The sequence below is a fragment of the Myodes glareolus genome, chromosome 4 (assembly GCF_982192425.1).
Source record: "Myodes glareolus chromosome 4, mMyoGla1.1, whole genome shotgun sequence".
In the NCBI taxonomy this organism is placed as follows: Eukaryota; Metazoa; Chordata; class Mammalia; order Rodentia; family Cricetidae; genus Myodes; species Myodes glareolus.
In genome coordinates, this window is record NC_142029.1 from 6,262,280 (window position 1) to 6,550,637 (window position 288,358).

Below are 288,358 nucleotides of genomic sequence, written 5' to 3' on the forward strand. Positions count from 1 at the left end.
CAAGGCCTTCTCTGGCTAGTACTACTATAAAGATACATAGGACCAGCTATGGTGATACACACCAGTAACCAATAAGAGGATGAAGCAAGAGGACTTCTGAGTTTCCAGCCAGCCTGGGATATGCTTTAGGGCTCTAGTGTTATTCAGTGGAATAAAACTTGCCTGCTCTTCTTAAGATCTTGAGTTCCATCTCCAATATCATGGAACTAGGAGGAAGGTCATCTTTTCAACACTGCAGGGAATCATTTTTAGGGAACCAACTATGATTTAGGGTAATGTAGACATATTTTTTTGTCCTGTATTAGAGGGCCTGTAGACATTAGTTCTACTGGGCACACTCTAAAGAGTATGCAGTGGGCTTAATGCTGCAAGCTGACCAAAGCATCAAAGGACTGTTTCACAGAAGACATCCCAGACCCCACACCCATGTCTCTTTTACCCTTTAGTCCTGCTTCAGTAGGTGGCTTGCTGGATCAGCAGTATGGTTGGAGTAAGCCCACGAGCGTGAGGTCCTTCCCTTTCTCCGGAGGTAGGCCAGTGAAGATAAAGGTTACTTTTTTGAAATCTCTTTTATAGAAAGGAACCTCTTGTCTTGGTCATATTTCAACTCATACTCTCATCTTAAGCCAAGTTTCTTTTTACATTGCTTTTTTTTTGAGGCTATGGACATGTCAGTGATATTGCTGACTTGAGCATTCTTAGGAGGTGTCCAATTAGCTCACAATAGGTCTGAGAGCTAACGTATCCTAAGGTGTGGACATTTTGACTTATGGGGTCATACTAACAAATGATGGCCATCCTATGCACTAGCATGGTGTTACAAACTCAGATTAGTGACAAGTAATTAAATATGTCAACTGGTGCATTTGCAATGATGCCACATCGGAGGCTACCCACAGAACAGTTAGCAATATTAGAATGCCAGGCTCCTTCTTCCGACCCTTTGATTCTTTGGTTTTAGATATCACCTTATGTAGCCAGCAACTATTTGGTTCTTATCTCATTTTCCTGCTTCTACAAAACTTGGTCACTTAGCATCTGCTTGTCTAGTGTCACACCAAAACCAAGAAAGCAGCAGCACTTTGGGGCTATGTGTTTATAAATGAAGACAGGACAGATCTCATCAGAGTTCTGAAAAGTTGCCTGAGTTCATGTAGATTCATGCTGGGAAAATGCTTGCACCCGGAGAGGTGCGGTGAGAAGAGAGCACTAATCTGGAGCAGACATTATTTGAGTAAGAGGATGACATTTCAGTTCATTCCAGTGTTGACTCCACTGTGTCTGTGCAGGACCAGAGCTAATGCTGGCCTAGGAATCCTTACTATCAGGATGGACGAGCATCTGAGGTTATGTGAATGAATGTGGTTAAAGTCCTCATCGTCTTCACCCATCCTGCCCACTCTTCCCTTGAGTCAGGAGCTCACGTATCCCAGGCTAGCTTCACACTTGCTATGTATCCAAAGCTGGCCTTGAACTCCTGATTCTCCTGCCAACGTTCTACTGCTGGGATGACTGGCATGCATTACCATGCTCTGCTCTCAGTTCCTCTCTTTTGGCATGCTACCCTACATGTCAAGGCTAATTCATTGAGACAGAAAAGTCAGATCCCCTGAGACTCAGTGAGCCAGATTCTAAATTAACAGAATTTATCATTAGGGAAATCAAAAGCCAATTGGAGAGAGCTTATTATAACTATAATGATTACAAGCTCTCCAATTATTGTTGTTGTTATTTTGAGTTACCAGATTTCTAGAATGCTTACTGTATTTAATTAATATTTCAGAGGATGAGTTCCAATTTCTGGCTTTGCTCTACTGAAGCTAGGGCAATTGTTAAAATCCAATAAAGGTTCTGTTCCGTTTTCTAATTCCACGAGAGACTGGCACGTTTGCAGAATGCCTTCTCCCATTCACTTGCAGCTGAAGACTTGCACCAAGCTACTCGATTGTTTTATGAAATAGAATTAAAAGTGTAAAGCAGTTAACATTTGAAGGCATGTCAACTGGAAGCACTCCTTGAACTCATTTGACCAAGCCTCTCCCCCCAGTTTCTGAAATCGCACCTGTGTTAAGATGTGCACCCTCTTCCTCTGTCTGGTAAGCACAGGTGTGGGAACTTGTGCAATGGATAATTAATCTCTATTGCTATCTATAGTTTCATAGTTAACACTGTCTTAGCAGAAGTGTGAAAACACATTCACACCTTTGAAAATGGATGATTAACTAATCAAACGACAATATGAATGCTAGCTAGAATTACAGAAATGACTGCAAGGCAGAGCTATTTATGATTATAACATTCTATTTAATTTTTAAGGGTGGATTGTTCAGTATAATCCGGGCTTCTCAAACATCTGAGCAGATTCTCAACTTTTTAATTACACAACTCCTCTAAAAAGAAGACGACTTCAGATTCCTCTCTAATTACGCATTTTACACTCTAGAGGGTAGAAAGGAAGAGAGGGGTACAGTTCAAGACCACAAGCAAAGAGAAGCCAAGAAAAGGAAGAAGCCAAATAAAAGAGAATCACATCTGAGTGAATAGTCAGTTAGCTTTTCCTCTGGACTTCATTAGTTCCTCTTCAAACATAAACGGCTCTGAATAGAAAATGAATACACAAGTCGATCATGGCAAATTCTCTGAGATTATCTGATATGCAAAGGTCCAGAGTGGGAAATAGGTTACTATCTTTATGATTTTGCAATTAAAAAACTATCTGTGTATTCCTCTTAAATAAATGATTTCTGGGAAAATGGCGATACCCTTGGAGGGGGGCAGATGTGGCCACTGAAGCTCTAGACCAGCATTCCATGGATAGTGCATTGAAAGCCTTGAGAACAGCTGGCCACAGCAGCGTGTGTCTAAAGGCAAAGGCAAGAGCATAAGCAGGTTCAAAGTCATCCTCAGCTATGCAGCAAGTTGGAGGTCAGCCTAGGCTAGTTGAGACTCTGCCTTAAAAAAGAAAGAAAGAGAAAAAGGTTTGGGGAGAGAGGAAGGGAGAGAGGGAGGGAGGGGGAGAGAGTGAGAGAATAAGAAAGAAAAAAAGAAAGAAAGAAAGAAAGAAAGAAAGGAGGGAGGGAGGGAGGAAGGAAGGAACAGCAACAACAAAGAGGCTCTAGAATAAAAATATTTACCCAAACTTCTATTTTAAAGGAAAAACATTTGTTGGAGGCACACACCACCTTTTGACCTACAGTAGTATGTTCCAAGGCTGTCTTAACTCCCCTACAACTCTCTGAAATCTGGCTACAGGAATGTTTCATTATCCTGCTCTGGATTAATGCAATGCTTTAGACCAAGCAGTCATCCTTGTCTACTAATCACAGTCAGTCTTATTAGTGAAAAGACTAAAGTTACTACATAGTTATACTTCCATGGGAAAATTTGATCACTTAAAGTATAACGACACTACATTCAGCTTATAAATTAGTCATACACTTCTTTATTACATATAAAAATGATGCTATATTACTTATTAACAGTTTATATATTAGTGCATACTCAACCTTATAGTTGTTATTAAATGTTACTTCAGCAAGGCTTCTGTCTCCATTTCTTTACCGAAACCAACCTGGCCCGGGTCGTTCCCATCTGCTTTTACTTCTCAATAGCATCAACACAGCTCAGTACTTCCTTTCAGAAACATTGCCATCTCTTGGTTCCATGTCATGCCCTGCATGTCTTCTTGGGAGAACTCCTTTGGACTCTGCATACAGTTCCAGAGACCTTTTGTGATGTACTATTAAGACCACCACGTTCAAAGCTCTAACCCTGAACTCTTTCACCTCTGAATGCACAAGGGCCCACCCATACCTAGGCTCTGCTCTCATCCTCCAAGCCCACCCCTCCACTGTAGTTGACTCTTTCTAAAGCTAAGGATCTACCTACTTTGTTATTCAAGTAGAAACCTGGGCATCGGCTATCATAGCATCACATCTAATCTCTTATTGTATCTGATTAATTCTATTTCCAAACTGTTTCTTGGTTTCTCTTTCCACACATTTTCACTGCCCTACTGTGGTCTGGGTAGCTGCTGTTTGGTCCCACGTATCAATCACCACATCCTACCAGCTGGTCTTCTTGTTTCTATCCTTATTCCTTTCTGTTTGTTGTCATGGTGTATTAAGGTGATTTTTCTAACTGAAGTTTGTGAGATACAAATATGTATTTGGAAAAATAAGTATGTATTTTTGTACACATTTTTTAAAGTTGACACGAAATTATCTGGTGTAAGTTTAAGTAATTGCAAATAAAAATATACTATAAACCCCGACACAGAAAAGTCCTATAGAATATTCCTTTAGATGTACTCTGCTTCGAAAGAATCCCAATTGATATAAATCACAAGATTTGATATTGTTATCCTCTTAAAAAATAAAAACCACGTGAACATGCCCAATGTGGTGGCGCTCACCTTTATCTCAGCACTCAGCAGGCAGAGGCAGGGGGATCTCTTTGAGTTCAAGGCCAGCAGGGTCTATGTAGTGTGCTCCAGACCAGCCAGGGCTACACAGAGAAACCCTGTCTCAAAAGGAAAGGAACAAATATGGACCAAGTCTTCTCTAGTGGTTAGTTCATCTATCCCTCTGTCCCACTTCACTTTCCCCACAGATTTCGTCTCTTTCTCATTGCCCTCTCACACCACAGCACACACATAAGCTGAGACCTGCCTTCATTCCTGCAGCCATGTGATATAAGTATGAAAGAAGATTGTGCAGGTTCAATTATTGCTCTACATACCCTTACCATATAATTGATGAAAACAACACAGATTATATGTTAAAAAATCCTTATTAAGTAAAAGTGTGAGCAATTTCTTATGAGAGCTTAGGTCTTAATAACAGTCAGCATTTCAGTGCAGAACCACATCCTTTTACAGAGCCAAGTTTTTCCATTAGTTTAGGTGTCTGTGAATAAACATTACTAATTTCTAGAATAAATATTGAGAATAGGTTATATTTAAATATTGAACCTTATAAGTTTTGAGAAGCTTTGCTTCTATAAATAAAATATGTTGAGAAGAAATTTTATACTGACAATCACCTCTTTATACTTTCCTTAAGTAGTTCACTAAAATTTACAAGGTTATAATACTAAAAGAATTACGTTAAATTGTCTTTAGTTGGCATCTTGAAAGAATTCTTAAATTTTGTGAAAAACGAAAAATTGGACATCATATTTTTTGTGGAGCAAAGGTTGTAGTGTACAGTGTCTGCCTAGCAGGCAGTCACCGTGTGGATCAGGGGATGCATCTGTACAGTGTCTGCCTAGCATGCAGTCACCGTGTGGATCAGGGGATAAGCTGCGCAGTGCCTGTCTGGCATGCATGAAGCCATGGGCTCAATTCCCAGCACCCCATAAACTGGGCATGGTGATGATGCAGCAAGCACAGCACTCAGCAGGTGAAGGAAGGAGGACTAGATGGCCAAGGTCACCTTCTGGCTATAGAGAGTTGGAGGAGAGCCTGGGCCAGACAAGACCTTGTCTTTAAAATCAAAAACAAAATTAAACCTTACCAAGTGATATTTAATATTATTCTTTGATTTACACTCAACTTTTAATTTTGGATTATTTCACCAAAGTAGTAAATGATAAATCACTATCCATTCTTTGCCCATTAGTTATTTTTCTAGCAAAAATATTCACAGCCTGAAAAATTAAATATTATGATTTGGATTTAGGAAATGAAGTGCAGGACTTACGTCCACAGATGATTTATATTTGAAACAGTTCAGTTCTTCATATACTGAAAAGAATTAAAATCTTCACCCAGTGTATTGAGTTTATTGTTAGAGAGATCTTGGTCTGGGTTCTCTGAGGCTCCTTGGTCCTCATGGTCTCCATTAAAAACAGTTCAAATGAGACCATAGAACATATGAAGAAAGGAAACACACTCTGGTGTGCACAATGGCTAAAGACAGCATTGTGCCGATCTACATCTGAGGCAGAGGCAGGCTTTCTATGACATTTAAAGTCTTTAGAAAAAACAGCTTTTCTCTACGGATAATGTCCTGTTCCAGTGATTAAAAAGCCCATTTGGGCCAATTCTTACAAGAGGAGACAACAACATGTCCTTGTCCTTCGTCAGAAAGCCTGCCACCAGACGGAAAGCTTGTAAGTTAGTGCTGCTGTGGAACAAACCTTTTGTACACTCTAAAGATTTGTCACTCGAAATGGTTTAATAAAAAGTTAACAGGTTGGTAGTGAGGCAGGACAACCAAACTAAGGATGTTGGGATGAAGAAGGGTGGAGTCTGAGAAGTCACCAGCCAGACACAGAGAAAACAGGATGTGTACAATATGAGGTAATAAGCCATGAGCCACGTGGTAGCACCTAGATACGAACTATGGGTTAATTTAAGTTGTAAGAGCTGGTTAGTAATAAATCTGACCTATTGGTGGAGCATTTATAATTAATATTGAGGCTGCACATCGATTATTTGGGAACTGGAGGATGGAAAGAGAAGTCCACCGACACAGGGCTCCAGAACCAGGTGTAGGAAGTTATTTGTTGATGCCATTCTGGGCAGTTCAGGATGCCATAACTCTAAGGCCAGAGATACGACTCTGGTTGCATTCATCTCGTTGGTAATCAGAGCCCCACTGTTCCCATCCTTGGCCGTATGGGATGTTAATTATGAGAGATGTCTGCATCTTTCAGGCCTGAGATTATCCAATAAGCTACCTAACAGCACTGGTATCAAAATGAGGCTGGAAATGCTGACTTGAAACTTGAGAGAAATCAGAACTCATGAAATGGAGCAATTGGGCCCCTGAAAATGGATCTGTAAGAAAAAGACCTCAGTGAGGATTTGGATTCTTAGGTCAACAAGGATTATAAACTGGGAAAGCACTAGTCAAAGAGAAAATCATGAATACATAGGAGAAATAAGTGAGTACAGTTTCAGTCTACTCCAAAGCAGGGGTGGGGTGGGGTGGGGCTCAAAACAAAAAGACAGGAGAGTGAACAACAGGGCCAGGTGCTACAATAAGGGCTGAGCATTCGGTGGGAGGAAAGGGTCTCGGTGGGCAGTGTAAGCCTGACCTCTTACTTGCCCGAGGTCTTGACAGCAGACACCATCTAGTATATCTGATCATATATATACTATCAGATATAGTATATCTGATGTATAGACTTCATAAAGCATGGACAGTGTATGATGGGACATTTACCACATCTGGTGCTCCTCTCTGAAACACTCTAAGGGGAAGATTAATTCCTTGACCAAACGTATGTTTATGAGCATTTCTATTTCTTAAGAGTCAACCCATGGACGCCCAAGGTACTTACAGAGATTCAAAGCTCACAAGCAAGAGTTACAATATATCTAACATGTATTGACAACCAAATACTAGCCATGCACTGGCTAGGATTTTCATAATTACTTTCTCCTCTAATATTGAGAACAAATTTAAAATTGCACCCCCCCAATTTAAAAAACAGCATCTTAAAAACTGTTCGGTACCCAGTGGTAGAAAGCAGGATCACTATATTTGTAAAACTGAAAGATGACTAACTTTGGAACAAAGAGATCAAAGAGTCGATACAGGGAAAACACAGCTCTAAAGAATAATGTTCATCAGGACACGTGTCACCTTTTGGCTTGTCAGTGAAGATCTGAAAAGACAAGAACGAGAAATCGGATCTAGTAGACTGCTCTGACCATCTTATGTTCATGTGGTTTTCCATCATTTCACAGTGTGAGAACTTTCTCTCAAAGTCAATTTGCTTGGCCCAAGCACAATTAAAACTTTTAATTTGAAACTCGACATGCTAGTATAACTATTATCACTTGCATCTAGTGTATCAGAACTTGACAGGTTGTTTTTGTTCAGCTAAACCCATTTAGCTTATGTAGGCTATAGACTATCATTTATACTTAAACCTTACCTTCAAAGCGAAAGTAATATGCAAATCCTAGGTACATTTCACCCTGAAAGTAAACAGAGTATATAATCTTTCAGGGCTAATAATTTCTATAATTGGAATATTTCTAGGCTAATTAAGGAAGAGTGGGTTTATTCATCCTTCCTGAAAATCCAGCTTATATTGCCCTCTTAATATTAAGTTGAAGAGGCTGTCATTAGCAATATTTCACAGATGGGTTGTGTTTGAAATTTTATTTATATATTTATTTATCTGCCTAGCTTTCCCCAATTTATGATTTCAGAGTGTGTATTAAATATTTTCAGCAGAAATATAAAACATGGTGCCATGCTCTCTGTCTTCGTCAAGTCAAAGGACGAATTGAAGAATGGTGGGATAATAAATCGAAGCCAACAGAAAAGTGTTTGCTGGGAAGCAAGACCTGAGAAGTCTCAACCAGGGGCCCAGAGCACAGGATCTACAGCCGAATAAGCCACAGTGCCAGTGGGCACAGCGAATTTCGAAATTCAGGAACCAGTGAGCCAAATCAGATCAAAGTTATTGTCCTGTCCTCATGGAATGTAGAAGCCAGGAGACAAATGAACAGAAAGCCGGAGAACAAAGTCTGACCCTTAAGAAGGAGATGTGGAAGGCTGGAAGGGTGTCAGGCATGAGCGCGGGCAGTAGAGCTCTGTCGCTGTGATAAACACCATGGCCAAAAGCAAATGGAGAAAGAAAGGGTTTGCGTGACCTTGAGGTTACAATTCACCAAGGCAAGAGCTTGAAGCAGAAACAACAGAAGAATGCTGCCTACTAGCTTGCTCCCAGACTCACACCATCCGTCTTATATTACCCAGGCCTACCTGCCTCGGGATGGTACTGCGCACAGTGGGCTGGGCTCTCCGACATTAATTATCAACCAAGAAAATACTCCCAAGACACACCCACAGGCCAATATGATGGAGGACATTCTTCAGCTGAGGTTCCCTCTCCCCAAAGATTAGCTATCACATACAGAAAGGTGGACACTGATGTCAGCTCCGTCGACTCGTGGGTTATATGGGCTTAAGAATGAGACACTAAGCAAAACAACTGCCTGTTGGCTTTCCAGTCAGACCCTAATCAAACAAAAAGAGCTCTGTATGATCTTACGGTGACCAGACAGCACATCAATTTAAGCTTTCATATAAAATTAAAACAAAGTAACTTTAAGAATGAATTTAACTACATGGACCATCAGAAACACAAAACACTAAGGCTTGGCCCCTATGTGTAGGATCTTTCACAACTTTGATGGATGTCTACAGTCACATGTCAAAGACAGTCATAAGCTATTGCATTTACGAGACACATCGGTAGGCACAGTAGTAGCCAGGACCCCCAGTCCCAGGTCATGGCCATCACCTGACAGCTACTTCAGACAGTAGCATTTGTAAACCAAGCCTCCACCTCTTCTCCTTGTTCAGTGCCTAATCATTCCTTAAGATCTACTTCAAATACAATCATCTATACAAAACCCTCTAAAGTTAAACTCATTTCTTTCCTTTTTAATCTCCCACATCATCTTCTATCATGTGTTGTAACTGTTTATTTGCATATTTGTCTCTATAAGTATTGGAGACCATTGGATTTCCTCAAGGGTAAGGGCTTCAACACCTTCTTTATTGCTACTTTCCCGGGTGCAGTGCAGTACTTGGCACGGGAGAAGCTCTGATTTGGGAGAGAAGCAAGTGAATTCAAGTCATTTGCCCTCTTTCACAGTACCAGTGAGGGAATATTCAGGATAGGTCACAGACTTCATTTCCTCTACATGAGCAGAAGACCCCTGAGATGTTTTTAGTACAGTTGGTCACTGACATAAGGATGTCACGGCACTGACAGTTCAGACTCAGAAGAAAACAAGATGCATTAAGATTCCTTGCCAAGCTTCTTAGCACAAGACCAGAGAAATAAAGTTACCATGTTATGGTAGCATCCTCACTATCATTTCTGTTGTTGGCTTTTTGAGGTGTTGGAGATTGAACCTGAGCCTTGTGGCTTCCATACAAGTCCTCTGCCACTGATCTACACCCTTAGCCCCGACACTGTTACTTTTAAAGATAGTTATTTTCCTGTCTTAAATCATGTCTATGCACATGTTAGCAACTTTCAGGGGAGGCCAGAAAAGGGAGGCGAATTTCCTGGTGCTTGAGTTCCAGGCGGCTGTGAGCTGCATGACTTGGGTGCTGGGAATGAACCAGGGTCCTCTGCAAGAACCGGACATGCTCACTGAGTCGTACCTCCACCCATTACCATCACTGCCATCATTATTTCTTTTGAGATAGGGTCTCACTATGTTGCCCTTGCTCTTTAGATCAGGCTGGCCTGGGACTCAAAATCTCCCTGCCTCTACCTCCTGTGCCGCCACCACGGCAGGTTCCTTTTCTTACTTCTTAAAAATGAAATGAAATCTTTGACCCGAGAGAAAACAAAACAAACAGACAAAGCAAAAATCTAGGCAGCTTTCTGTAGAAGCGAGTGGAGATTTTGCCACACTTTTTTTCTCCCCTCACTTAAAGTGATAGGGCACACCGCTAAACCTTCTCTGTTCACTCGGAGCATTTTTCACGGAATACTGGGTTAAGCATATTAGAGCCTAGTTTTAGTCCTGATGGCAGGCTAACGCCGAGTAATCAAAGTTTAAAAGAGCACACACAGTATAAGTAGCTCAGAAAAACAGCTTTCCAAATTAAAAAAAAAAATAGAAGACATAAAAGATAAATTCCACAGTAACAACTGCTCTGAATTATGAATGGGATCATGAGTTCTGAACACCACTGTCAGGATTTCTAATGGGTCATCTACTGGGCTCAGATGATTCACAAAGGCACGTGTCTTAACTTCACAGATGAGGAAACTGAGGACAAGCGGTTTGACCAAATGCCACACTGGACGTTAGAGGCTGTAGATGAATCTCACAGCCATGATGCTGGGCAAAAGGAGCCAACCCCAAAGGCTATCTTGAATGATTAAAGTTGGGAAAAGATCCAGAATGGGCAAATGTAATTAATACTCACAGAATTAGTCACACGGGCACTTCTGTGGCCTGGGGTGTTACTAGGAAGCTAAATCATGGACTCTTCTAGATCATTAATACACAAGGGTATATCCACAAATAACAACTCATTCACCTGAGCAAAGAGTAGGGATTTATTTTATATATATATATATATATATATATATATATATATATATATATATTGATACACAAAAAAATGATTGAGGAAGAATGAGTTGAGCTGAGTCCAGGCAGCCCTGTGCAGTTCCAAGATCTTTCTTACTAGCTACACCTGTTAAGCCTTGAAGGAATACTGCTTATTGGCTCTATTCTGCATGGTCTGCTCAGCCTGCTTTTTGACACCACTCAGGACATTGCCCCCTGGTGCTGTGGGATCCTGTATACCATGAGTACGTGTTGTTCTCAGTGGTTGATAAATAAAACTGCCTTGGCCTATGGCAAGGCAGGATAGAGTCAGGTGAGAAATCCAAGCAGAGATACAGGAGAAAAGTAGAGTCTGGGAGTTGCCAGCCAGCTGCTGAGGAAACAAGACTTACGTAGAAAATGAGGTAATGCCGTGTCCACGTGGCAATACATAGATTAATAAAAATGGGTTAATTTAAGCGTAAGCACTAGCTAATAATAAGCCTGAGCCATAGGTCAAACATTTGTAAGTAATATTAAGCCTCTGAGTGGTTATTTGGGAACTGGTGGGAGGGAGACAAACCTCTGATTACACCCAGGGGCTAAGATTCCCACGTTAATCAAGTAAATGCCCTATACATTTGCCTATGGGCAATCTTATGAAAGTAATTTTTTAAATTACTATTCTCTCTTCTCAGATATGTCTAGGTATGTGTCAAGTTGACAGTAGCCAACCTGCACAGCCACCAAGCTCTCCAGTGTGCCAGATGTCCTACAAGAATGGTTCAAATCTCTGATTCTTTGGCTGCAGCTTTTGTACAACGGTGATACAAAGATGACATCCCTCCTTTGTGACCCAGGCCACAGCCTTTTAAGCCAGATGTAATTTTAACTGATCTTCCGTGGTGTTCTCAAACACCATGGTACTCCAGCCCTTCTGAGAGGCTACTGTGGAAATACTCGGTGCCAGCCATTACTTCAGTTAGCGAACATGGCTGTGTCAGATGCAGTTTCAGTGTCCAGGATGATGTGTTTTTCTTACTCTCTATACTCCTATTGTACTGTCGAAGAGATTATCTATTGTAATGTGCTAACTTAGAACTTTTCTTCTGTTTTGAATTGCCATCTCATTTTCTAGGACTTAACTCCTAAGAATGGTTTGTGTTGTGTTTCCCCCAAAGCATTCATTCTGTTGACTATAAGAATGGGAAGACATATAAGTCCCAGCCATTGAGGTGTATTGCTATGCTTTTCATGGTATAAAATGTTTAGTAGTTAATTTTAGGAAACACAGAAAAATCAAGATTTTCCAAAACATTATTGTCTGTGATAAGGCTAAAGGAAACATTAATTGTTTATTCTGAAAGCTTAGTTAAGCAGAAAACAGTAATAATACTGTTTCAAGCCACAGTTATGACAAAAAAGTATGCAAGTGGTCCATTAATGTCTCTCAGAGGTGTCCTGTTTTGTGTATTCCTAAATATGACCTTGAAAAAGAAACTGAAGTACCGAAAATCATTGGAACTTATTTTCAAGTTATAAAGCCAACAGGCGTGGTACAGCATTCAAGTGAGGGTACATACAGCTTTCGCATACTTGGTTTGATTACCTGAATATGGGTGCCTGAGCTGTTTGGCTTTTTTTTTTTTTTTTATAACTCAGTCTATTCTCAGAGATTCAGGTTCTCTGCTACACATCTAGTGAGGTCAACTTGGGCTTTGTGCCGGACTGTTCCAATCAACAACAGCAGCAACAACAAAATGTTGGTCTTTCTAAATCCTTCACTCCCAGAAAAATAAAAAGAGTACCCGTAATAGATTGCAAGTGTGTTTCTAAGCACATTTATAAAACACACAAGCACAGGAACCGATTTCCTGCCTGGCTGAGTGAACGTTTAATTCTCCACCTTGGCACCTCAGCCTGCAGCTGTAATGAGGGCCGGTATGTCCAAACAGGCCCTTAAACGGGAGCCCTGCTGAGCAGAGACCCACTTTTCCAGGCCTGTTCAACCGTGGCATCTTTTCTGCCAACCGACCAGGAGGACGCAGCAGCAGGGAAGGGGAACCGCAGGTAGGTGGGGAAGGGATCACTTTAAAAGCCCCAAATCCCTTGCAGGGAAGAGGCAGCTGCTCGAGCTTTTCCAAACATCTGTCCCCGGCCTTACCCTTTGGAGACTCCAGCGAGCTCATTACGTGGAGATCTGAGGAAGACTCAGAACAGAGGGTTGGTCAGCGAGCAGAAACAGGCCCAAGGGCCACCCAGAAAGTTACTTCTGTCGTGGAGGCCTTTGGGAACTGTTCTTTTCCCTTATGTCAGCAACAAATGACAGCTTTCCAGGGCGATCAAGACCCATAATATCACCCACACTGGATTCTAGGTGCCGGGAGTGTGCGTAAGACAGAGCTCTCCTGAGCGGGACTCCGGCAGGCAGGGGCTTTTAAATTACTTTCCCTCTGGCTCTCAAAACTGAGGCTGAACCCTGACACGGACAGAGACGGACTTACATTACGACTAAATGACCGGGACAAGAGCATTTGACGGAAGAGGCCCAAGCCTCAAATCCCACCAAATTCTTTAAAAAAGGTAAGCGGTGCACAATCGAGGCCGCCTCTTGGGGGCGCATGAGTAACCACGTCGCCTCCCGGGCCATTCCCGGAGAAACCTGCCCCCTCTAGGGCAGGAGTCCCCAGAGGGCAGTCAGGCGCAGGCGCAAAGCTTAACGGAAATAGGGCCAGGGGAAGGGGGCGTGGCCTGGCCTCACGGAGGCGGGCACGCTCCGGCTCGGCTCCTGCGGGAAGTGGGCGGGCGGCTGCGCGCGCAGCTCAGTTCAGGCTCCTCCCCTCCCGGCTCCTGAGCCCGCGAGTGGCTGGCATCTTCTCCGCCCTCCGAGATGGCGCTGGACCCCGCAGGTACTGGGGTCGGCGTGGTTGTGAGGGCCTGGGCCAGGTGCTCTGAGGATGCTCAGCTTCCGCGGTTAGCGCCTCACTCAGCCCGGCTGCTGGATTTCCTCCCTCGGTGACAGCCACCCATCTGCCGCTCGCTGGGACTCTTGGTGCTCAGTGAGGGGCGTTGGGTTGCCACCACTTCCATTATCTCTTCAGCGTCTGTTATTTTTTTGACCTCGGTTGGGGCACAGGTTCGTTTTAAACAGTAACGGGTGCAGACACTGTTGTCCCAGAAAGAAGTCAAATTTCATGCTGGTGCAGTTTGATATTTTGTTTCCGGGAGTTTTATGCCTCCTGCTCCAAAGTTCACCCTTGTAGTCCAGTGTAACAAAGGTTCCATGACCCACTGACCGGCCGGGGTCCTTTTCTTGGAAAGACTCTTCAGACATCTTCCATGTCGTTTTAACTTGCATGGTTCCACTTTGGTTTACAATAGAATCCAGGTCCTCAGGAAATCTTACAGAAGCGCACTCGCAGCACGTGTGGAGATTTGTGAAATGGTGAGGCAGTAGAGAGGGAAGGGTAATGGGCTAGTCTGTTTATTTTATGGGTGGAAAAACTCAAGGCATCGGTAAGTTAGAGGCTTGCAAACCTTTGGAGATTCTGTTGTGGAAGGCCACGTGTGACCCTCAACTAGGTGGAAAACTGGGTGCTGCACACAGATAGCTTGACACTTTATTACCAAGCTAACTGTATTCAGTTGTCCCAAAATAGTATTTGCCTGGTTGGTTTCTTTGTCTCTGTTTTCGCAGATTAGAAAACAGGCAGTGAGAGGTTAAGTTTGTGCTATACACTCCCCCTAGCTCGTTACACACTGACTTCTTCCTGGCCATCAGAGTTGGATCCAAATGACAGTTTCTCATAGAACTCCTGGCTGTCTAAAGCAAACCTCATAATCTACCACAGCACCCTGCTTATTTTCCATGTAACGCAGTGGCCCACAGTTTGTAAGTGTATCTGCATGTATCATGTGTCTGAGCGCAGGCAGTGGTAAATTCAGGCAGTACTATTATTTGGAGCATAAAGCAATTTTGGACAACCACATGTCCATATTAGTTTGAGGCTAAGTGAGCAGCAGACACAGGCTTTGAAGCAACACTGTGAGCACTGATATATGTGGTAGAACACGCTGTGTCATACTTAGCTGTAGGGTGACGACCTTGATTTGGAGGCAGGAGGTCGTAATGAGGCATGGGCAAGGGAAGTTCAGGTAAAGTCCGTATAATTTTGGTATTTCATGACATTGCGAATAATCTAATACAGGTGAGAGCAAGGAGACTTGGTTCTCAACCTCCCTAATGGTGTGACCCTGCCATACAGTTCCTCATGTGATGACCCCAACCCTAGAATTACTTTCATTGCCACTTCATAGCTAATTTTGCTATTCTGAATCCTAATGTAAATATTTTTTTGAGATAAAAGTTTGTAGCCTGGCGGTGGTGGCATGCACCTTTAATCCCAGCACTCAGGAGGCAGAGGCAGAGCAGGCGGATCTCTGTGAATTCGCGGCCAGCCTGGTCTACAAGGTAAATTCCAGGACAGCCAGGGCTGTTACACAGAGAAACCCAGTCTCAAAAAACCACACAACAAAGAAACAAAGCGAGAAAGCGTCATGCTTGCTGTGACCAGTTTCTTACCGTCTAGTTACGCTTCACCAATTCAGAACTTGTAGTGTGCCCAAGACTACAAAGCTGTTGACTGGTAGAGTCAAGTTTCCTTAAAAACTACGTGATTTCCTTCCCAGCTTAGGCTGTCAACCAGGCCTCCATTTTAGTGCTTTTCGGTTAAAGAAACTTATTGGGCCCAGTATACGCCATGTATTGCTCTGTTACCTAGGAAACAACAGCATAGGACAAGCAAGGACCTCACTTAGTAGATCATCTAAAATTGTGGCAGACATCATGAAGAAAGTCGATTGCAAGGAGAGAGCTACTTTTGCTGAGTTAGGAGCTTTATGGAGAAGTGCATTTGATTTAAAATGTCAAGGATGAGAAGAAGCTACCATGAAAAAACAATTGGGGAGGGACTATGATGGGCAGTCAAAGTAGCCAATGCTTGAAAACACATTTGAGTGCATAGAGGGCCGGAGTGCAGAGGCGAGCCAGAGGGAAAGGGCTGGAAAAGTAGGTCTGAGGCGCACATCTGGCTGCTTGAGGGCCTTGAGTTGCAGGGTCATAACACATTCTCAGCTAATTTTTCCTTTCGGCTTTTCTCAAATTTTGAATCCAACAGCGAGATGCAGACTGCATCCTTATTCTTGTGTGTTGTTTCGTTTCAACCTCTTCACACAGGCAGATTTATCAGCCACAGTCATGCTCGCTGTTTTCTGCTGTGGTTTGTGGGGAAGACAGGAGAAAGGACAAAATACCAAGTAAAGCGGTTGTGAGTGAGACTGAGCTTTTGATTGTGTTCCGCTGCCTGCCCGAGCTGCACTCCCAGATGCTCTGACATTTAAGAATTTCTTAGGCAGTTCCATCGTGTAAACAGAGTACAGGAGAACGGGTGTTCTGCGTGCCCCGTTTACTGACTCAGCGCTCAGCTTTTTCCCCTACTCTAGTTCTTGTTCTTACAGGAAATCTCCTCCCAGCCTTCAGTCATAAATGGGATCTTTCACCTCAGTAATATTACAAGAGTTTGCAGAACAGCTCATTCTCCTATAGTAGGGTTTAACTATATCTTATTAGTTTACAGTTCTTTGCAAACTCATAATGCTTTCTATAAACATTGTATATTTTAGAAAAAAATCTAGTCAAATTTAGTGATTGAAAATTCATGCTTGTTAAATATAATTTTTAAAAAAGTAAAACTATGACTCATGTAAAAAATGGATATGTGTTAAAGATTTTCCTCAACTCATTAATTAGTGAAGGAACCAGTATATAGTGAAGTTGTAAAAATGGATCCAAAAAATATTTGCGAGTCTAGATACATAGTTTTATAGGTTACAGCCATAGATAAGAACTTTAATTTACATCAGGTTCTTTTTGGGGCTATCATTTCAGATATTATTTCCGTTTCTACTTGACAAGAGTTTTAGAAGTTAGCTCCAGCTCCTGACAAAGTATGAAATAAACAGTAATTGAAAGAATCAAGAAACCCCTCCTTATACCTTTGCTTATTGTGGTATTTCAGGAAAAATTTCCAAATGTCAACCTCAGGCACTTGGGTTTTTTGCTTTCTGTATCACCTTGGCGTGGTCCTGCTCCTGCCCTCCTCGTTTTCCCGTCTCACCTTCTTTCTTGCAAGGCCAGGGATGCTCCCTCTCACTCAGTGCAGAGCCCTTCGTCACTCTTACTTTCTCAGAATGGGACGGTGTGTGTCTGTCTGTGTCTTTCTGTGACTGTCCTTGATTGGTGCTTCCTTCCAGGACTCTGTAATTGGAGAACTGTGGAACACTGCTAGGGCTTGGGTGGAAAGCGAGGGGAGGAACCTGCCGACATTCCTTGGGGAGGTTTGTAAAGTTTCTCTTGGAGGAAGGCTGCGGTGACAGCTCCTGAAGTGGTAGGTTTACCCCCGTTCTTCCTTCCTTAGTGGTTCCTGTTGGCGTGTGGATAGATACGCTAGAGGTGCTTGTCCCTAGTACTACCACTTACATTTACTGGGAATTTCACTTTTTATTAAGTTAGATTTTTAAAAATATTTATTTATTTATTTATATTATGTGTACAATATTCTGTCTGTGTGTATGCCTGCAGGCCAGAAGAGGGCACCAGACCCCATTACAGATGGTTGTGAGCCACCATGTGGTTGCTGGGAATTGAACTCAGGACCTTTGGAAGAGCAGGCAATGCTCTTAACCTCTGAGCCGTCTCTCCAGCCCCTAAGTTAGATGTTTAAACATATCTGAAGAATCTACTTCCACCCCCTGAGCATTATATGATTAATTATGTAAAGTGTCGCAGTCTGCACTCTGCAGACGGAGTCACATTCGGGAGAGTAAAGAGCAGGATTCAGTCTGTGCAGCTACTCACCTGGAGAGAAGACACAGTGTGATATGGAGTGTTAGACATTCACCTTAGCTAGAGGAACCAGGAATGCCTTTTGGGTTTGTGGTCAAGAAGGACCCTGAGAAGCTCAGTAGAAGTGCTGAGTTAGATTTAAATAATTTAACCTTGATAGTGAAAAATAGAAAGTAAAGGCAGAAGATTGAGCTGGCATTTGATTTTTATCAGTGCGTTGCTGGATAATGCCACAAGACTGCATTTATTTGTGTTTCTTCATACCTGCTTCTAAGTATGTGTGGTAGGACACTTGTGAAACTATCCTAACACTCCCTCCTTCCCCCTCAAATAATTATTGTGTCTTGCAAACTATATCAACATAAGCTTTCTTCGAAGTGGGGGGAGTAGGGTAATATAACTTACAGGATGGTGGTAAATGAAGGGTCAAAGTGAAGTTGAAATTGACATGTTGATGGGACATGGAAATCCCCAACAGATGGTTGAGAGCGTGAGCAGCGGGCAGGGAAGCCTGGCAGTTAGCTCTGGCACCTTAAAGAAGGCTGCGGTGATTGAGTGACAGCACACACATCGATTGGAAGTACACAGAGAGACAGGCATGGTCCCATGTGCCAGGATAATTCAAAAATTTGTCAAAATTTCTATATTTTAAAAAAAAAGGATCTTGAATAAACCCCCATGTCAGCTTTGATAATTTCTTTCTGGCACGCTTACCATTTTCTAGGATATTTTTTGAAACATTTAAAGTTTGTTTCAGGATTCTTTTAATATGTTAATTTTAATACCATCATTTTGGCAAGTTCTGGTTCTGAAGGTGAACTTAAATCTTAGCCGGTTTAATTAGAGGTAAATATGATATAGGTAGTAGGTGATTATCTGGGAATACTATGTGCTTCCCTTACACGCTCACACACACACACAAAAAAAAAAAAAAAGAAAGAAAAGAAAGTTAAGTTTTATCATGGGCTGGTTATGCTTGAGTCTAGATCTGAAAGCCACACTAAGAAAGATGTGATTTGAACAGAAGCTGGCCCTGTGAAGCAAGCACATCACCTCTCAGTCATTTTCTACCCCATTACAGAGTGTGACACGTTCTTTATAGGAATTTTATGAAAAATTCTGAAGTTTAAAAAAGGAAGCAGTGGAGATGGGCAAGACATTGAGAAGCATTCAGAGTTGAGGATATTCTGCTTTTTCCAGATGTGTGTGTGTGAGGAAAAGCAAGTCATTTGGGTAGAATATTGCTAAGCAGGTCACAGACAGGTTTTATTCCTTTATCAAGTATTTACTTTCGTTCCCTATAACTTGGTGTCATTTTTACTTGAAATCAATGAGAAATTAGGCTTGTATGAAAAGGTGGTCTTAAAGTTGAAGTCAACGAAGGGTTCTTGGGTTTGGTGAGGATTGCGGCTCATTTCAAGATCAGGTGTGATCACTACATTAAGTCAGTTTCCTGCTCAAGTGTACCTTAGGTTCATTGTTGTTAAAGCAATGCTGAGAAAAGACAGCTCCACACCCAGCAGTCTGCAGAGTACGAGGTCCAAGACGTAGGTGCTCCTGGGGCGTGGACGGAAAGGTGAACGAGGCAGCAAGTGGCACCGAAGCCCGAGGACGAACATTCAGAGACGTGTTGTGGGAGACGGCAGGCAATATTTGACCCAGAAGCTGAGCAGAGACAAACATAGCAATCTCACCGATGTGGTTTCCATATTGTGTAGAAGCTCAAGCTTTGGTAACCTAGCCTTTCCTATTTCATCTTTTCCAATGCTTTCTGCTTCCTGTTTTTCAGTTAGTTGACAGATTGCTTCTCTTGCTATTCTTTTAGTTTTTGAAATACTTCCATAGAATCAGAAGTCTATTTAACTTTCTGACTTAAAAAAAAAAAAAGGAAAAAGCAAACCTAGAAGTGTGAAGTTTTCAGTTTTGCCGGCTCCCAAGATGCTTATGAAACCTTTTTGTCCAAGGATTGTTTGCTGGCTCCTTTGTGACTGTAGATGCAAACTTAGCCTCACTTGCCAGAGTTCCTGTAGGCACCTGCTCCTCATGTTATGGTGTCATGGAAGACTGGGTACTGGATCTCATCATCTTGATATTGCCACTTCATGGGGTTCACCCATGTGAGCCTCCACTTCATCATCTGCAAGATATAATACATAGGGAGGGATGCTGTGAAGACTGTAGCCTCATCTGCTTTTGCGGCTCAAGGCAGACCAAAATTTAATTGAGGAGAAAAAGCTCTCTGTTAAAGTCCCTTTGTGTTGTCAGCTCAAGTGGCCTGAGAGGAAGATGGTGTAAGGACCACTGGTGCTTAGCTGTCCTCATTTTCCCAGGGTAAGCCTTTCCTCACTTGGCCCTTTTTTTTTTTTTTTTAACAAGAATTTGAGCAGTCTGGCAAGATTTTGGCCATCCATATTTTAAGGGTAGAGGGAACTGATCTGCACTTGGTGCAGAGATACCAAGTGAGAGCTGTGCTCCTGTGCCGTACTGAGCCCACCTGCCAGGGCCTTTGTCTTAGAGTTTCTTAGGAGCTAGTTGTACAGGAGAGACCCAAAGAAAGACGGTGTTGTCTCATTAAACACTTGGCTGATTATTACAGGCATTTCGTTGTTTTTCTCTGGAATAAACAGTGGTGTGGAAATGTCTTCAGATGCAAGTAAGAGTAACTTGTAAGGTTTATTTATTTATTATTATTTTTTTTAAAGGTGGTATTATTCTAAATACTAAGTTAGGGGTCTGGAGATATAGCTCAGCAGTTAACACCACTTACCACTATTACAGAGGTCCCTGATTCAATTTCCAGTGCTCACATGATGGCTCAGAGCTGTCTATAATGTCAGTTCCAGTGAATCTAATGCCTTATTCTGGCCTCTGTATGCATCAGACATGTCTGTAGTACACATACATACATACATACATACACGTACATACATACATGCATATATATACACACATACATATATATACAAAACACTCAAACACATGAAATAAAAATAAGTATAATCTTCTAAAATCTAAGTTAGTTAAATCAGAATATTTTCTTTACTGAAAAGACAGACCTGGCCCTTCATGTGCCATATTCTTCCTAGAAAGATTCTGCAGTATTCTGATTTACTTTGCTGTTACCTTGTGGGTTATAGCAAATGCTGTTGTCAGTACCCTTACAGTCTTGTACTGCCATGTTGCAGGAGCACGTGAACCTCCAAACAAAACCCAAGCTAACAAATGCAGCCAATGGAAAAGGTGAGAATTGGCTTCCAGGTGATGATAGAATGCTGAGAAGCTGGAGCTCTGGAAGTTTCCCCCAGTGCTGTTATTCCGATTCTTGTCTTAGTATAAATTTATATAGCTGTATGGTGGCGAACTATCAATTTGATAGTTTTTGTAGGCTCTTATACAAATATACAAGACAGGCACACAATACTTACACCAGGAGATAAGTTTCTAATTTTTAGGTTTGTAATATTGAGGATAGTTTTGTACTACATGCAAAATTATAATTAATAATTGGTATGATGGTTTGTATACATACTATCAAATGAAAAAATCTTTAGGAGAATTTATGCATTCAAAACTATCTTACATTTTTTTAAAATTAAATTTTTTTGAGGATTTCATTCATGAGTCTACTGTATTTACATCATGCCACCCCTACATCTCCTTTCTCCAACTCTAGAGTCTCCCACATCACTCTAGAATTTACAAACCCTTCTTCTATAGTTATTATTGTTACACATACACCCCACAACATGACAACCCTACTGAATCCAGGAGTGCTGTTTAATATGTCCATGTGTTAGGGTTGACCACTAACAATCGTGTAACCAGTCAGGGACTTATCCTCGGAAAAAATGGATTCTCCCTCTCTCAAAATCCATCGACTTGCCTGTAGCCCTGTAGCTCTTTTCCTAGGAGTAGTACTTTGTGAAATTTCCTTCCATGTTTGCATGTTAGCCTGTGTGACCTTTGCATGTCTTGCGCAGTCGGCCATATTTCTGTCCTGTCCGGAAGAAACTGGCCTGTAGCAGGTGTCCTGGTCCCTCTTCCTTCACGCTCCCTAGGGCTTCTGTCTGGGGAACCTTGTCTGATGTGTCAGGTTAAGCTGGGCAGCCGTGGTTGTGTGCTCTCTGCGTTTTCCGCTGCCGTTCCTCGAAGCCGTCTCCATCTGCTGTAAGAAGCTTCTTGGACAAGGATGAGAGCTGTGCTTGTGGAGAGCAAGTGTGGGTCACCACCACTTTCGATTTAACATTCCGAGTTTGGAAACTTGAAATGATGCCCATGCAAGTCAAGACTTGTTTCTTTACCCTGGGAAGTTTTAGAAGAACAATGGGAAGGAATTTTTGCAGCCCTTTAAAAATAATGTGTTTGATGGGAATTCGAGAACCAGGATTCATAACAAAAATGGATTTCTAGTGCAGTTAGCTCGGTATATACAGTTATGTCTGTTGTTCAGGATTTGATTCAGAAAAATAGTTCCTTAGTTGTCCAAAACTATGGTAGAATTTAGAAAGAAAAGAATAGACTCCCCAGGGTACATACTAAATAAGCTATTCAGTAAGACTATGCAGGTGAAAGGAAAAGGCGAAACTTTGAAATTGATTTTATAAAGTAGATCAGCACTCCATAATTATCTGATTCTGTTCAACAGTTACAGTGTTAATTATGATTTACACTGTATATAAGAGACAAGGGGTATGCACAGATAGTCCTAGCTTCGTGTACACAGACACTGGCTTTCTGCTCGACAAGGTGTTTTACAAGCCCTTTATCCAGCATGTCCCAAACAGAATTCTCCTCCCTCCTGTTCTTTATCCTGTCTCTGTGCTTGGCCATGTCCCTTCCCTCGGAGGTAGGGAACAAGGATCCCTCTTGAATCTTCATTTTTCTTTAGTCCCTTCAGGCTCCACTGCTCTGGCAGGGTCCTTTAGATCTGTTCTTTAATGTCCATCTATACTTCTAGCTTCTTCTCAGAGATAGCTGTTTGCTTTTACCCTCTTACCCTCATGTTATGACAGTTTCTAGTAAACTGAGGGAGAAAAGATAGACATAAATAAATAGTATAGTATAGAGTTTAAGAGACTGGCTTATGAGCCACATGGTGTGAGGTAGGAATGGTTAGTGATTTTTTTAAACAGTGTTAGAAAATACAGATATAAGCAGGACCTACAAAGGTCAAAAACATTTGCACTCTGTTGCTTAAAAACTTCATCTGTCTTCCTGACATAGGCAGTAGAAATTGGCTACAGTTGTAGGTGTAGTCAAGAGAAAAGGAATCAGGAGAACAGCTTGCATATTAACCATGAAATTTTGGATGAGATGTATGGTATTCTTGAGAATTGAAACTTAGGCTTCAGCTGTCCCTAATAATCAAGATGACCCTAGAAAATTGAACCTGCACACACACACACACACACACACACACACACACACACACGTCTTGATAAGCCATGATAAGCAGTGTATGAGGGCTCTAGCAGAGAAACCATCAGTAGGAGGTATAAACTATATCTATGTATTTGTATATGGAGGCATAAGGAGTTGGTGTAGATAGCTTGTCAGTTAGGGATGTGGGCCTTGGGAGGGCAGGCTTAGAGGCTTTGGTCAAGGGCTGAACGTCCAATCAGTGCAGTTGCTGAAGAAAGCTTCATATTCACTCTTCAGACCTCTTGACTGAGTAAAGCAGCACAATCTTTACAGAAGTCCGCAAAATGCCATCACAGCTGTTACTGGATCTCTGCTCCTTGACTAGTGTAACATAATGGGACTGGCTTGTTGGGGTTTCTGTCCCACCCGGTACCCCACAGCCATCAAGCCCCAAAGAAAATCACACAGAAATCTCCATAAGTTATAAAACTGATTGGCCCATTAGCTCAGGCTACTTATTAGCTCTTGTAGCTTATATTAACCCATTGTTCTTATCTATGTTAGCCACATGGCTCTGTACCTTTCACAGCGGGGCAGGTCACATGTTGCTTCTTCGGTGGTCTGGGAAGGAATACACAGGGAGCTTTCTGCTTCCCAGAATACTCCTGTTCTCATCGCCCCACCTCTACTTCCTGTCTGGTTGTCCTACCTATACTTCCTGCCTGGCCAATCAGCATTTATTTAAAACATGATTCACAGGATACAGACAATTCTCCCACACCAGAGTAGAAGACCAGAGCAGGTGACCCACGAAACACTGTCTCAGGTGCTTCCTAGTGACTGTCCAGGGACTGGCAGTAATCTCTATACAGATTGAAAACCCCTAATTTTGAAATATGAAATGTTCTAAGTTCTGAGACATACAATTTATGGCTGCTCAACCAATGAAGTCTTTATAAATATTTTAAAAAGAATAAATGCCAAATCAGAAGCACTAGTTTGAAGCATATCTGACAAGGAACATTCAGCCCCTTGGCCTGACCAGAGTTTGTCTGTAGGAAATGTAACTCTGATGCTTACCTTGATTGAAGACAAGGCAGTCATAGGAAATCTTGCCATCAAGATTACTGAAAAACATCTGTAAACAGAACCCGAGCATCAAAGACAGGAGTCCTGGTCTGTTTTCCCAAGGAGCATAGAAGATGTAAACCAGCCTAAGTTTTTTTGGCTCTGTAGAAACCAGAAAAACAACCTGTTGTCACATTGCTAAGGTAATGAGAGCCTGAAGGGAGTCTTTGCTGACTTTATGTGACATAGCACATTATTTATAAAAGGACAGTTTTGCCCATAGAAATAAATTTAATAAAAGATTAGTAGTATTTTTCAGGAGAAAATCATAAAACTTTGCTTAATTGTCTGACTTCCAATAGTTAAATGTTAAAATCTACACTGAGAACAAATTTTTATTTTTTAAGCTATGTTATTTCAATGCCAATGAACTTTAAAGGTCTTGTATTTTATAAGTGGCCCTCTCAATCCCCATAGGCAACCATGGTTATAATTTATCCTAAAGTGGGTTAATTTTGCCTGTTCCTGAATCGGTAGCCTATGCCCTTGTGCCTGTCTTTTGTTTAACTCAGGTTTTTTGAGATCTATCCATGTTGAATGTTCAGCATTTTCCATGGTAATATCAGTGATAGGTTATCAGGTTTTGTTGCTAAGTCAATTTTGACTAATATGATGATGTACATTTTGTTTTTCGGTATCTTGCTTAATTTCATCACCAAATGAACACAGACTGGATGGCAGAAGCAGGTGGATCTCTGTGAGTTTGAGGCCAGCCTGGTCTACAAAGAGAGTTCTAGGATAGACAGGGCTACACAAAGAAGAAAGGAACTGGAGCACAGGCTGAGCATTGGTTAACCCATCACACAGTCAGCATTTCTCAGCGTGTGTCACACTCCCACCAGCAGGAGATGCATGCTTTTCCGTTCTCCATCATTTAGTGTTGCCAGTGGCTTAAATATACTCATTCTGGTAGTGATGAATTATCACAGCTTGCATTTGGCTTTGCTTTTTTAATGTTTTTGTTAGCATATGTCAGTTGTCTGTCATACTGTTTCATTGTGACATTTCACACATGAATATAAACATATTTTGATCATATCACATTCATATCCCTCATATTCTGTCCCCTTCCTACCCGTCTTGCTGGTCCTGTCTCTGCCCTGTCAGGTCATCTTTGGCATTGTTTTTGTCCTGACCCGTGAGTGTCGGGAAGGTGCTGAAAGGAGCATGGGTAGAGGGTTGTTCACAGACCATTTGCATCTCCTTGCTTGTACCAGGCTCTCTGCTCTCAAAAATTTCTTAACTTTTTAAGCTGTAACTTTACTTTGTAGTAATTTAATAATCTTCATAAGAAACCATAAATTTGTACAGTTTCCCCATACCTTTCCCTCCTTTTCCCCTACTGAAAGCTATGTAACCACAGCCCATGCCATCTCAGCTGGTGATACGGCCATGAAAAGGACCAAACTTGGTATTAGAGGGTGGTGCGGGAGAATTGTCTGTATTCTGTCAATCATGTTTTAAATAAACGCTGATGGGCCAGGCAGGAGGTGTAGGTGGGAAAACCAGACAGGAAGTGGAAATGATGCAAGGAAAGCAGGAGAATTCTGGGGAGGAGAAAGTTGATTCCTCCCTCTCCTGCCCAGATCACCAAAGCAGCAGGATGTGATCTGCCCCACTGAAAAAGGTACTGAGCCACATGGCTAAAATAGATCAGACTAATGGGTTAAGTCATAAGAACTAATAAGTAGCTTGACCTAATGGGCCAATCAGCTTTATAACTTATGGAGTCCTCTGTGTTATTTTCTTTGGAACAAACTGGCTGTGGGGAACTGGGCAGGACAGAAACCCCCAAACAAGCCAGCCCTTCATGTTACAGGAGAGGAGACCAAAGTCTCACTCTCTAATATATAAAGCCTTGTCAATCATGACACATACAAACATATACAATGTCTCTGTGGTATCAGTATCTCACAGGGGCGCAGGGAGAGAGGAAGCTCCCTTCAGGGAGAATATAACAGAAGAGGCTGGTACATGCTATTGTGATTCATTGTTGGAAAAGCCAGGGATGCTATGTTGTCACGTTTTGGACTCTTAGTCACACTTCCTATTTTGACTAATTTTTCTGTCTATAGTTGTATGGCATTTTAATATATGTAGAGTTAAAGTAAGCATGAGCACAATCAGCAGCAAAGTGAAGCATTTGTCTAATTATTCTTCATCAATAAATCTTGGGAGTCAGATATTGGGGTAAGAAGCTGAATGATCAGAGAAGAGGCTGAGAAGCCACCAGTGACCTCCTATCTCTTGTGTTCCATTATCCAAAAGGATGAGATTCTCTCTAAGCCCCACCTTACTACTTCCTGTTTCTCTTTATCTGTTTTTCAAAACCTCTATGGTTAATTTTGATCAGCTAGTATCTAGGTCCACCCTCAAATTCAAAGCAAATTTTATTGGTAGTTTTGGGAGCATTAGAATGCAATCAAAATATCACACAACGTTTTCACCTTTTAGTCTGAATAAAAAGGTAAAGTTTTAACTCTGACACAGAAAAGCTGTATACTATAAAAGCAATTATCAAGTATGAGTTACATTCATAATGTCCAGTCTATTTGCATTTGACAGATTCAGAGAAAATACTCCATTAACAATCCTATCTTGGTGAAGTCCAAAGTTTTGTTCCTAATTCACTTTCTAGCCTAACTTGTATTACCAACCCAATACTATCTATCTATCTATCCATCCATCCATCTATCTATCATCTATCTATCTTAGAATTAAAATAATTTTTAGGTAAACAATATAAGCTTTTATGTATCCAAAACATATACATTTATACCTCTTTTGTGAGTTTCTTTTCTGAATTTGGTAACAAGGAAAACTATAACTATTTAGACTTCAATCTCCATCAGAGACTCAAGGATAAAATATTACTTGAGTAAACAAGAAGTACAGAAGGAAGAACTTCTGAAACTATAGAAATGACAGAAACAGCTGGTTGCTTGGACAGTCATCCAAGGCTCCCTTGTAACATTGGGGTATCTACCTTCAGCCTACAGGTCTAGAGTATCTTAGAGACTTTTTTTTGAAGGAGGAATTTGGAAGAACTGGCCCACCTTGTCTTGGCAAAGTTTGGCAGTTGCTTTCTTTTGTGTCCTGCTTATACAATTTGGACATTATAATGTCAACAATTAACTCAAGGGCAGTTTCTTGCCCATTGGTTAACTCTTGCTACAAAGAAGGCAGACTCCATATTGAGCTTCTTCAATACCCGTCGTCTTCCTTGAAGTAGATTGCTGCTGCCAAGACCAGACATGTTTCATTGTCATAAAAAGCTTTATGTTATTAAAATATTTTAAATGCCATATTCTGTAGCTCTCTGAAGTATTTGAAGACCACCTGACTATTTAAAAATCTATTTGTGTTTGACTTTGAAAACATTCCTAATATGACTACAAGTTTGGTGACTAACTACTACCCTGCATTTCCTTATTATCCTAAATAGTTCATAATAATAACTTTCAAAGACTAGAAATTTACATTACATTGTTAAGTGAGCTGCACAGCTACAGTGTCTTTAACTTGAGTAGAAACATAATTATGAAAGAACAAAAATAACCAAAAATTTGTATCAATATACAAAAATCCATACCAGTGTAAATATTTAAGACTAGTAGTTGCTTTTTAGTTTAAAAGTACACCCAGTAATATATCCTTTATCCTATTATTTCTATGTTCCCCCATTTTTATTTTCAGAATAAGATTCCTGAATCTAATTTCCTCTATTCAGCTTTTTTCCTGAGTATTACTAGTCACCAACCTTTAATCAACTCTCTTAAAGATGACAAATATTCGTAACTTATTGAATGACAAAAACCACTTATTTCACCCCTTAGAGATGTTGGCATTGTGTTTAGATTGCTTCCTATTGTTTGAGTGGCGACGGCATCTCTATGGCACTCTGAGAAAATTGAGATAGGTCAAGTCCTGGGAGAGCAAGAGCAACATTTGTTGTTCAGTCTCTGTGTAATAGGAAAGTGCAGGGCTTGTCTTAAGTCCCAACTAGAGTAGTCTGTGAGGCTAGACCATCTCAGTTAGCCACCTTGAAATTGTCTTGAGCAGTGTGTAGTCCAAAGCCAGTATTTGGGTGGTGTTTGTCAGCTTAGTGGTGTCACTGCAATCCAGGTGGAATTGCTGTGAGGCCCCATCATCCTTTTGGAGACTTCAAAGATGGTTGTTAGTAATGTTCATGGTTCACTGTAAAAAAATCTAAACATTTTAACTATCATATGCAGCAGACCTCAGAGAGGTTAAAAAACAAACAAACAAACAAACCACAATTTGTTAAGTACATCTAGAGTACATAGACTTAGTTTGTTACCTGATAGAGACTCAAGTGTGAAGTCATGTACAGGAAGCTGATGTAGCCTTTTTCTAGAATTAGTTAGTACTCTATATGACCATTAATATCACAACATAAAGTCTATGTGTGTACACATAAATATATTAATCTTATAAATTTTGAGATATTTATACCTTAAAAATTTTAAAGAGTCAAAACCAAAGAATTATGAAATTAGTGACAATAGAATCTCTTAATTGTATTTTTTCTTCTGTTTCATATAGGTGGCTCTTCTGATATGAGATAGATTTTGGATTTTCCTTTACAAGCATTTTAGGTTTGAAGAAGGAGAGAGTCACACTCCAACTCCAAAGCCAGTTTTACTTTTTAGTTGAATTGGGTCTACAAAAAGACCATATTTGTCTTATATGTCTGTAGAAACAAACATTTGGGAAGATTTAGGAAATTTTATCCCATTGGAAATGTGCTATACTTTTTCTTGGACATTTTCTCTGGGTGATTCGTCTTTTTCTTCAGATGTCTCATTTGTCCAGTGGTCTTCAGATTCCTTAGTTGAATGCTTTCATTTTCCTGGAAAGACAGTAATAAAACACTTCCCTAATCCTAACTTTGGTGAGTTTCCCTTTTTTGGTAGGTTATAACTAATCAAATGAAAGGCATTTGTTAGTCTTAAAAGTTAGTTTAGATTGAATAGCCTTGCTGCTTGCTGAACAAGAGGTCTTTCCTGCTTAAATCTAATCTTTGTCAGTTTTAATGGTATCCATAACTTTCCTCTCCTGTATAAACAAAAGCACAACCTCTTCCCCAACATAACACATATTCTGGTTTCCATTTTTAGGTCAAAACATCTTTAAAGTATACAGACTGCTTTAATTTGGCAGTTTTCCTACTATCTAATGTCTCTGCAGCTATCGTTCCTTTCTTATTAGCATTTAAAAAGTTTAAAGTTAATAAGGTATTGTGCAATATATCTCTGGGGGTTCTTATTATCCTTTAATGTTTATTAGAAATGTTTTAAAGTGTGATTAGATCTTTCTTTAACTGTTTGCTATGAAGAATTGTGGGGTATACTTGAATATGCTTTATGTTATAATATGCAAAAATGGTTTCATTTTCTTAGAGACATATGCTGGAGCATGGTCAGTCTTAATTTGTACAGGTAGTCCCGTATTGGCCGTGACTTCTAGTAAATTACAGAATCAGCCTTTTCAGAACTCAAAGCAGTTACCCATTGAAATCCTAAATATGTATCTATGATATGATGCCCATATTTTAATTTTCTAAACTCTGCAAAATCAAGCATCCATTTTTTTTCAAATTTTATTTATTTGAGTACTCTTTGGGTTACTTCTGAAGGTAGTGGAGTTTGGTTATACAAAGAACAAGTAGGACATGTCCTTATACTTTCCTTGGCTTGTTATTATCAATATGGTGCTTTTTAGGAAATTCTGAGGCTTTTAAGCACATTTCCTACTAGTAGCTGATCAGTTTCATCATTTCCTTATGTTAGAGGGCCTGGTAGATCCGTATGGACTCTGATATGTTATATGCAAGGGATGATTTTTATTTCTGATTATTTCTTGTAACTTAATAAATAACAAAGTTAATTATGAATCATCAGGAAAAAGTTCAGCAGGTTCGCTATGTAAAACAACTCTTTCTGCATATTGAGAGTCAGTAACTATATTTATAGGTTCTGGAAAAATCTAATGATACCATGAGAACAGCATGCAATTTTGCCATAAGGGCTTTAAGCCACTTTACTTAAATTTTCTGTTTTATAACCTGCCTTTCCTAATTTGTTTGCATCAGTTTAGAATGTAGGGGCTCCAGAATTTGGTGTTTACTGAACAATGTGAAGAAGGATCGAATTAGTTTTCTTTGTACACTGATGTTTCTTGCTTTTGGGATATCTGTTGCTAATCTCCCCACAAAAAGTATTGATAACTCTTTGCCAACGTTCATTTTTTGTTTATAATGAGGAAATCTCAGCATTAGTAAAAGGTGCTACAATTTCTGCTGGGTCTGTTCCTGCTGATGGATGAAATCTTAATTTTCCTTTCAGAATCAATTCAGAAACCTTTTCTACATAGGTTTTTATATTTTTACTCTATTTTTGTGATACAAAAATCCATCTTAAGATATTATCTTCTCTCTGCCTAAGAATTCCTGTAGGGGAGTGTGTAGAAGGTAAAATTACCAGAATGCAATCAAGCTCTAACTACACATGCTCCATATGTGCATCCTGTAATTTCTTTTCTACCAATACCAATTCTCTTTCAGCCCCAACTGATAAGTTTCTTGGGTTAAGTTCTTCTTGTTAGCTTGTAAGGTTTAAAATAAATTGCTTAGTTCTTGAGTTGTCAATCCAATTGTGGGCCATAGCCACCTAATATTTCCTAGCAGTTTTTGAAAATCAGTAAGAGTTCATAGTTGATCTGTCTGGATTTGTACTTTCAGTGGTTAAATTTTTTTTTGTAATCTTATCACATATCCTAGATAATCAATAGAATCCCCTCTTTGTATTTTTCCAGGAGCAATTTGTAATACCCAACATGGCAAATTTTTTTTTTTTTACGTCTTCAAACATTTTTCTCTAAGGTATCTGCATCTGAATCATCTAGTAAGATATCATCCATATAATGGCAAATTATAGATTGAGGAAACTGTTTACAAATTATTTCCAATAACTGTTGTAGAAAATATTGACACAAGGTAGGACTATTTAGCATCCTTGTGGAAGAATTTTCCACTGATATCTTTTAACAGGCTGAAAACCTGTTACTATAAGTAGTCACTGTGAAGGCAAATTTTTCTCTTATCGTGTTCTTGTAAAGATACAGTAAAAAAACAGTCTTTTAAATCAGTAACTATAAGAGGCCATCCCATAAGCAATAGAGAAGGCAGAGGAGTTCCATGCTGTAAAGAGCCTATTGAGTGAATTACCTTATTAACAGCTCTTAGATCTGTTACCATTTTTAATTTTCTAGATTTCTGTTTAATAACAAATATGGTAAAATTCCAAGGATTAGTTGATTCTTCAATATGTTGAACATTTAGCTGCTCCTGTATCAGCTGTTTTAATGTCTGTAATTTTTCTGATGTGAACAGTCTGTTCCACCCAGACAGGTTTGTTAGTTAACCATTTTAAAGGTAACACTGTTGGTACCTCTGAAAGATCAGAAGCTATTATGGTCTGTTTATGTACACCCTGAATGGTCAGTGAATGTTCTTGATAATGCCTAGTAATATTTTTCTCAGAAGCATACATTAATTTATGGTTTGTTTCTGAGATTAGAGGAGTGTTAATGTGGGTATTCCATTGTTGTAACAAATCACGTCCCCATAAATTCATTGCTATTTAGCCACATATGACTTTATTTTTTCTCTCTGGCCCTTTGGCTCTCTGATCCTATATACTTTTGGCCAGTGTTACAGTTTGTTTTACCTGAGATTAAGTTACAACCCCTAGAAATTGAACATTTTACCTCCTGAAGAGCCCAGTTTGGATGCCAAGATTTTGGTGCGTTATTGTTAGTGTCTCTCCCTATGTCTTCTAAACCCTCAATTTAATGCCACTTACTTGTATTTTTAACTTTGGTCTTTGGTCATTTATAGAAGTTTCCCAGAATACTTGTTTTATGTTCTCTCCTGAAAATTTAGTTTTATCAAATGAAGCTGTTTTGTTTATCCAAAGCAGTATGTTTTTTTTTAACAACAGGCATTAAGTCTTTTAATTGCTTTGTGGAGGTGTTTCCCCAATGCTGACAGGGAATGATTGAACCATATTTGACCTAGGGCCTGTGAGAGGTTGATCTGCATCCATTAGTCTAATGTTGGCCCCTCAGCACATTATCTGCATATTTCAGAAGGTAGGACCTTCTGTTTGTATTATCTCTAGGAAAAAAAACATTGTTCCTAAGAATGCCTTGCCTACAATCCCTTTTCAGATGACCTGGTTTACCATAATTAAAACATTTTATCTTTTGATTTTTTAAAAGCTTTTTAGAAATTGCTTCTTTCCATGTATCATCATAAGTGTGAGATCCACTATCAGCTATATTTCTAATCCATTCATCTGTTAATGCTGATCTCACCTTTAAAGGCCTAATCACCCTTTTACATTCTGAATTAGCATTTTCAAAGGCCAAAGAGTCAATTAATATTTGTTTAACTTCTGGAACTGATTATCATTCTATTTACAGCTAAAGTCAATCTATTAATATCTGTAAAAGGAATGGCGGGCTGCTTTCCCACCACCCGGATCCCAGCTAGCTTACACCCGAAATAATTACACGTAAACTGTATTCATTTAAACACTGCCTGGCCCATTATCTATAGTATCTTATTGGCTAACTCTCACATCTTGATTAACCCATTTCTAGTAATCTGTGTAGCACCACGAGGTGGTGGCTTACCAGGAGGATTCTAACCTGCGATTGTCTGGGAGAGGAGAGTCATAGCGTCCGCCTCATTGCCTTTTTCCTCCCAGCATTCTGTTCTGTCTACTCCACCCACCTAAGGGCTGGCCTATCAAAAAGGCCAAGGCAGTCTCTTTATTAACCAATGAAAGTAACATGACCCTTCTCCATCAAATATCAGTAAAGTATTCTTTTGGGCCTTGTATAATTTTAGTAAATAACTCAGTTCCCTTTCCTGATTCTTCCAAGCATTCACAGCTGCTTTATAGCATAGAGCATGATTATGACATGTAATTCATCTTTGCAAATCAGCAAGCTGGGCCTTACCAAGAAGCTATTCTTGGGAAATTTCTATACCTCTGACCCTACTTCCTTGTTCTATGACCCTTGCTTTGTCTCTCCTCTACGTTTTCCATTCTAACTGAGGGCCAGCTTCCAGTACTGTTTTAACGAAGTCTTCCCAGTTTTGTGGAAAAATTTTGTTTTGAGTTGCTCATGAATTTAACATCTGCTTTACAAATGGTGAACTCATATCATATGAAATTACTGCTTCCCTAAGTCTCTTCAAATCTAACATTTCTACAGGACACCAGTTAACTTCTGAATAGCCTTGGGGGTGCCTATCCTCTGATGGTCATTCTTGAATGGTAATTGAATAAATTAAGGGTGTTTTTCTCCTCTTTAGTTTCATAGTGCAGTGGTGTGGTAGGTTCTGTTCTAAACTCCTCCGTCTGTGTGTGAGTATTTTTCTTAGTTTCATTAGTAGGCCTTTTAAAGATTGTATCTTATCAGTCAGTTTTTCATATTTGTCACTGATATCAAAACCTTTTAAAGGATAAAACTTGAATTACCAAACTAATAATAATTATAATTGACATTTTCTCAGTCCTGGCTAAGTTGATTATCCCTTCATTTAATTGTTCCATTTTCAGACCATGCACTGTGGAACTATACAGAAACCTAACCCCTGCATTGTAATATTGTTCCTCATTCTTAACATGAGGAAATTAAAAATTAAATCCCTGCCTTAAGAATTCCTAGTAAATTTAGTAAATGAATCTAGGTCCACCTTGATTCAAAACGAATTTTATTGATACTCTTGGGAGCATCTGAATGAGATCAAAATAGCACACTACAGCAGAGTGCTCTTTTAACTACTGAGAGGTCCCATGTTGTTTCTCAGTGATTTGTTTTCCATCAGTATAGCTTTGTCCTGTGCAGCCTTTGAGTTGTTGTCTGCCAGAGGTCACTTTGCTGTATTGCTTTCTAATATTTTGTGGTCTAGAGATCTGTTGCATGTGCACTCACTTGTTGGGTAGCCTCGTGTTGTGTATTAGACATATAGTTACCCTGAGGTTTGTGTGCAGATGTTCACAAGAGTGTGAGTTTGCACTTTTCTGGAGTTAATCCTCAAGACTTTGCTTCGTTGTATGGTAAGTGTATGCTTAACTTTTTGAAGATGTGCACCCTCATGTTCTAGAGAGTACTGTAGGAAGTGCCTCCCAACAGCAGAGAAGGGAATGCATTTGCGCCATATCTTTGTCAACTCCTTGTCATTTAAGTTGTGTCCAGTTTTACAGACTTTTATTGCTGGCTCCTTGTCCCTTTAATTTGTCTTTCTCTAAGCTAATACATTGGATATCTTCATATGCTTATTTTCCATCTGTGTACCTCCTTTGGTAAAATGTCTGTCTGAGTCTTTTGCCCATTTATTATTGGATTTGTTTTTTTAATAATTAAAATTATTATCATGGTGTGTGTGAACATGCATGGTATGTGTGTGTGATTGTGAATGACAGGAAAGGCAGAAGACAGCTTTGTTTGGTTGGTTCTCTTTTTCACTTTTCTTTGGACTCCAGGGATGAAACTCGGGGTGCCGGGCATATACAGGAAGCAACATTGCCCACTGGGGCATCTTGCCAGCCCTTGGATTGTTTCTTTCTTACTGCTGAGCTTAAAGAATTTTTCTGTATTTTCAATATAAGTCCCTTTTCAGTTGTGGTTTGTAAAAATCGTTTCCATCTATAGCTTGTCTTGTATCATACTTCCCACTGCCATTTATTTTTGGCAGTGCCAGGGTGGAGCCCATGGTCGTGGGCATACTGGACAAGTGCTCTCCCAGCCACACTCCAGTCCGTGGCTCCACCTTCATTAGTCACTGTAACTGGTTCCCACGTCAGAAGAGCTGCTGGCAGACCTGTGGACAGACAACCTTTCTGCTCACATGACTCCAGGTCATAGGGATCCTAGACCCCATATGAACCTGTGGCTCCAAGACTCACATCATGAGTCACATCTTCTTCATGGGTGCTTTCACAGAGCAGGACTTTGAAAGTTTGGTGAAGTCTAATATATTGGATTTTTTTTTTTTTTAAATTCTCCCTGGAACCTGACCCAGGATCCTGTTAGACGCTATCCCTGTGAGCTATGTCCCTAGGCAGTTCTGTGCATTTGTATATCATATTTTAGTTTTTATAAGGATATTGTTCAGTGTACTTCTCTGAAGTATTGTCCCAGATACAGAATTACAGAATTTATTTTGTTTTGCTTTTTTGTTGCGTTAGGTGTTTATATACTTTTCATTGAGTTAAATATTGTGTTGCTGGTATAAACCCAACTTATTTGTGTGTTTTTTTTATATATATTGCTGGTTTTATTCACTGGTATTTTCTAGAGGATATTTACATCCATGTTAATTAAGTATACTGTGTGTGTGTATGTGTTGTAAATAACTGCCTTTGCTCTGGGGGTTAGCACAGTGCTGTTCTGGTGTGTTGGGAAGAGACTACAAAGTTACTGCTATTTGTTCTTTAAATATTTGATCACATTTGTTAAAGGAAGCTCCTGTGACTAATTCTGTTGATCTTTAAAAAAAAAAACCAAAAACTTGCATTTTTCTTATTTGTCCTTATGTCAACCCGTTCACTGCTTTTTGTTCTTTGTTATTTTCTTAGTCTTCTAATTCCTAACTCCAGTCCACTTTTCCTTGAGGTGCTTGTTTTTTTTTTTTTCTGTGATCTTTACTGATGTAGGTTCCCCATGCGTACTTATTGATTTAGTTTTATCTCACAGAATTTGATGTGCCGTTGTTACCTTGATACATAAAAGGGAGTGTATTTAATTTTGAATCCTGCTTTGCTTTGAACTTTTGAGTGTTTTTTTATTTGTAATGCTTTTAAGTTTAAGTCTTTTCTTTTAGTGGTTGCCCTATAGATTTCAATATGAGTGTGTAGTTTATTAAGGCCTATTGATAGCCACTCACACTTTATCATTCAAGTGGAATACAGATACCTGTAGGTATATTTTTTTTCTAAAAATGTTTGTTGTGTTAGCATATGTCTGTGTCTGTGTGTGCAGGTGCACAGAAACTGAAGGACAAGCCTGATTGTCATCCTCAGGAATGCTGCTTTTTCCTAAGACTAGATCTGTCTCATTGGCCTGAAGTTCACCGATTAGGTTACACTGGCTGGAGTGAGTCCTCACCTTCTCAGTACTGGGCTTGCAAGTACATATCACCGTGGCTGGCAGGTTATGAGGGTTCTAGGGGTAGATTCTTGTGCTTACACAGTTGGTACTTTACTAAATAAACGATTCCCCCATATTCCTCTGTTCCCTTTTTTGAGACAGTATCATTTGTAGCCCAAGCTGGCTTAGAACCTTCCAAATGATGGGATTGTAAGGAAGACTTGCCACCATGTGCAGCTGGAATGTAGATACCTTTTTAAAAATATTGCATTACCAGTGTCATCATCATCATTTTTTATGTGCATGGGTATTTAGCCTGTGTGTATGTCTGTGTGCCATGTCTGTACCTGGTGCCTGCAGAGGCCAGAAGATGGCATTAGATCCCCAGGAACTGAAGTTACAGAGCTTGTGAGCTGCCACGTGGGTGCTGGGAATAGAACCCCAAGCCTCTTCACCACTGAGCCGTTTCTCCAAATTAAATGTAGATCTCTTAACCAACACCAAAATTGCTTTTTATGATCTATTTGTACTTAAGAATACCTCCTCATGAATGGAGAGTACTATTATTCTCACTTCTGTTTAAAAGCGGCTTTAAAATACGTGATATTCACTGCATTTAGTCTTTCTGTTGCTTTCTCCATTGCTATTGCTCTATATTTTCTTCCAGGGTTTCTTTCTAGTCTAAATGATTTTTTAAATTATATAGCTTCACTTGAATCATGCTCTTCCTGTTCCAGGAAGAATCAGGAATCTTCCTGTTCCATCTCCTTTTGAATTTTGAACATTGTTTGTGTCTGTCAGTCTTGTTAATTCTTTTACTAAATCTAGTAGCTTCCTTGTAGAGATTGTTTCTGATCCTCTGTAGAATTATTTATCTTTGATAGCTGTAATTGTACTTCTTCCTTTGCAATCTGGAATTTCATTTTATTTTTTTTTAACTTTTTGTGTTTTATTATACTAGTTTGAGAGTCAAGGATGACACTTAGGTTGGAATGGTGAGAGTTGTCTTTTCTGTCTTGATGTCTTTCTCAGGAAGGTTTAAGGTTGGGGGTGCCGGGTAAGTTTGGTTTCCCTTTAGAGTTGTATGTTATTATCACTTTGCAGTTTCATTCAGTTCTGACTTTATTGAGATCTTTGTTCTTTTCACATGGAAAATTTTTACGGGAGGGGTAAGTGAGCAAGGGGAAAGAGAAGGGGGCCACAGAGCGGCCTTGGGGGAAGACAGAGGTAGAGATTGATAGAGATATATAGAGGTACAGAGAGTGGCAGAGAGAGAGAGAGAGAGAGAGAGAGAGAGAGAGAGAGAGATTATTGAGATCTTCTATATGGAGTTTGTATTTCTGCTGCAGTGTGTGTTGTGATACAGTGTTTTCCCTATGTTGTGTCCCCCTATGTATTTCACTTACTGATTTTGTATGTTCAGTGAACCCTACAGTCCTGCAATAGATACTGCTTGATCATAAGTACTGATGGTTTTGTTTCTTTACTTTTGACATATTATATTCAATTTGCTCTTTGTTAAGAATTTTGCATCTGTATTCATCAAAGGACAGTGAAAGTGATGTGTGTATATGTGTGTTTCTTGTTGTTCTGACTTTGGTTTTGATATTAGGATACTTCTGACTAAGATTAATTTTCTGGAGGAAGGTTTCTATAGAACTTTTTAGTTTTTAAATGTTCAATCAGCAGAGAAGCTATTTGGGCTGAGAATTTAACTATAAATTCAGTTTATTCAGTAAATACGAGATTATACTGAATCTCTCTTCTGTTACAAGTGATACTTGATTTTGAGTTTCAAGAAATTTATCTATTTTATTTTAATTGTCAAATTTATTGTTCCAGATCTGTAAGTACATATTTGAAATTTGTGAACACTCCCATCAGTTTTAGTAGGGTTTATCAATTTTTATTATCTTAACCAGTTTTTGTTTTATTGATTTTGTTTCTGTTATTTTGGTTTTGCTTTTTATATTATATCATTCCCTTTGGTTTCAAGGTTTTTATATTATATTTTATATTTGGTTTTTATATTATATCATCCCCTTTGGTCACTGATTTACTGTTTCTATGTAGATCCTTAGTAGCACACATTTCCTTGCGAGTACTGTCTTAGCTGTAGTATAAAACTTTTTATGTATTTTCATTTTCATTAATTTTGAAAGATTTTATAATTTTTCTTTGGGTATCACTTTAGACCCAATGGATTACCTAAAAACGTGTTACTGTTTTCAAACACATTTAGAGACTTTCAGAGATCTGTCTGTCACTGACTTTTTACCTAATTACATTGTTGTCCAGAGGTCAAGCTTTGTATGCTTTGACTTCTTTCAGATGTTCAGTGATTTGCTTTATCAAGTTACAATTTATTTTGATAAGGGTCCTGTTGTTAAGTGGAGTAGTCAATAAATTTTATACTGAATTATTTGATAATGTTAAACTATTTTACAGTTTTAAAATGTAAAATTGAAGGTGTGTTTGTTTGGGGCCGACAGTATGGCACAGTGATGAAGAGCAGTGGCTGCTCTCCCAGAGGACGCAGGCTTGGTTCCCGTTCTCTGCAAGCCCTCACAACCATCTGTAACTCCAGTAACAGGACTTTTGTTTTTTTTAATCAGTGTATATTCTGTTTCTTTTGTGGTTTTGTCTTACAGAGGTTACATTATCTTCCATCTCTCATGCTCATTTGTAATGTGGTCTTGATGTAAACTGTGGAGTTCAGTTCCTTTCACCTAAAGAGGGGCATCCCTAAAACTTGGAATCATAGTGATGTGGCGTGGTTTGGGGGGACAAGATCAGGAAAGGCCACATGGGGTTCATCTGGCTGGCTCGAATTGCATCACCTCTAGCCATTCCTTCTCAGATTGCAGTCTCCTGACCCACCTGCCAAACTGAGAATTCATAGGAGACAGAGAGGCCTGTAGGTGACCTCTAGCTAAGCAAGCCCTGCCTATGACCTTTCCAGCCCCGATGTCAGATGCAGAGGTGAAGAAAGAATTGATTATGAGCCAGTCCTATAGTCAGAGCTTCTGCAGGTGTTGACATCAACACCGGTCCCTGAGCCCTAGCATAAAAGTCCTCTGACCTGGAGGATCCTTGAGCATAAACACGGTTCTGAGTCCTTCAGTAGTAATAAGGCGATCACGTGGAATAAACATTTTAGTTCCTGCATCTGAAAGCCTTTAACCTCACTCCTAATTGGGGTTTGACTCTTGTGGTTGTAGGTATAAGGAAACCACCTCTCAGAGACATTAAGTGACTTCTCCATCATCTTTTGCTCCATGTTCCGGTAGACGTCCTATCCATTGTGCCCTTCCCCTTTGTGGGCACCGTGCCTTTCATTTTGCAGGGTTTGGCATTTTATCCAACTGTGTTTAGACAGTCCTTGCCCCACTTCTGTCTGAGGACTCATGTCTGGTTATTTGTTTCTCTATTTTCATTGTAATTTTTTTAACATCCTCTCTCTTATGGTTTTATCTCTTAGGAGTCACTTACTCTTTTATAAATTGTGGTTGGGTATTCCGTGCCACTTTGTTTTTTAAACTGAGGTGATTCTTGGATGCTTTGTCCTTGGTTGCCTGGTGTGTGTGTGTGTGTGTGTGTGTGTGTGTGAGAGAAAGAGAGAGAGAGAGAGAGAGAGAGAGAGAGAGAGAGAGAGAGAGAGAGAGAGATCTATAAATACGTGGTTAGTTCATAGCTCCCATACCCAAAAGCTATTGATAGGTTTTTACCAGAAAGAGTTTAGAGGCTCCAAATCTTCTTAGAGAATTCCTGGGGAACTTCCCGGACTTTGGGGGTTAAGTACCTTTCTTTCACTCTGGCGCAGAGGGTTAGTGACTGTAGGTGCTGCTTTGGTCCTTAAGGAGTTTCTGCATGGGGTGGCACCCACTTTGGCATCAGTTTTCCTGGGGCACTCATGGAAATATGGCATCTCCTTTAATCTCATCTCACTTCCCTTTTGTCTTTTGAACTCCGTGTGGATTTATAAGGAAACCTTTACTTTCCAGCGCTCTCAGAATTTAGGGAGTGTGTGGGCTGTGGTTGCAGTTGCTCGGTTTGCAGTTTCAGCCTGTGGTGGATGGTGTATTTAGAGGGCTGAGAAATCTCACACAGTTTCATAGGCCTCTGCAGTTCTGGTCTTCCTGTGCCAGTTATAATTTCTTAAACTTGTTGAACCCAAGGTGGGGTACACTTCTCACGTATCTTTTAGTGTGTGTCTTCATTTATCCCTGCATCTCAGTATCTGAAAATCAAAACATTTGCAAATTACATTAATAAGAATGAGATTCAGACTTTAAATTTGTGCCAAGTCTGAGTAGAATACATTATCAGAGAATGTTATAATAAAATTTATCGAGATTTCTTTAGAAACATGTTGCTTGTGACCTTCCCATTTTCTTTTATATAAAAATATTTTAAATGATTTATAGTAATCACAACTTTATCCTGTAGCAGAAGAGCCATTGAAAACATGTTTGCTCAGGTAAATGAACTATAATGTCAGCATCATGTTTCCCTATCTGGTTATTGACCTGACAGCACCATAAAATCTCTTTTTCAGAGCAGCATCTCAGACATGTGGAGAAAGATGTTCTGATCCCAAAAATAATGAGAGAAAAGGCCAGAGAGAGGTGTGCTGAACAAGTTGAAGGTAAGATTCATATATTCATATAAAGATCAAACTCATTTGTAATAATATGATGTGAATTTAATCCTCTGCCTCAAAGTCAAGTAGTCAGTGAATTAATATGTATGAGTTGCTTCTCACCCTTCACCAGAAAACCAGTGTTCCAGGTCTCAGACTTCCAGTCAGCATTCAGTTCATTTACAATTTAAAAGCACTCCTCCAGTTTAGGAGCAAAAGGCCTCCTTCCCAGAGTTTAGTTTACTGAGAGGACCTAGATGTGAGTGTTCTGGAGAGAGACCTGAGAGAGTCAAGTATGCTGCGGGATTTGGCTGCATCCTAAGCCTGGTCTGGTGTAGCACACACGGGCTCACACAGCAATGGCTTTGCTTCGTGTTGAGTCCTGCTTGAACTCGTTTTGTGGGTGCTCTGTTTTGTCTTGTGTTTTGAAGTGGAAGTTACTTATGTAAATCACATACTGTTCCTATATATGGTAATTTTAGAAATATTGTTGATTGGTCTGTAACACACTGGTAAACCACACAAAGTGATAAAAACTGGGACCATTATAGGTCTGTAGTTGATGGCTGTTAGAAAGTAGGTGGGAACTTTTCTGTAGATATGTCTTTAAAAATAATAGACCTCTTGGATTGGCCATCATTAAAAAAAGGCAGCAAAGTTTTGCTGATGGGGTTGGGGAGACGGCTCAGTGGTTAAGAGCAGTGACTGCTCTTGCAGAGGACCCGGTCGTCTGTAACTCCAGTTCCATCTGATACCCTTGTTTGTCCTGTTGGGCACCAGAAATGTACACCACACACAGATGTATGTATAGGCAAAACACTCATGATGCATAAAATGAGAATAAAGTCTTATTTATTGTTTTATGCTGAGATAGGCTCTTTTCCCACCTCCTTCCTTCCCTGTCATAGTCACCTTCGTCCAAGCCCGTCAGTGATGTTTAGTGAGATGGCTGCAGGTTTCTCTCTGGGGAGTCAGGTTGTAGCAACTCTAGTTTTATGACTGTCAGTAAAGTTAACATTCTAGGAACTTTTTTCCTCTTTTCCTCCTTCAACCCTCAAGTCGACTTCTGAATTACAGTGGAGGCAGTGAAGCAGGACCAGTGCCTATGGTAACATTGTGTTCCTTGCGTTGTATGACTTGTGTGAATCGTATATTTGAAATCCTCTATCAGTTAGTAATTTAAAATCATTCTGTGATCTTACTCTTGCCTGAAAAGTCCTTCTGTCACGTTACTCTTGTTTGAGGTCCTTCTGTCGTACTGACTGCTATGCTTTCGTTGGAGACTGGCTGTTTATCCATTGCTCCTCCCTTCAGCTCCCTACCCCAGGTGTCGGCAGAAATTAGCCCATTGGCACCTGCAGGGGTCAGGACACATCTGGTGTTGGCAGGTGTCACACTAATAATCTCAAGGGGTGGTTTTCCACTTGCCTCATGGGACTTTTCAAAACACAATCTTTTTCAGGGGAGGCAAGGGAAACCTTGAAAGTGGAATAAAGTTCTTGGAGTAGAACGTCTGCTGCCAGGGAAATGCGTTACTAGAGTCACCAGTCCAGAGGAGTGAGCACAAGTGCATCTGCTCTGTAGCCCGTTACCATGGTACCTCGAGCGCGAGGAATCTAGCTAACTTAGCTACTGGGTAACTTGTAAGATTTGGATGAAAATGCAGAGTAACTGTGTGATTCTGGGTTTCAGAACCACACTGACTTTAGAAAATGATTTTGTTTTGGTTCCTGAGATGAGAGAGTGGTCTGAAAAGTATTCCTGCTTTATGATAACTACTTTATAATGGCAGAAAACAAAACATGCGACTTCAAGTTCTATCAACAGTTATTTAGCATGTTAAGATTTTGGTTTTAAAAATTCCATTGTTTTACCTAGTAAAAGCATCTTAGTTAGTGGCTTAGTGGTAAAGGCATTTGCCACCAAACCTGAAAACCTAAATTTCACTCCCAGGCCCACAAGTTGTCCTCTGACTCCCCAAAATGCATCTTGACACGTACACTGCACACATAAAAACATGCACAACACACAATAAATGTGTAAATAAATGTAAAACGTGCATTACATCATCTCAGAATTTGAGATTCATTTAGATTATTTTAATGATTTCCCATTACTAAGAAGCATGCTGTAATTGATTTATGAATATTTGAATATTGACTTTTTAAAAAAAGACTGTTCCTAAATAGTGCTTAGAATGTAAAATTATTTTCTGGACACACAATGCTCCTTAGTCTCCATTTGCCGTGTGACGGGAGTCTACACTGTGTTAGTCCCATAGCCGAGGCTGCTCTGAAGCAGAGCAGTAAGTCACAGTTGAGAGGCAGTACATTGCCATTTATGTACTGTTTATATTCTTCTTTGGTACACGCGATAGGATTTCACTTAGGAGCATTTTGTACGCTAATTGTATGGTTTCTGGATAAAGATATAGGAATTTTAAGAAGCATTCTGACTTTCTGCTAAATGTCAGAACATGCTACGTAGGAAAGCTTTTCTGTTTACTTTTTCCCCCATGTCCTTTCAACCCAGCTGGTTGTAAGAACTGGGTCAGACTGCCAGCAGCTTAGGTTTGTGAAGGAGATAGATGGAAGCTTTTCTAGGGACGGAGAGAGGTGAAGTCACTTTCGGTGAAGGACGGGTGCCTTGTTATAGTCACCAGCGGCAGTTATTGACAGCTATACTTCCTATTAACAGCGAGCATTTAACTAAGCGTTTGGCTGTCGAATCTTTGGACTTGATCTAATTTGCTAGCATTAATTAGTTTCTTTTGAGCACAGACACTTGGTACTCACAGCTATAGATTTGGAGGGCTAATTAGGGTAGAAAATGGAACAGAATGGGGTAAGGCATTAACCTTCCACCATTACCAGCTGGGACTCTGATAAAGCCCAGAGTCCAAATGGTGGCTGTTGATGTGAAGAGCGCCCTGGTGACTCAGTCTCGGCCGGGGTGCTGTGGTCTTACTAGTGCTCTCCCCATTATGACTTTTAACCAACGTCTATGATACCTTTGTCATCCATGCACTATTGAGTTTTGCTTTATCACAATTTATTCTAAGTCGCCCATTTCATTGAAGTTTAGAGCAATAAAACTGGCTTTAAACAATAGGTAATGTTTAAAACTTTGACTATTTCATCTCCAAGTAATAAAGTTTAACTTTAGTATACAATTGTGTGATTCTGTATCTGTATACCTCCTAAGTGCTGAGATTAAATGGGTGTGTCACCGTGCCTGGCTGTAAATGCCTATAATCCCAGTGCTTGGGATGTGGGGGCTGGAGCAACCAGTGTTTGAGACTAACATATGCTGTAGACGAACCCTGTCTAGTGTGTGTGTGTGTGTGTGTGTGTGTGTGTGTGCATGTATGCATGTGCATTTTATACATATATAAAATAAGAAACACAAATATGTATTTCTTTTTTGACAACTTACCATCTTTTGAAACTTTATTATGTAAAGGCAGTATATATAGAGGTTAGATACACAGAGAATTGTGATTTTATTAGTGTAAACTCTGACAAGAGTTTTATATTAAAAAAAACTTTATATCAGTCCATTTCTGCCAGTATTATTTGTGCCCATGAATAAAACCACTAGAACAAATGACTAGAGTCGGCCTCACTGAGCACACTGAGGATGGGACTGATGGGAAACCCAGTGGCTGAATTTCTAGACCCCTGTCCCTGCCCCTAAGCCCAAGCAGAAGCCCCTTCCTGAAAGCTGTGAAGGCCTCGGTGCTCTTTCATTCATGGTTCTAGGAATTACTAACTTTGTTTTAAGGAGTTGGTTAATTCCTTGTTATGTTTTTTGGTTTTTTTTCCAAAATATATAGTTGACATTTGATATGAATTTGCTGTGTTGTGTCGTGATGTTTGTTTTGAAAAAAGTAAGACTTTCTATTACCAAGATAAAAAAAAAGATTTTGTTATCAAGAGTGGCCTAGAACACTCTTTAACCTAGCCTTGGGTCTTCTTTTACATTGTTTTATCCTACCTTAGTGTTGTAGTCTTTTTGATCTTTTGGCCAGAAAGTGGAGGTGCGCTCTAAAGGAATAAATGTAAAGCAACAAGAAGTATGGCTTGAGTGTGTCCTTGGAACCTTACAGAGCTGACATTAAGTAGCAGAGAAGCTTGATAAAACGCTTCCCTTCTGTTACCCACATGCAGCCGAAATACAAAGAAAACCCCAGTGGGAGCTTGTGAGACGTTCTTTAGGAAATTTACAAAAGAGTATCCAAACAAGACTGCCTGTGATGAACTGTCCCTGCCCAGCTGTATCGCTCGAAGCGTCCGCACCTCCGCACCTTTTATTTCCTTTGTGGTCTGACTTAGACCATTATTGCCATACCATGATGTTGCCATTTGCATCAGTTTGTTGATTTGAACTGACACTGAAGTGGAGCTGTGACCCAGCTTCAGACTGGCTTGACTATATTGAGAAGGTCATATGTCAAATCATCAGTATAGTGAAGACCTTGTATGTATATAACAATGTTGCTCAAGAGTTACAGATAGATGTAGAGTCCTACTAATGCTCGTGGCCCTGTGTCAGATTTCCTACCACCTCTGGATTCAGTGATTTGCTCTAAGGACCCAGGATATAGCCATGGTCATAAAATGGATGTACAATTTCCAAGACTCTTCTCTGAGTAGAGTCACTTACCATGGTCTTAGCTTTGCCAATGTGGGATTGTGACAATATAGGTTAGGTGTTGTCTACCAGAGAAGCTTACTGGAGACTCCATCCTTAGACAGAAAGCTTTACTGAGAGTTGGGTCTGTGGGCAACTTCTGCCATCAGGTATCATGATTTCAGATTTCTGGAAGGAAAGCAGTTGTTCAGCATAAACCATATTGTTTGCACAAACAAGTTGAGTTCAGTAAGCCACTCTGATCAGTTGCATAGTGATGAAAACTCTCCAAATCCAAGTTCTTCGATGCCAGCTAAGAGAGAGCCTTAAGAGCGAGCCTCTCCAGGAACAACTGTAGTATCAGGTGTGCTCTGTTACCTTTTTTCTCTGAATGGACATAATAAAAGTTAATTAGCACTATTCTTGCCTTTCTTTCTTTCTTTCTTTCTTTTTCTTGCCTTTCTTATGAAGCCTAATGTTATACAGCTGAATTAAATTTTACACTAACCGAAAAGAGATCGTGATGGTCATTGATGGTTGCCTTAGTATTGTTGAATTTGTAAACTCAGGGTTCTCCTGCTAGATTTACAGCTTGTTGTGATTGTCTTATGTAACTAAACGTAAATACCCTTGAATATTGTGATTTCAGAAGTAAATGTAACCTTTTAATACTTTTAATATTTAAATGAGAATATTAACAAGGGACTTTTGTCTAAGCAGCTGAACTTCTTTGTTTACATATTTATTTCTGTGTTTATATGGTGTATAGATGTCTATGTGAAAGGGTGTGTGCATGCATGTGCATGTGTGTGTATATGGAGACCAGAAATGGAGGTGGCTCAACCCCGTTTTCTGATATATGGTTTTTCACTGAATCTTGAACTCACCAATTGGGTAAGACTAGCTGGTCCCAAGCACCAGTGACCCTCCTATTTTGCCTCCCCAGTGCTAGGATTAATGGCACTTGGCAGCATACCTGGCCTTTTAAATGTGATTGCTAGGAATCCAAACTCAGATCTTGATGCTTGCATAGCGAGCTCTTACTGTCTGCCTCCCATAGCGAGCATACTATTTTAAAACAACTGATGTGTGCAATTAATCCTTGAAGGTATGTTTTATTGTGGAAAGTCTACATTTGAGCTCAGTAACGAAGAAATGCATGTCTTAAGACTTAGCAGTATTGTTAAAATGAAAAAACATCATTATAAAATATGACATGGCTTTTCAGCCACTATTTCATTAACAAGTTTTTATTATCCTGGTATTCCTAAACATCAACTTTTAATTATTTTCTTGTAATAGACTTAAATCCTTTCATCTTATAAGAAATTAATCCAAAATTAGTTATAGTCTTTAAACAGTCCTGTGCCCTTGTATTAAAAATCTGCTAAAGATCACACTTTGCTTAAGCTACCTGATGATCCTAATACAGTGATTGCATTCTTCTAGGGACCCGGAGCCTGGCACATGCGAATTTTGTGTTTTGACTGAAGGATAGTGTAATAGAAATTTTTATCTGTTCAGGAATGATAAAGAGACTGTGTGGTTTCCACAAAATTCTAGAATGTATTGACTAGTATAAAGAGAACCTCTTAAAGTTATCCTTTTGTGTGGAGTCCGTAAACCAGAGTGCCTGAAGTGAATAGACGTGTCTCCGTGTCCGATTGGTCGTGTTACTCGCAGAGTCTGTGTGGAAGGGCTGTATCATCTGTGCATCCAGCTTTTAAATGGGAGCTCACAAATCACAGTTGCAGCCCCGTAACTCCTAGTTTATTTTTTTGTTTCTTTTTCTCCTTCCTTCCTTCCTTCCTTCCTTCCTTCCTTCCTTCCTTCCTTCCTTCCTCCCTCCCTCCCTCCCTCCCTCCCTCCCTCCTTCCCTCCCTCCCTCCCTTCCTTTTTTCCTTTCTTTCTCTTTCTCCCCTCCTTTCTTTCTTTTTGGTGAGGGAGGGGTTTGTGAATTGTAGAATGAATCTGAGTCACACAGACGAATGGCCCCTGCTGTGTGGAGCTGCACCTGTAGCCTGAGTGCTCGGGTGTTGGGAGAGGAGTGTGAGGGTAAGGACATTGCTCGCTGTCTTGAGATTTCAGGCCCAGCCTGAGCTATGTACTGAGTTCCTGGTCCTTTTCGTAGGTTTTTTTTTTTTTTTTTTTTGTGTGTGTGTGTGTGTGTATTGAAAATAAAAACCTGTTACTTCTTTTAATTGTATCCACATCATGCACAAGTCATAAGTATATATCGTGATGAATTAGGACAGTGAATGTGCCATTTGAATCACTGTTGATGCCATGAAATCGACATCATCAGAAGTCAGCTTTCCTCTCTCCTTCTCCCCTGAAGTCATCACTAGCAAAATCAGAAATGAGAGGGGAGTCACACCATAGAGGCGGGCGACTCCTCAGTGAACTTGCTGGGGTAGCTGTAACTGCAAAAGCACCAAATGAACAAAAAAGGAAAAGAACCCTTTAATCTTGCTAGAGACGTTTTTTTAGGCAAAAACAGGGGTTGATGTAACTGCAGGCCCTGAAAAGATGGTGTGTGTGTGTGTGTGTGTGTGTGTGTGTGTGTGTAGATTAAGTTGTCTTCTTAAATGAAACAAAACATTTTTACAGAAACTTAACAGCTCAAAGCCCTTATGTCACACTGTCCACAGTAGTGAAAATACAATAGAAACAATTTTGTGCCCGCAGGTGCAGGAAGCAGAGATACATTCTCAAGTGTACTTAGTGAAGGCAGATAACGCCAAGAGAACTCAGATGTTGAAATTAGCAGACAAGAATCTTAAAACAGCAGTTGTAATGAAGAATATAAAAGAACACATTCTTGCAGCAAATAAAGCAGAAAATCTTAATCAGAAAATTTAAAACAGTAAGAAATGCATATGCTAAAACTGAAAAATATATCCAATTAAAAACCTCAGAATGGAAATTATAGGAAACATGATCCTAAAGATCATTAGAATTATTTAATCTAAAAAACAGATGGTAAAATGTGATTAAAAAATGAAGCAAACCTTAGGACTTGTAGCATAAGGTAAGGCCAAGCTCCATGTGACCCCAGTGGTGCACTTGCTCCACTGGCTATAGCTAAGATCATTGAACCGTTGCTTTGCTTACCTCTACCAGGACCAGGAGGAGGAACACATCACAGATCCGAAGGCCAAGGCAGACGGTATACTAGAAATTCCTAACAACTGCAGATTGCAAGTAGCCTAGGTTTCTTTCAAAGGGAGAGGGAGTTGGCTAATTGTAGTATCCCCATGCAGTAGGCCACTGCTTAGTAGACTCCTTTTCCTCACGGTAACAGAGATGGCTTTTAGAACATCTTGCTGAGTGAAGTGCACAGCCTTTATAAACAGAGTGGTCCAGGATGGGCTGAATTAGTCGATGGGAGTAGGGCAGGGACTGATTGGAAAGGAACATGGAGGGGTTTTTCTGTAGCCATCTCAATGTTGCCTTGTTGCCGATTGGTATTAAACAGGTGTTTATCTCACCAAGTAGTGTGTATGCTTAAGATCTGCTCACTTCATTAACTAGCTACTGTTCACGTCAGCACTGTCAAAACATGAAAAGCGCTCAACTCTACTCACATATGGTGAGAGTTTTGTGGATAGGAAAACATGCGATGAATAGTGTTGGCAAGGCTTTAAGAAAGATCTTTATGCTGTAAAGAACTGTCGGCACAATATTATGAAAAAAGGGTAAAAAAATAAAATTCTACAAATGTGGTCATTTCCCAACCTAGTAGTTTTTCTAATAGAATTTTATATTTATGTTGCCATAAAATATTCATAAAGATATCTGACATAGCATCATGTATAAGATTACTGCAAAAAAACTTAGCTGTTGGGCTTCTATCTATTGTATACTTTCTGGGATAGGAATTTTGCATACACTAAGAACACACTAAGTCTCATTGGCTTATGGGGAGGCCAGTGGTCACAGAAAGGTTTCTTTCAGGAACTGGCACCTGACCACACTGATGGTAAAATCTCCTCTGCTGCTGTCTCTGCATGAAGCTCACTGCTCATGTGTTCTCCAGGCCACACACTTGCAGTCAAAGACTTGAAGCCAAAGATGTGCAGACTCTTCGCTGGAAAAAAATTTCCTAACTACAGTTCAATTAAGTTTTTTAAAATTTAAGAATGCAGAAGGGTTTATTAAAATAAGTAGTAATGGACATTTATCATATACATAGCTGTGTGCATAATATAAATGTTGATTTAGATATGGCTGGGAGGGGTTTATTCCTTATTCTTCTGGAGTGTGCAGGAGATAGCACACAGTGTGACAAGGGATGGTTGTCAAGTACTTACAGTTATGATAAATGCTATCAACAGTGATTTTCATGAGGAAACCATAGTTGTTTTTATGTTCCAGTAATACTGGTGATTTATAAGTTTTCTAAATTTTTTAGCATTGTTTTACATTTATCAATTTTTTATTGAAAAAAGATAATAAAGACTGAATACACAAGTAAATTTATTAGTTTCTTAATTAAAATATATGGTTGGGCAGTGGTGGCACAGGCCTTTAATCCTAGCACTTGGGAGGCAGAGACAGGTGGATCTACATGAGTTTGAGGCCAGCCTGGTCTTCAAAGCAAGTTCCAGGACAGCCAGGATTGTTACACAGAGAAACCCTGTCTTGAAAAGAAAAAAAAAAAGGAAAGAAATTAGAAAATATAATGTTCCTTTTAATTCATACAATTAATTCACAGGATTTGGAAAACATAAGAAGTGTTGATATGGGATGCCCTTCTGTATGCTGTGAATATGTTTTATTACCATTGGTTAATAAAGAAACTGATTTGGCCAGTAGTCAGAATGGAGCCAGACGGAAAATCTAAAGAAAGATACTCGGAAAAAGAAGGTGGAGTCAGGGAGACACCAGCAGGGAAGCAAGATGTGAGGTAACACCACAGCTATGTGGCAATATATAGATTAATAGAAATGGGTTAAGATGTAAAAGCTAGTTAGAAATAAGCCAGAGCCATTGGCTAAACAGTTTGTAATTAATATTAAGCCTCAGAGTGGTTATTCCAGAACTGGTGGGTGTCAGAGAAACTTCCAGTTACAGGGTGTGTATGTGTGCATGTATGTATGTACATGTTTAGGTATGTGTGCATCTGGAGGTGAGGCAATGTTTGGTGTCCCTTTCTTCCTTCCCTCCATCTTTTCCTCCCTCGCTTTCTCCCTCTACCTATCTCTCCCTTCTCCCTCCTTCCTGTCTGTCTAGATTCTCCTGCCCTTGCCTCCTGAGTGCTGGTATTAAAGGTGTGTGCCGCCACAGCCTGGCAGTTGGTTTTTTTTTTTTTTTTTATAGAATTAGTTTTAAAGACATGGCCTTGCTATGTAGTCCAGAAAGCGCTGGACCACAATCCTCCCTACTCAGCTTCCCAGGTGCTTGGATTACAGGCATGTACCACCAAATACTACCAAGATTGATTTTATAAATAAATTGAAAGAAGATTTTACAGCAGAATATAGGACCTTGATGACAGTTCTTTAAGTTTTACCTCTGTGCATTCTTTAAAGCTTGATTTTGTTGATGAGTTGTGGCCAGCAGTCATGTTTGTTTGGATGGAAAGGATGGGCAGCTCTAGGAGGGCACCAGCTGTGGTGTGGCCTGTCATTTACAGCTGTTCTAGGTGCACATTGCTTTTCATCTTCTCAAAGAGATGCTCTGTCAAATTAGCTAAGTCTTTAAATTCTAAGAAGCCTTCTTGGCTTAAGAATTGCTAAATAACAGTAGCATACAGCCAGTAGTCCTTTGTCTTGGTATTTCTTTGTGAGGTTTAAGTTACTAACACAGCTACAGTTCTACATGTTAAATGGGTGTGAATTATCCCTTTGACTTGCATAGCCATGCTGTAGAAGCTACCCACCCAAGTTACTCAGTAGTCTTTGTAAGTACCCAAGCCTAGCATGGCAGTGCAGGGCTGTACTCAGGCGCAAGGGTGCTGCGACAGAGCAGGTAGCAAGCTCTCATTTGGAAGCTGTGTTAACCCTGATTTTTGTTTTTGTTTTAAGTCACTCATATGAACTGAACATGCTGGCTTAGGAAAGTTACTGCTCCATTTAGAATCTAAAGTCCTCTTTCAGGGAAGTCACTACAGACTAGATTATGTCAGTATATGACATAAACTCAAATTTAAGGTAGTTTTATCTTGTTCATTGTTTGGGACATTGCCCTCAGTCATACTTTGTGTTTAGTGTATAAGACTAAAATATTTGGAAATTATTGTCTGATCTCATTGAGAGTTTCAGTAACCATACCTTTTGATGATGATGTTAAAAACCTGACCCATTCCTTTCTTTGTAATATGGTCATAAGGAGCTGGGCTATGGCCCACTGCAAGTGTTTGATTTCATTAATGCCCATGGTTTTCAGATCTCCTCACTCAGTAGCTCAGGGTGAGGACATCATGGAATATTTTCATGCTACAATTTCTTCCAAGTCTTTCCTGATGACATGAATTCAGATGGTGAGGTGTAGCTCGTCATATCCACGCACTAGAACTTATTCTGTCTTCATAGTCTTGTACACCTGGGTTAGCTCAGTGGTGTCATCCTTCACTGTACAGACTTATATGGAAATTAAAAGCAACAACGACAAATACCATCTGTGTATGTACAAGCATCTTTCCACACCAAGAGGAAGATTGCCAACATGATGCGAGTAAGAAACAAACATTGAGTGAATGGAGCAGTTTTATTAATTTCTCCATAAAGAGGCACAGAGGCTACGTGGCAGCATGGTCTTCAGGTTACCCAGTTTCACTGCTGTTGCAGTCTACACACACTGCATCTTTGCTTGTCATTGTTGCTGGAAGTCTTGGTGTCTGTAGAGTTGCTAAGTTTTTGGAGTTTGACTGCTACTTGTTTCGTCATGGAGGTTGAGTTACAGATCATCTAGGCCAGCCTTTAAGTTCTTTAGTAAGTGAAGCTGGTCAAAGACACTCTTTAACCGTGGACTACCATCTTTTTATCTTAGAAATTGTATGTCTGCTCTTACTAGCCTTATAGCACATAAACGTCACCTTTTCCAGCCAAGTTTCACCTGTGTTTTATCAGTTTATTCTTTGATTTACCAGCTTTTATCAGTGGCTTCTAATCCAAATAAACAGAGGTTGATTTATGATCATTTTAGTTTTCTTGTGTATATAGGATGTACATGGATGTAAGTATAAAGGGAGGGTGTTGAACCAGCCTGTGCATTGTGTGTGTGTGTTTTTCTTACAGGATAATGAATGGTTCTATCCTTGGAGATAAGGACGTAGTGGTGGGCTTCCTGTAGAGAGAGAATAATGTGTGCATCATCCCGTCTCACCCATCTCCTCTTATCCCTCCTCATTTCAAAACTGTTTATGGTTCGGGTGATAAATTTGTTGTAGTACATATTATAGAAGCACACTCAAAAAAATGAAGAGTTGGTAATTGCAAGTTTTCACTGGGGCCTTAATACATATGGCTGCCCAGGAGTTGTGGTGCAGAACCTGAGACTGAGGCAGGAGGATCCTGAGCTCAAGGCCAGTCTGCTCAGGGAGGTCCTGTCTTTGAAAACTGGGGTGAGGCCTATAGCTCAGAGGTAGTGTTACCTAGATGGGTAAGGACCTGCCTTCAATCCCCAGCACTGAAGAAATACAGAAAACAACAAAGTAGGGCTTTCTTGCAAGTTCTTATGACCTGTGCAGGTAAGTTTCTGGCTCAGTCTGTCATGCTGCTCTGTTGATGTGTACATTTTAGTCTTTTATATGCTTAGTTTTTAAGAGTATGTGGTTCGACACTAAAATACCATTGCCAACTTGTGGAGGTTGGTGGTCTTTCTGTGTGGTGGTATTTCAGTGATACAAAACGTGCCATACACACTTTCATAATGATAAACAGCTTCCTGCTCCCGTCAGTATTTTGAGCGTAAGCATTGCTACCTCATTGGTGGGTAGTCAGCAGACTTCTTGATTCTTTGACTTTGGAGGAAGAACTCTAATCTGAGTTATATTTGGGGAGCTCATGTAGGGTTAATTGCTGTTGGAGTTGGATTCTTCACCTTTTTTTTTCTTATAAATTTTAACATGTTATTTAATGAATGTAAAGTTATGCACAGCATTTGTACTAAATGACTTGTTAAATATATCTTTCCTATCTGGCGCCTGATTCCTACTGAGTGTTAATATCCATATATATATATATATATATATATATATATATATATATATATATATATTTGTGATGTGTATCAGGAGTAGGCTTATGTACCATATTCCTTTTTCAGCATTTACCATTTCCTTGATGTTTTCATTAGTGGATAGGACACAACCTGTTTGTTTTTATTTCCATTTCTTTTTTGTTCTAAAGCATAGGGTCCAGGATGTAAAACCGGTCAGGGCATCTGTAAACTGGCATGTCCCAAAGTAAAGAGTGGAGCTTCATTGCCCTCTAGGGTTCAATTTTAACACAGCCCATTTTTATTTTTTTATCTTATATTTCTAAGAATAGGTTTAGTGAGCTCTTTGAGGAGAGAGTTCTGCACCGAGGAACACTGTCATTAGCTGTAGAATGTGACTATTTAACACTAAAATCTAGTTTACAGTATTACAAGTAAAAGCATGCTTAATACTGTGTAATATTAAATGCCTTTGTTTTTAAAGACATGAATTTTCAAGAATTATTTATTTGGTGACTAGTTCATCATTTAATATACCAGGGAATTAGATTTGTAATATGGGCGTGGGTGGGAGTCATCAGGAAATGTGTCCTTTATTTTCAGCCACTTTCATGGGCATTTTTGTCTCAGTTTCTGAGATTACTTCTTCCAGTTTAATGTTGCCTGTGAGCTCTGTCTGAATGGTTGTTCAGTGCTGGATTGCTGAAGGTCTGGCTGACTCACATTGCAATGTCTGCAGTTGCAGAGTGTGGTAAGAGAAGCAGTCTGTTTTTATGTTACTGTAAATACTAGCCAAACGTTGGCTGTGCAGGTGGTGCACGTGGAACCTGTGTGCAGATGTGGCAGTGCTAATGTTTTGAATATTTAAGCGTGTGTCTATATTGGATGTGAAAATTCTTGTGGTTATTAACGTATTTGGAAAAGATTTTGTGTGTGTTAATTTGTATGTATTTAGATTTTTATCCCCTAGAAGGATGCTACAAAGCTGCGCAGTGAGTTTTTACTGTTTTTGATTATGAGCTGTGATATCAAGTATTTTAATAAATAGTATATAGCTATATATTTACTATTTATATAATTATATATACTATTTACATAGTATTATATATTCTACTTATATAGTATATGTATATGCCATTTATGTAGTATTATAGCAATATGTAAATACTTTTACACTATCTCCATCTTGTGGTAGAAAAGGAGGCCGGCCAATCCTGTTAAGAGAGTCAGTGTGTGTGCTCTTGCCTCTTTCCTTCCATCATTATAAGTTGAACATTAGCTATTAAGAGTTTATTAGGAAAGCTGTAGGTCTTTTCAAGGATATAATTGAAAATAATTTTAAATTTTGTAATTAGTATTAAAAAGAAAGCTTGAACTTCAGGAACCACATCCTGAACATGTTTTAGAATGTTGAGACAAGGAGTGTAAACAAGTTAATCATGGCTAAGAGTAAAAATGAAACTTCAGCAGTCTGCCAGAAAAAGAGTTTGTGTTAAAAGAATTGCAATGACTATTTTACATGATAAATCTTTAAGACTGTGTCTTACTGCTTGCTAGAGTGAGTGTTCAAGCTTTTAAAGTAATTTTCATTTCTCTTTGCTCATGTGGAGCTCAGTGGCACACTGCTAAGCATGCACAAAGCCTGGTTCCAACCCCAGCACCACGAAGCGAGGAGGCTTGTTTGTTTTTGTGTTGTTCTGGTTGTTGTATTCCAGTTTCATGGTTTTCAAGCTTTAAGTGTGGTTACTCACATGCTTATACGAGTCTCATAAGATTATTTTTTAGAAGCAATGAAGAGTGTTATCACAGACTGTGAACTGTAGCAGCCTGTGGACACACGCACTGTGGGCTGCTCGAGTGACCTGGCTCTGTCGAAGAGCGCTACTTGAAAAATGTGTCTCAGAGCAGGCTTATTTTTATCACTTTGGTTCTCTTTTCAGTTGTTTAATTCTTTGAGGTGGCGTTAAGGTTTTTTCTCCCCCTTTTTTTTGGTTTAAACAGATATAATCTATAGCACAGTTAACTGTAGAGTTAAGTTTTTAAAATATAAAACTTGGAATGCTCTAAGTTATAAAAGAATATTTTAATGCTTTTTTTCCGTATTTAAGGTATGTTTCTAGCCTCGGTCATAAAAATATTATGAAAGCCTTTAGTAAGCTTGAGTGATTATGTATGCTCTAACTGCATGTTCTAATTTTTAATAGTTTTGAATGAGTCTGACTAATAGTTACTTCATTGTTGAAACCATAATGCTTTGCTCACCCTTTCCTCAGTTCGTTATTTTTTGATCCATCTTGCTTAAATTTCATTGTCAATAGTTTTTTAAAAAATCGTTGAACTAAAAGTCACACTTTTCTGAGATTTTGAACTGAGCTCAAAATAAAAAGAACAGTTTTATTCTAAAATAACATTGGAGAGTGCTTGCTTTCTGGAATTGGGTGGAGGATCGCTTGTTGCCGTGTATTTTTGTGCCAGTGTGTATAAAGTGTTGTCCAGTTATGTCTTCTCCACGTCGGACCTTTGTCCACACCACATTGAACGCTGCTCTGAGAAGTCTGAGGCCAGTGTGATTTTCCTTCCTGCCCAACATCAAACTCAGACATAAAGAGGATCCTTTCAGAGTCTTTGAGTGTGGTGGCTTCATCAGAAAGTGTATTGCATCAGAGCTCTTTGTCTCCTCGGCCCTCGCTGTTCAGGCACCAATTCTCTGTGTTGAGAGCGAGTTTCTAATTGTACCAAACATTAATTGTAATTTGAAGTATCTTTCTTCTACTTTAGAGTTGTCTTCCTTAAAGGTTGGAGTCATTCTTGAAATGTAGAGACCAGGCTTCACACGGCATACTTTTTTGTTGTTGTTGTTCCGCTGCTAGTTAACTGGGAGTCTGGCTTGCACAGCGTCCGTGCCCATTCATTGACAGATCTGGTGGTCAGGCCCCCTCCAGTCTCTGCTGCTGCTGCTATTGGTAGTCTCCAGGTCTGCACTGTCCTCTGCAGCCTGGCCTGGGAAGGATCTGCTCACTCCTTGCTGGTTGGCAGCATCTGTTTCCCCAGTTCCGTGTCAGTTAAGTCTCTTTTATGTAACAGTACGTGGTGTCAGCCCCTGGCTGAAGAGAGCACAGAGAGAGAGACAGCCACAGGCTTCTGTGACCTGACCATGGAAGCGGAGTCATCTCCCTGCTGTGTTCCTTGTCTGGGTGGCAGTGGGGAGGTTGGCCCTACCCTCTCCCCTCTTTGGGAGGCATTTTCCCTGGATCTGCTCACTGAAAAAGTTTGACTCATTTTTATAAAACGTTCCACTTGAATTTTACCTATTTCTGTACCATCCTCCTGGTGTTTCTGCTGTGTTTGTTAGCATTGCTCGGGATTTATTTTGACTTTCAGTCTCTTTATCTCTTTTCATCTCACTTTTGACCACGGTTCCTGGAAATACAGTTTTCCTGAATTTCTGCTTTTAGTAAGTTCTTACATAGTGTGACATCCGAGCGATGCTGCCTCGTTTCCTGAGGCGTCTCTGTAGAGTTGTCCTGCTGTTTCTGATGCTCTGTGAGCAAATGCTCTTTAGCATCCTGCCACCTTCTTCTGATGTCTGTCCTCCCCTTTGGGCTCTCAGGAGGGCTCTGCTGCTCTGTGTGCTCCTGAGGCCTGAGGTGTGTGTGGGGGGCAGGGACAACACCATTGTTTAATAGCGTTTAGGAGGGAGTTTTCTTTCCCTGTGAGGTTGCATTTGGCTTATCCTCTCTAGTAAGTGGATCCCTGAAAAATGACATACGCTGGGTGGTTTTGCTGAGCCCTGCAGAAGTCTTCTGAAGGTGCGTAGAAGTTCTTGTGTTGAGTGGTTTTCTTTTGTTTGTTTTTTTCTACTCTTTCTCAAGACATCCTCTGTGCGTGCCCTCAGCACTCTGTTGGGGAGGAGGCCTGCTGTCACTGGTGTTCTGAGGATGTTGATGCATCTGTTGAGGAAGCACTTCCTAGGGAGTGGGACGGGGCTGATGCTGCCTGGAGTTGTGAGGTCTCCTTTTAGTCCAGCGTCAACCAGCCAGTTTTTGTCTTGTAAAAGCTCCCTTTGTTTGTTTAGTTTCAAGGCTTTGAATCAAAATGCCTCTTCTAAAGTTGCACTTACTTATTATATGTGGAGGCGGGGAGCGTAGTATGGTCAGAGGGAAGCTTGCCGTAAGTCCCAAATACCCGTCACATCATCAGACTTGGTGACAGGCACCGTTACCAGATGAGCCATCTAACTGGTCAAAATATATCGTTTAAAAGTTCCCCTTTTTAGTTAAGAGGTGGCAGTGCACGCCTTTAATCTCAGCACTCGGGATGCAGAGGCAGGCAGATATCTGAGTTTGAGGCCAGCCTGCTCTACAGAGTGAGTTCCAAAACAGCCAGGGCTACACAGAGAAACCCAGTTTTGAAAAACCATATAAGTAAATAAATAAGCAATTAAATAAACTCATTTAACTTGAGAGTCCATCCAATCCTGCTAAAAAACTATGTTGATTTTGTTTTAAATACAGCTTTGAATTTGATTGTAGAATTAAATTAGAACTAGGTAGTCACGCCACAGACTTTCCTTTCTGTCCTAACTCAGTGTCTGTGCATTGAAACAGTCTCTGTCAGGGTCATCTGTGGGTGGAGCAAATCTGTAGCCAAGTTCTGTCAACAGTGAGAGTCTTAGCGATAGTGGTGGACGTGAAAGAGAGAAAGGCTCCTCTTCCCTTGCTATGCATGCGTTTCTGTACAGTTACTCTATTTGCCTGTAGAACAGTGAGTGCTGTGTGTCAAAATCCAGGGTAGGTTCCTGCCTACAGTGTAGGACAAATGCATTCTTATCTATTACCTGTTGCTGCTAGGTGGATTTGGAGATATTTTAATAGGTTTTACAAATAAAACGTATTAAAACCTATAAAAAGAGAGAGAGAGAAAGAGAGAGAGAGCTTGGATCAGTAGTCCTGGTGGCTCTGCAAGGGGGCTGTGGGTTGTCCTATTGTGACCTCAAGAATTCTGATACTAGTTTAGGTGTGAAAACTGTTTGTGTCTAGCTTTATGACCAGAAGCCTTATCATTGGTGATTCAGGAGCTTCGTGTCACTACCAAAAACCCTAAAGGCTGAAAACCCAAGAAGCCAGATTTGCAAGAAAATTTGCAGATTGCATCGTAGTTAAGAGTGTAGAGTGAAGCCACTATGTGCAGCAGTGCAGACGGCTTTTCCTATAGAAGCCCAGGAAACCATAGCTCTAGAAGTTGGTGGAATGGGACTTAGAGGGAACGATTGGATGGGCTTATATCAGATCCATTTTCTGCTTTCAGAGACTCTACACTCTACTGCAGTGTTCATACTCATGAGTTCCTTATTTACAGCTCCAATAACTTTTGTTTTCTACACAGTCTGTGAAACATTCCCATCTGATGCTCCTGACTCAGAATAGTGGTGCCCACCAGTAGACATTTCCATTATAAACCTGAATTTTTATTCTTTATGCATAGTAACTGGGCTTATGTTATACTGGGCTAACAGCTGAATTAGACTTCTTATTATATGTGTATTTTTGATCCTTAAGATAAGAGCATAGAAAACATTCCTTTTAATGCACTCTATAACAGAATATATTTAGTTTTTAAAATAGTTTGAACACTTTGTGTGTGAAACAGATTTTTTTATTTTGTATGTACTGAAAGGTAACACTTCTAAAGAAATGCAGATTTTTTTAAAACAATGGTAGTACTCAGCCTAGTACTGTTTGTAGTTGGAATCATTTAAATCTAAGGGGGATATGTTGGGAATGTTTCTCATCCTCCGTTTTTATACCTAGTACATTGAAGACTGAAAATAATGTGTTAAAGGACACATAGCCAACATAAAGAATTCCTGTTTCCTAAAAGTAAGTGTGGTGCTTAGCTAATAAGTCCTAAGTGGCTGTGCCATCACTGGGTATGTGGTACTTCAACAGATGTGCTATTTTCTGAAGGAGCTATTTAACAAAAACAAGTTAAAAGTGCAATAAATGGACTTGCGTGTAGACACTGAGTACTGGAAGTGTGGAATAGATTGCTTCTATTTTGCAAGCACAAAGAAAATTCTTAATCCAAGTTAAGAAGTTAATGGAAATGATACGGCCAAGTTAAAGCCAGCATAAATCAGCAATACCAGAAACCTCAGACTTGTTAAGAGTATTTCAGTTACTTTTAGAAATTTAATAACTCTTTAGCCCTAAGCCTTTGAATGAGAACTTTCCATGCACCCTGTGTCCTGCCCGTGGTGTGTCCGTCACACTGCCCACCTGTGCCCACTTCGCAGCGCTGGGAAGTGTCACCTCCAGTCCCATGCTCTGTCACTGAGCAGTCATTCTCGCCCGTGAGCCCGCACTGGTAGAGATGGGGCTTTGCTGCTTTGGACTTAGCCCTTAATTGTTTGGTTCCATTGGAGAAGCTGCGTCAGTGCTTCGTTCCTGTTGCTTTTGTTTAGAAAAATCAAGCAAAATAAGATACAGTTTCTACATTCTACAACTCCAGAAATGTCCTTATGAATAATGTTTTCTCAATGGATTGCTTTTATTACAAACCTTTTATTTTTAATAATGTAATTTTTTTCTTGAAATTATAAGATAATTACATCATTCCTTCTTTTCTTTTTCCTCCCTTCAACACCTCCCATGTATGGCATTTACACTCTCTCAAATTCATAACCTCTTTTTTTTCTTTGTCTTGTGTGTGTGTGTGTGCATGCACACACGCATATGTGTGTGTGCGTACACACTTTTAAATACATAAATAAAACCTGCTTGTTCTGTACAGTGCTGCCTGTGTGTATGTAACCTGAGGGCTAGCCATGTGGTATTTTGAAATGTAAGTCTTGTGTGGCTGAGACACTTGCTAGCACTAACAGCTGTGCCTTTGGAATGGTTGATGGAGTAGTCTGTGCCGTGCTTAGGAATCTAGTCGTCTCGTCTACTGTTATCTTTCTCGTTGCCCATTTTTCTTCGTAAATATTTTTTGGGTTGTCATGTGCAGAATTAGACATTTTGGTATTACTGACTGTGAAATTATTTTGTTGGATTCCTTGCTTCTTTAAGTTTTTCCTCTGACAGTTCCCTCTGAGGGTACTCCCTGGACATTCCTACTGAAAATGTATCCCATGGCTCCCTCTCTAACCCCATCTCCCACTGTCCCCTTGTGACTCTGACAGTCCACAGTGCTTGCTTCTTGTCTGCCTTTGAGAATAAGCTTCAAAGGGCAGTGTTCTGATTAATTTCACACATACAGTCCACACAGCCAGAACACAGCTTGAGGGAGAGATATGCTCAGTCCATACTTAATAAAAGAGTGAGCTAAGATGTAGGATTTGTAGAGGGTAAGAAGTAGCATGCATCAGACCAGTGGCTTTTTGGCTCTGCCCCACAGCAAGGTTCAAGCCAACATGGGTGATGCAGTCAGACTGAGTCATAGAAACAAATGGGGAGAAAGAGAGAAAGATGTTCTCATCACAAAGATAGGACAGATGTTAGAGGAGATGCTTGTGTTCAACATGATCTAGATAGTATGCATGCATATATGTAAGTAGAATGTTCATATGCACTTTTTGATGTGTTAGTTAAACAAAGTCAGAGGATACTGCTTTCTGTGACCCACAGAAGAGTTGCTGTGCGTAACAGAGAAACCTCAAACAAAGACCACAGGCACAGGACCTCGTTTCCCTTTGTGACTGCCCTTGGTGTCTATTATGATATCAGGCTGAGCGTGAGTGGTAGTTGTAACCTTTTAAACATTTCCACGTTAATACCTGCTGACTGCTCGCATGGAAGACTCGGGTGTTATGTAACAAGAGCAAACAGGACAGTGTCTCTTCAGTCTGAGAAGAGCGCCCTTCTTTGCTCTTTTTTGAATAGAAGACAGACTGAGAGTCTAGGGCTCATTTTGGACTTACTGTAAAACCCAGGATCAAGCAGGCCTGGAGCAGATTGTTAGAAATCTGAATTATTCTCTCTTCCCAGCTGTTATGAGATTTAACAGGCCAGAAATTATGCATATATTCAGTTAAGTAGAATGTGACAGAGTCTTCCCATGAAAATGGTGATGCTGAGACTTCTGACATGATTGGCTGGTTAGTATTGTAACTGTGGAATATTTTACAGCAAGCCCAGAAGACCCAGGAATCACATACTCTGTTTGACATGAAAAACATAATGATCCTATGCTGTTCAAGCCTTTTCATTTTAAGGAAGCTCTTTTTAGCTTAATGTCAGCAAAGCAGCTGCTGCTTGAGTTTAGTTTGCAAAACACTGAATTATTCATTTCCATAAACAAAACTTCCTTAGTAATTATTTAGCATTAATTTATTTCTATTTATTTCAATCAACCTTGTTGACATTCTGGTTTAAAATTAAAAATATTCTTTGTGGAGTTTCACAAAGAAGACTTTGTAGCATCTACTCTTTCCACCTCTGTTCCTACGGCACAAAAATGTGTATTTGAGAGATGAGTTATGTCGTCTAGTTCCCTTTTATTCTTTTAATAAAGGTTGTAATAATAGAAAGAACAAAAGTGAAAATTTTTCTGTAGTGTTTTCTAAGTTTTCAAGGCTTCCCTCGGCGCTGATGTTAGCGCAGTGTCTATGCTTGCACGTGAGTAGCACATGATTGGTCTGAGATCTAACATTGTAAATACATTAGCAATATTTTAAATATTTAATCATTTGTGTTCATATTGTTTGATAGACTACTTAGCAGAATAGAAGGCTGAAGTTTGTTATTTTGTGATCCTTTCAATTCCCTTACCTGCAAATGTAAGTTTGTGAAGTTTAGAAATAAAAGTACATTTTTACATTATAAATAAGATTTTATATATAAAATGCATCTAATATTACACTATAACAGCAGTTCTGTTATAATACCTGTACTGTGTGTACAACATAGTTTTGATTTACACTACTCAGAATTCTCAACTCTAGTTAACTACATTTAGCTATAATTTTCATTCTAAAAATTTTCAGTTTTTCTAATTTTCTTCTAAATTTTTGAGTTTGCTAACAAACAAAAGTTATTTCTGATTAACAAACACAGCAAATAATTTGACTTTACAGTTCATCTTGTTAAATTGAAAGGAGCTGAAGAAGTGTAAATTCCACATTTTTACAGTAATGATTACAAATTTATATAAGGTCTCTCTTATTTGAGGATTTGGTGATTTCTGTACTCAGCAGCTGGGTCACTGTGTTTCCTCCTCCTGGAAAGGCCACTTAGAAATTGGCTTGGTTTAGGTATATGCCTGCCCTTAGGAGAGGATAGTTATAGAAGAGATGTGGTCTAGAGAAGGGTCGCTGTTTCTGGGCCCATTAGAAATATGTCTGACATATCTTTATTATCTCAGAGTAATCAATCTCTAATAAAACTATATTCTTAACTACTTGAGTTGATAAACAGTGAGGTTTGTTTTAAAGAAGTCAAGTTTATTTTATGTCAATATTCTGTTTGCCCTGTATAAGATATATTTAATTACCTTACCCCATCTCTGGGTTCAGATTAATCAGTTCCTGCTACATAGCGGTGCTCAAATTAGAATAATACTTTAATCAGCTGTGTTAGCCACGCCACGGTAGACCAGGGAAGCCGCTCGTGGCATATGGAAGGTGCATGCATTTTCTTTTCTATTGTAATTTAAAAGTAAAATCAGAAATATTGATTTCTACTTGACTGGAGAGATGATTTAGTTTGAATATCAGTCTGATGTTAATCAGGTGAGAATTAATTGAGTTGGCGATATTAGATATTCAGTGCTGTTAACTGAGCCGTGATCAATCTAGAGAGAAGCTTTGCTGTTGGACTGCGCTAGAATTGTCAAACAGCTCATGCACTGCAATGCAGAGTGATCTTTTCATGTTCATCCTCCTATCTTCTTGTCGCATTAAATGCACCACTAAATTCATTCTATACACAGACTAATCTTTAAAGTGCAGAATGTTAATAAATCATAATTTAATAGAAAATTAAAAGCATAATAATTTTGTCACAAAATGCTTTTGTTGTCACAATTTTTGTAACATATTATCTAGAGCCGAATTCTAAAGCCAAGTGATTAAATGCCGACTTCTGAAGTATACTTGTAACATAAAAGGGAGAAAAAACCCTGTATAGTTTTATTTAACCATTCAACATTGAAAAAAGTGAGCAGTAAAGAATTATTTTAATGTTTATTTCCTGAAATAAAAACAGTCAGAAGCATTTTGTTGGTCTGAGATGTGGCGTGGGCTTCTCATTTATTTTAAGAGTGTGATAGCAATGTCATAAGTGTGTGGAGTATAAATGGCGCGATGACACCTCCGCAGGACCTGGCTTTAAGAGTAACATTGTAGAATCTTTAAATAAGCTGTAGCCAGAACTAAAAGTATCGATTTGCCTTGTTAGCTAGTGATAGTTATACTTAATAATGACTAATTAAATTTGGGGCACCGTTTCTTTTAGCCTCCTTCCCCCATTTTTTTCTTCAAAACTGTGAATTTAGATTTATTTACCACCAAGGTAGCACATATTATTGTCAGATTCCTTTCATTTTGGCAGTGGGTGTGACTGTTCAGTTAGAAGAAAGCCTACAGTGTGATTTTTGAGAGTCTTTTTACCTTGAAGTAATGCTTTTCACTTGACGAAACAATGTAGACATACATTTCACAGAAAGAAATTTCTAAATTTGTAGTTGAGAACAATTAGTATTTAAGGAAATTAAGCTATACATCAGAAACGACCCTGGAGGGTGATGAATGGGAGTTCTAGGTCTCAGTGGGGTCCCATCAGGTGTTGCTAAACAGAGACTGGGGAAAGGGCTAGAATGGCTTCCTCATGCCCCTCCCTCGGCCCTGGTTCCCTTTCCATGTCTCCCAGCCTAGAACTACTTTTTTTTTCTTCCTGTTTTAAGTTAACACTTGGTTCCATGCTTGCAAAGTACCAAAATGCTGGACAGACAGTTTCTTCAACTCCTGTCCCCCAGTCAGTGTCCCTGCTGTGAGGGAACCAGAGCTGTGGCTCCATGTGCTTGTGTTCTGAGCGGTGATACTCTCCTGCATCACTAACATCCTGAGCGGTGATACTCTCCTGCATCACTAACATCCTCTCCATCCTGGGGGCTGCTAGTGGCACAACCTCCCTGTGCTGTGATCCCAGCTTGTGGAGCGCGGCAGTGGTAGGAGATTCTTGAGCCCAGCAAGTTTAGGGTGGAAACACACCCTTTAAAAACGGAAAAGAAAGGAGTGTTGGAGACCAGCACCTGTCAGTGTGCTGTGTGTAATGGCTGCGTGCTGTTTTGTGCTGTAGTAAGAGTTGGAGCTGGTGGGGACGGAAAGACACAAGCAGATAGGCTATGGCTATTCCTCTAACGCCTGCTTCTGTAATGCTCTCTCTGTGGTTCTTCACAAGTCACCTTACTTTAGAAAGGTGTGTGTAATAGTTCTCTACATGGGGAGGCGACTGAAGCTGCTCCTGTGAGTGACTTGGAGGCTCTTGCCGTCGATGTGGACACGGAACTGTTTAGAAGCAGCTTGGTGAGTGTTTGTCACACCAGTTCACTCCAGGGTTGGCACCATTCTGATTTGTGAGTAGACCGTGTGTCAGGAAGATGGAAGAAACAGACTCTTTGACGTTTTGGTTCTTTTGCTTGGCTTCTCTCTCTGCCCTCCACTTCTCATCATGAATGACGCTCATGGATGCTGCCGCCTGAGAATCTCCTACCTGTGATCCTTTTCAGTTCCTGGCAGCACTTTGTTGAGATCAGGCTGCCCTGCACTGCACCAAGTTACCCCAGATTGTGTGGAACGTTGGCTCTCAGGCTGTGTCTGCTCTGGTGGCTCCATTTCACAAAGCAGCATTTGGCTCCATTTTAAGTGCAGACACAGAGAAAGGATGACTGCACGCCATTGCATATGCAGGCACCAGCCCCGCATGTGAAGCACAGATTGATAATAACTTAATACTGAAAATAAAAAAAATGTACCACATGTAAATAAAACAAAGGAGATTGGGACCATGTGGGCACACAGACATACTAAAAACATACCAGACCAAGAACTTTCTGAGCCTTCATTGCATTCCACACAGAACACTGCAGTGAAGACGGGAGCCCATCTAGGTCCCTTACTACTGTTAGGGCATTCCGAAATTGCCATGCACTGGTCTGTTCATGTGTCCAGACCTGGTGCTGCACCTCACTGTTATGGTCTCCAGGGTCCTATCTACCCCACCTCTGCAGCCTCAGTCACTTCTGAGCCTTGCTCTGAACTAGCTTTCCTACTGATTTGTAATAATCTAGCTACTTGCAGTGGGTTTAGATTCCTGGTATCTGTGTCCTCCTCCACCTCCTTGAACTTTGTTCCCTCTTTAACCTTTTAACCTTTTATAACCTACTCACACCCAGAGAGAGAGAGAGAGAGAGAGAGAGAGAGAGAGAGAGAGCGAGAGAGGGAGAGAGCGACAGAGACATAATTACTACTTGATGTGTGATCTGAGAGCTAATATTAGTAATTAAAATTGAAATTAATCCCTCATCAGCCAGATATCAAGGGAAATTGGGACCAATTGGCAAGTACAGTCAATATACTGATGATGTAGCCTGTGAAATTGCCATTATTCTTTAAAACAATGGTTTGGACCTTGCGGAGAGACACAAACGTGTCTGTGTTTCTGTCACAGTGTGTGCATGACATACCTCAAATCTGAAGTGCAGAGTTTTTCATTTTGTGTGCTTGTTGTGAGAAGCTTGTGGAAGGAGAGAGGACTTATCATTGCATTTATGAATTTATTCTCATTGGCCTCTTCAAATGGATAACAAGTGTCTGCCACTGTCCCTATAAATAACCCTTCACCTGTGCTCATGGCAGGAGCTCTAAGGAAACTTACCAGCTCACAGGAAAAATGAATACAGGAGAAAATCAGCCCATTTTATTCAGTTTGGAGAACCACTTTCCAATGTATAAAATTCTCGCTTACAATATTTGAAAATACTATGTTGCCATTCAGTAAGAACCAGCACGCAGCCCTGACCCCTGCTCCTGTGCTAGATGGGGTCTTGAGAACACTGGCCTGCTGGTCTGCTCTGGTCTAGCCGTTCCTACAGGGTAGTGAGCCTCCCAGCCCTTGCTTTCATCCTGGAAAGGAGTGAATTTAAAAAGCCTGGTTCTAGTCCAGTCTGTGCCGTACTGTATGGTCTTAAAATTAGGATGTTATCTATTTAAAGCTCAGTTTCCCCGGCTAGTAACCGAAGGAAATAATGGTGCCTATTTGGTGAGTTCTTATGCACATAAAGTATTTAGGACAGTGCGCAGCACACCCTGAACAATCAGTGTTGTAGTTGCCAGTGTTGTTACTATCAGTAACTTTAAGTGCCTTACAGGAAAATAATAATGAAATTACATGGGGAAACAGAAAAATTTTAAAAGGCAACATAAGATAATACAGTTTCTTCTGTGGAGCAGTGTATTAAGGGCTACCCGACGCCCTGTTTAGTACCACTAGCACATCTTTGGCCTGTGCTCTTCCATAGACCTGAGCGCTCTGTGTGCCAGCAGCATGAAGACTGCTTCTTCTGGGAGTCTCATTTTTATCTCATTAAATAAATATTCTAGCAAACAGATGAGTCTGAGTATTCTCCTCCAAGTTTGTAATTTCCACAAAGTTATTGAGGTTCATGTTATATATTTATTTCTAACTTTGTTTTGGACAAATTCTATACACAATATGAAACTGAGGAGGTGGTAGTGAACAACAATGTCAGACAGACAAAAAGCACCCACATGGAGTGACTCTCAACCTCCCTTAACTCCATCTTCAGGGGATCTACTGCACATACACACACACACACACACACACACACACAGAGAGAGAGAGAGAGAGAGAGAGAGAGAGAGAGAGAGAGAGAGAGAGAGAAATAGTGGTTCTAGTTAGAGGCCTGGATTGAAAAATTATTTATGTATATGAATATTTTGCTTGTATATAGGTGTATGTATGTTCCAGGTGTCTGCCTGGTGCCTCCAGAAGTCAGAAGAGGGTATTGGATTCCTTTGGAACTGGAGTCACAGGTGGTTGTGACCTACCGTGTGGGTGCTGGGACCTGAAATAAATCTGCAAGAGCACCAAGAACTTCTAACTGCTGAGCCATCTTTCCAGCCATCAATAACAGATTTGTTTAGAAATGTGTCTTTTAAAGCTATTCTGTCTCAGTAAATACCTTGGTTCTGGATAACTGTGTTTATAAATTACTGTGATCCATGAAATTCCTTAAGTGAAGAAAAAAATATAAAAGATCAAGATTAAGTATCTGACTTTTTATCTTTTTTTTATTATTATTTTTTGGTTTTTCAGAACAGGGATTCTCCATGTAGCCCTGTCCATCCTAGAATTCACTCTGTAGACCAGTCTGGCCTCAAACTCAGAGCTCTGCCAGGCTCTGCCAGGCTCTGCCTCCCAAGTCTTGGGATTAAAGGCATGCACCATCACTTCTCGGCAAGTATCTGATAGTTTTAGATCCCTCAGTGTATGGGTTATTGGACACTCACTCAAAGTTTGTTCATATCACAGTATCTGGAAACTATACCTACAGATAATGAAGTACACTATAAATTATTGTTTTGACCACTATCTTAGACTTCTGGTTCTGCCTAGACATTTTAAAAAATATTATTTATTTATTTTACATCCTAACCACAATTTTCCATCCTTTCTCTCCTCCCACCTCTGCTCTGCCTGCCCTTGACCTCAATCCTCTCCTCCGTTTCTGTTCAGAATGGGGCAGGCCTCCCATGGGTATCAACAAAACATGGCATATCAGGTTGAAATAAGACTAAGCCCTCACCACATCCTACCCCCTCCCCAATTTAGACTGGGCAAGGCAATTCAGTATAAGGAAGGAGTAGGTTCCCAAGAGTCAGACAAAGCATTGGAGACAGCCCCTGCTGCCATTGTCAGGACTCCCACAGGTAGATCAAGCTACATAACTGTCACATATATGTAGGGGGCCTAGGTCGGTTCCATGCAGGCTCTCTGGATGTTGGCTCAGACTCTGAGTTCCTAAAGCCAGGCTAGTTGTTTCTGTGGGTTATCTTGTGATGCCCTCAATCCCTCTGGGTTCTACAGTCCTTCCTCCCTTTCTTCAGCTGGGTTCCCAAGCTCAGACTAATGTTTGGCTGTGGCCCTCCTGTGTCTTTTTATTGCCAAATTTGTTTCATTGATATTGAGGGAAATTAATGACCAGTCATTGTTAATTCCTGTTGTGGTTGTGGTGGTGGGGAGGGTGGGGTGTGTGTTTCCCTTCTTTAGGTTTGCTGGTGTGAGATTATCTATTGCCTGTGTTCATGGGTGTAGCTAACTTCCTTGGGTTGGAGTTTTCTTTCTAGTACCTTCTGTAGGGCTGGATTTGTGGATAGATATTTATTAAATTTGACTTTGTCATGAAATATCTTGTTTTCTCCATTTATGATGATTGAAAGTTTTCCTGGGCATATTAGTCTGGGCTGTGATCTATATGTTACTTGGCCTTTTTTCCTTTTCAGTTTTTAATATTCTTTCTTTATTCTGTATTTTTAGTGTTTTGATTATTATGTGGCAAGGGGCTTTTTTTTTCTGGTCTAGTCTATTTTGTGTTCTGTAAGTTTTCTTCTTTCTTTCTTTCTTTTTTTTTTATTTTACCTCTATAGATAGGTATGCCCTTTTTAAGGTTGGGAAAATTTTCTTCTATGATTGTGTTGAATATATTTCTGGCCTGTTGAGGTAGGATTCTTCTTTTATCCCTGTTATTCTTAGGTTGGTCTTTTCATGGAGTCCCAGACCTCCTGGGTGTTTTGTGTTAGGAATTTCTTAGCTTTAACATTTTCTTTTACCAGTGAATCTATTTCCTCGATCGTGTTTTCAGTGCCTGGGATTTGCTCTTCCATTTCTTGTATTTTGTTGCTGATGCTGGCATCTTTGGTTCCTGATCGTTCATCCAGATTTCCATTCCCAGTGTTCCCTCAGTTCTTTGTTTTCTTTATGGCTTCTGTTTCCATTTTCAGGTCTTGAACAATTTTATTTTTTTCTGTCCACTGTTTGTTTTTTCTTGGTTTTCTTGACATTATTTAAGATATTTGCTTATTTCCTCCAATTTTTTGGTTGTCTTCTCCTCAATTTTTTTAGATTTTTTTCATGTCCTCTTTAAGGATCTCTATCATCATCATAAAGTTATTTTTAAGCTCATTTTCTTGTGCTCTAGCTGCGTTAGAATGTTGAGGTTTTGCTGTTGTAGGATAGTTAGGTTCTGGTAGTAACTCTTTCTGATATTGACTGTTCTTGCACTGGCATTTAGGCAATGGGGTTTGGGTTGATTATAGGTCTAGGTATTGAATCCTGTGTTTGTCTTTGTTGGATGGCTGTTTTTTCCTTGGTTTCAGTTTCCTCTCTGGTCTCTTGGCCTAAATGGCCAAGGGTTCTGGGAACTGGTGAGCCTTCAGATCCAGTAGGGTGTCTCTATTAGATTTTGGGGGCCTTAAGTCCCTAGATCCCATTTGGCCTCTAGTAAAGCCCAAGTCTTCTTGGGTCTCTAGATCCGGCCTGGCCTCCAGTAAAGCTGGAGTCATTTTCTGGGGTACCTAAGATCATCCTGGCCGCTGGTAGAGCTGCTGGGGATGTTCTTTTGAGTGGTGTGGAATGTATGCGGGCTTATGAGCTGGCCTTGGGGAGGATGATGAGGTGGGAGGGGTTGGGCTGTAGTTTGGATCTTGGGGAAGCAGTATGAAGAGTGTGGCAGCAGTTCAGCTGGTAGACACCACTTGTCAACTGGTGAGGGCTGCACCAGAGCAGTGGGAGTCCTTTGGAGTTAGGGCCAGCACTCAGTAGTGGTGCTGGTGTTGAGATGGGAGGGGGCAGGCCACAGGACAGGAGGGTCAGTCACTGGTTGTGACTGGCATGTTCTGTGTTTCAGTGGTGAAGTCTGCTGGGGTTAGGGGACAGGGTCCAGCAGTAGAGCTAGGGACCAGCTGGGAAGGTGTTGGCCTGGGGAAGGAAAGGGGACTGGGATCCAGGGAGAGGGTACAGGTCCCCTGGAAGTCAAGTCTCCCACAGTCCCGGCATGTGTGTGCTGGGCCTGCTTGACAGAAGTCTTCCTGGACTGGGGGCGGAGGGCCCAGCAGCCGGGTTAGGGACAGCTGGACTGGTGTGGGCTTGGGGAAGGGTCACCAGGGATGGAATGCAGGGAGGGATACAGTTCTACTGCCTCAGTGTTGGGAATCACCTGGGGTTGAGGGTAGCAGCAGAGGGGTTAGGGAGGAGATGGGATGGCCTTCGCCTAGGGAAGGATTATGGGGGGGTCACAGAATTTGTTCCTAGACAATTTTTGATGCACCCTTTATTATACATAAAGACTTTTTATCAGTAATTTGTTATTTGACCTAGACAGTTTCTTAGAAATAAAATGAAGGTTGTACAAAATGTATCGATTTCCAATTTCCTTGGTTTTGTTTTTTTTTTTTTTTTTTGTTTTGAGACAGGGTCTCTCTGTGTAGTTCTGGCAATCGTGGAACCCACTTTATAGACCTGGCTGCTTTTAACTTATAGAGGTCTGTCTGCCTCTGCTTTCTGAATACCGAGATTAAAAGAGTTTCACATCGTTGGTATTTTGCCAAAGAAGTTCTTGAACACATATTTCATTATGCTTTGGAATAACTTAGTCTTTTCAATCTCTCGTTCATTTATTTTTCTTTACATTAAGATTTATTTAATTAAATGAAATTTTATTGTAATTCATAATTTTACTTTAATGATTCTTAATTTTTAGGGCTTTTTCAGGGTCCTATAATTCTTTGTATAGTTTTTATAGTTCTCATTAATTTTCAAAGATTGATAGAATTGAGTATGCAAGCTCTTTAACATTTAACATAAGGTGGGAAGGTGGACACTTAAAGCATTAGAGTATCATTTTAGAGTCAGTTGGCAATACTAGCAACAGTATTCTTATATGAATATATGCCAGTACAGGAGGAAAGAAAGATCCTCTTTAAAATTGTGTTGCTAAAGACATGGTAGAACACTTTACAAAAATATCTTGAGGCTTCAGGCCAGTTACAGTGATTCCAGAAGAGATTTGGATAAAGAGAAAAATGACTGTCGGTACCTCTTACTGAGTAGAACCTAAAAATACTGTTTCTGTCAGCTTCCACCGTAAGACACTTCCATTCTTTTGGGGAATGGACATTAAAACAATGCAGTGCTCAAGTGTTCTGTGCTGAACTAAGCCAGGAGGGTGTACCAGGCCTTTTCTTCTGGGCCACCAACAAGCTTCCAAATTAGGCATAAAGACTAATTATTAGTTTTGAATGCTGGGCCTACCTTAGGTCTTTTCTTGCTAGCTCTTATAATTTAGCCTGTTTCTCTATATGTACCTTTTACCTCGGGGTTTATTACCTTTCTCCTGTATATCTCACTTTTACTGTTTCTCTATGTCCGCTGGCTGGCGTCCCTCTTGTTCTCTTCTCCTCATATTTATTTTCTCTGCCATGCTATTGTCTGTTCAGCTCTTTATTAGACCAATCAGGTGGGTTAGGCAGGCAAGGTGAAACAAATGCAACACATCTTTTCATAATTACACAAATGCAGCATGAACAAAAGTAATATATCTTTCACAGTTAAAATAATATTCCAAAACAAGTACAATGTTGGATTTGTTAAATTTATGAATTAAACTCTTGATAGTAGCTACTGTATTTTCCAAAAAGGTATGGAAATTTGCCAACTAGCATGTCCCCCCACCCCAGGCAGAACTTAGGATGGCAATAATGTTTCATTAAAGCCATTATCTGAGTGGATCAGTTTGGCACAGGTGTGATAAGGTCACAGCAGGGCACAGTGGAGGGGTGTCTGGCTCGCTTTTTTATCACCTCTGTTAAACATGCTGTAGAAGGGAGGATGCTTGTTGGTTCCTGGCTGCCTGGCTAGCTTAGACCCGAAATAATCACACAGAAACTGTATTAATTAAATCACTGCTTGGCACATTAGCTCTAGTTTCTTATTGGCTAACTCTTACATATTAATTTAATCCATTTCTATTAATCTGTGCATCACCACGAGGTCGTGGCCTACCAGCAAAGTTTCAGCACATCTATCTCCAGTGTTGCCGCCATGGCGTCTCTCTGCCTTCACCCTTCTTCCCAACATACAGCCTAGCTTTCCCTGCCTAGTTCTGTTCTTCCCTGCCATAGGCTCAAAGCAGTTCTTTATTTATTAACCAATAACAACAACACATAGACAGAAGGACATCCCACACCATTTCCCCTTTTCTGTTTAAACAAAAAGGAAGGCTTTAACTTTAACATAGTAAAATTACATATAACAAAACAGATATCAAGTAAGAATTATAGTTACAATATTTATATCTACTTTATTTTTTATCTTAACGAAGGAAAACTAGAACTTGAATTCTTCAACTCCATCAAACACTCCAGAAGGATATTATATTACCTAAATAAGCAGGAAGTGCATTGTAAGCAACTTCCAAAACTCTAGAGTTGACAGAGACATCCCACTACCTGGATAGACACCCAAAGTTTTGTACCATTGGGGCATCCATCTTCAGCTTTTAGGCCCATAGTATCCAACAGATATTTCCACAAAGCAGGAAATTTCAAAGGCAGTTCTGCCTATATTGGTAGTTTGTCAGTCACTTTCTTCTGTATCCTACAGAATGTCTTGCAGACTCTTTCATGAAGCAGGAACCCCGAAGGATCATCTCACGTTTAGGCAAGTTCAGCAGTCATTTCTCTGTGGGTACTGCATGTCTAGTCCATTAAGCAGTCCAGGCAAGAGCAATTTCTTGCCCAAATGGCTCACCAACTCCATAAGGAGCCTCTTCGATGCCCTTCTTCCTCTTGAAGTAGGTTGGTCCTACCAGGAGCAGATGTGTCTCACTGTCATTAAGAGACTTAATTTCTTAAAACATTTAAATGCCATATTCTGAAGGTCTTTGAAAAATTTGAAGAATACCTAATTAAAATACATCTCTATATATCTAGTAAACCTAACTAACATAACTATAAACTTGACTATTATAGATGATTATCTATTAACCTATATTTCTTAATTATACATCACATTTTTAAATGAGCTACACAAACACAATACCTTAATCAAGATCAGAAATACATATACATATAACAAAATTGGCCTTAAATTTCTATCAATAAACCAAAATCCATACCCATGCAAATTATTCATATCTATATCATATCCCCCTTTTATATGTAAACAAACATTTATAGACACTATTTGGGAATATGGGCATAGTTTTCTTCATACTGTTTCCTGATGATTTTTGGGCATAGTAATTTTTGGAGGTATTCACAGCGATCTCTGGGGGGAGGTGTCTTGTCCCATCAAACCACACCAGTCTGGAAGCAATTCACAGGTCCTCACTCTCTGTGGAATCAAGAGAAGAACCTCTTATCCAAAGCAACATATCCTTAGACTCAAATTTTGAGTTCAAGATACCTTTGAAATATATATGGTAGTTTAACTAAGCTGTCCCCAGAATCAGATGTCTCTCTGCAGTCAAAAAAACTCAAAGAGAGCACAATAGTATACATAATCCAGACTCTCTGTGAATTTTCCATCTTTACGTGGCTTATTTTTGTATTCCTTTTAATCTATGACTATCTGTACTCAGTCTCTTTAAAGACTTTACCCTCTCTTTTTTTTAAAGCATTAACTTTATTGTATGACTCTCTATACTCTTTTTCTTTTCTCTTCCTACGTACATTTATCCAACACTATAACTCATTTGGATTTGTCTTTATTGCATATCTGTAATTCTTTACTGTCCAGGAACACTTTTTTAAAATGATAAGCACTTCTTAAAACTTAAGCTGTGCCATTACTATGGTATATATGGTACTTAAGCTGCACCATTATTATGATAAGTATGGTACTTCCTGGTTTCCTGCCCAGTCCACCATGGTGAAGCCACTCATGCCTCTGAGAGACATGCACACAGCCCCATTCTCAGGCACACAGCCAGTCCATGTCACCATCATGTAAGCTGCGGCACTATGCTTACAAATGCCACTCAAATGCTCTGTAGCCAGACCTCCTGCCTGAAAGAGTCAGAATTTTCGCTGGCAGGATGGCCCAGAAAGCCGGCATTTCAAAACAGCATGACTATAACTTTTTTCCTGCTAAGGCTGAATCAGGAAAACCTCTCCTAAAGGAGCCATGCCACTGCTTGCTTCCAGCAACAGAGCCTATCCAAGAAAATGCCACTAGCAAACCATGCTTAACTCTGCTCTTTTGAGTCTAGAATAAATTTTTATGCTTTCTCAGGTTTTTATGTGGATATAGTTACCCACGTTGACATGCCAATTGTTGCAAGGAGCCACTTGTTCATCCTGGCTTCTCAGAACCAAAATAATCACACAAAAACTGAATTAATTAAATCACTGCTTGGCCCATTAGCTCTAGCTTCTTATTGGCTAACTCTTACATATTAATTTAACCCATTTCTATTAATCTGTGCATTACCATGAGGTCGTGGCCTACCAGCAAAGTTTCAGCATGTCTATCTCTCTCTGGCTGGTGGCTCCATGGTATCTCTCTGACTCCACCCTTCTTTCTCCCATCATACTTTCCCTGCCTAGTTCTGTTCTTCCCTGCCATAGGCTCAAAGCAGTTCTTTCTTCATTAACCAATAAAAGCAACACACAGACAGAAGGACCTTCCACATCAACATGCCAGTTCTCTTAAAGACTCCTATAGTCCACGTGGTCAATTCTGCATTAACTTCATGGACACATTTCATTTGAAGACTGCCCATGACTTTTTCTGTGATCATATCTTATCTGATCTGATCATATCTTATATGATCATATCATATCTATACATGATTTAAGTTCATTTGATCACTGTATCCTTTCCTTGGTCTCTTTTCCTGTTCTGCCAGCTCTCCTCAGAGGGTAGCCATGCTGTTGTGGTATATACAGGTGTATCTGTAGTTTTGGACAACTTCCCACCAGTAAGTTTTGTACATATTTAATTTAACTCAATCCGTTTTGGTTGCTGTGGTTTAAAATATTTTTCACATATTTTAGGTATATAGCTATATGGAGACTCCTGAAATTATCTACTTTCTTTAAGCCAATTATAAGTAACTTCTATTCCTTAGCAATTGGAAAGCAGAACATGGCTCAAAGGAAGAGGCAACCTTGATAATTTGTATTACAAGAACTGTAAAAGCATTGAGACTGTACCCCTACAGCTTCTTTGTGAGGCTGACATCACATTTAACACCCGATGGGGGTAATGACTGACTGCTTGACAGCAAAATAGTTACTGTGCAGCATAGTCTGGAGCTACTAGAAGCACAGTAGCCACCATGTAGCAGAGCAGTGGAGAGGACCGCTGTAAAGACTCAGCGCAAAGGGCATTGGCCTGTGGGGAGAGTAGGGTGCAAGCAGATCAGAGGCAGAGCAAGTGCCAGGCAGAGTGGCCAATGGCCTGGCTGTGGCTAGGGTGTGGCCCCAGAGACCAAAAGTGCACTGTGATCCCTGGGTGGAAACGAAACAGAAACTTTGTAATTTTTATGGTGTCTTAAGACTTGGTAATGAACAAGAGCCTTGTTACTAGCCGTTCAGGCACATGGCAGGGTTCTTCAGAAGGTGGAGGCTGTGGTGGTGTCAGAGGGAAGCCTTCAGCTCTGCCATGTGCTGAGAGGAAGCATAGATGGAGACCAGACACCCTGTCCTGGGAAGTCTTAGCTCTTGTTGCTTGTTTCCCATTAGAAATCCTCTGTGGTCACTGTAGTCTGTGTGTCTCCAGGCAGCTTCCCACCTTTATCTCACATGTCCTCCTCCCACATCCTTTCTGTAAAGTGAGCCGTGCATGTAGTCGGCCCTAACTGGTGTCCATGTGTTATTGAGCATGGACTATGTACAGTCTGGATAATGGATTCTAAGGGAGAAACTCTGTTAGAACTTTTGTTTGTTTGTTTGTTTTGGTTTTTTTGAGACAGGGTTTCTCTGTGTTGCTTTGGAGCCGGTCCTGGAACTCACTCTGTAGACCAGGCTGGCCTTGAACTCACAGAAATTCACCTGCTGGGATTAAAGGCATGCGCCACCACTACCCGGCTGAAACTCTGTTAGAACTTTTAAAGTCATGTTAATGTAATGTCTTTTTTTTTTTTTAAATTTCAGATTTTACCAGATGTTGCAAGGACTCTGGAATCCTTATGGTGGTAAAATGCCGGAAAGAAAATTCTGCACTGAAAGACTGTCTAACTGCTTAGTAAGTAGTTACCTCAGTGCTTGTCAGTCAGAGAATGCTGCTTAACCCATTGCCTGTTAGATGTTCTGTGTGTCCTCTGTTATTCTAAGAGAGAAAAACATGGAGGAACGAATTTCTTTGGCTTTACATTTGTCAGAATTATATGCATGACTTCCCACATGGTTTAGCAAATCCTCTTCCTACAACAGGTTTGTTTATAGAATTATTAAGGCCTGCTTTTTGTTCTTTTTGTTTCAACTCCTAGGAAAGTTGGAACAAATAATATGAAAGCTATAAAAGTAAATTTTAATTTTTGAAGCTTATCAAATTTAAAAGGTATATCATTATGTGTTTATGATGTGTATGCGCATGCGTGTCATAGCATGTGTGCAAATGTTAGAGGACAACTCGCAGGAATGGTCCTTTCCTCCTTGCACTGTGGGACCCAGGGATTGAACTCAGGCCATAGCACTACGCAGCAAGCACTCACTTGCTGAGCCGTCTCATCAGTCCTAATCAACTCTTTTTAAAGCAACATTTTGATACCATAGTGATGTGTACGTCACGGCCATTCCTAGATTCTTTGGCTATTGGTTTTGAGATAGGGTCTGAATATGTAGCTCTGGGCAGGCTGGATTTCACTGTGGCCTTGAGCTTGGCCTGAAGCCTTTGCTTTTCCCTTTTGAGGACTGGAATTATACTTAGGAGCTACCAGTTTCAGCTTAGTTCCTTAATTCTTTAAATGAGTGTATCTGGATTTCAGCGTGGTGGGTGGTGGCACACACCTTTACTCTCAGCACTCAGGAGATCTCTGTGAGTTTAAGGACAGCCTGGTCTACAGAGTGAGTTTCAGGATAGCCAGAGTTCCATTGTGAGATCCTGTCTCGAAAAGGAAAAACTGAGAGACAGAGGAGAGAGAGAGAGAGAGAGAGAGAGAGAGAGAGAGAGAGAGAGAGAGGCAAATTCTATTGAATGCAGGTGCCTTTTTTACTTTTTTAAACATATATTTATTTTATGTATGAGTGCTCTATCTGCATGTACATTTTTATGCCAGAAGAGGGCATCAGATCCGACTATGGATAGTTGTGAGCACTATGTACTTGCTGGGAATTGAACTCAGGTCCTCTGGAAGAGGAGCCAATGCTCTTAACTGCTGAGCCATCTCTTCAGCCCCCTTTTGTTTTCATCGCCATATGTGTTTATTATATACATTATTGACAAACAATATCCCAAAATATTTAGTAAGTTGTTAGTTGATGTTTAATTTTGGCAACCTGTTGTTCCCTCTGTTTTTTCAAGTGCAGCCCTTGAAACATAAATGTTAGTGTGATGTGATATTTCTTAGAGTAAATTACCAAAATGGCTGAATTATTTAAGAAAGAGAAACTGGGGGAGGGGAAGGGAAGCCCAGTCCCTGGGTTTGGAAGCTTTAGGGTAGTGGTGCCTGAGAAGTGGAAGGAGCCACAGGTACTGAGTGAGACTTGTCCCAGGTCTGTTTGGGACCTGACAGAAGTGTTGTTAATGAGGCTCTCACATGAGACTATATGGTTATGGCTAAAGTAGGGTCTGCCCTGACTGGAGTACCGAGGCCTACAGAAAACAGGAGTGTGTGGGGGAAGCCTCACAGAAAAAGCACCTGCTAAACAGACCAGTCAGTCTCAGATGACTGCCTTTTTCCTGCAAGATGAAAGTGGAGAGACCTGCCCAGAGGTGTACAGACCACAGGAGGCTGGCACACTGTCTGGGCAGGTGGAAAGTAATCAGCTCTCTTATCCTAAGTGCTTTAGTTTTGGAAGGGGCGCATACCTTTGCCTTGCTGCATCACACCCAGCAAAGTGTCTTGTTCTCTGCTTCCAAGCCACCCTGGTCCACAGGGACCCTGGGGATGGGGGAGAGACAGGTGATTCTTGAATCCTGATGTCCCGGATTCTTTTCCCACCGAAGTTCTTTGTGCTAGAACCATCTGTGTTTTACACTCCAGCTGGAGCCCTTAAGAAGCCTAAGACAGGGAAACCTTTGGCTTCCTCTTCCTCACAGCACACCCCACCTTGTGTCATAGCTCAGCAGGCTACACCACACGGGTGAAGCACATCTGATTCTTCACTACTGTGCATTGTCCTTGAGAGTGACAGCAAGGTCAGCCTGCCAAATAACAAAGGCTTCCAGTGGGTAAACAGCCCTCACCAAAACAGTTTGCAGGTTTGTGCTCTCCACATGGGGAAGAGGTCTAGGCAATCAGCCAGCATTCCCAACCTGGGAGGTTCCTGGACTCATAGGCTCATCTGCAGAGGCTGGAGAGCATCCCAATCTAGCTCGCTGGTCATTGAAAGAAACTGGCTCTTCCTGTCTGTGTACAGGAAGCTGGTAAGCAGTGTTAGAGGAAGCTACAAACGTCTGCAGTTCTGGTGACAAGCACACCACTGCTCTGTGTATTGGATACCATCTGCTCAGCACTTAGTGCCTAAGCACTGAACCCTGGTCATGAGCCAGCTGGAATTTCTTCCGTGAGCCTCAAATTTCCCTCGCCCTGGTGACTGCCAGTGCCAGTATGTGCTTCCTGTGTGACCTTATAAAAGGCACCGGGGCCCTTCCGCGGGAGGAAAGGTGTGGAGATGTGGAGTGCCAACCATCCTGCAGTAGTGGTCACCTTCGTTCGGTCTGCAGATGACGCCCCACGCATGCAGCCGCCTTTCCTAGACGTCCTCAGATGATGTGCAGCAGTGTGTGTCAAGTCCACTTCCCCTCGACCAGTCTTCACAGGCGAAGGCAGGACGCCTGCAGAGCCTTGCAGCCAGCCCAGAGTGCTCATGAGAAGGAAAAACTAAAGGTCTGCTTCCGTCATGAATGTTTTACCTTGGCCAGGAGACCGTTCTTGTTCATGTCACTCAGGAGTGTAACAGTCGCCCCATCTCCCATGGTGCCCATGCCCGTTCCAGATATGTTGGGAATATGGGAGGCATGGAGGATGCCCTTTGGACACATGATGCCTGAGCTCCATGGAGTGTCACTGCTCTCAGCTCTTGAGGAGAACCATGTCTGTTGCCATTCCATCTTGTCTAGTCATAAAAATCCTTCACACCTTTAGTCTAGAATATCTCATTTCCCCCCAAGAGTACAGTGAAAATTCCAGAGAGAATATTATGATGCATGCTTGTAATCACTGCTAGTTCAAGGCTTATCTAGGCTACATAGTAAAATTCTGGGAGTGTGTGTGTGTGTGTGTGTGTGTGTGTGTGTGTGTGTGTGATGGAAGCATTGCCCAAGAAAAATTTTAAAAACTGCATGTGGGAAGCCAGTCATGAAATCCATTTATTACAGAAATTACTAAGTGGATACTTCACTCAGGAGTAGTTTTGACTGCTACAAAACCACCCTCAGTGGTACGTAGGTAGCAACAGTGACAGAAAAATGGAGGGAAAACAGGGGGTTGGAATAGATGTTGCTTCTCCATCTGTGAAACACTGCTGATCAAAACAAAACAGCACAAAACCAAAATCTGGCCACATCTTAGTTACTGGATTTGGGGTTTAGTAAAAGTACAGTGGGGATTTCTACTTGATCATGGTAGAGAAGAATTATGAATAGGTAAATGCTTTAAACGCTAAGTATTCAAATTTGAAAATTGTTAAATTATACATATATCTTCTAGTCTGGTTCCCTTGAGGAGCAGAAGTGATAGAGTGATTCTGTAGAAGAGGGGTCTGCTAGAGTGACTTACAGGCTGCTAGTCCATCAGTGGCTGTCTGTGACAGCAAGGCCAAGCATCAGTAGTTGTTCAGCCCCCGAGCTGGCTGTCCATGCTGGTCTCTGGCTGTGTTGGATCCTGAAGAGCTATGTCCACTGCCAGTGAAGGGCAGCCTCCCCAGCAGGATAGATGGACTTAGCAGGGACAGTGAGGGAAAGCAAGCGAAAAGCAAAAGCTTCCTTCTACCACGTCTGTTTATATAGGCTGCCACCAGAAGGTGTAACCCAGACTTAGGACATCTTCTGACCTCAAGTGATCCCATCGAGAACCCCCCTCCACACACACAGGCAGGCATGCCCAGCTGCTTGGGTTTTAGTTGATTTTAGATGTAGTCAAGTTGACAACCAAAATTAGCCATCACAAGCTCTCCCTTTGTCAACTTGACACATAATCACATCTCCTTATATTTTCAGTTTCCGAATCAAAACAAAACCCAGGTCCTAATGACAATATCACTATCCCATGTACAACAGTGAGTCTTTCTCCTCTCCCTTCCCACATGGACCTACAGCCTTTACAAAGGTTCACGGGGGAAAGGAAATAATCAGACTTTTCAGGGTCTGGTGGATATAGGTTCTGAATTGACAGTGATTCTGGGAGACCCCAAGAAGCATTGTGGACTTATGGAGGACAGGTGATTAATGGAGTTTGGCTAATACCCAACTCACAGTAGGTACAGTTAGTGATTTTCCAGCTCTAGGATGTATAACTGGGACAGATAAACTTAGAAGTTGGCAGAATTCTCACAGCGGTTCCATAACTGTGGAGTGAGAGCTGCTGTGGTTGGAAAGGCCGAGTGGAAACTGTTTAGAGTTGCCTCTACCAGGGGACAGCACCACATCCCTAGAAGAGCCACCAGCAAAGACTTGAAAGGTGCAGGGCGGTGGTTCCCACCACATCACCCTTTAACTGCCCTGTAGTGAAGACCGCTGGGTAGTGGAGAATGAGAGGTGACTGAAAAAATTTAATCAAGTAATGTCTTAGTTACTTTTCTGTTGTGATGAAGAGACACCATGACCATGGCAACTTATACAAGAAAACATTTAATTGGGGGGCTTGCTTATAGTTTTAGAGGTGAGCTCATGGTCATTATGCCTGGGAGCATAGCACAGGCAGGCAGGCATGCTGTTGGATAGTAGCTGAGAGCTTACGCCTTATCTGAAAGTTGGAAGCAGAGAGACACACAGCACCTGCCATGGCTTTTGAGGCCTCCAGATCTGAGTGAGGCACCTCTTCCAAGGCCACACCCAGCCCTTCCCAAGACAGTTCTACCAATCTGGGATCTAGCGTTCAAACACAGGAGTTTAGGGGGCATTTTCATTCAGTCCACCGCAAGTACTGACTCTTATTGCCGCTGCTGTACCAGGTGTGGTGTCCTTACTTGAGCAGATTGTACCACTTGGTACATGGTATGCAGCTGTTGATTTAGCAATACCTTCTTCTCAATATCTGTTCATAAGGGCCAGCAGAAGCAATTTGGCAAAGACAGCAGTATACTTTTTTATACCTCAATGGTATATTAACTCTCCTGCCCTCTGTCATAGCTTAGTTTGAAGGAATCTTGATTATCTGCCTCTAACACAAAATATCACACTGCTGTACTATATTGATGACATAATACTTTTTGGACCAAATGAACAGGAGATAGAAACCACTTTGGACTTGTTGGTAACCAAATGTACATCAGAGGATGGGAAATAAATTCAACCCAATTTAAGGGGCTTCCTCGGAACTCAGTGAAATTCTTAGGAGTCCAGTGGTGTGGAACCACTGGATTTTCATTCTGAGGTGAAGGATAAGTTATTGCACTTGGCCCCTTCTACCACCAGGACAGAAGCACAACATTTAGTGTGCCTTTTTGATTCTGGAGAGAGCACATTCTTTACTTGGGTGTGTTACTCTGGCCCATATACCCAGTGACTTGGAAAGCTGCTAGCTTCAAGTGGGGCCTCCAAGCTGTTGTGAAGGCTGCTCTACCACTTGGACCTTATGATCCAGCAGACCTGATGGTACTTATGGTGTCAGTGGCAGATAGGAATACTGTTTGGAAACTTTGTCAGGCTCCTATAGTTGAACCACAGAAGAGACCTTTGGGATTTTGGAGCAAATATCTACCATCATCTGAAGACAACTGTTCTCCGAGAGTCAGCTCTTGGTCTGGTATTGGGCCTTAGTGGAAACTGAGTATGTGGCAGTGGGTCACCAAGTTATCATGCAACCTGAGTTGTCCATCATGAGATGAGCAGCATTATCTGACAACCAAGCCTCAAAGTAGTACAAGCCCAACAGCAATCCATTATCAGATGGAAATAGTATATAAACGATTTGGCCCAAGCAGGTTTTGAAGGCAGAAGCAAGATTCATGAAGAATTTGCCAAAATGCCTGTGGTTTCTATCTCCATAATAAATTAAAATAACATGTTTTTAGTTGAACATAAACCTTCTGTAGGTGGGGCAGCCCTTGAGCAGCAGAGTAGCAGGAGCCGTGTACAGAGAGAACAGTCTGGGCTCAACTGGGTCAGTGAGAACTTAGCTAGCTCTGAGACCTGGGCTGTCCTCACTGTGAGAAAAGATAGTCCTGGGAATGTTTGGGAAGCACTCTAAATCCATTGAGCAGGGTGCCTGGTGCTCAGTAGGCACTCGGTAAACATTAACCTTTTTGATCCACTCTGGTTTGATAGGTACTGTTTGTTACTGTTTGAATGTCTTTCATTTCCCACTCCCTAGACATAGGAAGCTCAGGGTCTAGTTTGTCATGGGGAGAGAGGGTGAAAACTGTTGCTGTTGGTTTTAGAAGAGAGAAAGCAACCAAAGAAGCAAAAGTGAATTTGGTATTAGCTGAAGAAAACTGCAAAATACTGAAATTTTTCTTTGACATTAAGTCCCAGAATAAGTGCCCTTCTTTGTTAATTACTATGGTGAGCCACAGCATGCATGCAACTGCAGCTCCCTCCCCTTTAGGGACACGTTGAGATAATAGTGGTTTATACTCCTTTGTCTCTGCTTCTCATCTTCATTCTTCACTATACTGTGACCTACTTCTCAGTCCTCCAAAACTGCCGAAGACTAATGTGCTCCTCATGGCCAAACCCAACAAGCAGCCCTTCTTTCCTCAACCTTTTGATAGCTGAAGCTGTGGTTTCCCTGGCAGTGTTGTCTAGTTAGCCACTGTAGTTGGTCTTTCTTGTCAGATTTTCTCTTGGGGACTGCCAGCTCCTAAATGAATGCCATGGAGGCTATTATTATGAAAACTCGACCTTTTGCTCAGACTTGTCCCTAACTAACTCTTATAATTTAATTAACCTGTTTCTATTAATCTACATTTTGCCACATGGCTTTTTACCTGTTGGCGTGGTCATATCTGATGGCAACAGCAAAAGTTGTAAAGCCAGCAGAGCTGCTTGACACAGATCCAGCAAAGTGGAGCTGCGCAGTACTGCGGTGCCACTTTTGGTTTTGCTCTCCACATGTTGGATACGTGGGAAATGTTTAATATTCATACAATTTGAGGATATTAGATTGAAGGAAAATTTCTTATGAGTCATTTGTGCCTTCTCCCAGAGTACTGCTGCTAAGCTTCCAAAGGAAAGTCCTGAGCTATCCCCTTCCGCTTTAGGAAGATATCCTTATCTACTTGAAGGTCTTCCTTACGCCTTGAAAGTTGTGACACACACAGAGAAGCCAGAGGTCTCTTTATGAAAATAAGAGATATTCTTGAAACATCTAACCCTGTACTTACTCAGGAACACGAAGGCAGAGATGTCGGGCGCTTAAAAGAAATTTCACACTGGCTCAGAACTGAGAGATAGACATTTATTTTGGGGGAAAACTTACAAATCAGGATTCTCTGCTTGATTGGTAAATGGAGATGAGATCCAACCAAGCAGAACAGGAATCAGTGGGGAGGAGAGAAGGGACCAGACACGCTTCAGCATCCGGGTAAATAGTCTATGAGGCCATTCCCCAGTAGGCGGGTAAACCTTCCTGAAGCAGGAACAAGATAATCAAACAAAGTAAACTTTAAAATATCAACATGATTGGATGGGCTAGAGGAGCTAGCCACAGATCAGATTGCAAGTCTCTTCCTACTATACACTCCGGTGATTATGTGGCACATACAGCAACAAAGTTAGATTGGCTAAAGTTACCTCTGTCCCATACAGAAATTTATTTTGATGGGCAAAGAATGGTGTGGATAAAAGGATGAGGTGTCAGAACTTTCCGTTTTAGGAAAGTTAGCTTGTGCAGAGCCACTGTGGTGTTTTATGACCAAGGAACAAAAGATTTCCACGATTCACATAAATTCTATAAAGATATAAAATGTAGACACTGTATTATGCCAGAAATTGAATAATAACTGTAGCAGCTTTGGCCTGAAGAGTTTTCTTGGGCACTCTGGCTACTAAGAGTTGATAAACAGCTCGGGACATGGCAAACTGCCCAGGCAGGCTTTAAGATTTTCTGTCTATCGTCCTTGAAGCCCCAAAAGCTGGCAGTCTGAGAGTGGGCTGTCATATGCCTCGAGAAACTTAAAAGTTGTGTTACGGGGTTGATGAGTAAAAATGATTGTAAAAGATAATTTTTTTCTGTCATGGCTCATCAATGATGATTAAACTTATGACTCTAGTGTGCAAGAGGAAAAGTTAAACACATGTCTAAAACCAAAAATGATATGATCTATATTTTGGAACACATGAATCTATCCATGCTTACTGACTTCTGTATAAAAAGGCACTCTCGCTGCTACTCAGTCAGGCTACAAGATTCTCTCAACCATCATGCCTGGCTCATCTTTCTGTCGCCAACTCCTTCCCTCCTCTTTGGGACCTGGTTACTGTCAGGGCTGGTCCCTGGCAACCTGTCTTCCATTCTGTATGTCTGACTCCACTCCTGTACCTGGTGGCTCCTTGTGTACCTAGATTCATTCCATGTTCCTTTCTCTGCCCAGAAGTCCCACCCAACCTCTCCTGCCTAGCTATTGGCCATTCAGCTTTTTATAGTGCAAACAAATATCATACAACATTTCCTCCTTTTTGTGTAAAAAACTCTTAACACAGTAAAATTACATATGCAGTAATAACAATTATCAAATAATGATTACATTCATAATGTCTAGTTCATTTGTATTTGGCGATTCAGAGAAACTACTCTTTTACCTATCCTATCTTAGTGAGTTCAAAATTTTATACCTAAACCACTTTCTATCATAACTTGTACTGCCTACCTAAAAATACCTTTTTAGATCTTAAAACAGTTTCTTAAATAACTTAAACTCTTATGTCTCTCAATCTTATAAACTTTACATCTTTTTTAAGTTTCTTTTTTGACTTTAGTAACAAAGAAAACAATATAACTGTCTTAAGTCTTTAACACTATCAGAGACTCAAGAAAGATATATTACCTGAGTAAACAGGAAGCGTAGAGAAAACCTTCCAAAACTATAGAAATAACAGAGACAACTATCTGTCTGGACAGTCACCCAAGGTTACTCTGTAATGTTGGGGCATCCATCTTCAGCCTACAGGCCTAGAATATCTGACAGACTGTGAAACAGGAATTTTGAAGGACTGTACTACTTTGTCTTAGCAAAGTTCAGCAGTTGCTTTCTTTTGTGTCCTGCTTGTCCAGTGTGAACTGTATATTGTCAGCAATTGAGGCAAGGGCAGTTCTTATCCTAGTTTTGCCACAAAGAAAGCAAACTCCATATGGAGGTTCTTCAATGCCCACCATCATTTTGTGAAATAAATTGTTGCTGCGAGGAACAGACATGTCTCAATGTCATGAAAAGCCTTTATGTTATTAAAACACTTTTAATGACATGTTCTGTGGGTTTCTGAAGTTCTGAAGACCATTTTTATATCTAAAATATATCTATGATTGACCTTGACGGGAAGAGATAGCACTCAGTCAGTCTTATTCTGAGATTCCTGGAGGCAGGATCACCATTTCAGATTGAGGTAGAGGTAAGAGCCAGTGGCTGGCCGTTTTGCTTTTCTGACCACATTGAACCCCGATATGTCTCTTGGTTTTTATTAATCATGCTTCAAGTTTTATCCCCTGTTGCATCCCTACATATAGCTCTTCCTTTGGGCTAGTGGAGGCCTTCATCATTTCTTGCTTGAATACTATTAGCAATCCAACTTTAAAAAACTTGCTGCCCCTTTCAGCGTATCTGCCACAAACTGCCAGCCATTCAATACCTCTATTTGCATAGTTAGTCTTATCCTATTGCTTTTGGATAGATTGTTCTAAATTGGCAGAAGTGGCCCATCACTTAGGTCTCTGTGCACTGTTTCTTGGGTCTTTCTGCTGTGTGCATAATTCACTGTGGGAGTACCAGCCCACTTGTAGTGCCTTGTATGTGTCACTCTACCCTCACATGTGCTTTTCAACATGCCCTTTTGTTGGGTTTCTGTTGCCTTGCAAACTCAAGTTTGTTTTCCTGCTTCCTTGTGTTTATTTTTTTGGTTTCTCGAGACAGAGTTTCTCTGTAGGCCAGGCTGGCCTCGAACTCGGAGATCTGCCTGTCTCTGTCTCCCATGTGCTGGGATTAAAGGCGTCTACCGCCACCGCCCAGCACTTCCTTGTGTTTCCATGACCATCTTTGCACTTTTTATATCTGTTAGGCCATGGGCTCCTGGAATGTAGCATCATTCATAGTTCTGTTCTGTGATAAGACTTCATATTACTATATTAATTACAAGTTTTAAAAATCTTCAGTTCTATCTTTCTTACTAGTTCATTAATGTTTATTGTGTCTTGGTGACTATTATTGAAAGTCAACTTCTCAAGACTGATTCTCATAAATAATTTATGTTACTAATGTTTATATTGTATCTATTTTGAAATACTTTAATTTACTCCTTGTAGCTATAATGATCCAGCCTTCTATGAAGAATGCAAACTGGAATACCTCAAGGAAAGGGAAGAATTCAGAAAAACTGGAGTTCCTACCAAGAAGAGGCTACAGAAGCTTCCCACAAGCATGTAGGCAAACAGTAAGTCAGGAAGCACATCTTATGGAAGCCACTTGCAATATAACCCAGAAATAATGGACTGAAAAAACTGTTTGCTCACCTAATCATGAACTACCGATTCTTTTATATGAAATAAAATCTTTATTTCAGAGTCCTAGTTTATTAAATATGGGATAGGAGGAAAACTAAATGGGATGTTTTCCTTTCTTTTGTTGTTGTTTAAAGTAAGTTCTTCCACAACTCTGATGCAGGCACAGAGTTGATGGTCTAAGAATTCCCTAAGTACATTACCTTCTTCCAGTCATGTAGGCTGATGCCTAGCATAGGACAACAGCTATCAACTCTGCTCATGGTAATTGGACTTCAACACTGAGTGTGCTACTGTGGGCACCAGTTCCAGTGTCGGTGACAACTCACCCAGCCTTGCCAAAAGATGGGGTACAGGCAGGGCTTTGGCCTTGACATGGGCTTATTTGAAAACACAGATGAAGTTAGCTGAATTAATTTTCTGAAACCTTTCATGGAAAAGTTTCTGCACTTATGTTCCTTGATCTTTTCAACTTTGTATAATCTCTGATTTTAAGAAGTTGTCATGTCAAGTGTGAACTTCTGTTCTGTAACACTGGGGATTCAGGAGGAACTGTGGTTAAGTTGCTGCTCCAGTGTGTTAATTTGAGCCTAGACTGGGCTTATTTATTTATTTTTCCCGCCATGTTCTTAAACAGGAAGATAAGATTTAGCTTTGGCTCCAATCCCATGAAAACATTTTTTTTCCTCATTCAAATGCATGCTAACTTTCACACAGTACTTACCAAAGAACTATTTTATTCCTGTCAAAGTCAAAGAATCCATTTTCTCAGACCACAGAACAAGAGGTGGCCAAAGGCCAATGCTGAGCAAATACAGTAAGTCTAGAGACTACAGCATGGTGAGAGTCTGTTGCCACTGGTGCATCTTATAATTCACAGGGCCAGTTTTTGTTTTCAGTGACTCAAAGAAAAGGTGTAGCAGTTGTTGTAAGAAGTGAATGAAGTTGTAACAAGATTTTTGTTGTGTGTCATATAATCAATAGCTGTTAGATAAATTGCTTATACTCATCTCTTGTACCTGCTGCAGATGTATCTTTGGTATACTGGGTTTCAGCAGTTGCACACTCATAGGGCATGTTTATTCTTGAGTTACATATGCATTCAGTTTTATTTTGGCCTCAACTCAATACTAAGAATCTTTAGAGGTGTAGGTTTTTTCTCAGGCTAATAAGGGATCAAGAGGGAGGAATAGGTACTCCTTCTAGTATTGAGTTACAGGTATGCTTAACTGGATTTCCTTACCAAAAGAAACTCAGCTATTACAGAAAATTTCAAGGGAAACACTTTGTGGAGTGTTAGGCTAATATGAAAAGGACTAATAAAAATGTCAATTTTAATGAATCACAAAATACAGATAGTACCAAGCAACCTCTTCAACCACAGGGTTGACTAAGTGTAGACTTAAACATTTCTGGCTAGGTAAAAATATCTTTGGGGTTCATCTTCTCTAGCTAAGGACTCTTACACAGGTCATTAACACTTAAACTGTTAAGAACATTAATCCAGCTGTTGTAGCATTCCTTTTTTGATAACTTGTTACTACTAGGTAGAGGGGATGTTTGAGAAATAAAATTAATACCAGACTTTGGAAATATACATAGGCAAGGACATTATTTCACATCCAACTCCATTTTAAAAACAAAAATAATTTTAATTAAAACAATTTCTTGGCATTGTTCAAAACATTATAAGACTCTCTTTACAAAGGAAAACTTCTAATCTTGGTTTAAAAAAGGCAAACCAGTAAGCTACATTAGACACAAGACATATGATGGACAGCTCCACAGCCACATGAGCAATGTCTCTGCTTTCTTATTACACAGGTAGTTAGTTCCTTCAGCAAAAGCCTGAAGTCTTGTATTTGCTTTATGCATATTGGGTCTTGTTGTATTACTTGGCAGGAGCCTGTACTCCCTTGAGTGAGCTGGGTTCATTGGTCAGAACATATTCCAGCATCCGACATCAATTCCATTAATCATGAACAGGCATGAATAAGTGAGTGAGATAAACCAATAAAAAAATAACTGGTGAATAATGAACACTGTTGGGCTGTGTATTATACTCAGCAATACGAGATCTGAGATCCTTTAAATTCAGGATATATGAAATGCCATTTAGAAAAGCCTTACATCAAACAGGTAATACATGATTACTAATACTCTTAATGCTTCAACCCTGAAAGAATTTAGATGAGTTTCCACATGAAGCCATCTTTGTTATTTCCTTAGTTACTCACAGGTGACTTGCCAATTAAAATGAATTTGGATACTTTTCATAATTAGACAGCACAAAATTTAGTTCTAGATGCAGTTAAATAAAAATCACTTTCTTAGATGTCACAGTCCACAGTATCAAAGCTGCTCTGTGTAAGGCAAACAGCTGTCCTGCTGAAAATGACCACTTTGACACAGAGAGGATCACTAAAAGATACTGTTCTTTCCACCTTTGACTGGATGTTGTGTAGGTTTATATAGTTTACTCACACACCATTATCATTTTTAACTATTTAGGATTTGAATATAGTGGGGGGAAAGTTGGCCTCAATGGTCATTCGTTCAAGTCTTAGAATTCAAATTGCATTTTAAAATTGTATACACATTACTTAAAAATGATTCTAAATCTTAAAACACAATAGCATAGGTTTAACCTACTTTTATTCCATTATATTTCAAATTCTTATGCATCAGGAAGTCACAGAAACACAACCTATTCACACTGCCATTTGCTTCTCAATACAATCTGAACCAGCAGACATGGTTTTTCTTTTATATTAAAGGCTGCTTTTTAATGAATAGGTATTTAGGCAGGTCACATACTTTATGAAACCATGTCTAGAATTTCCATTTCCATTCTTAATCCAAGAAGCAAAAACGTTTAAGTGTTATTAAAGGTACAACTGGAAGTTTTCACACTGGAAATCCAACTATCTAATGTTGTACAGAATGTACAAATGTACATATTGGAGAACTGCAAGATTTTAATCAAAGTCACTTCCAGTCTAAATAATCTCTTGGGAGAGCCAGTGGGAGTTGGCGTCCTCCTGTTCAAGTCAAGAGTCCCATCAAATTAACTTTTGTAAAGGCAGTTCTGATTATGTTGATCCAAGTAATGCAGTGCTGGCAAGTTGGTTAAAGGTAAGGTTTTGTTTTTATTTTCGCCAAATGCTGTCTCACTTGATTTAGGAGGGCTTGGGAATACCCAAGAATTATCTTCCAGAGAATTTCTGCCATAAGAGCTGTGCTCCTGAAAGTCTGTACCATCATTAGGAATCAGTCTCTCATTATCTGTCCATGACTGAAGAACTGCTTTCTCTGATAAAACCTTTATATCTCCTGGTAAAGGACATGGAGCATAACAAGCAGCCTTGCCATTTGGTGACAAAGGGGGATGTCTTTTGTATGTTGCAGTGAAATTTGTCAAGTGCAATTTCGTGCTGTCTCTCCCAAGGTCTTCAACACATCCTGCTGGGACGCAGGCTACAAAGGAAGCACAGGCTAAGTGTCAGTTTCCTAGCAGTTGTGGCTGTAAACATGTCATATACCAAATCTGTAACTGACAACTAACATGATCATTGCCAGTTTAGTATGTTCATCTGGAAACTGGTTTGGAGATACTGAATAGATCTGAGTTCTGACAGACCACATACTTACTGCCACTGACTTAAGGTCATTCACTCAGCTGCAAATGGATGTAGGAGTCCCTTCCTGCTGTGTCCTCCTGCTGATGCAGAGTCTATGTGACATAGAAAGTGTCATCTCTTTACAAGGCAAAGACCAGTAAAGCTCTTGGCCTTCAATGTGGCAAGTGAGGGTTTTAGACCATATCGATGCCAGTGGGGACTGAGAAAAGTAGTAGCAGATTTTAAATATATTCCTTTGCTTATTCAAACTTCTCTGTGGGAGAGGGGCCAAAAGTAACTTATTTTTATAAATATACTTTGAATTCTTAAGAGTCAAATGAAATTTTAACATATATTCAGTGGTTTTTATGGATAAAGCTTTACATTCAATTTCTTAGAATAAATACAATGGTTAATAGAATTCTACTTTAGTCAACAAGCAGGTCAACTTAAAAGGAAATAGGTCTTTCATGCATACAATGGCTTAGGAAAGACCGCTGTGAAATTAGTATTTCGCCACAGCCAGCGCAGGCACACCGCAGCATCTTCTACTCCTCTCATTCAGTCTGCCACAGCTGGAAGCTACGTTTTTTCTCAACTTAAGGATGATCAAGTGGACTAAAGGCTTGGCTCCATGCAACCTAATTATTTGTGTGTGTGTGTGTGTGTGTGTGTGTGTCTGTTTGTGAGCATGAGAATGGAGGTACACACACATGAACATGAAGGTCAGAGGACAACTTTCCGGAGTTGGTTCTTTGCTTCCACTCTGAGTTCCAGGTGAACACAGGTCCTCAAACTTGTAGGTGAGCCCTTCCACTTGCAGAGCCATCTTGTTGGGCCAACTCATGTAATTTTAGAAGAAACAAATTGAAACATTTGGGTGGGAGAGTAGGAAGGGTGAACAGAGAGAAAAAACTGAAAGTAATTAGTTCTTCTGGGCAACAGTGATGGGCAGGTCAGGAGTGAGCCATAACCCTTCTACTTAAAACCATGTCTTTAGGGACTCGTTACCACTGGTCACCTGGACTTAACACTGTCGAAGGAAATGTTCTAGAAACTGACAGTGCAAAGGCATCTCAGCCAATTAAGAAGGAAGACAGGATGGAAAGAGTTCTTTATTCTGCTGCTTTGGAACACACTAGTGATGTAAGTAGTTGTACTGACAGCTTGCTCCACACTAACTGAGTCTCTCTAAGGGCAGTCTGACTTCTGCCATCCACCTATGGTATCTTCATAAGTAAGCTGAACTACTGGAGAACGAGGGAAGGTGAACCATAAATTAGGTTATGCTTGCCTAACACCACACTAATTCGTAAGTACCCAACACTGCAGAAATCAAAAGAAACTTTGAATTCCGCCCCCTCCCCGCAAGGTGAAACATTTCCCTTACAAATACTTCTGAGAATATTTTTGAAAGAATTTTCTTGTTCTCCTTTAGGACAATCAGAAGTGCAAATAACAATTTTAAATTAGATGCTGATCACCTTTCAACGTCATCACATTCCTTTGAGAAGTAAACTCAAGGCATTAAATGTATACTGTATGTGTCAGACATAAACCTCTCCTGCAACGGGAGATGCAAACACTCAGAAAAACATCGTTGGCAAAAGTGTCCACTACTAAGTTAACAAAAGCTCAAAAGCTTTAGTCAAACATTGCATGTAAAAAGAAAGCAATGAAAAGTTTTTGTTGAGTCTGCCTTCAACCTGACATCCTGAATGGAAAAGAAAGTCTCTAAGAAGATGTCAGGAACTAAATGAATCAGAATTGTTTTGAAAATGAAGAGCTAGGTCTTTGGTATACTTCACAGTACTGAAATGAAATGAAACTTTGGTTTGGAGTTCTTTTTAAATATATAGTTGTGGTGAAGGGCCAACCAGAGCAAACCTAACACCTCGGCCTTACACACATGAGCAACACTTGGCTGAGAAAAGCCACAAGGGGAAAGAATATAGTACTGAAGAAAAAAACACCAGCAACACCTTTATGTGTGAAGCTGACCAGCTAGAGACTGAAGCCACAGCAGGGAATGGGTGGAGTGGACACACTGCACACAGCCTGTGTATCACAATCATCGGATGAGATTTTGCTAAGATAAAGTAGCTAGCTGCTCCTCAGGCAGTGTGGCTGGAATCGGCATCTCCAGCCAGCAGGGACTTGCCTTTCTTGACTGCAGCTGAGGTCTTCAGTTTCCTGAGCAGTTCTGCTTGCACCTGCGTCACCAGGTGTAGGTTAGACATCTCCCTCTTCAGCTCCCAGTATGCGTGCTGCATGTTATCACTAAAATGGAATTTTAAAAACAAGTTATACTAGTCCTTCTTATGTGTAAAGGGGAATAGCTTTACAAACAAGCAGGTTTATATTTATATTGTTTTCTGACAATATAAATGAAACTAAATATATTTAATTGGAATGTTTTAAGTGAAAAATACCTAGGGATAACAGTGCCCCAATTTCAAGCAATCACTACTATAACAAGCAGATTATGATACACATTCTAACTAGTGAGTTTCTTACTGGCTTTTAGAACCAAGGGTTTATTTTAGCCAAAACTGTGCAGTACTGTTAGTAAAATTAGTAACTAGTAAGAAATATGTTCCTCCTTTGTCAATCTGATCAAGAATAAAATTGCATTTATTCATGTCTGGTCTCTGAGTCCATCTTTATCTTTGGATTGTTTTGACACTGTGAAATGAAGTAATGAGGAGATACCCGAGACCACATTATGGCAAAATTGAGGCTTCATGCATTACATTCTTTATGTCTGACTGGGCTGTCTCATACTGTTGGTTCTAAACCAATGTGACATGACAGCACAAGACATTAGGAGTCACATGACTTTCCCCATAACTAAGCAGCAGCTAGAGAAGCAGATTATAGGAAACAGAACTTCAAAATGCCTTTCCATAGTTTTATAATCAAAATGATTTTACCTCAGAATCTGAAGTTGTTTTATATCTAATTTTAAAAGCTTTTATTGTCCATTAAAATCTCTTAGGGTCATGATTTTCTTTAGGTTCTTAATTGCCAACTAAATGAACTGAAAGAAAATCATACTTCTGCGTAGTCATACCTGAATTAGTCAATGCAAGAACTGACTCCATAATATTAGAAACAACCACTATTACAGGTTTGAGAATGTAAGTAGTATGGGTAGAAAATGAAGCAAACACACTACCTTATGCTTCATTTTTTTTCCTAATAAATGGAACTTAAACTTCAAAGAGATAACCCTGAAATCTGAATCTAGTATCTAATTAAAGAAGCAATAGGTATTTTAAAACAATTAAGTTAAATTGTGTGAGGTAAAATTTTACCTCTTTTAACAGAGTATTTCTACCCTACTTGGACTGCAGTTTTTGTATTATAAACTATACTGCTTTGAAGAAAAATCCCGTATTTTAAATATCATTGTTTAACCTCTGGTGTATTTAACCAGCTCTCCGTCAGAACCAGTAAACACTGGAGATGCTTTTTACAACTGCTGTTGCATAATGAAGTCTGTCTTCAATGTGAAGAAGATTGCTGGTTCCATGTAAAATTCTGGGCACTGGATAGTTTTTCACAGTTAGGTCCTGTACTAAAACTCAGGCACACAGGCATGAGTAATATAGTTTGAAAATAGTTTATTGTTATAAAATGGTGAATTTGAACCTAACTTTAAAAATATTCATGATACTTGGGTACTCGTACACCAAGTACATGTCAAATAAAAGATGATTATAAAGGTATTAGTATCAATACCTAAAGTACATGTTAAAAATTCAATTTAATGATGATTATTTAAAAATGAGGGTAAGATGAAACTACATCACTAAAATTACCTTTTTGTCCTTTGCTCTTAGTGTCACCTACACTAAAACTACAGACTAAAAAGATACATTAAGACTGTGGGAGAAATACCTAAGAAATGGCTCAGAAGTTCAAGAGTGCTGGATGGAGGCTGCTTGTTGGTTCCTGGCCGCCCGACTAGCTTAGATCCGAAAATAATCACACAGAAACTGTACTAGTTCATTCACTGCTTGGCCCATTAACTCTAGCTTCTTATTGGCTAACTCTTCCATCTTAATTTAGCTCATTTCTATTAATCTGTATATCACCATGAGGTCGTGGCCTACCAGCAAAGTTTTAGCATGTCTATCTCCGGAGGCTCCATGGCGTCTCTCTGACTCCGACTTTCTTTCTCCCAGCATTCAGCCTAGCTTTCCCTGCTTATCTAAGTTCTGCCTTGCTATAGGTCCAAAGCAGTTTCTGTATTCATTAATGGTAATCACAGCACACAGCGGACTCCCACATCACAAGAGTGTTTACTGCTCTTGCAGAGGACTAGAATTCAGTTCCTTGCATCCAACTGCCTGTAACTCTAGTTCCAGGGACCCAATGCCTCCTCTGGCTTCTACAGGCCCCATGCACACCTATAGTCTCCATAAATATATGCAGGCTCACAAAACACATGTACATAAAAAGATACATTTTAAAACGCTAAGATGGGTTGGCCAAGTGACCTGAGTTCAACTTCTGGAAGTAAGGAAAGAGTGAAGCTGAGATCGACTGCACTGTTCTCTCCGACCCCTCCCCCACCCCAGGCTCTGTGGCACACGTCCACACCACCCCCAATATCTAAGATTGTTACTATTCACACACAGGTTCTGTGGCACACGTCCACACCACCCCCAATATCTAAGATTGTTACTATTCACACACAGGCTCTGTGGCACACGTCCACACCGGCCCCCAATATCTAAGAGTGTTACTATTCACACACAGGCTCTGTGGCACACGTCCACACCGGCCCCCAATATCTAAGATTGTTACTATTTACAACTCTCAAAGCGTTATCTTTAAAGTGTGTGAAAATGACTGGTAATTCTATGTGTGTGAACAAACGCTGAAGCCATCATATAAGAAATAAAAGGCGAGTTACCTCTCAACTTCTTAGCAGGGTTCCAAGCAATCCTGATGAGTGCTGGGTGTTTTATCTAAGTGTTTTTGAGCCTATGCATACCAATACCACTTTGCCCTACTTTCTTAAATGGGTGTATAATCCTAACTTGCTTTAAATGACATAAGAAAAATACATTTCGTGTATATAGTTGCTTCTAAAGAACTTATAGCAGTTTCTTGAGTACTAAAATGATAGTCACTATACTTGAGAGCCCTGAAAAATAACACATAGGAATAATGATGACTAAGTATTCATTATGTGCTAGGCACTTAACCACATTCTCATACCATCTTGGCAAAATGGCTGTGTGAGCTAGTGTTCTGTCAACTTGACACAGGCTAGAGTCATTGGAGAGGAGTGAGCCTCAACTGAAAAAAATGCCTCCACAGGGTCAGGATGAAGGCAAGCTTGTAGGGCATTTTCTTAATTAGTGATTGGCATGAGAAAGTCCAGTACATTTTGTGTGGGGGGGGGGGCAGCCTTGGGCAGAAAGTCCTGGATTCTTTAAGAAAGCAGGCTAGGCAAGCCATGGGGCAAGCCAGTAAGCAGCGCCCCTTCATGGCCTCTGCATCAGCTACTGTCTCCAGGATCCTGCCGTTTGCGTTTCTGTCCTGACTTCCCTGATGATGAACAGTGATGTGCAAGTGTAGGCCATGGTTTTTCATCACAGCCACAGTCATCCTGACTAGGGCAGTGGGAAATCTCATTTTGCCCATGAGCAGACAGATTCAGATGTCAACTCCATGAGACTGCTTTTTCAAAGCTGTCTTACTTATCCACTCTAAGTACTGATCACACTTAGTACTTTTAGGGGACAGTATTTTCTTACAGGCATTGTTATTATATTTACACCATGTACCTGTAAAGGGGTTGATGGCTCACACAAATAGGCTTATTCTAAGTACCCCTCTATCTGTCTGCATCTCAGGAGAGCATTCTATGTCCTGTTCAGAGAATACTGTAAAGTCCTGATCTCTTGACCAACACTATATAACAACCTTTTTGTAAATGAACACTGTTCATGACAAAAAAGGAGAAAACTCCTCATCTATGATTCCACTTTCAGACATATAGTTTTCTTTAGCATTTGAAAATTCACTCCATTACCTTAAAGAAGCGGTTTTCAACCTGGAAGTCCTGACCAGGACACCAGACATTTACATTACGATTCATTACAGTAGCAAAATTAGTTACGAAGTAGAAACAAAATAATATCATGGTTGGGGGTCACCACAACATGAGCAACTGTATTAAAGGGCTGCAGCATTAAGAAGGTTGAGAACCACTGTCTTAAAGGAACTAAAATGGTATTTGTTATAGAATTAAAAGATGTACACTTTGAAAATTGTAATTTCTCTAAAAAAAGTCTTTCAAATATATTTGATAGGTACGGCATAGCAGATCAGGTAAAGCCCACTGGTAAGTAACTGTTAAATCATTTTTATAAACACTTGATGACCAGAGATTACAGCCAGCACCCAGAGTGTTTGCTACTATGTTTAAAGTTCAACCACATCATGAAGGTAGAAAGCACACAGGAGACCTGTGGAGAAGGCCCTGGTGTGGAGTATGCTCTTCCCTTGACAAGCTTGGTCTGATGAGATCTCTGTCCTGTAGAATGTCTTCCTGAGATGGACCCTGTCATGTGTTTAATAAAGAAAAGAAAGGAATTATTTCAGCTTTCTCAGTTCTTCACCATCACAGATGTTTCAACATCCACAGAATACGTTTATAATTGTATAAAGTGTAAGACCAGGTTTCAGACTCAATTTTAATCAAACACCGCCACCCATCCCCAAAATGTCCAAATCACTTTCAGTTATTTGGAGCGTTTATGCTTTCATTTTCCTTTGAAATGTGTTCTCATGAATTTGGAATCCTATGAAATATACGTTTGAACATATTGGAAGTGTAACCCATTATATTACTGTTTATGGTATATTTGCATGAATTCTATGGAAAATGGGGAGGTTTTGGCATTATTTCTATACCCCTCCCAAAAAACGGACAAGTTACTGTTTTAACCACTGAGCCATCTCTCTAGCTCCAAATTTATTTACTTTTATGTGCACTGGTGTGTTGTTGCCTGCATGTATATCTGTGTGAGAGTGTCGGGTCCCCTGGAACTGGAGTTACAGAAAGTTGTGAGTCACCATGTGGATGCTGAAAATCGAACCTGGGTCCTCTGGAAGAGCAGCCAGTGCTCTTAACCATAGTTACTGTTTTAAGACATACATTTCCTCATAAAATGAATGACCTGGCAAGAACTTTCCTGTGTATGTAAATATTTTGGTCTTTATTTTCAAAAACTCTATAAGAAACTGATTCCAATTTCAGAAAAAGCAATTTTATCTCTACAAAACCCCCAAACAAACCCCAAGAACTATGCCTGAACAGTGTTCACACTTGAGACACACTACAGAGTTTTTTCTTATTTTCCATCAAATGCATATGGGCCCACTGGTTTTATTTTTCTTGCCACTGACAGAGGAGAGACTGTAGTGTTTTAAAAGCACCGCGTTACATTAGAATCATTCTCAGTAAATGTGGTCGAGGTTTCTAGCTGTCTCCTCAGCCCGTTTTCATCTTCTTCACTGTTAATGGCGTTTGATTTGGGGTTTGGCACTGTGTCACCAGCTCAAGACTGCACTTCCCAAACTCCCTTGCAGGTACGGCCTTGGCAAGAACTTCTTAAAGTCCCCACATCCTTTAAACTTTTATTTATTTATATTGTAGGTGCGACACGACAAAATGAAACCAGCAACCCCCAAAGCGCACACCTATAAAAGACACTTTTAAAGAATCGAATGCACTCGTGATCTTCTGTGCCACACTCTCTCTGTAACAGTCTCACAGGTATTAATTTGTTTATCAGGAGGAACTGCTGGTATAAGGATGAGAAAAATTTACTATTCAGTATTACTTATTTTTTAAAATTTATTTATTTATTAAAAATTTCCACTTCCTCCCCTCTTCCCATTTCCCTTTCACTCTCTTTCCTCCCCAGTCCTAAGAGAAGTCAGGGTGCCTTGCCCTGTGGGAAGTCCAACAGTATTACTTATATAATATAAATTATAGACCAGGCATGTGGCTCAGTCCCATAATCTAATACTTGGGAGATGAGGAGGACTGCCGTAAGTTTGGGGACAGCCTGGGCTACAGAGTGAGTTCTGGGCCAACTTGGGATATAGAGTAAAGGTCTGTCTCAAAAGTACCATCCCAATGCTACAATTTAGTGTAACAATGGAAAGCTATTAGGACTTCACATATACCCTACAGTGATGCACCACAGTATAGGAGTTCAAATAGTTTGGGGCCCTGGCTTTAGTGCAGTGACACAGTACAAGTGGAGCCTGTGGGGAAGGAGAAACAGAATCAGCAATGCATCAGAGAGGTCTGAGCACCAGCATTGGAGACATGCTTGGGGTCGTTCTTTACTGGTCTCCAAAGAAAATAAAATTATCCTCAGACCCCTTCAGTTTTTGTGTCATTAAATAGAAAATAGAAATATTTAAAATACACGTTTATTGGAAACCTTCTCTTGAAGGCCAACAATACAAAATAAATATTGTTAGGATAAGAAAATAGTTTTATACCTACTGTAACTGCAGAAAAGTTGAACCCAGACCAGCAAAATAAAAATCCTCAAAAGGATTGTCCTTAACACGCAAAAACTCCTTATGGAAGTGAGTAGGCTGCACTGTTCTGAAGAGCACACCTGGGAATTCCCTCAAGGTCCACATGCCCACATGCACTATAGCTTTCCTGGGACCTTCACTACACTGCCCAACACACTAGGACCCCACACTGGCTATTTACTTTAACTCAACGTTTTTATATCACTGTGGCTGAGTCTGAACTCATTCAGAGCAGTTGGTTCTGACCAACTGCTTTGAATGTAAATGGTCAGGGTAAGGTGCTGGAAAAGTCCAGCAGAGCCGCCTCTGAAATGTTGACCTTCCTAAGAGCAAACACTAGTAGCCAAGTTCGCTAACAGTCAAGAATAGAGAGCTACTAGTATGACCACAAAGGCTGCTGCTACACACTCAGAAGGTATCCTAAATTATGTGTCACATAAAATGACGTTTTAGCATTTTAAAATTATGGGCAGAGTAGACAAAGACAAGTTATTAATGTGAACATTACTTTCTTTGGCTCATTCTTAGATTTCTATATCCAAGAGGATTCTACTCAGATTTAAAGTACATAAAACATCATAGTTTTAACTTGGAAACTTGGAAAAAAGCCACCAGCTCGTTAGTTTGTGTCTTAGCATCAGGTGTGGGTATTTTTCATGGTACAACCTCCTGCTGTCAAGAATGCATGACTAGAAAAGCAGGACAGCGTTCAGGTTCCCTTGCCCTTTTAACACTCCTCCCTACCTCACATCAAACTCTTAAAGGTTTCTCACCTCTCAGAATTCATGTCATCATCAGTTTAAACTGATAGAACTTTCAAAAGTTTCTTGTACTTCTAATAACCTGTTTCTATGAACTGCTAGCATATGATAGATATAAACTAAAAGCTTATTTATTCCCTAGCACCACCTAGTGGAACAGAATAAGTAAGAAGAACCACACTCCACTTCCACAGACACTGTCTTTCTGAATTACTCTAAACAAATTTTTTTGTTTTAATGTATATACTGAATATACTGTCCATGTACTATGCTAACCTCTTTATACAATCCCTAACTTAACATTTATGAATAGTTATTTAATGCCCATAGAAAATAAATTTCTTGAAAGTAAATGACATTCCTAATTTCCATATTCAATAAAAACCACCACAGTAAGCCAGATTCCCATGATTGTATGGTACTGTTTCTCATTCTACAGTGAAAACTCTATGTATAAAATATAAACATACTTTATTTATAGAAGCTATCAAATTATTTCCTTTCAAAAAGAAGAGTACACACTGACAATGATTCCGAGTTTCTAAGTGCCAATCCTCTAGCAAGCAAGTAAGCAAGCAAGCAGCAGTTTTAAAGGGACTCATTAGTGGCTGCGGTCACTGAGCTTATGGAACAAAATGCTCAAGTCTGAAGAAATGGTGATGTCTAGCCAGCCACAAGTTTAAAGGTAGGGCAGTAATGTTTAGTGCAGTCAAGTAACAGAGGTTGAAACCATTTGGGCTCTAAGCCAAGCAGACACCAATTTTTGTGGTGGTTTCTTTTACCAGGTCCAGGGTTTCCAATATGGCTTCTCACTGTCCAGTACAGATGAAATTAGTCAGGTGAAAGCAGAAAGCTACCGTGTTCCGACATGCAGCTCATTCTCAGCAGCCACTGGCAAATCAAGACTACATTCTAGAAGAGAGAAGTGTGAGCAGACCCGCCACATTTGGGTATGGGTACACAAGTCTGGCTGAGTCAGAGAATGGCAAGTTCTCCACTTTTAGATGGTGACCTCCAGGGGAATGTGGACAGAGAGTCCTTAGCAGTATGTAAGGCTTTGGTGGGCAAATAGTTGAGCTGAGGATTAAAATACACAAATGTAAAATATCTTGGTGCCATTTTTTTCATATTCCCCAGCTTCCTCTGAAAACTCAGCTGTTTTTGAATCCAGGGTAGATCATGGTAAACAGACTCCTAGGGAGAAACTGAGAGGCAGTCTGCGTGAACAGGTGACTTTAGGCTAAGCATGCTAGGGTAGAGGCAGTCTGCGTGAACGGGTGACTTTAGGCTAATCAAGCTATGGCAGCAGGTTTGACAGATGTTTTTCTTGTTCATTTTCCTAATTCTTGAATTCTCACATGTTTTAAGTCTTCTGAAAAGAAACAGGCTATGTAAGGCTTCCTTTGTTAGTGGTAAGCTTGTTCCCCCACCCCAAGAATTCTATAATGATGTCTCTTTTGTCTAAATTAACCAAACTGTTAGGTTAAATAAAATGGAAAAAGTTAAAACTAAGTTATCTTTAAAATTTTCAGACACATTCAAAATGAAAGGAACCCTATGGAAAGGAAGTTTGGGGAAAATTAAAATAACCTGTGGTCGTTTGAATGAGAATTGTCCTCCTGTGCTATGTTTAAATGCTTGGTCTGCTGTTGGTACAACCGTTTAGGAAGGGTTGGGAGGAGGTGAGAGTGACACCGGAGGGTAGGGCGGGAGGTGGAATCTGAGGTATAACAAGCCCATGGGATTCCAGATAGCTCTCTTTCTCTGTCTTGCGCCTGTGAATCAGATGTAAGCTCTTCGTTATTGCTCCAGTACCCTGCATGCCTGCTGCTATGTTCCCGGACATGACGATCATGGAGTTAAACCCTCTGAAACTTTGACCCCAAACTAAATGCTTCTTTTAGAAATTGCTTTGGTAATGGTGTTTTGTCACAACAATAGAAAAGTAAGTAAGAAATAGTTCAATATACATTTTAAATCAAGTCTTAAAACTATATCCTAAGGTGAGAATGAATATATAGGATATATGAAATACTAGCAACAATGAACATTCTATGACTATAATTAATTATAGATCTATGACTTAGTACTTAGTTACAACCTATATATGATGCACAAAGTACACAAAGTTCCCAATGTAACAGTGCTTAAGTACCGTCTGTTTGGCTTTCTGCAGCTCTACTTTGAGATCGTTGCATTCCTTCCTCATGAGCTCCAGCTCTTGTTCCAAACCATGGATCTTTAAGTCACAGCTTAACTTTTCTACCTCCCAGTTAGATGAGGGTGGATTTAAATTCCTCATCACTAGAAAAAGGATAGACAACAAAATAGTTATCTTTGCTTTTTATACCCAATACAGTTCCTAGGTGACAATGGTAAAATATCAGTAAGTAACCAGCACAAACAAGCATAAATACTAAGGCTCAGCATCATGAACTCCATCAAAGTTTACAATTTGACTGACAGAATGCATGTCAAAACAATTTCACTCCTAAACACCTGACTATGGAACTTAACACAGCTGGACTCTACAGTACCTGACTATGGAAACTTAACACAGCTGGACCCTACAGTACCTGACTTAGTCCTTCATTTCTCCATCTCCAAAATGTCCCGCCTATCTACCTGGGAAGATCTCACATTGAATTTTTTACTAAAAGATCTGTCAATAGGCGTTTCTTTTGCTTATCTCATGAGACTGTTGATGGGAACAAGGCTCTTATCTATAATTCCCAGACAAACTTTCCTTTTCAGCATCTCATCTATACATTCCATCAACTTTCAGGAAGAAAAAGATTTAAGAGACAATCAGGCTACTCCATGACAACGTGTTTAACTGTGGGCAGTAAGTTCAGTAAGAAGGGCCAAGTCAAGAGAACTCAGTGGATGAGAGTTTTGGAAAGGATGGGGTTGTCTTTGCTCCTCTACTTCATCACACACTACCCTTGAATAAATACATCACATCTTCTGTAGGGAAAGTACAATTTTCAGTTAAAGAAAAGTAAGTAAGATATTGTGTGAAAAAAGAACAGAAAAAAATTAGCCTTTATCATACAGATATAGGAAACTGATGATGAATATAACACACAATGGAAAGATCAATTAATTCTATTAGAATATTCATAACAAGTAAGTGGCATACCCTGCTGAGTTTCCACCTCTGTTCTTAGCTGCAGAAGCTCTACTTCTTTAGACTGTAGCTGTTCATTCAATACTTTCAAAGATTCAGTGTTGTCTTTATTCTAGTTAAGTAGGGAAAATGCCAAATTACAGTCAATAAAATGTCTAGGTTTGTCTTATATCTTACTTTTTAGGTCAACATTGAATAAATCTCATTCTATCTTTTAAAAGCAAGATGGGGAAAATGAACCCTGATTCTCACTAATCTTTTTGTTTCTTAGGACATCATTGCTCACTGGATTAAAAACAAAACAAAATAAAACGTCCACAATGAGTAATCTGACCTTGTTATACTTTTTTTAAAGTCAGTCAGTGGTGCTAAGAGATTTTTAAGTCCTTAACATCATTAAATACTAAGCATTTATTTTTGTATATTATTGGAAAATATAGTTTTCCATATGCCATGAACATGTTTATTTTAATTAATAAATGTAAATGTTTAACCCTTTATTCTAAACTTCTTGCAAGACAAAATAATTAAAATATAAAGTATTTTCAAATCAACTTACTATTTTCTCCAATTTGTTCTTCAAGCTGTCTCTCTCAATGCAAACCTCTCGATACGCATGATAGGCCTTATTCACTTGTTCTCGTCCCACAGAACTTGTTTCTTCATCTACTCGAGCTCCAACAAGCTGATAGCATGACATTAGGGGAAGAAACCTTTAGTGAGTATTCTGCAGAACCACGTAAGTCCATCTCGTGGTGGCTCTACATCGTACTCTAACAACGGCAAGGTAAGGATAAAGCCTACCTTTGCCTATATTTAAGTGACTATTGACTCCCACACAATCTCACTAACAAGATAAATATAATAGAAAAAAAAACTCAAAAAAGAAACCCAAACACATGTTTGTTGCTCATCAGTAATCTGTACTTTGTACTATCTGCTTTATAATAAACGTAATCATCACACTATAATACAGTATATTGTCTTGGAAGTGTCCGGGTATTTTCCAAATCTACAGCATCTAATTTCTATCTATCAAATCAGACTCTACTTCTTAAGGAATACACATGCCACTTCATTAAATCTTACATTATTCCAGCAATTGAAATTAATAGGATTGATGGTCACAAAGTACAGATTTTGTATGTTAACTATGCACTAAATTCCACAATTTTATTGAAGTTTAAAAGCATAACTATTATGCCAATATATGACAAGCAGATTTAATTACTAAGTTAAAATGAATGAGAAGAAATTATGGTAGTACTAAGGAATGACTTCCTTGCTTTGCCATCCCACCAAGCGATTAAAGTTCTACCAACACCCACCCTCAAGTTTTTAAACACGGGGAAATTTCTTAAGAACTCATTTCTAGGACTGGAGAGATGGCTTGGCAGTTCATAGCTGTCTGTGACTCCAGTCCAGGGAATCTGACATTCTCATACAGAGACCCATGCAGTTAAAACCCCAATGTACATTAAATAAATAAATTAATCTTTAAAAGAAAACAAACTCATTTCTTCTACCATTTGAAGCTCTTGTTTTTGTAATACAATAATACAAACCTGATTTGAAGAAATAAACTAATTAGAACCTTAAAATGAAATAAATAAATGTGCAACCAAGAAAAAGTTTGACATATAAAATCAAGTTGAGTCTAATGATTTAAACTGCATTTCAGCTACCTCATATAATATTCAGAAATGTAACCCTCAGTTACACATCACTGTCAGCTCCAAGGGTTACTTTACTTTCCCAGGAAAGCAAAGAGAATGCAGAAGTGAAGGGTCCGTTCAGTCCCGCTGAAGAGCTTGCCAACCACAGTGAAGCAAAGTCATTTACTAGGACCTTACTCTTCTGTACAGACTCGGAAATGCTGTTACAAGGCTAGGTGACAGCTCAGTTGGTAAACTGCTTGTTGCACAAGCGTGCAGACCAGAGATCAATCCTCAGGTTAAAACCCTGGTGTTGTGTGTACTTGTAGGGAGACAGCAACTGGAAGAATCCGAGGCTCCCTAGCCAGGCAGCCTAGTCTAGTTAGTCACCACTATGACCTAGTGTGAGATCCTGTCTCAATATAGAAGGTGAACAGCTCCTGAGGAACAGCACCTGAGGCTTATTTCTGGTCTTCAAATATATGCAGGTACACATGTGTGTGCAACACACACACACACACACACACACGGAAGAAACTGGCAACAATATATAGCAATGACAGTAGGCACTATGAAAACAAGGAAAAGAAAATGCTGGAACAGAAAATTTTTAAGTTTTTAAATCCTGTCCTATGAGATCACCAAGCACATGGTACAGATGATGCAACATAGTTTAGTGGTGAACAATTTGGAAATTCTTACTTAGTCTTAGAAGACAGATTAGAAAATATTTTAAATATCAAATATTTGGAATTATTCTTTATGTCAAATACAATCAAAAGAAAAAAATGACCTTTTCTTCCAAAGCCCTTATTCTTTTCTTTAAGAAAGAGTTTTCTTTCTCTGAATCTTTAAGTCTCTTCTTGATGTCTTCATATGCAGTGACAAGAGCAAAATGTGAAGCAACAGACTCATCTCCTGAATACCCCGAGAGTGGAGTCACCGTCTCTCTTCTGTGGGCTTTCTCATGATTCAGAATGCAGATGTCATCTTCTACTAGTGTGTCCATGGCAGCTCTGGAGACAAGAGAGCAGGGAAGACAAGACAGATTTACAACGTGAACACCAAGAACAACCTTAAAGCTAACCCTTTCAGAGGGAGCACAGGGTAACTGCTATAAGCAAAGCTGCCCAGGCCGTAGCCCAAGGCTCAGGGGCTGGGTGACTTAGCAGTGTGTAAGCTGTTAAGGCTCAGGAAATATTAATAACCACTTTTATAGTATAAAGGATGAAAATGATTGAAGATAAAGAACTTAGATCCAGTACTGTAATCCATTACTATTAAGTTCTATAAAAGTGTGAAATTACACTGGATTAGGGTTCAGCAGTAGAACATTTGCCGAGCATGTATCAGGTTCCAAGTTGGATCCCTAGCTAAATAAAACAGGACTGTAACATACTATTTTACCTAAAAGAATATTTTATAAAGTTACATATATTATAATAGATATTATATATAAAACATATAACTGTATATAGCAAATCTATCTACCTACCTACCTATCTAATAAGTGCCATGATGCAGTCTAATTTTAGAGGAGGTAAAAACAGTACCTGCACTATTCATCTGACTTAAATAACAAACCTACCCTAATTGGATAGAATTTATTGAATTTGTGTATCTTCTAAAATCAGCTAAAACCAAACACTAATAAACTGCTGTACGAAGGCAAGAAATACTTTTAAAGACCTGAGCTTTTTATACTTTTGTTTTAAACAAAGCTCCAAATAATTTAATTGTAATATCTATATTCATTTTTAGTATTAATCATTTTCTAAGCAGAAATACAAAATAAAACCCACATAACCCAGAGTGGTTTTGTACAAAAAAATGATTAGAATGTATAGGTAAGTAATATATCTGAAACTTCTGGCCCCAGAGGGATGGGGGATGGTTTTCAAAGATGGTACCAAAATGACATTAGTTGACCCTTATAAGTGAAGGAGGCATTTTGACTAAATTTAATCCCACTTAACCTTTTGACAGTCTTCTAACTTCTAGTAGGTGCACAACTTTAAAGACATGATAGCGTGAGGAGCAGAAGCTGAAAGGGGAGTGACAGGAGGTAGGAGACAGAACCAGAGAGTAAGTGAGGTTTTCTTTTATGATGAAGAGGCTATCAATTTTGGCCCTTATTCTACAAAATGTTTTCAAAGATAGCCTAGACACAACACTTAGACTTGTTAAGAATATTCACAACTCTTATGGTCTGGTCCCCACAGTGGTAGTGATGGTGTTGTGGACCTTCCAGAGGTGTGGCATTAGGGAAGATCCTTAGGTCATTAGAGGCATGTCCTCAAAGGAGACTCTTGTACCTTAGTCCAGTCCTCTACCTCTCTTTTCCTACTTTGATGGGAGTTATTTCTCAGTGCCCTGCCACGATGGGCCACTTACCTCCCACAGAGGCCCAAAGTCAAGGCACCAATCTTAATAACTAAACTTGTAAAATTGGGACTCAAAAAGTTATCTTTTACTTCATAAGTAGCCCATTTACTCGTATTTCACATCAGAACACAAGGCTGAGTCATATAACCACCAATCAACTACTTGGCACTATGCTGCTCAGAAGCATCCACTTTAATTCTCAAGGCTCCCTACAGTAAGAGGTAGGAAGTCTTATTGCAGAAAAGAAAACTGACCAGGTGGGTCAGATTAGTGTTCAGCAGATGCTGTCTGGTTTTACAGCCGAGTTACTAATATTTTCCTCTCTACAATCAACCTGAGCCAGAATGTCTACTACCAGTTCAAGGCTGCCTGGGCTAGCTACAGTATGGAACCCTGGGATAGTGTATCTACAAAACCAGCCAGCTGGCCTACAAGTTTGATGCTTCTGAGTAAATGGCACTGAAGTTAAATACATCAAGCTAATGCTAATATGCAACATTTTAAGAAACTTGCTTGTACCTATTCTTATTTACCATAATTGAAAATATTTACATTCCAATAATCTTTAACAACTTAGTGTCAAGAATAGACAAACACAGTCACTGGACTGCTGCTGAAGTTCAGCGGAGGAGCATCTCTCTAGCATAGAGAAGTCTGGGATTCTGTGTTAAGTCCTGCAAGGTGACAACAGTTGCTATGAGACCGTGCATCTATTAGGCAGCAGGTCACAGCACTCCTCTCCTTCCTTCCGCTCTTAACATGCTTTCAACCTTCTCTACCAGGATGATCTCCGTACCGCTGGGGCCAAGATTATTACAGATGTCTCACGCAGGGCTGGGCATTCAGTCTCTAATTCTCATCACTTTGACCCAGCATGCATCTCGCCAGTGACTGGTGACCACTGCAAAAGGAAGTGTCTCTGACCAAGTCTGAGAGCAGCCCGGATTTGCCCGTGGCTGCAGCAGGGCTGACTGAGGGAGTTTGGGTTGAGCGGTTTGGGCCTGGGGAGGATTGAGAAGCCCTTACCTGCCTGCACTGAGGTTAGGGTTAGGTAGGGGTGGGAGTTGGACCTCGTGCTCAAACCAAATACAGGTTCTTCATAAAACACTCTGAATGTTGTGACTGTAATTTTTCCCAATAAAAATCCAGACAAGCTCTATGATGCAATGGCTTAAGATTAAGAAGCTCAAGTTCTAGACTATGATCTGTCACCCCTAATTACATACTGGTTCACTTCAGTTTTCTGGATCTCAACTTTCATAGCTATACATAACAGTCTTGGATTGTATCATTAAAATACCACCTCCTAATCCAAATACAGAATGGGAACCTGAACAGATAAAAAGAAACTCACAGTTGTTCCAGAAACTGGCTGTTAAGTTAGATATATTTACACTAAACTTGGTTAAAAAAAAAAAAAGCTACCAACACCAAAGTCAAGGAAATCGACTTAAAGAGGTCAGTAAATGTCTTTATAATCATACCTGTGGCATGTGAAGGAGCTGGGGTTTGAATTAAGACCTACTGTGCATTACTTTCTAAAGTGAATACTGTTTAGAATTTCCATTGGTGGGCTGGAAAGATGGCTCGGAGGTTGAGAGCACTGACTGCTCTTCCAGAAGTCCTGAGTTCAAGTCCCAGCAACCACATGGTGGCTCACAGCCATCTATGAGATCTGGTGCCCTCTTCTGGCCTGCAGGTATACATGCAGGCAGAACACTATACTTAATAAATAAAATCTTAAAAAAAAATAAAAAAGAATTTCCATTGGCTTCCTATCTCTGAAAAGTTAGGATATTTGAGAACCCACTTCATCTAGATCAGTTAAACAGTGGGCAAAAAAGATTAAGTCTTATGGAGGAGAACCAGGAAATAACAAGCGACTCTTTTTCTCACTTTAAATAATTAGGGGCAGGAATGACTTCTGTTCCTTTAAAAGGGATTATCAAGTGCCCTTTTTAGAAAAGATGCCAGCACTTCATCTATGTACCTTTAAAGCATATGCCCTGTAATTCATTAAGTCATCAAAAGCTTAAGCACTATCAGATAGGCAATATGAGAAATTCCATTTTCATGATGATCCTGACTCACAGCCTGCAGTAGTCCAGAGTCCAGCTGCTATGGTTAAGGCATTCAAGACTCAAGTACGGCAATGTCAGAAGAGCAGCCTTCCCCTCACCCCTCTCTACAGCAGTGCATCTCAATGCAACCAACACCTCCATGAGATACTGTGAATAACTATTTTCTAACAATGAGACAACTTCAATTCAGGGAAGTGCCATTAAAGTTAGGTTGGTCTCATTCAGAAGTTTATTATTATTATTATTGCACCACTTCACTCAGTGGGCACGACAATGACCTGCGCCAACGTTAACGAAGCACTTCTGGTTTAGGCAGTTTTACACTGTGCTTAACGTATTTTTAAAGAGAGGTCTCACTGTGTAAGAGACCGGCCTGGAACTCGGAAATCAGCATGCCTATTTCCCAAGTGCCATGATTATTTAGAGCGAGTGCCACCATACTCAATGTGTGCTTCACCTTTTAATGAACTAGATAGTTCTTAAGAATTTTTTAGATCAATGTAAAAACACTAAGATGGGTAAGCATATCTCAAGTTGCAGGTGAAGTAATTACACATGCAAACAGGTTGCCAACTTCAGAGCCAGTACAGCTCTTAGAAACTGTTATCTGGAAAGTGAGCAGTGTACTTCATTCAGAAAAGGGGAAAGCAAGCAGGAGTAAGAGGCTTAACCTCTAACTCGTGTTAAGTGAACAGATGGAAAATTCAATGCTTACATCCCAGGGCTTTTTATCTAATCCACTGCCGTTTCCCATGACAGCATGCTGGCTCTTAGATATTAAACGCTCACATTTGCATGAAAACGAGCATTTACGAACCTTAGGGCATTCAGTATTTTGTAGTCATCCAGAAAACAATCCCAACTATTCCCAGTTTAAGAAGATGGAGTGATCACCGCGGACTGGGTCACGACAACATTTTTGGAGAACTAGAAATGAAACTGCTTTAAGATTTTGGTCACTCCAACTAAAAATTCAAACGGGGGCGGGGCGGGGGATGTCTTAAAGAGCAGAGGCCAATTTCAACCCAAGTGATCAATGTTTTGATTATCATATTATTTTGTTCTGAGCAATTTATGTTCTGATTTTTAGTAGCTTCCATGGGTAGTCTATCTCGCCTCTAAGAACTGAGTTCCCTGTGAGGAGGAGCGGAGTGCTAGCCTACCTTGCAATACAGCCGAAAAAAGACTGACGGTCACTGCCCAGACGCCATTGACAGTACCCGTGTCCCTTTCTCTTTCCGACATAAATGCCACCACAGTGCAGGAAATAAAACTGAAAGCATTCCCAGTCAATCAAAGTACGGAGAGAGATTGAGCAATCCACGAGCCGTGGAGGCTTGGGAAGAGCCTGTGGCAGCCGGGCGGTGGGGATGGCAGGGGTTAGGGATGCTACGGCGGGTACCGCAGAGGGGCGCCGGGGACAGAAGACGACGTGTGTGTAGCCAGGCGAGAGCCACCAGGCCGGTCCTGACCGTCTGCACCCTCCTGGCGAGCGCGAGCGATCCACTCACCCTGAACCCCGGCTACGTAGGGCCGCCCCCAAGGCCACCGGGTTTCGCTTCCCCAGTATTTGGAAACCGACTGAAAACAAACCGGGTCGCCAGGGGTCACCACGGGCTTCCGGTTTCCTCGAAGTCACCGCCGCTCCTCCCGTCAAGGTGGCCGCCGCAGGTGCACCGAAGGAGTCCCATGTCTTCGGCCGCGACTCCCGCGGGCCTGTCGTCGGGGGCCCTGGAGGTCACGGGCAAGCCGAGCAGCAGGGGCCCGGGGCCGCCCGAGCAGGCCCGTTACCCAGCAGCACGCGCGCCAGCTCGGAGGCCGCCGGTGCCCGCTGACGAGAGGTTTCTAGAAGGGGCCACGAACGTCCCGCAGCCCACAAAGGTGTCGCCGCTGCACACACCCTGTGAACCAGCGCAGGGCGACGAAACCGGAAGCGGGACCTGACGGATCTCCGGGCACCGCGGAGCGGCGCTCTGGCCGGGAAGGACGGGGCGTACTACATGTCCCATGAGCTTCTGCGGCGGGCGGGGCGTACCACGAGTCCCGTGAGCCTCCGCGGCGGGGCGCACTACGAGTCCCAGTGGTCTCCGCGGCGGGAGCGGGGTGAGGCGTCGCTGTGGGCCGCGGGGAGGCGGAGTGGAGCTGGGAAAGTCGCAGGCCGGCTGCTGCGGGGTTGAGGCCCGTGTTCAGGGCGCCCTCTAGCGCGTCCTTTCCATTCGGCGGCCACGCCGGTTCCGGAAGGTGGGTGGCAGCGGCTCGGCTTGACGCCACCGGACTTGGTGGGTGCTAGCCCGTCAGCTGACGTGCGTCCGCGGTCCCTGGAACCACACAGGCCCCGTGTTGCGGGTCGCGTGGCGATCTCCCTAGGTGTCCTGTGAAGGGAGGTCGCTGTGTGTTTCCCACGGCCCCTCACTGGCTCAGTTGGGGTTCCGGGATCCTCTTCAGTGTAGTAGAAGAGGGGACCAACCATGGCCAACTTTGGCTTGTTCTGGCTTCCTTAGATTCCCCCCCCCCCCCCCGGTTATTTCTAGGTAACAACCCCTCCTTTTTTTGAGGCAGGGTCTTATGCATCCCAGGGTGACTACAAACACACGTTTTCCAACACCAGGTGAAGAATGAGCATCTATTCTCGCTGTATATAGCTGACTAAATCGTTTCTTTTTTCTCGTTTTCTTGTCTTTCTTTCCTTCGTTCGTTTTTTCTTTCTTTCTTCTTTTCTTTTTCCCCTTTTTTTATTTTTCCCTTTTTTTCTTTCTCCTCCTCGCCGTCCTTCCCTCCCTTTTCCCTCCCTCCCTTTCGGACCTGGAGGGCTTCAAGTAGCCCAGACTGGCCTTAGGCTCTTGAATTTCTAGTCCTGTTCTTCCACCTCCCAGGTGCTGGGTTCAAACACATTACCAAACTCTGTGCAGCTCTAGAGATTGAACCCAAGGCCTTGTGCATGCTGGGTAAGCATTCTACCTCGCTGCCTCTCTTGAAGACAATGGATTGTGTGTTTAGGCATAGATGAGTTCATTACAATCTTAGGGAGTCTCAGACAGAAGAAGCCCACAGGCTCTAGATTATTTCTGATTAACTGTGAGAGTCAGTTATAGAAAGTTAATGTCCATTTATTGCCGACTAGAAAAGCTCATGTTTCTTGGTACATTCTTAAATACTGATTTGTCAACTGAAACCCTAAATGTTGTCAGTGTTCTGTAGAAAGGTCTCTCAGGATATAATCCTGTCTCTGGGTAGGTACCATTTTCACTGGAGTAGATCTGCATTTGAGCAAACAAAATATATGGACCCTGGCATAACTCGTGACTGTGACACAGCTCTCTTTGGGGCAGATACTTATTTTTATCATTATTACAAGTCTATTTTGATTAATTAGCTTGTTTGAGCAATGAAAAAACTTTTTAAAAGTGTTATTGTTTTTAATGTGTGTGGTGCTTTGCCTGCTTATTTGTATATATTTATGCAATACGCATGGAGGCCAGAAGAGGATACTGTATCACTGCCATCAGGAGTTTGTATAAGTTGTGATCCTCTCTGTAGGTGCTGAGAATTGAGCCTAGGTCCTTGGGAAGAGCAGGCAGTGCTCTTAACCACTGGGCCTTCTATCTAGTGCCAACCTTTTTGTTTTTATTTTTTTTTAGAGTGCTGCATCTCTGAAAAATACTTTAGTATGAATCGTGTTTTTAGAGAAATAAAATTCTCAGTAAGTTTCTATATGTAAATTATATACTGAAATTTCATCATTCCACCCCCTGGACCATATTTTCTTTTTTTTTTTTTGAAAGCAATTTTATTAAATTATAAAGAGTTTCCATTTACGCCCCTCCTCCCAACGCCCTCCCACTCCCCCCCTCCCTCTTCTCCTCCCTCTTTGTCCCCAAGGGCAGTCAGGGTCTCCTGCCCTGTGGGAAGTTCAAGTTCCTCCCCCCTCCCTCCAGGTCCTGGACCATATTTTCTGTGGTCTGTTCTATATTCTGAATACTGTATTCCTTGTAGACCTTGTTGGATGTGATTCTTAATGTCAGCTGAATAGAGTTAAGGTGTCAAAATTGCCATGTTGTAATAGCTGAGTCTTCCTGATAGTACCATCTTCAATGTCATGCTATCAGTGCATTTTTAAAAACATTCTCTCTATATGTCTTATGTACAGGCAAAGTCTTCTAGGGAGGGAATAGTTTTAATAAAAATATTAAGTATTAAAACAGTTTAAAAAATACTAGCAAAATCAGAAAACTTGGTATATAAGAAAACTTGATGTATAAGTTACTTTTTTCATTGCTGTAGCAAAAAAAAATCCTTGGCAAAAAGTGATTTAAGGAAGGACAAGTTTATTTTGACTGACAGCTTAAGGGTGCAGTGCATCACAGTGGGGAGGCATGGAGACAGGTGACTGATCACTTTGTGGCTGCAGTCAGGAAACACAGAGGGAGGAGTGCCAGGTTATTTAAAATAAGCCAGGTACTGAAAGACTAAAAAACTACAGGTTTCATTTATGTGAACTGTTCTGGCAGCTGTCCCTCACTGGCAGCTGTCCTGTGTACATCTATATTACATAGATCAGTTACTAAGATTTAAATTGGCATTTAGTATAATTTATAAAGTTTCTATGATTATTTTCTTTGTTTTATTAGTTTTTACTTTTCCTTGGAAAAAATTTTAAAGATTTATTTTTTAATGGTATGAATGTGTGTTTATGTGGACATGTACCTATAAGTATGGGTACCTACAGAGGCCAGAAGAGGGATTCTGAACATGTGGAGCTGGAGTTATAGGTGGTTGTGAGCTGCCCAGTGTGAGTGCTGGGAACTGAATTCCAGTCCTATGCAGAGCAGTGCATGCCCTTACCGCTGAGCAGTCTTTCCAGCCCATCCTTGAGTATTTCTAAAGCAGTAGATTATAACTGCTGTAAGAAACCCAGCCTTTAATCATGCCGGTAGATTTTATTTCCCTGCTGCTTTGGTTTCTCAAATGGGATGAAAAATCCACCATAATATTCACTATTGGACAAGATAAAAAATTATTATTAAGCATCTTAGAACTGTGCTAGAAGCTAACCAGCAGTATCTGCATAAACTAGCCTCTAAATGATAGTCTCGCACAGATAATAGGCTGTTAATAAGCTTTTGTTGAATCATTAAGTGTAATCTAAAGTTGACTTATAGGCACAAATTTGTTAATTAGGTAAATGAATGAATAGTGAATGTTAAATTTGCATCATAGAGGAGATTAAGGATAAATGCACTTAAAGATTAGATGCAAACTAAATATTTAAGTTCATCATTTGAGAAAAAAATCATGAAAGACAAGATAATTAACATGTTCTCATTCTGCATTTGTTCTTGCATATTTCAATTTTCTTAACTACATTTAAAAGGAGTCTAAAAAAGAAATCTCACATTTGTTGATTCTTCAGTGTGTCAAGCACTAAAATGGATTTTTCTCATAGACTATTTTTTGCATCTGTATCTGTGTTTATGCATGCTCATGTGTAGGCATGTGAATGTCTGGGTATGTGCACTTGCATGTGTGTGCACATTTGTGTATGGATGTCTTTCTTGATTTTTCTCTATATTTTTATTAACCAAAACAGTTGCAAGATTAATTTCTTTGCTGTATATTATTTGCACAAAATAGTGGATTTCAACATGACATTCATACATACGTACTCTGTACTTTGAGCAGACTGACCCCTTGTTCACACTGCCTTGGCCCCATCTACCCTCCCTTTGTGTTCCCCATCATACATAAACAAGTTCTTTTCTACCTTCATGTTTTCTAAAATGTAGATTCTACATATAATAGAAAGCCTGGTGTTTATCTTTCTAAATATTTATTATTTTTGTTCTGTGAGATAACTCCAGTCCAGACATTTTCCTACAAATGATGTAATTTCATTCTTTTTTTTTTATGTGGAAGAATACTACTGCACTGTGTATATATGGCTCATTGTCTTTATCCACTGATTTGTTGGTGGGCTCAGGCTAGCTCTGTAATTTGACTATTGTGAATATATACCAGGTTGTGACCTAGCTGGACCATTGTTAAGGTTTTAGCTTAGTCTAGGAATCCAGTGTAGAAGTATTACAATTTGAAAGCTAACTAACCAGTGTTATAGGCTAAATTATAGGTTTGGAAAACCCCCAAATCAGGAGCGATAGGAGAAGCACGTTAATGTTCCAGCTTAAACATTAAGAAAGTGAATTCAGTCCTCCTTTGCCATTATGTTCTATTGGTGCTGTCAAGATTTCACAAACTGAAATGCTGATGTCTTCTGGGAAAATTTACACAGATCTGCTGTTGCTGCTGCTGCTGCTACCACAACAACAGCGACAATAATAACCCAACCAGTCCAATGCCCTGGTCAACAACAGCAACAACAATGACAATAATACCTAACTAGATTAATGCCCCAGTCAAATTGGCATGTAAAGTAGTTGAACAAACTAAAAGTCTGAGATCAAGGTGTAAGCAAGGTTAGGATGCATTTGATTTACCTTTCTTGGCTTGCATGGCCATCTTTGTCCTGTTTCCTCACATCATCCTCTATGTATATGTCTGTGTTCTGATTTCTTCTTGTGTAATGATACCAATTGGATTTAGGTTACCTGGATGACCCAAATTTAATTTGCTCTTTAAAAACCCTGTCTTCAAGTATAGTAAGGTTCTGGCTTACAGGTGAGTCATATGAATTTGATGGTTCTGGATGGGAAATAGGTGGATATAGTTCAGTGCATAACCGTGACTTCACTTCTTTTGATTTGTATTCTGATAAAGACAAGTTCTGCAATGTTTTTGATTCTCCTTCCTTTCACAATCTAGGAAGCTATAGTCCAGATTAATAAAAAGGGGGAGGGGAGTGCATATACTATTTAAGATACTGAATATTTTCAAGAAATACTGGCTATTGCTATATAATGCTCTTAAGTCTTTTAAAATCCCTTTCTAACTAATGGCATTGAAATTCAGGGAACAGAAACAGTATTCATTGAATGCCAACCCATGTGTAATACTCTATAATGTGAAACTATGGTGGAAGCATTTTTCAAACTATTTTCTATCCTGTGGTAGTTTGAGTGAAATTGGCCCCATGATCTCATTGATTGGAATGGTACTATTATTAGGTGTCACTTTGTTGGAGTGTATGACCTTGTTGGAAGAAGAGTGTCACTTTGTGGAAGAACTTTGAGGTTTCCTGTGCTCAGGATACTGCCCAGTGAGTCATTTGACTTCCTGTTGCCTGCAAGCCAAGATGTAGCCACTACCACATATACCTGCATGCTGCCATATTTTGTATACTGATACAGTTTTAGGATATATTTATCATATTGCACTATACATTTCTTCCTCTGATCAAGATACTTATATTTTATTTATATTTTAGGGCCATTGTTCTCATTTGCCACACATTTGTTTAAAGATTGTTTAATTTTTTAACATGAAGCCTTAGTCTCTTAGCTATTTAGATATGAAAAATTACAGTCAATAGTCATCCATGTTTGTCATAGTTAAACTAATGAGATTTTTAGATGCATAGAGATTGTATTCCACATAGATAGGCAATCTTCAAACACTTCAAAGAATTGTAAAATATGGTATTTAAATAACAGGATTCTGTTGAAATGAGATGAGATTGCTCCTTGCAGCACCAATTTATTTATGAGAGAATGTTGGGCACTGAAGACACTCAACTTGGAGCTTGGCAAACCCAACCACTGACAAAATGCATGGTGTCCAGACTGGATAAGCAGGATACAAACAAAAAGACTCCCAAACCTTGCCAAGACATGTTGTAGGAGGTTGCTTGTTCGTTCCCAGCTGCTCAGACTCGAAATAATCACACAGAAGCTTTATTATTTGAAATACTGTTTGGCCAATAGCTTAAGCATATTTCTAGATCACTCTTACATCTTAATTTAACCCATTTCTATTAATCTGTGTATCGCCACGTGGCTGTGCCTCACCGGCAAAGTTTCGTCATGTCTGTCTCTGACAGCAACTCCATGGCTTTTCACTCACTCTGCCTCTTTTCTCCCAGCATTGTGTTTAGTTTTCCCCACCTATCTCTGCTCTACCCTATCACAGGCCCAAAACTGCTTCTTTTTTAACTAATGGTATTCACAGTATACAGAGGGGAATCTCATATCAAAGACAGGGTAAGATGGTTTTTCAAATAGTCCTACCTCTGAAAATAGTCTGTCAGATATTTTAGATACTCTAGACCTTAGCCAAAATTGGTTACTCCAACATTGTGAAGGAGACTTTGGGTGATTGCCCAGGTAGCTGTCTGTCTCTGTCATTTCTTGCACCTTTTGGAAGTTGTTTGATTGCACTTCCTGTTTATTACAGTAACATTATTTCCCTTCTCAGGTCATTGATGGGGTTGAAAACTAGATAGTCATAGTTACTTTCCTCTCATGACTTAGCCAAGCCATTTTTAATATAAGACTTAGACTCCTAGGGTAGGATAACTATTAAAACGCTTAGCATATGTTTCTTGCTTGATGTGATTCATGCTGGTTGTAATTCTAATTTTTATTTATGTTTTTTGCCTCTTCTTTCCCCTGGACAATACTTGATATTTATTCTTATTGTATATAATTTTGTATTAGACTTAGAATTCTCTTATTTAGACAAAATGGGGGGGGTGCTGTGGGAATTCCTTCAGCAAGTAGCCTTTAAAATACTGACCCACTTTGGTACTATAAATGCAGACAAAAAGTTTAACAGGCCTCTTGGCTGCTGGATTTGGTTACAGTTCTCAGGACAAGCAGAGGACCGCAGATCACTACTCTTTTCTGTGAGTTTATCCCCAAATAAATAAACCTTCGTTATACTTCATTCCAGGCTACTGTGAAACTCTTTTGTACACCAACACCCCGCCATGATGGTACCTCTGAAATTGCTAGTAAGCAAGCCACCCCAGTTAACTTAACTTTTTTAAGAGTTGCACTGGTTATAGTGTCTATTCACAGCCTTAAGAAACCCTAAGACATTTCCTAGTAAGAGATCTTTACTAACTTAGTACAGACTCTACAGTAGAACTACTAGCAATTTTGATGTAAAGTTTACTGAAGTTCTGCTCACTAACTCTTCTAACTACCAAAATTGTAGTCTGTTGTAAAATGAGGAGCGGTGGGCCACGTCCTGCTGCCCGGCTCCCGGCTAGCTTTACCTGAAATAATTACACAAAAACTGTATTCATTTAAACACTGCTGGGCCCATTATATCTAGCCTCTTCTTGGCTAACACTCACATCTTAATTAACCCATTTCTAATAATCTGTATATCACCATGTGACTGTGGCTTACCGGAATGAGTCTAACCTACGTCCGTCTCAGAGAGGAGAGCCATGGCATCTGCTTGACTCTGCTTTCTTTCTCCCAGCATTCTATTTAGTCTACTCCGCCTATCTAAGCTGCTGTCCTATCAAAAGACCAAGGCAGTTTCTTTATTTGACCAATGAAAGTAACACATAGACAGAAGACCCTCCTATATCACTAGTCAGATCAGACTGTGCTAGCAAAGGCTAACACTACAAATGAGAGAGTTAATTCTTAAATATATAGGCAAGTCACTTGACAGCATGGTATTGTGTGTCACCACACCATGTATTAATATTCTATAGTGTTTAATTAACACAATAAATGGTTTTAGGAAAAACCAGAACTTAAGTATCAAGGGGTCTTGGGTACATTAAACTCAGTACTAACCATGCAATAGTTATGCATGCTATTAAAATGTTACAGTGTTCAGAAAAGAAAGTGGACAGTGTTCCTGGAGTGTGTGTCAGTGGGCTTTCCATGAGCATAAACAAGGACTTACAGTCTTATGACAGGTGATTTTGCTATAAATTGCTTGAGTTGGTTTTAGCTGCACATTCAGTTGGTCTTTGTGAATGTTTTATCTTAGTAAAGTGGCCTTTGGCTTGTTTTAAAGGACTGTCCCCCCCCTCACTTTCTAGTAGAAGAAAATTCTGTAATCCCCATGCTAAGTTAGCAGGTCTGGTTTTGTTTCCTGTAGTCAGGCTTTTGGACATTTAGATGTGTAGCATGATTAATAAAAACCCAGAGACAGATATTGAGGTTCAACCTGAAGGTCAGAAAAGAGAAACCTCCAACCACTGACTCTTACCTCTACCTCAGTCTGAAAATGACAATCCTGCTTCCAGGAATCCTCAGAATGAGACTGAGTTTAAGAACTGTGTCCTCCCATCTCATATTCCTCTCTAGTGCTAAGATTAATGGCATGCACCACTACCACCCAGTATCTATGGCAAACTAGTGTAGCTACTGGGATTAAAGGTATGTGTCACCACTGCCTGGTCTGTAAGGCTGATCAGTGGGGCTGTTTTACTCTCTGATCTTCAGGCAAGCTTTATTTATTAAAGTAAAATTAAATATCGCCACACAAATGTTCTATGGTTAATGTATCTTGAATGTTAGCATTCTTACAAAAACCCTCTCCAATGTAAGGCCAAACTGAAAAATTGTAGCATGAGGGGGCCGGCCTGTTGGGGTTTCTGTCCCGCCCGGTACCCCACAACTGGCAACTCCCAACGAAAATCAATCATAGGACTCCATAAGGTTATAAACTGATTGGCCCACTAGGTCAGGCTACTTATTAGTTCTTACAACTTTTGTTACCCCATTATCCTTATCTACGTTAGCCCATGGCTCCGTACCTTTCTCAGCTGGGCAAGTTACATGCTGTCTCTTCGGTGGTCTGCACAGGAGTGGCTGAGGGAGCTTTCTCCTCCCTAGCCTTATCCTATTCTCATTGCCCCACCTCTACTTCCTGTCTGATTGACCCGCCTATACTTCCTGCCTGGCCAATCAGCGTTTTATTAAAATACATGATTGACAGAATACAGATAATTCTCCCGCACCAAAAAATCATTGTTCCTAATTTTCTAAATTTCAGGGGGAAAATCAGGAACTCAGACATTTCTAATGAGAGGAAAAGTATTATATCTACTACTTAAAATTTTGTTTTCTTGCTCCTTTTTTAAAAATTAGGCTTTGAAATTATATAATATCAATAATAAACAACCATTATTTGTAAATCGTTTTTTTTTCAGTTTTGAGAGACAGGATTTCATGATATAGCCCAGGATGTCCCAAAAATTATTATGTAGTGTAGGCAAAAGTTTCATGTCCTGCAAGCCACTCCCAAGTAGCCACACAGAGGCTTAACATCAATTATAAATGTTTGGCCAATAGCTCAGGCTTGTTACTAGCTAACTCTTACATTTAAATTAATCCATTATCACTAAATTGGGGGGGGCAGCCTCCAGTCAGCACTCAGGGAATGCAAAAAAAAATCCATGAATTCAGTGTTAGACTTTTTTCTCTGAAGGGAAAAATAAGGAACCACAGATGCTTTTTGATGGTTACTTTTTCTTTACTTTGCTTTGAAAAAAATCTCTGAAAATTTCTCTGGCTCCTCTACATAGCTCTTTATAGCTTTTTAATTAACTCTGCACAGCCTCCTCCTTGTTCTACCTAGCAACCTCCCTAGTTAGCTCTCCATAGCCTCTCTTAACTCTATGTAGTTTTTTCATCATTCTATATTGCATCTCTCATAGCCAAACTCTAAACAATTATATCTTACATTTTCAGTGCCTGACTCATTCTCAGAACATGAAAAACCACACAGTTATTTTCAGGCTAGGGAAGTTGTATTGACTGGCGTGTAAGTAATGCTTGGCCATGAATGTAGCTCTAAGTTGGTGAGTTTCTCAGATAGAAAATGGCATTGAAATTCAAGATTTAACAATAACAGTTAGTTAGCTGGACTTTGAGTGGTAGTATATGCAGAAAGTCTATCATTGCATGAGGTTTATGTCTGTCAAAGTTGCCTCAAGCCTGACTTTGAGTCAGCAATAAACATTTGGGAATTTGTCCTTGTGTATTCTCTGTAGGGGCAGCTAGTCTGTTTTGAATTTGTTCTGAATTCTAAGCCTGTCTTTGTAACTTAAAGTATTATTACTTTCTTATGTCAGTCTGAATGATGAAAGATATTCTAGTATGATTTCTGTTCATCAGAATTAAACAGATTAAGCAGAAATCATCTTCCTGACCATCCATGGCTATGTATGTGCCCAAAAGATGGAATGTATACATGAGATAAACACACAAGCAGTGAGAAAACACCCATAGCTGTTATTACGGAAGGAATGTGGCAGCACATGAGATAAATTAAAGACAGAAGCAACCAGTCATTTACAGTCCATAATCCATGACTACCAAGTGGGGCTCTCCATCAGAGAGTCATTTGTCTGGTGGGTCGACCTGCTGAACACTAATTGTCAACCGCTGTATACTCTCACGGCCTCTTGCAACCCATATTTCTTATCTATGCTTTGCCACGTGACTTGGTACCTTTTCTCAGTATGGTATGCCCATCTTGATTCTCTCTGCATCTGCTCATGACTCCTTTGACTCCTCCTTCTTCCCAGCATTCTCCATTTGGCTCTCTCCCTGACCCTATCCTGTCTAGCTATTGGCCAGTCAGCTTCTTTATTAAACAAATCAGAGATATATATTCACACAGTATAAATGAACATTCCCCTTTTCTGTCTAATTAAAAAGGTTTTAATTTTAGCATAGTAAAATTTTATACAACAAAACAGTTATTAAATAAGAATTACGGTTACAATTTCCAGTCCATTTGTAGTTGGCAAATTTAGAGAAAATACTCTATTATTTATCTTACCTTTGTTTGCCCCTAATTTACCTTTTAGCATAATTAAGGAAAGCTTTATGCCTATCTAAACTTCAACTTCATCAAAGACCCCAGAAGAACAAAATGTTACAAAATGACAGGGACAATGTGGCTGTCTTCAAATATTCATAGCAAATCCTTTTTCCTCAGGCTCCTAAGTGCTGGAATTACAGATATGTGCCATCATACCCAACTTGTAACTTAAATTTTGTAGTTATTTATCTAAACTTAAAATTGTATGATTCTACATTTGGAAAAAAAAGCTATTACACACCATCATGTGTACACACTACCTTATAATGTGGACGAATTCTCCCACAGCCTCTGAGATATAGCACAAAAGTCCTTACAGGATTAGTTTCTCATGGGAAGAGACACCAGGGGTCCATTCTGGCTCCTCTTGCGCACACCAAAGAAATGCCACATGAAAAACTATCATATCTTGGTCTCCTAGCCAGAAAACTTCTTATCAGAAATCCAACCAATTAGAATGCATGTCTTAGACTTGTCTACATTACTGACAAAAAGAAATGTCTCTTATTTTAGTAACCTCTTCTATGACAGATGGTTAAGGTGGGCATTATAGACTAATACATTGATCAACTTTCTTGTCTCTCTGTTTGCTTTTAGATTTCTTTCTTTCTTTTTTCTTTTTGAAGTAAAAACAAGTCCCAGTGCCTTTATCAATGGCTTCCCAGTCAGCCCCCATTGTCAGCCACATTCAGAGAGTCCAATTTGATCACATGCTCGTTCAGTCCCAGTCCAGCTGGATTTGGTGAGCTCCCTTTAGAACAGGCACACTGCCTCAGTGGGTGGACCAACCCCTCATGGTCCTGACTTCCTTGTTCATTTTCTCCCTTCTTCTGCTCTTCAACTGGACCTTGGGAGCTCAGTCCATATTGCTCTGCTGAGGGTCTCTGTCTCTTATCTCCATTCGTTGCTGGACAAAGATTCTATGGTGATATTCGAGATAATCATCAGTGTGATAGTGGGACAAGGACAGTTCAGGCACCCTCTCCTCTGCTGCCCAAGGACCTAGCTGGGGACATCCCCATGGACATCTGGGATCCCTTCTAGAGCCAAGTCTTTTGCCAACCCTAAAATGGCTCCCTTAATGTAGATATCTTCTTCCCTGCTCCTATATCCACCCTTCCTCCATCTCCACCCTCCCACTCCCCTAAACTCTTCCCAGTCTTTCCCTTCTCCCTTCTCTCTCCCCGCTCTCACCTTTCCCCAACCCCACCCCTATCCCCACCCCCATGCTTCCAACTTTTGCCCAGCCATCTTGTTCACTTCCAATTCCCAGGAGGCTCTATATATGTTTTTCTTTGGGTTCACCTTGTTATTTGGTTTCTCTAGGCTTATGAACTATAGGCTTAGTGTCCTTTGTTTATGGCTAGAGTCTACTAATGAGTGAGTACATACCATATTCATCTTTTTGGGTCTGGGTTATCTCACTAAGGATAGTGTTTTCTATTTCCATCCATTTGCATGCAAAATTCAAGATGTCATTGTTTTTTGATTTCTTGCCCATTTCTCTTACAAATCTATTCCTTAAGTTTGGGATATGTCCTGTTAAAAATTTTTAACTGCATTTTAAAAATTACATTTATCTACTTATTTGTTTGTACATATATGCATGTATGTATATGTGTGTAGGCACATGTATGTCACGGCACATTGTGGCAGCCAGAGCACAACTTACAAAAGTAAGTTCTCTCCTTCCATCATTTGGCCCTGAGGATGGAGCAGGCCTCAGTCTTCATGGCAAGTGCCTTGACCCACTTACCTCTCTTTGCTGGCCAATAGCTAAAATCTGAAGTTCCTAAATAAGTCTTTTATTTGTTTTACTTTTTCAATTGGAATTGATTTACAGTTTTAATGTTTTGATTTAAAATTTCCATTATAATATGTTCTTTTTCATATTAATGTTATGTAATTAATAATGCCATACAATGTTCTATATTAAAACCATATTTTATGGGTTGTTAGTTCTTCTATTGCTCTTCCTGTCTTTCATTGTTATTTATTATTATTATTACCAGATGCTCATCTGTGTATTTAAGAGTCACTGTAATTCTGTTTATGAATTCTTTGTTTACTTTGTCTGATGAAGTCCTAGATAGACTGAGGCAGTTGCTTCTGGGTATAAAAGCTCTCCAGCAACTTTTTTTCCTGAAGACCTTGGTTAATCTCACCACATACCCTCCTAACATCAACCATCACTGCTTCACTTAGCAAAAGTCATCAAACCCGTTTCCTCATGCCTGGCCCAACGAGGGATGCAGACCTTGAATCTGTCTCACATTCTGGATTGTTCTAGACCTCTTCTGTATGCACTATGCAGTGCTTGAAGGCCTGACCAACCCATAGACACTTTTTATGTTTATGAGTTTGCATATTTTAGAAGTTTTCCCCTTTATTCAATACCAGCCATTATGCTTTTGACCAAGTCCTGAACTTTTTCTGCTATTTCTAATGTGTTATGAAATCTAATACATAGCATTAACTAGATCTTCTTCATCATATATTGAGTTCTCTTTGGAGATTGGCACAGCACAGATAGGCAGCCTGTAATGTTGCTTATGTTTTCTAAATGGTACTAGTGCATATTTTATTTTTAAAATAAATGGCTGAAGAAATATTATATGTTTAGAATTATGGTCTTGATTATAAGTGAGTTATTATCAAGAAATTGCAAATGATGGGAATAGAAAAAAGCTGTCTGCTTTGGGGATGGGCCTGCCTGTAATTTCAACATTAAGCTGGTGAGTCAGGAGCATCTTGAGTGCCATGAGAGCCTGTGTTACATAGGAGACCCTACTTAAAGACAAAACATTAGTCTGAAGAAGTAGTGTGGATACTGTTGTTTTTATCCATTCCAGAAAAGATGAACCATCTGTGAGAGGCTGAACTAAAATGGTGCACTTCCTCTACTCACAGTGCTGGGAAAGCACAATGACACCTTTCTTCTCCTTTTTTTTCAGTTTGGAAGAACAATCATTATTTTCCTCATTCACACACAAATAATAAAAACTATTTCTATTATAAGCAACCATTTATCTTCATTCCTACTCTGTATGTATTTATTCATACTGTCTCATTAAATTCTGATGCTTTTCAGAACTCCTTGGATATGTTGTAATTTCACCATCTGGGATACATCAGTCACAAAATACATATACATTGTAATAAAAATTGATGCTTCACCATATTTTCTTGGCAATTCTCCATCTCAAAACATCCTTGTTCTATTCAACAATGGGACTATATAATATTTCAACTCAAGAATACTGTATTTTCTGATTTTTTTTCAAAATCAGCTGCAGCATAACACTGTAAAATAATGCTCATAGATACAAATACCTTTGGAAATTTTTTAAAATAAAATCTACATAGACTTCCCTGGCTCATGAATGTTATTTGAAGACTATAGATCTCTATAATATACTGGATTAAGTTATTAGTTATCCTGCAGTTTTGGTGGTCCCTTTAATAAATTCAATTTAACCAATAATACTTGTTATAAATAAAAATTGCTCTCTGATCCCTTTCCCATCTGTTGGAATATTTAGCCAGTTCCAGGTGCTGCATTGAAATGTGGAAGAAAAAGAATCAGTGAATTCCAGGATATAAACCACTTTTTTGGGTATTTACAGGTCAGTGTATTAGAGAATAGCATGCCTATCAAATCAATCCATTCATTTCTCGAGATAAAAATGTAATGTCTGTACTCTCAAAGAGCCTGTAGTCTAGTGGTGTTGAGTAGGAGCACACATTAGTATAATGTAAAGCAGAATAATATAAAAACCTGTTGACAGAGGTTTCTGTCCTGCAGCTGTTTAGTCCCAAAGAAACACACAGAGGTCTACACTAATTATAAACTGGTTGACCTATTAGCTTAGGCTTCTTATTAACTCTTACATCTTAAATTAATCCATAATTCTTGTCTTTGTTAGCCATGTGGCTTGGTATCTATTATCAGTGAGGCATTCTCATCTTGCTTCCTCTACGTCTAGGTGACGACTGTCGACTGAGCCTTTTTATCTTCCCAGAATTCTCCTGGTTGCCCTGCCTGTACTTCTTGCCGGGATACTGACTAATCAGCATTATATTAAACCAGTACAAGTATCAAATCTTTACAGAGTTCAATATCATTGTCCCACAGCACTTACCCTTGCTTTTTTTCAAAACAAGAACTCTGAATTGAATCTCCTTTGTTTAACTTTTTGGCTGACCATTATTTATAACAACTTGTAAGCAACACTCTAAACAAAGACAAACATCCATAATCTACTTTTGGGATTATGGGCATAGTTTTCTAGGCTACTTCCTGCTGATTGGGGTGCTGATAATCTTATGGGGACGTAAAGAAAATTTAGGATTATGATCAAGTCCTGACTGGAATATTCTGTAAGACTTGATCATCTCAGCCAGCAGTCTTGAGGCTGTTCTGGATGTAGAACTCAGAGGAAATTCCAACAGAAGTCCCTTGAAATGTTGGATCATCTGGGCCATCTACTCCTATCAGGGATTTTTCAGTGGCATTTCCTTGGTCACACCTGATTTTTCTTAACCCAGAGGGAATCCACAGCATCTCATTTCCTGTGGAAACAAAAGCAAAACCTCTTCTCCAAAGTGGCATATCTTTTGACTTATTTTTTTTTTTTTTTTGGTTTTTCGAGACAGGGTTTCTCTGTAGCTTTGAAGTTTGTCCTGGAACTAGCTCTTGTAGAGCAGGTCGGCCTCGAACTCACAGAGATTCGCCTGCCTCTGCCTCCTGAGTGCTGGGATTAAAGGTGTGTGCCACCACCGCCCAGCTTGACTTAAATTTTACGTCAAAACATTCTCAAAATATATATGTTGGATTAATCCAGTAGCATTTATAATCAAATGTCTTTTAGCAGCTGTTGCTCCTTCCTCTGCAATCAAATAATTCAAAGACAACACAATAACATACGGTATCTGATGTGAGATCCTCATTTGTATGCTGTGAATACCATTGGTTAATAAAGAACTGCCTTGGCCTGTTGATAGGGCAGAACTTAGGTGGGGAAAACTAAACTGAATGTTGGGAGAAAGGAGGCAGAGTCAGGGAGAAGCCATGGAGCCTTGAGACACGCTGAAACTTTGCTGATAGGCCACGACCTCGTGGTGATACACAGATTAATCAAGATGGGTTAATTTTATATGTAAGAGTTAGCCAATAAGAAGCTAGAGCTAATGGGTCAAGCAGTGATTTAATTAATACAGTATCTATGTGATTATTTTGGGGCTGAGCAGCCAGGAACAAACAATCAGCTCTCCCTACAACAAATATCCAGATTTTCTGTGTATTTTCCATCTTTGTGTAACTCTATTTTAAACTCTCTTTTTAATTTTTGGTTTTTTGAGACAGGGTTTCTCTGTGTATCTTTGGCTGTCCTGGAACTCACTCTGTAGACCAGATTGTCCTTGAACTCAGAGGGATCCATCTGTCTCTGCCTCCCAAGTGCTGGAATTAAAGGTGTGTGCTGCCATACCCAACTACATATTCATTCTCTCTCTCTCTCTCTCTCTCTCTCTCTCTCTCTTAACTTCTTTCTTTCTTTCTTTCTTTCTTTCTTTTCTTTTCTTTTCTTTTCTTTTCTTTTCTTTTCTCTCCCAAGCCTACATATATTTTTAAATACACTGTAAACCATTTGGAGGTTTTCTTCATCTGAATCTATCTTTAATGTATATCTTTCTTTTTCTGACCACAGGAGCCTTTAATTTGCTAAGTGATATGGCTAGGATTAAAGATGTGGTTTTGATGACTGGATCCACCCCATCCCTTAGCTTTCTGAGAGTTTAGCCTCATGGTGAAGGTACTGGCCAGAGCCATGTTTATTGACTCTATGGAGTTTCAAGGTCCCTGCCACCACCAAGAATCATGTTGTTGTCTATTCATAAACACCATTTAAGTGTTTGGTGGCAGGGCCTCTTACAACAGCTGCAAGGTTTTTGCAGCTAAAGCTGAGTCAGGAAGCCTCTCTTAAATGAGATGCACTTGCCTCTAGCAATCAGAACCCACCCAAGAAATTGTTGGTACCAAGAAGCCATGCTTAACTCTGTTCTTTTGTGTCTAGAATTACTTCCCAAACTCTCTCAGGTTTTATGTGGATGTAGTTGTCCGTGTTGATGAAGGAATTCCTACAGCAAAGACCAGCATAAAGGTATAAGGGGAGGGTAAAAAGATCACATAGGGGAAAACACAGCTGTTTGGGCCTATTTTTCACCTTCCAAGGCCCACATTTACATGGTGGATGGACTGGCTGATTTTGTGTGCCAACTTCACACAGAAAGGAGCCTCAGTTGAGGATACACCTCCATGAAATCCAGCTATAAGGAATTTTATCATTTAGTGATCTATGGGGGTTGTCTATCCCATTGTGGATGGTGCCGTTCTTGGGCTGGTGGTCCTGGCTACTATAAAAAAGCAGGCTGAGTAAGCCATGGGAAGCAAGGCAGCAAACAGCACTCCTCTATGGCTTCTGCATCAGCTCTGGCCTCCAGGTCCCAGTCCTGCTTGAGTTTTTGTTCTGACTTCCTCCAATTATGATCTGGAAGTGTAAGCTGAATAAACCCTTTCCTCCCCAACTTGCTTTTTGGTCATGGTGCTTCATTACAGCAATAGAAATCCTAACTAAGACAAGTTGGTACCAGCATAATGGGATACTGCTGTGAAAGACCCAGCCATGTTTTGGGGAGGATTGTGGAAGGACTTTGGAATTTGGGGCAAGAAAAGCCATTGAGTATTGAAACCTTAGTGGTGTTCTGTAAGAGCTTTAAAGATAAGAACATTGAGAGCAGTACAGACGATGGAGACCTGGCTTATGAAATTTCAGAGGGAATATTAAACACGCTATCAGGGCCGTTTGCAATTTTAATTTAAGATTCTGTGGTTCTGATTATCTGGGGCTGAAGAATCAGCTGTAATTAACAAGATAACAACTACTAAAGCTTCACTTTTACATTATTGGGACAATTGATGCTTGTTAGCTGGAGCTGAGAAATTAGCGGTGATTTAGAAGAGACTAGCAACATTGAGGTGAAATCTTCTGAGAGCACAGAAAAACTTTGTTCCAGAGGCAGTTATGGTTGTGCCTTATGCTGACAGAACTTGGTAATGTGTAAGAGTCACCTAGGCGGTACTTGTTTTGAAGGGATGAAGGGGTCATGGAGAGGAGCTGAGGCTTGACACCATGAAAAGAGCCCATGAGAACTCATAGTGAAAGTGCAGCCCGATTGCAGCAAGGGACCCCAGCATTTGGAAATGCTAGTACCATGGGAAGATGACCAAGAGCAGCAGCAGCAGTGGAGTGGAGCTAGCTAGATCTTAGAAGACACGCTGTGTGTTCTGCAGAAGGCAGAGGCAGAGAAGTGACCCGAGTCCTTTGGAGGATTCCAGAAGATCGTGAGTGAATCCCAGATAATTTGATATTGAGTTATTTATACTGTTGGAGTTCGTTTTTTCTTGGTTCTAATTGTGATGGTGTCTTGGTTCTTCCCTCTTGAATAAGGTAGATACTTTAATTTTATTTTTTAAGGGAGCCCACAGACGAAAGACTTGAACTTTTAAAAGATACTGAATATTTCTTAAAGAGACTGAAATTTTAATGTGTTTGAATTTATAAAGGATGTGAGACTTTTAAAATTATGATTTTCATGTGAGATCTTGAGGATGAATAAAAAGGAAGAGTTATGGCTTAATAGTGATGTGTTTGTGTGTCAAGTTAACAAGGGTCAGTTGTACAGACTGGTTCATGTGTTAACTTGACACAAGCTAAAGTCATCAGAAAGGGAGGAGCCTCAGTTGAAGAAATGCCTCAGTGAGAAACAACTATATGGCATTTTTTCATTTAGTGATGAATAGGGGAGGGCCCCGCCCATGGTGGGTGGTGCCATCTCTGGGCTGCTGGTCCTGGCTTCTATAAGAAGGTGGACTGAGTAAGCCATGGGAAGCAAAGCAGCAAACAGCACTCCTCTATGGCGTCTGCATCAGCTCTGGCCTCCAGGTCCCAGTCCTGCTTGAGTTCATGTTCTGACTTCCTCCAATAATGGACTATGATCTGGAAGTGTAAGCTGAATAAACCCTTTCCTCTCCAACTTGCTTTTTGGTCATGATGCTTCATTGCAACAATAGAAATTCTAACTAAGATAGTGGATTATCAGTTTTTTGCCATTATCCTTTTAGGAAGGTCCCAATTGCCTCTCTTTCAGACAGCTTCATTCCTACTATTCCAAAGGAGTCCTTATATGTACTTGGTAGTAGTAGTTGTATTAGCTGATTAGCTTGCTTTTAATTTCTCCACACTTTGCATTCTTTTGATCTAGAACTGTTTTTTTGCAACAGTAAATGGAATGTAAGACACTTAGCCAGTTTGGCCTGCTATAGAAAATGGCCATTGATGTAGAGTTTTAAACCACAAACGTTTATTTCCTATAGGTCTGGAGAATGGGAAGCCTGTAAGGTGACAACTAATTTCATATCCAGTGGGGCTCATTTCCTCACTTTGTGGTGGTTGACATTTCTTAATATTTTTGTATGATGGCAAGCCATTGGGGAAGAAACTACATGCTCTCTGTTGTTAGAACACTAATTCCATCATGAGGGAATAATCACCTTATTTATGGTGAGCTCCCAAAGGCCCCACCTTCCAGTACATGTTTCAAATTCATAGAGGAGTTGTTAGCACCTTTTAGGCCATGGCAGACAGCACTAAACTAGCAATATTTTGTGTTGTTATTTTTCTATCCTTAACAAATGAAAGACTGCTGAATTGAACTATAATACACTGTATTAATTCCTAAAAGTATTTTAGACTTATTTAAAAGTCCCTTCAAATGGACTTTGCCTTACAGTCTTATATCTCTCTTTGTATATATAATAAGTAAAGTAGAAATGAGATGAGTTGGTTAAGGAATTCTTCACTTGATTTTAGCTGAGAGGCCAAGAAAAACAACAGTAAAGGGATTTTTAAAACATCTTCATATGTAGAAGTAATTTTGGGTTGCGAAGATGGTGCCATTGGTAAGTGCCTGCCTACTATACAAGCTTGAGGACCTGAGTTGGACTCCCAGAACCCACACAAAAAGCTTTGCACACCCGTATCCCCCAGCTTGGGGGAACCCCAGGGGCTTACTGGCTAGCCAGTCCAGCCCAGTCATTGAGAGTGCAGGGTTCGTTAAGGGACACTGTAAATAAGACTGAGTGTGAGAACATGCTCATCATAATCTCACACAGAACCCCAAGCTGGAAGTTAAACTTTAGTGCACACTCAGTGTTTACTGACTTTTAATGGGTAAGTTTATTTTTAATGATCTGGTCCAATATGTTAAATTGTGAATTGAAACTTTAAAAATTGGGTTTAGTAAAGCAAAGGATATTAGCACAGCTTTACCTTTGTCCAAGGTCTCTAAACTGTGGCTTATTTACATACATAGGGACTCCTCAATGTGTCTGTCTAGCATTCTTTGATGACCTTATCTTCTTTTCTATCATTGTATATTCTGGTTGTGACAATAAGTTTGAAAACAGCAAAATGTGTGATAAAAGTTACAAAAACAATGAGAATTTTGAAAAGAATGGAGAATTTTATAATCTGCATTATGAATTCTATTAGGCTGGATAAAATGTATCAAATCCAAATTACCAAGAGGTTTAAGTTAGATGCAACTGAAACTACCACCAAGTAATAATGACATTTTCTTAGTGTTAATTTATCTTTGCAGTATTATCCACTCTAGGCCTGAAGTTCCTAAGAAAATCTAGAAACTTATCTACCATTTAAAAGTAATCTTTTAATCCCCCTCTATTTTATAATAGGCATCGCAGAAGATTTTCATAGACTTTCCAGTCACGTCCTGCTGCAAATGTAGAGTGCTCTCTGCTCTGGCAGTGGGCTGCCTGTAAGATGGGCAGTGTCCAGGGCAGCTTTCTTTCACACCCCTCCCCCAATGCTTTGCTTGCATTAATAATATTGTTTAGTTTTGTCCAATATTATTATTTGTAAATATTCTTAAATGACTCCATGTTGTGAGGAAATTAATTTAATCAAATTTAATGTAATTTGAACTCTAATCTTGTTAAACTCATTGGTGAAATATATCTCCAGTACTCTGTAGTGTAGCAAAGGTGAATGACAGAAGGGTGTGTCTGAGCACTTTTAGTTGTTTCTTCCAGTGTGGCTGACACTTATAACCTTATCCCTCACTCAGGACTTAGGATTTGAGTGTTAATTGATGTTAAATATTAATAAAAACCCACTTTTTCTTTAAAAAATTTCCCTAAAATTTATTTTTATTTTATGTATATGGGTATTTTGCCTTATCCATGCCTATGCAGCACATTTACAAAGTGTCTGCAGAGGCTAGAAGAGGGTCTTGGATCCTCTAGAACTGAGGTTACAAATGGTTGTGAACTACAGTATGGGTGCTGGGAACTGAACTCAGAACCTTTGCAAGAATAATCAATGCTCATCCACTGAGCAGTCTCTCCAAATGCTCTTGCAGAGGACATAGGTTCTCTTCCTAGCAAACACATGATGACTTATTGTAGCAAAGTTTTCCTCCCTCACAGCCTCTCTCAAATGGTCACCCAGAGCATTAATAGTAATTGCAAATGCCCGGCTAACTCAGTTGATAGTGCATGAGACTCTTAATCTCAGGGTTGTGGGTTTGAGCCCCACATTGGGCGCCATATGTCGCCGGAGTTTTCCTGTCCTGCAGCTCTTCTCAAATAATCACTCAGAGGCTTAATATTAATTATAAATGCTTAGCCAATAGCTCAGGCTCATTACTAACTAGCTCTTATAGCTATTGGTCAGTCAACTTCTTCATTAAACTAATCACAGCAACAAATTTTCACAGTGTAAAAGGATGATTCCACAGCAGCTTAACAGCCATCTATAACTCCAATTCCAGGGAATCTTGTGCCTTCTTATGACCTATGAGAGGCATCAGACAGGCACTTGGTACACAAATATATGCAGATAAAACATCATACACATAGAAAATCCTTGAATCAACTTGATATTCTTATTCCTTTTAAAATTGTATCTCAATGCTTCCCCTCAGTTAAGTTAGCCATAATGTCTCTTAGTACCTGCATTAGACCTAGAATTTTATGTATCTGTTTTTGTATTTGATTTCTGGGTTAGCAGACCCTGATCTAGTAGACAGCATTGTGGCCTCGAATCCCTTGTTCACAACTTGCTATGAAAGCTTATGAAGGATGGTTGATAACATTTGGAACTTACAACTTGAAGAAAAATATTGGCAAAAATAAGTTAATATCTTCTAGTTTTGATGGTCAGATTTATGCTTCAATATTGCTAAATCTTATAATACAAGATAAAAACACATCCAGTAGTTATGTTATTTAAGTTCTTCGTGGAGTCAATGTAAAAGTTTTAAAATACATTTTTAGTATTAAATATGCACATCATTGTCAATATTTGGAGCCATGTTGCTTGAAAATTCCAAGAGACTTGTAAAACCCAGCTAGAAATAGTAAAAACCAAAGAAAATAGACTATAATGTGTACTAGATGGAATAAAAGCTTGTAATCAAAATGAAGTCATTGTTGAAGAAGGAAGGAATTATTTTGAAAATTAAAAATTACTATGTTGTAATTATATTATGAATTATATCAGCCATGATAAAATTTATCAAATTTAAAATACCAAGAGATTTAAGTTAGACTAAGCAAGGAAGAATGGTTGTATCAGATATTGAACTGAACCAAAATCTTTTATTGACACAAAGAAAGAAGTAAAATAGACTGTATACAAATTTGGCTCTATATATCTATATCTAGCAATTTCTGACTGATGATACAATAATGCACAATTAAATGAATGTTGTTTGGAAAATTGGCTATACAGGTTCAAGTAAAGTTTTTTTATTTAAATATTTGTGAGCACACAAAACATTCCAGATGGGTTACCTAAATGTAAGAAACAGAGCAAAATATATGGAAGAAATATATGGAAGATTTTATTTATAGTCTTGGGAGTATGTAAAAGGAGCAGCGGACTGCGTTCCCACCCGGATCCCAGCTAGCTTTACCTGAAATAATTACACGGAAACTGTATTCTTTTAAACACTGCCTGGCCCATTAGTTATAACTTCTTATTGGCTAATTCTCACATCTTGCTTTAACCCATATTTAGTAATCTGTGTAGCACCACGAGGTGGTGGCTTACCGGGAAAGGTCCTAACCTGTGTCTGTCTCGGAGGGGAGAGTCATGGCGACTGCTTCATTGCCTTCTTCCTCCCAACATCCTGTTCTGTCTACTCCACCTACCTAATTTTCTGTCCTATCAAAGGGCCAAGGCAGTTTTTTTTATTAACCAATGAAAGTAACACATAGACAGATGACCCTCCTTCATCAGGATTAAATAAGCATTATTTAATAAACATAAATTTAAGTTCTATAAAATTTTAGCTTTATGTGTGATAAAAGTATAAAGTTAAAAAAACATGGCAAGCTTTATGAAGATGTTTCCAACATATAAAACAAAGATTTAATATCCTTAATATATCATGAGGTCTACCAAATCCCTGTAAAGAAAGCAATAAAACCTAAGTCTAGACTAGAAGCAAGGTTTTCCAATAAAAGGAAACATGAGTAGTCAATAAAATCTAATTAGTGGTCAGGGAAGTGTAAATTAAAACTGCAGTAAGATAACTCTGTTAATTAGATTTGAAGAAGTCATTGTTGCTATCCATTGTTGATCCACAGATGAGGGGATTGGTGCTTATAAACTGTACTGGAAATTGAACATCAGAATAGCTTTCCCTGAGGCCTGTTTGGATTTGTCTCCTTAAAATTGTGCAAACCTTTTAATGTAGAATTTCCATTGTAGACATATACATGATCCAATACTTGAATTGACAAATATGCAATGATATTTGCTATAGTATTGATTATACTCGCCCAAAACTAGAGAAAACAAAACAAATAATGCCTCCCAAACCAGAGGCCTTTTGACTCAATTTGTCAGTCATACTACATATTCTGCAATGATGTAATGTTATGCTGTATAAAACTCATAGGAATGAAGTGATTTGATATGCTGTCGTTGGAGAAGATCTATGAAACAAAGAAATATAATCACAAAAGATTCTATGTCTATATTAGAAACATGAATATACATATATAATATGTGAGGTTAATTTATGTGAAGGATATAGGTAGATTAAGAAAGACTTTATCAATAATTAGGAAAATTAAGCATTTGGTCATATTTGGAAGTTGCAGTTGTTAATAAAAGACTATTTAAATAATTAAAGCCATGAAAGACAAAAAAATACCAAGTCAGTCTTGAAACCATGTTACTTCTTCACAAAGCATAGTTGACAAACTTCATGATATCACAAAGGGAAACTTACTTCTTTTCTTTAGAGCCAGATGAGTACTCCTTCCAGTATGTATTTGGTCAGTTCTGATCTATAACTATGAACATGACAGTCAAAAAGAGCAACAACTAGATATATTCAAAATACATATATTCAAACTAAGACAAAATATAGAGAACAAACAAGTATAACATTAAGGCAAAGTTAATAGAAAAAAGTTCAACTAGAAGGGTGTTAAGATGCTTTTTGCTATATTAGACATTTAATTATAGCTGAATCAGCTTAATCGAACCAAGTTTGAACAAAGCTGTAATTTTCTCTTTCAATACATATAAACTCAAATATTAAGAATAATTTCAAAAACAAAGTGGAGAATTCAGTGTTTATGAAAACTCTGAGTTGTGATGATGTATTTAAAGTTTTATTTCTTGTACAAATGTGGTATCACCTTTTTTGATTACTTTACATTTTGTCAAATTACATTGCCAGAAATTATACATGTAAAAGGGCTGATTTGGGGGGTTTTAGGAATTACAATGTGGTAGACATGATTTCTGGTAGCCCAGAATCAGTGGTCTAAGGAGGCAATGAAAGTGAGTTATTCAGTGGTCAGTATAAGGTTAAGAAAATAGAGTTATTAAATAAATATTAGCAAATATTGACAATAATTTTTGTATCTTATTGGGTCATAATTTAATAAAAACAAGTTAGCAGAACCAATAGAAATTTCAGAAAATATACAAACACCTACAAAGTAAGCAATACTTCTTTATATAAATAGTCACTGAAGAAACCATAGGAAGAATAAAACTTCTTAGAATCAAATGAAAATGAAACATCCAGTTCTTTGGGTTAAAGAAAACAGTTCTAAGAGGGAACTGTATAGAAATGAGTATCTATCTGGAGAAAAATGAGATATACTAAATGAGCTATCCATAGAGCTTAGCCATTATTTTATATCTGCCTTGATCTTTATTGTTTCCCAGCTCTTCAGCTCTATGGATAGCTTATGTAATATCTCTCATACTAAGAATTGCTTCTTTGGAAAGATAAGCATGATACTCAAGTCCTTAGCCAAGCTAGCCAAAAGAGAGCATCAAACCAATATGACTAGAGATAAAAAGAACATATTAGAATGGATACCTCTGAAACCAAACTCACAGTCAGGAGATTTTGAAAATTTATACAAAATAAATTGGAAATCTAGAAGAAATGAATAAAATTCTAGACACGTGAAACTTAAGCCAAAATTTAACCAAGAATATATGAAAACCCAGATAGATACAAACAGGAGCCATGAAACAATAAGGCTGTCCCAACAAAGGCTAGCCCCGCCCTGGGTTGAGTCATTGTTGAATGCTTTTGTTTGTCATAGCCAGAACCTGGAAACAACCTAAATGCCCCTTGACCGAAGAATGGATAAGGAAAATGTGGTACATTTACACAATGGATTACTACACAGCAGAAAAAAATAACAACATCTTGAATTTTGCAAGAAAGTGGTTGTAGCTAGAAAACATTATTTTGAGTGAGGTAATCCAGACACAGAAAGACAATTATCACATGTACTCACTCATAGGTGGTTTTTAAACATAAAGCAAAGAAAACCAGCCTACAGACCACAATCCCAGAGAACTTAGACAACAATGAGGACACTAAGAGAGACTTACATAGATCTAATCTACATGGAAAGTAGAAAAAAAGCAAGATCTCCTGAGTAAATTGGGAATATGGGGACCTTGGGTGAAGGTTGAAGAGGGGAGGGAAGAGACAGGGAGGGGAACAGAGAAAAATGTAGAGCTCAATAAAAATCAATAAAAAAAGAAATAACACCAGTGCTCCCCAATGTGTTCCTTAAACAGCAAATGAAGGAATGCCTTTATATTTATTCAACAAAGATAAAAGATACCAGATAATTAGAAGAGTACAGATAATTATTCTTGATAGACATAAAAAACAAAAATCCTCAAAATGCTTACAAGCTAAATTCAATGACATATTTACAAATACTTCATGCTAAATTTGGTTTAATGCCAGAAATGTAAGAATGCAAATTAGTAAACACAGTAGTGCACATTAATAGAATAGAAACCACGTATTTCATTTCAATAAATGCAGCAAAAAGTCTTCAACAAAATTCAACATCTGTTTCTGATAAAGAAAACATCCCTGAAGAAATGATTAATAGGAATAGTAGGATTATACCTAAATATAACAAAAATTATTTACAACAAATATATAACCAACATTATACTGAATGCAAATAAACTGAAAAAATTTCCCTTAAAATAAGGAATAAAACAAAAACTATCCATTCTTACTGAATATAATGTTTGAAATCTTAGCCATATCAGTATCACAAGGGAGAAAACAAGAGGGATATAAAAGGAAAGAAGTCAAGTTATATTTGCAGACAATCTGATCTCATGTATGAAAGACCATAAAAGACCTTAAAACATTACAAGAAAATTTATAGAGCCAATATACATTTTCATCAGTGTAACAGGTTATAAACTCACCACACAAAATCAAGAACTTTCCTATGTATATTTGTTTTTCTGGAAAAAAAACCAACCTCATTAGCTGTAACCATAATAAATAAATAAATAGTAAACAGTAAATTTATGAAGAAATAAATAGAAAATAGTAGAAGATGGAAAAGACATCCCATGTTAATGGATTAGCAGAGTTAGTCTTGAGAAAATGGCCATATTATTAAAAGTGCTCTACAGATTCAATATAGCTGCCTTTAAAACTCTCATGACATTCTTCACAGAAGTAGGAAAGACTTAATATAGAAAAGCAAAAGACCCTAAATGTTAAACCTGCCTTTGAGGCATCGTAATACCTGATACCAAATTTTAATACAATGAAATAATAATAGAAACAGTATGAGATTGACAATTAAACCAAGCCCATGGCTCAGTAAAACAGGACCCAGAAACAAACCTATCCAACCACCTCCATCTAATCTTCTATTAAGAGACTGAAAACCTAGGTTGGAAAAGAAACAGACTCAGTACTGGTGCTGGGAAAATTGGAAATCCGTGGGTAAAAGATATAAATAGATTGCCATGTCTCACCTGCACAAAAATCAATTCGAAATTGAACAATGACTTAAATGTAAGACCTGGAACTTTGAAACTGAAGGAGAGCAGAGGGACCGGTGTATCTAGGCATAAGACTTTCTGAATAAGAATCCCAACAGCTCAGGAAAGAAGAACAGGAATTTAAATTGCCTCAGGCAGATACAGAGTAAAAGTTCATTGAGAGTTCATCTCACCTGATCAGAGTGACTATTGTCATGAAAAGCAGACAGCGTGTGCTGGTGAAGAAGCCAGGGAAAGGAACACTATGCCCTCATAGTGGCACTGTAGACTAACAGAGCGTACAAGTCATTGTGCCGGTTCCTCCACAAACTGGGGACAAGCCTGTAATTTGATCTAATTGTTCAATTTTGAATGTGCACCCAAAAGAATATAGCCAAGTTTCTATAGATATTCCTGCATACACGTATCTGTCATGTTACTCGTCACAATAGCCAAGCTATGGGATGGGCCTGGGCGGGACAGCGATAGCTGCTGGATCGACACTGATGGGGGAAGGTGGGAGTTTAGAATTTGGATGGCAATAACCAACGTTCTGAGAAAGAAACTGGGGAAATAAACATGTTACTCCATTTTTACCTCAAGAAAAAAAATTTCTGTGAATAAACCTAATCAAAGAATTGAAAAACCTCTACAGTAAAAACCTGGAACACTGAGGAAGGTAACTGAGGTAGATACTAGATTGAAAAGACCACATGCTCTGGAATCGGAAGAATTCATATTGCGAAAATGCTATCTTACCAAAAGTGGCACACATTATCCCCATCCAAATCTCAGTGCCATTCTTCACAGCAATAGAAAATAAAACCTTAATTCACAAAGGACCCCAGATGCTGTAAGGAATTTTGAGCAGAAAAGACTGGTGCAGGAGATATCACTGCAACCAATTTCAAGTTATATTACAGAGCCATATTAATAAAAGCATTCCAGTGTAGACACAAGACAGATAAGTCAATCAGTAAAATAGGTGATCTGGATACAAGTCTATGTATCTGCAGTTACTTGAGTTTTTTGACACCAAAGTGATACCAGAAAATATGCATTGGACAAAAGGCAGCATCTTTAGCAAATGGTTGTGGAAAAAGTAAATATTCTCATGTAGAAGGATGAAACTAGATCCATGTTTGGTACCTTGTACAAAAAATTTGATTTCAAATGGATGTAAGATCTCAATGTAAGACCTGAAACTCTGAAACCATTAGAAGAAAAAAACAAAGAGATTATTCAAGACATAGGCAATGGCAGTAACTTCCTGAATAGGTAGCCACTAACTTAGGATATAATGTCAGCAGTGGACAAATGAAACCTCATGTAACCAAAGAGCTTCCGCAGATCTATATAGAAACAATTAATAGAGTTTACCAATACCCTGCAGAATGGGAGAAATTCTGTGCTGACTATACATGTAATATGATTAATATCTAGAATGTACAAATAACTAAAAAAGCAAAGAATTCAAACAAGTCAATAAATGGCTAAAAGACAGGTAGTGCTCAAATAATGAAACATAAAGTTGTTCAATAAGCACATGTAAAAAGTTCAACCTCTTTATCATAGAAATGCAAATTAAAATTGTACTGAGATTCGATCTCACACCAGCCAGAATATCAGTAAGTAAGAAAATAAAAAATTCTGGTGAGGATGTGGACCAAAGTGAATCTTTCTTCCACTGCATATGGGAGACTGCAGACTCTATAGAAATTGGTGTAGAGGTTCTAAAAAAAAAAAAGTCGTCTTCCGTGTGATCTAGTTATACCACTCCTGGATATTTCCCCAAAGAACTCCAAGACAACATATCACAGAGATTCTTGCACAGCTCCCACATTCCTTTTTTTTATTAAAAATATGCTATTTGAAAATGCATTGTCAGTACTTAGTTTAATCTGTAGTTACATCATTAGTATGTATGTCATTGTTGTTGCTGATGCTGAATGGGAGAGTTTTAACACACTTCCCTATTCATATGTGTCGACTCCTCATAACAAAGCTCTGAGAAGATGCCTTTTTAGTGAGATAAGGGGCAGAACTTTCTAAGGAGTGGGTGTGTAGGAGGAGACTGCTTGTTTGTCCCAGCTGCCCAGAACCTAAATAATCATGCAGAAACCATGTTATTTAAATCACTGCTTGGCCCATTAGCTCTTGCTTCTTATTGGCTAACTCCTACATCTTAATTTAACCTATTTCTATTAATCTGTATATCACCATGAGGTCATGGCCTACCAGCAAAGTTTCAGCATGACTATCTCCAGCATGGATCCCTGGCATCTCCCTGACTCTGCCTTCTTTCTACCAGAATTCAGTTCCATTTTCACCACCTACCTAAGTTCTGCTCTATCAATAGGCCAAGGCAGTTTCTTTATTCATTAATGGTAATCACAGTACACAGAGGGGACTCCCACATCAAGGGTGCACATGTAACTTGTAAATCATTACAGTTCTCATAAAGTGAAGCATTTGCTGCATTTGGGTTTCTTGATTTTTAGAAAAAGAACAGGGCGATGCATGATGCTCTCTGTATTCTCTAGAGCAGTGCAGCTAAGGACAAGACCACAGAGTTAAGAGCCCAGTTGCCTGTGTTTAAACCTCAGCTCTATGGGTACTGTGCCTGGAGCTTAAACATGCTTGCTTTTTTTTTTTTTTTTTGCTTCATTTTCCTTGACAAAAAGGGTATGATTCAAGCTGTGTGCGTAAAGCACTTGAGGCCTGACAGCTGGTAACTTTGTGTGTGTTATGCTCATCCTAGCACCTAGGAAGCTTGGGCAAGAGGGTGGAGAATTTGAGACCAGCCTGGGCTACAGCATAGGATTGTCTCAAAAAGGAAAGCAATACCTTGTGCATAGTGAATGTCAGTAATAGACATTGCTGAACTAGACTCTGATCTTATAGTAGATTTGTCCTGTTTTTAATTTCAGAAAGCACTTGTTGTGAGGGTAATTTACATGTCGGCTGTGTTTTTGCCGTGGGTCAGCAGAATATAATGCACCACCTGCATGTCTTCCGTACCAGGTGCACAGGAGTGGGCAGAAAATAGGAAAGAACTGTTTCTTGTGATTTAAATTATATCTCATACTCTTGAATCTGTATTTTTTTTTATTTTCCAGGTTAAATTCACTTCAGAGGAAAAACAAACAAAAAATAAACAGAGCAAAACAGAACAAAGAACAAGCTAGCAGAGTGGTCAGTAGCAGCTCAATGGACCTGGCTGTGGAGAGCAGCGAGTTTGTGAACAGAGTGTGGGTCCAGTGTGAGAATGAAAGCTGCCTGAAGTGGAGGCTGCTGTCCCCTGAGGCTGCGGCCAGGGTGGAGCGCAGCGAGCCCTGGTACTGCTTCATGAACGCTGATGCCAGCTACAACAGCTGCTCAGTCTCTGAGGAGGATTTCCCCGCAGAGTCTCGGTTCCTTGAAAGTGGGTATAAGATTGTCTATTCACAGCTTCCTCTGGGAAGCCTGGTTTTGGTGAAATTGCAGAACTGGCCAAGGTAAGTAAGGGATTTACTTTTGTTTATTACTTATTAATTATCATTACTTAATTACTGATTTCTTTAATTTTTATTACCTTTACTTATTTTCATGTGTGTTTGTGGGTCTGTGTGCATGAGTGTGTGTGTGTGTGTGTGTGTGCGCGCGCGCGCGCGCGCGCGCGCGCGCGCGCGCGCGCTGCGTATAAATAGATCAAATACCAAGAGCATTTCTCTTGCTAGGCTAACATTACTGCTGAGCTATACACTTATCCCTGTGCTTTGCATTTGGAGTAGATTTGTCTATTTCTAATTTTTCACCCAGAATGACTCATATTTTTACAAAATAGACTTCCACATTTACAGAAGCCTTGAGGTCACAAAAATTGGGTGTAAGTATAGTTTCCACATGCCTTCTGTCCACTCAGTCACTCTCCCGCTGACACCCCACACCATATGATTTGTTCTAGCTAATGAACCTACTTAGACACATCCTAATTATCTTCAGAGTTCATGGTGCATATGAGGGTTCACTCTCGGCTTACCCTCCGAGTTTTGACAGGAATAACCTCCACAGAGTCAGTTCTTCCTCCTCCGTGTTGGTGCTGGGACTGGAACTCATGTCATCAGGCTTGTTGGCAAGGGCCGTTACCTCCTGCACCATCTCAGTAGTCCCTGGATTGCCATTCTCTGATACTGTCTGTCATCTGACACTCTGTGTCTGTGTTCACTCTGTCATCTGAGTTGTATTCACTCTGCTTTCTAAAGTGAGGGTTAGGGAATTCAGCTCATCTCTTATTTTTTCATCTTAATTTAAACAAAGCTATAATTTTTTTCCAGGAACTGTGATAAACATTTTATTTTATTCATCTTGAAATAGTTGCAAATTCTTGATTGAAATGTGTTATTTATAAGCGTGTTTCTAAATGACAAACATTTGAGGATCTTAATTATCCCTTACATGCTTAAATATTTTTTATTAAATTTATGTAGATTTTTTTATATTTCAGAGTTTTTATTATTATGGGTAGAATTTCCAAATATATACTATGTATTTTCAGTGTATAAGACTTAGAATTTATTTAAACTTTCTTGACTTAAAGGCAGTAATACTGTCCTATCATATGACTGGATTTTTACCTCAGGACTCTCTATTATCACTTAGGCAATCTTTTCTATCTTTGGTATTTCTTTTTCTTGAACTGTTCTCATCTTTTTAGCCCTTTATAAATTTAAATATTTCTCCTCTACGTATTTTTTTCTGAAGTACCAGTTGTTATTTTATTCCTTCCAATTTGACATAATTTTTGAAGTTTTAAAAGTTTTCATTAATTTTAATATTTTTCAAATTTTTAATCACTCATTTTAAGTGGTTTTCTAGTTCACACATGTGTATTGTATCTACACTGTTTTCTTTAATTTTGTTAAGGCAACTTGAAATCTTGAGTACAGTCTTATTCCCTCAAACTATCCCTCTGTGGCAAGCTTTCATCTTTTGATATTTTTGTCTCATACTATTTTTACCATACTAACTTAGTACTAGCTTCTTCTGGGATCCTGTGGGGATGGCAGAGGCTGGGGAAGTAAGTGATTTCCTGTGTGTCCTGCCTGACCAGGGCTTCCCACCTAGCAGCAAGCTTCAGGCCTGGAGGCCAAGCAGTACCAACCAGCAGAGGTGTTTGTGCTTCACCACAGAGGAAGAGGCCACCAAACACTGCTCTCCACAGTCACAGCTCCTTGCTTCCCAAACTTCTCATCTGCTTGGTTCCAACCTCTTCAGTCTCCTAGGATACGTCTGTGAACATCTCCCACTCATACCTGTGGCAGGGCATCCCTAGGGTCCCTAACTTGTGACTGTTCCTTGTTTTTAGTAACTGCCGACTCTTGGAGACAAAGGCTCTCTTCTCTAGTGGTAGCTGGACTCCAGGGTGTGACAGGAGAAGCAATGGATTTCTTCTCGTAGGCCTCTTCAGAGCAGAGGGGGAAGCTGTGGACTGGCTCCTTCTGTCCTGGGTGTGCTTTATAGCAGTTCTGGCACCTCTTTGGGAATTATCAATGTCCCTTCTCTCTGTTAGCCCAGTTCTGTGCTCCCTGGAGTCCCGTAGGGGAAGACTAATCTAGAAACCAAACAAGTTCCTTTGCTCCTGGTGATCCTGTCCTCTTGGCTTTACTTTTCCCCAGCAGTTTGTTTGTTTGTTAGTTTTTAAATCAGAGTTATTTTTTTTTCCTTGGAAATGATCTCTGTTAGATTTTAATGTTCCCAGGATTCCTCAGTGTTCCAGCACGTTCAGAATTGCTGTTGCCTCATTCCAGTTTAGCCTGTTGCTGTCAGTTCGGCCTGCTGGGCTCTCCAGTTTTCATCTCTCAGATTTGTCAGATGATCCCTGGGATTTTCCCATTCACCCTTCTTTCCTCTCACAAACACCAGTGCTTCGTGTCCCGTAGGACTGTCTCACTAATCTGTTATGCACATGTCAGTGGCGCGTCACTCAGCTTCCTCAGGGCAGTTGTAGGGCAAGTGTAGTGCAGCTGTGCTTGCTCGCCCTGTATTTCTGAAGAAACCGTGCAGGATTCACCACCAACACTACCCTTCCAGAACCTTTTACTATTGTTCTAAACTTTTACACTACAAAACTCAAGTATATTGACGTATTATCTTGGTCTCTATGAAGACCATAGGAATTGACCATAAAAAGAGGGGCTGTGACAGGCCTATTTTGATATGTACATATGTGCAATAGACCTTAAAATCAATATGTAGACTTAGATTCTTGCTTTCTCACTATTTTATGACAAATTATGAACCCTAAAGATTCATATGTTGAAAGCTGCCATAACTCCTAAGACCTCAGAATGTGACCATATTTGGATGTAGGACCTTTGAAGAAGTGATTAATTACAAATGAGACCTATTAGGGAATGCCTTAGTTCTATTTCGCTGGTATTCTTGTAAGGCAGGGATTTGATATGTACATTACAAGACAGAAGGACTGAAAACACAGCCTGGGAGAGAGAGTAAAGAAGCAAACTGCTCCAGCTTCAGTCTTGGATAGCTGTCATATAGAAACTACAGAGAGTAAATGTATTGTACTTCTTCAAGTCTGTGATATTCTCTTAAAACAGTCCTAACAAACTCATACACTTACTGCCTAACAAATCTGTGACATCTCTGTCCTTTAGTTATGAGGGCTTTTCTGGGGATCAAAATGACAATATTGCAAACATTGTTATTGCCTCCCACATTATAATTAACATGAACATCAATTGGTCATATAAAACCCAGTCTTTTAAGGGATATGTAATATGAAATTTACTGAAATTATCATAAAGGGATTTGAGGTTCTCCATCATTTTTCATCTCTAAAGCAAATGCTTGAAAGCAGAGTAAAAATGCATTTGAAAGCAATTCCCACATTGGAAGTTTGAAGTTTAGTAACTGTATTTCAGGAAATGAGTTTGCTTTTCTCAATTAATATATTTGAAGAACAGAAAATTTTACTAGGAGTTAGTAACTGAGGCAAAGAGCTTAAAACTTTACATGATATATGTTTAAATCCAGTCTCTAAATTATCTTTAATTTGTAATTTCTGTTCACATGCTTAAAAAACAGCTGCATCTCTGCTTTTTCAGAGAACAACATGCGTTTGACTATGTGTCATTTATGTTCTTTTTTATGAGCTAAGTTGAACACAAATTTAAACTTCAAATTAAGGAACTGAAATCTTCTTGCATTGTTTATTCAATGGCACAAATGTATAGAACAATAATACAAGACAAATTACAATAGTAAAATGTAGAGATAGAATTAACCCACAAGAAACAGTCAGAAATCTGCTCTTAATTAGGCAGTACGCTAGATCTTGAAGTACAGTAACAGCTGCCACCGCAGAGGAACTTAGAGCACAGTACTAACTGGGGACTTTATAGGCAGCTCTTAAGGTCAGAGCTGCCATCTTGCCAGCATCTAGAGTTACTATTGCTCAGATAAGTTGACTCAAGAATGTTAAAGAGAAACTGATGCAGAACTTTGAGATGCTTTTTTAATCTTTTTCTTTCTTTGGTCCCATAGTTAATTGTCTCCCACATTCGCATACTAATGAACCTGTAAAGGCACACACAGAGCCTCTTGCTAAACATGGGGAGATATTTCTAAATCATTCTTTTCACTTGCACCAGTTATTCTACATATACATAATCATATTAGCTTCCTCTGGTTGCCATAACAAAACAACACACATTAGCTGACATACATAATGCAGATGTGCTTTTCCACAGGCTCCAAGTCCTGAGATCAAGGTTATCAAGAATAATTTCTTTGAAGGCTCTCTCCTTAAGAATGGCCACTTTCTTGCCATGTGCTCACATGTTCTTCCCTCTGTGTGTCTGTGTTCTGATCTCTTCCTATGAGGCAGGCAATCTCGGACACAGAGCCTGTCCTAATGAGCTCAGTTTTAACCAAGTTACTTTTGTTGATTTGAGACGGGCTCCCATGTGGTTCAGCTGGCCTTGGACCACAGTCTTCCTGCCTCCACCTCCGCAGTGCTGGCAGTCCATACATACAGCACCATGCCCAGCTTTTTTAGTCATGTTTTCAAAGGTCCTTTCTCTGCATACAGTCACCTTCTGAGATACTGGAAACTAGGTTTTCAGCATCTAAATTTTTCAGGACACAGATCAGTCTTATGATGACAGATTTTTAATTTCTTAAACAAAAAGTATAAATCACACATGTATTTGAACTTTATAATTCATTAGGAACCACAGCAAGAACTGGATATCTCTAGCAGGCTTGTCACCTGGTAGACGGCAGAGTGAGGGCACAGGTTTTTTCACTTGAATGCTGTTAACTCTCCCACTTGACAGAGCTGCTGGCAGCACTGAGGTTGGCAGACATACAGTGTCCAGTTACCATGTGAGATGTACATAATCTAGATCTTAAGCTGAAAACTTTTGTTAGATCTCTATCAGGGTTCTTTATCATGGGATCCTGACTTGCTTTTCTGCCTTTCCTTCCTGCTTTAATTCCAGAGTGGCAGGCCAGATGATGGAATGTTGGTAAAATATTTAAAACTTAATTAGAAACAGGCATGCTGGTACACCTGTAGTCCTAGCACTCCAGAGGATGAGCCAGGGGGATCATTTAAGGCCAGAGTGGGAAACAAATTAAATGTGCATGTGTATAAAATTTTGCTATGGATAAAATATGGATTGGATCCTAACAGCACTTCAAAATAACAACTTACATTTTGCTACTTGAATACAAATTGATCATTTTAATTTCAGAAGTGTGGTTTTCTAAGACAGTCAATTTATATAAGGCAACATATGAAATGCATAAGAAAATGTTGACTTAATACACAGGATAAATAGGACACATAGCTGTAATTAGCATGCTTTATCTATAGGCAAAACGTAGGCTTCCTGAGCCAAACACCTACTTCCTGTTACATTTTGAGCAGATGCATTACTTGAAAATTCCAGTTTTCTTAGTGCTAAATTTGCTTGTTTGTTTAAGATAGCATGTCACTGTGTTGCCAGGCTGGCTTGGAACTAGGCAGACCAGGCTAGCCTCAACCTCACAGAGATCCGCCTGCCTCTGCTTTGTAAGTGCAGAGATTAAAGGCATGTGACCGTTCCCTGTCAGACTTTATTTTTATTTATATTCATAATCAGGAAAATTGAAGATGATTGTGACCTGTAAGTCTCTTGGTTGTTACAGTTTCTTTTTAATATAGAATTGAATAAATCGAGTAAATAGAGAAGATGTGGGTTTTCTCACATCAGCAGTTTTCAGGGCTTGCTCTCTAGTTTCCGGTTTGGACTCCAGATGGGATATATTTGCAGCCTTTGCTTAGCAGTGTTGTCATGGGCCTGAGCTGTTGGATGCTAATGTAGAGAAGAAAAACCAAGGGCTGGAGAGATGGCTTAGCAATTAAGACTACAAACTGCTCTTGTGCCTTCACACACACACACACACACACACACACACACACACACACACACACACACCTGTAATTAGAAAGCAGTGATGAAAAGAAATCAAACTTGAACGGAAAGTAGAAAAATTGAAAGCTATTGAAATGGGATCTGAATGTCTAAAGCGAGAAATGATGAACATTAAAGGTTTACTTTATGTGTATGGATGTTTGTCTTTGCACCACCTGTGTGCCTGGTGCTCATGGAAGCCAGAAGAGGGCATCAGATTCTCTGGAACTGGAGTTCCAACAGATAGTTGTGAGCTACAGTGTGTTTGCTGGGATTTGAACCCGGATCTTCTAGAAGAGCAGTCAGTACCCTTAACCACTGAGACATCTCTCCAGCTCCTGAACATACCTTAAAAGATTTTTTTAAAGTAAAATTTTGCTTAGAGCTCTGAATTTTTTAGCAAACTAGTGACGTGTCAGTTGAGTGGATAGAGGGGAGGAGTAGAGTAGAATGGTGGAGCTGAAGTTGTCCTTTCTGTACTTTACAGTGGCATCACTGTTTGAGCTATGAGCTGTTTTTCTGCCTGTCACCTATTAATCTGTTATCTATTTGCCTATAGCTGTGTTTCTATCATCTATCTATAATCTATCACCTATCATTTATCTTTAGGCTACTGCTTTATAGCTCTGTCATTTATTATCTAAAAATTATATTTCTTTCATATAGCTCATATTTACTTTTTTGGTTTTTTTTTCTCTCCTACTTTTTTGGTTTTTTTATTTTACATTACAACCACAGTTCTCCTTCCCCCTCCTCCCCCTTTACTTCCTCCCAGGGCAGCCCCATCTCCTCCTCCCAATGGGTAAGGGCTCTCACAGGGAGTCAACAAAGTCTGGCTTATCATTGACCCTTTCTGCTTCTCAGTGGCGTTCAAGGCCTTCAAGTGCTTCATGTGGATTCTGGCTGTCATTTCTTTTCAAATTCTTTTTCATCTTGTCTGTGACAGCATAAAAATATTTTATTGCTACAAAGATACAATTTATTACTTGTTTATTATTTTTGAAAGGTGTAAGTAGGAATACATTTATGTTAGTAGTTAAAATTTGAAGAAATAAGTTTAATATTTGATTATGAGAGATGTGTCAATGACTTACTTTTTTTTTTTAAAAAAAAAGAAACTTATTTTAACTTTTTTTCCAAAGTTGGCCAGGAATACTTTGTCCTGATCCTTTCAGAGGGAAATATGTGACCTATGACCAGGATGGAAACGTTGACAAGTATCACATAGAATTTCTGGGTGACCCCCACTCAACGGCATGGATAAGTGCAACGTTTGTGGGGCATTTTAGTCTCTCGTTAAAGGTGGGTACGACAACATAAAAACTTTATGCTTGCTGCAATTTCCTTTACTTACTGTCAATTTTTATCTTAGATTTTAAAACATATTTACATTTGGATTTATATAAACAAAATAATGCACAGTATGCTTTTACATTGGAACATGATTTTTTTTCCAAAGAAATTGTGGGTATAAAATAGCAGTGAGAGTTTTAAACTTTTCCAGTGGCAATGTAGTAACAGTCAACTGAAGAATGCTCTTTAAAGTGGGTTTAAGACCGTCATTTCAAATTCTCTTGAGACCAAGTTTCTGCATCGGTCACAGAAAGTAATTACGGAGGACAACAAACTTTTCAAATTTCAGAGCATTTTGTTACACTAACTCTTTAGTGCCTTTGCACTCTTTAGAGTTTAATTTGCATATTAAAATTAATTTTTAGGTTGGATTCTCAGGCTAGGGATGAGAGATGAGGTTGACCTGTTGCCAAGGAGTAGCAGTAGTGAGTGTCAGCCGGCTCAGCTATCTGGGCTTATACCAGACTCTGTAGCCTTTTATCTGAAAATACTGGATGGTAGACAACAGACTTTCTTAAAATTCCTCCTAGAGCAGGGGAAAGAGGGAGGTAAATTATACAAGGCATTTGAACTTTTTTTTTTTAACACTGGGTGAAGGATTCTAGCAGTAGATTGTTCTGCCTATAGCTGATGAAATTTTATTTTATAGTTTGGTTCAACAGATAGATACTTTAGGATCTCCATTAACTATGGGCTATACATTTATAGTATCTATATAACATAAGGTAGAAATGAATTTGTCTAGAAAGACAGTATTACATGTATTTGTGAGAAAAAATGGTTTTTGTTTTATATAATGAAAAATAATTCTCCCTTTCAGTTCAGTCATGTTTGTTTATGGATCTGCTGACTTAATTTAATTACTGAACCCACAGAAATACTCAGTTGCTGTGTAGCCTCTACACACAAGTGGAAGTTTTCCTTACCAATAATCATTACACTTCTTGAGACATTGAGGTGTACTTTGAAAAGAGTTCAAGGCAATGTAGAGTTAGCATCTCAAGATATAGGTGCTCCAGGACAAGCATAAAACATTAAGTCCCAGAGAAAATATGATCTCCAGAATACTGGGAAATGCCACTGTTCTGAGTTTAGACTGTAGACTTGTAATTTATATTAGTGTGTTCCTATAGTCTTCATCAGACACCTAAAATCCACTCCTCCCATGTTAAAGAACACTTGCTTCTCTTAAGAGTTCAGTGAGAGCCATGCGGAGGTGATGCACGCCTTTAATCCCAGCACTTGGGAGGCAGAGACAGGTGAATCTCTGTGAGTTCGAGGCCAGCCTGGTCTACAAGAGATAGTTCCAGAACAGGTTCCAAAGCTACAGAGAAACCCTGTCTTGAAAAAACAAAACAACAAACAAACAACAAAACAAAAAAAGAGTTCAGGGAAAAGACTCTAAGATGATGGATTAGGAAACATTACTCTGTTTTTTTTGCCTAATCCATAACCACAATGGCAGATCTGTCCAGTGTAACTAATCTGAGCTCTGGAGTGTAGTAAAGGTTTGTGACTTCCAGGGAAAGCTTGGGCTGTATAGAGTTAATTTTAATCAGCTTGAGGATTTACTGAAGTAGCAACTACCAGACCACTCCTGTATCAGGCAACTGTTATACAATCCCTAGAGAAACTTAGCTCTCAAGGTGAGCTGGCCAAAAAGGCCCCTGTCCCCAAGCCTGGGGATATTTACTCTTCAGTGTTGCCTATGATCACAAGGCTGCATAGAATGCTGATGATGGCAATTGAGGTTGTCCCCTTTTCCTTCCATTTTGCACGTTTTTTTTCTCCTCAGCTGAAGTGGCTTGTGGTGAGAGATTAAGATACTTTGTTCTTCACCTTGACAACTTCACTTTTTTGCTTTCTCTTTTTGGGGACCTGTGTGTGTACATGTGTGTTTGTGCCATATAGTTTAAAGACGAGAATGCTAAGATCCTAGGGAACAACGGCCTATACGAGAGTTAGAAAATGACTGTGCAGACTGACGGCATGCATGGCCTGAGAAGTGCTGTCATTTCTCAGGTGGGGGACCAAGGCCGGTCTCATGAGGGGCAGTGCGGGCCACCCGAAGCCTCGGCGGGTTCCCTTGGCAGGTGGGAGACAACTACCAGTGAGAGACAGACAGACGGACCATGCAGAGAGAGTTTGAGTACAGAGTTTATTTAGTGGATTATGGAGGGGAAAAAAGGGGGGAAGAAGGGAAGGGGAGAACTGGGGAGAAGAGAAAGAGGGAGGGGGTAGGAAGGGAGAGAAGGGGGAAAGAGGCAGTAGTTACCTCTTCAGAAGAGGGAAGGAAAGAGAGAGAGCAGGCTGGAGAAGAGGCAGGGGAGGGGCAGCAGTTACCACTTCAGAAAAACAAAAATGATGAAGGAAAGGTGAAGAGGGTCTGAGAGATAGTATGACACCATTTGGTCAGCAGTCGTTTTAGAAGGACAAGAGAGATTGGAGCAAAGAGCATCTGAAAAAGTAATGGTCTAAAACTATGTAAATATGGTAGAAGACATACTGTAAATATCCAGGGAACTTAGGCAGGATGAAGACATAGTGGTTGGAAGAAGGCAATCAAACTTGACAAAGGCAAGGAGTAGCTGAACTAACAGGGAAGAAGGGACACCTTTCAAATGCACATTCTCAGTCCGAGTGTCAGCAGCTTCCTGTCAGAATGTTCCTGGCCCAAAACAATATGGTCTGTATATTCAAATTACGGAAGGGAAAACTGTCAATAAAAAATCCATGGGAACAAAACTGTCCTTCAAAATTGATAGAAGTTAAAATATTCCCAGATATAGAAGCTGAGAGAGCTCATTTCCATGAAATCTGCCTGCATGAAACATTCAAGGAACCTGCAGGGTGAATTGGAAGAACCCAGACAGTGCCTTGAAGCCAAGTTAAGGAATAATAAAAATCTCAGTAAAGATAAACACATGAGAAAACATATAAAAGCTAGTATTGTAGCTATATTGTGTAACTCTACTTTTTATATTCAAGATGATTTGAGATTAATATTTTAAAATATTTTAGAGACGAGTATTAATGATTTTTATCCACATTTTATGTGCATAAGAAAGTAATCAATGTAAAGAATAATTAGTTTATACTGTAGATTAAAATAAAAAATAATTTTATACCCTCAAGAATTGAAAGACTTGGGGTAGAACCCTTGAAGGAGTGCAACTTTTGTGTATTTTGAAAGACAGGCTGTTGTAAATTCAAATTTCAGTGTTAAGGACTCAGATTTTTAGAAAACTATTTACTGTAACTGTGTTTATGAATGTTTTGCCTGCATGTATGTAAGGCATATAGTCTGGGTGCTCACAGAGGCCAGAAGAGGGTCCTGGGAACCCTGGAACTAGAGGTAAGGACAGTTGTGAACTGCCACCTGGGGCTGGGAACAGAACCCACGTTTTCTGGAAAAGCAGCAAGTGTTCTTAACCTCTGAGCAGTTTCTCCAGATCCCACTATTGAGGGTTTTAGTTATAGTTTCCAAGTTACAAAGAAGACAGCTAAAAAGTGAAATATCAAGGGTAGATGACATGGCGGTGTGCATATTCATCCTATGCAGTGTGGCTTACTACGAGCTTGCTGAGGTTTGTCTCATCAGTGTTTATTGGGAATATTTTCCAGAATTGTTCATTACACCCAAGTAGGATTTATCCCAGAATGCAAAGATGTATCCACATATGACAATCATCAGGACAGTGTACAAAATTAACAGGATGAAGGGGAAACATAATTTCAATTGATGCAGAAAATTATTTGGCAAGGTTCCACACCATTTATGATAAACACTCAACAATTAGCAGTAGAAGTAGCCTGCCTCCACATAGTAAAGTCATTCATGAAAACACTGGAGTAAGTACCATGCTCCCTAATAGGAGACTGAAGGCTGCTCCTGCAGAGGCCGGAGTGAGATGCAGGTGCCTTCTCTTACCAGCTTGTTCACCTACTCTCCCGCAGGTAAGAAAGAACAAACATCCACACTGGACAGGAGCAAGGGAAATAAATCATCTCTGTTCACAGAGAGTATGAAATTCTTACATAATTTTTATGGAACACACAAACACACATGTTAGAAATGACAAGTTAGTGAATTAAACAAAGTGCAGGATACAAATTCAACATCCAAACGTCAATTGCATTTCTTTACACTAACTCTAAACAACCTGAAAGGGAGCTCATGAAACCAATTCTATTTATAATAGCATCAGAAGATAGTGATCATTAATCTTGTTCATGAGCACTTTCTAGTTCTCTGACTTTCGTTTTTATTCCTTTTTAAGAGTTATTTTGAAGATTTGTTTTATTTTTAATAAAGTATATGTGTGTGTGCCTGTGTGTGGGTAGGTGGAAATGATTCCAGTATCTAAAAAACCAGAAGAGGGCATAAGATCCCTTGAAGTTGAAGTTACAGGAAGTTGTGAGTCACCCAGTAGGGATTCTGGGAACAAAACTCAGGTCCTTTGCAAGATAGCAACTTCTTGTAACCCCTGAACCATATTCCCTGCCTTTAGAATTTTTAAAATATTATTTTTATTACTTCTGTTTTTGGTATGAGTGTGAGTGCACAGAGAAACAGAAGAGTGCATGGATTCCCTAGGTGTGGGAACTGAGCTCACAGCTCTCTTTCCTTGTGGTAGTGACTGTTTATGTTAGAGGTTGCTTTGCCACCTCCTTGACTGGGATCCTGACTAACTACATTAACCTAAAGCTCCATGTCAACACACAACAGACAGTGCAGTACACTGTGGCAAGCTCCCAGGGTTACTGTGAGACATTCCCCAGTGATAGTACTGCTTCCCAAAGGCCAGTCCTGTAATCTCTTGAGAATTTGCCTAAATGGCTCATCATTTTCTTCTAATTTCCTTGTCTATAAACATAGCTTGCTATTACATAGTAATTTATCAAGTAAGAATTCTGTAAATGAAACTACCAAGATGATTAGAACACTAAATATAGCTTGTTCTATGACATGTTCTCCCACAAGTACACTGATGGCAACATGTGCTATGATAATTCCAATAATGAGAGGGAGAGAGAGAGAGAGAGAGAGAGAGAGAGAGAGAGAGAGAAGAAGAAGAAGAAGAAGGAGGAGGAGGAGGAGGAGGAGGAGGAGGAGGAGGAGGAGGAGGAGGAGGAGGAGGAGGAGGAGGAGGATGGAGGGACTGAGACTAAGCCTATGTCTAGATAAGGATTGGTATATCCATTGTCTTTATCAGTCTCTCAACAACTTTACAAGGGTAGACAGCCTCATTGCCTGATACACTTGATCTATAGAGCTGAGGTTTAGACTGTGTCTACAAGGCCAGCCAAGTGCTAAGTGACAGTGCAGATGTCTTCTTCTCTATTTGTGCACTCTGCCAGTTCACACATGTGCAAATAGTGATTGTTTTTTTGTTGAATGTTTGCCCACATTTGCCCTAAAGTGAGGAAATGTTCTCCTTTTAATTTCAGCATACATGTTGAATGATGTCAGTTCTTGGCCAACTCTCTCTTCTTCCGTTGCTGCTGAGTATTCTTTAGAGAACAGGAGGTAGTGAAGAATGGTCACAATTCTTGACAGAGAACTAGAGTGCATCTCTGTAACTGTGACTTAGGTAGTTTTGAAAATCTGCCAAGAACTTTTGGAAAAGAATTAAGTGGTTGCACTTGTTTTTTTAAATTATTATTGTGTTATACCTTTTTCTCCTCTCCCTTGCCTTCCTACCCTCTCCCCTTCTACCCTCTACTGTGATGCCCAAGCTTCAAGTTTACTCAGGAGATTATATCTTTTTTCAGTGTGTCTGCCAGGAAGACTTCTTAGTGAGGAGGAGTTGTAAACTAGCAGATTGGCACACTCTTCCATCAGGGAGTGGTGAAGCCCCAAACTCATATAACCCTAAGTTTATGGTTGGGTATATTAATATTCTTTTCATTTTCTTTTCTTTAATTACTTTCTGTATTTTAGTTTTGAAGTGTAGTCTAGCTGAAGACTGGAATCTATCCATTAATTCAACAAAACCTGTGATTCCTAAACCCAAAATAAGGCTAGACTTATTTTGAAAAAATTGTCAGAACTACCACTTCTATGTTTAGCTCAGAGAACATGTCTTGTCATGTATTGCATGGTTAATTGTCCTCTTCACTGTCTTCATTGCGTTTTTGAATGCCGTTAATTAAACACAATCTGGTATTTGTCTGTAATCGCTATACCTGGTGTTCGCCCATAAGTACAGTGATCATAAAAAGCCAAGTAAGTGTATGTTAGAAAACAGCGGCCATGTATGTCATTCTCCTTTTAGGCTGAGACTTTCCTGTCCATTAATGCTGCTGCTTTAGACACGTCAGGCTGGTCCTGACTCTGTAAAGGCTCAGAACAAATGAGCACACACTTGTTCTCAGGACTCCTTTCAGCTTTTCCGTGTCTCCCAGTTCTACCCAGCGTTCCTGCCCTCAGTCAGCCTCTCCAGCAGCAGGAGAGCTGCTGGTTAGCAGGCACTGGCTTCGAACATCACTCCTGGGAGTGGGTAGAGAGATGGTTCAGCAAGAAAGAGCAACTGCTCTTCCAAAGGGTCCAGGCTTGATCCCCAGCACCCACATGGTGGCTCACAACCACCCATAGCTCCAGCTCCAGGGGGCCCAACACCTCTTCTTTCCCCTGTGGGTGCAGGCATGCATGTACTGCATAGATACACACAGGCAAAACACTCATAAAAATTATTTTTTTAAAAAAAAATTACCTGCTGTTCAAGTGTTGATTGTATTTGTGCTTCATTCATTAGTATATTACTATTGCATTATTATCAGTTTGCATAGCAGTGTTTATAGCTGCTTAATTCAATTTTGTAAAATAAAAATATTACAACTTGAAATCTGAGTATATAACATGCTTAAAACTGTACACACTAAAGTTGACTTGTTTTAAAATTCCCTTTAAAATTGTATTAACACATACATGACATAAAATTTATCAGTTTAGCTGTATTTAGTGTGCAGACCATTGGTTAAGTTTTTAGCTATTGATTAATAGTCCTAGAAATTTTTTCCTAGCAATATGAAAGTGTCCTTATTTGGAAGGCACCATACGACACTTATGTATCTTTTAATTTCTAGCAGCACTTACTTTTCATACACGTGTTAGGAGCTTTTTGCAACATCGCAATACTGTCTTTAAGGCAACAAGCTGCTTGTAGGGAGCCACCACTACTCCATAGTGCACACAGACCTTGGAGCTAGGCTGCCTGCATGCTAATTCTAGCTGTCTTAATAGCTATGCAGACATGGCAAGTTGTAAACTCAGCCTCCTTATCTCTGAAGTGTAATAATGCATCCCTCACAAGCTTACGAGGGACTCATTAAATGAGTCATTTATGAAGTGTTTAGGATGGTGCTTGGTGAAACTACATAGGCTTTAGATAGGTTAGTAAATTAAAAAATAGTAATAGGCTCTTTAAATAGTAGAGCTCCTTTATAAATGAAATATACACTGAGTCAACTTCTCCCCAATGTGAAGATCTCTTGTCTCATTTTCTGGGACTTCAGAGGCTAAATGGTGTTCTCTTGTGATCCGGACTCTGTTATAGCCACAGCTCTAGCTGGATACCTCACCTGGAGTCCACAGCAGCACAGCCAGGCCTCAGCCCAGGTGTTATGCCTACAAACTCCAGGTTTTCAGATTCTCTTGGCCTGCTTAAAATTTGCAATGAGTTATCTGCTAATCTTCATAAGCATATGGAATTCATAGTGAACTATTCTCTGCCAACTGAAAACCCAAAAAAGCCTTCTGTCTGTTGTTTTTAGTTTGGTCTATTTGATTAAGAAATTTCATTGTGCCTTTTCCAAGGTAGTCAGGTTACGCGAGGCTGAGCCTTCCCGCTGGCACACGGGTTCCTCACCATCACCGTGGGGCTGCTGTCCACTAATCTTGGAACCTGGAATTTATTTAATCTGCACGTCATATTAGCAATGAGTTGCCATTGTTAATACAAATGCTGGCGTTCTGATACTATAGTTTGTTGTGTTTCTTCATAGTTGGTTCCCAAACTTCCTGTACACCACATTCTACTGTTAAGCTCACCAAAATTCATATGCGGACCCTGCTCACTGGGGACTCATGCCCATATCTGTGATTTCACCAGACTCAGTGAGTCTCAAGAACCAGTTGATAGTAGATAATCTCCCTATTAAGTAGGTTTTCTCTGTGTGTGATGGAGTCAGACAGACAGGCTTTACAAGTGTGTGCTATGTTTCTTGTATTTACTTTGTGGAAGAGTGGGTGGGTTTATGAGGCTATGGTGCTACAGAAGCCAGGCAACTTAGGTAAATTGAAAAGAAAGGCTGCCTTGCCTTTCTGAACATGGTTGTCCCTATGACAGAATCTTATTTTCCCCCTACTGCACAGCCGGGCCCTCTCCCTTTGTCTCTCATGTCAGTCTGCTGTTACATAATGACAGGCACACGTGGGCATTAATGTTGTTTTCAGGATCATGCCGCTCCAGACGATAGGCCAACCTGTAGTGTCAGATGCGGTTTCTTAAGAACAGAGAACCATAGCACAGAACAGTTGTCACTTTCATCTTGATAGGAAAATTCCAAAACACCGTGTCAATGTATGTTGATGTCTATATTAATGAAAAGCTTATCTAGTACCCAGTGGACTTCTGATCTGTCTATTGTGGTAATTTTATCTAGCCTACTTACTTTCCTACTCCCCCACCTCCACTTCTATTGTTAGGAGCTGGGTACCCTCTGCCCCGACTTCGTTGGTTGCAGGGAGCATCCAGTAAGGAGTTTTGTCTCCTTCACCCCACCTCCAATGTTACAGGAAGCACTTAGGAAGGAATTGAAGTAGATTTCCTGGTGGCATAATTTTCAGTATTTCAGGCCACACAATGGAAACACACTGTATTCTCAAATGTTCTTCTTCTGTTTCCATTTATCCTCTAGTGCTCACTGCATCCTCATTATCCCCCAGCCTCATATCAAATATCACAGTAAATGTGGCTTGGTGTTTTTATCAACCAGTTCATGCTTAACAGTGGTATGGAAAGTAAAGAACATAAATTGGTTTGATTTTTAAATCCTACTCAGAATTAGTAAAATTTCTATTTATGTTTAGACCAAGGCACAAGAAAACTAGGTTTTATAAGTAACAATTGTTTCAACTATCCAATAACTTAAATGTGCTTTCTGAGCAATGAAGCCTTTGTTATATGAAATAACCTGTTGAGGATTGCAGTTTCCAGATGGAGACTGGCAGTGTGGCTTCTGTGCACATGAGATGAGATGGTGTGTTGTAGTTTGCATCAGAGGAACAAGAACACTGCTATTGTCCAGAGGCCTTGCCACTGCTGTGGAAGTCCATTAAGGAAGACAGGGCACCCTTGTGATTAACTTTCTCCTGAATTTCTTTATGTGTGAATGTTGTGCCCAACAGAAGGGAGGAATGGAAGTTTTGATAGAGTGGAGCAGTGCCTCAGGGCAACACATGGTTAGCATCAGTGAGCTGTGCTGCAGCTTTGAGGATGAGAGCAGCAGCATTGCCATTAATTTTCAGGCCAAACAACATCTTATAATAGTGATAATGCTCTCAAATACTTATGGGAGATGCATTCCAAAAAGTTACTTGTATTTCTTTAGATTATGAAATCTAGGGCTTATATCTGTATGTTTCTAAAGCTATAATACATAGTAAATGATATAAAATCATGTTCAAGACGAGGTGAGATAGTATACCTGTAATATTGGCTACTAGAGAGGCTAGGGCAAGAGGAGAGGGAGGCCAGGGTGGGAGGTGAGGAAGGCCAGAGCAGGAGAAAAGGCAGCTCAATCTGAGCCTGGACTTGGGTTTGAGGCCAGCCCAGGAGCTTGATGAAAGGTCTTGGGTTGCAGCGCAGGTGTAGAGCACATACCTAGCAGCCGCAGCACCCGAGATCCAATCCCTGCACTTCGCTGAGTGAGTGCACGAGTGAACAAATGAACAGATGCAGGCAGAGTCAGTATTTGAAGTTGGTTTTGGTGAATTTAGGAGGATAAATAAAGCAGTTTCTAATATGATTTTAGCTTTTCAGATTTTTAGTACTGTACTTACCATTGTCTGAAAGATGAATTTTCTATGTTTCAGGTGCTTATGTTTGTAGTTATTTTTGATATTAATATTAGCAAGATTTGAATTGATATTTTTAAATCATAGAGGCTCTCACTGTATCTAATGAATTGTAATGAGATTGTACCATCCCCCAAAAGATTGTATTAGAAGCAATTGCTTACAGGTTTTTTTTTTTTTAGTTTTAAAATTATGCCTTTTTATTTTTATTAGCTTTTGAAAGTAGACACCTTTTATGAGATAAAAATGGGTCTGGAGAGATGACTCACTAGGTAATAACACTTGTTGCTCTTTCAGTGGCCCTGGGTTCAATTTCAGCACCTACATGATACTCCTTACAACTCCAGTTCCAGGAGTTCTGACACCCGATCTGACCTCTGGGGACATAAAGAACACACGTGGTGCCCAGACATAAATGCAGGGAAAACACTCATAGATGTAAAATCAAAAAATAAAATTTAAAAGTAGATACTACTCAGATCATAGACCCTGAGGTAAACAGTGATCAATAAAGACTTTATAGTTCAGCAGTGCACATGAAAATGAGGTTCTGCATCATCCTGTTTAGTTTTTCTTTTAACTTTTACAGGTGAAAAAATGTAACCAGATTTTGTTTTGTTTCATTTTTCTCTTTTATTTCAAATTCAGTTCAGGGTCATATCAACTGGGTTGACACCGATGCTACCTTAACAAAATGTGTCTTTATAATATTCAGTATTTACTGAAATCTCATACTTAAGACTACTAAAGATATGGAATTGGATAAAACATAAATTCAGTGCCCTTGTGAGACTTAAATTAGCAGACATGACCCACAGTAAACTAATAAAAAAAGGACACGTGTTACTTGTTTATTAGTAAGCAGAGAAGAATTAGGGACATCCATAGAAAGGGGAATGCAAAGTTGTAGGGTACCAAGTTGAGGAAGGAAGACTCACCCCACTTTATTTGTGAGCCTGCTCAAACTTCAGAAGACAGCATTCTTCCCTACAGCTAGCCAGCATCACTGACTGGTCAGTGATAATTCTTGTTTTGAGTCTACTTTTTCTCTTCTTTCATCTCCAAAAGTAACCAGGTTTTTTTTTTAAATCTTTTTTATACAGGTGAATTTTCTTTTCATTGGGTCAAACCTTGGACATTCCCATTTTTCTCGTCTGAGTTCCTTATTGGGGGGCAGCATGCACTGTTACTAAGACAGTTCAGTGTCCTTGAAGGGGACGGACTAGGGCAGCAACAGAGAGCATATTTCTTTACTTGAAGGAGGACAGAATTCTGTACTGCCAGTGCCATAGGCAAGTGACAGGACCTTGGAGAATAGCCCAGTGCAGGGAGCTGAGCCCTGTCACAAAAGCATTTAAGCTGTGGAAAGCTCCTTGTGTCCAGGTGTAGCAGAAGAAATGCATTTGGGCTGTGAATTCATGCTGCCATGGTGGGGTAAGACAATGACCTGCTGTGGCTTTGCAAGGCAGTGTATGTCCTTCCAGTTCAGTATATTAGCATGTCCTCAAGATGTCTGAGATCAAATATCCCATCCTGGTTGGGTGAAACATGCCACAGATTGGTTTAATGTATCATAAATAAGGTAATGTAACACTGCTGTTGGAGCCAAAACCTGAGGTGTGAGATTTGTCTTCAAGCTCCATAGCTTGATTAATTCTTTGGTGAACAAAAGACATTTAGGATTCAAAGCAACAGAAACTTGAATTTGTGCCAGACTGGAAGGATTCTCTCCACCCACCATACTGGGCAGAAAAAGATACAACATCATCTCTTCCTTCAGTTTTCCCCTTCATATAAGCATAAAGCAACAGCAAAAACACAGATTCAGCAGTAAACATCACCAAGAAGGGACATTTAGTATCTTCCTAAAGCCTTGGGAAATGTAAGAATGATTAAAAAAAAAAAACAGCCCTCAGTTGGCCAATAACACCCAACTGAAACAAGATTTTATGGGGCAGTGGCTCATAAACTTTTAAATTTTGGACACAGCTATGAATTTTCTCTGACACAGAATGCCACCTGTCCCTGTCCACCCATCTGTTCAGTCTCAAGCTTTTCTTGACTCTGAAAATTGGCATGCTCACTCATCTTTTCAGAACTGTCTTCTTTAGGTTCGTAAGATCATTCCTTCTGCTTCTCTTTACTGTTTGTATGTCTGCTGATTCATTTCTGTTATACTAGAGATGAACCCAGGGCCTTATAGTTGTCAGGCAAATACTCAACTACTGAGATAAATTACAAAATTTTGAGATAGTCTTCCTAAGGTGTCTATGCTGATCTTGAACCGGCAGTCTTATTGTCTTACATTCTCCAAAAGCTGAAATTACAAGGTATATCCCATTGTGCCCAAGGTGGTCAGTGCCACTTCCCTCTTCTACCCTGAATTTCAGTGATTGAGTCATGCAGATGCCTGGATAATATAGAAGTAATGAAAGGTGTGGAGTTTTCTAGACTCAGTATCTAGTCTTGATGCTCCATGTTATTAGCATGAACATTTCCTTTGTAAACACCCAGTTAAGAGTAATTTCTCTAGGGACTAGAGAGATGGCTCAGTGTTTTAGAGCACTTGTTGCTCTTACAGAGGACACAGGTTCTCAGCACCCTCAAGGTGGTTCACAACAGTCTTCAACTCCAGTTCTAGGGGATCTAATATCTCCGTTTGGCCTCTGTTGGTACCTAGCACATGTATGATTCCTTGACATACATGTGGGAAGGCAAGCAGTCATAAGCATAAAGTATAGTAAATTATTTTTAAAAATTTGTATTGCTATGAAGCAAAACTAGTTTAAAAGTAAACATTATTACATATAGCCAGATTTTAGTAAATGAATTTTTGGACTCTAAACTGAGGACAAAAAATAGTATTTTCCCATTTAAAAGTGAGGCACAAAAAGTACACACATACACACACACACACACACACACACACACACACACACACACACACGACTAGAGAGATGGTTCTGTGGCTCAGTGTGCTTGCTGTAAAAGAATGATGACTTTGAGTTTGAATTTCAGCACCTATGAACAATCCAAGCCTGATAGAGGCCTGTAGTACCAGCACTATAGGGGTCTAAGACAGAAGGGATTGCTGGAGCTTGTTGGCCAATCAGGACACCCATCCTCATCCTCTGGCTTCTTCACTGCACAGATGCATGCATGCTGCCACATGCCTGCACATATACCATGCATATATCTACCACTCACCTTCCCACACACAGAGACAGAGTTTGTGAAGAACAGAGGGATTTTCCAAAACTTAACTCAATTTACATAAGTCTTAAAAAATTGACATTCCATATACAGATATTTCTTAAGAGAAAACATCAGAATTCTGTGAAAGTTTTTCTCCACCTCTTTTTTTCCCCATATAGGGAAAAAGATGGTTGTTTTCCTTTACTCCTGCAAAATATGAGAGTTGTTTGCTTGAATATGTGATGCATGTGCCCGAGAGCCTGAGTAACAGTATGCTACCTGTCAGCTTTCCCTGAGAAACCTGTGCAGTGAGGGTTTCTGCTAAAGAGAGATGAAGATACTGAGAACTGTCAGTATTCTGCATGTGCTTAGGACAACGATGCAGAAGTGTGACAAAGTCACCATGCCATCCGAGTAGAAAGATGTGGGAAAACAGCAGTGAGATGCGTTCACGGCAACTGCTAAAAGGAAGACATTGCCCTGTCCAGGGAGGTGCTACCAGACATGCTGGTCACAGTGTAGACTTAAACCAAAACAATAACAACAAATAAACAAAAGCCAAACAAACAAAAGACTTAATACATCACAAAACACTGGCAATAAAAAATTCTTTGCAACAATACATACTTATCAAATACTGAAGTCAAGCTGTGCCTAACTAGAAGCATCATCTCTAATGAGTAGCATTCGTGGTGCTAGAAGATGCTGTGCACACTACTGGAGGAGATAACAACCAGTTTCACCTGGCTACAAGCGCTGCAATCTACAAAGTAACCTGTCTACAAGATACTTGTAGTTTTGTGACAGCGACACAAACGTTATGAGAGTAACCAACCACCTTTTAAAAAATGCTGCTTAAGACCTAATCCATGAGATGGAACCCATACCTGACACTGCTGAAGTGGTCAAGAACCTGAGACTTAATAGGTCGTGGGCCTAGGGGAAAACCCAATACTAATGACTCCTAATGACATTGCTGTACTCCAAGATGAGTGTTCTCACTCAACCCTCAGCAGAGAAGCTTCTCACAGTAGATGAAATTAGCACAGGGACACACAAATGGACAAAGTGGAGAGAGTAAAATGCTTTGGAGCACATAACCTAAATGTGATGTTTTCATAAAACCCTCCTGCCTCTTAACCAAGACGCAGGAATCTCTGTGGAACAGAAGCACCTCAGAAAGATTTTAAAAGCCAGAGGTGATGATCCTAGGAAACTGTCTTCCAGACTCAGTGTGACTGTTGCAATCTGAACTCACAGAGCCCCTGGCAGCATGCTTAAGAAAACAGGTTCAGGCCAGATGTGTCCCAGCCATGAGATGGGAAACTGAACATATGGGACTAACTTCTAAGCAAAAAGCTGTTTGTATTTGATACCTGTTGTCAAATGGAAAATTAGTTTTTCTCTAATGGAGTGTAATTGAACATATCAGCCACACTCCAGGGCATGCCCATCCCCAGGAGTAGTTGACCAACACAAAACAAACTTCATATTTGTTTTTGTGAACTTTTGTTTAGTTTTCATATTTTTTGTCTCATTGGTCTTTTGCTTGTTTAGTCTGATTTTCTTTTCTTTTGTGTGTGTGTGAGAGAGAGAGAGAGAGAGGGAGAGAGCAATAGAGAAAAAAACCATAAATTTAGATGAGTGGATTCTAGGAAGAGTTGGGGATGGAAAAACTTTATCAAAATAAGCTTTATGAAAAAATTAAATTCCTTCAAGGTGAGTCCCTATTGCAAAAAACAAAATACAGTTTGAACACAGGGCCCCGAGAGCCAAGCTGGAACTGAGAGTCTCCTTTATATTACCAGACAAGATTCCATAGGAGGGAAGCAATCAACAGTCTTACCTAGCTGTGCTGCCTATACACCACAACAATGACCCATATAGCCCAGTAACCCTAAGTGTGAAGTCGTGGTATACAACACTTTAGTGGGAACCAGTACATCTGTAATTGGACTTCAGGTTTGCTCAACAAGAGAGAAATCATTCCTGGTACTAGAAACCTAACCAAAAACCTGGAGCTACTTAAATCATGGATCTTGGAGGGAAAACTACTACCATCACCTTACCAATGCAGGATAAGCCCTAACTACATGCTAAATGTCCTTATACTTACAGAGGTACAGTTCTCACCCTTCATCAAGGAAACTGCTCTCTGCAACAGAAGATCATTACAGAAAACTACGACTAATCAAAATGAAGATTGTAGAACCCAGTACAAATGGCTACATCTCCAGCACAACTTGTGCACCTAAGGCTTAGAGGTTATTATATTTAAAGGACAGAAAATTATGAGAATCTGAGGAAGAGGAAGTTTGCTGTGAGATTGTGTATCCTAGAAATGTCATATCTGTCATATCTATGAGGTTACATCTATGAAGTCTCAATAACATGGCTGCCTGAATGTGACCTGAGCAAGGGTTACACAAATAGATATGCTTACGTAGATGAGGAAAATTTTCTTTCTTTTTTTTCCTTTTTTTATTACTTAAAAAAATACCAATCCAAATTCCCAATCCCTTCCCTCCTCCCAGTCCCCTCCCTCTCCCTCCACAGATCCTCCCTCACCCCTCCAATTTTAAAGGAGTGCCATGCACCCCGCCCTGTGGAAAGTTCAAGGCTCTTCCTACTATGTCTAGGTTGAGCAAGGTTTACATACAAAGAGAATAGGATCCCATGAAGCCAGTACATTCAAGTAGAGACACATCCCATTGTCAGTAGCAATGACCGCTCAGTCTGCCCCAGCTTTCAACCCCCTTCAGAGCGGCTTGGTTGTTTCCATGCTTGTTCACTCCCAGTCCAGTTGGAGTTGGTGAGCTCCCATTAGCTCAAGCAAACTGTCTCAGTGGATGACCCCTTCATGGTCTTGAATTCCTTGCTCATACTCTCACTCCCTCCACTCTTCAACTGGATCTTGGGAGCTCAGTCCAGTGCTCCGATGTGGGTCATTGCCTCTGTTCCCATCTGTTGTTGGACGAAGGTTCTATGGTGATACTTAAGATAATCATCAGTCTGACTACAGGATAAGGTCAGTTCAGACACCCTCTCCTTTATTGCTTAGGGTCTCAGCTGGATTCATCCCTGTGGGTTCTTGGGCATTTTTTATAGAGCCAGGTTTCTTGCTAACTCCATAATAGCTCCCTCAATCAAGATATCTCTTTCCTTGCTCTCATATCTGTCCTTCCTCCATCTTGACCATCCCATTCCCTCAAATTTTCCTCAACCCCCTTATCCCCACCTGTACTACCCGCCCCCCTGCTCCCAAATTTTTGTCTGATTTTAATTTCCAGGTGGGTCTATATATGTTTTTCTTTGGGTTCACCTTATTACTTAGTTTCTCTAGGATCCTGAACTATAGGCTTGTTGCCCTTTGTTTATGACTAGTATCCACTTATGAGTGAGTACATACCATATTCGTTTTTTTTGGGGGGGGGGGGCTCTGGGTTACCTCACTCAGGATAATGTTTTCTAATTTTATTCATTTGCATGCAAAATTCAAGATGTCATTATTTTTTACTGCTGAGTAGTAAGTACTCTAATGTGTAGATTGCCACATTTTCTTTATCCATTCTTCAGTTGAGGGGCATCTAGGTTGTTTTCCAGGTTCTGGCTATTACACATAATGCTGCTATGAACATAGTTGAACAAATGCTCTTGTAGTATGATTGACCATCTTTTGGATATATTCCCAAGAGTGGAATTGCTGGATCCTGAGGTTGATTGATTCCCAGTTTTCTGAGAAACCGCCACACTGATTTCCAAAATGGTTGCATGAGTTTGCATTCCCACCAGCAAAGAATGAGTGTTCCCCTTGCTCCACAACTTTTCCAGCATAAGCTATCATTAGTATTATTGATCTTAGCCATTCTGACAGGTGTAAGATGGTATCTCAAAGTTGTTTTGATTTGCATTTCCCTGATAGCTAAGGACGAAGAACATGTCCTTAAGTATCTTTTGGCCATTTGAAATTCTTCTGATGAGAATTCTATGTTTAGTTCACCACTTTTTAATTGGGTTATTTAGAATTTTAATGTCTAATTTCTTGAGTTCTTTATATATTTCGGAGATCAGTTCTTTGTCTGATGTGGAGTTGGTGAAGATCTTTTTTTTCCATTCATAAGGCTGCCTTTTTGTCCTATTGACTGTGCCCTTTGCTTTACAGAAGCTTCCCAGTTTCAGGAGGTCCCATTTATTTATTTATGCTCTTATTGTCTGTGCTACTGGGGTTATATTTAGGAAGTGGTCTCCTGTGTCCATGCATTGAAGGTTACTTCCCACTTTCTCCTCTATCAGGTTCAGTGTGGTTGATTTATATTGAGGTCTTTAATCCATTTGTACTTGAGTTTTGTGCATGGCGACAGATATGGAACTATTTTCATTCTTCTACAGGTTGAGATCCAGTTATGCCAGCGCCATTTTTTGAAGGTGCTTTCTTTTTTCCATTGTATCTTTTTTGTTCTTTGTCAAAAATCAGGTGTTCATAGGTGTGTGAATTTAATATCTGGGTCTTCAATTAGATTCCATTGGTCAGTGTCTCTGTTTTTATGCCAATACCAAGCTGTTTTCATTACTGTAGCTCTGTAAAAGAGCTTGAAGTCAGGGATGGTAATGCCTCCGGCAGTTCCTTTATTATACAGGGTTGTTTTGGCTATCCTAGGTTTCTTGTTTTTCCGTATGAAATTGAGTTTCATTCTTTCAAGGCCTGTGAAGAATTGTGTTGGGATTTTGATGGGGATTGCGTTGAATCTATAGATTGCCTTTGGTAAGATTGCCATTTTTACTATGTTGATCCTTCCTATTCAAGAGCACAGGAGATCTTTCCATTTTCTGGTATCTTCTTCAATTTCTTTCTTCAAAGACAAAGTTCTTGTCAAATAGGTCTTTCACGTCCTTCGTTAGTGTTACCCCAAGATATTTTATGTGATTTGTGGCCATTGAGAAAGGTGATGTTTCTCTGATTTTCTTCTCAGCTTCTTTATCCTTTGTGTATAGGAGGGCAACTGATTTTTTTTTTGAGTTGATCTTGTATCCTGCCACTTCTCTGAAGGTATTTATCAGCAGTAGGAGTTCTTTGGTAGAGTTTTTGGGGTCACTTATATACACTATCATATCATCTGCAAATAAGTAAAGTTTAACTTCTTCCTTTCTAATTAGAATCCCTTTGATCTCCTTATGTTGTCTTATTGCTATTGCTAAAACTTCAAGAACTGTATTGAAGAGATATGGAGAGAGCAGACAGCCTTGTCTCGTTCCTGATTTTAGTGGAATCGCTTTGATTTTCTCTCCATTTAATTTGATGTTAGCTGTTGGCTTGCTGTATATTGCTTTTATTATATTTAAATATGATCCTTGTATCCCTAATCTCTCCAAGACCTTTATCATGAAGGGATGTTGAATTTTGTCAAATGCTTTTTCTGCATTCAATGAAATGATCATATGGTTTTTTTCTTTCAGTTTATTTGTGTGGTGGATTACATTGACTGATTTTCGTGTGGTGAACCAGCCCTGCATCTCTGGGATGGAGCCTACTTGGTCATGATGGATGATTTTTTGATGTGTTCTTGGATTCTGTTTGCCAGAATTTTATTGAGAATTTGTGCATTGATGTTCATGACTGAGACTGGTCTGTAATTCTCTTTCTTGGTTGAGTCTTTGTGTGGTTTTAGTGTCAGGGTAACTGTAGCTTCATAAAAAGAGTTTCGCAGTGAGCCTACTGTTTCTATTATGTGGAACACTTTGAGGAGTATAGGTATTAGCTCTTCTTGAAAGTTCTGATAGAATTCAGCACTAAAATCATCTGGCCCTGGGCTTTTTTTGGTTGGGAGGTTTTTAATGGCAGTTTCTATCACCTCGCAGCTTATAGGTGTATTTAAATTGCTCACCTGGTCTTGATTTAATTTTGGTAGCTGGTATCTATCTAAAAAATTGTCTATTTCTTTTACATTTTCCAGTTTTGTGGAGTGCATATTTTTGTAGTAGGACCTAATGATTCTCTGAATTTCCTCAGTGTCTGTTGTTATTTCCCCCTTTTCATTTCTGATCTTGTTAATTTGGATGTTCTCTCTATGCCTGTTGATTAGTTTGGATAAGGATTTGTCAGTCTGTTGATTTTCTCAAAAAACCAGCTCTTTGTTTCATGATTCTTTGTATGGTTTTCTGTGTTTCTAATTTTTGATTTCAGCCCTCAACTTGATTATTTTCTGTCTTCTCCTTTTGGGTGAGTCTGCTTCTTTTTTTTTCTAGAGCTTTCAGACATGCTGTTAGGTCATTGATGTGAGCTTTATCCATTTTCCTTATGTAGGCACTTAGTGCTATGAACTTTCCTCTTAGCACTACTTTCATAGTGTCTCAAAATTTTAGATATGTTGTGCCTTCATTTTCATTGAATTCAAAGAAGATTTTAATTTCTTTCTTTATTTCTTCCTTGACCCAGGAGTGGTTCAGTAGTTGACTGTTCAGTTTCCATGAGTTTGTAGGTTTTCTGGGAGTAGTATTGTTGTTGAATTCTAACTTTACTCCATGGTGATCTGATAAGACACAGTGGATTACTTCAATTATTTTTGTATCTGTGGGTGTTTGCTTTGTTACCGAGAATGTGATCAATTTTAGAAAAGGTCCCATGAGGTGCTGAGAAGAAGGTATATTCTTTTTTGTTTGGGTGAAATGTTCTATAGATGTCTGTTAAGTCCATTTGATTCATTACATCTGTTAGTTCTATTAGTTCTCTGTTAAGTTTCTGTCTGTCTGACCTGTCTATTGTCGAGAGAGGAGTGTTCAAATCTCCTACTATTAGTGTGTGGGGTTTGATGTGCGATTCAAGTTTCAGTAAAGTTTCTTTTACATATGTGGGTACTCTTGAATTAGGGGCATATATATTCAGGATTGAGACTTCATCTTGATGAATTGTTCCTGTTATAAGTATAAAATGTCCTTCTCCATCTCTACTGATTGATTTTAGTTTGAAATCAACTTTGTTAGATATTAGAATAGTCACACCTACTTGTTTTTTTTAGATCCATTTGATTGGAAAACCTTTTCCCATCCCTTTACTCTGAGGTAGTTTCTGTCTTTGAGGTTGAGGTGTGTTTCTTGTAAACAGCAGAATGCTGGAACCTGTTTATGTATCCATTCTCTTAGCCTGTATCTTTTTTAGGTGAATTGAGGCCTTTGATACTAAGCGATATTAATGAGCAGTGGTTGTTAGCTCTGGTTATCATTCGGTAGTAGTGTTTGTGTGTTTCCCTTCATTGGGTTATGCTGGTGGGGGATTATCAGATGCCTGTGTTATTGTGGGTGTAGTTAGCTTCCTTAAATTGTGGCTTTGCTTCTAGTACTTTCTGTAAGGCTAGGTTTGTGGATACGTATTATTTAAATCTGTTTTTGTCATTGAATATCTTGTTTTCTTCATCCATGGTGAATGAAAGTTTTGCTGGGTACAGTAGTCTAGGCTTGCATCCATGGTCTCTTAGTGTCTGCAGCACATATATCCAGGACCTTCTGGCTTTCATGGTTTCCATTGAGAAGTCAGGTGTAATTCTGATAGGTTTTCCTTTATATGTTACTTGACCTTTTTCTTTTGCAGCTCTTACTTAATATTCTTTTTTGTTCTGTATGTTTTGTGTTTTGATTATTATATGGCGAGGGGATTTTTTTTTTGATCCGGTCTATTTGGTGTTCTGTAAGCTTCTTGTACCTTCATAGGTATATCCTTCTTTAGGTTGGGAAAGTTTTCTTCTATAATTTTGCTGAATATATTTTCTGGGCCTTTGAGCTGGAATTCTTCTCCTTCTAAGAACTCCTATTATTCTCAGGTTTGGTCTTTTCATGGTGTCCCAGATTTCCTGAATGGTTTGTGTTAAGATTTGTTGGATTTAGTGTTTTCTTTGACCCCTGAATTTATTTCCTCGATAGAATCTTCAGTGCCTCAGATTTTTTCTTCTATCTCTTGTATTCTGTTGGTTGTACTTTTCTCTGTAGTTCCTGTTTGTTTACCCAGATTTTCCATTTCCAGAGTTCCCTCAGTTTGTGTTTTCTTTATTACCTTTATTTCAGTCTTCAAATCTTAAACTGTTTTCTTCACTTGTTTGATTGCTTTTTCTTGGTTTTCTTGGGTTTCTTTGAGGGATTTATTAATTCCTTCCAGCTTTTTGTTTGTCTTCTCCATTTCTTTAAGGGAGTTTTTCACTTCCTCTTTAAAGGTCTCCATCATTTTCATTAAGTAAGGTTTAAAGTCATTTTCTTCTATATCTTCTGGGTTAGGATGTTCAAGTTTTCCTGTTGTGTGTGCGCAGGATTTTGGTGGTACCATGTTGCTTTTTAGGATGTTGGAGGAGTTCTTGCATTGATGCCTTCCCATCCCTTCCTTCAACTCTTACGTCTCTTATGTCCACCAAGAATTGGTGTCCATGGAGCTCTCAGGGAACGACGCATTGGGGTGGAGTAGATGGCTGTCTACCAAACCATCTCCCTGCTAGTGTTAGGAATGCTGAAGGCACCTGAGGATGGGGGCCCCTGGCCTTTCTCCTGCGTGGAGGTTTTAGGGAGTAGGGGTCCGGGGTCTCAGGGCCACTGTTGTCTCACCTCCTATGGCCACCAAGTATTGGTCTCCAAGGAGCTCGTAGGGAACGACGCGTTGGGGCGATGGGGGAAATTTTCATGAGGTCTCAACCATAGACAAAGAACTACAGGCAACTAAAGAATGCAAAGAGTGGGAAAAGTAATCTTTCCCAGGGAAGAATCACACACACACACACACACACACACACACATACACATACATACATACACACACACATACACACATGCACGACAATTAAAGATAAAAGTACATGAATTTGAAAGAGCAAAGGTGGTACATGTGATGATTTGGAGGGAGGAAAGGGAAGATATAAGTGATGTAGTTATTTTAAATAATCTCAAAAATAAAAGCATGAAAAGTAAATCACCATGAAAAATAAAATTTCTTTAAGTCTGCAAAGTACCAACATTCCATAATTGCAAACCAACAAAAACTTTTTCAGCTTTCTTACTATTTCATTTTAATACCAGAGGACCAGGAGATTTAAGGGAGAGAGGCCTCAGGCCTAGGGAGCTTCTGGTGGCCTGAGCTGTGCTCCTTGATTGTGAAGTACAAGAGGTGACTTGAAAAGTAATTTGTAATTTTCTCAAATAAATAATAGAATAACTATTAAAAATATGAAATTCAGTTACATCTCAGCTAATGTGTGATTGCTATACAAAAGTGGCCAGTTTGAAAATAAGAAACACGAAACTCATTTTTAATAACATCAAATCCTATAATAATGCTGTGGAATAAGTGTGAGAAGCTATGTGTCAAGTCTACTAAGTAAAACTTCAAAATTCTACTAAAAGGATAGAAAAGAAGCCCAAGAAAATGGAAATAGAGAATCCTTTTTTTGGTGTGGAAGATTTAACTCAGAAGATGTCATTTAATGTTAACATAGTCTCAATTTAAAAGGCAATAAAAACTAATTTTAGTATTTGTAGGAAGTGGAATCACGAGTGATGATATTAGGCCCATAAAAATACACAAGGTATAAATGATAAAAGCTCTAACAGTTAGGGCAGTTCATTACTAATGTTACTAAGTTAATTTGACAGGTAATGGAATCACAGAGCTCACACATGCAAAAGCACTTCCCTGGTCCACGTGACTGTAGTTTCCTGCCTGGGCTGTTGCTATAGCTGGCTCAGCAGCTGTCCCTCAACTACACTTATCTCTGCATAACCTGACCTCATCAGAGTAGTAAGAATGATTGGGGGCATGAAACAAAGCCAGGTATGGTAGTACAGGTAATTCCAGTGCTCACAGCGATACAGGGAGATGGCAAGTTCCCGCCAGCCTGAGGTATGTAGTAAGGCCATGCATGTTTCAAAAGGAAAAAAATGGGAGGGGGCATTCAAACAAAGGAACACCTCCATCAGAGCTCTGCAGTGACACCTCTTTCACTCTGCATACTAACCAAGCACCTGCCCTGGCTTCATGGCCCTCCCTAACGTGTCCCTGAGTAATTTTCTTCATGACCCTGTCTTCATCATTGTTTCTCAGCCACCCTGGGCTCTTTGATGCATCTTGAATATACCCATATTCTGCCTTAGAAGATGTTTCCTCTAGAAACCTTGTTTCCTTGATTAGGCTAACTCCCGAACCTCTTTCAAGTTTTGGTTTAAGAGTCACCATGTCAATGAGCTCCTCTACCCTTCCTGGCCCTCTCACTCCGCATGGGGGATCACCCTTACTCCCTACTGCCAGGTGGGCTTGTCTTTTCTCACACATGTGTGGTGGGGTGGTTTTTTCATACAACAGACCATCGGTGAGTTTTATCTACTCACTAATAGATTCTAGGGGTCTACATTATATTCAATCAATTGATAAATTGCACAAATCAGAGAAAAAAATTGAGAAAATAAAATGTATACATCTATTGATATCATTGTAAAATAAGTGCCTGTAAATGCATACTTTACTTGTAGAAGAATAGCAAAAGCATTAATGTGGTGGACTTGGTGAGCAAGAGTTTCAAGAGTGAGAAGAATAGCACATTCAGAACCACTAGAGCTTGAAGTTGTCACATTTTATTTTTAAAAAAAATCCAGAATTTCTAATTCTGGAATTAAATATTCCATGAAGTTGAGGCTCGGCTATTGGGAACCTTCAAAAGTGTTTATTTGTTCAGCCACAAGGTGTCCTGTATCTACCAAAAGTTCTTAAAGAAGCCCTGACAATGTCACAGCTTTCTGCTTCTCTTCATTGTCTGTCGTTGTTCTTGCTAACAGTCACGAGCTATTTCCGTACAGGTAGTAACAGAGCATCCATTCAGTTTTAGGAGATTTTCTTCACTGCACAGCTTCTCAATGTCCTGATAGCATCAGTGCTGCAGAGATAACTATGATAAAAACTAGCATATATATTCTAGATAAGGTCTGTCCATGTAGCATTGACTGACCTAAAACTCACTATGGAGACCATTCTGACTTTGAACTCACAGAGATCCACCTGCCTCTGCTTCCTGAGTGATGGGGTAAAAGTTGTATGTCAACATGCCCACCCAGATATTAATAATGTAGAATTTGCAGTGTTAAAGCCAGCAAGATGTGTCAGTGGGTAAAGATGCTTGTGTTCAAGCCTGATGACCTGAGTTTGGTCCTCAGTACTCACATGGTGGGAGGAGAGAACCAGACCCTTTAAGTTGTCTTTCAGCTTCCACACATGTGCTGTGGCTCATACACACAACAATATGCAAATGTAAACAGAAAGAGTACAGTTAACAAATTGAATTGCCTATATTTTCTTTCATCTTTTTAAAACTGAGAACTTAGTAAATGAATGAAATTTACATATTATGTGTATGAAAGTATATTTTATTTGATTATTTTCTTTTACTGCTTGAATTCTGTGGTTGCTCAGAACCACAGTTAAGAAACATTTTTCTGAATGTTCACAGCACTCAGTGAGGTATCAGAGCAGAGGGACTGTGCAAGTCACAAAAGTCAGTGCACCCTGTCTCCACGGCCTTTGCTTACGGGTGGTGATGGCCATGACACATGCCAGAATGTAACAAATCATTAAATGAGAGCATTGGGCATAGTCAGAGCCGAGAGTTATTAGTTTGGGGACTACAGAAATGATGTGGCTTTGTGCACAGTTTCTTTCTGTAAGTTGAGAAGGGGTGCTGTAGAGGTTGGGAATCCTGTTCAAATACTACACTATCCCTTTTTATCAAAGACAGACCTAAGACCTTTGTGTATAATATGTATATGTATTGATAGTATAAATATCTATAGTCCCTGTAATGGCATTTTCAAAAAAATTATGTCATGCATTTTTATCAATTGTAGAACTGAAAGACATGAAAACCTTCCTAGTAATTAAAATCTTTGGAAAAATTGCTCAATTAGATGACTAATATTTTTAACTCATTATTTGGTTCGGTTTTTAAGCATCTAGAAAATATGCTGTGCCTTGTTCGAATAGCATACACTGAAGTCTTATTACTCTAGAAAACCATCATCTATTTTCTCAGATGATACTCATGAAAACTCAGGCATTAGCTGCTCATACTCACATATTATACATGGAAAGACTGGGGTGCAGCAAGCTTAAGAAATGTGTGTATGTGTTGAGGTCTGCCACAGTGCCCAAAATGAATGCAAACAGAATTGATGTTTTTATTCTAAAAAGATTGTTTTGTCATTTCTCCCACTCTGGTATCATTCTCTGTCACATAGAGTGAAGTTAGTGTTACTCCAGTCAGCTGTGCTCATGTTGACTGCTTGCTTACCCTGGGAGCATGTGAGATGCATCCTATCATCTTAATGAGATAGTTATTAACTTGCAAGATTCTCTCTCAAACTGATAAAACTGATAAGTTTTAAAACAATGAAATAATAGTTGGATACTAACACCTAAGTGATAATGTTATACAGTGCTCAAATTAAACTTAGTTCCAGCAATATTTAAAGTATAGATTCTGAAACAAAATTAACATTTAAAATTAAATGTTACTCATTGTCTGCATTTATGCATTTATATAGATGGCAGAATGTACAAATAAAAAGAGGTGGTATAGAAGTGCCCTTGAGGAGGCGTACCAACTCTACAGGTGTTCTCCTGAGCAAAGACTAGACGTGTGCTGCCTGTCCAAACGGGGTATGTACAGATCTTTCTTACTGTCCAGTCAGAGCACCTGGATGTGTGTCTTCTAAAGTATGTATGCACATTTAGAAATCTGTGTCTTTTCTCATATACAAATGTGGTTTCTGTTTATTGTAAAAGAATTTTCAAGTGAATTAATAGCAATATCTTGTCTTCCAAAGTTATTCTCAGTGACTAAACTCTGTTTAAACATGGGCATTGTAATCATTGCTTCCTGGTATTTTATTTTCTCTTGGACTGCATAGACCATTATTTCAAAACATAAAATTCAAAATTTAGGAACCATAGATTTAAGTGTATTCCTAACAGAATGATTTTACATGAATGTACTGGGGTTTGTATTTTGTTTTGTTTTTGAGACTACTGTGTTTTCAAAATACTTGATTTTAAAATAAATTCAAATCAGGGGTGAGCTATATACTCACAATTTAAAAATTGTTTTTATTCTTTTTCCATTATCTCTTGTGGACACAGCATGGTGTGCTTGTGGAGGTCAGAGAACAACTTTAGAGGATCAATTAACTCATTCTGTTGGATGGGTCCTAGGAATCAATCCAACTCAGGTCAAAAGACAAGCACCTTTACTGACAGCCTCCTCACAGGCTCATAAACATTTTAAAATCAAAATTATTTTCCCCTCACACAAACTGCATTTTACTTTTATGAAAGTTCCTCCTCACTCATCTGATCCAACTTCTCCAGGTCCCTCCTTTCCTTAATACACACACACACACACACACACACACACACACACACACACACACCTATGAGTCAATCAGTATTGCTTCCATACACAGAAATTTAGGGCTGTCCACTGTAGCATTAGCAGCCTATGAGGAATTTTGTCCCTGACTGTTGTAAGCACCACGTTTGGATGACATCTGTTGGGATTCACTTTGGATGGAGTTTATGCATTCCAGGGTAGAAGTGTGAGGATTAGAATTACTAAGCAAAAGGAACAGAGACACAAGAGAAATAAAAGACAGAAACACAGAACAACATCAGAAGGGAAATTCAGTGAGTACTGAATTCACCCATGTTTATTCCACATGTTTATATACTGCACTCCAAAAGCGGGGGGGGGGGGAGGCAACAGACTTCATTAACATGATATAAGGAATAGACCAAGTATTCTGCAGGCAGCCACTCTCTGGAACCTCTTGCCAGTCTCCTTGAAGGAACAGAAATAGACTTGAATTCTCTGGCCTTTGGTCAAAGTAGAGTGGATCCACCTCTACACTCAAAATACTAATTAACAACGCTCTAGGTCAGGATCTCTTTTTCGTAGCCACACCTGTTGTCAACAACTTTGAAAGAGTAAAAATAAGCTCAAACTCTCTGACCTTTAGTCAAGGTGGAACAGGAATCACACCTCTGGGCCCCCACACCTGAAAAAACCTTTTTCTCTCCTGGCATCTGTCAGCTGTAGGGGTGGGGTCTCCTGATCTGCCCAGTTCATGCTAGGTGAGCCTTGTGCAGGCTCATGGCTGTTTAGAGTTTGGGAGTACAGTAACCTGTTGCATCCAGAAGACTCCATTTTGTAGCAGTCCTCTTAAAAGCTTTCTGCCCCCTTGTCCATGATGTTCCCAGAGCCTCGAGGGAGGGACTGTGACATCGAGGTCATATTTAGGGATAAGGAGTCCACAGTACCTACTCTTTGCATCATTTCTGTTCTTTCTGTTAACTTCAGTCTATTACAAAAAGGAACTTCTCTGAAGAGGACTGAGAGCTGGACTAATCTATGTTGTGAGTGTTTAAAAGGCAGTTGGATACTGTATCAGCTTAGCAAGATGACAGTAGCAGATTCTCCCCTAGGATCCATGACCTCTCTGCCTGCAAGGTTTTTTTTTGGCCAGGTTTACTATACCAGGTGTGAGTTTCTTCCTGTTGAGCAGGCTTTAAATCCAATCAGATAGTTGTTGGTTATTGCCTAAGCCATTCATGTTGTGGTTATACCAATAGGTATAACTTGCCAGGGGAGTTCACAGGCCCACACAGTTGAACCAGACTGTTAGTATCTTTTGTCTCACAGCCTAGCAGCTTATAGCACTATGAAAACCTGTCCCTAAGGAGGGAGGTTTCTACGTTGGTACCAGCTTGATTTCTCTAAGTCCTATGACCACAGCATGTGGTATTTTCTGCCATAGGTTCTTACCATCAACTTCTGATGAGCAGCCAAGTGCGGTGGCAGTAGCCTTCTCAATCTTCTTTAAAAATTATATTACAAGCCATGTAGTGGTGGTACACTCCTTTAATCCCAGCCCTTGGAAGGCAGAGACAGGTGGATCTGTGAGTTCGAGTCCAGCCTGGTCTACAGAGCAAGTTCCAGGACAGGCTCTAAAGCTACAAAGAAACCCTGTCTCAAAAAAAAAAATATTACAAGCATAATTTAATGTTTTCAAGCTTAATCTAGTGTTTTTGTTATACATTATATTAAATGCATCAGGTATTTTCACTAATACATCAGGTCATTTCAGGAAACATGCTTGAATCATAGATGTTTTGATTTATCATGCTTAACTTTTAAAGTCACTCACTTGAATGGCTGGCTCAATTGGCATGGCAGACTTAAGATTACTGTTGTTCCTGGAAATAATTATAATAAACTCAAATATATGTGCAGTGATTGCAGTAATTTTATACCCCACACAGCCTTATGTCTAATACCTTAAGTTTGAAAGCAGGGTCCTTTGTGAAAAGATCTGACCTTCAACTGAGCCCTACAGCAATAGTTAAGAGTTTTTTCCTCATTGAAAAGTTTAATGTATATTCTTGGTAAATTTGTATGGGAAGCTTTTGATTTGAGAAAAACACAAATGGCAAGTAGTGTTGCTCTGGTTGCTCTCGGGCCAGAAGAGACCCTGAGCACTACAGACGTGACTCCTTTGTATTGAAATGCCATGTGTTAGCAGCACGGGTTCAGCTCTGTCTTGTCACAGTGCAGCTCTATCCATGTGCAGCCAGTTTTATTGTTCAACCACAACAGGCTTTGAAATATTTCATGTAAGTAATATAGTCACTTAGCTGGAGGGGATTATGTCTTTTCCACTAGCACTGACTTGCTTTCTTGGTGGTATGGACTGTCTTGGTCATCAGTATGCTGGGCAGCTTGTGTCCTGTTCTTTGACATTTCCCCTATCCAGAGAGCCTCAAGAACAATAATTTTCTGGTTGGTTCTGTAGCAAAAGTGCTAAAAGTCTTTTGACTAAAAGTCTCATGACGTTTATATGTAGAATTTGATGTAATTCAGCCTTTTTGACTGAGAGCCATGACTTTTGAGAGCCATGACCTCAGGACTTCATTTTTGTCCTTGAAGTAGATAGTGCAGGAGGTAGAGACAGGTATCTATGGGTTATGTCCTCACCAACACAGGATTGCTATTCTAAACCTGCAGTTTCAGCTTGGAAAAGATTGATTTAACCTCTGAGTATGCTTAGCATCCAGCATGGAGTTGTGTATAGTATTTAGCTTCTTATTGTATCCAAAAATAGCTTTCAGAGGTTAGCCAACATTTAGATATTTCACTATAGGTAAGCAGCTTAGAGGCAGCTTGGAGGCTTTTTTCTGATAGTTTCATACTCCAGCCTAGAACTAATTACTTTAAATACATAGTCTGTGTTTAACCTGCAGCAATTGTTTTGATGTGGCTTTTTTATTAAAATGGGCATGGTTATTAGATGATGTGTATATAGGACTCAGATTAAAGTTCTGCCTTAGTTGCCGCTTTTGTTGTTTGTTTTATTTGACTAATACTCCAGTTTAGTAATTCTTTTAATGAACTTGAAAAGTTGATTATTCTGTGTGTGTGTGGTTGAACCCCAATATCTGATCTGAGTTTTTATTATTCATGCTATACACACCCATTGTCGTCCTATTGCGGACAGTATTTCATGGCCTTAAAAATCCTGGTGTCCCAGCTGTTCATCTCTTCTCCCTGCCAACACTCAGCAACTTTTCCTACCACTGTCTTCATAGCTTTGCCTTTTCCTGAATGTCTCATGATTGGAATCATAAATAAACCTTCCTTCTGCATCGACTTCTTTCCTATAGTAATATACACTTGTTTCATCTTTGCATGAGTCTATATTCTTTTCCTTTTTAGTGCAGAGTAATGTTCTACTCCTATTCATACCACAGTTTCCACCATTCATCTACCTAGGAACCTCTGGATTGCTTCAAGTCTAAGTAATTACTGATTAATGTTATTTTTGCGTGGCCATGAAGTTTCAGCTCCTTCTAGTAAACACTTAGAAGTGTGGTTGCAATACTGTGTTGGAGATGTGCTGATTTCCAACATTGTGTTAGCAGTGACTGAGGATCCCTGTTGTTCTGCATTCTCTCAGCATTGTGTTACATTGACATTCTCCAAGGGGCTGCCACCCCATGTGTGGGTCCTGGTTATCACTGGTGCTCAGTACTGTCACATGCATATTTGCTCTTTGGTTTTCTTTGCTGGTGTCTTTTCAGGTCTTTTGACCTTTGGTTATTTATTTACATGCCAATCTTCCAGCCTTAGCCTCCAAATGTGGGAGTTTAGGAGTGCAGCACCATGCCCAGCACCTCACCTTTCTTACTTCTCTCTCCTCACCATCTCTTCCTTCCTCCCTTCCCTTCCTTTTTTATTTCTTGTCTGTCTTCATTTTGGTCAGTTTCCCTTAATATAGTCTCAAGCCTAGAGCTTCATCTCCCAGGCTGCATCCTTTTACTGATGAGGCAACAAAGACATTCTTCATCCTGTTGCCCTGTCTTCCACCCTTTAGCATTTTTTTAACTCTCAGAAGTTTCCTGTTTCTTTGCATATCCTGTCTGTTTTGCTGTTATTTGGCTCTTAACATTAGGTTTCTTAGCATGATAATCATAATTAATTCACATTAACCATCGGATAGGTCTACCACACCTGCCATACAGGTTCTTTCTGCCTGCCTGTCTACACATCCATTTCTTGCTCTCTTTAAAGTTGTTAGTTGTTTTACTTTTAGCATGACCTATGAATTTTTATTGAAAGGTGGCGTGGTGTACTGGATAACGGACTGTAGGTTCAGCTTTTAGTCAGCTGGACAGTGCTAAGATGCAGGGTTGAGGAGCATCCTCTAGTCTTAGTATTAGGTCTTGATTTTAGGCTGTGAACTTGACAAGACCCCTCCCCATGTTTTTCTTTGTCATGCACTGAAGTGCCAAAGGACAGCTGCTGGGGCTGCAGTTGTGTAGTTACTTCCCCCAAATGAATAAGGCTTGGAAAAAATTCCAGTTCATTGGACAGTAGCAAATTAGATGCTTTTGTGGGCAAATCTCAGTAAGAACATCTGCCAGATGTCTGGGTGAGTTTTCTCCAGCATCCCCATGAGAACTTGGGGGCTCTCCAGGAGGAAGAACTCACAGAAGCCTTCCAGATCTCCTACCTTGCCCATGATGGATTTTGTTTCACAGGTTTGTCCACATTTAATCTCCAGGGGTGTGCCAATTAAGGTTCAGATTTTTCTTACCCTTAGACTGTTGTCATGTAACATACGGGTCAAATGTTTCTGCTCAGGTAAATCATAATTCTCTACATTGATCTGTTTCCTCAGATTGGGGAGCAGAAATGTGCCCCAAGAACCACTCTTCTTTGATGAATCTAATTATGGATTTTCAGTTTAGCTCTTAACTTGAGATGTGGTGGTAACTTTTAAATTCCTTGTGTACATGACCAGAAACTGGCCTGTCTTTTGTCTTTGGAAGAAGGTACCTTTAGCTGCCACATTTAAAGAAGCTCAGAGTCACAGTTTACTGAGGTCATGGATGATATTAAACAACCACTGCATATGAATCTTTATTATTAACTTTGACAGCTATTGCAGCCTTACATAGTGTTTAGACATATGCAGAATATCAGAAAAGAAGTGGTGATTTCTCTGAGTTGGAGGAATCACTGGCAATGTTGAATAGTCTGTGTAGACCTGAATGAAGAAAAATGATTTTTTTTTGAAGGAGGGTTATCTTAAGTGTTAGGGAGATACAGGAAAGAAAGAGGATGCTACACATGTGGAAGCCAGTGGTAAGTATGAATACAATAACACACTTCCCTGGGCATTTGTTTTCTGTCCGTTCTTACTACTCTTTGGTAACTTCATACATGTGTACAATGATATATGACACATACCTTCCCTGTTTCCCCTTCCACTACCCCAGTATGTCCCAACATCTCCCTCTTTAACAAGTTTTCTTCCAACAATCACTGTGTCCAATTAGTGCTGCCCATAAATGCATGTGGACCATCCACTGGGTGCAGGTAACCTACCAGTGGCCACATAGTCAGGTTTTATCAACATATGCACATGCATATATTGTAATACCAAAATAATACCCTGGAATATTTTCCATGAACTAGGTGGTTACTAAAGATTCAGTCTGAGAAATGGTACCAATGTCCACACTCTTGTGGAATCTTATCTGAGGCAGTGTTGGTACCTCAGTGGTCTCAAATGGAGGCAGCAGACACCTTGGACAGACAAGGGGCTTGCAATCAAAGGGGTATGCTCTATCAGTACAACCACAGGCAGTGTGCTGGAGTGTCAGTTTCCTTATTTGTACAAGGAAGATGGACCACATGCTCTACCATGTTATATAGATTCAACGAAGCAGTACAGTTTATGTGATGTTCTTATCCAGTGTCCAGCAAATGACAGGTGTGCAAGTAGAGATACCATAGTCTTAACTCTAGAGTCTATGTACTCCAGAATACATAGACTCACCAGGAGCCAGAAATTAGGCAGACTTGATGCTAACTACTAAAATCAGATAAGAGTTTCTTCTTGACCTTATGGCTTTTGGATGACTGAGGAGGTGAATTTATTAGTATTTACTTAAGAGGGCCACTGAAAACAGTCTTCTTACTAATGTGTGAAAAAGTAGAAAATTGTAGTTTCATTTTCACACATCTATTTGAACAGGAGGAAGTTGAGTTCTTTTTTAAAGTAGACATATTATATTATTTTGCAGATAGAACCAAAGCAGGTGCCAAAGCTGCTGTGGTGGCCAGGAAAAGGGTAAGACTGTGCTTCAAAGTTAACTTCAAATTCTGCTTTTTAAAGAAAAGCAAATTGCATTATATGTAATCTGATTTTTATTCTGAAGTTTGGTTGAATATGTATTTGCTTTCTTAGGCTGACCATAAACAATATTTGTGATGATTTCCATTGATTTTAGAATTAGGGCAATAAAAATACAGATGGACAAGGAAGCAAGTACTTTTATTTAAGTCATATTTCACATAAACTTATAGCAGTGTTTATATATATTGTGTTACTGTATCACATGAGAAAATTAATTTCTCCTAGAAAGTTTAAGCAATTCAAGTTTATAGTTTAATATGGTGATTAAACTTTAGAGAACAACATTGAGTAACTAAAGTTCTGGATAGAGTATTTTAATGGAAGCTTTAAAGCCAAGTACATTTAAAAATATATTTTAAAACATTAACACATTATTTTGAATATTATATGTGGAATAATATCAAACTCTATTTACTGTGCAAAATATAATTAAGATAGTGACATTCTTGTGAGAGTGTCCCATTATAGGAAATCACTGACGTGGAAAGAGAGTACTTATCGCATACACTTGGTCATGTAGTGCATTGGTTTTCTCTCAGAGTCCAGGACAGACCCTGTGTGTACCGTGGGGCTCTGCAGACTGTGCAAGGCAGTGCAGCCTTGCCACTGCATAGTGTGGACAGAATTAGTTATTTCAGTGTCTTCTAATTCACATATAGAATAAAAAGTTATAAAGACATTAACTATTCCTATGTATCGTTTCCACTTACCATTGTCCCCCAGAAGGACAGCATTAGAGTCAGAAAAATGCTACTCATTATAAATACGAATGTAAATGTCATAATGAAACACATTATTTCATCCAACTAACTAGTAAAATGTCTTGAGAACATGGATAAGTATATAAAACATAATTGTTACTGAAAATATAAAATTTAATGTAAGGCTCTACAGCTTCTGTTCAGAATGCCTATTCTAACTGTCTAGAAGATCATTCAGTTGTATAGACTTTGGGTCTCGTTAATTTTAGTGTGTGATGATTTTACCTGTTTGTAAGTTTAAAATATTAAATTTTATAAAAGTAAAAATTATTAATAAAAATGGCAAAAGCAAACCAAGAGAAAAATGTAATGTGTGTCTTGAAAGTCCAAACATGAGTCAGTTCCTGCTTTATTCACTGCTCTGACTCCTCCGTACACTTTTCATGATGAGGATTGCAAGCTGGGCTCTGGCTAGGCCTCTGGCTAGTTTCATGCTGGAGACTCCCCTGTACAGGACTGACCAGGGGTATTTCCCATGATACCAGGTAAAAACTTCCTCTGCTCAGTCATCTGCTACTGCATGGTCACGATGCAGTGTGCTCGCCCAGTACTTAGGATGAGTGTATAATGTGCCTACTTCTTTTGCTTCTCAAGCCTTTTGAAATAGGTAGGCATGGGCTCCTTCTCAGGCCCATTCAGATGGAGAAATCTTTTTTTTTTTTACAGGTTTATTTTATTTTATTTTAAAGTAAATTTTATTAAATTATAAAAGTTTCCATTTCCGCCCCTCTTCCCAACACCCTCCCACTCCCCCCACTCCCTCTCTTCCTCCCTCTTCGTCCCTTAGGGCAGTCAGGGTTTCCTGCCCTGTGGGAAGTTCAAGTTCCTCCCCCCTCCCTCCAGGTCCAGGAGGTGAGTGTCCAAACTGACTTGATCCCCAAAATCCAGTATATGTAGAGGAAACAGGTCCCAGTGTCATAGTCATTGGCTTTTCAGAAAGACTTCAGGCCAGCCACATTCAAAGAATCCGGTCAAATTCCGAGAATCTGGTTAGATCACTTCCTCGTTCAGTCCCAGTCCAACTGGCCTTGGTAAACTCTCATTAGATCCTTTCCATTGTATCAGTGGGTGATAGCATCCCTCGCAGTACTGATTTCGTTTTTCATGTTCTTCCTCCTTCTGTTCCTCATTTGGACCTCAGGGGGCTCAGTCCGGTGCTCCAATGTGGGTCTCCGACTGTATCGCTGTCCTTCGCCAGATGAAGGATCTGTGGTGACAAGCAAAATATACATCAGTATGGTTATGGGCCACGGCCGATTCAGGCACCCTCTCCTCTGTCCAGAGAACAGTCTGGGGGATCTCTCCTTGGACCTGGGATCCCATATATAGTCAATTCTCCTGTAAACCCTAAAATGACTCCCTTAGTTGAAATATATTCTTCCCTGATCCCATATTCATCCTCCCTCCCTCCCCCCCCCATCCCAGGCCATCGAGCTTTCCCCATTCCTCCCCTACTCCCTTCTCTCTAACCCTCTCCCCTTCCAACAACCCTCCCACCCCCCCATGCACCCGAGGTTACCTGGGACTCTTGTCTATTTCCTACCTCCTGGTGGATAGGTAAATAATCTTCATCAGGTTCATCTTCTTATTTAGCTTCTCTAGGATCACGAATAATAGGCTCAAAGACCTTTAATTATGGTTAGAATCCACTAATGAGTGAATACATACCGTGTTCCTCTTTTTGGGTCTGGCTCACCTCACTCAGTAAAGCGTTTTCTATTTCCATCCATTTGCATGCAAAATTCAAGATGTCATTGTTTTTTACCGCTGAGTAAAACTCTAATGTGTATATGTTCCACACCTTTTTTAACCATTCTTCTATTGAGGGGCACCTAGGCTGTTTCCAGGTTCTGGCTATTACAAATAGTGCTGCTATGAACATAGTAGAACAAATGCTTTTGTAGTATGTTAGGGAATCTTTAGGGTATATTCCCAAGAGTGGAATTGCTGGGTCCTGAGGGAGGTTGACTCCCAGTTTCCTGAGAAACCGCCACACTGATTTCCACAGTGGCTGCACGAGTTTGCATTCCCACCAACAATGGATGAGTGTTCCCCTCACCCCACATCCTCTCCAGCATAGGCTATCGTTGGTGTTTTTGACTTTAGCTATTCTGACCGGTGTAAGATGGTATCTCAAAGTGGTTTTGATTTGCATTTCCCTGATCGCTAAGGAGGTTGAGCATGACCTTAAGTGTCTTCTGGCCATTCGAAGTTCATCTGTTGTGAATTCTCTGTTAAGTTCAGTACCCCATTTTTTAATTGGGTTAATTAGAGTTTTAGTGCCTAGTTTCTTGAGTTCTTTGTATATTTTGGAGATCAGACCTTTGTCTGATGAGGGGTTGGTGAAGATCTTCTCCCAGTCAGAAGGCAGCCTTTTTGTCTTACTGACAGTGTCCTTTGCTTTACAGAAGCTTCTCAATTTCAGTAGATCCCATTTATTCATTGTTTCTCTTATTGTCTGTGCTGCTCGGGTCCTACTTAGGAAGAGGCCTCCTGTGCCTATATCTTGTAGACTACTTCCCACTTTCTCTTCTATCAGGTTCAAAGTGGACGGATTAATGTTGATGTCTTTAATCCATTTGGACTTGATTTTTGTGCATGGTGATAGATATGGATCTACTTTAATTTTTTTACAGGTTGACATCCAGTTATGCCAGCACCATTTGTTAAAGATGCTTTCCTTCTTCCATTGTATACCTTTAGCTCCCTTGTCAAAAATTAGGTGCTCATAGGTTTGTGGGTTAATATCCGGGTCTTCTATTCGATTCCAAAGGTCGATTTCTCTGTTCTTATGCCAATACCAAGCTGTTTTCAATACTGTAGCTCTATAATAGAGTTTGAAGTCAGGGATGGTAATGCCTCCTGAAGTTCCTTTATTGTATAAGATTGTTTTGGCTATCCTGGGTTTTTTGTTTTGCCATATAAACTTGATTATTGTTCTCTCAAGGTCTGTGAAGAAGTTTGATGGGATTTTGATGGGGATTGCATTGAATCTATAGATTGCTTTTGGTAGAATTGCCATTTTTACTATGTTGATTCTCCCAATCCAAGAGCAGGGGAGGTCTTTCCATTTTCTGGTATCCTCCTCAATTTCTTTCTTCAAAGACTTAAAGTTTTTGTCAAATAGGTCTTTCACTTCCTTGGTTAGAGTAACCCCAAGGTATTTTATGCTATTTGTGGCTATCATGAAAGGTGATGTTTCTCTGATTTCCCTCTCTGCTTCTTTATCCTTTGTGTATAGGAAGGCCACTGATTTTTTGGAGTTGATCTTGTATCCTGCCATGTTACTAAAGGTGTTTATCAGCTGTAGGAGTTCTTTGGTAGAGTTTTTTGGGTCACTTATGTAAACTATCATATCGTCAGCAAATAACGAAAGTTTGACTTCATCCTTTCCAATACGAATCCCCTTGATCTCCTTATGTTGTCTTATTGCTATTGCTAGAACTTCAAGCACTATATTGAAGAGGTATGGAGAGAGTGGACAGCCCTGTCATGTTCCTGATTTTAGTGGAAAGGCTTTGAGTTTCTCTCCATTCAGTTTGATGTTAGCTGTCGGCTTGCTGTATATTGCTTTTATTATATTTAGGTATGATCCTTGTATCCCCAGTCTCTCCAACACCTTTATCATAAATGGGTGTTGAATTTTGTCAAATGCTTTTTCAGCATCTAGTGAGATGATCATATGGTTTTTTTCTTTCAGTTTATTTATATGATGGATTACATTGATAGATTTGCGAATGTTGAACCAGCCCTGCATCTCTGGAATGAAGCCGACTTGATCATAATGGATAATTTTTCTAATGTGCTCTTGGATACGGTTTGCCAGTATTTTATTGAGAATTTTCGCGTCGATGTTCATGAGTGAGATTGGCCTGTAATTCTCTTTCTTGGTTGTGTCTTTGTGTGGTTTTGGTATTAGGGTAACTGTAGCTTCATAAAAGGAGTTAGGCAATGACTCTTCTGTTTCTATATTGTGGAATACGTTAAGGAGTATAGGTATTAGCTCTTCCTGGAAGTTCTGGTAGAATTCTGCATTGAAACCATCTGGTCCTGGGCTTTTTTTGGTAGGGAGATTTTTGATAACAGCTTCTAATTCTTCGCGACTAACAGGTCTATTTAGATTGTTCACCTGTTCTTGGTTCAACTTTGGTATATGGTACTTATCTAAAAAAATGTCCATTTCTTTTACATTTTCCAACTTTGTGGCATATAAACTTTCGTAGTAAGATCTAATGATTCTCTGAATTTCCTCTGTGTCTGTGGTTATGTCCCCCTTTTCATTTCTGATCCTATTAATTTGCACGTTCTTTCTCTGCCGTTTGATTAGTTTGGATAGGGGTTTGTCAATCTTGTTGATTTTCTCCAAGAACCAGCTTTTTGCTTCATTGATTCTTTGGATTGTTTTCTGTGTTTCTATTTTGTTGATTTCAGCCCTCAGTTTGATTATTTCCAGTCTTCTACTCCTCCTGGGTGAATCAGCTTCTTTTTTTTTCTAGAGCTTTCAAGTGTGCTGTTAGGTCTCCAATGTGTGCTTTCTCCGTTTTCTTTATTTGGGCACCTATTGCTATGAACTTTCCTCTTAGCACTGCTTTCATAGTGTCCCATAGGTTTGAGTATGTTGTGTCTTTGTTTTCATTAAATTCAAGGAAGTCTTTAATTTCTTTCTTAATTTCGTCCTTGACCCAGGGGTGATTTAGTAGTTGACTGTTCAACTTCCATGAGTTTGTTGACTTCCTGGGGTTAGCATTGTTGTTGAATTCCAATTTTAATCCATGGTGATCTGACAAGACACAGGTGGTTACTAATATTTTTTTGTATCTGTGGAAGTTTGCTTTGTTACCGAGTATGTGGTCAATCTTCGAGAAGGTTCCATGAACTGCAGAGAAGAAGGTATATTCTTTCCTATTTGGGTTGAGTGTTCTATAGATGTCTGTTAAGTCCATTTGATTCAATACCTCCAATAAATCTCTTAATTCTCTGTTTGGTTTCTGTCTGATTGACCTGTCCATTGGTGAGAGAGGAGTGTTGAAGTCTCCTACTATTAGCGTGTGTGGTTTGATGACTGCCTTGAGTTCTAGAAGAGTTTGTTTTACATAAGTGGGTGCCTTTATATTAGGGGCATAGATATTCAGGATTGAGACTTCTTCCTGATGAGTTGTTCCTGTTATGAGTATGAAATGTCCATCTCCATCTCTTCTGATTGATTTTAGTTTGAAGTCGATTTTGTTAGATATTAGAATGGCCACACCCGCTTGTTTCTTAGGTCCATTTGCTTGGAAAACCTTTTCCCAACCCTTTACTCTGAGTAGGTGTCTGTCTTTGTGGTTGAGGTGTGTTTCTTGTAAACAGCAGAATGTTGGATCCTGTTTTCGTATCCAATCTCTAAGTCTGTGCCTCTTTATAGGTGAATTGAGTCCATTGATATTAAGAGATATTAATGACCAGTGGTTGTTGACTCGAGTCATTTTTTTTGGGGGGGGGTAGTAGAGTGTATGTGTTTTCCTTCTTTGAGCTGTGCTAGTGAAGGGTCGCTAGATGTCTGAGTTATTGTAGTCAGTGTTGGCAATGTTGGATTCCTTGGGATGTAATTTTCCTTCTAATATTCTCTGTAAGGCTGGATTAGTAGTTACGTATTGTTTAAATTTGTTTTTATCCTGGAATATTTTGTTTTCTCCGTTGATAGTGAATGAAAGCTTGGCTGGGTATATTAATCTGGGCTTGCATCCATGGTCCCTTAGTTTCTGCAGTACCTCTATCCAGGACCTTCTGGCTTTCATGGTTTCTATAGAGAAGTCTGGTGTAAGTCTGATAGGTTTACCTTTATAAGTTACTTGACCTTTTTCCTTTGCAGCTCTTAATATCCTTTCTTTAATCTGAATGCTTTGTGTTTTGATTATTATATGGCGAGGGGATGTTTTTTTCTGATCCAGTCTATTCGGTGTTCTGTATGCTTCTTGCACCTTCATAGGAATATCACTCTTTAGGATGGGAAAGTTTTCTTCTATAATTTTGTTGAATATATTTTCTGGACCTTTGGTCTGCAATTCTTCTCCTTCTTCTACTCCTATTATTCTTAGATTTGGTTTTTTTATTATGTCCCATATTTCCTGAATGTTTTGTGATGAGAATTTGTTGGATTTGCTGTTTTCTTTGGTCAGGGCATTTATTTTCTCTATGGTGTCTTCATAATCTGAGATTCGTTCTTCTATCTCTTGTATTCTATTGGTTATGCTTGTTCCTGAAGTCTCTGTTTGTTTACCTAGATTTTCCATATCCAGCCGGTCCTCGGTTTGTGTTTTCTTCACTGCCTCCATTTCAGTTTTCAATTCTTGAACTGATTCCATTACCTGTTTGATTGTTTTTTCTTGGTTTCCCACTGTATCATTTACGAATTTACTTATTTCTTCAAACTTTTTGTTATATTTGTCTTCCATTTCTTTACTCATTTCTTCCATCTTTTTGTTATATTTGTCTTCTATTTCTTTAAGTGAGTTATTCATACCCTGTTTAAGAGACTCTATTGCTTTTATAATGACACTGTTTTCCACTTCTTCCGGTATAGGGTGTTCAAGTCCTTCTGTCATAAGATCGCTGAGATCTGGTGTTTTCGTGTTGTTTTTCAGATTGTTGGAGGAATTCTTGCCTTGGCGCCTGCCCATCTCTTCCTTCAGATGCTCTCCAATGACTCTTCCCTCCGCTGGGTCTTTTGCTACTGAATTAGTGCCCCTTGCTATCCAGGAATCACTTTGCCTGCAGCCTTAGCTTGCTGCAGGCAGGCTATTAGAACAAAGGGATTTCCGTCCCTTTGTACTCACCGCCTGTACGTCCCGCGGTGCCCACCCCGGCTGAGATGGAGGAATTTAAGCCCCGAAAAAGGGAGAGGGGAGGGTATGGGTTCCAGGCAGAAAGCTGGGATGGTGTTGCAGGAGAGAGGGATTAGCTGGGGAAGCTGCCCCTTTGGAGTAGTCAGGGAGATAAGGGTGGCGGGAATATTGTGTGTTCCCTAACCGGCCTTGTGTGGCGGTCAGGAACAATACACTTACCCCTCCACAGGATCAGAGCCCCTCGCTGGTCAGAGGTGCCCCTGCCTGCAGTCTTGGCTTGCTGCAGGCCGGCTATCTGAACAAAGGGACTCCAGTCCCTTTGCACTCACCTACTGACCTGGCCCGTGGTTCCCACCCCGGCTGAGATGGAGGAATTTAAGCCCCGAAAAAAGGAGAGGGGAGGGTATGGGTTCCAGGCAGAAAGCTGGGATGGCTTTGCAGGAGAGAGAGCCAGATGGAGAAATCTTATGATGTTGAGGCTGAGGCGCACAGGTGTCTGTGACAGCTCCCAGGTCTCACTGGGTCCCATCCCCACGACTCCAGAGGCTCAGCCCAGGCCTTTTCCATTCATCTGCTTTTTACAAGTTAGACCCAGAAAAAAATGCCATTTTTGTCTGTTGACAGCTTTTCAAATTTTTATTTTTCTTAGAAACTCACCTTTATAAAAGCATAAATCACAGGCAAGCAAAGAAGAAATACTAGTTCAAGCAAAATGGGAGATAGTAGGAATTTTTTCAGGTACTTTAGGTTATATTAGTTTTAAAAAACATAAGTAAGTTTGTTGAGGAAAACCTGGAGCATTAGATACACTGAAGTGCCCGGAACAGACTGTGCATGACGTGCCTAATGTTTGGACTGACTTGTGGATGGGCAAACTTCAAAATGTAGTTACTTAGTATACTCATAAAATAGTACTGAAGCTTCTTATAATACATCAACAAAGTATTTACAAGTGTTATTATGGAAAGATAAACTAATACGGACTAAACATATTATTCTTGAAATTACTGAAAGATTTGCTTTACTCAACATACTATAACATTTTTAACCACACAGTCAAATGGATCCAACTCAAGTCCTCAGTGAGCTTCTTTACTCACTGGCCCATCTCTCTGGTGGCAGTGAGCAGCCTTACACACTGACCCATCTCACTGGTCCTGAGTACTTCTTTCTCAAACTCTGGCTGACTTTATATATTTCAAATATCATCTCTGTCACTGTCATTTCCATTTTAATTATCATTACTTATTTTTCATATATTTATTAGACATTATATTCCTTCAGAAGACTTTGTCCATATCTTTACTCACTTCCCCTCCTCATCATTTGTTATTCCTAATTGATTTGTAAACATGGACTCACTCACTAGTTATCAGTAGTTTATCAGTGTGTTACAAGGTTTTCAGTTGTTCACCAAAGTGTTTCCGGTATTTTTTTTGTCTTGGAGTCTTCAGGTTTTGTGACCTCTTGTAAAATATTGCCCCTTCACTTACACACACTAAAGTTTGTGCTTGACTTCGCGGTTCCTCTGTTGCTCTAGCCGCAGCGAAGAGGCACTTCAGTACAGCTTCCTCTCATGCCCCATGTCGGACAGTTAGAGAGACTCCTGGAGACATGGCATGTTCTTCTTTCTCACCAGCAAATGCCACAGCAGAACAAAGATGGTTTTGCCAGTTTAGTCATATTTTGTTGTTCTAACTTGTATTTCTCCAAAGTTAGTTGCTTTTGACTTCTTAGTATTTTTTTTTTTACAAATTTACATGAACTGTCTAGATATTAGTAATAAAGCTATTCACTTTTCCTCAAATTTTGCTCTGTTATACCACATGCTTTTCCTTTATCCCTAGAAGTGTAGATAGTAAACATTTGTATGTGGACATGTGTGCTTTCTATTTTGATTATTATACTATTAAAAATGTATTGGGGATAATATAGTGGGAAGGTTGAGAGTGGCATCTAGAGTTAGACTGTGAGTTACAAATTCCAAGGCTTATCACTTTCTAACAGTGTGAGCCAATATTTGCTGCTTAATTCTCTGACCTCCCAGTTTCTTTTTACGTGAGAATAAAAGTATTGCAGAACAGTTTCTCTGACTGTGTTGCTCCACTGTATAGTGCTTTGAATGAGGGTAAGGCTTTATAGATACGAGCTGCTGAGGGAAAGTGAGTTTGTGTTCACATGCTATGGGAGCACAGGGTACAAAACACTCCCTGCAGCTTCCTAATCAGCTCTCCCAGTGCTGTCACTGGATTGTAAGCAGTCTGTCCATTCCCCACACCCTATGACTGGCGCACGTCTTCCTTTAAGACAAGGCATTTGATGTGTTAAAATATCTACTTCCATATCTACTCTTTATATTCATTAAGAAAGTTCCAAACTGCTTTATTCTCTGTCTTTTCTTTGATATGCGAACTAGTGACCCTTTATTACATCGGTCTTTCAAAAACTTTTATTATTCTTGCCTGTTGACTTTTCAGATGAACCTTAAAATTATTTTGCCAAGAATTATTTGGTCAGAGGAATACTATTGAGATGTTGATTGGTGTTGTAGAAAAACCTTATGTGTTAATTATGAAGACTGTATTTATTGTTCAAGACCCACTCATGTAGAAACTAGCTTGTCTCATTCAGCCTTCTCTAGTTTCCAGCGAACAGTCTTCCATCCCTAATTAGCTTGATGCCAGCTAAGTTTCACTGGTTGGAAAGGATTTCCTTTTCACTTTATCCCCCAATCCATGTAGTGCAATTGTAATTAGTCTTATTAAATAAAACCTCGGAGCCAGATACCAGGGGGTGAAAACTGAGAGATCAGAGAGACAGAGCAGCCAGCCACTAGAGTTCTTACCTCTCCGAATGCTCAGGCTGAATAGGCAAGATCCTGCCTCTTTGAATCCTCAGATTGAATGCCTTGAGCTCCTGTCTCCTCCCGCCTTATAATTCTCCCTCTGCCCAACCATATCACTCCGGTCTCCACCGCCCTAGCACTGGGATTAAAGGCATATGGCTAGCTCTGCACTCTGATCCTCAGGCAAGCTTTACTTGTTAGATCACAAATAATATATCCCTACAAACCCTTGCCTTTTCTTTCCTTTTTGTTTATACACAGACATCTTGTATGTGGGCCTTTTTCTCCTAATTCTTATTAATGTCAAGAATTTAACTTGCATCATTTGAAAAATAAAAGCTAATGACCATTCTCTTGTGATACGTGTATAATGGAATAATTTAGGACATGCATTTCCTGATGAAGAGAATTTCCCAAACCTATTACAGTTCTTTCTGACAATCAGACACTCGGTTAATTTCAGTCTGGTTAGTAGGACAGCCTGGAACACTGGATGACTAGATGCCTAGCCCTGCATGGGACTGCTAAGTTCATGGTTGTTAATGTGGAATCTGTGCACTACAACCCACTACATTTACTTAGCTTTCTGTGCAGTTCCTCCCAGAGACAAGATTCAAGACTAGTCCCCACTGCTGACATCCAGTCCCAGCCAGAGGGAGGTCTCCAGAAGAGCAGCAAGCTCAGTCAGTGAGCCTGTGCACACAGTCAGCTTTTACACCTCAGTCACTTCCTTCTTGTTTTCCTTGGTGCACTTTCCCAGGGATCATTGTTTCCTCAGCGTGGCTAATTGATGTGTCCTGTCACTATATTAGTCTGGATTATTGCTTACTTTAGTTTTCTCTTAGTTGTTCAAGAACAAATTTTTATCAAATTGAGTTTGAAGATCTAATTGTCTTTCATTACTGATCCCTGAGCCAGCCAGCGTGTCATCTTTGTGTGACAGAATGATCCCATTAGTCTGGGCTGCCCCAGACTCCCCAGTTTCCTTCCTTGTGTGGTTAGGCAAAGCAGGTTTCTTCAGTGTGCTGTATGACTGCTCTCACAAGTGATGCTACAGCTGCTGGTTTGATCTGTTCTTTAGGGCTGGTGCAGGAACTCAGAATACAAAAATGGTCACTCAGAAATTTTTCCTAACCTTTGATTAATTTTAAATATATTTTTAATTTTTATTGGATTATAACACAATGAAACATACAGATAAAACTGCATCTATCTAAGGACTGTGTTGGTTGTCTGTGTCAGGAATATCTTAAAGAAGAGAAGATTTACTGTTACTCCATTGTATCAGGGGTGATGGCGCAGAATATGCTGCTCTGTCCAGGGAGGCTTGACCAACAGGAAGCTGAGGCGTGGTATAGAACCCCATCTTGTTCACCTGTGACCAACAGGAACCTGAGGGGTGGTGTAGGACCCCATCTTGTTCACCTGTGACCAACAGGAAGCTGAGGGGGTGGTGTAGAACCCCTGCTTGTCCACTGGTGACCAACAGGAAGCTAAAGGGGTGGTGTAGAACCCCACCTTGTACACTGTGATCAACAGGAAGCTAAAGGGGTGGTGTAGAACCCTACCTTGTACACTGGTGATCAACAGGAAGCTAAGGTGGTGTTATAGAACCCCAGGCAGTTTCTACCCTCAAAGGCCCACTCCAACTGGGCTCTACTTCCTAAAGGCTCCATTGCCTTCAAAATTAAACCATGAGCTGGAGCTGAGTCTTGAAGACAAGAACTTGTGGGGAACCTTTCAGGTGGAAACTCTACCAGCCACTACCCCAGTCAAAGTGGAGACTGGCCCTTTACTCCAGACAGTTTCTCTGTGGGAGTTTTAAAGCAGAAGTGTGCATGTTTGATATGCACTTTTTCTAAACACATAAAAACAAACATATATTATTAGAAAATTGTGTTCTTGACACTCAAAATCATCAGTGAAGCTCTCACGGCAAATGCAGCCCTCAGTCATTGTCCACAGCACCATCAGTCCATGTTCACAGCCTTCCAGAGGAGTAGTTGTGGACAAGATACTGTTAGTGCCTCAATAACCAAACTTGGTTAAGTTCGCAAGATGCATGACTTGCCTATAGGAAATCTATAAAATAATAAAGTATTAAGATTAGACAGTATGCTAATTACTCCCAAATTCCAAAGCCTTCTAGGGCCCAGTTATGAGGGCAGGCAAAATTCCCTGCCTCAAAGTATCCACGCCGGTTTCAATGATGATATTTGCTAATTAAAAATCTTAAAAATTTCTTCTTGGGTTCTTTTACACATTTTAAACCTTTACATTTGACTTTCAGACCATGGTTCTCACTTCCTTGTAGTTCTCTTTGGGTGGCTGGAAAGGGTGGATTGAGCCGAGAGGAGCTGGGCAGTGGGGCAGCAAATGGTGAAAATTCCTGTTTTCTCCCCTGGAGACAGGTGGCAGTTAGTAAGCATAAGGGCCAAGCCATTCTTGAAGTTCACAGATGAAAAGGGTTTGTGGCAGTAGCTGACTATAAGGGGCGGTTTCTTCCTCAGGCTGTTGTGCTGCCGTCTGTGGACCAGGTTGCTCATATGAGGAATGCTACAGGAAATGGAGATGGAGATGCATTTTATTTGTCTTAAACTGAGGTTTGTTTTAGGGCAGTACTTTAGTTGAGAAAGTCCAGGGTTTAGTTCTGCAGATCTGGCCTATGAAAAAAAGAAATTAATGTTCAGCCAACAGTAATTTTATGTTTTAAGAACTGCTTTCAACCTTGGCACTGAGGATGAAGCTCAGGTGGTAGAGTGTTTGCCTAGCATGCCTGAAGCCCTGGATTCAATTCCCAGCACTGCCAAAGGGAGGGGGCGGGGCACGAGGATCAGGAGTTCAAGACTATCCTTGGCCACTTAGTGAGTTTGAGGTCAGCCAGGTCTACACCAGATCCTGTCTGTAAAACTGTTTTGGTCCTTATACTAATAAGAAGGCATTATTTTTGAAAGTCACCTTCATAATAAGAACAACTTTCTTATTTTTTTTAAAGAATAACTTTTTCTTTACTTTTGTTCTTCTCTGTATAATATTCATTTAAAGATTTATTTAAGATTAATTCACTTATAATTTGAGTAAATTAATAAAATTTAGCATGGGTTTTCCATCCATGGCTTGAACCAGCTGTTGGTAGAAAATAATTTTAATTTGTCTGTTGGGGAGACTTCTATTCACCACCCCTTCTTCAGCTTCATCAAAACCAAAATCAGTAACGGCTATTCGTATAACATAAAGTAAAAATTTGAGTAATGAGCTTATGTTTCATAGATCATAGCTATATCCCTAGATATTAAATAATCTTTCTGTGCTCAATTGTAGCAACTAATGTTCAGTGTCGGTCAGAATTAATAGAACTGACAGAATTCATGTTTATAATATATTATGGTTTATAACCATTTGGCTTCTGTATAAGTCTACCAGTGACTTTGAGGTATCATTTAGCTTTCTTTTTATTTATATCGCTAAGGTCTTCAAATGTTGAAAAAATAATTTTCCCATGTAAAGTACACAGCAGAAGTTCCTACACCAGTGTACACTGGAGAACACAGTCACCAGACCACAGGGAATCATGTCCTGTCTTTTCTCCCATAAGTTTATGGGAGGGTGTCCTCTCTTAACTTATCAGAGAGTTGGGTGTGAAGTATTTTATCCTATGTCTTTTTATAGTGTAATTGGTAGGATTCTGTCTATTCCTTTACAAAAAGAAAGTTTGTAAATATTAAGCTGGGTTTTGGGTTTAAAATACTTGATGGTGATCTCCATAAGTTGAGGAATCACTAAGTATTCTTACTGTTCAGGTTAATAGGAGAAAAAATAGTTAGACACATAGTGACACTCTGAATATTCTTTTTTTTGTTTGTAAAAATATAATATTGTACTATAGCCTTTAAATGTTTTCTGTACATCAGGTTTTAACAACTCGGTTTAAATATGTAGATTTCAGGAAGTTTCCCTAGGAAAAAAATGTCCTCTGCCAACATCTTGCCTCTCTCCCAACATCCATTGCTGAAATGACCAGTGGTTTTAGAAAAAAAAAAAACTGAACAGAAACAGGAAGTGTTGCAGCTGACTTGGATTTCCATAGAACCTCCACCTAGAGGTCAGATAATCTGATCTCTGACTCCACTGTCAGCCGAGCAGCTGTGCCACAAAGCCAGCTGCCGTGGCTCTTTTTTCTTCCCTGGATGCATTGTTGGGGTTAGCGCTTAGCATTCCTAAGTGTTTTATAGATATGAGGGAAATACGAATGAAAAGCCACCCTGAATTTTTGCATTCAGTCCCTGAATAGACATTCTAAAAATTTTAAATGCAAGGCTTTAAAATCTCTGAGTGAAACACTGAGTCAGCGCCCCTTGAAGTTTTACTCCAGTCTCACCCTTAGCCACAGTCGGAGGTGCTAATAGAAAATCCTTTATGGCTTCTGTTCAAGGTGGGACTGGTAGCCAGCTTCTGTTTTTAGAGATTTCCTTCTGTGCCTCTGATCACTGTTTGGCTGCACATTCTAGTGTTCTGTCTGGTAAGACCCCTCACCAAGGAAACCTGTGGAGCTTAGCTTCAAGTGCAGAGAGGTATGCAGGAGGCACACTGCCAAGCGGTGGGCTCTGTCTCTGTCCAGATGTTATGGGAATGCCGGCTAGCATATGATAATTGATGAGTAATGTATATGTTAGAAACAATAGAATCATATGTTTTAAATGAGTAATGTATATGTTAGAAACAATAGAATCATATGTTTTAAATGAGTAATGTATATGTTAGGAACAATAGAATCATATGTTTTAAATGAGTAATGTATATGTTAGAAACAATAGAATCATATGTTTTAAAAGAGCGGCATCCAAACTAGGGACAGCAAGTGAGCATTTCAGGCCTCTTCCCTATCAAGGAAATGATGAGAGTAGTCTGTCTAGATTGGAAAGTATTAGCTGTGCCCTTCAGATACTTGGGTTCAGCTGTGACCATCATTTATATCTGCTGCAGAAGCTGGTTTTTATCCTTTCTCCATGCAGTCCTCTTTGGCATCTTTTCCAAAGGGAAATGGGCATGCTAGCTTTGCAAACATTTGTAAGATATCTTTGAGCAAAGAGTTTGTCTACATTATTCGAAGTATGCAGATGCACCTTTGGAAAGTTTGTCAAGGTAACTAGCTCTTTAGTGATTACTGACTGACAATTACCCCTAAGAGAAGCTTGTGATACATACTTATGCCTCCTATAAGGACAGAACATGAGATCTAGGCTTTACACCTTCAGACTTAAGGCAGCTAGCAAATGCGTTCCTGTTGTTTGAAACATGACACATTTTCATTTAGATGTCTGCTGACTCAGGGAGATGGACAGTGTTGGGGCAGAGCATATAAAGTTACTGTAAGCACAGTTTGTAAGGGTTTTCTTCCAGTTGGAATTTGAAGGCAATTCTGCCATTTGCCATTCTAGTTAACAAATCTAGTTGTGTATCTGTGGATATATGTGTATATGTACATATATAAATGTATTTGGGTTTTTTTCTCTTTCAGAATATGACCCATGTTCTTTATCCATATATACACATAAACATGCCTATATATTTATGATATATACATATGTGTATGTATATATTTCATTGTTTTTATATACAGCAAGAAAAGAATTAATACTTTGGTTTGCTTCAAGTCATTGGCACTTACATACTATTGCATTTTAGTGGGTGACTTTTTTTTTTGAGTCTTTAAGCGCTTATTTAAACAGGGCTTCTGAGTCAGTAGGCCAAAAATGGGTTTGAGATTTGTACTTGTAACAAGCTCTGTGGTGTTGCTACCCTCAGTGTCGTTGTGTCCTTTACTCTGAGTGTCACTAGTGTGTACGACAGGAAGACTAGCAGTCCAATAGTGGGTACAGAATTAGAAGAGATGGAAAACATAAATATTTCAGTTTTTATTTATATGGTGTGGGAGGTCCTTCTGTCTGTGTGTTGCCTTTCTTGGTTAATGAATAAAGAAACTGCCTTGGTCTGTTGATAGGACAGAACTTAGGTAGTCGGGGAAGATGGTACTGAATGCTGGGAGAAAGAAGGGCAGAGTCAGGGGATGCCATGGATCTGCTGCCAGAGATAGATGTGCTGAAACTTTGCTGGTAAACCATGACCTTGTGGTGATATACAGAGTAATAGAAATGTGTTAAATTAAGATGTGTTAGCCAATAAGAAGCTAGAGCTAATGAGCCAAGCAGTGATTTAATTAATACAGTATCTGTGTGGTTATTTCGGGCATAAGCTAGTCAGACGGCTGGGATGAACAAGTGGGCCCTCCTCCTACATTTATAGTGTCTTGAATAGAGACCTCCAAAGACATGTTCTCCTAGAGCATCAGAATGGGACCTAATTTGGAGTAAGGGTTTTGGTAGATATAATTACAGGAAAGGTCTTGAGACTGTATGATCTAGGATTAGGTAATGTTTAAATGTAATGGTAAAGTACCCTCAATGGAGAAGAAGTTGTATCCTGTAGAACCAAACTACCAAACTTCTGTTGCTTTACCAACTTTGGTTACAATAGCCTTGGAAACTATAATTCTACCCTCAGAACCACCACACTAAATTTTTAAGTTTAAGTTTCTTCAGTTCTATTTAATAAACAAAGGCAATAAAATTTAGAGCCTTGCCTAGTGTAAAATAATGTTTGAGTAACTGGAAAATTCAATTGGTAAATAATTGCTGACATGTGATTTGATTTAATCTTCCTCCACATGGAGAATTATCATTTCAAAATAAAATTTGAAGGGATTTCTCTTTCAGACATAAGCTAGATATCGGAGTGACCAAGGGGCTCATGGGAAGTAATAACAAGGGCCAGTGCTCACACTGAGATTGGGATTCTGGGGTGCCCAGCTAGACACAGAATGGGACATGGAACAAATACTTAGTTCAGTTTAGAGTCTGCATGTGTTATGTTCCCATTGGCTCATATGTTTGAACATTTTGTCCCCAACTGGTAACACTGTGTTAAGAGATCAAGGGGCCACAAACATATGGAAATTAAACAGTGCTACCTGAATCATCAATGGGTCAAGGAAGAAATAAAGGGAGAAATTAAAGACTTCACAAAAGTTAATTAAAATGACCACACAACATACCCAAATTTGTAGAACACAATGAAAGCAATGTTAAGAGGAAAGTACATTGCACTAAAGGCCTACATAAAGAAGCTGGAAAAATCATAGAGTAGTGAATTAACAGAACATTTGAAAACATTAGAACAAAAAGAAGCAAACTCACCCCAGAGAACTAGATGGCAGGAAATAATCAAGTTGAGAGCTGAAATCAACAAAATAAAAACAAAGTAAACAATACAAAGAATTGATGAGACAAAGAGTTTGTTCTTTGAGAATCAACAAAATAGACAAACCTTTATCCAAATTAACCAAAAGGCAGAGAGAGAATATCTAAATAAACAAAATCAGAAATTGTTGCAGAGCCTTTCCTCCAAGCCTTCGCTGGGTGTAAACAGTTGGTCATGATGCTGCTTTGCTGGGCAGTCAGCTCTTTACTTTTCATGGCGAGGGAAGGCTAAAACGGGAAATTCAAGAGACCTCAGCTTTCGAAGTGACCAAATGCTTTTTATGAAAACAGGATTCATTTTGTATTTCCAAATATATCTTTTATGTCTTTGTTTTGGGGTCGAGAAAACAAACCTCTGCCTAATACAAAAAGGAATTTATTGTAGCCTTTCTGAGTTATTTCTGCTCATGGCAGTAAGTATTCTCTCACAGTATTAAGGCCTGTCCGCATGGGAATGGTCGGTTAATGACTGCTAACCCCGGGCACCAGACCCCAGGCTTCTTCAAAACAAGCTTTCTTCTATTCAAACATTTGCTCTTCCTCTTCATCTGCTTCTTCAATGACCTGAATCTCATCTGCTTGAGGTAAGGAGGTACTCTCCACCTGTAGTTTGTTCCCCTCAGCTTTACGCCTTTCTTCTTCTTCTCTGATTTCCTTCCATATCTTGTGGTTTTCAGTGAGGTGGTGCATTAACTGACAAAATATCTGCCGCCTGCCTTTCCTGATCTGTGGTTTGAGATTTAGATTGTCTTCTGTTTCTTCATCATCTGAATCTAATTCTTCACCACGAACATCATCATCTGGGCTTTGCTGCCCTGGCAGTTCTCACTCCTAAGCATTTTCATCACAAACTAGAGTTGGCTGCAGCTGACAAGAAATGAAAAGGGGGGCATAACAACAGACATGGAGGAAATACAGAGAATCATCAGGTCATATTTTGAAAACCTGTACTCCACAAAATTGGAAAACTTAAAGAAAATAAATATTACTTACCGAAATTAAATCAAGACTAGATAAGCAAATTAAACAGACCTATAACTGCTAAAGAAATAGAAACAGTCATCAAAAGTCTCCCAGTCAAAAAAAGTCCAGGACTAGATGGTTTTAGCTCAGAATTTTACAAGATTTTCAAAGAACTAATACCAATACTCCTCAAATAGTTCCACATAATAGAAACAGAAGGAACATTGCCAAATTCTTTTTATTATTTATTTATTTATTTATTTATTTATTAAGAATTTCCATCTCTTCCCTGCCTCCCTTTTCCCTCTCCCTCCCCACCTCCCCCTCCCTCTCTACTCTTAAGAGCAGTCAGGGTTTTCTGCTCCATGGGAAGTCCAAGGTCTCCCACCTCCATACAGGTCTATAAAGGTGAGCATCCAAACAAACCAGGCTCCCACAAAGTCAGTCAATGCAGTAGAATAAAAACACAGTGCCATTGTCCTTGGCTTCTCGGTCAGCCTTCATTGCCAGCCATGTTCAGAGTGTCCATTTTGATCACGTGCTCCATCACTCCCTGTCCAGCTGGCCTTGGTGAGCTCACATTAGATCAGTCCCACTGTCTCAGTGGGTGGACACACCCCTCGTGATCCTGACTTCCTTGCTCACGGTCTCCCTCCTTCTGCTCCTCATTTGGACCTAGGGAGCTGAGTCCAGTGCTCCAATGTGGGTCTCTGTCTCTATCTCCATCCATCGCCAGGTGAAGGTTCTATGGTGATATGCAAGATATTCATCAGTATGGCTATGGGACAAGGCCATTTCAGGCACCCTCTCCTCTGCTGCACAAGGAACAATCTGGGGACCTCTCCTTGGACCTGGGAACCCCTCTAGAATCAAGTCTCTTGCAAACCCTAAAATGGCTCCCTTAATTAAAATATTTACTTCCCTGCTCCCATATCCATCTTTCCTCCATCCCACTCATCCCATTCCCCCAAGCTTTCCCGAATCCTCCCCTTGTCCCTTCTCTCTACCCATCTCCCCTTACATCCATCCCCCACCCCCACACCCCCACCCCTGTGCACCCAAGTTTGCCTGTCAATATTGTCTACTTCCAATATCCATGAGGATAACTATATGATTTTCTTCAGATTCACCTTCTTATTTAGCTTTTCTAGGATCACAAGTTATAGGCTCAAAGACCTTTAATTATGGCTAGAATCCACTTATGAGTGAGTACATACCATATTCCTCTTTTTGGGTCTGGGTTACCTCACTCAGTAAAGCGTTTTCTATTTCCATCCATTTGCATGCAAAATTCAAGATGTCATTGTTTTTAACTGCTGAGTAAAACTCTAATATGTATATGTTCCACGCCTTTTTTAACCATTCTTCTTTTGAGGGACACCTAGGTTGTTTCCATGTTCTGGCTATTACAAATAGTGCTGCTATGAACATAGTTGAACAAATGCTTTTGTAGTATGATAGGGCATCTCTTGAGTATATTCCCAAGAGTGGAATTGCTGGGTCCTGAGGTAGGTTTACTCCCAGTTTCCTGAGAAACCCCCACACTGATTTCCAGAGTGGCTGCACAAGTTTACATTCCCACCAACAATGGATGAGTGTTCCCCTTACTCCACATCCTCTCCAGCATAGATTATCTTTGGTGTTTTTGATTTTAGCTAGTCTGACAGGTGTAAGATGGTATCTCAAAGTTGTTTTGATTTGCATTTCCCTGATCACTAAGGAGGTAGAGCATGACCTTAAGTGCCTTTTGGCCATTTGAAGTTCATCTGTTGTGAATTCTCTGTTCAGTTCAGTACCCCATCTTTTAATTGGGTTAATTAGAGTTTTAGTGTCTAGTTTCTTGAGTTCTTTGTGTATTTTGGAGATCAGACCTTTGTCTGATGAGGGGTTGGTAAAGATCTTCTCCCAGTCAGAAGGTAGCCTTTTTGTCTTAGTGACAGTGTCCTTTGCTTTACAGAAGCTTCTCAGTTTCAGGAGGTCCCATTTATTCATTGTTTCTCTTATTGTCTGTGCTACTTGGATTCTACCAAGGAAGTGGTCTCCTGTGCCCATGTCTTGTAGACTACTTCCCACTTTCTCTTCTATCAGGTTCAATGTGGTCAGATTAATATTGAGGTCTTTAATCCATTTGGACTTGAGTTTTGTGCATGGTGATAGATATGGATCTACTTTCATTCTTCTACAGGTTGATATCCAGTTATGCCAGCACCATTTGTTAAAGATACTTTCCTTCTTCCATTGTATACTTTTAGCTCCCTTGTCGAAAATCAGGTGTTCATAGGTTTGTAGGTTAATGTCCGGGTCTTCTATTCAATTCCATAGGTCGACTTCTCTGTTATTATGCCAATACCAAGCTGTATTCAATACTGTAGCTCTGTAATAGAGTTTGAAGTCAGGGATGGTAATGCCTCCAGAAGTTCCTTTATTGTATAAGATTGTTTTGGCTATCCTGGGTTTTTTGTTTTGCCATATAAAATTGATTATTGTTCTCTCAAGGTCTGTGAAGAATTTTGATGGGATTTTGATGGGGATTGTATTGAATCTATAGATTGCTTTTGGTAGAATTGCCATTTTTACTATGTTGATTCTCCCAATCCAAGAGCAAGGGAGATCCTTCCATTTTATGGTATCCTCCTCAATTTCTTTCTTCAAAAACTTAAAGTTATTGTCAAATAGGTCTTTCACTTCCTTGGTTAGAGTTACCCCCAAGATATTTTATGCTATTTGTGGCTATCGTGAAAGGTGATGCTTCTCTGATTTCCCTCTCTGCTTCTTTATCCTTTGTGTATAGGAGGGCAACTGATTTTTTGGAGTTGATCTTGTATCCTGCCTCATTACTAAAGGTGTTTATCAGCTGTAGGAGTACTTTGGTAGAGTTTTGGGGATCACTTATGTACACTATCATATCATCTGCAAATAACGAAAGTTTAACTTCTTCCTTCCCAATTCAAATCCCCTTGATTCCCTTATGTTGTCTTATTGCTATTGCTAGAACTTCAAGCACTATATTGAAGAGGTATGGAGAGAGTGGACAGCCCTGTCATGTTCCTGATTTTAGTGGAATGGCTTTGAGTTTCTCTCCATTCAATTTGATGTTAGCTGTTGGCTTGCTGTAAATAACTTTTATTATATTTAGGTATGATCCTCGTATCCCCAGTCTCTCCAAGATCTTTATCATAAAGGGGTGTTGAATTTTGTCAAATGCTTTTTCAGCATGCAATGAAATGATCATATGGTTTTTTTCTTTCAGTTTATTTATATGATGGATTACATTGATAGATTTATGTATGTTGAACCAGCCCTGCATCTCTGGGATGAAGCCTACTTGATCATAATGGATAATTTTTCTAATGTGTTCTTGGATTCAGTTTGCCAGTATTTTATTGAGAATTTTCGCGTCGATGTTCATGAGTGAGATTGGCCTGTAATTTTCTTTCTTGGTTGTGTCTTTGTGTGGTTTTAGTATCAGGGTAACTGTAGCTTCATAAAAGGAGTTTGGCAATGACTCTTCTGTTTCTATATTGTGGAATACATTAAGGAGTATAGGTATTAGCTCTTCTTGGAAGTTCTGGTAGAATTCTGCATTGAAACCATCTGGTCCTGGGCTTTTTCTGGTAGGGAGATTTTTGATAACAGCTTCTAATTCTTCGCAACTAACATGTCTATATAGATTGTTCACCTGGTCTTGGTTCAACTTTGGTATATGGTACTTATCTAAAAAAATGTCCATTTCTTTTACATTTTCCAACTTTGAGGCATATAAACTTTCATAGTAAGATCTAATGATTCTCTGAATTTCCTCTGTATCTGTGGTTATGTCCCCCTTTTCATTTCTGATCTTATTAACTTGCATGTTCTCTTTCTGCCGTTTAATTAGTTTGGATAGGGGTTTGTCAATCTTGTTGATTTTCTCCAAGAACCAGCTTTTTGCTTCATTGATTCTTTGGATTGTTTTCTGTGTTTCTATTTTGTTGATTTCAGCCCTCAGTTTGATTATTTCCAGTCTTCTACTCCTCCTGGGTGAATCAGCTTCTTTTTTTTCTAGCGCTTTCAGGTGTGCTATTAAGTCTCCAATGTGTGCTTTCTCCATTTTCTTTAATTGGGCACTTAGTGCTATGAATTTTCCTCTTAGCACTGCTTTCATAGTGTCCCCTAGGTTTGAGAATGTTGTGTCTTTATTTTCATTAAATTCAAGGAAGACTTTAATTTCTTTCTTTATTTCTTCCTTGACCCAGGGGTGATTTAGTAGTTGACTGTTCAACTTCCATGAGTTTGTTGGCTTCCTGGGGGTAGCATTGTTGTTGAATTCTAACTTTAATCCATGGTGATCTGACAAGACACAGGTGGTTACTAATATTTTTTTGTTTCTGTGAAAGTTTGCTTTGTTACCGAGTATGTGGTCAATTTTCGAGAAGGTTCCATGAGCTGCAGAGAAGAAGGTATATTCTTTCCTATTTGGGTGGATTGTTCTATAGATGTCTGTTAAGTCCATTTGATTCAATACTTCCAATAATTCTCCTATTTCTCTGTTAGGTTTCTGTCTGATTGACCTGTCCATTGGTGAGAGAGGTGTGTTAAAGTCTCCTACTATTAGTGTGTGTGGTTTGATGACTGCCTTGAGTTCTAGAAGAGTTTCTTTTACATATGTGGGTGCCTTTATATTAGGGGCATAGATATTCAGGACTGAGACTTCTTCCTGATGAATTGTTCCTGTTACGAGTATGAAATGTCCATCTCCATCTCTTCTGATTGATTTTAGTTTGAAGTCGATTTTGTTAGATATTAGAATGGCCACACCCGCTTGTTTCTTAGGTCCATTTGCTTGGAAAACCTTTTCCCAACCCTTTACTCTGAGTAGGTGTCTGTCTTTGTGGTTGAGGTGTGTTTCTTGTAAACAGCAGAATGTTGGATCCTGTTTTCGTATCCAATCTCTAAGTCTGTACCTCTTTATAGGTGAATTGAGTCCATTGATATTAAGTGATATTAATGACCAGTGGTTGTTGACTCCGGTCATTTTTTTGGGTAGTAGAGGGTATGTGTTTTCCTTCTTTGAGTTGTGCTTGTGAAGGGTCGCTAGATGTCTGAGTTATTGTAGGCAGTGTTGGGAATGTTGGATTCCTTGGGTTGTGATTTTCCTTCTAATATTCTCTGTAAGGCTGGATTTGTGGCTACGTATTGTTTAAATTTGTTTTTATCCTGGAATATTTTGTTTTCTCCATTGATAGTGAACAATAGCTTGGCTGGTTATAGTAGTCTGGGCTTGCATTCTTGGTCTCTTAGTTTCTGCAGTACCTCTATCTAGGACCTTCTGGCTTTAATGGTTTCCATAGAGAAGTCTGGTGTAAGTCTGATAGGTTTACCTTTATAAGTTACTTGACCTTTTTCCTTTCCAGCTCTTAATATCCTTTCTTTAATCTGAATGTTTTGTGTTTTGATTATTATATGGTGAGGGGATGTTTTTTTCTGATCCAGTCTATTTGGTGTTCTGTATGCTTCTTGAACTTCATAGGAATATCATTCTTTAGGTTGAAAAAGTTTTCTTCTATAATTTTGTTGAATATATTTTCTGGACCTTTGATCTGCAATTCTTCTCCTTCTTCTACCCCTATTATTCTTAGATTTGGTTTTTTTTTTATTATGTCCCATATTTCCTGAATGTTTTGTGATGAGAATTTGTTGGATTTGCTGTTTTCTTTGGTCAGAGCGTTTATTTTCTCTATGGTGTCTTCATAATCTGAGATTCGTTCTTCTACCTCTTGTATTCTATTGGTTATGCTTGTTCCTGAAGTCTCTGTTTGTTTACCTAGATTTTCCATATCCAGCCAGCCCTCGGTTTGTGTTTTCTTCATTGCCTCCATTTCAGTTTTCAATTCTTGAACTGATTCCATTCCCTGTTTGATTGTTTTTTCTTGGTTTCCCAGGGTATCGTTTACGAATTTACTTATTTCTTCAAAGTTTTTGTTATATTTCTCTTCCATTTTTTTACTCATTTCTTCCATCTTTTTGTTATATTTCTCTTCTATTTCTTTAAGTGAGTTATTCATACCCTGTTTAAGCGACTCTATTGCTTTCATAATGACACTGTTTTCCACTTCTTCCGGTATAGGGTGTTCAAGTCCTTCTGTCGTAAGATCGCTGGGATCTGGTGTTTTCATGTTGTTTTTCAGATTGTTGGAGGAATCCCTGCCTTTGCGCCTGCCCATCTCTTCCTTCAGATGCTCTCCAATGGCTTTTCCCTCCGCTGGGTCTTCTGCTACTGGATTAGTGCCCCTTGCTTTCCAGGAATCACTTTGCCTGCAGTCCTACCTTGCTGCAGGCAGGCTATTAAAACAAAGGAACTCCCTCCCGTTTGCACTCACCACCCTGTCCCGGAGGCACCCACACAGGCTGAGTTGGAGAATTTTAAGCCCTGAAAAAGGGAAAGAGGAAGGGTAGGGGTTCCTGGCTGATAGCCGGGATGGGGTAGGAGGAGAGAGGCTTTAGCTGGGGGAAGCCGCCCCTTCGGAATAGCCAGGGAGATAAGGATGGCGGGAAAATTGTGTGTTCCCTTACAGGGCTTGTGTGGCAGGTGAGGAACACACTTACCCCTCCATTGTATCTTCTGCTACAGGATCATTGCCACTTGGTGGTCAGAAATCTCCCTGCCTGCAATCTTACCTTGCTGCAGGCAGGCTATTAAAAGAAAGGGACTCCCTCCCGTTTACACTCACTGCCCCGTCTCGGTGGCGGCACCCACCCAGGCTAAGTTGGAGGATTTTAAGCCCCGAAAAAGGGAGCTTCTCTTTCATTTCTTTAAGGGAGTTATTCATATCCTGTTTAAGGGACTCTATTGCTTTCATAATGACACTGTTTTCCACTTCTTCCGGAACAGGGTTTCAAGTCCTTCTGTTGTAAGATCGCTGGGATCTGGTGTTTTCATGTTGTTTTTCAGATTGTTGGAGGAATTCCTGCCTTGGCGCCTGCCCATCTCTTCCTTCAAATGTTCTCCAATGGAACTTCTGGTACAGTGTCAATTTCCCTTGTTGGCCAGGGATCTTGCCCTTTGATGGATCTTCTGCTACAGGATCAGTGGCCCTTGCTGGCCAGGAATCTCACTGACTAAAGGCCTACCTTGCTGCAGGCAGGCTGTTAAAACAAAGGAACTCCCTCCTGCCCGGTTGCACTCACCACCCAATCCCAGCGCCCAAACAGGTTGAGCTGGGGGATTTTATGACCCCGAAGAAGGGAGAGAGGAAGGGAAGAGGTTCCTGGGTGAAAGATGGGATGGGATTGGAGGAGAGAGGGCTTAGCAGGGTGAAACAGCCCCTGCAGAATGACCAGGGAGATAAGGGTATCGGGGAATCGCCAAATTCTTTTTATGAGGTACAATTACTGTGATACCCAAACCATATAGAGACATTAATAAGAAAGAGAATTGCAGACCAATCACACTCTTGAACATTGATGCAAAAACTATATAAAATACTGGCATATTGAATCTAAGAACGCATCAGGACCATTATCCACCATGATCAAGTCAGCTTCATCTCAGAGATGTAGGGATGGTTCAACATAGGAAAATCTGTCAATGTAATCCACCATATAAACAAACTGAAAAATAAAAACCACATGATCATCTCATCAGGTGCCAAAAAAGCTTTCAACAAAATACAATATCCCTTCATGATAAAGGTCTTCGAGAGAATAAGGATACAAGGAACATACCTGAACATAATAAAGGGAATATATAGCAAGCCAACAGCCAACATCAAACTAAGTGGAGAGAAACTCATAGTGATCCCACTGAAATCAGGAACAAGACAAGGTTGTCCAGTCTTTCCATATCTATTCAATATAGTTCTTGAGGTTCTAGCTAGAGCAATAAGACAACAAAAGGAGATCAAGGGGATGCAAATTGGAAAAGAAGGGAAACTCTCACTGTTTGCTGATGTTATGATAGTTTATATTAGTGACCCCAAAAATTCTACCAAGGAACTTCTCCAGCTCATAAACACTTTCAGTAATGTAGCAGGATACAAGATTAACTCAAAAAATTCAATAGCCCTGTTTTACTCAGATAGAATAACAGAGATATGTTAATTTAAGTAGTAAGAATGAGCTAGTTAATAAGCCTGAGCTAATAGGACAAACAGTTTGTAATTAAAAAAAAAAGAAACCTAAGGGCCATTAGATGGTGCAGCTTTGCTGGAGGAGGTGGTTCAATGGGGGGAAGGAAAGTTCTTGCTTTCTGTTCTGCCAGAAATATGAGGAGGTCAGGAGTCCCAGCTATTCTTGCTAACATAACTTACCATCATGACCACCTGTTGTGAAAGGCTTTTTTTTTCTCTACTCAAATCATGGGAGAAAACAAGCCTTCCCTCCTGGAAGTCTCTTTGTCAGATATTCATTTACAGAAAAGGAAAAGGAAGTAAGACTGTTAACTGCAGAATGTGTAATAAAGTAGGAGAGCAATTTGCTATCTCTAACACAAACCTTCCTACTTTGTGGTAGCTCTTTAATGGTACTTCTTCCTATTGATACTTATAGAGTAGTTTCATTTTGTTATAGTAGTCCTATTTACTCTTGTAGTAACCTTTTTATTTCATACTCAAATATAGTTTAAGCTGATAATAGTCACATCATATAACACCTCTATGGTGTCTTTGATGATACAAATCAATGACATATAGCAGAGTAGTGGAATGAATGTTTGAATATTGCCATGAGGGTAAAGGTCATGAAAAGAAGATCCCTTAGCCTTTAGCATTGCTTGTGAACTCCCCATGGTCTCTTTCGAGTTGCCTTGGGTGATAACTTAGTCATTTGAACTGCCTAATAGTTCAGACTTTCAGACTTACTTAAATTAAACCTTTGTTTATTACACTTAACTCTTTTAAATGTTCAGTGTAAATGATACTTCTGGCTGCCAAACAATTAGTATATGATTTAAAATTGTTCTATTTTTGTAGTTGATTTAAAATCAATAAAATCGAAGTTGGTGAAGCAATGATTGGAATAGACAGTATGGTCTGAGACACTACTCATGCTGACAGAACAAAGAGAAATGCCAAGAAACAAAGAAGCTAACAAACATTTTGAGAGAGAAACACTTTGAAGTTCTTCACAGCAGTTTAAGGTCAATTTCATGAAGTACATCAAAAGGCCAAATAAAAAGATACATTTTATTACTATTTGGGGAGACAGAGGGTCTCACTGTGTAGTCTTGGCTGGCTTGAAACTCACTGTGTAGTCCCTGATACCTCTCTAGTGCAGGGATTAAAGGCATGCACCACCATATGTGACCAAACTGAATTAGGGAAGTTGCTGAGCATTTAACCCAGTACCTTGAACATACTAAAGCACATGTGCTGCCACTGAGCTATACCAACAGCTCGACACAGTGTTTCTAAAACTGCAGTATCACTAACCTTTCTGTTCTTGTGCTGATGCTCCTGTTCATGCCACTTTTCTTCTAACCTCTATTCTCCAGTTTATGCCATATCTGCAAGTTTGCAAGACTTGGCAGGAAGTCTGTATTATCTAATAAGAGAAAAGCTTAGTGTGGAATCATTAGACTATGTGATCCAAGTGACACAGATGACAGACAGCTTGTTATAAAAAGTTTCACAAGAGAATGGACTGTTTTCTGCTTATCAGATGAATGCTTTATTAGTTGTCATACAGGGTTTGATATTTCACATCTTACGGTTTACTCAGTGAAACACGTGTAAAAGAGGGATTTCTATTTATTTTTCCACCTTTCCTTTTGACTTAGTAGGTAAATTTGTAAATGGTTTTTTTAATTTGCAAACAGTATATATTCTTTACAATGTCAGGTTCAACATGTATGAATTTGATTAAAATTATTTTTGTTGTTTATTTCTTTCTTTGTTATTTTTTCCTGTTATATGATTTTTAATTATTTAATTTTGGTTTTGTTGTTGTTGTTGTTGTTGTTGAAAAGGAGTTTCTCTGTGTAGCCTTTACTGGCTTAGAACTTACAGAGGTCTACCTGCCCCTGTGTCTCAGTGCTGGGAATAAAGACATGTTTTACCACACCCATGTTCTAGTTTTAGAACAATGCAAACTCTACTTAATTTTGTATGGTTTTATTTTGTATATTTTGAAGCTAAGAGTTTTAAAAATGAGATTCTTTTAACATTGAGTAGTAAGCTTTCTCCTTAAATTATGCTTTTTGAATTCACATCTACCACTCTTGTCCTAGGATTAATATCACCAGACTGGGCATTAGTAATAGTTATGAATATATTATATTTTAGCTCCTTTCAATCTTTCTATGTAGTGTGGAGTGGAAGGTCCTTCTGCCTATGTGTTGCTTTTATTGGTTAATGAATAAAGAACTGCTTTGAGCCTATGAGGGAAGAACAGAACTAGGCAGGGAAAACTAGGCTGTATGCTGGGAGAAAGAAGGGTGGAGTCAGAGAGAAGCCATGGAGCCACCTGAGATAGACACTGGGAACTTTAGCTGGTAAGCCACTGTCACGTGGCAATACACAGATTAATAGAAATAGGTTAAATTAATATGAGAATTAGCCAATAAGAAGCTAGAGCTAATGGGTCAGGCAGTGATTTAATTAATACAGTTTCTGTGTGATTATTTTGGGTCTAAGCTAGCCTGGTGGCCAGGAATCAACAAGCAGCATCCTCCTTCAACAGTAGTGAATTTTGTAGTTTTATGTTTGTTAAATTTTATTTTATATATCTTTCAAGTCACTATTTACAAGTGTAAATGCAGTGCATTTTAATGTATTAAAAGTTGTGTATTCAACAATGCTATTTAATTTTAGACTAATTTTCTTTCTTTTTTTCTAATTTTCATTCCTAAAGCCCCATGTGCATTAGCAGTCTGTCCGTCTTCTACCTTTGTCACTTCCTGGCAGTTACTCATCAACTTTTTGTCTCTGGATTTTCCATCTCTGAACACTTCAGATAAAAGATGACATACAATATAGCTGGTTTGTCTGGTTTTACACTGTTCACTTAGCATAATGGTTTGAAATTTATTCACATAGTATTATTTTTAGTGATAGATAATATTCTGTTGTATGGATATATAGTAGTCTTCCTCATCGCTATTTATTGAGAATATATTCTGAGACCCTAGAGAAAGCCTCAAGTTCTAGATAGTTGAGAACTCAGTGTACCTAACTTTTTCTCCTTTGCCTATATACCTATGATAAAGTTTAATTTACAAATTTGTCACAGAAGAAATGAGTAAGAACATAAAAAGGTAGAAAAACTAATGCAACCTGATGTAATAAAAGTTATACCAATTTATAAGACATGCCTAGAGTTTTCTGTGTAATAGTTTCAGACTAGTTACTATGGAACTTCAGAAACAAGTCATGAATAAAGGAAGGCACGAGAATGCCACACTTTTCTCATCTGTTGGTGGACATTTGGATTGTTTCTACCTTGTTAATAATGGCACTAGAAACATTGTGTGTAAGTTCTTGCTTAGATGAATGCCTTTATTTTTCCTGAGTGGAACTGCTAGGTTACAGGGTAACTTTATTCATGAGGTTTTGAGGAAGTTTTAAACTGGTCAACAGTTGCTGCACACCTCCACAACTTCCATCCAGCTATTTTTTCGTCTTTCACCACACACTTGTCAGCGTTGGGTAGGACTCTCTTTCCAGATATTCCACTGCACATGGAGTGATATTTCATTGTGATTTTAATGTCTCTGATGACTGATGTTATTAACCATCTCTTCATGTGCTTACAGGCCATTCCTGTATTTCCTAAAACAAATGTCCATTCAAATGTTGTATACATGTAATTAACTTGTTTTCTTATTATTTGATTATTATATACATAGTTTGAAAATATCTTTTCTACTTTTATGAGCTGTTTTATCTTGGTGGTATCTTTTAAAGCCACAGTAGTCATTAACCTTGATATCCTATTTATCATTTCTTTTGTTGTTTATGCTTTTAATATTACATATAAGACACCACCAACTGAATTCAGTCAGTGGTTTGAATGAGAATAGCCCCTAGAACTCATACATTTGATTACTTGGTCCCTAGTTTGTGGGACTATTTGGGAAGCATTATGAGGTGTGGCCCTGTAATAAGTGATATGTCACTGGTGGGAGGAGTTTGTGGTTTCAGATGCCTAAGCCCTTCCCATTTTATTTTCTCTCTTTCTCATGCTTGTGGATCAGATGTTAGCTCTCAGCTACTGCCAGCACCATGCCTGCCTACCTGCTGCCTTGTTTCCTGCCATGATGACCATGGACTCTAACCCTCTGAAACTAAGCAAGCCCCCAATTAAATGCTTTCTTTTATAAGTTGTGTTGGTCCTGGTGTCTCTTCACAACAATCAAAAACTAACAAAGACACCAAAGTTGTAAAGATTTACTTCTATGTTTTCTTCCAAGACATTTGAAAGTGGTATCTCTTGCATTTAAACCTTTAATCTTTTTTAAATTAATTTTTATATATGATGTGAGTATGGATTGAACTTTATTGTTTTATATGTGGTTACTCAGGTGTACTGGTTCTATTTGCAGAAGGAACTGTTTTTTCTTACATACTCTTTAGCCTGATTGCTGAAAATCAGTTGACTACTAATATAAGACTTCTGAACTCCTAACTACATTCCACTGGTCATGTCTTTTGTTCTTATGCTGAAACCATATTGTCCTGAATTGTGAAATCTTGTCTTAAGCTTTAAAATCAGAGTGTGTGATCAAATTTGCTCTTCTGTAAGAGTGGTTTGACTGTTTTATACCCCTCATATTTACCATTTAAAGTTTTTCATTATTGATTTTTGTACAGGAAAGTACTTGGAACTTTGATGGCCATGCTCTTATGTCTTAGAGTCCCTTAGCTTAAATTGTACTGCTTTGCTTTAAACCAGTCTAAAATATTGAATCTATTTGAATTACTTCTTATTATAAATGTAACTGGATAAGATCTAATTTGTGTTTTCTGTTTACAATGCTTTTTTGCCTTTTTTTTCTTTCTGCCTCTCTTCCTAGGTTTTATCATATTGCATGTTTTTAAAATTCCCTCTTTTGCTTCCAACTAGTCTAGATGTTATACAACACAGCCCTCTTCTTTGGAGAGCTATCCTTATGTGTAAACATATTAATCTTCAATTGCTTTTCTGAACTCCTGTATCACTATTTTTAATTTTTTTAAAACGAAAACCAGAATTTAATTTTAAGATACTCATCTCAAATATAATCATAAATATATGCATAGTTTTTTTTAAATTTGGTGTTGTATTTTTTCAAATTTATTTGTTTATTTGTTTATAAAAATTTCCACTTCCTCCCTTCCTCCCCATACCCTCCCATTCCCCACACTCCCTCTCCTCCCCCCCCCCCACTCCCTCTCCTCCTCCCTCTTCAGTCCTAAGAGCAGTCAGGGTTTCCTGCCCTGTAGGAAGTTCAAGTTCCTCCCCTTTTCCTCCAGGTCTAGGAAGTTGAGCATCCAACCAGACTAGGATCTCAAAAAGCCAGTACATGCAGACAAAACAAGACCCAGTGCCATTGTCAATGGCTTCTCAGTCAGCCCCCATGTCAGCCACATTCAGAGACTCTGGTTAGATCACATGCTCATTCAGTCCCAGTCCAGCTGGCCTTGGTGAGCTCTCATTTGATTAGTCCCTTTGTATCAGAGGGTGAACGCACCCCTCGCGGTCCTGATTTCCTTTTTCATGGTCTCCCTCCTTCTGCTCCTCATTTGGAACTTGAGGACTCAGTCCAGTGCTCCAGTGTGGGTCTCCGTCTCTATCTCCATCTATCGTCAGATGAAGGTTCCCTCTGGTCCTTTCTTGCCTTTCTTGCTCACGTTCTCCCTCCTTCTGCTTCTCATTTGGACCTAGGGAGTTAAGTCCAGTGTAATTATATGTGTCTCTGTCTCTATCTCCATCCATTGCCAGATGAAGGTTCTATGGTGATATGCAAAATATTCATCAGTATGGTTATGGGCCAAGACCAGTTCAGGCACCCTCTTCTCTGCTGCCCAAGGAACAATCTGAGGACCTCTCCTTGGGCCTGGGAACCCCTCTAGAATCAAGTCTCTTGCAAACCCTAAAATGGCTCCCTTAGTTGAGATATATACTTCCCTGCTCCCATATCCATCCTTCCTCCCTCCCCCCCATCCCATTCCCCCAAGCCATCCCAATCCTCCTCCTCTCCCTTCTCTCTAACCATCTCCCCTTACATCCATCCCCCACCCCCCGTGCACTCAAGTTTGCCTGTCAATATTGTCTACTTCCAATATCCATGAGGATAACTATATGATTTTCTTCAGGTTCACCTTCTTATTTAGCTTTTCTAGGATCACAAGTTATAGGCTCAAAGACCTTTAATTATGGCTAGAATCCACTTATGAGTGAGTACATACCATATTTCTCTTTTTGGGTCTGGGTTACCTCACTCAGTAAAGCGTTTTCTATTTCCATCCATTTGCATGCAAAATTCAAGATGTCATTGTTTTTAACTGCTGAGTAAAACTCTAATATGTATATGTTCCACGCCTTTTTTAACCATTCTTCTTTTGAGGGACACCTAGGTTGTTTCCATGTTCTGGCTATTACAAATAGTGCTGCTATGAACATAGTTGAACAAATGCTTTTGTAGTATGATAGGGCATCTCTTGAGTATATTCCCAAGAGTGGAATTGCTGGGTCCTGAGGTAGGTTTACTCCCAGTTTCCTGAGAAACCCCCACACTGATTTCCAGAGTGGCTGCACAAGTTTACATTCCCACCAACAATGGATGAGTGTTCCCCTTACTCCACATCCTCTCCAGCATAGATTATCTTTGGTGTTTTTGATTTTAGCTAGTCTGACAGGTGTAAGATGGTATCTCAAAGTTGTTTTGATTTGCATTTCCCTGATCACTAAGGAGGTAGAGCATGACCTTAAGTGCCTTTTGGCCATTTGAAGTTCATTTGTTGTGAATTCTCTGTTCAGTTCAGTACCCCATCTTTTAATTGGGTTAATTAGAGTTTTAGTGTCTAGTTTCTTGAGTTCTTTGTGTATTTTGGAGATCAGACCTTTGTCTGATGAGGGGTTGGTGAAGATCTTCTCCCAGTTGGAAGGTAGCCTTTTTTGTCTTACTGACAGTGTCCTTTGCTTTACAGAAGCTTCTCAGTTTCAGGAGGTCTGTATCACTATTTTTAAAATTCTTTCATTGGCCATACATGTCCTAATTACACCTCTATTTTGTGAATAATTCAATATCATTTATTACTTTCTACCCTGGTCTGATTCCTTTCCCTCTTCCATTTTGTTATCTTGGACTATGAATCTTCATGTTTTTCTCTTCTTTACAATTAGTCTTTTTTAAAAAAATCTTTCTCAGTACTAGGAATCCAACTCAGGACTTGTGTCTGCTATAAAAACTCTAGTTTTGAGCTCTATACCCAGCCTCAGTTAGACTTTGGGAAGAGGGGGAATCATGTTTCATTTATTTATTTTCTCCATTTTGATTAGTCTTTGAGAATTCTGTGGGATGTGTTTTGATCATCTTCACCACTTCTCCAGCTCCTTTCAAATCTACTCCTCATCTTTGCCCATGCAATTTTTTATCCTCACTTTTGTCATTATGGGATTTTGTTAAATCCATCAAGTTGGTACTGTGTGTGTCCTTGGTTGTGACCTTCCACTGATTGCCAGTAGCTCTTCATGCAGCATGGGGACTTCTTGCTCACTTTCCCTCTTCATGCTGGGGTCTGTCTGGCTTGAGCCTACATGGGTCTTGAGTTTATTTAGATGTGGATCATGTTTAGTAATTTGTTTATCTTCAGTCATTTTCGTTCTTGTTTTAGGTTAAATCTTCTCTGTAGCATATTCTTTAGTAACTTTTTCAGAAAAATTGTATTTTTTTCTTTCTTTTTTTTTCGAGACAGACTTTCTCTGTAGCTTTGGAGCCTGTCCTGGAACTAGCTCTCGTAGACAAGGATGGCCTCGAACTCACAGAGATCCGTCTGCCTCTACCTCCCGAGTGCTGGCATTAAAGGCGTGTGCCACCACCGCCCGACTGAATTGTAGTCTTAAAATTCCCTTTTATTTTGAAAGTTTTAATGATTTTCTGATAATGAGGGAAATCAACAAATGACAAAAACAAACAATTTTTAAGTTCCCTCTATTGAACTATTTCAGTAGCCTCAGACAGCACAGACCCAGCTTCCCACTTTGGTCACACTTGTTTGGGGTGTAATTTAGTTGATGATACTTTCCTGGGCACTGCTGTTGGTAAGGCATCTATTACAGCTGTTTGCCAGTGCTCCAAGAACAGACACTTTTGATTTCTAGGACTATACATTCTTTTTGCTTGCTTTTAACTTCATGTCATCTGAACTGTACATGGAAAACATTGCTTAATAGGGTTTGCTTTTCCTGTGCATGCCTTTAATTTTAGTTATTCTTGACTAATGAATGTAGTATATGAGATCCAGTCTAAGTCTTTACATTAATTAATTGACTTTTGTGTTTCTGCCTCTCCTAGTTTGGAATCCTAGGAGAATCTTTGGGTTGATTATTTGATTTGGAAAATCTAATATTCTCAGAGACATAACTTTGGATTTATACTTCAGTAGTGTAGTTGAATGTTTTCTGTATTTCAGAATCATGCTTTTGCCATCTAATCTGGCAGGCCAGGTATATATAGCAACTTGCTTTTGTGCTCTGTTGAATAAAGTTTTGCCTGTTTTGTTTATAATCAGAAGAATTCTGTTGTCTCCAGGCCTTATCTGACTGTGACACAAGAGGCACAGAATTTGTCTTTGCTTAGCAATAAAAAGCCAGTGTGTTTCTCCGGGCTACCACTCTTCAGTTCTCACCCATGAACGTTTACATCCACATGCTTCTGTTTTTCTTAAAGCTAGGTGTAAAAATTGAGATAATGATCCTATTATTTTTATGGTTTTTTTGAAGGTGCATATGAGAATATTTAAAGAGCAGCTCCTTATCTGGTCACCCTACTATTTCTGGAGGCTGGTGGATTAATGCCTTCACAGAGACCGTGTAGTGGAGGCTAGACAGAAAGGTCTTGTTCAGGGGTACGGGCCAGAGTTTCTCTTTAGCTAAATTATTAGAAGCACATAATACTCATTTTAGTATATTGAGCAGATCTAAAGAAATATGCTAATTCATTTTTGATGTTTCTTTATAGACGCAAGTTTCCAAAAATAATACTGAAAAGAAAAATCCCAAGGTTAGAAAAAGGAAAAGGTATGTTTTGTGAAATTAAAATATTAGAATACAATTGAGATGTATAAATTGTATTTAATTATTGTATGACATTTTCCTTAATTTTTTTCCACTGGGTAAACCTTGTGCTTAAACTTTTTTGAAAGAATTAGCAAGTTGGTAGTTAGAAGTGCAGAGAAAGTTATGCTCTCTTTTGCCTAGTCTGGTTTTCCAACAGGGTTTCACTATGTAGCCAAGGCTACTCTCAAGCTTACAGTCCTTCTACCTCAGCCTCCCAGATGCTGGGATTGCAGCCACCATACTTGGCTGAAGAAATATTATAGTCCTATAAAAATGTTAAGCTAGAACTTTTAAAGGTTATTGCTATCTGAACAGCCATGTAAAAAGATATTTTTTAAAGATTATAAGCTGATTGGCTCATTAGCTCAGGCTTCTTGTTAACTCTTATAGCTTATATTAACCCATTATTCTCATCTACGTTAGCCACGTGGCTCAGTACCTTTTACAGCGGGGCAGGTTACATCTTCCTTCTCTGTGGTCTGGGCAGGAATAGAGGAGGGAGTATCCTGCTTCCCAGAATTCTCCTGTTCTCATTGCATCACCTCTACTTCCTGTCTGGTCTTCCCACCTATACTTCCTGCCTAGCCAATCAGCATTTATTTAAAATATGATTGACAGATTATAGACAATTCTCCCACACCACTTCCCCCTCTTTTTTTTGACAAAGGAAAATATTCATAGTCCATTTTTTTGAGAATGTGGGCATAGTTTTCCAGGCTACTTCCTGCTGATTGGGGGCGCTGATGACCTTTTGGGGACCTAAAGAAAATTTAGAGTTATATTCAAGTCCTGACTGGAGTATCCCGTGAGTCTCTATCATCTCAGGCAGCATCTTGAATCTGTTCTGGATGTAGGACTCAGACATCCGGGCCATCTGTTTCTACTGGAGATTTCTCGGTGGTCTTCCTTGATCAAATCTGATTTTTCTTAGCTCAGAATGAATCCACAGCCTCTCATTTCCTGTGGAAACAAAAGCAAAATCTCTTCTCCAAAGTAGCATACCTTTTGACTTCAATTTTGAAACCAAGGTATTTTCAAAATATCTATCTTGGATTACTTCAGCAGCATTTATAAACAAATATCTTTTAGCAGGTGTTGCTCCTTCCTCAGCATTCAAACAATTTAAAGAGAGCATAATAGCATACAGTGACAAGATTCTCTGTGTATTTTCCATCTTTGTGCGGTTTTATTTTAACCTCTATTTCTTTTATTTTTACTTTTACTTTTTGAGACAGGTTCTCTGTATATCTTTGTCCTGGAATAACTCTGTAGACCAGGCTGTCCTTGAACTCATAGAGGTCCGTCCCTCTGCCTCCCCAGTGCTGGGATTAAAGGCGTGTGCCTTTGAAGTCACAGAGGTCAATCTACTTCTGTCTCCCGAGTGTTGGGGTTAAAGTTGTATACTACCAAACCCAATTACTTTCTAAAAAGATATTTTTTTAAGATTAAAATAGGTAAGACAAGTCGGGGTCAAATCCCCATGATAAAGTGATAAGCCAATGATAATAAGTTTCAGTGTTTCTTGTTGAGCTAGCCTTAGCATGTGATTTTCAGTATGTGACCAGGCTGTCCAGGATTCCCACTTACAGATAAAGACTGATGCTGATAGTCCTCCTCTTGCCATATCTTTGCAGAAGAAAGCCACCTTTTAAATTCTTTATTTACACATTTGCTTCATTTTATTTTATTTTGTATGTATGATGTATGTTGGTATGTCCATCTGTAGCGTATATGGAGGTCAGAGGACAAGTGTTGGGATCAGTTCTCTCCTGCCATCTGACAGAGTATTGGTAATGAACTCAGGTTGTCATCCCTGTGCAAAAGTATCTCCACCCACTAAATAACTAACTCTTTTTTATTTTTATTTTTTTAGGTTTTTCAAGACAGGGTTCCTCTGAGTAGCCCTGGCTGTCCTGGAGCACACTCTGTAGAGAGGCTGGCCTTGAACTCACAGAGATCTTCTTGCCTCTGCCTTTCGAGTGCTGGGATTACAGGCATGCACCACCACTTCCTGGCTAGATAACTAATTCTTGAAAATGGACATTGATTTCGTTGTCTCAGTCACACACCACAGAAATCACATCCCAGACACCACACACATGTACAGATATCCCCATTTAAGAGATGAAGAGATATGGCTTGCAGAATTGATTCATGGCAATAGTGCATTGGCACAGATGTTTTCTGGCACTTGTCAGGAACACAGTGTGATGGGAAAGTATGACTTTGCCATCTGACAGAACAGGTTCTGTCATGGTCAGTGATTTACCTATGGTACCAAACTTCTCATTTCTTCTTGTAGTTGCAGTTCCTCAGCCTCTTTACATAATGAGAACAGTAATTACATAACATGTTTTGGGAGATAATTGCATGAATAATGCCTGTGTGACTGCTTGTTGAATTAGCTTCCCAGTGCTCGGTAGCTATTGGGATCACAGTGGCTTTCTGCACTGAATTGTGCTGTGTGAGACAACCAAGAAAAACCACCAGTGATTGAGACCTATTGAGTCACAGAATTCAGTTACCAAGAAATACACAATTGCATGTGTGCAGCAAAATATATACATGTATGTATATGCACATGTGCTTACATGTATATGTATGTGTGTGTATGTGTGTATACGTACCCCTATGTGTGAGGTCTCTTGTTTGAAACTAAATCTGTCAAAATCTTTTTCAGGGATACTGCTTTAAGATGCTCTGTTGAAAATGTTTGTTCTGATGAAGCCTTATCAAATGAAAACATGGGTATGTGAAAACCTTGGATGACTTTAGTTTCTTTGCCTGAATATAATTTCAAACAGTTGTTCTAAGTAGGGTTCATGGGGTTTCACAGAGACTGAAGTAGCAATCATAGAGTCTATATAGGTCTGTACTAGGTCCTGTGTATATAGGTTATGGTTGTTGGCTTGGTGTTTTTGTGGGGTTCCTGACAGTGGGAATGGGGTGTCTCTGACTTTTCTGCCTGCTATTGAGACCCCTTTTTTGTAACATGAGGGGCCTGCTTGTTGGCGTTTCTGTCCCACCCGGTACCCCACAACCAGCAAGCCCCAAAGAAAATCACACAGAGATCTCCATAAGATATGAAACTGATTGGTCCATTAGCTCTGGCTTCATATTAGCTCTTATAACTTATATTAACCCATTGTCCTTATCTATGTTAGCCACATGGCTCGGTATCTTTCTCAGCCGGGCAGGTTACATCTTGCTTCTTCCATCATCTGGGCAGGACTGGAAGGAATGGGTTTCCTCCTTCCTAGCCTTTTTCTTTTCTCATCGCCCTGCCTATACTTCCTGTCTGGTTGACCCAGGCACTTCTTGCCTGGCCAATCAGCATTTATTTAAAATATGATTGACAGAATACAGACAATTCTCCTGTACCACCTTTTCTCCTATTAGATTTATTAATTGCTTCTCTCAGTGTCTGTACTAATGTGGTTATATTTAGGAAGTGGTCTCCTGTGCCAGTACATTTAAGTGTACTTCACACTTTCTCTTCTATGAGGCTCAGTGTGGCTGGCTTTATGTTGAGGTCTTTGATTCATTTGGACTTGAGTTTTGTGCATGGTGATAGATGCAGATCTATTTTCATTCTTCTATATGTTGAAATCCAGTTATGTCAGCAACATTTGTAAAATATGCTTTCTTTTTTCCATTTTATATTTTTTGTTTCATTGTCAAAAATCAGGTGTTCAAAGGTGTGTGGATTAATATCTGGATCTTTGATTTGGTTCTAATGTTCCTAAGTCTGTTTTTATGCCAATATAGTCTGTTTTCAGCTCTATAATAGAGTTTGAAGTCGGGGATTGTGATGCTTCCAGAAATTCCTTTGTTGTGAAGGATTGTTTATTAACTAACTCTTACATCTTAAATTAACCCATTTCTATTTAGCTGTGTATCACCATGAGGCTACTACATGGCGTTACATTGACTCTGCCTACTCTCTTTCTCTCTCTAAATCTCTTCTAGCCTGGCTATCTTCTGCCCTAATATAGGCCAAAGCAGCTTTATTCATTAACCAGTAAAAGCAATACATATACAGAAGGACATCCCACATCAGGGCTGAAGAAGGATGCTTAAAAGAAGAAATCCCACACTAACTCAGAATTGAGAAATAGGTGGTTATTTATTTAGGGATAAATTCATAAATCAAAATCCTCTGCTGGAATAGAGATCGGAAACTGAAATCCACAACCGGAGCAGAGAGGCAGAAAAGAGAGGGGACACAGGCTCTGCATTAGCATAAATAGTATAAGAGGCCATGCCCCAGTAGGTGAGTAACCACTAGCTCTAAGACTTCCTACAGCACCTCCCCCCTTTTGTTTAAATAAGAGAGCCTAATATAAAATTATACACAATAAGAACAAATATATTCAGTAATTATCCTATCCTATTTTAAGTCTTGTGTAATAAATAACTTGGCCAAGTCATAAGAGGAAAGTAACTACAACTATCTAGTCTTCAACCCCATCGAAGATCTGAGACAGGAAATAATATTACTAGAGTAATCAGGAAGTGCAATCAAGCAACTTCCAAAATGTGCAACAAATGACAGAGACAATTGACTACCTGGGCAGTCACCCAAAGTGTTATTTGCAAAGTTGAAGCAACCAACTTTGACTAAGGCCTAGAATAACTGACAGACCATTTTCAAAGGCAGGAAAAATTTTTCAAAACTGTTTTACCCTTTCTTGGCAAGATTTGACAATCCTGCTTATCTATTTCCAGATACTATTTATCTTGTCAGTGGTTGAGGCATGGGCATGTTTTTGCCCAAAGGCCAGTTTTGCCGAGAAGAAAACAAGCTCCCAGTGGAGTGTCTGCAGTGCTCAACATCCTCTCAGGAATAGATTGGTGCTGCCAGGAGCAATCATGTCTCACTTCAAAAGAACCCTATGTTATTTAAATGCCATATTCTATAGCTCTTTGAAGTAGTTGAAGATTACCTATCTATGCAGAATATAATCTCTATGTATCTAAAGAACCTTATTAGTCTAACTATAAATATTACAAATATAGATGACTATTGATCCATAATTCTTAATATCTATATAACTTAAAGACATAAGACTCCATATTAGAATATTATACAATAAACATTTGTACACCAAATGAGGACAGTGACCTCAAAATGTAAACAATGTATAAGTATCTTGGTCAGAGGTAGAAATGTACATTGCAATATGATAAATATATATCAATATATAAAATGTTTTAAGCAGAGGTAGAAGCATGCGTGCATACAATATTCAATATAATTTAACTTTGTATCAATATATAAGAATCTATACCAATGTAATTGCCTATAAATAATTGTAAAAGGAGCGGCAGGCTGTGTCCTGCCACCTGGCTCCCAGCTAGCTTTATCCAAAATAATTACACGGAAACTGTATTCTTTTAAACACTGCTTGGCCCATTAGTTTCAGCCTCTTATTGGCTAACTCTCACATCTTGATTAACCCATTTCTAATGATCTGTGTAGCACCATGAGGTGTTGGCTTACCAGGAGGATTCTAACCTGTGGCTGTCTCGGAGAGGAGAGTCATGGCATCTGCCTGCCTCTGTTTTCTTTCTCCCACAATTCTGTTCTGTCTACTCCACCCACCTAAAGGCTGGCCTATCAAAAAGGCCAAGGCAGTCTCTTTATTAACCAATGAAAGTAACAATAGACAGATGACCCTCCTCCATCAAATAATAACTCACAAGTATTCACTCTATTACTCACTATTATTATTAGTGTGAGTAAGCTCATACTAATCTATTATCCCATCCAATTTTCCCCTTTTTTCTTTTTTCAGAGAGATCCATGAGCCTATAAAATTTCCCTCTCCACCCCTCTTACCCTGAGGACAAACTTTGTTGGGAGAGGGCATGTCATCTAGAATTACTTCCAGTTGTCATGGGGGTGATGTTCTTTCTATGGGATCCTGTGAAAGGAAAATGATGATTAAGTTCCAAGATTACTCTCTGGTATAATTTCAAATAGTCTCTAAGTAATTTGGTAGGGTTTTTCTGTGGTTCCTATTTGGAGGTCTGGCCAGAATGTTGTAAAAAAAAAAGTGCACCATTTCAGCTAACCAAGTTGGAGCCTTCTTAAGCAGCTGGTACTCAAAGCAGGTCTTGTAGTAGCGCAATCAGCATCATGACGTCATATCAACCAGGTGGAGTTGTTGTTGTGGGGCCCCATCTTCTTCCTGGAAACTTTAAAGATTATTGCAGAGAAATTGTTCATTGTGGAAAACTTAAACATTATTTATATAGACATATACTTGCATATATATATATATTCAATGAAAGGTACAGTAGAGATAAAAATAGTTATGAAGAAAAGTAAAATTTTTTCTAAATTCTTTTTTCTTTCTATCCCATATCATATAGTTCTTGACATGAGACAGAAATTCTGAATTTTTCTTTTAACAACATGCTTGGATTTAGAGAAGGACAGAGACATTGTCCAACTCCAAAACCAGCTCTATATGTTAATAAATACACACACACACACACACATATAAATGTGTATGTTTTATCATTTGTATTTACAAATAATACATCATTTTCTTGATGATCCTTATTGGGTAGCAATTTTTCCATCTGTCACATCCAAACATCCAGGGTCTCTTGAAGATGAGTATTTTTCTGCAAAAACAAGAACAGAACCCTGCCCCAACCCTTTTGAGGTTTCTTTACCATCTGTATGGATGTCACCATTGTGGATGAGCTGTCATTTCTCTTTTTCAAGAGGTTTCTACTTTTCAAATTGAATCTTTATTAATTTTTATGGTATCCATAGTCTTTCTTCTCCTGTGGAAATAAGAGCAAAACCCCTTTCCCAGCACAGCACATCTCCTGGCTTCCATTGTAAGGTCAGCACATCCTTGAAATAAACCGGTTGATTTAATTCAGAAGACTTTTCTATTATCCATTGTCTCTCTGCTGTTGTTGTCCCTTTCTCAATAGTGTTAAGAAACTTCTAGGTTAATAAGGCATTATGTAATCTATTTCTGGGGCCATTTTCCACCCCTTTTTGTTTGTTTAACATATCCTTTATAGTTTGATTTGATCTTTCTATAACTGCTTGACCTGTAGGATTATGTGGTATACCTGTAATATGCTTAATATTATAATAAGCAAAAAACTGTTTCATTTTTCTAGAGACATATGCTGGACCATTTTCTGTTTTTATTTGTTCAGGTATACCCATGATGGCCATAACTTCTAATAAATGTGTAAATGTGTGATTACTGAATCAGCCTTTTCTGAGCTTGAAGCAGTTGCCCACTCAGAACCTGAATAAGTGTCAATGATGTGGTGTACATATTTCAATTTTCCAAATTCTGCAAAGTGGAACACATCCATCTGCCAGATTTCATTCCTTTGACTGCCCTTTGGGTTAGTCCCTGGAGGTAGTAGTGTTTGGCTATAGAAAGAACAAGTAGGGTATCTCTTATTAATCTCCTTAGCTTGTTGCCATGTAATAGAAAACTCTTTCTTTAAACCTTTGCTATTGACATGTTTTTTATGAAATTCTGAGACCTGAAATATACTTCCAATTAATAATTGTTCAATTTCTGCATTACCTTGTGCTAGAGGGCCTGGCAGACCAGTATGGTACCAGATGTATATTATGTATATAGGACAAGCCTATTCCTGATTATGTCTTGCACCTGGATAAATAATGAAGTCAATTCTGTATCATCTGGTATAAATTCAGTGGTTTCAATATGCAAGATAACTCTTTCTGCATATTGTGAATCAGTAACTATATTAAGAGTTTCTTTAAAATCCCTTGGCACCATGAGAATAGCATGTAATTCTGCTTTCTGGACAGAATTATAAGGGCTTTGTTCCACATTACTTAATTCTTCTGATTTGTATCCTTCCTTCCCTGATTTGTTTGAATTAGTATAGAATGTATGAGCTCCAGTTATTGGAGCATCACGTACAATTCAGGGAAAAATCTAAGAAGTTCTCTTTATAAGGTTAAGTCTATTGCTTTGTGGATAATTACTATTAATTTCTCCCAAAAATTTAGCACAAGCTCTTTGCCATGTGCAAAACTTTTTTTTTATTTCATCAGTAGTGAAAGGCACTATAATCTCTGCTGGATCTATACCTGTTAATTGATGAAGTCTCAATTTACCTTTTAATTCGGAGACTTTTCCACATAAATTTTAAATTTTTTACTTGGTTTATGTGGTAAAAATATCCATTCCAAGAACATATCATCCCTCTGCATTAAAATTCCTGTAGAAGAAATTCTGAAAGGCAACATGACTAGAATACAATTAAGATTTGGATTCACCCTATTCACATGTGCCCCCTGTAATTCTTCCTCAACAATTGTCATTTCCCTTTCTGCTTCAGATGTTAATTCTCTGGGACTGTTCAAATCTTTATCATCATGTAAGGTTTTGTTTAAATGAATTATTAAATCAGGTATTATCCTAACAGCTGATTCTAGACTAGAAATATCTCCTAACAATCTTTGAAAGTCATTAAGAGTCTGTAACCAGTCTCTCCTAATTTGTTCCTTTTGTGTCCTAATTTTCTGCAAACCTATTTTATAACCGAGGTAATTGACAGAATCTCCTCTCTGTGTTTTTTTCAGGAGCAATGTAATCCCCATTTTGGAAAAGCTTTCTTTACTTCTTCAAACATTCTTTCTAAAGTATCTATGTTTGAATCAGATAGCAAAATGTCGTCCATGTAATGATAAATTATAGACTTAGGAAAGTGCTTACATATTATTTCCAATGGTTGACTTACAGAGTATTGGCACAATGTGGGACTATTGAGCATTCCTTGTGAGAGGATTGTCCATTGATACCTCCTAGTAGGCTGAGAATTATTATAAATAGGCACTGTGAAGGCAAATTTTTCTCTATCATTTTCTTGTAAAGGTATAGTGAAGAATCAATCTTTCAAATCAATAAGTGTAAGAGGCCATCATTTTGGTAAGAGAGAAGGCAGAGGAATTTCAGATTGTAGAGGACCCATAGGTTGAATTACTGTATTGACAGCTCTAAGATCTGTCACCATTCTCCATTTACCAGATTCTTTTTTACAATAAATACAGGAGAATTCCAAGAGCTGGTTGATTCTTCAATATGGTGAGCATCTAATTACTCTTGTACCAGCTGTTCTAAAACCTGCAACTTATCTTCAGCAAGAGGTCACTGCTTAACCCATATAAACTTCTCAGTTAACCATTTTAAAGGTAGGGCTGTTGGTACCTCTAAAGATTTGCTAGTTGCTTTATGTTCTTGTATAGCCCAAATGGCTGGTGACTTTTGTATATAGTACCTTATAATATCCTTCCCAGAATTATGAGTTTCTGGGACTGCAGGAATGTTAATCTGGGCATTCCATTCCTGTAGCAGGTCACAACCCCCTAAATTTATTGCAATATTGGCCGCATATGACCTCAGCTTTCCTCTTTGACCTTCTGGCCCAATGCAGTCAACCCATATTGTGCTTTGTTTAACTTGAGATATGTTTACAATTCCTGGTAATTGAACATCTGCCTCTTGAAGAGGCCAATTTGGATGCCAAGATTCTGGAGTAATGATACTCACATCCTCACCCGTGACTATCAAACCAAAAATTACAGTGCCATTTATATGCACTCGTAGCTTTGGTCTTTGATCATTTATAGAAGTCTGCCAGAATATACGTTTCTAATTTCCTATTGGAATTTTTGACTTATCCTCCATGTTTATGCTATTATTTAGAACACTATAGTCTTTTACAGAAGGCTCTGGATTTTTTAATTTTTCTAGTGAGAAATGTTCTCCACATTTACTGGGAATGACTGGGTCACTTTTGGTTTGGGGGCCTGCGAGAGACCCCTCAAGGAGTTTCCTGATGGTATTGAGTTGCTTTATCTGTCTTTTGTTTATCTGTGCCTTTGCCACACCTTCTACATATACCTGAATATTAAGGCCGCCTATTTTTGCCATTCCCAAAAGAGATATTATTCCTAGGAATTCCTTGTCTACAATCCCTTCTCAGATGTCTTATTTTACCACAATTAAAACATTTGGCATTTTGATGTCTTCTCATTCCTTTGTAAATCGCTTCTCCTTTCCAAGATTCAGTATTATAGTCAAATGTCTCAGTGTTCATTGTATGCAGGATCCATTCATCCATAGGTTCTGATCTAAGCTTTAAAGGCCCAAGTATCTTTTTGCATTCTAAGTTGGTATTTTAAAAAGCCAGAGATTCAATAAGTAGCCCTCTAGCATCTTGGTCTGTTACTCCTATTTGTACAGCTTTACTTAATCTTTGTAAAAAGTCACTAAAGGGTTCTCTCTGGCCCTGTTTAACCCTGGTATATGATTCAATTCTTTTTCCTAGTTCTTGAATCCTGTTCCAAGCATTTAAGGCTGCTTCGTGGCATAGCGACAAGATTTCATCATCATAAAGAGCTTGAACCTGTGGGTCAGCATAAGGGTCAAATCTTTTTTAATTGTCTTTTGTAAAGCCTGAATCTCCTGGTCTGTATATATTTTTAGTGATTTCATTGAGGTACCTAATCTCTGGTTCTTATTCTGCACATGTGATTCCAAGGTCTGAAGTTTCTCCTTTAAAGATAACATCTCATCCTTGGACATTACTTGAATAGTTGTAGATTGCCATCCTGGAGAAACAGTCTTTCTGCTAACTTATCATAACTTTTTAACAAACTTTGAATATCAAACTAAACAGTATGAATTCTCTCAGATAACTTCTTAGTACCCTTAGATATGGATTCAATTTTGTCTATAAAATTAATGCTATCCTTTTTAATAGTATTTTTTCAGGCAACTTTTGATTTTTGATGGTGTTAATCCTATCAACTAACTGTTCATTATTAGTCTGTAAAGACTGTATCATTCCTAAACATGCCATATTCTTTCTTAATGATAGAATATGGAGAAGAAAACTGAAACCCAATGCCCAATAAATTGAAGTATCACCATAGCCATATAAGCCTCGCATAATACAATTCATAGTATTAGCAAAAGTTACTAAAAGTTGCAATATTAATGAAGTCTGTCATATTGATTTATTAATTATCTGTTATATGATCCAGTAAACTGTAATCTTTATTGTCCAGCAGATGTCATGGTTACAGAGTTGCGACTAGAAGCAATGCAGCTGGTGGCAACAGGAATGGTCCTGGATGCTTTAGTTTCCTCCTTGAGAAATATGCTTTGCTTGACAAATTAAAAGCAATTAAATCAATTCCATACACAGAGCAAGAAATCCAAAACTCACAGGCAGGGAGTAGAAACTGGAAGCTGCATAAGTCACCACATGGCAAGGAACCACCCCAGGGAATGTAGCAGTGGTGTGTGCACTTGGGAAATTTCCAGGTTGCCATATGCAGTAAACTCTTCTGTGGCAGGGATTCTATAAAAAACCGCTTACGTAAAAGCAAGCCAAGAGGGCAGGGTTTGGAGACTGACTGGGCCGTGGAATGGCTAGGCCATTAGGCTGTCCACTCAGTATTTATGGAGTCCGAATCCACATGGGCACCAAATGAAGAAGGACACTTCAAAGAAATCTCACACTAACTCAGACTTGAGAAATAGGTGGTTATTTATTTAGGGATAAACTCACAAATCAAAATCCTCTGCTGGAACAGAAATCAGAAACCGAAATCTGCAACCAGAACAGAGAGGCTGGAAACGAGGGTGGGTGCAGACTCTGCATCAGCGTATATAGTATATGAGGCCATGCTCTAGTAGGCAGGTAACCACTAGCTCTAAGACTTCCTACAGCACAGGCCTAGGAATTGCCTTAGTTACTTTTCTATTTCTGTGATAAAACACTATGACCAAGGCAAAGTATCTAATTTCACTTGTGGTTTCACAATTACAGTGCTTGGTAGTGGAACAAAGGAACAGTTGAGAGCTCACATTTTGATCTACAACCAGGAAGCAGAGAGAGAATGCTGAGAATCAGAGTCTTTTGAAACCTGAAAACCCACCTCCAGTAACACATCTCCTCCAACAAGGTCATACCTAGTCCTTCCCAAACAGTTCCACCAACTGGGGATGAAGTATTTAAATGCATTAACCTGTGGGATCATTCTCTGTAGGCAGAGGCTGCGTATTCATTTCCCGGTCACACAGACCCAAAATAATCAGACCAAAACTGTATTAATTAAAACACTGCTTGGTCTATTATCTCGGGCTTCTTATTAACTAACTCTTACATATTAAATTAACCCATTCCTATTATTTTATATTTTACTACAAGGTTCATGGTTTACCAGTAAGATTTCAGGGTATTTGTCTCCTTCAGCAGCTACATAATGTCTCTCTGTCCCCACCTTCTTTCTCCCAGCATACACTTTAGTTTTCCCGCCTAATTCTATTCTGCCCTGCCATAGGCCAAAGAAGCTTCTTATTAACCAATGATAATAAAACATACTCATGGCATACAGAGGGGAATTCCACATCAATTCTTGTTCAAGCCACCATAATATTAGATACAGTAGAGTTGGAAGTGGAGTGCAAGCAGAAAGTTAGACTCTCGTGATTGGTTCATGCATCTTCTTGAGTTTTGAAAAGCAAGCTGATACTTATTTGCAAGGTGAGGCTTTGGCAGTCCTGTTTTAAGCTCATCACAACAAGGGCTTCCATTCCCATATTCCCAGCCTCACCTCCACCCAGCACTAAGAAACCCACACAGAGACAGAATGAAGGTTTGCCAGTGGGGATTGTGACAGGACAAGTAGAAACAATATCTGTACTATAAATGTGAAAGTACAGAAAATGTCTGTGACAGCCAACTTTCATTTTGGAGGCAAAGTGGGATCTGAATTGAAGAAGGCATAGAGAAGCCCAGCCCTTCCTAGGGCCATTTGTCGGGGATATAAGAATGGTTAAGCAGTGTGAGAAGAAATTAAGCACCATAGAGAATGTTAATTTCATGACAAGTCCTTCACATTCACACACTCATTAAGTTTACCTTCTTCCTATGAATAGCTTAAACTCTTGAGAACAAGTCACTCAACCACTGGAGCAATGTTGGGTTGGTTACAGAATGACCCCAGAGGCTAATGTTTCCAGCATTGATCTTCAGCTGGTCTTGCTGGTTTGGAAGTTTGTGGAAACTTTCTAGGGAGGGCACATCTGGAGGAAGTAGACCCATGGGATGTGCCCTTGAAAGTTGTACTAGCTTCCAAGTCCTTGTCCTACTCTGCCCTGCTGCGTACTCCAGATGTTTTACCAAGCACCAGGCTGAGCAAGCAGGATCTGAAACCCTCTGGATCCGAGTCAGAGCAAACCCTTGCTCTGAAAGTTGTTTTCATCAGCCACTTTGTCACAACAATAAGAAAATTAAACCAGGTAACAGTTGTTAGATCCCTTCCCTATTGGGAACTGCCAGCCAGGTGGCCTCCAAGACAGCCCAGTTATTTCAACCCCCCCCCCCACCATCACTATGAGTAGCATTTGACTATAGCAACAGGAAGCATGGCTGCTGACCCCAGGACTCCTGCTCCAGGAGACTTCACTACAGCATGACCATCCTAGACATTCTGTATGGGTCTCGGGAGACGTCACTTTTAAGATAAGACAGTCTGAGGTAAAAAGAAGCATTTTACTGATGAGCGAGAAGTATGCTTATCTGTGGATATAGGGATAAGTATTAGAATGCAGTTAGGAGTTATATTGGTTGAGGAAAGTGGTAATAGTAATCTCTCCTCTAAGATCCATGACCTCACTAAAGATGATAGTTATGATAGTTAACACTATCAGGCCTGATTTCCCTGTGAATATGTGAAAATACTCAACTAATACATTTAAATTATTTATCTTATCAGCAGTTAAGGGCATCATCCTCTAAACCAGTCCATTGTGCCCTTTCTCAGCAAACAGTGGTTTCTTCTCATTCTTAATACTCCTTGAGACTAGGAATATGACTCCATTAGTAGAATGTTTACCTAGCAACTATGAAGTCCAAGACTCCAAGCCCAGTATAAGCTTGATGTGGTGGCACATACCTCTAAGGACATCCTCATCTACATAAGGAGTTTGAGGCAAGTCAAGGATACCTGAAACCCTGTGTCAAAGACTAAATAATCACTACCTATTGAAAAAAAGAACCTTTAGAGACTGTGGAAGTGCCCAACCCAAAGTGGAACCTTTATACCACACCCATACATGCAAGGCTCAGGGGTCATGGTTGGAAGAGGGGACAGAAAATTCCCAAGAGCCAGAAGTACTGAATGACTACAAGGAAACTGCTTACTGGACAAAGCTGGGCAGTTACCTGTGGAATAATCCTTCTGTACACTGTGAATATGTATTATTCTCATTGGTTAATAATGCTCCTTTACACTGTGTAAATATATATCACTATGGTTGGTTTAATAAGCAATCTCACTGATCAATAGCTGAACAGGATAAAGTTAGGTGAGAAAGCCAAACTAAGAATAATGTGAAGAAGAAGGACAGAGGAGTCACCAGGAGACTTAGCGGAAAGCAAGACATGCTGGAGGACAGGTAAAGTTATGAGCCATGTGGCAAGACTTAGATTAATAGAAATGAGTTAATTTAAGTTCTAAGAGCTAGTTAGTAATAAGCCTGATATATCAGCTGAGTATTTATAATTTGTATTAAGGCTCTTGTGGTTATTTGGAGCAACTGCAAGGACACAGAGAAACTCCGCCTACAGTTACACTGATGAATTTACAGCAGTTTGAGACATCATGCGCAGGACAAGTGCAGGCACTCGACAGACACAATCCAGAATGCAGAGGGAGGGTGGTCATGATGTCACACTCCTAGCTAAGGAGCTATAACAGCTGACAACTGTGGGGGGAGAGTCAGCTTTCTTTAAGGGTAAGGCCAGGGTGGGTAGATACCACCCTCCAGTGAAGGCCATACATACCAAAGTGTATGCGTAGCAGTTGGTTAAAGAGAAAGAGGGGAGGCAAAGTTAGGTGGGTAGAAAGGTGGGATAGACTTGAAAGGAGTGGGGAAGGCAATGGAATTTTATCAAAACACATTGTACAAAAATCTCAACAAATAAAAATAAACAAATAAATAAACACCCAATAGCAAGCAAGGAATAACAAAACTTTTCAAGCTTTTTAATTTCTGTCAATATTTCTGTGGATCCTTACTGTTTCCTTCCCTTGGGCCAGGATGTGATGTGAGCAGTGCTGCTCCCTCCTCCAAAGTATGGTTCATCCTGGGACCATACGTGTTTGCTGTGCTTACTTACAGAGCATGGGGAAGGCGTTACTAATAGGAACATGGGCGACCCCAAAGCTGTCATACTGGACAGTTCACTGAATATGGTTGATGGCATTTCCATAGCTGCAGAGATAGAGCTCAGCTTCTCCCAGTATTTCCCTACCCTAAATACTCTAGCCTGAGATCCCAAGACCTTGTGTAGTTAGGGCAGCATTGTACAGAAATACCTGGCCACTCAAAGTTCAGTGACCCTTCCCACCCCATCTTCCCAAAGGGAGTACCAGCCAACAGACTTCATCATGATAGACTCTTACAAGAAGGCATGATGAACTCATGAAGATGGCAGCAGTTTGGTCCAGAGGCTAGCACTTAGAGCAGTCTCTTTCCACGCATCCGTATCCCATTTCTTAATGATATTATGGGTCTCATGTTCAGTGATGATTGCTTGAAAGCCAATTCTTCAGAAAGGAGAGCTGGTGGGAAATAAATCACATTTATTCAAGGGCCAATTCATGAATATAAAGGGTATGCCAGCATCAAACCACCCACGTAGAGCTCAGCTATCCACAGAGCTTTTATTACAGGGGGGAAGGAAGACAGAACAGTGTGCTCCTGTGAGGGCTATCTTATGATGCTGAGTGTCCTCTGTAGTTCAAGGGCACATGTCTCCTTCTTTTCTTCTCCAGCTGGTGTATCACTGGTCCTTGGCCTTCTGGGGCTACTTCCTGTTCCTCATTAGACAGTCATTCTTTTCTTCAAATTACGCCTCATAGCAAGTGACATGTTTTGTGTTATTTGATTCATAGAACCAAAGAACAAGGAGGATCTTTTCATAGTCTGGTATAATCTGAAGGAACCAGGCCTTCTAGGTTCTGTAAATGTAGATAGATTATTTAACAGCTAACACCTTAATTGTGGACATACAATCCTTATATTTTCTCCAGAGCCAGCAAGTCTTTGCCCATTTAGTCATTTCGGTGGAGCTTCTCTTTGGAAGATGTCAAGCAAAGGGAAGAGAAATGACCTTTCAAAGGACAAAGTACAAGGGAGCCTCTGCCACAGTGGCTTCCAGTGAGGGTGGGGCCAGTTCTTCTTTCATTACGAGGAGGTAACCTGTGCCCCATTCTTGGCCTCAATTGTTTGTCTTCCTGCCTGAGATGTTATGTATTCTCTCTCTCTCTCTCTCTCTCTCTCTCTCTCTCTCTCTCTCTCTCTCTCTCTTTCTCTCTCTGTCTCCCTCCTTCCCTCCCCCCTTCTTTCTTTCTTCTTCCCTCCCCCATGCTCATTTTCCTCCTTCTCCCTTTCTACTCTTAACAGTGAATTGAAACAAGTCAAGAAACTACAGGATAATCATCACAGATAGGAGATGATTGGCTGTACAGTCAGAAAAGGCATTCATTCTGTCCCCAGCCTTGGAGGATATCATTGACCAATTCTGATAACTGAGTCTGTAGATTACAGGAACTGCCATTTCTTGAGAATTGTTTTTGAATTTCAACTTACAATATAGGAAAACTTTTAGACAAGCAAGCCTCCTGTAGCTCTGGAAGCAGACATCAACATCAGTCAAGCTGTTAAGAGTCCTGGCCAGTTGATGAAGCCCTCCATTACTCTGTCTACCCTTTGATCAAAAAGCAGTGCAGACACTTTTTCAGATTGGTTTCAAACAGAGATTCCAGTGAACTTGGCAGTGACACATCTCATCATAACCTTAGTGTGCTTTAGCCTAATGTTAGAAATGTGAAGATGTTTGGCATTTTTTTAATAGCAGAGCTCAAAATCCATCTTTTCAATGTCAGTTTCCAAAGATTTGCAAAGTAAAGTAGGAAAAAAAAAGTGTAAGGGGAACTGGAGGATCAACCTGAGAATCACCACAAACAGTTACCCATGAGTTAACAGGTAACAGAAAAGAGATACCCACACTGGAGCTGTGGAGGTGGCCCCAGTGGCAGAAGCACTTGTGGCTCAAGCCTAGCAACATGAGTTGAGTTCCCAGAATGCACATGAAAGCTGCTTGAGGTGGTGCACAACAGGAGTCACACATTGCTACTGAGAGGAGGGAGGTGCAGGCAGGAGACAGAGGCTAGTCTAGAGTATGCTGCATGCTAAACTGCAGTGCAGACCCTGCTTCAAGCAGGCAGGAGAGAAGCTCCTCCTGCAGGCTGTCCTCTGACCTCTACATGCATGCTATGGCACTTATGTATCTGCACTTGTGTTCTTGAGTGCACCTGTGAACATACATGCATGTGCACATGCACACACACACACACACACACACACAAATATAAATGAAAAAATATATACTAAAGTTGAATGTTAATTTCATTCAAAAAGCTTCAGTAGGAGCATATATTTCTCTAGAAAGTTCGAGTTCAGTAGACATGGTGCATCCATGTTTTAAAATGAATTGCCCAGGTGATTCTTAGGTCCACCACACTCTTGAGTACTCCTGAACCAGAATGGACTATTCTGTTGTCTTCAGAGATTCCTAAAGAAAACAGGTGGTTTGGGGTGGTCACCAACAAGTCAGTTGCAGTTTTTGTTTGTTTTGCTATGAAGCAGAGAACTCACTCCTGAGGTGGGAGAAACTTTTTTTCAGGTTGTTTCAAGACTAGTTGTGACTGGTCAGCGTGAGGCTGGCTGGGCAGAGTCACAGTGAGGAGGCTCCTGGTCTAGCCTGACTTCCCTGAGTTCCTGCCCCACAGCAGACACATGGTAGGAGTGTGCTGTTTGAATGCAGAGATGCTGGCTGGCATATTGCTGCAGATTGAAATGTGGAAAATGCAAAAGGGAACTTTTTTTTTCCTTCATTTTAACAGCAGCAATAGGAAGATTTTTCATTCCCTAACTGCCATGATTTCAGTTAATACTGCTAGTAATAGTGCTTTATCATGGATCTCTGTGAGTTCGAGGCCAGCCTGGTCTACAGAGAGAATTCCAGGACAGCCAGGGCTGTTACACAGAAACTGTGCCTGGAAAAACAAAACAAAATAGTACTTTATCAGTATTTAAAATTCCCTTTCTTATGTCCTGCCTGGGTACATTTAAATGTTCCTTGAACTTCCAGCTGTGCTGGGCGGTGTGACTGTTGGTGATCTGTCAAGATGGCAGAAAATGGAAGGGGGTATGTCAGACGCAGGGATCAGAGTGGAAGTGGAGGGACATGGCATCCCCTCCTGGTTGTTGTCTTTCCACAGGCTTCTCAGATGTCTCATCTGTCTCTGCAAGCTACAAACAGCAAGCTACTTGTGTGCTATTTGCTTTGATCTTTGCTTCAGCAAGACTCTGTGTCAAGTAAAAATGCTGTTTATTTAAGTGGAGAATTCAAATTCATATTGTTCATCAGGATTCAATTCTATCTTTATTCTAGGCTGTCTTTCTTAAGTGGTAAAGATAGACATTATTTTTATCTCAGTATGTTCAACAAAACATTAAACACTTTTCCACTTATTTCACAGCAAAAAAGGCATTTATAAGCATAATGTTTTCTGTTTGAAATCAGACTAAGCAATTTACATATTTGGATTAGGATTGGATGAATTTGTGGGGTTCTGGCAATGGCTCAGTGGTTAATTGTCATGCAAGTGTGAGGACCAAAGGGATCCCAAGAAACCATGAATATTGTCAATGGGCATCAAACTGGCTAGTAAGAGTAGCCCTGTCAGGGAGCTCTGGGTTTGACTTGAGGGAGCCTTCCTCCTCCAAGTGAATGAATGAAGACAGTAAAAGAGCAGCGGAAGATGACTCTTGACAGGAATGTCAGACCTCCACAAGCACCCACAGGGAGTGCATGCTCACCCTAGCGAGGCACTCTCTCCCTCAGAGGGCCCCACGCACAGGAAAGTGGAAAAGAAGGATGAGCCTGCATTGGGCCCAGCCACTCAGCTGTGTGACTTTTCCTGTTAAGCATCAGTTTTAATGTCACCCATGAGGGGAGGCGTTTGGTCATCTTCACCACCACACTCCCCATGTCCTTACTCTCCTGACTGTGTCGTTTTCTAATAATCCAGTCGTCCACTCCAAATGCTGGTGGGTGGGGGGCCATTTCCAGGAATGTGGTGGGCCTATGGGGCCACACCTCTTAAAAGAAACTGACCCCTCTATCAACTGTCCATTGCTCTTGGTTATAATATCTGCTTTTCAAACATAATTGAGTCTGGTGCCTGGGACCCAATTAAAACAAAACATGCAGCTACTTCTAATGAGCTTCTTATATTCCAAAGATATTTTATACTCTATACATATCAAGAAAATTACCTATCCCTTTCAAAGAATTTTAAAAATTTCACCTGGAAATTCATAATAGAATTTTGCAACAAGCAGAGGTCATATATAAAAAACATATGATAACAGAAACTAAGTATGTAAAAAAAAGCCATAAAGAAATCTGTAATTTTTAAGTTAACTAAAGCTAAAAATTTTAAAACTATGAACGTTTGCTTTTTATTTTTAATCCTGTAGTATTTAGAAGAGTTATTTCAGGGTAGTTAAGATTTTGAACTAGATGGAATTAATTAAAGATGTAGCCTTTACTATATTCATAATTTCCTTCAGTTGTCTCTGAGACAGAAGGTTTACTGAAAGAACTGGAGAAAATGCTTCAGCAGGTTCAAGAGCCCACAGCAAGAGCCGATGAACCAGGACAAGAACAGGTTGGTATGAAGAGTTACCATTTGGCAGCTTCAGGGTCTGTAACTGACTATACAGTTTAATTTTATAAGATACCTTTTCCTACATTTGAAATTTGAGGCATTGATTGCCACGACGCTAACAAACCAGTAGCTGTTGAGCCTTCAGAATATAGGCTTTCCTAGGAGAAATGTGTGTGTAAGCAGAGGTGGTCGTTAATTTTCAGTCTTCGGATTAGGATGGAGGATGAAGAGTCGTCCTGTGGCTGAGGTGGACCATTGTAGAGAGACCCTGTATTTGCCATTGTGACCATACCTGACAGAAATGACTAAAAGAGAGTAAGTCATCATAGCAGGGAGTAATGGTGCAAAGCTCTTTATATCCTGGTGAGACAGGATGCAGAGGAAAGAGAATGCAGGAAGGGGCCAAAGCAAGATAGAGCCCTATGGACACGTGTTGTTCTTTCTCAAAAGTAATGATTCCACACACCACTGGAATGTTTTTTCTTTTTATTGTTTCTGTAAAGAATTAATATTACTTCTACTTAAAACTGGAGGTGTGTTATATGCATGTATGTATGGTGATATAAATATGTGTGTATATATAAATATTTAGAAGCTAAACACACCAAAGAAAGTCAGCAGATAACTCCATTGTCCAGACTATGCTGTCTCTGAGCAGATACTGTGTGAGTCCTTTTCAGAGGTGTAAATTTGCAGTTTTCTTCATTGCTGCCTGTCAGATTTCTGATGATTTCCTAAGCACTGGTGCTAGCAATGAAGCATACACCACAATCAAAAACTCTTTCCTATGTGCTCTGCCAGATGAGTATCCTCCTCTGAACCCTCTTCCCAAGCACACTCTTCTTTATCCAGTATTAGCACTGTTTACCATCCATGTCTGACTTGACAACATGGAGAAATTAATCAAATTTTTATAAATCCACCTCATTTTCAATGGATAGTTCATATGCAAATAAGGAGGTTTACTATATAATTATTTGGATTAAAGCTACATATTATATTTGGAACTACATGTATATTCTCATCTTCCAATTACATGAGATGTTGGTCTAGCTGTAGTGAACCTTGAAACTGAAACTCATGTTAGTATGTGTGTGGGCAGAATGTTTCCTACTACCCTTCCCATCTAAGCTACAGAAAGGACTTTTTGTGGATAATGAAGATATTCACAAAAGACTGACAACAGAATGTGTAATTGAAACTATTTTAATATGTATCCCATATGATATTTTTTTTACAAAAAAACAAACCAATAGAGAAAATTTAGGTTTAGTATGATCATTCTGTCCCAAAGTATAGACTAACAAATATAAGAGAGACAGAACCTAAGCAACAGCTTAGCCTTACACAAACATGTTTAATAGACTTCATAGTACATGCAGAGCATATCACCTGACACCTACAAAGAAAACTGTGTGCACTGCTCTGCTGGAGGAGAAGTAACCTCCTCAGTAACCGAGGGGGTCTGCTGCAGCTGTGATGAGACGTGTAGCAGACCTCTGCAGCTGTGATGAACTGTATGATTCTCTTTGCAGCTATCTCGGTGCCACCTGGAAGCTCCCACAGACAGTCCGTTTCAGAGCCACCAGGAAGAGGACTGTATGGTGACAGATGGGACAGGAATAAAAGCTGGAGAATGTACGGAGAACATTACTAACAATTTTAAAAAGATAGATGCCCTAATATCTGAATTTTAGGACATTAATCAGTTATTTCCAAAAGTTAATTATAAAAACACTAGCAATCTTTATATTTTCCTGTAAAACACTTAAAAATTTTTAGTTAAATAAGCAAACAAAATAAACATTTATTATAAATTTATCCTTTGTCCACAGCCTTGGGAGCCTATCAAGTGACATTTAAGTTAGGTGTTAGAATTTTATATTTAAAAATCCTGATGTTTGTACTTGTAGATATTTTTGTTTGCTTTGATTTTAGAATCCTTTGTTAAACTTATCTCATTAACAGATGCTGTACAATAAGTATTTATGCCTTTCTTCAAATGTGACTATTAAAATGGCTGCCCATTCTGTTACCAGTCTCAGAGAGAACTGAAATGTAACACATGTAGAATGTGGCTTTGTAGATGTCTGGATATTTTAAGTTATAAGAAAATATTTAAGATATAATCACATAATAAAATTCTTAAAGGACAAAGATGTCCGTTGTCTCATTGTATCGGAAACAGGTATTATTATTCAACATGGTTCGCAAACAGCAGAGTCTCTGGAACTTTGGAATATCAGAGTCCTGGACACTTCTCTGTTGACTCGGTGTCTCTATAGGTGAGGTTGGGAACATGTAACTGAAAACACAGCAAGAGAAATTAGCTTTGCTTTGTGTGAAATACCCTGTGCTGTAGAGGAGTGAGATGTGCATCGTTCCTCGAGGTTCCAAGAGCAGTGCCAGTGGACGTCTGTATTTAAGGTAAGATGGTGGGCCACCTGAACAAGATGAAAGCCACCGACCAACATGGAGGTGAGTGTTAGAGATTTAATGTAGGTTCACAGAAAAGAGCTCTCACAACATTACCCTTAGAATGAGCTTTATTAGGTGAGAGCCTCAAACCATGGACAACCATGAGCATGCCTTGAAGAGGAAGAGCCCTGGAAGAAGCAGTGGCATGGTGTCACACAGTAAGCTCTGGAAGGACAGACAGACCCTTCAGGACCAGAGGACAAAGACTTCTGACCACAGATACTGAGACGGGTGGTCTAGTTTCATTCCCATGATGATGTCTGGCCTATCCTGTGTGGCAGAAATCAGGAAGGCACTGGTAAAGAGTGGCTGTAACTTCATGTTGTCCCTGGTCTAAGGAGTGGGAGCTGAGCTTGCTCTCAGCTGCTAGCGGGAGGGAGCGGCACAGCCTGCCTTGTTGTCAACTTTCCTCACTAGAGAGAAAGGCAGGGAGGGTGCGATTTGACTCTAAGATGGAGAAAAGAAAGCTGCTGAAGGGCGGTAGCCCACCAGTGAGAGAAAGGGGAGCCAGTCAGTAACCTTAGTAAGTGGAGGGCAGGGTAGAGGGTGTGAAGGGAGTTAAGACCGGACAAACCAGGCAATATTTGTTCAAGGAAGCCCTTGACATTCCAGCAAAGGGCAGCATTCTATGTGCAGAAAATTCAGTATGTCTGGAGTTAAACACCCAAGCTGAGTGTAGGGACTGACTGTGAATCAGATAGTTCTGGGACTGGCATGCATGAGAAGGCAGCAGACAGATGTTACTGTGCCAGCCTCTGTCCCCGTGTCTAGGGGAATCCATTGCCCCAATGTTTGCCCAGATTGTCAGCCTCCACATAAAGAACCTTAGGGTTGCCAGTAGGCATCCAGAAGTGGCAGGTGAGGTGTCTGCACAAAGTCTTATTAAACTCTCAGCTGCCTGGGAATAATGTACCACAGCAGCAGAGTTTTAAATGGCAAAGGGTCTCCGCCTGTCAGAGACGGTACAGGTAGATACTTTCATTTGTCCTCCATGAAGGCTTAATATCATTTCCGTCTGTTCAAGTCAACTTATAGACCTCATTACTTCAAGTTCATCGTGCGGCTGGAGCAATCTCCTTTATTCTATCTGCTCTCAGGATCCTGTTGGTGAAGAGATAATGCATTTTTAACCAACTCAAGCAGCTGAAAGGTCTGGTCTGCAGTGCATCCAGACAGCTGCTGCTGATGTCTGAGAACTGTGGGCATGGCAGAAAATGCCCACTCTTTGTATAGGTTCCTAGAGGTGAGGGCTAGATGTGTTTCCACTTTATGAATCCCCTGCCTAGGCAACAGCAAAGTCCCTGATTTGCATGCAGATATCACTTTTATATTGATTAGACATTTCCTGCCTATCTAGCAGGAACATTGGCACTTTGTGTGTACTTGAGTCACCTTGAGTGTGAAGCTATATTTGTGTGGCCAATTTCAATGAGTCTCTTTTATGTCTGTGGTCAGTTCAAATCTGCTTGCTCATGACTCTGCTAACCTTTCTAGGCTCCCACACAAGTCTGGGAAACAGACAGGTGCTTGGTGACTGAGAGCATTGTAGGTGGGGCAGTCAGAGGATTTGACTCAGTTTCATGTTTCCCTCAATGCTTGTAGCCGGTGTTGGGAAGAAGGCATTCTGGTTCACCCTGGGAAGAAGGATTCTGATTTCTGCTGCTTACCTGCAGGGAGACTAAGAATGAGTCTAAGAATAAGATGGGTTCAGGAAAAGGTCAGAGAAGCACTTTACTTCTGGGGCTGCTTCCCAAACTCTCTTTGTCTCTTTTCAATTGCTGAGTGAGATACCTTGACCAAGGCAACTCTTATAAATGAAAGCATTTAATTGGGGCTTCTTATAGTTTCAGAGTCTTAGTTCATTATCATCATTGCGGGGACCATCGTGCTGGAGCAGTAGTTGAGAGCTACATCTTGATCTGCAAGTGGAGAGAGGGAGACAGAGAGAGAAAAGAGAGACAGAGAGACAGACAGATATGTAGCATCGTTTTGGTGAGATCAGCTCCTCACATATTAATTTTCTATTTATGTACACCAATGGGCCCCTGACAATTGTGGCTTAAGGGACACTTATGCTTAGCAGGGCTCCTGTGGGTCAGGAGTCTGAAGGCAGGTGCTGAGGGATTCTGGTTTACCTTCTTTTGGGTGCTTGCATCAGGATGTCAGCTTGAGATCTTGTCATATGAAGGCTTTACTGGGGATGACTAATGGCCTTCCCATAAAGCAAACTCCCATGGCTTTCAAATTGGTACTGGCTAAGGGCAGGAGGCCTCTTTTCCCCCTACATGGAACTCTCTCTATATATATACAGAATGGCTTGATTGTACTACTGTTGTGGCCTACCATGATAGCAGCATGGTGGTGATCACCAATAAATGACCACTCAAACATCTGAATATTTCATCTTATATTTCACCTCAGATAAATGTCCATCAGACCCAGTGGTGTAGGCCTTTAACTCCATGTATAGGCAGACTTGGTAATTTTTTGAGACCCTGTCTCAAAGAATAGAATAGGCAAAGGGCTTGGGAAGTATCTCAGGAGTAAGGCTCTTGTCTAGCAGGTACAAAACACTCTTCAGCCCCAGTACTGCTAACCATGTAGATAAACACATGGACAGCACAACTTAAGCTTCCATTCAATGTCCCAGGTCATTGTGTGACTTGCACTGCTCGGCTGGTAGTGGTCGGCATACTCTCTTTACACATATAAACTCTTGAGTTTTCTTTCTTGTTTCATCCCTTTTATAAACATTATCTTGGAAAATTAATGAACTGTTTTATTTGCATATTAACTCAGAAAGAAGGGCATGAGAAAAGTGGACTGAGGTAGAACAGAATAAGAGAATTAAAGAGAGAAAGCCAGAAAGAGATACAGATAGAAAGATCAACAGATGCTTACACACACACACACACACACACACACACACACACACACACACACACACGGAGTCTAGAGCTTGAGTGACTGTGCTTGTGTGTATATTATGTGTGTGTGTGTGTGTGTGTGTGTGTGTGTGTGTGTGTGTGTGTGTGTGTCTGTGAAGAAACAGCCATGGAGATATAGCCAGAAACTAACAAGGACAACTGTTTGACTAGGATTTACTTGTAGGAAGAAGTGTTCATTGTTATTTTTTTCTAACATTTCTACAGGAAAAACAGTTACCATACATTTTTTTCTATGTCAGTAAGAAGAGTCTATTCAAATTGTAAGCAAGATCTTAGAAGTAACTGAACAGACGTGCACACAACAAACAGTTCACCTGGAGATGAACTCTTGTACATTTCATTAAAATAAATTAAAATGTATGATGCAGTGTGGTTTGCAATTAGTCTTTCTCAGCTATAAATACTTCTATAGGTTATAAAAACAATGAGTTCTTCAAATCTGGATCCCAGCTTTTAAAATTAGCCTAATGATGCTTAGGCAAAGGCACTTAAATGTTTTCCTTTGATATATATTTCAGTTTTGTTTGATTCAATAATTTTTCTGGCAAAAATTTTGTGATTGACATAAAAGATGAGTTGGAGGTCTCGTTATTCAGTTTAAACCAAACTCAGTGTGTATTCATGTTGACAAATTTTACTTTTTATCAATAATACTTAACATCTGTTAAACCTCATTAGATATGCCTGGTTCTCTCTTGAATGTTTCAGCTTGAAATAAAAACTTGTTTAGCGAACTAGGGACTATGATTTGTGTTTCACAGACAAAGAAATTGACTGGTGACAAAGTTTTGTCACTCATGGTCTAATGGCAGAGATGAAATTAAAGCTTGTGCTGACTTCAGAAACATGCACCTAGGTCTGACACAAAGTTTTGGACAAATGAAGCCATCACTGCATAAGTTTATCACACAGGACATTGATACAATACATATGGCAAAGCACAAAAGTCAGAAGCCCAGATTCACAGTGCACGGGCTTCCCAATTATCAGGAAATATGGAGAGAACAAACAGTTTCCTTTTAAAGATTATTTTACTTTTAATTTTGTCTGAGTCTGTGTTTATGTGAGCCTAGTGTCCATAGAAACCAGTAGAGGGTGTCTGATCCCCTGAAGTTGGAGTTACAGTTAAAAGCCACCATGTGGGTGATGGGAATCACAGGTTCTCTGGAAGATGAATGCTCTTAACTGCTGAGCCATTTCTCCAGCAATTGGTGATGGAGAACTCTTTGTGTCAACTTGAATGTCTTTGTAGTACCCAGATGTTTGGTGAACATTATTTCTGGGTGTGTCTGTAAATAAGTTCTTTTTATCTGTAGCTGTAACTTGGCTATTTCACAGGCTCATCAAGGTGAGGTACAAATTGTGACCCAGGAGGAAGTAAACTACCCTCTGAAACCAAAGCAAAAGCCATTCCAGTTTTCTAATTTATACAGATAAATCTGGAAACACATTTGGAAGTGGACAGTGGAAGTGTGGGATAAAGGCAGGAGGAATGACTGGGCAGTGGTAGCACACACCTTTAATCCTAGCACTTGAGAGACAGAGGCGGGTGGATCTCTGTGAGTTCGAGACCAACTTGGTCTACAGAGTGGGTACTAGGACAGTCTCCAAAACTACACAGAGAAACCGTGTCTAGGGCGGGGAGGGGGTAAGGTTGGAGGTACATAATTGTGAATCAAGCTAAATTAATTTATATGAACTCACTAACCAAATATTCTGTGTTTAATATAGAAACTTAAGCTAGAAAGGGGAGATCTTATGGAATTTATGACTGATTAAAACTTGACCACAAAGTGTAATGAATGAATGAAATTTATGCCCTGGCAGTGCTGAAGCACGCATGGTATATGGCGGTTCTGCTGAACTTGTCTATATTGGGTTTCATGGTCTAAGCTGATGAGGACAACTGACCAGGTCTCTTCCTCAGGAGAGCACCAGATCTCATCACAGATGATTGCAAGCCAATATGTGGGAATTGAACTCAGGACCTTTGGAAGAGCAGGCAGTGCCTTTACCTGCTGAGCCATTTCTTAGAAATGCCATCTTAGAAATGCCAAACATGCTCTGCTTGAATGTAGAGAAATGGATTCAGTATCTAAGAGGGTTTGGAGTGTGGACACATACTTTTCAAAGATATTTCATTTAAGATGCCCCTTACAACAGTACCTTGTGAGATAAATTTGTAAGTGACTTCCTACCATCCTTGAAGATGTCCATGGTCACTTCACTACAGGCCTTGTCTTATACAGAAGATTTCAGTGGTTGGACTCACTGGGATCCCAGAGATGTAGAGACCATGAGCAGTACCTAGCCACCAAATGCCAGGAAGTCATTTACCATAAAGGATGGGAGAACAAGGCAGTGATCATCATGGACTATTAACTGCAGTCTTTGTTCTAGTTGGTTTTAATTGTCATCTTGACACAATCCAGAAACATTTGAGAAGGGAGTCTCAATTTAGGGATTTCCTAGATCAGATTGGCCCATGACTATGTCTATGGGTAGTTGTCTTGATTATCAAGTGATGTAAAGAGTGTCTAGCCCACTGTAGAAGGCACTATTCCTAGGCAAATGGTCTTGAACTGTATAAGAAATCTAGCTAACTATCTAAGTATAAACCTGCAAGTGAGCCGTCAAGTAACATTTCTCTGTGGGTTCTGCTATGTTTCCTTGCCTGTGTTGAGTTACCTGGTTAGAGGTAATGGCATGGAATGGCAAGTAGGCCTGTCTTCAAGTTCCTGCCTTGACTTCTTTCAATGATGAGTTGAAACTTGTAAGAGAAAATACCTTTTCTTTCCCCAAGTTGCAGTTAGTTAGAATGCTTACCATGGCAACAGAGATATAATTAGAAGAGTATTCTCAGAAGGTAGATAGGACCTCTACTCAAGTTTTACTTAATCTGTCTAAGCACAAAAGTTTTAGGTTAAGTCAATTAAATTCTGAATTATAAAAACAAACTTACAACTTTTCATTCATTTAGTTCTCAGCCTTTAGCAAGTGTACAGAAGCAGACACTGGGTCCCTTGAGAAAAGACTCCTAAAGATTGCTCAAAATGTTCACCATTAATCTATCTCCAATCCCAGAGGAGCCTATGGATTCTTACAAAGGTAAATTTCCATTTGGGGAAAGGGAAAAATGAGATGCCTTGGGTACTGTAGACATTAGATCTGAACTGACATAAATCCTGGGACTCCAGACACCACTGTGGCATGCTTATGGAGGTCGGGTAACCAAGGGAGGCAGGTACACATCACAGTGAGCTCATTGCACACCCGAGTCCATCCTACAGCTGCTTTTCCCAGTTCTAGAATGCATGCTTGTAATGCATATGAGCAAAAGCTTGGAGAGTCCCCACATCGGTTCTCACACTTTCAGAGGCGAGGATGAATAGAAAGCTCTACAAGTGTTTATTCCCAGGGAAATAGTAAATCAATATTGCATTCCTAGAGGGAGTGCAGGGTTTAGTGCTGCTAAGGAGGACCTGGGTGTTGCATTAGTGCTGACTCACACATATCCGTGTTCAGCTTTCCTGGGTGGCCTGTGAAGAATACAGACAGACCTCAGAGAGTAGTGTGATACCATCCTAAACTAATCCAAGTGGTGGCCCCAATTTCAGTTTCTTAGTATCAGTGTGCATTTATAACAGGATACCACCAACTGGGCACTTTATAAAGAATGGAAGTTTGCTTCTCACAGTTGAGAAGGCTGGGTGTTCCAACATCAAAGCAGCTATAGTTCTAAGATCATGGCACCATATCTTTAGTTGTCTGGGGAGGACTATTCTTTGCTTTTAAGATGGCCCCCATGGACACATCCACTGGAGCAGATGAATCCTGAGTTCTCGCATGGTGGGAGACAGATGACTAAGTGAATCCTGCATGAAACTTATCCGAGAAAGCCCTTGTCCTATTATTGAGGACGGGGCTTCCATGACTAGGATAGAGATCACCTCTGAGCATATTTTTAAATGAGTTTCTAGAAAGTTTAACTGGGGAGAAAAGACTTACTCTAAGTGCAGGTGGCATCATCCCATGAGCTGGAATCTTGGCTAAATATAAAAGAGTGGAGTACAGCATTCATCTTCTGCTTCTTGACTCTAGATGTAGACATGCCTGTCCCTACACCTTCTTCTCCATGACAACTCTTAAAAAAGAAAACATTCAGTTGGGGGATTGTTTACAGTTTACAATTGGTCCATTATCATCATGGCAGGGAGCATGACAGCATGTGTAACACCAGAGCAGCAGCTGAGAGGTTCACATCCAGATTCACATGGAGAGAGAGAGAGAGAGAGAGCGAGAGAGAGAGCGCTGTGCCTGACTCAGACTTTTGAAACCTCAAAAGCCACCTCCATTAACACACTTCCTCCAACAAGATCATGTCTACTCCAACAAGGACACACCTTCTGATCATTCTAATCATTTCAATCAGGCTGCTCCCTGGTAAATAAACATTCAAATATATGTGCCTATGGGCCAATTTTTATTCAAACCATCACAGTTACCCTCTGTACCTTGGATAGTTGTGTGCCACTGTGTTAATCACAGTCTCCTGGAAAGAAGCTTCTCAGACATCGGTTGAGAGATGCATTGAGCAATGGGTATGATAATAAGTTGCTAGGAGTTGGTTTAATGATATGTCCTGCTGTGTCCTGCATGGCTTCAGGGATAGATCTAACTGAGGTAGAGGGTAAATAAAGAAAGGACAAACACACAAGCACACAGTGAGCCTCAACCTGGAAAAGCTCTGATGGAGAAGCTGCAGTGCCCCAGAAGCATGGGGTCATTATTTTATACAGTTTAACTAGGTGGCAGGGCTATCGTATACATGGCACATGCCCCTAATCCCAGCCCTCCAACAGTGAGATGAGAGGTGAATGCAGAAGAATCTCCTGAAAACTCATGGGTCAGGTGACCTGCTGCAGGGGATGCCAAGAGAAGTTTTGCCTTGAACAAGGCGGAAGGTAAGGGTTGACTGACACTCGTGGTTGTTCTCTGACCTTCACATGTGTGATGTGGCACGCACACACACACTCACACACACTATACACACATACACCGAAATAAATATTTTTTGATCAGTACTTTAATATTTATTTTTTGAGATTTCATGCACGTATCAATGTATTTTTATTGATTTTCTTGAGATATGCATTTTCTCTGCTCCCTTCCCTGCCTCTCCCCTCCCCTTCAACCCTTTCCCATGGTCCCCATGCTTCCAATTTACTTAGGAGATCTTGTCTTTTTCTACTTCCCATGTAGATTAGATCCATGCATGTCTCGCTTATGGTCCTCATTGTTGTATAGATTTTCTGGAATTGTGATTTGTAGGCTGGTTTTCTTGGCTTTACGTCTAAAAACCACTTATGAGTGAGTACATATGATAATTGTCTTTCTAGGTCTGGGTTATCTCACTCAATATGATGTTTTCTATATCCATCCATTTGCCTGCAAATTACAAGATGTCATTATTTGTTTCTGCTGTGTAATATTCCGTTGTGTAAATGTACCACATTTTCTTTATCTATTCTTTGGTCGAGGGGCATTTAGGTTGTTTCCAGGTTCTGGCTATGACAAACAATGTTGCAATGAACATAGTTGAGCAATGTCCTTGTGGCACGATTGAGCATCCTTTGGATATATACCCAAAAGTGGTATTGCTGGGTCTTGAGAAAGGTTGTTTCCTAATTTTCTGAGAAATCACCATACTGATATCCAAAGGGACTGTACCAGCTTGCACTCCCACCAGCAATGCAAGAGTGTTCCCTTTGCCCCACAACCTTTCAAGCATAAGTTGTCATGAATATTTTTGATCTTGGCCATTCTTACAGCTGTAAGATGAAATCTCAGGGTTGTTTTGATTTGCATTTCTCTGATGGCTAAGGATGTTGAGCATTTCCTTCAGTGTCTTTCAGAAATTTTAGATTACTCTGTTGAGAGTTCTCTATTTATATCTGTATCCATTGTTTTATTGGATTATTTATACTTTTGATGACCAATTTCTTGAATTCTTTGTATATTTTGGGGATGAGAACTCTCTCTGATGTGGGATTGGTGAAGATCTTTTCCCATTCTGTAGGCTGCCGTTTGGTCTTGTTGACCATGTCCTTTGCTTTACAGAAGCTTTTTAGTTTCAGGAAGTCCCACTTATGAATTGTTCCTCTCAGTGTCTGTGCTACTGGGGTTATATTTAAGAAGTGGTCTCCTGTGCCAATGCGTTCAAGTGTACTTCCCATGTTCTCTTCTATGAGGTTCAGTGTGGTTGACTTTATTTTGACATCTTTGATGCTTCCTTGTCAAAAATCAGGTATTTAAAGGTGTGTGGATTAATATCTGGGTCTTTGATTCAGTTCCAGTAGTTCTCCTGTCTGTTTTTATACCAATACCAGCATGTTTTTAGTACTGTAGCTCTGTAGTAAGGTTTTAAGTCAGGGATTGTGATGCCTCCAGAAGTTCTTTTATTGCACGGAATTGTTTTGGTATTCTGGGTTTTTTTACTTTACCATATGAAATTGAGTACCATTCTTCAAGGTCTGTAAAAAACTTTGCTGGGATTTTGATGGACATTGCATTGAATCTGTAGATTGCTTTTGGTAATATTGCCATTTTTACTATGTTAATTCTCCCTACCCGAGAGCATGGGAGATCTTTCCACTTTCTTGTGTCTTCTTCAGTTTCTTTCTTTAAAGATTTAAAGTTCTCATCATACAAGTCTTATTGTTTGGTTAGAGTCACTCCAAGATATTTTATGCTATTTGTAGCTATTGTGAAGGGTAATATTTCTCTGATTCCTTTCTCAGTCTATTTATCATCTGTGTAAAGGAGGGCTGCTGATTTTTTTAAGTTAATCTTGTATCCTGCTACATTACTGAAAGTGTTTATGAGTTGTAGAAATTTCTTGATAAAATTTTTGGGGTCGCTAATGTAAACTATCATATCATCAGCAAATAGTGAGAGTTTCACTTCTTTTCCAATTTGTATCCTCTTGATCTCTTTTTGCTGTCTTATTGCTCTAGCTAGGACCTCAAGAACTATATTGAATAGATATGGAAAGACTGGACAACCTTTTCTTGTTCCTGATTTCAGTGGGATCACTATGAGTTTCTCTCCACTTAGTTTGATGTTGGCTGTTGGCTTACTGTATATTGCCTTTATTATGTTTAGGTATGTTCTTCGTATCCCTGCTCTCTCGAAGACCTTTATCATGAAGGGATGTTCTATTTTGTTAAAAGCTTTTTTGGCATCTAATGAGATAATCATGTCATCTTATTTTTCAGTTTGTTTATATGGTGGATTACATTGACAGATTTTCCTATGTTGAATCATCCCTGCATCTCTGGGATGAAGCCGATTTGATCATGGTGGATGATGGTTCTGATGTGTTCTTGAATTCAATTTGTCAGTATGTTATTTAGTCTTTTTGCATCAATGTTCATGAGTGAGATTGATCTGTAATTCTCTTTTTTAGTAATGTCTTTATGTGGTTTGGGTATCAGGGTAATTGTAGCCTCATAAAAAGAGTTTGGCAATGTTCCTTCTGTTTCTATTATGTGGAACAATTTGAGGAGTATTGGTATTAGTTCTTCTTGAAAATCTTGTAGAATTTTGAGCTGAAACCATCTGGTCCTGGGCTTTTTTATGGTCGGGAGACTTTTGATGACTGTTTCTATTTCTTTAGCAATTATAGGTTGTTTAATTTGCTTATCTGATCTTGATTTAATTTTGGTAAGTGATTTTTATCTAGAAAGTTGTCCATCTCCTTTACGTTTTCCAATTTTGTGAAGTGCAGGTTTTCGAAATATGACTTGATGATTCTCTGTATTTCCTCTGTGCTTGTTATGTCCCCCTTTTCATTTCTGATTTTGTTAATTCAAATATTCTCTCTCTGCTTTTTAGTTAGTTTGGATAAAGGTTTGTCTATTTTGTTGATTTTCTTGCAGTACCAACTCTTTGTCTCATCAATCCTTTGCATTGTCTTCTTTGTTTTTATTTTGTTGATTTCAGCTCTCAATTTGATTATTTCCTGCCATCTAGTTGTCTTAGGTCAGTTTGCTTTTTTGTTGTTGTTGTTCTAATGTTTTCACATGTTCTGTTAATTCACTAATGTGGGATTTTTTCAGCTTCTTTATGTAGGCATTTAGGGTATAAACTTTCCTCTTCACACACTGCTTACATTGTGTCCCGTAAATTTGGATATGTTGTATGGGTATTTTTATTTAATTTTAGGAAGGCTTTAATTTTTCCCTTTATTTCTTCCTTGAGCCATTGATGATTCAGGTGAGCATTGTTTAATTTTTATGTGTTTGTGGGCTTTCTGAAATTAGTGTTGCTGTTAAATTCTAGTTTTAAGCCATGGTAATCTGATAAGATACATAGGGTTATTCCATTTTTTTTGTTGTTGTTTTCTGTTGAGGTTTATTTAGTTACCGACTATGTGCTCAATTTTTGAGACAGTTCTATGAGGAGCTGAGAATAAGTTATATTCTTTTCTGTTTGGATGGAATATTCTATAGATGTCTGTTAAATCCATTTGAGTCATAACATCTGTTAGTTCCCTTATTTCTCTGTTAATTTTGTGTCTGACTGACCTGTCCAGCAGTGAGATTGGAGTGTTGAAGTTTCCCACTATTAGTGTGTGGGGTTTAATTATGATATACAATTTAGAAGTGTTTCTTTCACATATGAGGGTGCTCTTGTTTTGGGGGCATAGATATTCAGTATTGAGATTTCCTCTTAATGGATTTTTCCTGTGACTAATATGAAATGTCCTTCTTTGTCTCTTTTGATTGATTTTAGTTTTAAGTCTATTTTGCTAGATACTAGGGTAACTATACCAGCTTGTTTCTTAGGTCCATTTGATTGGATTTTTTTTCCCAATCCTTTACTCTGAGGCGATGGCTATATTTGAAGTTGAGGTATGTTTCTTGTATGCAGCAGGAGGATGGATTCTGTTTTCTTATCCAATCTGTTAGCCTGTGTCTTTTTATAGGTGATTTAAGTCCATTGATGTTAAGGGATATTAATGACTAGTGATTGGTATCTCCTGTTAATTTAGTTTGTGTTGCTAGTGATGTTAATTTGTGTGATTTTTACTTCTTTGGGATTTGCTGTTGTGAGATCATCAATTGTCTGTGTTTTTGTTGATCTTGGGTTGGAGTTTTCCTTCTAGTACTTTGTGTAGGGCTGTGTTTGTGGCTAGGTATTGGTTAAATCTGGTTTAGTCATGGAATATCTTGTTTTGTCCTTCTATAGTTATTGAAAGTTTTGCTGGGTATAGTAGTCTGGGCTTGTATCCGTGGTCTCTTAATGTCTGCCTAATGCTTGACCAGGACCTTCTGGGTTTCATTGTCTTCATTGGGAAGTCAGGTATAATTCTGATGATAGGTCTACCTTTATATGTTACTTGGCCTTTTTTCTTTATAGCTCTTACTATTTTTTCTTTATTCTGTATGTTTAGTGTTTCGATTATTATGTGGTGAGGGGATTTATTTTTTATTCAGTCTATTTGTTGTTCTGTAAGCTTCTTGTATCTTCACAGGCATATCTTTCTTTAGGTTGGGAAAGTTTTCTTCTATGATTTTGTTTAATATATTTTTTGTGCTTTTTAGTTGAACTTCTTCTATATCTATTATTCTTAGATTTGGCCTTTTCATGGTGTCCCATATTTCCTGGATATCTTAGGTTAAGCTTTTGTTAGATTTAATGTTTTCTTTAACTGATGAGTCTATTTCCTTTATAGTATCTTCAGTGCTTGAGATTCTCTCTTCCATCTCTTTTATTCTGCTGTTTATGCTTGCATTTGTGGCTCCTGATCGTTTTCTCATGATTTCTATTCTATAATTCCCTACGCTTGTGTTTTCTTTATTGTCTCTAAGTTTTCAAGTCTTGAGTAGTTTCTTTCATATGTTTTATTGCTTTTTTTGTTTTCTTTAAGGGATTTGTTGATGTCTTCCAATTTTTTGTTTGTCTTTTCCTCCATTTCTTTGAGGGAATTTCTCATTTCCTCTTTATGGACCTCAAACATTCTCCTAAAGTTATGATTAGGCCATTTTCTTCTGCCTCATCTATATTTGGCTGTTCAAGTCTTGCTATTGTAGGGTCACTAGATTTTACTGGTGTCATGTTGCTCTTTGTGGTGTTGCATGTCTTCTTACCTTGTCTACCCATCTTTTCCTCTAATTGGTGTAGCCGGGGCTGTCTGTGATTCTGGTGATGAGTCTTCCAGATGCCAATAGATCCAAGGCTCAGATAGTTGCTCCTCATGATGCAGTCAGGGCCACAGTTTCAGTTACTCTGTTGGTCAGTTCATGTTCCTGAAAGTCGCTCAGCGCTCCTGGGGTTTGCTCCACTCACGTTGAGTTCACTGTCTCAGGCCGCCTGGGTGTCAGGCTCAGACCTGTTTCTGTAAATGTCTTTGGTCTGAATCCACTTCTGTGAAGGTCCATGGCTTGAGGTTGGTCCTGCAAAGGTCTCCGTCTCTGATTTACTCCCTCGAGATCCCAGACTTGGGTACACCTGAACCCACAGAGGACCTGACTCAGGCCTACTCCCTCAGCAGTCCCAGACTCACACCCAGACATGCAGAGGTTTCTGGTTCCTGCCTATACCCTCAGAGGTCCCAGACTGATGCCCGGATCTACAGATGTCCTGGCCCAGGCCTACTCCTCAGAGGTTCTAAACTCATTTCTGGACCCGCAGAGGTCTCAGGATCCTGCCTACACCCTCATAGGTCTCAGACTCATGCCTGGACCTGCAGAGGTCCTGGCTCTAGCCCACTCCCTCAGAAGTTGCTCCTCTATGTCTGATCCTGTGAAGTTCGATGTTTCAGGTCTGCTCCAGCCTAGGTTGCTGACTCAGTCCTGCTTCCACAAATGTCCCTGGTCTGAATCTACTCCTGCTCTCATGAAGTTCACTGTCCTAGGTTGCTGCTGGCTCAGTCCTGCTCCTATGGAATTCGCTGACTCAGCTCCTTTCTTTTTCTTTTAGTGTGTGTGTGTGTGTGTGTGTGTGTGTGTGTTTACCTTTATCCGTGAACCCAAAATAAATAATTAAGAAAGAAAGTGTGAGCTGATGAGATGGGTCAGTGGGTAAAGGCCACTGGGTCTGATGACCTGTGTTCAATTTCAGGAATCTACTCTGTAAGAGAGAATTGACCTCTACAAATTATCACCTGACATCCACATGCACCAGCACTTCCTCCTCCCCACCTCTCACAGCATATACAACATAAATATACATATTTAAAAAAATACTATCACTCCAGGCATCCAAAAAGCCAAAATGAGTTCATCTTTACAAATAGAATTATAGTGACCCACCTCCCCAATAATGGTGTGGTTTGTTCCCTTAGAGAACTATGAAAGCTACTTTGAGGTATCATTTCAAAACCTCACAATAGCAGCAAAAGCAGGAGATAATCACCACAGACCCTTTCCTGAAGGAAAGTCATTCTAGTTATTAAATTCTCAAAAAGAGTAAACAAGAGTGAGGATGAAGAGGACTCAGGGAATGTGGTTTGTCTGTATTTTGAAAGCACACAGAGGACCCCGTGGGAAACCCCCATGGAGCACACAGGGCATGGTTGAGTCCTTACTGGAGAGTTAGGGTCCAGAGACACAGATCATCTGTTTCCTGGGTAGAAAAGGATCAGGCTCCAGCTTACACAGAGAGGCAGCCTTTTATGAGGATGCAGCATCCAGAGGTCACACATTGCTACTGATAACAGCCCCGCTGAGGGGAGACCACCTCACAAAGGATTCCAGCAGTGCTGGAAAGAAAACAGACACGAGGACAGCATTTGGTTGGATTATCACCTCATCTTCTGGACTGCTGGCATCACGTTTGGTGCCAAGTGATGTGTTTCACACCCAGTAGAACAAGGAGAGGCAGATCTACTACAGAATCACTCCCCATGTGTGTCCTGGACAAATGGCCCAGAGGTGGCGGCAATCCTCTTGGAATCTTTTTGCCTTGAGTACCAAGAGGTTTAGGTCCCCTGGGATACTGTTCCATTTGCCTCAGGATTTGGATAGGCAGAGGTACAGTAATTTAGAGCTGTTGCAAGTTACAGGAATCTGAACATGAGCCACAAACTTAACTTTTGAGGATCTGACTCCTTCACTCTATGTATGTCAGCCTCTGCTGAGTAACAAGTCACCCCAGACCTCAGGCTAAAACAAGAAGCATCCGTTATGTGAGACATGCATTTGTGGGTTGTCTGGCCCTCTCTGGAATCACTGCATCTTTGGGTTGGATGTGCACTCTGATGTTGGTGTAGTCTATTATCCTGAACAGGGGATACAGGCAAGCATATTATTCTCACAGCAAAGAAAGAGAGGTACAAAAGAGTAAGCAGAAACAGTCATGTTTTCCAAATCCTACGCAGATTTGCATACCATTGTTTCTGTCCCTTTCAATTTGGCCTAAATCTCACACTGCACAAAGATGCAGCCAATAATTTGAATACACTGCACACACACACACACACACACACACACACACACACACACTCCCTTTATGCTGGTATTGAGTTGAGGTCTTATATTACTACCTTATGATAAGAGTCGGAGGGAACAATCAGAGGGCTTATTGTCTTTACCCTGTGAAGATATGCTGTGTTGTACACTACCCAGCCTTCTTAATTTTGTTGCAGCAGTGCAGACAAATTAAGATGCAGTAGAAATGGTGCCGGAGAGGTGGGGGTTGCCAAGAAGATGAGTCGAGATGGTGCCAGAGAGGTGGGGGTTGCCATGAAGATGCAGTAGAGATGGTGCTGGAGCAGTGGGGGTTGCCATGACAAATTTCTCTTTGGAAACAGGTCCTGGGTAGAGCCTGGCACAGCTGCACTGCTCAGCAATAGACCTTGTGATTGTAGTAAATTCCAAGCCTACTTTATAAAAACCTTGCCTACTTCTGCTTGTTCTGCAATTATACATGCTAGAAAAAGCCTAAACTATCAAGATCTGAGTGGGAAGAGGGGTTCTGGGGGAGCTGTGGGAAGTCATGTCATCCTTAGAGATTTTCTAAATGCTTTTGACCAGAATGCTGGACTGTAATGTGGGGGGAAGCAGTCATTCTGATGTGCTCATGGTCCATAGCAAGGGGCTTCTTAGGAAGTCTGGAGGAAAGGCCAGCTTTCTTACGAAGGGGGAAAGAACTTGGCTGAATTATGTCAATGTCTTAGTATTTTATGGAAACAGAATTGAAAGGCACCAAATAAGGGTATTTGGCAGAGGAAGTTTCCAAGTGTGCAGAGTACCGCATTGCTCCTCTTAAAACGAGAAGAAAAATAAGCAAACTAAAGGTGGACTGTGTAATTAAAGAGGAAGGGTAGCTTAAAGATTTGGAAATGTTTCAGCCTGGAAGATTGTGATAAATGAAAGTCTGTGCTTGGAGAGAACACCAGGAACAGTCAAGCTGCTGTTGGGTTGATAAGGTTAACGTGGGTGGGAGGAGCCAAACAGTAGTCACCAAGACAATGGAAGAATGATCCCAAAGCATCCCCTGCTAGCACAGGCTCAGGTACCAGGGCTAGGGGGAAGCTATATCAAAACAGAAGACCCGAGCATCTGTAGGACGCTGGCATTTTCTGTCCTGCTCTGCCCCGAGTCTCTGTTCCTCACAATCTGGGGTTGTGATCCATGTCAGCCCAGCCTTGACTCAATAACAGCCTCTGTCTCCCTAGCGCTGCAATTAAAGGTGTGTGCCACCACTGCTGGCCTCTATGGCTAACTAGCGACTTAGCTCTGCCGTCTGGACTTCAGGCAAGCTTTATTTGTGAGATCACAAGCAAAATATCACCACATATGATTAAAAACATGTTATTTTATATATTGAAAACATTTTACAAATTAAATAACACTATAATAGCATTTTTAAATAGAAGGTTATACAAAAAATGGAAAATTTTCAGATTTCAGGTTATAAAACCTCTCCCTCCAAAAATATGTTTTTTTAAAAATCACTCTTTCTAAATGACCCAATATAAAAAATGCATTTAGTGACCAGTGGTTTCTCATTTTCAACATACTAATGGTCAGCAGAAAGAGAAAGACGGTCCAACCTCCACGGTTACTGCCTGGGAGAAGAACACATATGGCATTCTTTTGGTCGCCAAACTGGTTCTTTCTGCTTTAGTGTCCAGAACGTTGAATTCTTATCATAGTAAGAAAAACAAGACAAAACGGACAAACAAACAAACAGGAGCCATGGCAGAGCTGTAAATAGGAAAGTCTTAGCCTTACATCCTCTTTCGTGACTTCTGTGCCTTGGGACTGCCCTCTATTCCCTCTCTTGGTCTCCTTTCTAAATGTTATTCTATACTTTCACTTACGATTGTTTACATACAAATGTGTTTACATTGTAAGCCAAGAGCCACCTATGAGAATGAGCATGTGGTTTTTATTTTATCCATTTTCCCTGAATATTAAGTTTCCAGGCCCACCCATTTCTTACAAATTTCATTTTTCCCTTCAACTGAATAATTTGATCTCTATAGATTTTTTAATCACCACTTGTCTTTACCTGACCTATTTTTTCTAACTTTCCTTATAATTTTATGTAAACCGATTCCCCTGGCATGCTAACCCCACTTCTTCCTTGGTTATTGTCTAGACTCAGTGTACTGATGTATGTGACTTTCAGTTCTCCTGCCCATCTCTTGCTGAGACTCATTCTGATTGCTCATGTGCAGAAGGGCTTTCACTAAAAGCATTAGCCAAAGAAATAGTTCAAGGAAACTGGCTTAATCAACATGGCAGTTGGATATGTAATAGCTGAAGAGGAGGAGGAACCAGAGGAGGCTTGGCTATATTTTTGCAACATCAGGCAATTACTGGATCGGCTGCAATAAATGGCCAAGGTTATGGCACCCATAAAGTTTAATTTGCATTTGGAATATTCCGACATGTTCACTGAGAATGCAAAGCAGGTTCTGCCAGTTTGAGAGCAGCTGAGCTACAGTGCATCTCGGAATCTCGTTGGTTCACACAGAGGCACAAGGACAATGACTTGCTGGTGTGTGGCAGGGAGCTCTCGCCTCTCTGGGCAGGGTGTACAGAGCATCAAAGCAGATGGTCTTCCTGGGCTACCCTTGGAGGAGACAGAGCCACCAGATGGTCCGATGTGGATTGTGACTGGGCTACTCTGTGGCTGATCAAATTATCTGGGTCATTCTGGGGATTGATGTAGATGGTCAGAAGACTGCTTAGATAGCCACAGTTGGAGACTTTGGTATGAGGCTCAAAGTGACTTGCGGGGTGGGGCCAACTATGTTCTGTTCAAGCACAGTGGTGTGAGCTGAGCTGGTCTTGTACAGAAACTGGAATTAGATGACAAGCTCTGTTGTTGTTCCGCGCTCGCCTGCAAGAACCACGCGGGACACAGGATTCTTCTGCAGAAATAGCTTTAATGCCTCTTGGGAGCTAGAGCATAAGCCACATGGCGGAGACCCCGATATGAAGGAAGCCATCCCTTATATATGAAACAGTCCTAGCTTCGGACGTGTCGCTCTTGGATTGGTCAACTGCTCCCAGTCCTAGGTGATGCCTCGGGAGTAGTGGAAAGTTACCGACACGTGTGAGCTTTCTTGCTCACCTGGCGGTGCAGCGCCATCATATGGTGGAGAGTGTGGTTGCGGCCCTCTACAAAGCTCATTGTCAGAGAACCACAGCACACAGACAGTTGCATTTCCAAATCAATGCCCAGCAATCATAGCACGATGGGCAGCAGCAGCTCCAGGGCACCCGCATGCCCTTCCCCACTTCCCTCTCAGGAACTCCTAGGTACAGAAGGGAGGGAGCTCGGGATTGAGTCTTTCAGATCAACTGTGTGTTGACCATTGATTATTCGTTTCTGAGAACCTCACACATCTGTGTTTCCAGCACACCCACCTGAAAGCCAGCTGTTGGTGACACCCTGTTCATATCACTAAGGTCTTCCAGATGTCTACTGCTCCATGTCTGCTCACAAGCAGGGCAGTCATCAGACTTACGTCCATATTTAATGAAACAGGTAGAATTTTAGGATCTCAGAAGTGATCAAGAAAAATAGAGAAAGGAAAAGAGACTGGCAAGAGTGTCGTGATATTCTGTTTCCTTCTAATGAAATGCTGTGGTGACCCTACATGATTCCTTGGCACAGTGAGGTTTGTACTTGCTGGAGCTCCAGAGCCTCAGGGTTGGTTTCTTTGCTCAACATGGTATGAAGATTTCTGGGTAGAGAGGGCATAGTCAGGTGTGTGTGGACATGTGCATGTGCACACACGTATGTGCCGGAGCATGAACCTCTAAAGCATCAAGCCTCATAGTGCCAGAGTAGGGCTGTCTTGGAGCCATTTCTTTCATCACTGAGGGCAGGAACTGGAGACCATCTGGACCATCCAAGCAGAGCTCTTCCACATTGTTTAAGAGGCAGATGAGCAAGTACAATTTCACCTCACATCTCTCATATATGGATTGACATAACAGCTTTTAGAATAAGGACTTTAGCAAGAAATCTTTGCCTATATAATAAGGCAAAGCACACACAGCAAAAAAATTCATTAAACTTCATAAATGAGTGCATAGACCACATTAAACAATTTAAAATTATCACAATGTAAATAACTCACAGAAAAGAATAACCCGAGAAGAAAATTAAAGTTATCTATAAATACAGTAAGGCCTTGGTATATTCTAGGAATTTCTCTCTCTCTCTCTCTCTCTCTCTCTCTCTCTCTCTCTCTCTCTCTCTGTCTCTGTGTGTGTGTGTGTTTAAGAGAGAGAGAGAGAGAGAGAGAGAGAGAGAGAGAGAGAGAGAGAGAGATCCCTACAATAAAGAGTGGAGGAAGGAGGAAAGAAGACTAATGCTGACCCCTGGTTTCAAAGGTCCCATCTTTGGTGCCCTGGCTCTGTTGTCTTTGGGCCTGTGACCAGGAAGCATTTCTTGGCAGGGAATATGTGGATGAGGAAGCTGCTCACCCCATGACAACTGGTAGACAGAGAAAGGAAGGGAAAGGGGTGCCAGCACCCCCAGTAATGGTATCTCCCAATTACTAACTTTGTTCTACTGTGTCCTGCTTCCTAAACATCCAAGCATCTCCCAGTAGTTTTATTCCTGGGGTTCAAGCCTTCAACAAACTGAATCAGTATGTCCAGGACTTTTTGAGAAGCTCTTTAAAAAGTGGGTCATTGATGTATGCATTCGTGCGTGCACACACAGGGATTCTCTTCTATTTGTATCATTTTCTAGGGCTTCCTTAAAACCCCACAGTCCGTGAGACTTGTCTACTACAAGTTGGCTTTCTTATAGTAGTGAAGCCTGAAAGTCCAGGATCAAAGAGTGGGCAAGTTCCTCTGTCTCTGGCTGTCAGATCTCCCTGCATCCTCTTCTGGGTTTCTCTCTGCACACATTTCTGTGTGTCCCTCCACTTAGAAGAATACACTCGTCCTGCATTAGGCCCTCACCTTCACTACCATGCTTGACTCAGTCTCTTTCCCCACAGACACAGTCATATCAGAGGCTGAGGAGTGAGTTTACCCTCCCCTTCATCACCTTGCTCGAGTCCGTCACTTTATTCATTATTATTATTAGAGGATGGGGCTTGCTATGGCTTCCAGAAGGAGCGTCCATCACAGGCTCGTACATGTGAATACTCCATCCCCAGCTGGTCATGTTGTTTTGGGAGGTTCTGAAATTTTTAATAGACAAGGCCCAACTGGTGAGCTCTCCTGTGAGTAGATCACACAGCACACTGCACACACGCAGCCCCAGGTCCTGCCTTCCTGCCCTGGTTGCCACCTCTTCTTGGCTGTGATAGACTGCATCTTTCCTCCCCAATGATGCTTCCTTGTTAGGCATTTGATTGGCAGCAAGGAAGGTAGCTAATGTAGGCTGGGTCTTGCATTTGGGAGAGATACTGTTCAGTCCACTTAATAGCACACAGTGATCTCCCTATATACTCAGTTAGACTTAAAATCAATCTGGATGATAGACTGATTTTCTCTATTATTTTAATTATTTAAAATAGGAAAGAAGTTTTTATGCTCATTAATATCATTATGTGAACATCTACTGATAAAACCAATGTGTTTCTATCATTTAAATTTGTTGTGCTTTGACTAAAGCATTGAAATGGAATTTATTTATTTGAGATTACATCGTGTGTGTGTGTGTGTGTGTGTGTGTGTGTGTGTAGAGGTCAGATGACTAAAGCATTGAAATGGAATTTATTTATTTGAGATTACATCCTCTCTCTCTCTCTCTCTCTCTCTCTCTCTCTCTGTGTGTGTGTGTGTGTGTGTGTGTGTGTGTGTGTGTGTGTGTGTGTGTGTATGTAGAGGTCAGATGACAATATGCAAGAGTTGATTTTCTCCTTCTATTGTATAGGTCCTGAGGACTGAACTCAGATCATTAGGCTTGGCAGCAAGTGCCTTGACCCACTGAATCATGCTTCAGTCCCAGTATAATTCAATTCATATTAACAAAGATGAAAACCATTGGAGACAGAGCAATGGTGAGAGACAGTGGCCCTTTTAGTTGGGTTGCCCCAGGTTCCCCTGTAACCTGTATATGAATCATTAGGGGCCCCCGGGACTTCAAGTTCTGATTGCCAGTCAGCAGTAGTTCTCAGAGCACCAACAAATGCGTGGATCCTGACCATCCAACTGGCTACTCCTAATTGTCAGGCCTGTAACTGACTTGGGCCTTCCAACACCCTTCCTGTGAATCCATAGCCTCCCTCAGGTATATAAGGTCTCTCTTTGCTTGTTCTATGTTACTATCATAGAATACCCGAGGTGAGATAGTTTACAAAGAAAGATGTCTGTTGTGGCTCATGGTTCCAAAGTCTAGGAAGTCCAAGATGCCAGCACTGGTATTTTCGTGGCCTCTGTGAAGGACGAAGGACCTCATGTTGCTTCAGCTATACCTGAAAGCAGACAAGCAAGTGGGCACACAAAACAGAGATGTAAGCAAGGAGCTTGTCTTAGTGAAAGGACTGGTATCTGCTTGGGACCCCCAAGACCAATTTCCCAGCACAAAGGAGATTTATTTGCCCCAGAGGGATAGAGGTCAGGAAATAAGAGACAAAGACTGGGGGTATGGGAAGGGAACAAGGGAGAAGGGATTGAGGGGTTTATCCCAGAAGCAGAATGAAGGACTGCCTTTGCTTAGACAGGAGATGGACATGGCCCATACATAAATGACAGTTTAAAAAGATAAAAGGGGAAAACCTTATTAGAATGATGTACCTAATTTTAATTGGACAGGTTAATTAGGGCAGCCAAAACGCGGGGCTCTTTGGATTGCTGGACTTCAATACTTTGATATTTGGACCTTGGTAGTCAGCCTCAGGAGGGGGAAGTGTCCAAATAAAGGAATAGACCTTGGTGGCTAGCATTAGGAATCTAATCTAATGGTTTTTAGCAAGAAAGAGAGAATGAGGGAAGGGCAAGGTCTGCCAGAACCATGTTTGCCATGCTCAGGTCGGCTAGGAGTCTCTTTAGTTAGGAAATCTATCACTGCAATGAAACACTGTGGCCAGAAAAGCATGTTAGGAAGACAGGGTTTATTTCCAAACCGCTGTTCATCACTGAAGAAGTCAGGTCAGGGATTCAAACAGGTCTGGAACTGGATACAGAGGCTGATACAGAAGCAATGGAGTGGTTTTGCTTACTGGCTTGCTCCCCATGGCTTGTTTATCCTCCTTTCTTATAGAACCAGAACCACCAACCCAGGGATGTCACTATCCACAGTGGGTTGGGCCCGCCCGGCCCACCCACCTCAATCGATAGTTAAGAAAATGCCCTACAGGCTTGCCTACAGCCCAATATTATGGAAGCATTTTCTTAATTGAGGTTCCCTCCTCTCATCTGACTATAGCTTGTGTCAAGTTGACATAAACCTAGCCAGCACAGAGCCAAACTCCCACGAGACTGAGCTTGTTCCTATGATACAGGTGTTAAGTTACTCATGAGCACACTCCTTGCCCCATGACCTTATCTCCTCCACTGGGCCTCACCTCCCAAACAAAGAGTAAAGTTTCTAACATGTGAGCATTCAGGGCCACACTCAAAGCCTGGGCTATGTGTACAAGTACTGTGTAGGGGAAGCAAAGTAAAGAACAGGGAGAGGAGGAAATGAGAGAAGAGAACAAATGACGGAGTGAGATGGACTCAGTGAGGTTCATAGAGGAGGCTAAGAAAAGGAGGCAGACGGTGAGGAGCGCTGTGGGGGAGGAGCAGAGCCTGGTATTGGGACATCTGACTGTCCAGTAAAGAAAAAGGCATAAAGTCAATGTTGGGAGAGGAATAAAAATAAAATCAAAAGCTTTTAAATGAGAAGATACAGTGGGAATCCTGCTAACTTTTAGTAATAAGGAAGAGAAGTGAAGTTGAGACGTGTATAATACATGAAAATGTGCAGTCTCTTCCTCGAAAATGGAGTCTGCCAGGCAGAGGCAGGGCTGGGGCAGTTGAGCTGGAGGACTCTCCTGTCCTTTAGGCTGCTGCTGAGTCTTGACTGGACAAGTGCCAGATATTTCACAGGGCTGTCATTTTGTACCAGGAGCCCCTACTGGCCACATTTAGCTTTGCAGTCTACAAAGCAGCGCAAGTTTGCCCATACTCCCAAGGCTCCAAAATTCATACCTTATGAAGTGATTAATTTCATAATCAGGGGTCATACTGAATGTTTCTAGAGTGGAGGAGAGGAGCAGATCCAGTGTTGAGAGCTGTACAGAGGGGCTAATGGTCACACTGCTTGCAAAGCCCTCTAAACACCCTGCTTAAGAAATGAGGCTGTGGAAATCCAACACCCTATGGGTGCTTCAGAGTTCCCAGTGCAACCAGCAGAGAATCTTTCATCAGAGACAGCTGTGGAGATTGTGCCACCCCCTGATATCAGGCTTGAGTAATGAACCCCTTGCCACCAAGGTTGGAGATAAGTCCAGGATACCTTCGTTGCCTGAGTTGAGCATCCTGCCACCTGAACTTTTCAGTGTGTTGATTTAGGGATCCCTTGCTCTTTGTAGTGAGGGGGCTGCGGGCAGGCCTGCTTTTCACCTCACCCGGCTCCCACACGGCTAGCTTAGTCCCAGAAATAACAACACACAAATTGTATTCATTTAAGCACTACTTGGCCCATTATCTCTAGAGAGTTAGTTACTGACTAACTCTCACATCTTGATATTAACCCATTTCTAATAATCTTGTAGCACCACGAGGTGGTGGCTTACCAGAAAAGATTCAGCATGTCTGACCTGGTGACTGGCTCCATGGCTTCTGCCTCATAGCCCTCTTCCCAGCATTCTGTTCTGTTTACTCCGCCTACCTAATTTTCTGTCCTATCAAAGGGCCAAGGCAGTCTCTTTATTGACCAATGAAAATAACACAATAGACAGATAACCCTCCTCCATCAGCTCTTGACCACTGTCCCCAGGCTGTCTCCTAGGCTGGCTTACCTCCAGGCTCTTTAACTGTGAGCCCACAGGGTAGCTCTTCCTTAAACAATAGGTTTTTTTCTCATGGTGGTATCACTGGGAGTGATGAAATGGACCTCCTCCCTACTGCTGACCCATTCTTCTGGTGAAGTCATTTTCTTTCCAAAATCATCAAGGGGATTCCTTGCTAGAGAGAACTGTGGGCTTGTCCTGTAGGTTGGGCTGTCTGTATCTCTTCACCAGGGCATCTCCTTACCTTTTGGATGTGGCTTCTGATTCCTCTCCCTCCAGTTGGAAGCCGTGACTGAAATTCGGTACAACTCACAACTTTTTGCTGTGTTGGCTTTCTGCTCTTCCAGATTTTCATCTGGCCTATCTCCAGCTCTGTGCTTTCTGAGACCCTTCTCATCTCTCTGCAGCCCCCACCCCAAGAATGGAGTCTATTCTCTGTGGTCCTGAATTGTCTCATCACACCATCTCACTCTGGAAGCTTTCAGCCTTCGTCTCTTTCTTTATTTCAATAGAATTTGTTCACAGAAACATTTGTGTAGCAGGGTTATTTTACCACGTGGGTAAAGAAGGGGATTTTTCTGTCATGAATTAACAATAACTCTGAGTGGAAGGGCAGGTTCTCGGGGATCTAACCTCTCCTGTGCTGCATACTCTAGCATTAGCACTTGTTATTTACCCAGAGCACACACAGCCTCCCTCCAGGTCTACTTCTGCCTTTCTCTACTTTCGGCATCCCGGTAAGTCTCTTCCTGACTTGCTTCTGTTTGGGGTGGGGTTTTGTTTGTTTGTTTTGCTTTTCATTGTTCATTTGAGACAGGATCTGGAGTAGCTCAGACTGGCCTCAAACTTGACACTAGCTGGGGATGGCCTTAAATTCCTGGTCTTCCCCCTCTGTCTGATGAGAGTGCTGGGATTGCAGGTGATCACAAAGTCTCTTTTAATGGTCCAAGATGGTGCTAAGCATGCCACAGTGAGTGGGGATTTTATCATCAGAACGATTCAGGGCCCTGCAGTGGTAACATGAGACCTGTTCTCAGAAGCCACACTCTTGGCTGCACCAGCTCACCATGGGGGTCTTCCAGGAACGAAACTCTCTTCTCAGAAGGAACTCAAGTGCCGGCTGCTTAGAAGATGGGTTTGTTCCTCTGCACGAATGGCTCACCCTGACCTTCCACTCAGTGTGTTCCAGTTGCTTCCTTCTCCAATTACCTAGGGGAACCGTTGTGCTTGGTGTGAGAGCCACCAGGTCCAGGTGGCTGTAAGTCACTAAGATGGAAGAAAATGTGAAATTTTGTTCTTCAGGCATACTAGCCACATTTCAGATGACAAATATACAGGTTCCAGATGGGACAGCACAGTTACATATCTACTGTACTTGAAAGTTCTGTTGGACAGAACATTTGCCGAGCTTCTGGGGTGGTTCCTAGGCCTCTGACTAGCTTCTTTTATTCATTTCTTTGACTCACCTTACTCCTTTTAACAAAACTATGACAGACAAGGTGTGTTTTGGGAGAGCGTGTTTTGCCTAGATGTGAAGGTAGTAAACTTAAAAAGTGAAATTAAATCCCGAGCTCAGCAGGACAAACCAGCCCCCACTATCCCAATATGACTCCCATCAATAACATTGTGGTATTTTGAGCAGTGATGATCCGTTCACAGTGGCCGCAGAACTGATTTAGTTAAGTGATGGGGAGCCAGTCTGATGAAAAGGAAACAATCCCACTAAAGAGAAAGACAGGTCCAAACAAAATAGTAGTGAAGTAAAGCTAGGGCCAGGTCAAACTGTCCCTTAGTCACCAGAAGCCCCTTGAGATAGGTAGGAGTCTTTCCTTTCCTAAGGATCACAGCATATTGGCCAGAGCCTAGTGTGTGGTCATCTCTGAATAAGGAATTGGTCAGTGTGTAAGTGAACGCTGACCCGAGTTGGTCACTAGGCTTATTGTGCCTCAAATCTACATGGGAATACTGGAGAGTGGGAGCTTGCCTTCCGTTCCTGTCCCTAGTCAACCAAGTGGCCTTTGGTCAGTCTTTGATTTGGGTGGTTCTCCAGTTCTTAATTTGTGAAAGAATGAGGCTTTTTGGGGGGTCTCCCAACTTCTGCGTTTTTTGTGAGGCTTCAGTGGGGTAACAGGACACACCCCTTAGCAAATATAGATGTCAGTCGTTTTTCTGCTCTCTTGTTTTTTTAAATTATGATCAACATAGTAGGTGGTCCTGATTAGAGGCAGCGGGGACTATATCAATATAGCTTTCCATGCTGTAGAACAATATCCATCTGACTGTTGATAAAATTTGTTTATCTCTCGGCTAAAAAGATTTCTTGTTTCCTTTAGCTCATCCCTTGATCCTCTTTTGGTTTCTTCATTAAAAAGACATGAATAAGGTTCCCTGTGATTTGCTCAGGAATAGCTAATGGATTAGGTGCAGTGAATGCCAATAACAAAAACAGGCTGCTCTCAGGGCCTGTGTTTGCCACATCAGTCCCTTCCACTTTCTTCCCAGCCTGTCATTTGACACCACACCCGAGGACATCCTAACTTTGGTGTCACCAAAGTTAGCACTTTGTCATTATCCATTGAACTGATTTTGAAACTCTCAAAGCGTTTTAAAGCAGGACCAGCGGCATTCGGCCACAGCAGTTACTCAAGGTGTATTCTAGAACATGTGTGTGTCTGTGTTCTCCCTAAATCAAACCCACAGCCTGAGCTCTAGGTGTTCTTCTAGAACACATGTGTGTGTATGTTCAACCTAAATCAAACCCACAGTCTGCAGCTGCATCACCCTTTATTGGGGCCACAAGGCCACCCACGTGCAAAGAGGACAGCATACTTGTCTTTCTGCTTCACAGGGTCCCACTCTATACACAGGTGTCCATGCCTCTTTTGTCACCACATTCAGTCCGCCTAAGGCCAATTTCTGTCTTCTCGTCTATGAATCTTACTGAAATCACTGCTTCCTAAAGAAAATCATTTTCTTTAGGAAGAAAATGTCAGAAAGTTAAGGTTGAGGGAGGCCAGACAAGCCCCTGTCTTTCAAACACCCCACAGTACTTGAATATGTCTCTTCTAACTACATTTTCTCAATGCTGTGGCAAAAGCAACTTAAGGAATGAAGGATTTTCCTTGGCTTGTGATTTAAGGGGATCCGGTCCCAGTGGCAGAGAAGGCACAGCACCTGGGATTGGCTTGTTGTAAGACTCGTTATGTGAAGGTGGCCCGAGGGTTACTCCCTTTAATAAGAGTCCACCTCCCAGCAGCTCCACAACCTCCTAAAGCAGTGCTCAAATATACGAACCTATGATGGCCATTTATGACTCAGACTACACAGTTCCACCCCTGGGCCCTCTACACACTTGGTCATCTCATAATGCAAAATACATTCATTTCAAAACTTCAGAAATCTCTGTAGTCTTAACAATCTCAACACTCTTTGAAAGGCCAAAGGCCAAAGTCTAAAACTCATCTGAGACTCAAGGCAGTCTCCTAACTGTGACTTCCTTTAAAATGGGGGAGGGAGCACACGCCTTCAATACACAATGGCACATAGTAAACAAACATTCCTATCCCAAAGGGGGAAACAGAACAGCAGAGGAATACATGGCTAAAGCAAGATCAAAATTCAACTGGGCAAATGCTAAATTCTTGCCCCATGTCCAGCACTGAGGGCTCCTGATTGTACTGTCTAAGCTACAGTGGTCAGGGGTTGCCCTGCCCTGATGCCGCTCTCTCAGACTAGTTTTCCTCCATGCCTGGTTGCTATTCCATGTTCTCTGCTGCTTCAATTTTGTAGTCCCCATTGCAACTTTGGATACACCTTCAGACCTTCACCCATTGGCTTCTTGGGGCCTCTCTGCGGCTGTTTGCCTGCCTGCTGTTCATTGCCTGGCTTCAGTGTATGTCTAGAACCTTGGTGTAAGCCGGTAACTCTTACGTTCTACATGTCTGTTAAACCAGCACTATGTGCATGATGCTGTCAGCTTGAGGTGTAACCTATTCCCTACCACCACATTTTTTTTTTTGTTTTAACCACAGAGGCAGCAGTCAGTGTAAGTGCCTGTGTAACTGAACCTGGCCTTGGGGAACCCTCCCCAGCCCTCCACCCCAGTGCTGTTGGATCAGATGGACTCAGAGCTTTTGGTTGGTGGGGTCTTGCCCTCAAGTCAGGGTTCCTATCGCCCCAGTCCACACAGCAAACTTTCAGTGACTGCATTGATCTCTCCAGAAGTTACAGGTGCTTTAACAATGCCTTCTCTGTCTGCTGCCACTCTGAGTTTAAGTGTGCTCACTCCCATGTCCTAGCAAAATCACACATTTTCACACCTTTGTGGTCCACTTTTTGATCTAAAATACCTGTGTAAAAAACTCATGAGTTGTAAGCATGCCACAGGCTGGGTGCTATGCTGTATTTAAATTTCCCCTGCCAAAGAAATTAGTTTATTAGTTTTGAATTCGCCTCCACACTTCTAGGACACGGATAGCAAAGCATATAGCTAGATTCTCTGCTGACGTGTGACACGTGTGGCCTTCAGTCCAGGTCTCAGTGATGTCCTCATTCCCTTCTGCAGCCTCATGAGCCAGGCTTTCCCTGTCCGCCTTTCCGTTGCCTCCCAACTTTCCAAGCTCTCTCCATGACCCAGTAAGCTCTACTTCCAACATTCTTGGGCCTCGCTAGCCTGAAGATCCAAATTCTTCCACATTTCTCTACCAGTTCCAAAGGCTGTGAATTACACGTCACCTTTATCACCACAACGACCCCACTTCTGGGCACCTGTTTTCTGTATTTGTCACTTGGATTGACACGCGGATCAGATATCTGTCAGAAACAACTTCAGGGAACAAGAACTTGTTTGGACTGGTGGTTATGCGGATATGGGCTACTCTGATGGGAAAGGCATGATGCTCACACTGGCTGGATTCTCAGTGCCAGGAGCTTGTGATGTGGCTCGTTACATGCTGCTAACCAAGAACCAGGGGAGCTTGGGCAGAATGCAGGGATGGGTCATAGCAGTTAACTCCCACCCTCCAGAAACCCACTTCTTACCGGTAGAACCTCCTCCCAAGGGTTCTAGAACCTGCCCAAATAGTACCATCAGTTGGGGACCAATTGTACAAATGCATGTGCCTACATGGGACATTTCACACCAAAGCCATAGTAATCTTGCCCTCATTATTCAACCTATGCTTGAATATATAATATCCATTAACTCAGAGTGAATAAAAATGCTTCTAATTATCTTATAAATGAGTTTTCACTCCCTAGTGTACCAGTCCTGAGTTGCTCCTTTTAAAAACAATCTCTTCCAAACCTCCCATAGTGCTAGAAGGATGCAACAGAAGTCTGAATAAAATAAAACGAGGACAAGCCTGACCCACTGCCATGCTGGCATGGGCTGGGGCAAAGGGCAGCCAGAAGGCACAGGTCCAGTCCATGGCCACAGGTGCCACTGTAATGAACAGATATGTGGTGGGGAGAAGCTGGCTGTTTGCACTGTGAAGAGACGTAGAGCTGGAGATTCCGAGAGGCCTGTGATGCCACCTGAGTCCATGGTGCTGTCCAGGTCTATGCTGCTGCTGAGGACCATGTCTGGGTCCTTGGTCCTGCCACAGCAGGGATCTGTGTCAATGTCCACGGCCTGTGTTGATGTGGGAGGTCCTTCTGTATAGGTGTTGCTTTCATTGGTTAATGAATAAAGCACCTTTGGCCTCCTGTAGGGCAGAATATAGCCAGGCTAGAAGAGAGAGTAGGCAGAGCCATTTAGCTGCCGAAGGAGGCAGATGCCATGTAGACGCCCCAAAAGCAAGAGGTAACAAACCATGAGTCTTGTGGTAAAATGCAAAATAATAGAAATGGGTCAATTTAAGATATAAGTGCTAGCTAGAAATACACTTGAGTTATCAACCAAACAGTGTTGTAATTAATGCAGTTTCTGTGTGATTGTTTGGGTCTGGGTGGCTGGGAAACGAATGGGCAGCCTCCGTTTACACTGTGTTATTACCAAAGGTCTTGTGGATGTCCCAGGTCTAGGCTGCTATCTGAGGACATGTTGATGACTGAATGCCATGCTGAGCTGACCCCACCCCTTCCCCTTGCCTGGGCAGCCGGGGAAAGCTGACATTGGTGGTTTGGATGTGGGAGGGCTGACGGGTGGATCAATTCAGGTATCACCCAGGCCCAGATCTAGGACTTTAATTGGCCACACCCAACACTTACTCCACCTAGGAGCTGCTGGAGCTCATGAGGGAGCCAGTCCTACAGATACAAAGCTGCAGGATCTCCACGACACAGCAATAACAAGATATTGGAGAGGAGTCTCAGTGAGGGTCCAGCATTGATGGTGTAGCAGAAGCCAGAGGCCTCCAACCAGACCAATGACCCATTGCAATGAACATTTGCAAATAAAGTCATTTGGACAAAAGGATATACTGTGTGCCACACCTAATGATTACTGTGCCTTCCATAGCAAGATTTATTGTTAATTTCATTTTTTAATTTTCTTTTGTGAAAGCAAAAGGTCACAAGGGTAGAGAGCAGATATGGAAGGACTAGGGAATGAGTGAGGTTGCGGTGCATGATGGGAAATTCCCAAAGAATCAATAAAAAATGTGAAAGAAGGAAAAAAAAGTTGACAGAGAAAATCTCACCTAAGAAGCAGTATCAGAGGCAGGTCATTGTTCTTGTTGGCTCCATGGGTCAGCAGTGTTGGCACCAACAACCTCTGCTGGGGCTGTCTTTGCTGATGTTCCAGACACCATGGCTATATTCTATGCAGAGAAAGAACACTGGCATCTATATTTTTATGAGTATAAAACCAGGTTTTTCATCAGCTTTTCATTTCCATTAGCCTGTTGACAATGACCATATCACCTCCACATAGCTGGCAGCGTGACAGGGAAAGCTGACAACAAGACCGCCATGTTTGACATCTCCCAGGAGTCCTTCAGACCCAGGGACTCTGGTTATCACGTGGGAGGGTTAGTGTTGATTGCCATCTTGACAGGTCCTGGGTTCACCCAGAGACCGTCCTCTGGACTGTGAGGGGCTGTATTGATTAGGTTAACTGAGATGGGAAGATTGGCATGAAAAATGACAGCACTGTTCCCTGGTCTTGGGTCCTAGACTGTGTAAAAAGGGAGAGCAAGCTAAGCACAAGCATCCTTTGCTCTGATCCCTGCCTGTGTGTGCAATGTGCCCACTGATTTAGGCTCCTGCCACCGTGACTTCCCTGCCTTGATGGACCTGTAACCTCTCACTGTGAGCTGAAATAAACAGTCTCTCTCTCTCTCTCTCTCTCTCTCTCTCTCTCTCTCTCATTTACTTTAGTCGGGGGTTGTTTAACACAGTGCCTGGGAAGAAAATACTCTGCCTCTCTCGAATGTATTCACAGGCTCTCAGGCAGGCAGGCAGGAAGGATGCTGTTTTCCAGAGGCTGCTCAAGGGGTTGTGATGCAACCATCCAAGCTGAGGGAGGGTGATCAGGAGAGAACCCCAAGAACCGCTGCTGAGACAGCAGGAAGGAGAAAGAAGGAAGGGTGAGGTTCATACAACAAGTCAAGGCTGTAAGAAACAATGGAGTCCTGCTTAGCACTTCTGTGAGACACCCCGAGACATAATTAGACCTCACTGTCTGACTACTTAATCAGTCATTGATTAGGAGGTGTTCCTGGGGACATAAATGTCCCTGTTTCATAGCACCCCAGTTGTAGACTGACCTCCCCTCTCACGGTCTCGGGTGTCACCTGTATTCTTGGGCATGGAGAATGCTGAGGAAGCTGTACCGTGTCTGCTAAATCAGCATCCGTGCTTGCCACACTATTTGCCAGTTAGTTGTTCTGTAAATGCTTGAATCTAATGAAGACCTACTTACAATATTGTATGGACTAAATGACGTTTCCAGAGGGAATTTCTTGATACAAACCATAGCAAACCATGTGGTCTTTGCACTGTGGTCTTGATAAGTTATACAATGCATTCTCCCAAGGGCCATGACCCTCATTTCCCTCCCTGTTCAACATCACCATGTAACTTCTTGTTCTTATCAAAGGAATCAGTCAGTACGGGAACATCTTGTCCATGTTCACAGTGCAGTCCTTAGGAAATGAGCTGTTTTATTTAATGAAATGTTTGGTGTTCTGTTTGGTCTTTAAGAGCAGACATGTACTAAATAGTCCATTTGTTGCTTGAAGGGGAAAAATCCCAAAAACAACAGCCCTGGATGCCTCTCTTTTTTATCACAGAGCGGTGATCTGCTGTCATAAACTGTCACATGTTCTACCCATCCCTGACCTTGTCTTAGTAATTAAAACCAGGAAGTGACTGTCAAAGAGCTTTCTAAGGAGCTATTCTTAGGCACCTGGAACATAGGAAGGAGAAAATCACTATCTAAGGCAAGCTCCTCTCCTGTGAGGCCCTCTCTCTGCTGGCATTGACCACTCCACTGTACCTAGGGGCAGGGCATGATTGATCTGTGTCAATCAGACTGTAGCACCCCTCAGCCATGGTGTTCAGTTCACAAGAGTGTGGGTGACTAATTTAGTTCATTGAGGGTGAGATCAGCCTGCCGCAAAGATTACACAGTAAAGAATGACTGGAAAGTCCAAGAGAATAAAAGTGAGATAGTCCGAGCCCGCTGCACACTACTGCAGAAATTGTATTACCTCTGCAGATCTCCACTGCGCAGATCAATACATTTATACATTTTCTTTGTTGTTGAAACAGTTTAAGTTAGTTTCATCACTTACAACCTAAAATATCTTTACTAGAAAAAAGTAGCTTGCCCTCTTTTCTTCCTCCAGCTTTGACTTGACCATACATTTCATCCTTGACTCTCCTTTTGTTTCTCTGGGTTCTGTCACCTTGTACCGTGGTTCAGCATCTCCCCCTAATGTGGTTAATTCTTGAACGTGGAAAGATCTAATTGTCCAGCTTACTAAAACCTCCACAGTCATGGGAATTGTTACAAGAAAAATAGCTTGATACCAAAACAGCATCTTTTGATTGCTATCCCAAGTGGATGTTTGTTTTCTTGTAATGCTACAAGAATGGCAAGGAAATGCGTGAAAGTGTTTTAGAGTCGGTGCAGTTCTAGAACTGGCATTCAGGGTGCAAAGTCTTCCCATAGACCATCAATTCTCAGCCTGTGGGTCGTCACCCCTTTGCAGCTTGAGTGACCCGTTTATAGGGTCACATGTCAGATATCCTGTATATCAGATATTTACATTACAATTCCTAACAATAGCAAAATTACAGTTATGAGATAGCATTGAAAATTATTTTATGTTTGGCGCTACTACCACGCGAGGAACTGCATTAAGGGTCACAGCATTAGGAAGGTTGAGAATCACTGTCACAGATATTCAAGACTCTTATCTACAAATGCTGAGTGATCATATTGGTTACTTCAGGTGACTGTGACCAAGTACCTTACAGAAGCAACTTGACGGAGGTGAGATGTGTTGAGGAAGAAAGCTGTTGGGGGACACAATGTGTCATGGCAGCTGAGGCAGCCCTGGAGGATGAGCATGAAGCAGCTTTGGGCCTTCCACTCAGCATATGGAGCAAACTGAGCTACAGCCTTAAAGCCAGTCTCTAATGATCTGCTCCACCAGCTGGTTCTGCGACCTCTAAACACTGCCACCAGCTGGGGACCAGATGTTCAAATACTCGAACCTATGGGGACATTCCACATCCAAGCCGTGACAGTCATGGGACCTGGACAGTGTGACTTGCAGTAACTTACATTAGTGTCACTTCTTACTCCACGATCAAAGAGAGCTCATTGGCATTCCCAAGAACCAGTCTAATGCAACTGTGTGTGCCCAGTATGCACTAGTAAGTCCTCATTGTCGTCCAAACAGCATGGGAGGGAGGGGCCTTCCTACACCAAACAGGAGAGCTGAAGTAGGGAAAGAGGGGTTTCCTAATGCAGTGGGATTGAGGAACCAGAGGAAGGGCTAACTCAGGGAGATTTGGAAACTTATTTAAATTGGGAGGCCCTTAAGAGCAAGTGGATTCTTATTGGTTGGACAGGGTAGAGCTGAAATTTTGCTGAAGGACAAGGGAGACCTGCCTTACCACTAATCCATACCCCCAGCCATTTTTATTTCAAGACAAGGATCCCATTAATCACCCAGGCTGGCCTTGAACTCATTCTGCAGCCCAAGCAAGCTTTGAACTTGGCAATCCTCCTGCCTCTGCTTCCTGAGTAGCTGAGATTGCAGGTTTGCGCCTCCAGACTGCCATCTCTATGCTGAGAGTTCGGTCACAACCCGAACTGGAATCTCTCACTCTGTGGCATGGGCGGGCCTCAGTGGCTCCTTCTCAGGTGATCTGCTCACGTGTTAAATTTTGGATTTAGAACTGTAAATGCATCCTCTCCTCACCTGAAGGGTATTTACAGACATGACTAGTAACAGTTCCACTTAACTCTGCCATGCGATCTCCCAACACCCCAAAGCCATCAGACACTTCCATTCCATTTTAGCGGTAGCAACATCAGGGACTGAAGGAGTTACATCATATAGGGAACTTCGCAAAGTCACACGTCTCTTGGTGGTGGAGTGAAGATTTTCACGTTCTGTAGCAGAATTCTGGGACTCACATTCCTAATTAACCACCCCTGAAGCTTAGCCACCAGGGAAAGCAACACATGCACACGTTCATCTCTTTCCATTGATACTGTGTCAACAAAAGCATATGAAGTTTTAACTATATAAACATGCTAGCAAGATGTGAAGCATCAAATATTTAAAAGGAAGAATCAGAACTATAAGTAAACACATAGGAAAGGCATGATTCTCCTAGCTGCCCAAGCAGAGGTTATTGCTTAGAGGGTGTTTGATGACCAGACTGAGAGGGGAGGTCAGGCAGGAAAAGGAAATATTGGGGGCACGACATGAGTGGCCGAGGTGGGTACGGTCATTTTCTCCGATATCTTTTCTGAGGTTGGTTGTTGGGTGCCTGTGAGGTCCCTATTGACACCTGTTGCCCTGATTTCCTTTCCATTGCTGAGGCAAAACACTCTGACCAAAGCATCCTGGGAAGGAGATGGTTTATTTGATTTACACTTCCAGATCACAGTCATTGATGAGGGAAGGTGTGCTGGCTAGTCTTATGTCAACTTGACACAAGATAGTCATCTGAAAGGATGGAACCTCAATTGAGAAGAATGACTCCATAGATCCAGCTGTAAGGCATTGATGGGCAGGCCCGCCTTGTGGCTGGTGGTCCTGGGTTCTGTAAGAGAGCAGACTGTGCAATCCCCGGGGAGCGAAGCAATAAACATCCCCTCTCCAGTTGCATCAGCAGCTGCCTCTAGGTTCCTGCTCTGTTTGAGTTCCTACCCTGACTTCCTTTGAGCAGCAGTATGGAAGTGTAAGCCAACCAACCCTTTCCTCCTCAACTCTCTTTTTGGTCGCGGTGTTTTGTCGCAGCAATAGAAGCCCTAACTAAGACAGAGGGGAAAAAGGGAGATCACAAATTCAAGGGAGGAAAGTGGAGTCAGGGTGGAAACCATAGCAACCCTGGTGGCTGACTCATTTATTCCCTCATGCCTAACCAGTTTTCTTAGACAGCACAGGACCCTATTGTAGTGCTGCCCACAGTGGGCTGTGCCCTCCCACAGAAACTGACAAACAAGACAGCCTCCTGTAGACATGCCCACGGGCCAGTCTGCTCTGGCAACCCTTCAATGGAGACTTGCCTCTCTGATGATTCTAGACCACAGCTGACAATCAGAATTTACTAGAACATTGTTGTGGAAATATAGAAAATAATATGTTATGGCCAGACATCGCACTTACTGCTCACCTTGTGTCTGGGAGGCATGGCTGAGTGAACAATTGTTGTCATCAGCGACCATCCTCCTAGCATAAATAAGTGGAGATCTCAGACGCAGTAGCACCCTGCAGTCCTCATTGGGATGCTGAGCAGCAAACCACAGGAAAGAAGTGTTGACCGAAACGTGGAGGGATTGGAGCTCTTTCATATGCTTGTTGGGAATGTAAAATAGTGTAGCCACTTGGAAAATGGTATGTCGGGTCTTCATGTCATCCAGGATTCTCACTCCAGGTTCTATACAGAAAAGAACTTCAAGAAAGAACTCAAAAAGACATTTGTCCACCAACATGTATAGCAGCGTTAGTAATATAACTCAGATGTGGGAGGAGCCCTAGTGTTCTTTGGAAGACCAGTTGTAAACTGAAATATATGTGACTATTATATTAAAAGTTTGTGGTGTGTAAGGATGTGTATCATATCTAAACATATCTATATTTATAGCATATATTATAAAATCCTCATCCATACTATAACAAAGTTTTAGTATGTGTATATATAGAAACCCTGGGAACACTATGTTAAGTGAAACCAGCTTTGAAAGGGTAAGAACCATGCAATCCCACTTAAACACAATTTCTAAAGAACACAAAGTCATTGAGAGACAAGCCGAGTGACCCTTACTGGACTGAGACTCAGGCACTAGGGAGCTGCTAATGGGTCCAGAGGTTGCTTTTTGCAAGAGAGTTTTAGGGATGGATAGTGGTAATGACACCGTGAATTCACTTAGTGCTGCTGATCTATCCACCTAAAAGGATGAAAATGATACCTCTTGTTTTCTGTCAATTTTAGCATGCTTTAAAACATTAGGTGTCTATTAGTCAAAGCCCAGTCAGGGAATCACACAGCACTCTTTTCCTTCAAATGGGAGAGACCGTAACATGTCCTGATCACAAAGAAGAAGACCACCAGGATGGAGAGACCTCCCAGCCTAAAGTTCACAGACAGGAAGTTCCAGAATCTAGACACACAGTGCAGGAGGATCGTTGTCCAATGATACCTGTAGCCTATTTGACAGGAGAGACAGCCATGGGAGATATGAGCCAGGGCAGGCACAGAAGGGCAGCCATTGGGAGATTGCCCTGTAGTCACCCATTACTGCCTGCCATGGACCAAAGTCACTACAGGGGAGTTAGCAAGAGTGTCCAAAATTGTTGTTTCCTGTGACAGAGGGCAGAGGCTGAAGCCCAACTAACAGCAGGGCGTGCGTCCGAGACCAAACCGCTCCACACAAGCACAGCAGGCTGTGAGCAATTGCTTTCCCCCGTGTATCCAAGGCTTCCTCAAATTTCTCAGCACTGTGTGGCGCACTGTATCCATACACATAACATGTACTCAGAAAGAGAATTTAAACAGCCTCTCCACTGCCCCTCAGTCACTAGAATGCTCAGCAATACTGATTGCTATCAATTTAATTTACTTCTGTTGGCTGAACCAACAAGAACGTATAGAGAAAAACACTCAAATAGAGATTTAGCTTGGGGTATCCGTCAACACTTAGAAAATGCCTCTTGGTAGGCCAGCTGATGGTCATCTGAAAAGAATGGCACAGCGTTTAGTTTCATTTGGCTTCTGCTTCATTAAGAGTAGCTCAGATGGAACAGCCCCTGCTAGTCCTTTGGCCTAGGTCAGAATTCGCTTTGTTCTTCTGTGGGTCATTCTCCCTGCACTTGTCCCAGGCCTGGTGGAGTCACATTCCTTCTTCTGCGCTTCTGTACCCTTACTGTATTTGTAATATTTTTATAGTAACTGCGTGTGTTCATGTTTGCACACACATGCTGATGAGTACCTGCCTCAGTCTCTCCACCGTGTAATGACTGAGTCAAGGTGTCTCTGACCTGGCCTTACTGATTCAGCTGGGCTGGCTGATCACTGCGCCTCTCCTGTCTCCACTTCCCTAGTGTTGGGGTCAGCCATTGTGCCCGCCCTTTTTATAAGAGTTCTGGGGAATGAATGCAGGGACAGTTGTACATACATTACTAAGTGTACTTTCCATTACTAAAGTGATGGGTAAATAGACAAGCACGTTATTTAATGAAACTGAGTTAATAGGTCTCAGCATTTGTTTGCAAACAAGGAGACAAAGGTGAGAAGAGTTGGCGCCCCACATGAGCTGTTCGGCTTTGGAGACTGGAGAGAACACTGATAGCACAAACCACAGAACAGGGGAAGCGTGGTTTTATAAAAAGCTTTTCAAACCTCTCTTTTCTTTCAAGAATCTAAACGGTTAATTAGAAGTTTGGAAATTGCCTCAGAAAAGATTCAAAGATTATAAAGATTTGCAAGTCGAGGTGTGGAGGTAGACAGACAAACAGACAGACATAAAAACAGCTCAGTGAGTCAAGTGTTTGTTGCACAACATGAAGATAGGAGTGTGGCTTCCCAGCAGCATATAAAAGCTGGCTGTTATTAAAGGAATCTGTAGCTCCCGTGCTGGCATGCAGTGGCTCCCAGGGGCCGCCAGTCATCCATTGTAAGCCAAACTGGCAAGCTTCAGGTTCAGAGAGAGACAAACTGATCATCAGCTTCTGTCCTCCACACATGCACACAGGCCTGCACACACAGGCAAGTACAAACAGGTATGCATACATGCACTCACCAGTATGCACATCTGTACACTCAGATAACACACAGGAATCACAGCTACACAGTGGGTATGCCCATATGGATACAACAGGATGAACACCTGCACACACAAGCATGTACATGTAAGCACACCTACACATATAGGCGTGTCCACCTGTACACAACAGTATGCACAAAGGCATACACACACAGGTATGCACACCTACACATATAGGCATGTACACCTGTACACAACAGTATGCGCATAGGCGTACACACACAGGTATGCACACCTACACATATAGACATGTACACCTGTACACAACAGTATGCACATAGGCATACACACACAGGTATGCATACCGACACATATAGACATGTATACCTGTACACAACAGTATGCAAATAGGCATACACATACTGGTATGCATACCTACAAACACCAATATGCACACCTGTACACACAGATATGCAATCTGAACACACAGGTATGTATTGTGGGATATTATTTGAAGATGTGTTGCATTTGTTTATGTTGTGGAACATTTGTTTAATGTTGCAAAGATGTGTTGCATTCTTTTATGTGCCATTTGTTTAACTCTGTGAAACCGTGCTACTTTGCCTGCCTGAAACACCTTATTGGTTTGATAAAGAGCTGAATGACAAATAACTAGGCAAGAGAGGGATAGGTGGGGCTGCCAGCTAGTAGGAATAAATAGAAGGAGGAAAAGAGCAGAGGAGGGAGGAGCTAGGAAAGGAGAAGAAGGGGGAATTCTGGGGGGCAACCTTGCCACACAGGTATGAAATAAGAAGGAAAGAAAAAATATACAGAAATAAAGAAAGGCAAAAGCCCAGAGGTGAAGGTAGACAGGATAGTTTAAGGAAAGCTGGCTAGAAATAAGCCAGGCTAAGGCCAGGCACACATAAGAAAGAATAAGTTGTCTCTATGTGATTATTTGATAGTCAGGTGGTGTGTCCCCCAAAGAGTAAAGAGTAACAAGTAAAAAACAAACCAACTCCAGGCCTGACATACACACACAGGAGTAGACACCTGCATACACATGTGCATAGCACAAGCACACACACAAGATTTGAAAGTCACTGTTGTAGCTGTGATTTACCAGGGAATCATGACGCTGCAAATTGCTGCTAATGTTTTCTTCCTGCATGGTGTGGTTTTCTACTATTGCTTCCAGTTCTCTCTCAAATAGTGGCAGCTATGTCCCCTGCCCTGGAACCTGGGTGGGTCACTGTGCTTGCCTAGATCCACAAAGTGTAGCAGAGATGTGGTATGGGAGGTCTTTCTGTCTATGTGAATATGTGTTATTTTTATTGGCCTGTTGTTAGGGCAAAACTTAGGTAGGCAGGGAAAACTGGACTGAATTCTGGGAGAAGGAAGGTAGAGAAAGAGGCCATAAAGCTGCAGTCAGAGTCAGACATGCCAAAACTTTGCCAGTAAGCCATTGCCATGTGGTGATACACAGATTAATGGAGATGGGTTAAATTAATATGTAAGAGTTAGCCAACAAGAAGTTAGAGCTAATGGGCCAAGCAGTGATTTAATTAATACAGTTTCTGTGTGATTATTTTGGGCCGGAGCTAGCCAGGTTCCTTCTGTACAACAAATTGTCACCTACATGGTGAACTAAAATCCACTTAAAAACCAGAGAGAGCTTAATTCTAGACACAAAAATACAAAGTTTAACACAGCTTCTTGCTGTTTGCTGGCATCATGTCACAGCTCCTTTAAGAGAGGTTTTCCTGACTCAGCAATAGCAGAAAAGCTATTTTGAAATGCAGGTTTTCTGGGAGGGTCACGCTCCCAGAGTGACCTCTGGTTCTTTGGGGAGATGGAGCATTTTGGATGGGGTTTGTGAGCAGACTGCTGCAGCTTGCTTAATGGCAACTTGGATTGGCTACATGCCTTGAAGTGGGGCAGTGTACATGGCTCAGACATGCAAGCAGCTCAGTCATGCTAGACTGGGTGGGGCAAGCACACAGTATCATATTTGACCTAGTAATGCCACAGCAGTTTAAGTTTTAAGAAGGGCTTAGCATTTTAAAAAGTGCTCCTGTACAGTAAAGAATTATAGATATGCAATAAAGATAAATCTATTAGAATCATAATGTTGGATAAATTTAGGCTTAGAAGAGAAAAGAAAAAGAGTGGATTAAAAGGTGTAAATGAAGAATAAGTCATGTAAAGATGGAAAATTCACAGAGAGTCTGGATTATATATATTATTGTGTTTTCTTTGAATTTTTTGACTGTCAAGGAACTAAGTACAAAGAGACATTTCATTGTATGGGCTGCTAAGCTAAACCAACATATATATTTTAAAGGTATCATGTTTTTCAAATTTGGGTCTAAGGATAAATTACTTTGGAAAAGAGGTTCTTCTCTTGTTTCCCCATAGGATGAGAAACTGTGGTTTGCTTCCAGACTGGTGTGATTTGATGGAATAAGACCTCATGAAAGGTTGTCGTAACACCCTCAAAAAATTACTAGCACACAGGATACACCATGAAAGACCTTATTAACAGTGCCCCCAAACAGCAGGAAACAGTATGGACAAAACTATGCCCGTATTCCCAAATATTGTTTATAAATGTTTCTTTACATTTAAAGAGGGATATGCTATAAAGATTTGTATTGGTATGGATCTTGGTTTATTGACACAAACTTAAGTTCAATTTTGTTATTTGTATATTTCTGCTCTTGATGAAAATATTGTGTTTATACAGCTCATTTAAAAATGTAATATATAATTAATAAATATATGTCAATAGATACTCATCTATAAGAGTCAAGCTTATGGTCATGTTAGTTAGATTTTCTAGATGTATAGAGATATATTTCAGTTAGATAGGTATTCTTCAAATCTTTCAGAGACTGTCAGAATATGGCATTTAAAATGTTTTAATAACTTAGGACTTTTCATGATATAAGTCACATCTGCTCCTGGCAGCACCAAACTCCTTCAAGAGGAAGATGGGCATTGAAGAGGCTCCTTATGGAGTATGTTAGATGAACTGGATATGCAGGATCCACAGAGAAATGACTGCTGAACTTGCCTAAAAGTGAGATGATCCTTCAGGGTTGCTGCTTCATGAAGGGGTCTGCAAGACATTCTGCAGGATACAGAAGAAACTGACTGACAAACCGCCAATACAGGCAGACCTGTCTTTGAAATTTCCTGCTTCATGGAAAGGTCTGCTGAATCCTATGGGCCTGTAGGCTGAAGATAAATGCCCCAATGATACAGAAGAGCTTTGGGTGACTGTCCAGGCAGTGAGGTTAACTCTGTTAAGTCTAGAGTTTTGGAAGTTGTTTACAATGTACTTCCTGTTTACTTAGGTAATATTATATCCTTCTGGAGTCTTTGATGGAGTTGAAGAATTTATAGTTATAGTTATGGTTTTCCATATTGTAACTGTAATTCTTGTTTGATACCTGTTTTGTTATATGTAATTTTACTATGTTAAAGTTAAAACCTTCCTTTTTTATTTAATCAGAAAAGGGGAAATGATGTGGGAAGTTCTTCTGTCTATGTGTTGCTTTTATTGGTTAATGAATAATGAAACTGCCTTGGCCTGTTGATAGGGCAGAACTTAGGTAGGCAGGGAAATTGGACTGAATATTGGGAGAAAGGAGGCAGAATCAGAGAGAAGCCATGTAGCTGTGACCAGAGTCAGACATGTCAAAACTTTGCCTATAAGACACTGCCACATGGTGATACACAGATTAATGGAGATGGGTTAAATTAATATGTTAGAGTTAGCCAATAAGAAGTTAGAGCTAATGGGCCAAGCATTGATTTAATTAATACAGTTTCTGTGTGATTATTTTGGGTCTAAGCTAGTTGGGTGGCCTCCGTACAACAGAGATAGTATCTTGTGACTCTGTTTATAAAACTATCTTGTACTTCTGCATTGCTCTAGTAATTTCTTGGAAGCCAGCCACCATGCTCTGAGGAAACAGAAATGGCTTTAGTGAACTCACGTGGAAATGAACTGAGGCATCCTGTCTCCTGGATTTTTAGCTCCCAGCCAACAGACTGTGCTAATTTGTCCACCAAGATAAAGTCTTCTTCACCATGGAGCCTTGAGAGTCCACTAGCGTTGCTTCAGCTGTTACTACATGGGATGGAGGTGTGTCACCTTCATCAGACCCTGGCTAATTGCAAATGAGTGGGCAATATGACTGTTTATGGTACTGTTGTCTGGGGTGATTGGTTATATGGCCAAACATGATGACTGTAGGAGGGTATTGTGTTCTGGGGCGATTGGTTGCATGGCCATAATTACTGGTCTACAAATAGGTAGAAGAGAAGTGGTGTGGGAGAATTGTCTGTATTCGGTCAATCATATTTTAATAAAACTCTGATTGGCCAGGCAGGCAGTATAGGCGGGAAAGCCAGACAGGAAATAGGGATGGAGCAAAGAGACTGGGAGTATTCTGGGAAAACAGGAAGCTCCCTCCTTGACTCCTGCGCAGACCACCGAAGAGGCAGCATGTAACTTGCCCAGCTGAGAAAGGTACGGAGCCATGTGGCTAATGTAGATAAGGATAATGGGGTAACATAAGTTATAAGAGTTAACAAGAAGCCTGACCTAATGGGCCAATCAGTTTATAACCTTATGGAGTCCTGTGTGTGATTTCTCTTTGGGATTTGCCGGCTGTGGGGTACCAGGTGGGATGGAAACCCCAACAAGCCGGCCCCCTCATGTTACAGAGAAGAGCATGAGAAGCCCCTCAAGTTCTCAGCCCTGCTCCTATCAGGAGTGTGCCCATCATGGTACTGAGATTCACTGAGGAGTGCTGTTGACACAACAAGAGATGGCCCCTGTAATATACTTAATGTTGTGCTCAATCTTCCTGGTGATTGGTAGAGAAAATGACATCTACAGATGCGGCAACTGTACTTTTGTGAGCTGTTGAGAGGAAGGATCTGTGAGGAGACCTACTCAAAGGTTTTCAAAGAGTCAGGGAGGGGAATAGCGGAGGGAAATCCGAGGGAGGTGAGCAGCCTCTTGAAGCAGAGTGAAACAAGGGACACAGACGGTGAAGACGAAGGACTGGGCACTGATCTCTGCCGTGAACGTGGGTTAGAGCACAGCACACAATAAACCGAGCAGAGAGCGGGAAGCCAGCGTGCGGTGGGGAGAAAGACGGGGTGGGCAGTAAGCAGCATCAGATGGCTGGTATTTACTCAGGCCTTAATACCTAAGCATATACAAGACCCTTGAGGAGCCCGAGCACACTCCGGTCATAAAAAGGTACGCTGCCACTCACTGGAATCCAGTCTCCCGCCAAGTGGCCCTTCTCTTGTCTCTAGGACAGAGGCAGGCGGGCCTCGTGACTCATCACCACCCCCTTCCCGTTTCCCATGTGTGCTCATGTCTCACAGTCATTGCTGCCTCTGTGGTTATTTTACTTAGATTCCATATTCACGGCCCCAACTTTCCAAAACTTCCCACCAAGTTATTTGCTTTGGTTCAATTTTGTTATACTCTGGTTCCAAACTGCAAAGCAAAGTGCACAGAGAAAGAGCTCCCTCAGAAGCAAACAGTCACAGCAAGAAAGAGCTATCACTAGGCAATAGGTGGCCAGGCCCCTGAGAGGGCGCAAGGGTAATGGCACTTGCCTCCAAGCGTAAGTTTGTGTCCCTGCAGCCCACATGATGGAAGGAGAGAACCCACTCCCAAAAGTGCCCTCTACATGTGCGCAGCGGTGTGTGGGCACCTACATGCATACGGAAACACACACAAAATAAATAAATGTAATGAATGATTTTAATGAAGGTGTTTCTAAAACTGACAAAGGTTTTCCCATTCCTGTTTGATGGTTTGATAGTTTTGGAGTGCGCTTAGCTGGTTGGAAAGCCTGTGTGGTTGTTCTCTGAGACTCTCTTGAGCTGGGAGGAACCAGTAGCTCCTCATTTAATAAACAAGGGACGGGGGACTTAGGAAATGTAATTGAGAAGGTTACTAATAACTATGTGAAACTAGCAGTTGTATGTGAGCCCACAATTACCACGTGTCAGTGCCTGCCTGGTTTCTAAATAGTCTTTCCTCCTCCCTCCCTCCTTCCCTCGCTCCCTCCCTCCCCCCTCCTTATTGTGTATGGAGCCTGTGTGTTTGGGAGCCATAGCATCCATGAGGCAGGCAGAGGACAACTTTTGGGAGTTGTTTTTTGGGTTTTTTCCCACCCTGTAGGTTCCTCGGATCGGGTTCAGGTTGTCAGGCTTGGTAGCAAGCATCTTTAACCACTGCATCATCTCCCCAGCCCCCAAAGTAGCCTATTCTTGTTTTACTTTCTCCAAAGATGAAATTTTCCAATATGAGATGCAAAGTCATTTTTCTGCCTTCACATAAAAGGTTTTTAATATTCATTCTCAAACATTTATTTAGTTCCCACAATGCACAAGATACTGCATTAGGTAGGTCTTCTAAAATATGCTTATATGAGCGAGTAAAAGATAATTTCTGGTTTAAAGGCCATATTATGAAAATGTATGTTTATTTGGTACTTGTAATATAAAAGGTACCCACCAAAGCACCTCCCTCCTCTGCAGCCTTAGCTCAGCAGAGTGGAGTCTGGCACTAATGAGAGCCGAGAGCTGGGTTGGGGGCTCTGACTCTTCACCCTTTTGAATAGGGATGGAAGACCCAGGAACTTAGTTCTGTGATTGAGCTGCATGTACTGGAGATGCTGCTGGTGGATTAGCAGCCACACAGGACCAATGAGTGAGAAAGAGGCAGGGGAAGAAGCGGTTCATGCAGTTCTCTGTGCTGTTGGCTTCCATGTCAACCTGACACAGTGGAGTCATCTGTCAGGAGGGAACCTCAACTGAGAACGCGTCCCCTCTTGGGTTCCCTGTAGGCAAGCCTTGATTGACGATGGGTGGACCTGGGGTATATAAGTGAGCCATGGTCCTCTGGCTTCTGTTTCCTGCCCTGAGTTCCTGCCCTGACATCCCTCAGCGATGACTGTGACCTAAAAGCTGAGAGGTGAAATCAACCTCATCCTCCCCAAGCCGCTTTTGGTCACTGCCTTCTCTCGCAGCCTTCGAAACCCTGACTAAGACAGCCTCCCAGAATTCTCTGCCACTGGACTCACCAGGTGGTCAAGAAACTGGGATCTGGAATATACGATGTAGAGCTAAAACTGATGTAGGATTCTCTTGGGGGAAGTAGGCCTTCTTAGTTCTGATGATTTTGTTTTGGGGTTTTTATTTGTTTGTTTATAGGTAGAGAAAGTTTAGCAGAATCTCTGAGCTCACTCCGCTCCCTCTGCTGCAGGAGACATGTCTCACTCAGAACAAACGCGCGTTGTTTGCCAGCCCTTTCTCTTGCCTTAGAAGTCGGCTGCCTTTGGGGCACATGCCCTCACTGCTGTGACCAGGTAGACTAGTCTGCTTGGCCCTAGACTAGTCAGAAATAGGAAGACTGTTTGCCTACACACAATGTCCTCTAACCCAGACCTTATGAGCAATAGAAGGGCTATTTCAGTCCTGCACGTTCTCTGGCTCTGTCACACAGTTTAAGAAGAGACAGGTGTGGTGGGGGCACACCTGTGACCCCAGCACCTAGGAGAGGCAGAGGAGGTGACTGTCATTAGTTCGAGACCAGTGTGGTCCTGCCATGCCCACAGAAAATAACTCCCTTCCTGGTGATTTATGGGAGCTGCATATAGGCTCATGGAGAAGCACTCTGGTTGCTGAGGCATCCAAGTGCTTTCATCGTAAGGCCTTTGCTTTCCTGATTCTCTGGTCATTTATTGCACACCCCATGTCTCTGTGGATGACGAGGGGGCATATGTGCGGGTGGCACATCCATGTATGCGAGTGCATATGCATACGTGTGCATGTGCATGTGAAAGTCTCAGGACAACCTCAGATATAAAAGGGTAGCGGGGGAACGGGGT

At 40.2% G+C, this 288,358-nt stretch overlaps 3 protein-coding genes across 11 annotated transcripts; 2 read left to right on the forward strand and 1 right to left on the reverse strand.

Annotated features, from left to right (window-relative positions):
- The first annotated feature begins 12,984 nt into the window (after positions 1–12,984).
- On the forward strand, positions 12,985–88,185 carry Cmc1 (C-X9-C motif containing 1). 5 transcript variants are annotated; one of them, XM_085689014.2, is made up of 4 exons: positions 12,985–13,117; positions 41,188–41,277; positions 77,243–77,333; positions 87,928–88,185. In XM_085689014.2, the coding sequence occupies exons 2-4, from the start codon at positions 41,235–41,237 to the stop codon at positions 88,046–88,048; spliced, it is 255 nt and encodes an 84-aa protein (XP_085545140.1). In that variant the 5' UTR covers positions 12,985–13,117; positions 41,188–41,234; the 3' UTR covers positions 88,049–88,185. The 5 variants fall into 5 exon arrangements, with proteins under 5 accessions (XP_085545140.1, XP_048279337.1, XP_085545142.1 ...); XM_048423380.3 differs by lacking the exon at positions 12,985–13,117 and adding an exon at positions 13,815–13,956; XM_085689015.2 differs by lacking the exon at positions 12,985–13,117 and adding an exon at positions 14,053–14,492.
- A 1,568-nt stretch (positions 88,186–89,753) lies between these two features.
- Azi2 (5-azacytidine induced 2) lies at positions 89,754–112,068 on the reverse strand. Of its 4 annotated transcripts, none has more exons than XM_048423373.3 (8): positions 111,931–112,068; positions 106,665–106,887; positions 104,776–104,901; positions 104,229–104,328; positions 103,242–103,390; positions 98,231–98,325; positions 93,904–94,022; positions 89,754–91,599 (listed from the first exon to the last, which is right to left on the reverse strand). In XM_048423373.3, exons 2-8 carry the CDS (start codon positions 106,878–106,880, stop codon positions 91,190–91,192), a joined length of 1,215 nt encoding a protein of 404 aa, XP_048279330.1. In that variant the 5' UTR covers positions 106,881–106,887; positions 111,931–112,068; the 3' UTR covers positions 89,754–91,189. The 4 variants fall into 4 exon arrangements, with proteins under 4 accessions (XP_048279330.1, XP_048279329.1, XP_048279331.1 ...); XM_048423372.3 differs by having other exon boundaries at positions 111,849–111,982; XM_048423374.3 differs by lacking the exon at positions 111,931–112,068 and adding an exon at positions 111,501–111,659.
- Positions 112,069–112,431: 363 nt separating this feature from the next.
- Zcwpw2 (zinc finger CW-type and PWWP domain containing 2) lies at positions 112,432–241,333 on the forward strand. 2 transcript variants are annotated; one of them, XM_048424003.3, is made up of 9 exons: positions 112,432–112,578; positions 142,649–143,026; positions 150,133–150,292; positions 176,175–176,289; positions 183,274–183,320; positions 219,233–219,291; positions 222,011–222,078; positions 239,079–239,176; positions 240,712–241,333. In XM_048424003.3, the coding sequence occupies exons 2-9, from the start codon at positions 142,740–142,742 to the stop codon at positions 240,871–240,873; spliced, it is 996 nt and encodes a 331-aa protein (XP_048279960.3). In that variant the 5' UTR covers positions 112,432–112,578; positions 142,649–142,739; the 3' UTR covers positions 240,874–241,333. The 2 variants fall into 2 exon arrangements, with proteins under 2 accessions (XP_048279960.3, XP_048279961.3); XM_048424004.3 differs by lacking the exons at positions 183,274–183,320; positions 219,233–219,291; positions 222,011–222,078 and having other exon boundaries at positions 112,433–112,578.
- Positions 241,334–288,358: the final 47,025 nt, after the last annotated feature.

Bases quoted from the DNA above. Each gene is read 5' to 3' on its own strand.
- Zcwpw2 (XM_048424003.3), top strand. From the start codon at position 142,740: ATGGACCTGGCTGTGGAGAGCAGCGAGTTTGTGAACAGAGTGTGGGTC. The intron at 222,079-239,078 runs GTATGTGAAAAC...AATTTCCTTCAG, and splicing joins CTTATCAAATGAAAACATGG to TTGTCTCTGAGACAGAAGGT. The intron at 239,177-240,711 runs GTTGGTATGAAG...TTCTCTTTGCAG, and splicing joins ATGAACCAGGACAAGAACAG to CTATCTCGGTGCCACCTGGA.
- Cmc1 (XM_048423380.3), top strand. The intron at 41,278-77,242 runs GTAAGATTCATA...TTTAAATTTCAG, and splicing joins GTGTGCTGAACAAGTTGAAG to ATTTTACCAGATGTTGCAAG. The intron at 77,334-87,927 runs GTAAGTAGTTAC...TACTCCTTGTAG, and splicing joins AAAGACTGTCTAACTGCTTA to CTATAATGATCCAGCCTTCT.
- Azi2 (XM_048423373.3), bottom strand. From the start codon at position 106,880: ATGGACACACTAGTAGAAGATGACATCTGCATTCTGAATCATGAGAAA. The intron at 104,902-106,664 runs GTCATTTTTTTC...TCATGCTATCAG, and splicing joins TAAGGGCTTTGGAAGAAAAG to CTTGTTGGAGCTCGAGTAGA. The intron at 104,329-104,775 runs GTAAGTTGATTT...CTACTTAACTAG, and splicing joins AGAACAAATTGGAGAAAATA to AATAAAGACAACACTGAATC.